The sequence below is a fragment of the Macaca fascicularis genome, chromosome 13 (assembly GCF_037993035.2).
Source record: "Macaca fascicularis isolate 582-1 chromosome 13, T2T-MFA8v1.1".
Taxonomy (NCBI): domain Eukaryota; kingdom Metazoa; phylum Chordata; class Mammalia; order Primates; family Cercopithecidae; genus Macaca; species Macaca fascicularis.
The window spans coordinates 113,068,314-113,356,671 of record NC_088387.1 but is presented as its reverse complement, the minus strand read 5'-3'; the positions used below and the strand labels follow the sequence as shown (position 1 = coordinate 113,356,671).

The 288,358-nt window shown below is 39.9% G+C and overlaps 2 protein-coding genes, 1 long non-coding RNA gene and 1 other non-coding gene across 59 annotated transcripts in view; 2 read left to right on the top strand and 2 right to left on the bottom strand.

Annotated features, from left to right (window-relative positions):
- The window catches only part of KIDINS220 (kinase D interacting substrate 220), a 117,680-nt gene extending 22,589 nt beyond the window's left edge, over positions 1-95,091 (bottom strand). For 4 of the 46 annotated variants that reach the window (XM_045369843.3, XM_074012415.1, XM_074012416.1 and 1 more), the window contains exons 1-24: positions 94,960-95,091; positions 84,503-84,646; positions 76,607-76,705; positions 75,514-75,612; positions 70,915-71,013; positions 70,064-70,162; positions 63,804-63,902; positions 60,469-60,666; positions 57,946-58,044; positions 55,771-55,869; positions 54,325-54,423; positions 51,373-51,550; positions 48,645-48,809; positions 47,487-47,666; positions 46,589-46,754; positions 44,137-44,288; positions 43,670-43,959; positions 37,212-37,352; positions 36,234-36,477; positions 35,985-36,073; positions 34,071-34,215; positions 27,670-27,832; positions 8,047-8,225; positions 6,402-6,625 (exon numbers count right to left, since the gene is read on the bottom strand). In XM_045369843.3, coding sequence (XP_045225778.1) covers positions 6,402-6,625; positions 8,047-8,225; positions 27,670-27,832; positions 34,071-34,215; positions 35,985-36,073; positions 36,234-36,477; positions 37,212-37,352; positions 43,670-43,959; positions 44,137-44,288; positions 46,589-46,754; positions 47,487-47,666; positions 48,645-48,809; positions 51,373-51,550; positions 54,325-54,423; positions 55,771-55,869; positions 57,946-58,044; positions 60,469-60,666; positions 63,804-63,902; positions 70,064-70,162; positions 70,915-71,013; positions 75,514-75,612; positions 76,607-76,705; positions 84,503-84,610 — 3,414 coding nt within the window. In that variant the 5' untranslated portion in view covers positions 84,611-84,646; positions 94,960-95,091. Of the gene's footprint in view, positions 1-3,343; positions 3,401-4,148; positions 4,263-6,401; positions 6,626-8,046; positions 8,226-27,669; positions 27,833-34,070; positions 34,216-35,984; positions 36,074-36,233; positions 36,478-37,211; positions 37,353-43,669; positions 43,960-44,136; positions 44,289-46,588; positions 46,755-47,486; positions 47,667-48,644; positions 48,810-51,372; positions 51,551-54,324; positions 54,424-55,770; positions 55,870-57,945; positions 58,045-60,468; positions 60,667-63,803; positions 63,903-70,063; positions 70,166-70,914; positions 71,014-75,513; positions 75,613-76,606; positions 76,706-82,412; positions 82,534-84,502; positions 84,647-85,130; positions 85,180-94,948 lie in introns of all 46 variants that reach the window. The other 42 variants (XM_074012404.1, XM_074012405.1, XM_074012390.1 and 39 more) reach the window with 27 other exon arrangements.
- A 16,549-nt stretch (positions 95,092-111,640) lies between these two features.
- On the bottom strand, positions 111,641-264,861 carry MBOAT2 (membrane bound glycerophospholipid O-acyltransferase 2). Of its 11 annotated transcripts, XR_012422700.1 has the most exons (15): positions 264,675-264,861; positions 225,471-225,616; positions 205,256-205,333; positions 163,503-163,650; positions 160,053-160,148; positions 146,721-146,776; positions 141,212-141,266; positions 136,033-136,216; positions 131,768-131,960; positions 126,458-126,561; positions 122,131-122,195; positions 120,551-120,683; positions 120,231-120,282; positions 118,582-118,733; positions 116,172-116,962 (listed from the first exon to the last, which is right to left on the bottom strand). XR_012422700.1 is itself a non-coding variant. In XM_074012388.1 (14 exons), the coding sequence occupies exons 4-14, from the start codon at positions 163,520-163,522 to the stop codon at positions 116,737-116,739; spliced, it is 1,284 nt and encodes a 427-aa protein (XP_073868489.1). In that variant the 5' UTR covers positions 163,523-163,650; positions 205,256-205,333; positions 225,471-225,616; positions 264,675-264,861; the 3' UTR covers positions 111,641-116,736. The 11 variants fall into 11 exon arrangements, 6 of the variants coding, with proteins under 6 accessions (XP_073868489.1, XP_005576658.2, XP_073868490.1 ...); XM_074012388.1 differs by lacking the exon at positions 120,231-120,282 and having other exon boundaries at positions 111,641-116,962; XR_012422697.1 differs by lacking the exon at positions 163,503-163,650.
- On the top strand, positions 240,195-240,295 carry LOC123568535 (small nucleolar RNA U13). The gene has a single exon (XR_006691906.1). It is a non-coding gene; the product is annotated as a small nucleolar RNA U13 (small nucleolar RNA).
- A 310-nt stretch (positions 264,862-265,171) lies between the features above and the next one.
- On the top strand, positions 265,172-286,845 carry LOC123568432 (uncharacterized). Its single transcript, XR_012422702.1, has 3 exons — positions 265,172-265,273; positions 270,430-270,578; positions 286,706-286,845. It is a non-coding gene; the product is annotated as an uncharacterized lncRNA (long non-coding RNA).
- Positions 286,846-288,358: the final 1,513 nt, after the last annotated feature.

Here is a 288,358-nt window from a genome sequence, read left to right as displayed (position 1 = left end):
AGGCAAGTGTAATGTGGGTGCCAGGATTCTGCGTTTATTGGTTTTATAAACTGGAGTTTTGATTAAGAGTTCATTTCTAACAGCTTCTATGCTTTGGAAGTTTGAAAAACACTGTTCCTTTCTAGCCCTAATATTCGGGGGAGCATGTCTTGCATATAGTACTAATTTTTTAACCTGGTTTCATAAGATTTGGCATATATTTTTGCTCTATTATACAATTATTTTTTAAAAGCTAGTATGGAGGCTTATAGATATATCCAAATGTTTCACAGAAGTGAGGATTTATATTATTAATATATTTATATTAACATATTTTATATTAATATATTAATATATTTCTTATATAGTATATAATATAAATATGTTATATATTAATATAAATATTTTATTATATATATTATTTATATTATATTTTATTTATATAAATCTTCACTTCTGTGGAACACTTGGATATATCTATAATTTATCTGAGAAGTCCCTGCCTGGACTTCACAAGGTATATAAGCACTACAATGTTCCTTAATGTGAGAAAACTCAATTATTTTTATAAGGATCTAATTTATAAAGGTGATTCAGATGTTCCTCATGGCAAATATATATATATATATATACACACACACACACACACACACATATATATATACAGGGATCACCTCTATTTTGAAAAGACCATAGCTGGTTAACCCCTCATGGTCTGGCTTTCTTAACACATTACCCTGTGACATGACAATTTGTCCAAAGACGTTTGTGTAGCTCTTGACTTTTCTACAAGCTTTGTACAGGGACAGCTGACTGAGCAGAGATGGGACCAACGGGAAGTCCCATTGTCCAGAAACAGTTTTCTGCTACAGGGCTTGATGGGCTACATACTCTTCTATTAGGTACTCTCTGTTGGTCCAACTACGAAGTTCTGGCAATGTTCCCATGTACTGATTCTTTGCCTTTCCACCACAGCTTTCAATCTGACATTGAACTAAGTGACTACTTACTTTTTCTAGGCTTCAACAAAACAAATTTTACATGCTATTGTCATTGTTAATTTCTTAAAAGCAAAGGAAGCTTAGTAAGCATCTATTATTTGCTATACTAATCATAAAGTGATCTTTTCATAGTAAAATAAAAGCAAATGATATGGTTATTTTACTAGACAAAGTCACTAATATATGCAGAGTGCACCTTTGCTGAGCTTCTAAACACATCTCACGAATCACATGATTTCCCCTTCTCCAAAAACTCATTTCAAAATTTGCCTAATGCTCCTTTACTGGTCCCTAAAAAAAACTAGACACCTTTTAATGACATGTATTTGTCTACATTCTTGAGCATGGGAATAGCTACTATGTCAGCATGTCTGTGTCATTAAGGCCATTAACTTCTTCACAGTATCTGATTTTCTTCAAAAATTTGCTGAGGAATTTTAGCTCAGAGAATTGAATTGCATGCAATGAATCTATATGCTAAAGGCTCTCTGACTAAACTAAAGGTCATTCTTGCATATAATGATGATGACCCATAAAGATTCCATAAGCACTAAAGAGCATTATTGTAGTTTACTGCGGATAACTGAAGTCACTTAAACACTTCAGCTGAAACGTTAATGACTTTAAAAGAATCAATCTCTCAATGAAAGCACAACGGTTCTCTTTTTCTATCTTACTAACATTAACTCCAAGGAAATTAAAGTTAAAAAAATATTGCTGGTTGGGCACGGTGGCTCACACCTGTAATCCCAGCACTTTGGGAGGCCGAGGTGGGCAGATCACAAGGTCAGGAGTTTGAGACCAGCCTGGCCAACAAGGTGAAACCCCGTCGCTACTACAAAAATACAAAAATTAGCCAGGCATGGTGGCGGGTGCCTGTAATCCCAGCAACTCAGGAGGCTGAGGCAGGAGAATCACTTGAAACTGGGAGGCTGAGGCTGCAGTGAGCAGAGATGGCACCACTGCATTCCAGCCTGACCGAAAGAGTGAAACTCTATCTAAAAAAAAATAACCTATTGCCTGCCAAACTGCATGTTTTAAGTTAAAAATTACAGATAAACTTAGGATGCAATATTTCACCATGTTAACTCTAACTGCTATGCCACATTTCAGCACAGCTATAGGCTAAACTGACCATATTACATGGGTGTAGCATAGTCTATAAATAAAACAACTGAAGTTAAAATACAAACTGGGTTCTTTTTTTCTTTTTTTGAGACAGAGTCTTGCTCTGTCGCCCGGGCTCTAAATGAAGATTTTAAAGCTCATTACAAACTTATTTCTTATTAAGTACGAAGCCTTATATAGTAGTTTTTTTTTTTGAGACCAAGTCTCGCTCTTGTCGCCCAGGCTGGAGTGCAGCAGTGTGATCTCAGCTCACTGCAACCTCTACCTCCCAGGTTCAAGCGATTCTCCTGCCTCGGCTTCCCAAGCAGCTGGGATTATAGGTGCCCACCACACGCTTGGCTAATTTTCGTATTTTTTTTAGTAGAGACGGAGTTTCACCATGTTGGCCAGGCTGGTCTCGAACTCCTGACCTCAAGTGATCCACCCACCTCAGCCTCCCAAAGTGCTGGGATTACAGGTGTGAACCACTGCGCCCAGCCACTTATACAGTAATTTATGAAGTGATTTCCTCTACAAGGTTTGTTTGTTTGTTTTGTTTTGTTTTAAAGAAACCTACCTTAAGGTGTTGGCAAAAAATAAATAAATAATTTCTTTTACATGCTGAATGATCTGTTTATCTGGAAAATTTATTTTTTTTTTATTTTTTTTTTTATTTTTTTTTTTGAGACGGAGTGGAAAATTTATTTTAACAAATATATAGGTAAAGAAAAGTACTATAGTACTGCACTAAAACTCAGACTAAGACTTAACTAAATGTAGACACCAAGATTGAGTTACTAAAGATGCATTTTTGGTCTAGATCATCTAGCTCGTGTCTTTTTGTAGTCTCAAGGCTAACACTGGATACTTTTCTAAAATATTCCACATGTGTAATACCAACTACAGGCTTAACAGAAACAGTCAAAGGCAAAGCTAGAGCTCACAATAAGGAGCAAATACTACCAACTGAACACCCCTGACAGCTGCTAGAAAAAGCCCTTCCTTATTGGAGAATCAAAAAAACCCATCCCATGTATTGAAAAAGGGGAAAAGCAGGAGGAAATGAGTGAAGTTAAACATCCGCTTTTTAATTAATTCATGAACCATAATTATTAGCATTCAGCTACTCTATACTAGCTGCTCATCACACCACAAATGCAGAGTTAGTGAGCTGCTATCATCACAATTAAGACAGTCATTACTGAGGCAGAAGCAATGAGATGCCAGCGATCCACACCACAGGACTACTCCATTACCCTCGAGGAGTCTGTGGGTGAAGAAAGCCCCTCAGCAGCATCCTCCTTGATAACTTCCTAACAACACAAAACAGGAGAGTGTGGGTGAAAAGGGGAAGAGGGGAGCCAAACTGTGAAGACAAATGAACATGATGGTAAAATAATACATGACACTGAAACTCAACAGTTTATGTGAACAGATCTTCCCTGCACAACACTTTACAAAATAAACAGCAGTGTAAGTGCTGTAGCTTTTTGCCTTCTGATTTATAAAAATATATTAATAGAGAGTTTCTTTTTTTAAATTATTACTTTTATCATCAGGAACCTCTAATATTTTGGGCACAAATGTCTTATTAGATTCAATAGCTCATTGGAAGAATTTCCCTTATCTTGTTTAATTCCTGTCATTTGACTAAAATGTTCTTCCTTCAATACATCCTCTATTTTTTATATCATGGTGCTAATATATATATACACTATAAAGGTACTGTATACACATGTTCTTTACAAAGATATTAGAAATTACCAAATGTAAAGGCTTAGTTTTAAAAGTTTTGGTAGTAAACACTATATTTACAAGCCAGAAAGTTCTGGTTATAAACAAGTCAACACTTATTTGCTGAGACTGCTAGTCGTTTTCCTTCCATAGACATTTACCAGAAATGAAAACAAATACATTTTATGTTAGTAATAGGTTATGTTTCTTAAAACTATGTATAAAATAACTTGTACTCTTTTACTATGTAAAGGAAATAAGCAAATCTCCAATGCTATCTATGTTTATTATTAAATTAATATTTTCGTTACCCTTTTATATACTTACTAGGCCATTGTTCTGATCTCTGGGCAAACTCGTTTTTACTGATGGACGTGAGATGAGATGTTGGGAGCCGCCAGGGTAATACCTTGGCGTGTAAAGGTATGGGGCAAAGAATGGCTAGGGAAAAACACGTAACAAAAAAGGGGTAAACAATTACAGAAATGAAAGTATAATGAGATTTTTCAAATGAAACCAGTAACACACAACTCCAAAATTTTAATGCAAATGACAAAACAAAAGAAAAAAAAAAGCCTCACTCATATTCCATAAGATACTAAACTCAAACTTAAGACATATTACTTACATTTTTATATTGGTCATTTCATGTAAGCTTTTTTTAGAAAAATGAGCAACTAAAGTTTTGCACTTTACAGTTTGACACGAGTTTCTCTATATTTAATATGTTTATAAGCTTACCATCTGTCAGGTTCTAAGTGACTTAACCAATATTAACTCATCATCTTTTTAAAAGAAGCAGACTGGAATCTTAATACTATTCCTCACCAATAAAAGAGATTAGCCTAAATAAGACCAAAATAAGTCTGGAATATATGAGAACACCCTGGCACAAATTCCAAGAATAATGTTATTACAAGTTCCTGGAGTTCACCTCTGTTTACACCCTGGAGTTTATATCGTAAATAAGCAAGCATATTTAAAAACAACAACAACAACAACAACAACAACAATAGGTGGGGAATCCACTGTTTGTGTGAGATTTATAACAATGGCATGCATTTGTAACCAGTTTCATATAAACAGAAGATATCAAATTATATGGGCTAAACATAAAGACTGCAGTTCATGAAGTTTTGTTACATGAGGTGAAATGTTGCCCACCCTTTTTACTCCTGCCAGCTTAGAAGAATTATTCTGCTTTCAACTTTAAGACTAAAAAATCTTAAATAACTACAGCGAAAAGTAGCTAGATTTAAAAACAAAAGAAAACTGTAAATGTTTTAAAAAATGATAAAATACTATTAAAGCATGATTACATTATTGTTATTCATGAAATTAGTGAACATAGTATCTCAGGCTAGATGGTAAGGTAATCTTTAGTTTTTTAAAATAAGCTTCTTGGTTTCAAATTTTCAGTTGGCATCAACAGAGCTATTGTATGTAAACTTACACAGCAGATTTTAAGAATGGTAAATAAAACCCTGCATTTCACACTGCCTACCACACAGTTAAATTTTAAAAGATGGAATACATGATAAAATGCTATTATTCCACCTTTGTCTCCTTGTCCAAATAGAAAAACGGAATAACATTTCTAGGGCCTCTTTAAACAGTACCTAATTACTTATATGGGCAACATTTTTCAAAAACTGAAAGTTTAAATTCTAGAATCCTTTCTTTGTCATCTTTATTCTACATTCTCTTTCTTCCCAGCTCATATGAAATGCATTTACACAGGCAGTTTAGGCACTAGGCTTCTATGACTAACTAGGTCCTATGTTTTCTCGAATTAGACTAAAGAGGGAGACAGCAAAATAAGAAATTGCAATGCATCTTAAGAGAACAGTCCCAAAAAGTGTAACCCCAAGTTCATGCTCCATTTTCCTACAGGAAATGTTAGTGTTTGAGGTCATTAAAGTGAGAATATAGCTTGGGCCTACTAAACTTGACAGGGCCTGAATACCACTGATAATTAGTTGCATTTCATCTTTTCATCTAGGAAATTATCTTATTTATATTAAGTAAAAAAGTATAGATGACTGAAGATAACATAAAACTCTAAAAATAGGCTATAGTGCTACTATTTGGAAAAACATCTGAGTTTCATTAGCAGTACCTTCCCATTATTATCTCATATTTAAAAGACAAAAGCATATTAAGTATAGGTTTACTAAACTACTGGAAGAATTTAAGTTTATCATTGTTTTAAATGCCAATATAAGCTATTATACAAGATATAACAAATAGAATATTTGTTATATATGTTTATAAACAAAGAAACAGATTCCTTTGAAGCATAGGACAGTCACTGTTGACCCTATGGAGTCCATTTACTTATCAAGAAACTAAATAAAAGAAAAAAATATCTAATATTCAGACCCTCTTGAGATCTAGAACACATTAAAATTCTAAATTATTTTGATTTCCAAAAACTCCTATATTTTACATTCAAACTTTACATTTTTCCTATGTTAAAGCCAAAGCACAGTTTTAAAACAGTAACAGAATCTACAAGCAGAAAACTGAGGTGTCCCTGGAACAAATTCTTAAAAATAAAGCTGCCTCCAACTTCCTTACCCTGTTGTAGAAGGGATGCTGAGGGCCCGTCATGCCACTGTAATAGCTGCTGTGAGGCTGTGGTGACACCACTCCACCTGCGAAGGGCCCATTGAAGGACGTGGAAGAGCACACAGATGGGGGCTGGCTGTACGCTGATGGTGCCCTAGGAGGACCCTCATGTAGAGGGAGCGGCGGGTACGCCAGTCCTCCGATACTGATCTGCTCTCTGGCAGCGCGAACATCTGAAAGATTCAATCAGACCCCACAAGGCAAGAGAAAACAGGACATTAGGAATTAGTCCAATTATCACATTCTTCTTTAGTTACCAGGCAGAAACATGACTTTATCACTCTTGCCAGGGATTCCAACTAGATTAAAAAAGAAGACAGAAAATCTTAAAAACTCACAGGCCTTTCAGTGAGAAGTGCCCAGCTACTTTGCATAAAAGCTTTTTCACCATTCGAAGTCACCAATATCTGGATTCTTCTCTTCAGTTATTAGAACTACTGACTCGCCGGGCGCGGTGGCTCAAGCCTGTAATCCCAGCACTTTGGGAGGCCGAGACGGGCGGATCACAGGGTCAGGAGATCGAGACCATCCTGGCTAACACAGTGAAACCCCGTCTCTACTAAAAAACGCAAAAAAAACTAGCCGGGCGAGGTGGCGGGCGCCTGTAGTCCCAGCTGCTCGGGAGGCTGAGGCAGGAGAATGGCGTAAACCCGGGAGGCGGAGCTTGCAGTGAGCTGAGATCCGGCCACTGCACTCCAGCCTGGGCGACAGAGCAAGACTCCATCTCAAAAAAAAAAAAAAAAAAAAAAAGAACTACTGACTCATCTCTAACTCTTAAAGGATTTAAGATATTCTAACAATTCTTTTGATTCATAATGTTATCAACTATTAATAACTCATATTGGGTATTAACACATACAATGTTAGCAAAGACTGTGGGTTTGCAAATTATGAGACTGATCCACCTCTGAACAACAATAACAAATTCCACAGCCATGTAATATCCTTTGACATCAGCCTTGTAACAGGTACCTAGAAAACAGAATACAGAAGTAGTTTAAGGTGATCTCTTCACAGTTCCTGGAAAACTCAAAGGCAGGTCAGCAGAGCCAGGTCATACAAAAGACTGTTTCAATGAAGGTTTTATGTGTGTGCATGTGCACAGAGTGGTACCTCCAGAACTTCATTTATTTCAAAGCCTTAATGTCACTACCCTGAAGCTCTAGTCCCCAGATTTAAGTTAATATCTGAAAAGTAATATAAAGATTTTCTTACTTCTCTGGATAGAGATCCCTATTAAGAACCGAAGACTGGTGACAGGCAAATTACAATGGATGGACATCATGAAGTCATGACTGTATGTTAAAAGAAATCCAATTCCAAAGTTCCAAAGTAAGGACTTGGGCAGGGGCGCGAGGGGTGGGGGACAGGGATCATAATAAAGTGAGTTCCACAAATGCTAACGGGATTTTCTTTACATTCTCAAAAGGATACCAAGACTCCTAATCTTTAATTTCATTATTTTTTCTGTGTAGTGCTTAGTTTAATACCTCTTGGTTTTTCATAGAGCAGGAGAAATGTATACAAATAAGTTAGAAACATGAAAAATTATTAGGACTTCAGATGAAAAATGAAATTTACTACTAATACCCACCTGCAATAATTTCCCGTAGTTTGGGATCTAGGTTTACAGTGCATGGCAAAAAGACTTTTACATCTCGAGCCACAAGAACTGGGGTCCTTGAAGATAAAAACACCTCAAAATTTCTTATATCTCCATCAATTTCAAGCAGTGGCTCAACATCCTTAGTTGTTGGAATATTCTTTGATATTCTTCAAATAAGAAATCAATGAAAAAGGTTATCAATGTCACTATTAGAAAGGCAAATTCTGCATGTCACCTGAAGTTACTTATACAACAATTACACATCTTGGTCTGATTACACATCGGCTCACTGCAACCTCTGCCTCCAGGTTCAAGCGATTCTCCTGCCTCCGCCTTCCTACAGTAGCTAGGATTACAGGTGTGTACTACCATACCTGGCTAATTTTTGTATTATTATTATTATTTTTTTATTTTTATTTTTATTTTTTTTTTTGAGACGGAGTCTCGCTCTGTCACCCAGGCTGGAGTGCAGTGGCCGGATCTCAGCTCACTGCAAGCTCCGCCTCCCGGGTTTACGCCATTCTCCTGCCTCAGCCTCCCGAGTAGCTGGGACTACAGACGCCCGCCACCGCGCCTGGCTAGTTTTTGTATTTTTTAGTAGAGATGGGGTTTCACCATGTTAGTCAGGATGGTCTCGATCTCCTGACCTAAGGTGATCCACCCACCTCAATCTCCCAAAGTGCTGGGATTACAGGTGTGAGCCACCACGCCCAGCCAAAAATCTATTTTTAATTTTTAGGGTTTTTTTAATTTTTTTTTTTTATTTTTGAGACAGAATCTTGTTCTGCCACCCAGGCTGGAGTGCAGCGGCACAATCTTGGCTCACTGCAACCTCTGCCTCCCTGGCTCAAGTGATCCTCCCATCTCAGCCTCTGGAGTAGCTAAAACTACAGGCTCATGCTACCAAGCCTGGCTAATTTTTATATTTTTCTATACAGACAAGATTTCTCCATGTTGCCCAGGAGGCTCTTGAACTCCTGGACTCAAGCAATCCATTCACCTCAGCTTCCCTATTGGGATTACAGGCATGAGCCACCTCACCCAGTCTAAAATTTTTTTTTAATAAAAGAGAAAGAAACTCAAAAAAGTAGTATGGTTACAAAAAAAGGTAACAATGTGTACAGCCAGAATTCTACTGCCTTTGGCCACGGCAGGACGTGGGTGGGGAAACAGGAAGGAGAGCCGCACATGCACAGGCATGTCATATGCTCCAGGTCACCTAAGCTGGCTACGCTCAGTGAAGATTCACTGAGTTATCGCTTTACAGACGACGACAGTGGCCTCAGACAGATTAAACAGACTGCCCAAAGTCACACAACTAGGGAAGAGAATCTGACTGGTTCTGAAACCCATGCTTTTTAAATAGAATACCATGGTTTTTCCTTTGCAAAGAAAACAAGAAATGAAGAACTTATAAATAAATTACACAAATTAAAAAAAAGTTAGTATAGGTTTTTCCTTTTTTAAAAAGGGTTTGTTTCCTATTGTAAAAGTAATATATGCTTACTATATACGTGTATACACAAGACAGAAAACCAGACAGGAAAAACATATACTTTTGCCAATCAGACACACCTGCTAATATGTCACTTAGTCTTTTATTATGCGGAATGTTTTGTATAACTGAGTTCAAGCAATATGTAAACAATTCTGTATCACGCAGAGACTCTTGAATGTAAAAATAAGTAATATTCATTTAAAAACATTTATTAAACACTACTGTATGAAACCGTAGTTTTTGTAGGTCGAAAATGGTCAAATGTTGACAATTCCTGATCTAAGGCAGTAAGCAAGAACAAATCACTGAGGGATAAAGAGAAGAAAAAGAAAGAGAAGTTAAAAGACAAGGGGTACATGAGAAAACTAGAAACAACCCAAATGTCCACTAACAGATGGAAGGATAAATAAATGGTGGTATATCCACACAATGGAATATTACTCAGCACTAATAAAAAAAAATGAACTACTGATACAAAGAACATGGATGAATCTCTCAATAAATTAATCCAGCCAACAAAGAGTGCAGAGCAGTATGTTTTCATTTCTATAAAACTAGAAAATGCAAACCAATCTAAAGTATCAATGCAGACCAGGGTTTGCTGTGAAGTTAGGAATGTGAGGCAGGAGGGGGGCAAGGGAGGGTTTCAAAGGAACAGATGGAAAATTTTGGAACTGATGGAAACATTCACTCTCTTGATTGTGGTGGTGACTTTGTGGGTATACACATTTATCAAACTCCTGAGATCGGTCAATTTAAACATGGCAGTTTATTGCATGTCAATTATACCTCAAAAAGTTCTTTAAAAATCACTGGATATATCTTTCCAATTAAACAAGAATATTACCTGTTTGATTAAACTAAGTGAGCACAGTTGCAGAGGAGCAGTAAGATTCTCATGCTCTTCAAAAAGTGAAATGGGAATCTTATTCTAATGTTAGTAACAGTTATAGCATTTCTTTGGGACTAGCACTTTACTGCTCAGACCCAATACTTGGCTAGTAGCCAAATATTAAAAGTCATCTAAGGGAAAAATCCAGAGAACACAATTAGCAAACAAGAAGAGAATAGGATGCTGGTGAGAAAATAAGGGTAGCAATTTTATCTTAATTAATTTCAGAAAGTTCCTTTTACAGACACAGACACATGGACAAGACAGAAAAGCCATGTGAGATGGGGTTACTTTTAATACACTAAAATCGTGTTCAAACTGATTATTAAATATATTTAAAATGAAATGGAAAACCTGTAGAATGGTTGCAAGTGGCGATAAAATCAGAGCTTAAACAGTTAAATAGGTAGTTCATCTATTTCAGGAGTTGAACACAAAATACTAAAAAGAGAAGCTAGAAAGATTTAGATAAAAACACACAGCTGACAAGTCACATGAAACAAATTAACTGCATTTTAATGCCAGCTCTGCTTCTGCCTGAATGCAACAGTGTTCTCAGTATGATGAACAATGCTGCTGTTCACAAGCCAACAGGCTACTGCTGGCTTCCAGATTGAAGTCTCTATTCTAACCTTCTGAGCTCAATACATTAAACTCTTCTGCTGAAAGAGATATTTATGTAAATGATAATCTTTTGGCAGTGGGCCATCAAAATCATATGTGCCTTTATTTTTCAGATATTTTTCCAAAGGTTAGCATTTAAAGAATTTAAGTAACTTCACTTTTCAATTAAGAGTGATTTTAAATTTCCAGTATTATGAATCATGTGAATTAAAGTTGCCAGCAGTTAAATGGCCCAAAGAAAGCGTTATAAAACCTCAGGCACCAATGAGCTCCTAGTAAGTCTAAATGCAACTTCCTTCTATGCTACCAATCTAGCAATACTTGTTAATGCCAACATCAATGTAAGTTAAAAGCATTTTGATTATAAATGACAGTGGTTTAAACAAAGTCCATATTAATTCCTTGGCAGAAATTGCATAAACTATTCATATCACTTCCATTCAAAATGAGGTTTTAAATTACATAAAAGACTTCTATTTTAAATCAAAATATAAACAGATTCTTAGAGCAGAATTTATGAAGAAGGTATTATTTATCACATTTTATCTAAAAGTAGCTGCCTAATAATGTCATTATTTAGTAGGGTGTTAAAAAATAAGACACATTCTCTTTAAAAATTTAAAGAGAAAACTCTTAAATGCCTTATAATTTTATTACCTTGAAACAAATTTACCTTCTAATAGTCTCTCAAATACTTTCTACCAGTGAATGCCCATTTATTAAATACTATCTATGCACAGAACACTTTGGAGATTCTGGGAGGCAGACAGAACACAGACAGAAAACAGCCACTTGGCATTGCAGCCAAAAAGTCAGAAACAAAGATAAAATGGAGTCCATTTATACGCCCACTGCCATCTGTGAAAAGGCAAAAACCCGGGCCGGGCGTGGTGGCTCACGCCTGTAATCCCAGTACTCTGGGAGGCCGAAGCGGGTGGATCACGAGGTCAGGAGATCCAAACCATCCTGGCTAGCTCGGTGAAACCCCGTCTCTAATAAAAATACCAAAAATTAGCCGAGCAGGAGGTATCTTGCAATTGCATATGAACTTAAGGATCAGTTTTCTGTTTCTGCAAAAAAAGGCCACTGGAATTTTGATAGGTATAATATTAAATCTGTAGATCACTTCAGGGAGTATTGACATCCTGACGTTTAGTCTTCCTACCCACAAGCACAAGATGTCTTCCCACTTATTTAGATCTTTCATTTCTTTTGGCAATTGTTTTTAGTTGTCAGTGTACAAGTCTTTAACTTTCTTGGTTAAAGTTATTCTGAGGTATTTTATTCTTTTAGATGCTACTGTAAAATGAACTGCCTCCTTAATTTCCTTTCAGATTGTTCACTGAAGGTGTACAGAAACACAACTGATTTTTGTGTGTTGATCTGTACCTGCTGATTAATTAGCTCTAACAGCTTTCTTGTGGGCTCGTTGGGATGTTTCTATATATAGAAGAATCATCCAATTTGGATTCTTTTATTTATTTTGCTAGTCCAATTGCAATGGCTAAAGCTTCTAGTGCAATGTTGAATAGCTGTGGTGAAAGTGGGTATTTTAGTTAGCTCAGGCTGCTATAGCAGAATACCATAGGCGGGATGGCTTAAAGATCAGACATTTATTTCTTGAAGTTACAGAGGCTGGAAGTCAGAGATCAAAGTGCCAGATGGTAAGATTCTGTTAAGGGCCTTCTTTTTGGTTTGCAGATGATCCCCTTCCTATGTCCTGACATCAAGGACACTACAGAGAGAGAGAGAGAGAAGCTCTCTAGTTTCTTCTTAGAAGGGCACTAATCCCATACGAGGATTCCACCCTCATGACCTCATCTAAACCTAATTATCTCCCAAAAGTACCAATTCTAAATAACGTCATACTGGGGGTTTGGGCTTCAACATAAAAAATTTTGGCAGGACACAAGCATTTGTTCATAGCAGCAGGCATCCTTGTCCTGTTCTTGTAACTTAGGAGGGATAATTTCAGTCTTTCACTATTGAGTACGATGTTAGCCGCAGATAAAAGTTAACCACTAAAATAATGATCTCAACATCAGGCCTACATCCAAAAGCTTTTAAATCAAACAGCTTAATATAAAGTAGTCAATTAAGAAAATGAAGACTATGCTACCCACACTATTTCCTAGCCTATTCTATTTACTGCAATCTTTCAAAATTCATTTAATGAAAAAAAAAGTTAAGATATTTACTAGTGTTATACAAACAAGATGCAACCATTGGTTCAAAAAATAGGGTTTGTTTTTCCCCAATAAAAGTGCATACTTTAATAGGACTATTTGAATAAAAATCACACACAGATGGAATGTGTACTTAACATTAAGAAAGCAGGGAAGCAACATGTCCCACAACATAGAACACTCAATTGGCTCAATCAAGATGAATTACCCTTTCAACCAAATATCTTTTTTTTAATATTTATTTATTACAAATGTCACAGTCAGTTCAGTAAATGCCAACAGTCATACAGCTTTAACCTTTAGTCATGAGAAGTACACTTGACTGTTTCCAAAGGGATATGTGAGGCCGTCTTCATTTCAGAGGAGCAGAAGTGACTACTGTTGTTTGCTCTTTAATGTTTCAACTAATCATTCCGTTGTCTCATGAAGGCCAGTGCCTCTGATTGCTGAAGTTCTGAATATTTGCCTTTTCAGTCCTTTGAGGCAGATAATCCAAGTGAATGTGCATCTCTGAGGGAGTCATGGCCTGTTCCATGTCCTGCTTATTTGGAAATGACCCTAAAATGGCTTTGCTCAGCTCTCCATCAACATGGCAACTAACTCTGACTTGGAAATGCCAATTCGGTCTTGGTCACAACTGTCTGCACCACAGCATCTGTGTTTGAATACACACATCTGTGTTTGAATACATACATCTTCAGTATGGCTCTGTCCTCCTAAATCCCAGACTTGGAATTCTATGTTTTCTTAGTTGGTTTTGTTTTTGTTTTAAGATGGAGTTTCGCTCTTGTTGCCCAGGCTGGAGTGCAGTGGTGCGATCTCTTAGCTCACTGCAACCTCCGCCTCCTGGGTTCAAGCAATTCTCCTGCCGCAGCCTCCCGAGTAGCTGGCAGTGCAGGCATTGGCCACCACGCCTGGTTAATTTTTGTATTTTTAGTAGAGACGAGGTTTCACCATGCTGGCCAGACTGGTCTCGAACTCCTGACCTCAGGTGATCTGCCTGCCTTGGCCTCCCAGAGTGCTGGGATTACAGGCGTGAGCCACTGTGCCCAGCCGTGCATGGTTTTTATAAGTTACCATCTCAACATTAAATCTGATGATAGAAACGTTAGTAATGACTTTTCCAACCTGTAATCTGCATAAAATTGTGTTTTTTTCCTGTCTGTGTAATCCCCAAATTAAAACCCTCACTTCCCAGGTTCCAAACAGACTGGAAAAAAAATACTTGAGAAAAATCTACCGTGATTAAGCCCTGTTCACCCTCACCAATCCTTAGGAACAGGTCCTGGCCTCAGTAGCAACTCCAATTCGCGGCACCTCTGCTCACCTTGGCCTCTGACTCTGCCTCTGAGCCTGGACTTCCACATTGGATCTGTCAATTTGTTGATATGTTCAAGGAAAATACTTGTGGTTTCATTGCTTTTCTCTACTGTTATTCTATTCTCGATTTTATTTCTCTCTACTCGAACCTTTATTATTTCCTTCCTTCCGCTAGCTTGCGGTATAATTTGCTCTTCTTTTTCCAGTTCCTCAAGGTGTAAAGTTAGGTTATTAATTTAGTATCTTTCTCTTTTTTTAATGTAGGCATTTACAGCCATAAATTTCCCTCTGAGCACTGCCTTTGCTGCATCTGTAAGTTTTCATCATTCCTAATATTTTTGTAAAAGTATTTTCATAACTATTCCATGAGTCACCTTTCCCACCATGTTGGAAAGAACATTAGCTGAGGGGGTCAGAAAGTAGACACTTTGTCTGCCACAGCCGAAGTAATAAAGTACCAAGAGCTGAAGCTGTCCCCATGCAGAAGTCTGCATTAAATACATGATAGCTCTCTGTGGAGAAAAGAACTCGCTGGAAGAGAAAAGAGGCATCTGTGCTCCTGCGGTGGTCACAGAATAGTCTCAAGACAACAACGCGAACAGTGCCAGGTGTTCTCACTGACACTCATTTTTCAAGGTCTACAAAAGTAAGTCTGCATTTCATAGGCATCCTATTGAGTAACTACACTAGGAAACAATGAAGCGCTTATATACTCTGCAGGCCGAATAGATCATCATGGCATGGCTTCTTCAAGTGTGTTTGTCTGTTTATTTCTGGTTTAAAAGAAGACATTTGCAAGTATCTAATGTGTCTGACTTACGTGTTTAAGGATGGTGTGATTAGGGTTAAATGGTGCAAACCATAAAAGCACTCATATAAGTTGCCATGGAAAACATCGGCAGAGCTAAACAAAGTTATTATCTCACTTACCAGAAGAGACTACTCTACATTAAACAAAAATTATTCCCACTGAGGGTGTATATCTCCAAGATGATCTACTTGGCCAGAACATCAGGGCTCAAGATTACGTTTTTATATGAAGGAAGGAAACTTGTATGTATGTAACTTAAAGGATTAAAAAAACCCTTAAACTCAGTAGAATGTCATCATGTACACAAACTGTCTTTGGCATTAAGGCTGCAATTCTGGCAACTAGATGGATGAAAAAAGAATCAACAACCAGGGAGGGTAAAATATAAAAACTCAAAGGGGTATCTGCCTAGGTTCAAGCACAATACTGGTAAGGCACTGTCTTCGTTCATGTCTATTATGTCAAATGTTCTGAGGAAGGTACATTTAGGGGCTCTGTATCCCTCTTCTTATATAAACTGTAACAGGGAAACTATATTTAAAAGTTATGAAGAATTGAGAAGGAAATTTAAAAAGAACTAATTGGCTGAATACCTACTGTCTGCCATTCTCTGAGGCAGTTGCTTTACCTAGTTTATCTAACTTCTCTCTCTGCATCCCATGAGGTATTTATTATTTCCATTTTTAGAATGAGGAAAGTAAGTCTCAGAGAGGTAAGCAACGGATGCAGCCCCATCATGGATACAGCGGCACAGCAGGTACCTGCTCCTGACTGCTTCAAAAGCTGCCGACTGCTCACTGCACCAGTTCAAACAGGAGCCACAGACATGGCTCAAAATCCCTCAGGTAATGACTTACACGTTTTTACTCCTTAAAACTATAATAGAAAAGAATGCTGTTACATATTACATTTTAACACATTGAAGAAGATCAACATATAAGCTGTGCTGATAAGTCATTCTGGATTTTTCTTTTAGTTTCAGTTTTTTGCAGACTTGGAAATAAAGCTTCTCCTCCATCTTTATGGACATATTTAATTTCCTTCATCATTTTTTCCGAATCCGGATCAGCACTTTTTTGTTTACAAAATTATGCAAACCATTCACTACACTACAGACTAGAAGCCTGAGCAAAGGCTGTAAAAATCATTAAAAAATTGCATGACATGACTTTCACCGAGTCAGAGAAGCAGACAGCACCTCAAATAATTATAAGAAATGTGAACAACTCCAAGATACTATTGGTGATTCCCCTATAAAACAATATTCCCAATTAATCTTTCAAGTTTCTAGATCAGATTAAATGAAAACATCCTGTCATTGCAAAGAATGTTTAAACACTGGTAACATTTGTATCTTCTCATGATTTAGGATTTTCTTACTGTTACAGTCCCAAAACTAATTAGAGAAACAAATAGATGTTTAAACCAATTTAGGATTGTAAGAGTCATCCACAATTCTCCAATTTTAATATTCTTCAGAATAGCTCATTTTTCTCATGAACTGAATTTATTAGGAAATGTTATCATTTGAATCAATAAACTTATGTTAATTCTGCTTTATTTATTGGACTTCTGCATAAGATTTGGAAAAAGGCTTCCACTGGGGTAAAAGTCTAAAAACCAGTGTATTACTGCGTGGTATCTACCCAGTTACGACCACGCAAGTAATCAGATATTAGTAATTCAGGTGACAAAGCAATACTGTCACCTTGGGTAATGAGAGAAGACTTTAGTAAAGTGATAAGAGAGGCAAAATAATTCATAACTGACTCCACGTGAAAATAGTGTCTATCATTAAAAAGCAAAGCCTGTTTTTTGGCATCAAGAGTTTATACTTGATATTTTAAAATGTTCCGACAAAAGTACATGAGATCAAATTTTCATAGCTGTTTTAGGCACCACTAGTAATATCATAAGTTGCTACCAAGGGATGAATTGTCTATGCAATTGTCGCCTTTAAGAAATCTAAGTGTATTACATTAATCATATATAGAATGCAAATGTTGGGTAATAAAACTGAATAACAGGCATAGAGAAAGGAGGCTCTGAACTCAAAGTAGATCTATGAATATGTTTCAGATTAAGGCAAAATCTTTATTATACAAGTTCTCTTAAAAGATTTAATGTTTAAAAAGTATAGAACTGAAGTTCTACAATGCTTAGGATTTAATATTTTTATAACTAAAGGCAAATTTGTAAGCAGATCAATTTCTTTACGCTCCTCTTTTTTCATAGCCACTATTTTCCCAAAAGTTAATTGAAACTAATTTGAGGAGACAAAAGTAGCACAACACTTAAAAACTATGTTATATGAATAGAAAACCATTCATTTGCCTATGATAGAGATTCTCAGTGCTGAAAAATGTCCTGAAGCCATTTTTTTTAAAACAACAACGAAAAAGGAAATTCAATCTTTCATTAAACTCTCACTTGTTTTTCTACGGAAGGGGAAAGCAAAATGTATTACATCCTATTTTTGGCCGAATGTGCTAATAATGTTTGTAGTGAAATGCTCCCATCTTGTGGACTTTTTGAATATTGCTAACAGGAGCCACTTCTGCAGCATGGTTTTACACCAGCAGCTCCACATCATCTTAGCATTTGAATTAGCTAGCATTTTTGTTACAAATCACTTTTGTTTATTCTTATATTTTAAAAAGTGTTTAAATATTTTGATTTGAAATTCTGAAATCACAAACCTTTATTGAAAAAATCAACTTCTGGAAAAAGTTGGCTACTTGATCTGCCAAGGCATATGTAATTTTTTTGGTAAACTGAATTCTTTTTTTTTTTTTTTTTTTTTTCAAGGAGAGCTTCAGTTCTTTATTGATTTCATAAAATGTGGGGTGAGGAGGGAGCTGACAAGAGAATCCAGGATTGGAAAGACAGTTACCCCTCAGAAAAGCATTTCTGTGCTCCTCTCCTCCCCCAGTAAAGGGAATAAGACCCTTTTGTGGACTTCCAGCCTCACTGAAGATAGAAGCAAGCAGCAACAATGCTGGCTCAGGTGGAGTCAGATGTGGGTAGTACTTGTAAAGATGATGGATGCTGCCAAATGGTAATTTTCTCTGTGTGGTGGCTATGATTGATCTGTGGCTTGATGTGATGGTTTAAGGCTTTCATATTCAATCTTTTTTTTTTTATATATATACTTTAAGTTCTAGGGTACATGTGCATAACGTGTAGGTTTGTTACATATGTATACTTGTGCCATGTTGCTGTGCTGCACCCATCAACTCGTCAGCACCCATCAACTCGTCATTTACATCAGGTATAACTCCCAATGCAATCCCTCACTGAATTCTTTAATAATCAGACTTGTTTGAAAAATATAACTATACATAATGCTCTTACTATATTATAAAATAAACTGTAAACCTGCAAAAGTAATAATTTTTTTACATATTAAACATATATTTCTTACATATTAAAACACCTATTTCAAGAAATTGTCTTTGGTGTTAGTTTCCAACAATTCCAAACATTGTAGAACTTGGGTTCTATACTGTTTCAATGTTAAATATTTTAAGATAACTTATATAATAAGGGTTTTGGATAATGAAGATCTGGGTTAATATACCTGAGTTTTTCATGATGACGTTAGAAACACATGACTTTCGAACACTTAACACTTTTTCTTCATTCTACATTTGCATTAAACACTAAAAATGGCATTATGAGAGTAAAGGCTAAGAAAATACATTCAAAATCAAAAGTAAAAGAAAACCTATTGGCCGGGCGCGGTGGCTCACGCCTGTAATCCCAGCACTTTGGGAGGCTGAGGCGGGTAGATCACGAGGGTCAAAAGATTGAGACCATCCTGGCTAACACGGTGAAACCCTGTCTCTACTAAAAATACAAAAAAAATTAGCCAGGAGTGGTGGCAGATGCCTGTAGTCCCAGCTACTCAGGAGGCTGAGGCAGGAGAATGGCATGAACCCAGGAGGCGGAGCTTGCAGTGAGCCGAGATCATGCCACTGCACTCCAGCCTGGGCAACAGAGCGAGACTCCATCTCAAGGAAAAAAAAGAAGAAAACCTATTGAAAAAGTTACCTAAAAAAATTATAGTCATATAGTAGACATAAAAATGGTATAAAGGCTTAAACAAACAGATGTAGCAGATGTTTAAGTGCTAAATATCAGAAGTGATTTTTCAAAGCTTTCCACCCAAAACCTAGCACGGTTACTAGACACAATTAGAACTAATTAAAGCCTTTATCTGAGATTGTATATGTTGATAAGTTGTTCACATTTTTTAATAGAAAAGATAAATTCAACACTGCAGAAAAATTTCTCCCTGCTATAACGTTCCCATTGATACGTTATTCTAAATACTCACAGATATTTCAATGAAAAGTTAAAATCTATCTGGAAATTACAATACTTAGTTCTATATTTCTCGTATCTCAGACCCACTGCCCAGCTGGCAGCGACAGAGGACAGGCTCTTGGCCCCCAGAAAGACTTGGGGAAGCGCACAGTTACAGCTGTGAGGTCTCAGGTAACTCCTGCTCTCTGCCTCTTAGGGTTAGAAGTACAGGTTGAGAATTCCTTATCCGAAATGCTTGGGACCAGAAGTGTTTCAGATGTGGGAGTGTCGGCAGTACCAGCTGAACGTTCCTAATCCAAAAATCCAAAATCCCAAATGCTCCAGTGAGCATTTCCTTTGAACATCACGTCGGCACTCAGTTTCAGATTTGGGGGCATTTCAGATTTCAGATTTTCAGACTAGGGATATGCAACCTGCATTAAATGTGTTAATCTAGGTAAAGTGCTTAATCCAATGCATTGGACAGAATGAGGGCTCACAAAATACATTAGCTACTACTATCAGACTGTGCCCCACATATACTAAATTCTATAAATATTTGTTTAATAAATGAACACAATTAAAATGTTTAGCACAACAGAACTAGAGTCATCCTTTAAAAACAATTCTGACAAGTCTCTAAGAAGAAACTGAGTCCGTAAGAAGAATCTGAAGTGAGAGGAACCTGTCTGGAAGTAGCCAATCCAAAGCAACTCCACCAGAATGTAAATTAGTACAATCTCTATGGAAAACAGTATGGAGATTCCTCAAAGAGCTAAATGTAGATCCACCATTTGATGCAGCAAGACCACTACTGGGTATCTACCCAAAGGGAAAAAAGTCATTATATGAAAAAGACACTTGCACATACATGTTTATAGCAGCACAATTCACAATTGCAAAGACGTGGAACCAACCTAAATGCCCACTGACTAAGGAGTGGATGAAGAAAATGTGGTTTATATACACGAAGGAATACTATTCAGCCATTAAAAGCAACAAAATAACATATTCTGCAGCAACTCCGATGAAGCTTGAGACCATTATTCTAAGCGAAGTAACACAAGAGTGGAAAACCAACAACCATATGTTCTTACTTATAAGCGGGAGCCAAGTTATGAGTAAGCAAAGGCACACAGAGTAAAATAATAGACGTTAGAGACTCAGAAGGGACAGGATGGGAGGAAGGCTAGGGACAAAAAACTACACACTAGGTACAACCCACACTGCTTGGGTAATGGGTACACTAAAATCTCAGAATGCACCACTATATAATCCATCCATGCAACAAAAACCACTTGTACTCCAAAAGCTATTGAAATAAACATTTTAAAAAACACAAAACAACTCCACCAGACCATGGCATTCATAAATGGATTATGAATGTAAGAAACCTTAGAAACGCAGCTGAACTCAGAGTTACCGGGAATGCCTTCAAAAACACTGCTGTGATTTTAGCATCACCTGACATAAGGCAGAAACCACCAAGTGTTAGGTGAAATACACAGTCATCCTTCAGTCAATGTGTACTGAGACGTTCCTATGTGTCCGGCCCAGTGACATACTGGTATATAACAAAATAAACATTTTGCCTACATTTAAGCCTAAAGAATGAAGTATTTGTATTCTCTTCAAGATAAAGTGAGGCTTTTCATCTACTACCTCCCCAGTCCATGCCTTCCTCAATCCAAAAGTTATCATCAGATTTCTTTATTCTTTCAGAAATACCCACTACTGTCTAAATACCAATCACTTGTCTAGAAGCAAAAAAAATCAGCAATGTTTAAGAAAGTTACAGTTCATGAAGTGTATTCATTCAGGAGACAAATATTAAAGAAATAGCAATGCAAATACTTATAAGAAGGTAACTATGGCCAGTGCTATTAAAGAACATACTAGCACATAAAGGACTAACCTAATAAAGCCTCAAAGGATGGGGGGGCTTGGTAACAAAAGGCTTCCTAAGGTAGTAACATTTAAGATGAGACCAGAAGAAGGAGGTGGGAGGGGCCAGAGAGAGAAGCACATGGAAAGTAAACAGTAAGAGGGAGGAGCCAGAACCAGGCTGAGGACACTGGGAACTCCAGCAGAAACCTGGTGCCTGCATACAGATTTTGACCAATTATGTCTTTTTGTCTTTAGAGCCCAATTTGAGATGCACAGACCATCATTTGCACTTTATACTATCTATAAGTCAAAATCAGTATTATTCTAAAAGCAACTCATTAGTTGCTCTCCTGCCCATGATATCTTTCCTACACCTAGCAGTCTTCAATGCCACAAAAATCACCTTTCATTCACTCTCAACCCGGGGTTTGTATATCAGAGAGCCAGACCATGTAGCTGGCAAGAAAAGGAAAGGAAGGCAATTTTTTAAATGATACAAAAAGTTGGCTATAAATCCATCACTAAAAAATAAAGAATAAAACGATCCTAAGAAACAAGAAAGTATTGAGACAGGGGAGACACAAAGGGAAATTAGTCTTATAAATTCTTGCAGACGTTTAGAATAACTAGTTTTCTTTCAAAACCCTGCAACAGGACTGCAGGTTTGGCTATTTACTTCCTAGCTCACATAGAAAATGCCACAATGTGCTATTTCTATAACCCATCTTTTATTATTTTTGAAAGACAAGGTTTCACTATGTCACCCAGGCTGCAGTGTGGTGGCTATTCATAGGCACAGTCATGGCACGCTGCAGCCTCCAACTCCCAGGCTCAAGTGATCCTCCTACCTCAGCCTCCCGAGTAGCTGGGATTACAGGCATACTCCGCCATGCCTGACTCTATTCATCATTTCATCTTTACTGTGGGATAGCCAACTACTTTCTGAACTTTTCATTTACCTTAATTTTTCTAGCCAGGTTCATTCCTATTCCCCTCCCACTGTGACAGTCTCAAAATAAGCTCCTTAAAATCAACAGGATTCCCTAACTCAGGCCAAGCTGCACTGACACAGCAAATAGGCCCTGAAGCATCAGGGTAATGGCTACAAATTTTTCAAGACCCTGCAATGAATCCCCATCTTACTCAGGGTAAAAGCCAAAGTCCTTACCACAGTCCTCCAAAAGGGGTCCATGAACCCCACTGGTGACCCGACCTGACCTCCTACTCACTCGCTTCACTGCACCCCATCTCACCACATCAGCTCCCTTGTTGCTGTTCCTTCAACACTGATTCCAGGTGCTCTCTGGCCCGGAACTGTTCCCTCTGCCTGGAAATGCTTTCTCAGATACCTGCCTGGAAAACTCTCTTGCCTCCTTCAACCCTTCCTCAACTCTTCCCTTCTGCATGAGGACAATCCTGATCCCCTTACTTAATGCAGAACCTGCACTACTCTTCATCTCCTTAACTCTCTTCTACCTTTTATCCTTTCCTCCACACTTGCTGCCTTTTAACATGCTAATTATGTATTATATATGTTGTTTATTACCCATCACTCTCTGACAGACTGCAAGCTCCTCGGGGCAGGGATCTTTGCTGGTTTTGTTCATGGATACACCCAAGCTCTTAGAACTGTGCCTGGTCCATAATAGGTGTCCAGTAAGTGTTTTCTGAATAAATGAATGAATTTTAAGCTTTCTCCCCTTAATTTCTCTCACATCTTTGGATGTTGCTAGAAGTCTAGTAACAACAACAAAATAAATAAGTAGCAAAATACACAAATAGGTAAACTAAAAAAAAGCCAAACACGTCTACTTTAATGCATTTCACTGTTTTCTCCAAACAATGAAAGTAGGCATGATTTACAGATACGTCAAAATAAGCTAAAAAATTATGCCCTTCATCTTTATCTTTAGAAATCTGAATTGTCCAATTTTCACAAAGACTTGGAGAAAAATAATGCCAATCCAGAAATGCACACTGAATGGTCAACATTACATCTGATTATGGGCATCTTTATACAAGGTCTGCAGGCTCACTCTTCACACTGAACTTGGCAAATATACAAATCTCATTTATTTCTGTCCAGAAAAAATATGATTTCTATTATAGATGACACAATCTTTATTTCAGTAAAAACCTGCTTAAGTTTCCTCTCCTATATGGGGAATTATCTTGTAATTTTGCAAATAACTAGATCAGGCTTTCTCTTTAAAAAGATAAAGAGATGGATAAAATATTGAACCTCTGCAGTCAAAGCAAGTGTGTTTTGAGAATAAAGATGGAAACAATAATTATATAAAAGATAGTAATTTAATAAATTTTGAATGACGACAACACCAATACCTACAGATAAGTAATATATCAAAAACAAAGAATTTCATTAAGATTTTAAGCTATATATAAAAAACACCAAAACAGTTTTTGGAAAAAATATTGCTAGTATCTTAAAAACTAAACAGAAAAATTATCAGTACAAAGGATGGAGTTTGTACTACAAAGGAGATGAAGCGACAACTTCCTCTAAACTAACTAATGTTAAATTTTTCATGCTATCCACATTCATAACTTAAGTCCACATGCAAAACAAACAAGCCTGTGCATAATCCAGGCCAAATGATGGCGGGGAAGAGAGGGAAGGAGAGCTGATCACCACCCGGAAAACGATGGAGACAGCAAGCAGGTTAGTGATGATGGCGGGGAAGAGAGGGAAGGAGAGCTGATCATCACCCGGAAAATGATGGAGACAGCAAGCAGGTTAGTGAGAGCTACAAGAGGTATGAGATGACTAGATGTGATAAAATGAAGCTTATTAAAGTTTTGGGTGAGTATCAGGAGGGCTTATAAAATATGACATTTTATTAGGAGAATGCCCTAAATAATGTATAGAAACACCATTACTTGAATAATTTAAAAATAACAGATAGGTCTATTAAAGTCATAAATTAGATGTCCATAGTGTCTGTACAGCAAACTGCTATTTCAATGAAATGGAAAATGGCTACCATTCTGAAGCACCCTTAGAACTTATTCAACTGTTCTTTAAACATCAAAATAAAGTACCAAAATAAAGAATGTTGTTATCCCTATTGCAAAATTATTCTGACCATATCATCCTGGGTAAAAGATTGACTGAGCAGTGTCAAAACAGAAATTTAAAACACTATCTTCATGAAAACTACTTAAATTCATTTTTTTAAAAACCACTATCATTCTGCTTTAAATGCCAGAAATAAAGTTTTAGACTAAAATCTTTCAATGGTTGCCTAAAATGCTGCAATAAAAACTAGACAGAAAATTTTTAGTTTTTATTTTACTCCCTTTCTTACTAAACGTATGTTTAAAAAAAAAAAAAAAAAACTCTCAAATGATCCAGACAAAAGCTTTCAGCTCAACACATAATTGCAAGAAAATTACAATAATTGTACCAATTAAAACCATCTTGAATGAACAGTGTGTCATCTTAATGTTCCTGTGGTTTACAGAGGGGTCTATTTAATTCGCTGAAATTGCTTTCCAGTGTTAGTATCAAATGTCATTTGTTAAAAGTTGAACAATTTAAAAAATAATTTAACAACGCAATTTCACCAAACACCAAGAACCAACATTTTCTTTTTCACCTGAATAAAGCCAGCAGATGTGTCATCAAATTGCTATAAAAATAAATGAGGCTTTTTATGGATTAAAAAAAAAATTTCACTACTAGCATTAAAAATACTATTTTCTGATTGTTTTTGCCAAATCAGATTTCTTTAATACAATAAATGAATATCAATTACATACTGCTGCTTTTTGTCGACTGTAAATAAAATTTTCTCTTTCAAATGACAAGCAATAGCATCAAAGAACTCAACTACAGTTAACTAGAAACATAATCATCTAGATTATTCTCACATACTTTAATATCTGGCTTTTCAATATGTTGATCAAAGTGTCTTCCTATAGTTTTTCATTCCAAATCCTTATTATATGTAATTATTTTAAGTCAATTCCTACGAATTATCAAAGACTGCTTACTATACTTTTTCTCTTCCTTAGACTAGCTACAAAATATTCTTTGTAAGTAGTTGCAGGCATTTAAGACTTAAATGTACTTATTTCACCAAAAAGAGAAGAACGGAATCTCAAAATCACCCCAAATCCAGCCCAGTCACAGTAACAAGCCTGCCAAAATGCCGAAGTTTAAAGTAATGAGTTGGTTTAATGGCAAAGCAAAGTTCACATCCCTCATTCTATCCCCGTCTAACACCTCCACACTTTCCAAAGCTTCAAGAGTACATAAAGGCACCTAGCAGAGCACCTGATGGGAAGGAAGGAGGTCAGGAACACTAAGTGACCCAACCTCCTTAAGTCAGAACCCATGTGAGACAACTAGTTCTCCTGTGCCCAAGTTTACAAATTTCTTGAAATCTAGAAATACATTCCTGGAGTAATATACTTCTCCTAAACAATACCAGTTCAGACAGGGTCTAAGAATCTGAGGCAGCTGCAAATTCCTTCCACTACTGTTTCTTAAGCCATCAGTCCACAGTTCCTAAACGAAGGCTTATTCTTTTTTATGACATATTTTAATTTCACACAAATGATAACAACAACAATCTCAAGGACAGATGAGAGTGTCAAGGGATTACCTGTTTATATTAAATAGGGCTTTATGTATCAATATAACATGCAAAAAATAAACCTAATTATATTGGTATGAATTATTATGAAGCACTTAAATCTTTTTAAAAGTTAAGTTTTAACCGCTTAGTAATTACTGTTACTAGCAAGCATTCATAATTATACAGCACCTGTATTATAATACAAACGTTTATTCACAAAATAAAACCTTGTATGTACAATAAAATATTGTACTACAGAACCAAGAGAAAAACGAATCATGCATCTCACAATAAGATGATTTGTAAAACCTCAAAGACCAGATGCAATGCAGTACCACTTCTCAATAGGTAGACGGTAATTATTATCACTGCATCTACTGGAACACCTACTTGATACAGCACAGGTTTAAACCACTAAACTAATTTCACATAAACTAACCAGAAAAACCCAGAAGAGCTCAAATCTGTGGACTAATACAACCACCTCTATAATTCTAAAACCAGTTATTTACTTAGAAAACATTAAATGTGTACATAAAAAATAGGAACTAGAAAAATAAGAAAACCACATACTGACAATACTCTAAGGAAATAAAAGTTATCTGAAATCTCAGAAGTTTTAATATATAAACTATACACTAAGGCTGGGCACAGTGGTTCACGCCTGTAATCCCAGCACTTTGGGAGGCCAAGACAGGAGAACTGCTTGAGCCCAGGAGTTTAAGACCAGCCTGGGCAACACTGCAAGTCCCTGCCTCTACAAAAAATAAAAAGAAAGGCCAGGTGCGGTGGCTCAAGCCCGTAATCCCAGCACTTTGGGAGGCCGAGACGGGCGGATCACGAGGTCAGGAGATCGAGATCATCCTGGCTACCACAGTGAAACCCCGTCTCTACTAAAAAATACAAAAAACTAGCCGGGCGAGGTGGCAGGTGCCTGTAGTCCCAGCTACTCGGGAGGCTGAGGCAGGAGATGGCGTAAACCCAGGAGGCGGAGCTTGCAGTGAGCTGAGATGCAGCCACTGCACTCCAGCCTGGGCGACAGAGCGAGACTCCGTCTCAAAAAAAATAAAAAGAAAAAAATAAAAAGAAAGAGCCAGGCATCTTGGTGCACACCTACAGTCCCAGCTACTTGGGAGGCTGAGATGGGAGGATGACTTGAGTCCAGGAGTTTGAGGCTACAGTGAGCTATGATTATGCTACTGTGCTCCAACCTGGGTGACAGAGAGAGATCCTGTTTCTAAAAAATTTAAAAAATTTTTAAATAAACTTTATATATCTGAAAAAGGAAAAGCATGTACAAATAAAGTCATAGATTTTTACATGATGGGATATATGCCTGTGCTAATACAACTCCAAAATTATAATGGAATTAATAAGAATGATTAAATCCAGAAGTATATATTTTATACATATTATTTTGTATTGTCTGCTTTATATGACTCAATCTAAAATAAAGTAAAATATAAAGAGGTAAAAAAAGGTACCTTTCGTAGATGGTTTTTAATGTCATTTGATCTGGAATACCTTCAGTCTCTTCCAAATATAATATGAGCCATGAAGTCCGGTATGGCCACTGCTCGGTGAGGTTGATCCAGCTAGCAAGCCTGTCCCAGTTGAAACTAATCTGATTGGCTCTCAGTAATCGCCCTTTTAAAAAAATACAAAAACATTTTAAAATTAACAGATGTGCAATAGTATGTTAAGTAAAACAGGTAGTATATTCTCAAATATTTTAAATTTCTAAAATTTACCATTTAATTTATACTACAAATTCAAATCTAGTACTGCCACGGCTTCATTTTAGAAGAGCTGCACTAAGTAAAGCTTTTAGGGCTTAAACACAATTTCAATTCTAAAGCAATTTTTGGTTGTTTGATTTGCCACTGGTGAGATATACTTCTTCGACCACATACATGCAAGCAAACATCTTTCAGAATTGTGTTACACAGTTCACCACCACCCACAATCATTGAGCAGAACATCCATTTACCCACAATGGACCCCAGTCCTCTAAAGTGCCATCTGCTGAGATCCTACTGATGGACTATAAACAGATCCAAATATGCCAGTCCTTTCTCGTTGTATTACGGATGAATGGGCAATCCTACGCGCTTTCATTTTCACATACTAAGGGTCATCTATGTAAGTAACCTACCGACTGAGTTGTAATGTTTCCAATATTTATTATTTATGTATTTTAAAACAACCTTGTCTATTGCTGGGATTTTCTGAGGACTTTAATTCGCTGTTCTACCACTAGGCATCTGTACAGGTAGACTGTCGCAATCAAACTTTCAGAACGGAGGCCTTGTTTCATTGCATCATGTTTCACCGTGATTTGGTAGGAATTCTGAGCTGCTGATACTGTTGTTAAATTTTCAAACACCGTCAATTTTACTTCATCATTATCAATTTTGTTTGTATGTAGACTAAGATACCTACTTGTTTTAGTTCCAATATGAGTTATTTCTTTTCCTACTACTAATAGACATATAGATATAGATATATAGATAGATACAGATATATAGATATATAGCTATATAAGCCCCAATCTAATTCTTCCTATATCACCAGGCCCTCACTCCCTCAGCAAATCTGCTCATACACAGAATTTATATTTTCATGGCTGGATTCCTTTTCCCTGGAAGGTAAGATGTGAGCATTTGATGGAGATACGGCTATGTTGGAGATACACACACAGTGCTGTGTGAAAAGAGAAAAAGAGCACCAAATCCAGAAGCGGCAGTTAAGGGAAGGTTTCCTTAAGAATATAACCACTAAAAAGAAAAAGACACACACACAAAAAAGAATATAACCAACCACTAGAACTAAGCTATGAAGAATGAACCCAAGTTAGTCTGGTGGGAAGGCACGGGCTGGCAGGGAAGGGAAGCAGAGTGAGGACATTCAGACAAAAGGAAGAGCAAATGCACCACGCATGCACGCAAAGTCATGAAGGAACTGGTAGACAGAGAGAACTGGAAAACTATTTTAAAAGTATGAGTGAATAGGCCAGGCGCGGAGGCTCACACCTATAATCCCAGCACTTTCGGAGGCAGAGGTGGGAGGATCATTTGAGGTCAGGAGTTCAAGAACAGCCTGGCCAATATGGTGAAATCTTCCCTCTACTGAAAATACAAAAATTAGCCAAGCATGGTGGCAGGTGGCTGTAGTCCCAGCTACTCGAGAGGCTGACGCAGAAGAATCACTTGAACCTGGGAGGTGGAGGTTACAGTGAGCCAAGATCACACCACCACACTCCAGCCTGGTGGACAGAGCGAGACTATCTCAAAAAAAAAAAAAAAGTATGAGTGAATAAAAATAAATATTCTATCCTAAGAATCTATCTAGCCTATAATGAGTGACTAAAATTAAATATTCTATCCTAAGAATATATCTAGCCTATAATTAGCTAAAAAATAAAGCAATATCAAAAGAAAATTCTGAACAACGAATATGTCTAAGATAATTTTTTAATCTTATCTTCAACAAAACAAGTTTGAAATAAAGTATATTTGATAAAGCACAATTTTTAATTAGGAAACCACTCAACTAAATACTTACCAATATTTATCTGCTAAAACCTCGAATTCTTTCCTGGTATTAATCTCTCTATTGCATGACTTTCCTAATAGCAACAACTATTTGCATGGTGTTCAGCCGGTAACATACACTTTTGCATACATGAGAATTGGGGATTCAAGAGGCTAAGTAACATGCCCAGGACTCAAACCCAAGTCTTTTGCCTTCAAATTCTATCCTTTCCAATAAAATATATTTCCCTACACACTTCCAACTAATGTTACCCAACGAAATGGAAAACATCACCAAAAAAGAAATCAAAATTTCATTAAAATACACAGATTTAAATCTGTGTATTATTTTTCAACACAGCACTTTTAAGCAATGAAACTAATGGCATTAGGGGCTTTTATAAAACGAAAATTTTACTTAGAAATTTTTCGGCCGGACGCAGTGGCTCAAGCCTGTAATCCCAGCACTTTGGGAGGCCGAGACGGGTGGATCACGAGGTCAGGAGATCGAGACCATCCTGGCTAACACAGTGAAACCCCGTCTCTACTAAAAAACGCAAAAAACTAGCCGGGCAAGGTGGTGGGCGCCTGTAGTCCCAGCTACTTGGGAGGCTGAGGCAGGAGAATGGTGTGAACCCGGGAGGCGGAGCTTGCAGTGAGCCAAGATCCGGCCACTGCACTCCAGCCTGGGCAACAGAGCGAGACTCCGTCTTAAAAAAAAAAAAAGAAAAAGAAATTTTTCATGGGCAGAGCTACATTTGATGAGACATAAAAGACAAATATCTCTCATTTAACAATTAGAAAGTCTACTGTATAGTCAAAGACTAATATTAGAAAAATTCTTACATTTGAAATGTGGCTTTAGGAAGATATTTTCTTTCTATTCTGAAATGTGTAAACATCATTATTTTTTAAAATGTGTATCTCAGTATCAACTATTAAATGATGTTAACTTGGTCCTCTTTAGAGTGTCTGAAAATGTCTAAATATAATCCAAAATCCTTTCTATGGATTTGTGGCCTGTAAGGCTCAAAGTGAACTACCCAGGGGGGCTAGTTGTTTTTGTCTTTTTGTTTTTTTTAAGATGGAGTCTCACTCTGTCACTCAGGTTGGAGTGCAGTGGCGCAGTCTCGGCTCACTGCAAACTCTGCCTCCTGGGTTCAAGCAATTCTCCTTCCTCAGCCTCCTGAGTAGCTGGGATTACAGGTGTGTACCACCACACCTGCTAATTTTTGTATTTTTAGTAGAGATGGGGTTTCATCACGTTGGCCAGGCTGGTCTTGAACTCCTGACCTCAAGTAATCCACCTGCCTCAGCCTCCCAAAGTGCTGGGATTAGAGGCGTGAGCCAGCACAACTGGCCAGTGGCTAGTTCTTTGACATCACTTCCCACCATTCTCTTTTGATCCCCAAAGTGCAACCACACTGGCCTCCAGCTGTTCCTGGATTTCCACCCCAGGGCCTCCACACTTGCTCTTCCTCTTGTTAAGATGCTTTTCTCAAGACAGATATAAAACTCAGTTCCCACTTCATTCAGGTCTCTTAGTCATTCAACAACAGCATCCCAGACATTGTTCTGGGTGCTGAGAAAACAGAAATAAGAAAGATAGATAGAAGGCCGGGCGCAGTGGCTCACGCCTGTAATCCCAGCACTTTGGGAGGCCGAGGTGGGCGGATCAGGAGTTCGAGACCAGCCTGACCAACAAGGAGAAACCCTGTCTCTACTAAAAATACAAAAATTAGACAGGCGTGCTGGCACGTGCCTGTAATCCCAGCTACTTGGGAGGCTGGCGCAGGAGAATCGCTTGAACCTGGGAGGCGGAGGTTGCAGTGAGCTGAGATCACGCCACTGCACTCCAGTCTGGGCGACAGGGCGAGACTGTGTCTCAAAAAAAAAAAAAAAAGAAAGAAAAGTAGACAGATAGAAAACCTTTGCCAGGTGGATTTGAAATTCTACTGAGAGGAGACAGACAAAAACCAAAGAAACAAACAAACAAAAAAGTAAATGATGTAGTGAATTAGAGGTGATTTTTTTATGTTGAGTAAAGCAGGGAAGGGTAACACAAGGCATACCGAATAAGATGTCATTTTATACAAGATGGTGAGGGAAGATCTTGTCGAAAAGCTGACATTTAAGCAAAGATTAAAAGGAAGTGAGAAACCCCATGATGCATATATCCAAAGAACAATCTGTACAGGCAGAAGAAATAGCAATCGCAGGAGCCTTTTGATGGAAGCATGTCTGACATTTTCAAGCAACAGCAAAGAAGTCAGTAAGGGATGGAGGAGGAGAATGGTGGGAGATGAGGTCAGAAGGGGGAAGGAGACGCAGAAAGGCAGATCATAAAGGGCTTTGTAGGAAACTATAAGGACTTAGATTTTTATTTTCAGTGAAATGAGGACACATTACGGAGTTCTGAGCAGAGACATAACATGACTGGCTTCTATTTTAAAAGAATCACTGTGGCTGCCGTATGGAGAATAGGCTGTAGAGAGAAAAAGACAGGAGTAGAGACCAGTCAGACTATTTCCATAATTAATAAAGGTAGAATACGAAAATGTATCTGATGAGGGTGGTATGCTAGAAATGGTGAACAGTGCTTATATTTTGGAAATAGACTGAAGACAGTGCTACAGAATATACTAGTAGATTGGTGGTGGTATACAAAAGAAAGATCAAGATTTTCTTACTTAAGGAACTGGAAGAGTTGGATTAATAGACAGGAAAGACATGGATGAAGTTTGAGTCAGAGAATCAAAAGTTCAATTGTAGACACATTATGTGTCAGATATATGTTGACACCATTAGATGTCAAACAAGCAACTGAAGAGCTATAGGGCTGAAAATACATATTTGAGAGTCGCTGGCATATAGATGGCATTTAAGCCTTTCAGAGTAAATGCGATCACCAGGTAGCAGGTCTAGATAGAAAAGGAGAACTCCAAGAAACGCACTCAAGAGCATTGCAATGCTAAATGGGAAAGGGAGATGAAGACTCACCACCAGCACAGGAGGAGGAAATCCAGTCAGGGTGGCATTCTGGAAGCCAAAGGAAGAAAAGTTTTTCAAAGAGGAAGAGTGATCAACACACTGTCAAACGCCACTAATGGGGTCAAATAAGATGTGCGCTGGCCTGACCACTGAATTTTATAACACAGAAGCCACTGGTGACCTTGAAAATGCAATTTTACTGAACCAAGAGCAAGAGATTATTGGAATAGGTTAGAGAAAACAGAGGGAGATGAATATGAGACACAGGGACAAACAAGGCTTTTGAGGAGCTTTGCTGAGAAATGGGATAGTAGCTAGAGGCAGAGGTGCGGTCAAGAGCAGCTTTTCTTGGGAAGGGAGAAACAATCTGTGTGTTGATGGGAGTGATTTTCGAGTGAGAGGGAGGGCTATCTCCTGTTTACGGTGTGGTTTTCATGACACACATCATTCTGTGACATTATATCTTTTGGTCTTCTCTATTAGGGCAGAGACTTTATCTTGTTCACTGCTTATCTCCACAAAGGACAGAAATGTTACCTGGCATAAGGTAGACACTCACTACACATCTGTTAAATGAATATATATATGTTGATAACATACTAAAACATTCCCATTGTTGAACATAAATACAGTGAGGCTTGAGAACTCACTTAAAGGAATTTAAGTACCAAAAATATTGTAAGTATATTAGATACAACCTCACTTGGAATACAGTTCACAGCATGAACCCCAACAATATAAAACACAATTCTAGTATAACTATCATAATAGAGTTAACACTAGTAAATATTACAAAGTACCAATCAATACCTTGCAAAGAGACATATATTTTACAAACTAACTTACAAGTATTGATGTGGTTGCCCTGAAGCTATGAGCAAGCAGGAATTCACAAGGCAGGGAGCAGACTTCCATGCAGGGACTTCAGGCACAGGCAATAATCCTCAATTTTATTGTCAATATTTTTTATTCAAAAATATCATTTGAAAATTAATAATAGCATATAACATCTGAGTTTCAACATTGTAGATTGTAAGCTAATTTATACTCAGTAATACGAATTAGAATTAAATTATCTTTACAGCAAAAGAAAAATTAAACTTCAGATTAAGTGAAAGATTTTTTTAAATCATAAAGTTTTAAAATAATGGTATACAGCTGATGGTTGATAATATCAGTTTTGACTTTTCATTGTCAAAACTAAAACTGACTTCATTAAGTGCACTTAATACAAATAAACCCAGTATTCAGCAATGTAAACATATACACACAATACATACCTACCTTTGTTTCTGAAATTAAATGGTTTTGTGAATGTTAAAGTTTATTATCGATCATAGACAATAAGAGACAAAAGTCACCTGTCACAGAAACAATATTAAGTAATCTTCTCATGGTCTGGGGACTGATGTCACTGAACCAGTCCTCGGTAACCAGCAGTTTTGTAAGATCAAAGGACATCTGGCGAGTGATGGTCCTCTGCATCTGCCTTCTTCGGTAAGTGTCCTGAAACAGCACATCATCAGTGAGAAGGAACCCATGCGTCCAGTCTAGGAACTTAAGGCTTTCTGAGATGTTAATAAATTTTTATAGCAACAAAAAATCCAAAGTTTTAGTCAAAGAGGAATATCATACAGTAATAAATTATTATCCGTGAGGTAGAATCTTCACAAAGCAATTGTAAAGTCATATTCACAGCAACTGCATGAAATGCTACGGTTTAGCTTCAGATGCATTTTAAGTTACAGTGGTACAATTAGAGGAAGCTCAATGCCTTTAAGATTATAAGTAAGCAGAATTGTGTAAAGAGAATGATATTCAAACTCCATGGGGTCTGGCTATTTATAGGAACCCTTAAATAATAAAGCAAATAAGCCCTTGTCTGGTTTTAAGGATTCAGCATTTTGATTTTTAGGTTATTATTATTATTATTATTATTAGACAGGGTCTCTCTCTGCTACCCAGGCTGGAGTACAGTAGGGCAATCACAGCTCACTGCCACCTGGACGTTCTGAGCTTGGGCAATCCTCCCACCTCAGCCTTCTGAGTAGTTGGGACTACAGGCATGCACAACCACACCCATCTAATTTTTTATTTCTATTTTATGTAGAGGGTGTGACTATGTTGCCCAGGCTGGTATCGAACTCCTGGTCTCAAGAGATCCTCTCACTTCATCCTCCCAAAGTGCTAGGATTACAGGCATGAGCACTGCACCTGGCCTGATGTTTAGATATTTTAAAGCATGTGAAAACTGTGTCAAAGGGACCACCTCTCTAACTATCCTCACATCTCCATATGAACGAAAGGCACTCTACAGGGTGGATGGGCTAAAGGAATTCCATCTCATAAGAGGAGGAACAGGTACAACCAAGGTGTGCTCTTGTCTAAGGTCCTGATGCACAGGAAGGATGGATGCAACCATGCGGCACCCAAGGATGCCAGGCAAGAAATTAAAAATGATAAGTTATATATGCCTCTGAATTTAGTGCTGTCGATTGTCATTCATCATATTAACTTTGCATCCGTATCTGTAAAGGGTAGAGGCATAAAATCAAAATGTCACTGAAGACTTTTTTTTTAAAAGTAAAACATCCAAACTTAATGGTAGCAAATCAGAAAAAAACACAAGGCCAATAGTAGCTCAACTTCACTGAGTGTGAGTGGCACTATCACAACTGCCCTGCAAGTGATTATCTCCCTGTCATATGCATACAGACATATAAAGAGAACATGCCCTCGTCCCATACAAACAAGATGGGGAGGTCAGGGAAACCAGTGTGTTGAAGGAGAAACCCCCAGTGGCTGGGAAGGACACAAGTCACTGTGTGGTAGAGAACAAAGAGTGAGCATCCCACAAGCATTTAGGGAAGGACGGCCAACAGGAAGGAAGACAAAGCCAGGAGTTTTCTCACACTACAAACCTTTCTCCCCTACTGCTATGGTGGCAACAGGCATAGCTCAACCTGACCAGGAATGAATACAGTGGTTCTCAACCCTGGATGAAATCATTTGGCAAGCTTTAAGATCTGAGGGATCAGGAGCAGCACCTGGGCTGAGAACAGGCTGGGACCCCTATACGAAGTACAGTTGTGAGGGTTCTAGGTGCGGACATTCCCTGAAACACATGAAGCTGAAAGGGAATTCAATGATAATGTTTATTTGAAGAGCTTAATGCAATATTTACAAAATATTATTTAAGTGGCATCATCTTAATTTTATTTGTATTCGAATAAATAGCAATACAAACATACAGATTGAAACCAATGGCATCTTACCCGTCTATTGAGAGCTGTCTTGCTACCAAGTTTTGTCATCTCCCCAAGGCTGTTCTGTGAAACTCTTCTGTCAGCATCTTCCTGTATCCCTTAAAGAATTTATCAAGACAGCATCACTTACACCAAAATTCTGTTGTATATTTAAAGAAATGTGAAATAACAACATTTTTCAAGGTAAAAAAGAGAGTCGCCATAAAGAAACAACGAAACTATTTCAAACTCAAAGTACTTTAGGAGCCTGAGCTTTACCTGTAGTATCTGAGCATGGAACGTCCCCATTTGTTGCTGAAGTTACGAGAAATTTTCTTGCATTGCTCAGTCCACGACTATTAAGGAACACAGGCAAATGCACTATGTTGCGCATGTAGTCATGGCCATTTATATTCGAATCCCGAAGCACACTATTGAGGTTCTGGTTAATTGCCTTTATGATAATATGTGGATCACTTGCAAAAATGGCAATGAAAGGGCCTTTTGAAAACAGAACTCGGACCTGTGGTAGAAGACATGTACAGCTGTGACACACATTTTAATTGTCCAAAAGAATAAGGCATCTCTTCAAAATATGTGCTATCTTTTGGTGACTCTATTTCTAAACTACTATTTCTTGTTCATCAAAACTTATTCTGTACAGAAGCAAAGTTTATTGACAGCTCAGTCTAGGTTTGTTGTCATCTAACATGGATAAAATCTGCAAAGAAAATTTATATTGTCCTTCTTTCAGACATTTACAGTCTGCTAAAGAGATAAATCAACACACATGAGAAACATTCACGAACACACATGAGGTACTGGGCACACTGGTCTCTGCCCAAAGTCAAATCACTATTGCTCATAACATACCTTACAGAGAGCCCCACTGATGTACTTGCTTTAATTAAAAAAAAGCTACAAATTCTGTGAGCTTCCTGTGTTATCTTGGATTCTAACCATAACTATCTGCAAAGAAAAGCTTGAGCCACACTGCAGACTTAAGAGATGCTCTATTCATTTTTTTCTCACAGTGCCATTAAGCTAAATTATTTAAATCGCTTTGTGACTAAACATTTACTCTTTCTATGTTTCTGCATAAAGAATGGTTGATTTTACAAAAGAAAAATCACAAAATGAATAGGAACTACTCAAATAAAAACAAATTCCATTCTATTTTTAGATATTTGTGAAGTCACACATTCTCTCAAGTGCCACAACATAACAACAGCGACTTTTGAGGTGGCGCAAACATACAGTGTCCAGCATCTGAAGGACTTTGTCCTGCTCACAGGCATCTAATCCATCGATGATGACGACCAGCCTTGTCTGATTCTGAGTGAAGCTGTCAATGGTTTTTGCCATCCTGGCCATCAATTCTACTTCACATTTAAGAACCTGTATTGCAAAGGAAGGTATAGAAAGCACTGAAGGAAGATCCAAGAAGCTTAAACATATTTCTTAGAAAATGTGATAGAAAGTCATCTAATAGGAACAGAAGACATTCGAAGTCCGTGCTGCCAGTTGTGATTCCACTTAAAATAAGAGCAAGTACTTCACAATTTACCAAGTGACTACACATAAATTACAGCAGTTGATCCTCAGAATGACACTGTGGGATAGACACTACCATATCTGTTCTAAAAAGAACAAACTGGGTTGAGTGACTAACTTGCCAAGGTCAGAGGCTCTGACTGTCAAAAGATTCAGATCTGGATGCAAATCCAAATGATCGAAGCACTACACTGCTGCTGGCTCTCTGATGGCATCTGACCTTGACCACAGGAATGAGCTGCAGAATTCTATAAAGTCCCTTTCACTTTGAAAAACAAAATCCTGTATTATTTATTTTGGTGGTTCAATTTGCTATTTTCAAACACAGATCTCTTTACTGGGCTCTAGAGGAACTTATATTATTAGATAGTAGTTGCTAACTCTTTCAAATAACTTATAAAAGTCTATTTTATAAAAACATGCTATTGTTATAATGTTTCTCACTCCAAATATGTATTTCCACTGGAAAAATCTGAAATAGAACTCAAAATAAATAAAAGAACTGCTGGTTTCTGGTTCTACATATATGTAAACACTTTAGAAGTGGCCACTCCTTGATTATGTATGCTTATATATGTGTGTGTGGGTGGGTGTGTGGGGGGGGGTGTGCGTATAATGTGCATATTTAATATGTATGATTGTATATGTAAATGAAATTAAGGACAACAATGATACTGGAGATGGGAGAGAGAAATTAGGATTATTTTGCTTTTATAAGATAAACTACCTGAGAAGTGATACAGTATTACTTGAAAGTGGGCTTGGATTCGTTGTAAACGCATATTGCAAACTGTAGGGCAACCACTAAAAAAAAAGTTTAAAAAAAAGTACAATTGATATGCTAAGAAAGGTGAGAAAATGAAATCATATAAAATGCTCAATAAAAGCATAAAAGACAAAAAGTAGAAGACAAAAATAGGAACAAATAGAGCAACAAATAGAAAACAGTAGCAAATACAATAGATATTAATTCATCTAAATCAATTATCCCTCTGAATGTCAGTGTTCTAAAGACACCAATTAGAAGAAAGAGATGTCAGAGATGATCAAAAAACAAGAGCTAATTTTATGTTATCTACAAGAAACCCACCTTACATTAAAAGACACATGTAGATTAAAAGTAAATGAATGGAGAAAGATATACCAACACCAATCAAAAGACAGTGGGAGTAACTATATTAATTTCAGACAGACAGAGTAGACTTCAAAGCAAGGAAAGTAACAGGGATTAAAGAGGGGCATTACATAACAACAAAGGAGCTGATTCTCTAAGGAGACATAACAATCCTAAACATTTACATATCTAAGAACAGAGAATCAAAATACATAAAACAAAAGCTGACAGAACTGCAAGAAGAAATAGATAAATACACTATCATAGCTGGAGACCTCAACACCATTCTACAAGGACAGATGCAGCAGTCAGAAAACCAGTAAGGACGCAGTTCAGCTCAATACCACCACCAATCAACTTGGTATGACAGACATCTACAGTTACTTCATCCAGAAAAAAATAATTCACATAAAGCATTCACCAAGATGGACCACATTCTGAGCCATAAAACACACCGTAACAAAATTTTTTTTTTTTTTTGAGACGGAGTCTCGCTCTGTCGCCCAGGCTGGAGTGCAGTGGCACAATCTCGGCTCACTACAAGCTCCGCTTCCTGGGTTCACGCCATTCTCCTGTCTCGGCCTCCCAAGTAGCTGGGGCTACAGGCGCCCACTACCACGCCTGGCTAATTTTTTGTATTTTTAGTACAGACGGGTTTTCACCATGTTGGCCAGGATGGTCTCAATCTCCTGACCTCATGATTCACCTGCCTCGGCCTCCCAAAGTGCTGGGATTACAGGCGTGAGCCACCGCGCCCAGCAACAAATTTAAAATAGAAATCATGCATACAATGTTTACCCTCAGTGGAATTAAACTAGAAATCAAAAACAGAAAGATAATTGGAAAATCCCAAAACATGTACAGATTTTAAAACACACTTCCAAATAACACATGGGTCAAAGAAAAAAAATCTCAAGAGAAATTTTAAAATATTTTGAACTAAATAAAAATGGAAACACAACTTATCAAAATTTGTGGGATGCAGCAAAAGAACTGCTAAGAAGAAAATGTATAGCACTGAATGCATGTATTAGTAAAGAATAAAGATATAAAATCAATAATCTGGCTGGGTGCAGTGGCTCATGCCTGTAATCCTAGCACTTTGGGAGGTCAAGCAGGGTGGAGCACTTGAGCTCAGGAGTTCGAGACCAGTGTGGGCAACACGATGAAACCCTATCTCTACAAAAATTAGCCAGGCGTGCTGGCATGTAGCCTGTGGTCCCAACTACTCAGCAGGCTGAGGTGGGAGGATTCCTTGAGCCCAGGGGGCAGAGGTTGCAGTGAGCTGGGATTGCACCACTGCACTACAGCCTGGGCAACAGAGTGAGATTCCATCTCAAAAAATAAATAAATAAAAATAAAATAAAATTAATAATCTAAGCTTCCACCTCAGGAAAGCAGAAAAAAGAAGAGCAAATTAAATCCAAAGTAATCAGAAGAAAAGAAATAATAAAAACTAAAACAGAAATAAAACAATGAAACCAAAAGCTAGTTAGGTCAAAAGGTAAACACAACCAGTAAGCCTTGGACTAACTAAGATGAAAGAAGAGGGAACACAAATTCAGAATAACAGCACATGAAAGACAGGTTATCACTTTAGACCTCATGGAAAAAATAGGATAATAAAGGGATACCACGAACAACTCTATGACCACAAATTTGATAACTTAGATAAACGGACCAGTTCTTTGAAAGACATAATTTGCCAAAATTCATAAGAACAGGCCTGTATCTATTGAAGAAATTGCATCAATAATAATTTTTCAAAACAGAAAGCACCAGGCTCAGAAGGGTTCATGAGTGAAGTCTACCAAGCACTTACAGAAGAAATTATACTAACTCTACATAGCATCTTTCAGAAGACAGAAGCAAAGGGAATGCTTCCTAACTCATTCTATGAAGTCAGCATCACCCTAATACCAAAACCAAAGTCATGACCAGAAAAGCAAACTACAGATCAATAAATATCTCATGGACATAGATACAAAAATCCTCAACAAAGTATTAGCAAATCATATGCAAATATATAAAAAGAATTATACACCACAATCAAGTGAGATTTATGCCAGGTAGGTAGGGCTGGTTCCACATTCAAAAATCAATTAATGTAATCCATCACATCAACAGACTAAGCTGGGCACAATGGCTCACACCTGTAATCCCAGCACTTTGGGAGGCCAAGGAAGGTGGGTCGCCTGAGGTCAGGAGTTCGAGACCAGCCTGATCAACATGGTGAAACCTCGTCTCTTCTAAAAATACAAAATTAGCTGGGCGTGGTGGTACATTCCTGTAATCTCACCGACTTGGGAGGCTGAGGCAGGAGAATCGCTTGAACCCGGGAGGCGGAGGTTGTAGTGAGCTGAGATGGCACCACTGCACTCCTGCACTCCAGCCTGGGCAACAAGAGTGAAACTCAGTCTCAAAAAAAAAAACAAAAAAAAGAAAAACAGACTGAAGAAGAAAGATCACATGATTATATAAATAGATACAGAAAAAGCCAACACCCATTCATGGTAGAAACTCTCAGTAAACTAGAAACAGAGAGAAACTTCTTCAACTTGATAAAGAATATCCACAGTTAACATCATACTTAATGGTGAGAACATGAGAACATATACTAAGATCAGGAACGAGGCAAGGATGTCCCTTTTCTTACCAGTCCTTTTCAACACAGTACTGGAAGTCCTGACTAACGCAATAAAACAAACAACAACAACAACAAAGGAAAAAAAAGGTATGAAGATTGGGAAGAAAGAAAACTGTCTTAGTTCACAGGTGACTTGACTCTCTATGTAGAAAAACTGAAAGAATCAACAACAAAAAAACCTCCTGGGACTAACAATTATAGCAAGGTTTCAGATTAATATACAAAATTTGATCACTTTCCTATATATCAGCAATGAACAAGTCAAACATGAAATTAAGAACACAATTACTATCTATATTAACACTGCAAAAAATGAAATAGGTATAAATCTAACAAAATATGTATAAGATCTATATGAGAAAACTACAAAACTCTTGAAAGAAATCAAGGAAGAACTAAATAAATGAGGAGATATTCCATGTTCATGGATAGGAAGACTCAATATTTGACCTATAGATTTAATGCAATCTCAATGAAAATCCCAGCAAGTTATTTAAGGTGAATCAAAAGTTCCTATGAGGAGAAAAAGACCCAGAATAGCCATCACAATATTGAAGGAGAAGAACAAAATAGGAGGACTGACACTACCCAACTTCAAGAAAATAAAGCTAGAGTAATCAAACAGTGTGGTATGGGCAAATTAATAGACAAAGAGAAAAGAGAGCCCAGAAACAGACCTACACAAATGTAGTCAATTGGTCTTTGACAAGCGGCAAAGGCAATACAATGGAAGAAATAGTCTTTTTAACAAATGGTTCTGGAACAACTGGAAACAAAAAAAGAAAAGAAAGGGTAGAGAAAGAGAAGAGAGGAGAGGAGAGGAGAAGAGAGAGGAGAAGAAAAGAGAAGAGAAGAGAACAGAAGAAGAAGCAAAGAAGCCAGCAAGAAAGCAAGAAAGAAGAGAATCTAGACACATTCACACTTCACAAAAATTAACTCAAAATAGCTCACAGACCTAAATGTAAAAATATAAAACACCTACAAAATAACAGAGGATAAAATCTAGATGACTACAGGTTTGGTGTTAACTTTTTAGATAGTACACCACAGCAAGATCCATGAAAGAATTAATAAGCTAGACTTCATAAAAAATGTCTGCTCTGCAAAAGACACTGTCAAGTGAATGAAAAGCAACCCAAAGAATGGGAAAAAATATTTGCAAAAAGCATGTCTGATAAAGGACCATTATCCAAAATATACAAAGAACTTTTAAAACTCAACAATAAGAAAATGAACAACCTGATTGAAAAATAAGCCAAAGACTTTAACAGCAAATTCACCAAAGAAGACATACAGATAGCAAATAAGCACATGAAAATACGCTCCACAACACGTGTCATCAGGGAAATGCAAATTCAAACAATAAGATACCACTGCACACCTATCAGAATGGCCAAAATCCAGAACACCAAAAATACCAAACGCTGGTGAGGATGTGATGTGGAGCAACAGGAGCCTCATTCATTTCTGGTGGGAATGCAAAATAGTACAGCCACCTTGGAAGACAGTTTGGTTGTTTCTAACAAAACGAAACACCATACAAGCTAGCAATCACACCCCTTGGTATTTACCCAAAGAGTTTTCAACTCCTTTATGTTCATACAAAAGCCTGTACACTAAAGTTCATAGCAGCTTTATTCATACTTGCCAAAACCTGGAAGCAATAAAGATGTCCTTCAGTAGGTAAATGTATAAATGAACTGTGATATATCCAGACAATGGAATATTAGCCATGCTAAAAAGAAATGAGCTAGCAAGCCATGAAAAGACACAAAGGGAAACTAAATGCATATGACTATGTGAAAGAAGCCAATCTGAAAAGACTACACATGTATGATTCAACTAGATGACATTCTGGAAAGGGCAAAACTATGGTGATAGGAAAAAGAAATGGTAGCCAGGGATTAGGGAGGAGGGTGGAGGGAAGGGTGAACAGGTGTGAACAGGTGAAGCACAGAAGATTTTGAGGGCAATAAATCTACTCTGTATAAGACTATAATGGTGGATACATGTCACACATTTGTCCAAGCCCATAGAATGTACCACACCAAGAGTGAACCCTAACGTAAACTATGGATGCTGGGTGATTCTGATGTGTCAACCTAAGTTCGTCAGTTGTAACAAATGTACTGCTCTGGTAGTAATGGTGCTAACTGGGGAGGCTCTGTATGTGTCGGGGAAGTGGGTATATGGGATATCTTTGCACCTCCCTCTAAATTTTGCTGTGAACTTAAAACTACCTTAAATTATAGTCTTGAATGAATGAATGAACAAATTAACTAACCTAAAATAAATGCAACACTTTAACACTTAGAGAGTATACTTTCTAAAGCCCAAATGAGCATGGCAGTGGCAGCACATTCACATTACAATTGTTTCTAATAACCAGTGGGTGCTTACTTTCATGAATCCTTCGCTTTTCAATTTGTGCAGTTTGGAGGCTGCATTATGGAGGCGCTTTCTTTGGGAATTCAGGAGGGAGTCCAGCACTTGCCACCATGTACGACAGTTCAACACAAAGGCCAATCCCACTATAGATGCGATTGATATGAGGACAGCATTTACAGTCAGATGCTTTGGGTCAACTCTAAATATAGCCAGAAGAGTAATTCCAGATATAATGCAGCCAATGATAAAAAGGAAGATGACAAAAGATGGGAGACAACATGTTTTTTTCCATTTCTTTTTACCTGTAATGCAACAAATGGTTTTAATAATTACTAATATATCAAGTATCTAGAAAATCCTAACATTATAGTCACAGTACCTGATGAGTCTAATGTTCAAGGTATGTTTCATGAAAATAAATTGAACATCCATCCCACCCCGACCCCTTACACACAAAGAAGGAAGGAAAGAAATCCTACCCTGAGTATCTTCAGTCTTGAATACTCGAAAAAGCCTGGTTGCCAAAAAGCCAAACTCTCTTTCACAAGCATCCGAGAGGGTTGCAATCATTTCAGCCAGAGAAGTTTCTCCACCTACACTGGACAGTCTATTGTAATCTGTAAACAAAAACCTTGAAGAAAAGAACAAATCAAACATTACTTTGGTATCTAAAGTAACAAATAACTTAAATGTATATATGTCATCTTTGCATCATTTACCCTTTATTTTATTTCTCTTTCAAAATATTGTTTTTTAAATTCCAAGGAGGGAAAAGAATTTGTAATTAGGTAGCTTCCACTTCTAAAATCTTACATACTTTTCTTAGGAAAAAAACAGTAATAAAAGTGAAATATGCAGAGTCATATGAAGTAATTCTGACTAAGGACAGTCGGGGGAAAGTTATGCCAGAACTTAGATGTGGAGTACCGGACACCCCAGCAGACCTGATGACACAGTGGTTAAAAGGTGACACCCGTGTCATGATGTGACCACCAAGAGTTGCACAAAGAAAGTTTTCTAACACCAACGAAAGAGACTCTAACCCTGAAAAAATAGTAATTACATTCATTAAAGAATTTCAAGCCCAGTAATACCATTTAAAAACTCAAGTTTTAGAAAGGCTTATTTATAGCCTCAACATCTGCCAGGGATTGAGAAATAGTTGTAAAGTATTCTCTTCACAATTGTTCTTAAAAATTAAGTGAATTATTTGTATTCTGAGTCTCTGAATCATTATTATTTCTGTATTAGTTCCTTTCTCCCTTCCATCTGTAAATTAAACTCTCATCTCAGTCCAGTAGATAAGCATTGCTCTCAGAATACAATCTGCATTATACTGTGTGGTCTTGATGATGCTATTTTAATTGTTCTAACTGAAAAAAAAAATACCACCTCATTAATTTAGACTGGTTTCCTTATTTTCTGTAAAAACATTCTCCCAATTATTTTATTCTGTTTTCCTTTTAACTTTTTCACTTTTAAATCCTTTTCTTAATACTTAATTCTATAAGCTAGTTACTTAAAAGTTTTCACCTTTATTTTTCTCTTATATTCAGTTTTAATATTTTATCTGATTTGGCCTATTTATTTTCATCTTAAATTACACTTATTTTTTCTTATAATTTAAAATTGTTTCATCTTTTAATGCTTTTTATTTATTTAGAGACAGGGTCTCACTTTGTCGCCCAGGCTGGAGTGCAGTGGCATGATCTTGGCTCACTGTACCCTCAACCTCCCAAGCTTAAGCAGTCCTCCCGCTTCAGCCTCCCATGTAGCTAGAACTACAGGCGGGCCACCACACCCAGCTAATTTTTTTATTTTTTGTAGAGATGGGGTTTCGCCATTACCCAGGCTTGTTGTGAACTCCTGAGTGCAACCAATTGCCTGCTTCGGACTCCCACAGTGCTGGGATTACAGGTGTGAGCCACCACATCTGGCCTTAATACTATTTAAATTCTTACATTGCTTACTTCCATTGACTTTCTTTTGCTTTTAATTTTCTAGCCTTTTTTTTCTTTTTTTTTTCCATTTTACTTTCTTCTGGAGTCCTCTACCTTTCCTTTATTCCTGGACTTAAACATTTTTCATCTTTTCTGTTTTCTCATACATTTCCTACTTAGTATGAATAATAATTTTAGATAGACATGTGAATATATTTCCTGAGCTGAGAAAAGCACAGCTCAGAGAGGGGAGCTGGGTTTCCCCAGGTTAAATGCACACATAAGGAGGGGCCAGGTCTCCAACCAGGAGCTCTCTGGGAACCAAGGCCATTGGCTGGACCCTTCCTCCATCCAGTGCTCTCTTCAAAGTGTGTTCCAAAGGACAGTAACAGGTGACATAACAGGGAGAAAAGGTTTATGCTCAAATAAAATTTGGTAAATAAAGGTTAAACAGCTTTCTTTATGGAAAGGTGCCTCTGATCCTTTAACGTACAAGAGGGACACATAATCTGAAGTGTTTCCCACAGTATTTGACCAGGGCATGTTTTTATTTTTGTATGTAAAAGGTTCCAGGTACCAATGTTTTCTGGAACATACATTGAGAAATTATACTCTATAAACTTTTTTTTTGAGACAGAGTTTCGTTCTTGTCACCCAGGCTGGAGTGCAATGGCATGATCCTGGCTCACTGCAACCTCTGCCTCCCTGGTTCAAGCGATTCTCCTGCTTCATCCTTCCAAGTAGCTGGGATTACAGGAATGCACCATGATGCCCCCTCTAGTTTTGTATTTTTAGTAGAGATGGGGTTTCACCATGTTGGGCAGGCTGGTCTCGAACTCCTGACCTCAGGTGATCTGCCCACCTCGGCCTCCCAAAGTGCTGGGATTGCAAGGGTGAGTCACCGCGCCCGGCCCCTATAAATTTTTTGAAGTGAAAAATATTTTTTTCTGAATCTCACTGAAGATTTCTTCTGTCAAATGGAACAACTCACCTCACAGGTAAAGCTTTAGTAGTCTGCTCTGGCAACTCAGGTGGATTCACAAACATCAATTTAAGGAGGAGTTCCAAATATCCAATATGTCTTGCCAATCTAGTGCTGAGGACCCAGGCCCAATTCCAACTCTCTCCTTCTCTTCGTCCACCAAAGTAAATGACAACTGAAATTCACAGTTTAAAAAAGTTATCCAAAGCAGTCATCAGTCAAGCAGATCTTTTCTCCAAAGATCAAATATCAAGCAATGACAGCTAAGCTTACATAGCTTTCTATGGTCCCATACTATTTCCTAACTACTCCTCAAAGAATTCCATTAACCTCCCCTAAGATACAGTAGATACAAAAAATGAAAAGTAAACTGACTAAAATATGCCTTAAACAGAAACATAACTGCAGTTCAGATTCTAATGCAAATGACTTTGGATTTATCACTATTTGCAACTGGTAAAGTTGGTTATCAGTTCCTCTTACAGTAAATCTATTTCTTTTCTTGCAACTGAAGACACCCCCAAGAATAGGGATTATATTTTTTTACTTTGCTTTTAGATAAAATTAAAAGTACAGCCATGGTCAAAATGCTCAAGAGCACACCGTGATGGCTCAGAAGCCCTCTTTTCAGAAAAAAGATTTAAATATAAATCATTAATTAAAGTAAGTATAATAATCTAGGGTCTTACTTCAAGATTAACAAGTAGGAATTAGTTTATAAGCTACTTCCGCCAAGTTGTGAGTAATGTTTCTTTAGGAAAATTTATGAAGTAGCAAAAAGGTCAATTTTCTCACCCTATTAGTGAAAATCACATACAGGTTTTCAAAGACAGATAATGTTTTTTTCTTTATCTATGAATCTTAACATTTTCTCCATTTTTGAAAAAGATAAAAAGCAAAAACTTACTAAAGAATATATATAAGAGAGCCAAGAAGCTCAATGACACTGCTATTCCAAGATTCGGATGGACCGTGAAGGCAAACAATAAACCAAGCCCTCCACAAAGTAGCAGGGTAAGAAACACTATGAGCCACGAGAACTGAAAGAGAGGCTCAATCTGTTGTCCGGCGAAGGTTTTCATTTCATCTGAAAGATAATTTAGTATGAAACCTTATTCCTGTTTTAAGAAACACAACTTTTAACACGATTTGCAGTTTTCACATTTTCAATGTAAACATTTATTGGGCACTTTACTAGGTCCCTAGATAGAATACTGCTACTTAACCATTTTAACCAGTGTTCTCTTGCCAAGATGAACATCTCACCCCCAGGACCACAGCTAGGCCTGGATCACCACCCTCTCCTGCTTCACGTGGAGGATGTACGAAATCCCTTCTCATATACTCCCACCTGTCATTTTCTTGAGATTTTTTTGTGGTTTGCATTAACACAAACATTACGCATATGCATATTGTTTCCACATGCAAAAATAATACTCTATATCTTCAAACTACATGTCACCACCATTCCACTGTGATCGTCCTCATCCCTTCTCCCTCCAATCACAATTGAGAATACTGTGCTTAAAGGTACATGTTGAGCCCAAAGGAGCCCCATACAAGTTATTCTTTGTACAAAACTCTGGGAAATTTTTACAGGTAATACTGAAACCTATCCTTGAAGAACGAGCAAGATTTTGCCAAGCAAAAGGCATACGTGTTAGGTGGGTGGTAGTGAGGCCAGCTAAGAAGCTGCTTATAGAGGGAGCAACCTGGGAAACACGTCTGGTCTGTTCTTGCAAGAGCAAACAGTCCTCTGTGACTGAAGCTGGGGCACATGCCAGAGGTGGTACTGGCAGGTGGGACCATGCAAACTGACAAGTCTGTGAAGGGCCCAAAAAAACCTGCCAGCAAGGGTTTTTATGTAGGTTTATCACACAACTGGATCTGCTTTAGAAAGAGAACTCAAATGACCATGTGAAGGACCAACCAGAGGGGAGTTCATCTCAGTAAACCGTGTAACACACATGCTCATACAGAAAGCGGTCTTCCTCTTTATTTCAGAAAAATCCCCAGAGAAAACCTTGTTTTACATATACAGACTTTGTATAAGCAAGCTCTTTACCTTCTAGTTTCTTGAGTAAGAAAGATTTCCCACTTCCCCACTGTGCATATAACCCCACACAAATAGGTGGCTGCATGGTCGGCTCACTGAGAATATCTGCTAGGGCACTGCTATATAAATCATACCCAAGCATGTCACCATCTGTTTCAGTAGGAGATAAGTGTCCTGTAATTAAAACACATCATATCTTACGTTAAACAGTGGAATTACTATTAGAAAGGAACAATATTTTCATTTATTGTTTACTTGATTAGAAAGGAAAAAATTATTTCAAATGTTTATAACCATGTAAAGACAGTTTCAGGGAGTCTCTGAGCCTACTCTGACTTGGAAGGCTACCTGATTTAAAATTTAAAAAAAAAAGTTTCAGAGATTCTTAAATTACTATCATATTTCATAGAACTTAAGATACCTATTAATTATGAGATACATCTTTTTATATATAACTAAGAAAGAACAAAATGCTGCCAAATTGTGACATCATGCTTTCTTGTCCATCACTTACAAGACACATACCAATTTCAGAGATGTTAAATTATGGGAACAGTGTGCATTTCAGAATCAGTAACATATGATGATTAACACAAATGAGTATGTAAAATAAATTTAATATGTGTAATACCTATACAAAGAAAGTTACAAAATGTTACTGAAGAGCATAATAGGTAAGAGAAAAAGAAACATTCTATGATTCCAAGCAGAAAGGTTCAGCAATTCTCCCAAATTATTCTGTCACTTCAAGGTAGTTCTAATTAAAAACCCATGAGAATTTTGTTTTAATTGAAAGGAAAGAAGAACATGTAAGAACAGGAAAAAAATAATAAAGACTACTGAAGGGTAGTTGTCACTGGAGAATAAAAATGTAAAACAATAATTTGAACATTCTGGAACTCATATAGGATATTAACATAAGTGGCATTTCAAATAAGGCAGGAAAGGATGAATTAGTAAGTGGTGTTGGGAAAGTTTAATCATTCATGAAAAAAATTAAATTAAAATGCTACATACCTCATAGCCTTAACAAAATTTTCTGAAACATTAAAAAATTAAGTAGAAAAAAGTAAAACCATAGAAGTAATAGAAGAAAATACAGGAGAAACTTTAAAAATCTTTGTTTAAAAAGGCTTTTCTTTCTCAATGTAATACTAAGGCCAGAACTGCAGGAAAAGACTAATGAATTAACTACAAAAATGTAAAACTTTTGAATGCGGAATAAAAATCCATGACCATCAACCAAGAGTATGCTGAGGAGAGGGGAATGCAGCACATAGGACACACCCAGGATCAATATCCATAACACAGAAAGACTCTTACATCAATTTTTTTTTAATATTGAAAACTAAAAAGTGGACAAAGGATACTAAAAGGAAACTGGCAAGAATACAAGTAGCCTATGAATATATTACATATTATCTAAGCCAAAAGGCTCAGAAGCAATAGCCTATAAATATATTACAAGATCTCAATTTCACTAATAATTTTAAAACACAAATTGAAATTAGATTTTTTTTTTCTTATTTATCTGATTTGCAAAGAGTAAGAGGCTGGAAATACCCAGTGCTAGCAAACTTGTGGGGAATTGTGGTATCTTACACTGCCAGAGGGAGAAGAAATTTTTACAACCATTTTGGAAAGCGTATCGAAACTACTGGCATCCATTGACTTAGGAATTCTACTTGTGGGAATTTACCCTAAGAAAATAATCCTAATTGTACCCCCTGAATCTCTAATACTATTTTCAAAAGAAAGAAAAAAAATCCTAGAAATAAGAGTCAACGAATATATGTACAAAGGTGTTCGCTGCAGCACTAATTGTTAGCAAAACTAAATATTCACCAACAGAGAACTCAATGTACTATGATGAAAAATTATGCAATAATTAAAATATGATACATTAAGCTTTTGTAACATAGTATAACTCAATTTTTATTTTTTAAAACTATATAGTATATAACATTTTTATAAGCATAAAGAAAAGCCTGGAGGGTCATTTAAACAATTACAAGTTGGGAGATAGGGGATAATGGGGAATTTTCACTTTCTGCTATACTTACATTTTCATTCCTGAAATGTAATTAGTGCACATTACTATTATAATAAGAAAAAATATTTTAAAATACAAAAATCTTAAAAAAATAGAATCATGGCCAGGCACAGTGGCTCATGTCTGTAATCCCAGCACTTTGGGAGGCCAAGGTGGGAGGATCGCTTGGCCCCAGACTAGGGAACATGGCAAGCCCTCGTCTCTACAAAAAAAAATAAAAAATTAGCTGGGTGTGGTGGCATGGGCCTGTAGTTCCAAGTACTCAGGAGGCTGAGGTGGGAGGATCGCTTGAGCCCAGGAATTTGAGGTTGCCGTGAGCTATGACTGCATCACTGTACTCCAGCCTGGGCAACAGAGGGAGACCCAGTGTAGTGGTACGATCTTGGCTTACAGCAATCTCCATCTCCCTGGCTCAAGAGATCCTCCCACCTCAGCCTCCCAAGAAGCTAGGACTACAGGCACACCACCACACTCAGCTCTTTTTTAAATTTTTTGTAGAGATGAGGCCTCACTGTACCGCCCAGGCTTGTCTCAAACTCCTGCGCTCAGGCAATCCTCCTGCCTCGGCCTCCTCAAGTGCTGGGATTACAGGCATGAGTCACCATGCCTGGCCTTATTTTCCATACTTTTTAATGGAACATTCATTATTTAAAAGCTCAGTTCGGAGAAAAACTCAATACTTACTGGCTCCAAATATTTGAGTTAAAATACTCTTCTGATGGCTACAGTCAATATTGTAAGGAGTCTCGCCTGCTTTGTTGGGCCTATAAAGTAATCGCCCATCTTTGGGATTTCTTAAAAGCAGTTCTGCCAGTTTCCGGCTCCTTCCACGAATAGCAATATGCAAGGGAGTGTCTCCTTTCTGTGAAATAATAGCAGGAAGCTTGAACGTTCTTATCTTTGTATACAGTGTGCAGAGTAACAACATCCATGTTTCTGTAAAATAAACTCTGAACTTTTCTTATTTTTCACATAAAGCACATATATAATATGAATTTTTATCTCTATCTTCCCCATAATTTCTTTCTGTAGCTCCTCACCCAGCTTTGCTCAGATATTATTTCTCCCACAGCCCTCTAGAATGAAGGTCATTCTTTTCTCCTTCCCTTAACTCAGTGAAAGAGGAGAAGCAACAGGCTTTCTCCCTGCAGCTCCTCCTAGGCCTTGGGTCCACTTCATTTGTATCCCTCCATCATCCAAATATTTACTGTCCAAGGATGTCAACTACCTTCCTCAACTAATTTAAATTCTATTTCACAGCTCTCTTCATTTGTCTAGAAAGCCTTACAATCCATGCTGATAGCCATCTAACACAAGAAATCTTGCCAGCTCCAGTAACCTTTGTCAACCATTTGCCACAGTGAACCCTTAAATCTCATCACTCTACATTCTCAACCTGAGTCCTCTAGGTACAGCTATCCTCCTCCAACTCTCTCCTCAACTCTTCCATTCTCCTCACCTTTCCACTCTCCTCACCTTTCACTTTTCCCTATCAACCCACCTTCTCTCCATATTAGGATCTCCAATCACATGAGTGTTCACATCCAACACTAAATGAAAGCTAACATGTAAATTTCAAAAGCCCTCTTCGGGCTGCAAAGTGCTCTCCTACTGGTTGCTTCACAAACACCTTAACAAATTAAATTATTGGTTCTCATCCACACTGATCTCCAGGACACTAAATGAAAATGACCTACACATTCTTCCTGTGGCTTCCAAGGCACGACCTTATCTTGATCTTTTCATCTTCTAGACTCTCCTCCCATGTCCTAAAAAGTGTGGCACCATAACTATGCACGAAGTTCACTATACGCAAGGTTCTGTGCTTTGTACTTTAGAGGATATAAAGATGAAAGACAAAACAGTTGCTGACCTTAAGTAGCTTATGTTGTAATAGGAAGAGACCGAATAAACATGCACAATTTAAAAACTGCAGTATGACACACAGCATAAGAGAAGTCCATTTTTGACTGCAGCTTTCATCTTTCTTCACACTGATCATCTTAGTCACTCCCATGCAACTCTCTATCCTAGTAACTAACTGCCAAATTTCCATCACCGGCCTTGATTCCTTGCCCAGATTCCAATACTAGATTTCCCAATGTCTACTGGCCACAGACGACTGAATGTCTTATCAGCCCTCAAACTAAACATATCCAAACCCAATTTCATCTTATTTTCACATCTCAATTCTAATTCTCATCCCCAAACCTGTGAGAAGACAAAACAGCAGCAGCAGCATTTCTGCCAGATAAAAAAATTCTATAAATGCAGGGAGGATATCAGCACACTTGGCTGACAGGCTGAAAATAATCAGAAAGCAGTGATGGGCAAGGTAAAAATAACATTAATCACCACTTTTAAAATTGTTTTTATGAAATTCTCTATGAAGATCCAGGTTCAAGACTTTCATAAGTGTGTATCCCAAATTCTAGCAGGATAGTACTTTACCCATCCTCAGTAAGATGTGTTCATGAATGAGCAACTGTTGCAACTATCATGTGTATTTGTCAACAAGTATCATGTGCTGACTCTGGGCACAGCAACACACAAAAGAATACCAAGGCAGAGGCCTTCAAGAAACTTATGAATTAGTATAATGCAATTACTTAAAATAGCATATTATATAATTAACAAGGCTATATGGAACCTTGAAGAGTCTGGTGGTTCTATATCGCAAATTGGGGGACCAGTGTCAGATGAGTCAATGGCAGATTGAGAAAAACAGGCATTATAAGAAATTTTCTAGAAAGCTACACATACTCCATTTTGAAAACTCTTCTTTGACTTTATATCTTCTAATCTTTAATATTAAAGTTTCCTTTCTTTGATATGACATTATGTTAATATGGTAATGACGGGGGAGGTGCTTTCATGTTTTAAAATAATATTGTAACTTAGCAAAATGAAACACAAATGCATTGATTCTTGACTCTCTGTTTTTGTTTAACTGCCTTATAACTAACAGAAAAACAAACTTCAATCTGTTATTAATTAGTAAAGCCCTAATCATATTATTCATCAGAGGAGAAAATTTACAATATTATTTCTTACTTCATACATCAATTAGTTTACTCTGGGGGAAAATCAGTTTAAAGTACAGAAAGAAATAAGCTTGTTTAAAACAAAAAGAAACTAAAATGAAAAATCAAATCTATATGAAGTATTAAGTCACTTAGAGCTAAACTTATTATAGAAAATACAAAAATTTCTCTAAAAGGCTAAAGCAAGGACATGCAGCAGAACAAACACATTATCTCCTGTCAGTGAACATTAATGCCGTCTGCTTTGAGAGTCGGCCTCCTCCAGCCCCTGTGCATTCTTTCCTCCTGTTTATCTGCAACAAGCTCTACCCTGATGAAGGCGGAGCCTCCTCCTCATGTGGTGGTCAATGGCAGTGCCCCACAGCTGCTGTGAGCCATAGAAGGAAAATGGGAAGCAGCTGCATTAACAGCACACTGAGCCTGCCCACTTCTCAGCGTGCTACTGTGTGGGATCCAAATCCCACACAGACATCCCCAGCAAGTCATCTCTCCCCACACAACCTAAAATCAGATCCCCATTAAATCCCCTCCATACAGAGGTCAGTCTACCAACAGCTGTCCATACAGTGTTCTCTCCGCACAGATGTTTCACCTTATCTACAGCAGACACTTTCGCGCCTTTATCTAGTAGCAGCTCCACCACTTCAATATTTCTCATCTTAGTAGCCTTTATAAGTGGCGTCTCACCATCCTGTGGGCACAAATAAGAACATTTGCCAGATTAATAGTTTGACTCCTGTGTTTATGTCATACAAATGCACATGTCAAGAAATATCTGACTCTGGTAACAGTCTATATTTAAAACCCCCTCAAGAAAACATAAAAGCAAACAACAAAAAAATGTTTTTCCTTTACAACCACTCATTTGTATCAAAGTGACTTTAAATCACGTAGCCAGGTGTGGGACCTGCCCCACCTGCTCGTAAGCTACAGCCGGCAGCAGTGGCTGCTTCTGCCCTTCCCCAGGTTCTACCACTGACCTGGGGCAGCTCCCCTCCAGAGGCTACTTCCCGTTCTCCCCACCAGCCAACCCACAGCCCAGCCTGTCAACATCCAGGTAAGCCAGTGTCCAGAGTTTTTCAGAAATGTATACCAATATCACTTCAGTTCTCAGTGAAACCTTTGAAACAAGCAGTATGCCTTCAGAAAACCTCAAAAAAGTTCATGATTGCTTTCAAAACCAAAGGAAGGGAAGCAAGAAGAGACCACAATTCAGCACTTAGTTAGACAAAAATCTCATCAGAAGCCACAGGTAGTCACCCTGGCTGACACCAAGGTCCAAAAGAAAAAGAAAAAAGAGGATTAAGGAGCCACCTGCAAACCAGAAGGTATCTCAGAAATTTTCTACCCTGGGGTACTAGAAGTACCATCATTGAGTTAGAAATTGGCTGGTCCTGATCTACAGCAGATGACATGGGATTGTCTTATGGGTGACTCTATAATTTTGCTTTATTCATTAAGAATTCCTGTCATATCAACCCAGAATTCCAAATATATTTTCCCCATAGAAAACTATTACACATAGGCTAAACAGGAGACCACAGTATTAGATAATTTTGTATTTTTTACATGATTTGAGTAAAATAGTTGAAAGTGGCTAGTGTAGGGAACCAACCACCAGTCACAATGGTTGTTTACATATTCATTTAAAGAGACAGGGTCTCACTCTATTGCCCAGGCTGGCCTGGAACTCCTGAGCACACGCAATCTCCCCACAAAGGAATGTGTTCTGCCTCTCAGGTAACAGCAGCATAAATGAATTTGGGGGAAATGATCTGTCCAAATAATAACAACTTATGAATAGCTGATATTGCACTTTCTGAAAAGTATTTAATTGAAATAACAAATATCACACTATATTTTGCTATGAATACACAAATCCTGCAAGGATACAAAGTTATTCCTCAATTTGACAGGGAATATTACCAGTAAAATCAGTGTAACTCTAACATCAAACAAAGACGACTGAAATAAAATGAGCAGTACTAACATTCAGCATGAGGTGCTGCTAATAACAGAATAGAAATGCCACTTATACCTTGGTGCATATTTCAGTGTCAGGATTGCACTGTAAGATATCTCTCACCATTGTTGCATTTCCTTTCTCAACAGCCCAATACAAAGCAGTTTTATTGTCCTAGATAATGAAAAAAACACAATCACTTCATGTAAGATACAATATTTAAAGCTGTCACTTGTAAATACAAAACATCATTTCTGTCAGAAAGCATTCCAACAGGCAGCATGGTAGGAAGTGCTATTAATCCTTATGCTATCTTGAAGTTACTTTTGGGAATTCTTTGTGAAAGAAGTCTAGGAAAACTTCATATTACTTAATCTAAAAAGTAGTAATCCCACATAGTTAATAAAGTAAACTATACTTTTGTAATGTTATCAGATTTCAGGAACACACACTGGATTAGGAGTCATCAATACCTGCACTCCATAAACTTGGACAAGTCTTGGACCCTTAGATTTTCATCTGTAACATGCTGTAGGTATTGCCCAATTTTTCAAAAGATAATGCACGAAAATGTACTTCACAAATATAAGGCATTATCATTTTTAGCTTTCTTAATTTCCATCCATCCCATACCCCTATATTGCCTTGATGAGATCTTTAAAATCTTATCTAGCTCAAAACCCAAAAATCAATCCATATAGACCTTGAAAGTAGAACTAGAGAACAACAAAAACCAAATTCAAACACAGAAGAGGACTCCCAGACGAAAGGTAGTTAGGTAAAAGTCCAAATAGGTGACCTAGAATCCAACTTTTAGCGGCAATGTTATTTTAACCCAGGAGATAATGAATGACTTTTTGCAGCAGCCACATTAAGTTCCTAATACCAAAATTTCCCCAACAGTGTTTCTCTTCTAAAAAATGCACACTAGCTGCCCAACTCAAACTTGTCAGGCCCTACCTCCCTTCCCATTTCATTTCTCCACCTTTCCCCACCATGCCTACCTCCCCACTGCCCAATGCCAAATGATTCATTCGCCAGCTATGAAATGCAGTCTTTCACTTTCTAATTTTCTCATCCTATTACCACTCCCCTTGCCTGAAACACCTGGCTTTCCTTTTCTTTTTTCTTTTTTCTTTTTTTTTTTAAGAGAAAAGGTCTTACTCTGTCACCCAGACTGGAGTGCAGTGGCATGGTCACAGCTCACTATAACCTCAAACTCCTGGGCTCAAGAGATCTTCCCACCTCAGCCTGGGATTACAGGCATCAGCCACCCGGCCAGGCTCTTCACCTATCTAAATCCAACTCATCTTCAAACTTAGCTCGAGTTCTACCTTCTTCCAAAAGCCCCTGACCTTAAGGCCTTCTTTCCCCACCTCAAGACTCATACTTGAACCTTATGCTAAGCAATCAATCATATATCATCTTGTGGCTTCACTTTTTATGTTAAATAAAAGCATAAAAATAAACAAACTAAAATCTTTCAAATTAAAATATATGTGTCTTAAAGACAAGGGGCCCTTGTTAATTCCCCCATAACATTTGGCATAATGGTTATAGTTTGATCCAAAAATGGATTTGGATACAAGAGATTTTTGGCCAAATACAAGAAAAAAATGAGCAGAAATGTATACTGTCCAACAACAAAATGAGACACCAAGAACTTTTTCTAAAGTCTAAAGCTCGTGAAGTATTTGATAAATTCACAACTGTGGGCAAGGCTTTTATCTAAAATTAATAACCTTTGTGGTTCTATGAACTATGATTGCCTTAAGCAATGTCCATAGGACTACCAAGTGGTCCTAGGAAAGGCAGGCACAGTGGAGAAAAAGGAGAAGAAAATAAAACAACAACAATAGAAGAACAGCAGATGGAGGAAGAAGACAAAACAGGGAGAAAACATTAAAGAAAATAAGTAAGTACCAGATATTCAAAGGGCCACTGACTCTCTCAGTATCACTAACTACTCATTATAGTTTTGAGGACTGAATCTATATATACACATTAGTAAGGACAGTATATTCTAAAAACATGAGCTTTTTTGGTTTACCTCTATCTACATTTAACTCGACATTAATATAGAAATTTTACAATAATGGCAGTGAAATTTAGTAATAATATACGCCTGTTAAACGTACTAGGGTTTACAAGTTTATCTCCATAGGAAAGTGGGAAGAATAACATTATGATCAGTCAACATTTACATCCAATTATACTCTAAGATAGCAACTGCACTGTAATCACACATACCTGTCCTCTAATGTCTATATCAGCGTATTTTTGGAGAAGCGCTCGAACAATTTCAACATGACCACCTCTGACAGCGCCAATCAATACAGTATCCCCACTCTAAGAAGACAGAAAAAAAAAAAAAAGTGAATTGACAACAAATAAGCACTCTTCTGAAGTTCAAATTAATCATGTTTTCATATTTTTTTCTAAAAATTTCTTGGAAAAAGTCTATCTCTAAATAAGAGAAAAATATTACTTAACCAATATGAATACCTGATATTAACAGACATCAGAGTAAGGGACAGAGGATTTTATGCCCCAAAATGAGGACTGAAATTCCTAAACAAAGTTTAGAAAGACCTGTTACCCAGAACAATAACCTATTCTCTTTGAAGGTAACCGCCTGTTACACATGTAAATGAACTACAATAACACTGTGGCTGTCAGTGAACCAGATGAACATTTTAAAATCACATAGTAAAAATCTCTTGGAATAATGCTATACGACGAAAGCCATGAACTCTAAAAAACGAAGCTATAAAGCTAAAACTATCAATGAATCCACAGCCACATTTAATTAAGGGAGACAGTTCCCCGAGCAGCATCTATGAAAACCTAGTGGATTTGGCAGTTACAGGCCAGTAGTGCATCAGGACTGACTCATTCCCCAGCATAAGACTAAGTTCACGACCTCATGAGGACATCGCTCTCCCCAGGAACTATATTCACCAAGCAACAATCATTTTTAGTTATACCTTCCTATACTTAAAATACTGGAAACAGCTATTTTGGAAATGGGCATAAATATTTTATTATTTACTGCTAACTTAAAAATCAGTTGTAGTCTTTTGAGTTGAATGAGCCCACGAGTTGCAGCTCAATTCAATCCTGAGTGGACCTCAAAAGTACTATGACATAAATCAGGATGCAGGTCCTTAGGGGTTATTAAGCTCAGCACCATGATGTAGTGTCTTAACTACCACATTTATAGCAGAAATAAACCCAAGGCAGACAAATTTTAGTTGGAAACATTAGCATTAACATGGGTGCAGACTAGTAAACCTCTAAATGTGCCATCCGCCTTTCTAGGTACTAGGAAACAAGACAGACAGGGTCCTACCTCTGGAAGAATTTATAGCCTGGCAGAGAAGACAACATACAATAAACAAAAAAATCACACAAACACTATGCAAATAAAATAAGGTAATGTTCTAGAAAGTGACTACCAGGTAGGCTGGGCATGATGGCCTATGCCTGTAATCTTACCTCTTTGAGAGGCCAAGGCAGGAGAATCACTAGAGGCCAGGAGTTCGAGACCAGCCTGGTCAACATAGTGAGACCCTGTCTCTCAAAACAAGAATTAGCCAGGCGTGGTGGCATGCACCTATAGTCCCAGCTACTTGGGAGGCTGAGGCAAGGAGGATCGCTTGAGTCTAGGAAGTTGAGGCCACAGTGAGCTGTGATCACACCATTGCACTCCAGCCTGCGTAAAAGAACAAGATCCTGTCTCAAAAAAAGTGATGAGGTAGCTACTTTGGATTGAGTAGTTGAAGACCCTTCCAAGGAGGTAACATTGAAGCCCAGGTGGGAAGGACAAGAAGGAGCCAACCACAAGATCAGCGTTCCAGACTAAGAGCATAGGTGTGGCAAAGGACCCACAGCAGGAACAAGCTCAGGGCATTCAAGAAAGGGAAAGAAGCAAACACAGCTGCAGGCTATGAAAACTGGCAGAAGAGGGGTACAAAGTTGGGAGACAGCTTAGGCAAAAACAATGTCATGTCATGTCTATAAACTAAAAAGATAACATTCATCCTCAGTGCAACAGGAAGTCTTGGATGGCTTTAAACAAAGAAGTACACACGAGATTTATTGTTTTAAAGATCACTCCAAGATTAGAGTGGAGAACCCAGTTGCAAAGCTGCTGCTTTAACAGTAGCACCACCAGAGACAGTGGCTTCAGCTGGGAGGTGATAGTGGAATGAAGACAGGTGGACAGATAAAGGATTTGTTTTGGAGTAAAGTCAACAAGAGCCTGCTAGAGAGCAGATGAGGAAAAGAGAGAAATCAAGGCTAAGGCACAGGATTTGGGGCTTCAACAAGAGGGGAATGGTGGTACCACTTGCTGAGACAGAGAATGAGGGAAAAGCAGGTTTGGGGTGAAAAAAACAAGGCATCTGTTTTGCTGTAAGTTTAAGAGGCCAATTAGACATTCAAGTGGAGAGTTCAGGTAGAGGTGGATCAGTAAATGTGAGCGCAGAGAAGTTAGGGCACAAGAAAGCACATCTACAGTGACACATCAAGGTCAGTTACAGACTAATAGTACATGTGACATTTTCGATAACAACATTATTTGACAAAAATTAAAAAGCATATTTTTCAGAACGATCAAACAGTTTTTAACTTACTAGTTTCAAAGGCAGAAATAAACTTGTCTTAAAACAAGTTTATGTGATGCATGAGAATTTTGAAAGGTAGTAAGACACTAGGGTCATCTTTCATCCACTTCGCCACTAGGAGACAAATATGAAACAGGTGACCTACCCTGTCAGGTATGTTCACATATGTTCCAGCATCTAGCAGATCCTGCACAATCTCCGTATGTCCCTCCTTTGATGCAATCATCAAAGCTGTATTTCCGTCTTTATCTGTTAAGTTTACATTTGGATTCCTCTTCAAAATTTCTTTTACTGACTGTGTGTAGCCTCCTTTCACTGCCACAATCAGTGCGGTCATTGAATTCTAAAAACAACAACAACAAAAACAAAACAAAATACAAGCCCAAGAAATTAAGTGTATTCTAGAAAATATATGATTTATGCCATAATCACAAAACTAATGTTTTCAAATAGGTGGCCTATTATTGTCATTTCCAATAATAAAATGCCAAAATAAATAGCAAGAAACATACCAAAAATGGCTAGGAGGTATCTTTTGTTTTTGAAAATACATTAATGATCTTCAGTCATTAGTGCTATTATGAAGTTCAGTTATTTAAATGATAATCTGAAATTGGATTCATTTACAATCAACAAACAAACTCACTAATGTAATGACGGATAAAATAGTGACAGGGTGACTAAACACATTCTAAATTAAATAATCCAAAGTCAGGTGAATCAGACTTCAAGAATTCTTTGTAATAAAACCCATAAAAAACACTAAAGTCAACAATGAATTAATAGCCATAAGCTATTTCAAGAAAAGTGTAATATACTCTTTGACTTTCATAGTGATCTAGAAACTACATTTTCAAAACCTCTTATTTTAAGTAATTATTGTAAAAACTGTACATCTATTTTATAACAATAAATCAGGCCAGGTATGATGGCCCACACCTATAATCTCAAAGCTTTAGGAGGCCAAGGCAGGAGAATCATTTGAGGCCAGGAGTTCAAGACCAGCCTAGGCAACATATGAGACTCTGTCTCTAAATAAACAAACAATAAATCAACTAAGAGAAGAATGTGACTCGCTACCAGAAGTAGTATTAAAATTGCTTCTCGAGATGTTCATCTACTTCAAGCTGTCATACAATTTCCTTATAGAAATATTTTAGGTCAGCCCCCAAAATTAAGCTGTCATTTTCCCACATATTAAAATAACACAGCCTTTCAAATTCTTGAGCCATCAATCATCATAGAAACAAGCCACTTGCTCACTTGACCAACTGTCCGGAGGAGGCAGATGGAAGGTACAGCATCTGCAGCTGCCTACGGACCATGCTGCCTCCACCAGCACGAAAACAGGGTCTACACCTTGAAGACTGGCAATGAGTCAGCTCCTACCAGTATGCAAACAGGAGGAACGGGCTGACAGTGTGCCACAAAGTATGACAGAAAGAGTTTACTCTTGTTTCACTACGACCCAAGATCCGGTACTATCTCCTCTCAGAATCCTTTACGATCCACTCACGTAATATACTAATTCTATAAATAGCTGTCTGCATTATTTTAACTGTTCTTATGCATAAATATTGCTTCCTTTAACCATATTCTTATAGGCTCAAGGGAAAAGCGATATTAGGCTTCTTCATCTCCCCAACACAACTGGCACAGGCTGGGGAACGAGGAATTAAAAACCGCTAATCGGTAAGATGTATCTAACCAGTTTTTAAGCTTTCTGGGTTCTATCAGCTGATTTCTGATTTTTTAAAATCTGTTCATTGAAGAGGGAAAATAAGGCACAGCTAAAAAATCCCCAAAATTACAATATTATTTTAAATTTTTTAAGAAAAAATATTTTAATGCAGCACAATATTTTTCCACAATATTAAAAACCATTTGATTTGAACAGTTTATTAAACAATTTGTACTACGTACAGGAAAAAACAAACTCCATTTCACATAAATTCTTACAACACTAAATACTTCTATGATCAGATGCGTGGGGTTTTTCCCCACCCATCAAGCAAGCAATCAGTTCTGCAGCGGACATCAGCTGCAACTCAATTCTCCAACTCAATTCTGACGCTACCTACCTGGAGATAGCATCAGACCCCACAGGCAAGTGCTCGGTGCCCAAGACTGCCCCCGCTTCCCATGCCAATGAAAGCTCAGGTTGTTTGACTGACTGGCTATAAATCAGAACTCCCACAATCCCCTCCTTGGGTTTGATTAATTTGCTAGAGCAGTTCACACAGTTCAGGGAAGCAATATTCACCAGTTTCCAAAAGGGATATTTTAAAGGATAGAAATGAGCAGGCAGATGAAGACATACATAGGATGAGGTCTGAAAGGGTCCTGAGTACAAGAGCTTCTGTCCCCATGGAGTTGCGGTATGCCACCCTCCCAGTACAGGGATGTGCTCTTGGTCATCTTCCTGGAAGCCCCCTGAACTCAGTCCTTTTGGGTTTTTATGTAGGCTTCATTATGAAGGCATGATTTATTAAATCATTGGTCAATGATGATCAATGCAACCTTCAGCTCCTCTCCCCTCCCCAGAGGTGTTGGGTTAGGGCTGTGAGTTCCAACCCTCTAAGCACATGGTTGGTGTACCTGGCAACCAGCACCTCAACCAGTGGGGTTATCTAGAAACTTTCCAAAAATAATCTCATTAACACAAGCTCAAGTGTGGTTAAAAGGGGCTTGTGATAAGTAACAAAAGACTGTATTTCATCTTTATCACTCTAGAACTGAACCAGAGCTGTTTCAAGAACCAAGGACAAAAGGCCAAATATAACCAAAGACACTCTTACTGCTGTAGTCACTTATGATATTACATAGGTTATAGGAGCAGTCAGCCAGGAACCATGGACAAACACCAAAATAGTCATGCACAGCACATTTTGATCAATGACAGACGGCATATATGACAGAAGTTCCGTAAGATTATGATACTGGACTTTCATTGTACTTTTTCTGTGTTTAGGTATGTTTAGATAAAGAAATAACCATTGTCTCACAACTGCCTACAGTACTCAGTACAGTAACACACTGCACAGGCTACAGCCTAGAAGCAACAGGCCATACCACAGAGCCTAGGTACGGAGTAGGCTACACCAGCCAGATGTGTGTAAGTGCACTCTGTGATGCTCCCACAGTGGCGGAATCACCGAAGCACACATTTCTCTGAATGTACCCCTGTCATTAAGCGACACATAACTCTCTATATATCACACTAGGATTACTGAAAGCTGTTCTTTATACTTTTAGCCTCCCCAATTGTGTGTGCATTAGCAACAGATCCTTAAAAGCATCTATTTATAGCATATATGTTTATAATATAACATACTTAGGGTAACAGAAAATGCTTGTTTTCCTGTTACTATCATTTTAGAACTAGAGGGAAATTTCTCTAGGCATATACTAAAGACATAAATTCTCTCCAAAATAAAAAACATGTTTCTATGGCCAAGCATGAAAATATAAGATACTTACAGCTCCTTCTTGATCCACATCAGCTCCCATGGCCAGTAAATGTTTCACACATTCCAAATGACCCTTTCGTGCAGCCCAAACTAAAGGGGTGGTTCCATACTATTAAAACAAACAATAAATTTAAAATTATTATAAAAAGTATACTCAAAGAAACTAGCTCTTAACATGAATTTTAATAAAAATCTTACTTTTTATGATTCTTAGAAAACTGTATACATTTATCGTAATTTTAATCTTAGATAAATCCTATTTTTCCCATTTTATTTCTCCTGAGTAGATGATTAACCAGTCCATGAAATGTCTTTTAACCAATCTTATTCAACCTTTTCTTGAGACAGAGTCTCACTCTATCGCCCAGGCTGGAATGCAGTAGTGCAATCTCGGTTCACTGCAATCTCTGCCTCCCGGCTCAAGCAATTCTCATGCCTCAGCCTCCTGAGTAGCTGGAATTACAGGTATGCACCACCACAACTGGCTCATTTTTTTGTATTTTCAGTAGAGACCGGTTTTGCCATGTTGGTCAGGCTGGTCTTGAACTCCTGACCTCAACTGATCTGCCTGCCTCAGCCTCCCCAAGTGCTGGGATTATAGACATGAGCCACTGAGCCAGGCTCTTATTTAACTTTTATAATGAGTGACAATGTTTCCATCACAAGGTAACACAGCCCCAAATTTTCAACAAGATTTCATTGCTTCCCATATCTTGTGAAACAGAATTTAAAGTCCAGCAGTCTGACTGTGAGCGGGAATAGCAACCAAGTGCCAAACAAACTAAAGCAGCCTAACCACTTTACATGGGTCTGCGTGTGTGATCCTTATCATAAGAACAATTCACAGTATCACATTTTCACAGATGACGACACTGAGGCCCTAAGAGCTTAATTCATAGGCTAAGGTCACAAAGTTATCACGAGATGGGACAAGACCCATGAGCCCTTGAAACTGCACTCAAAAGCACCTTTCCCTGAAACATGATTCAAAAGGCATCCAGGAATATAAATCATGCATTAAGGCATTGCCTGCCTTTGAGGAGGCTAGCGATCGGCAGACACATGAATGCCCACAGTGACCTTTCAGTACATGCAGCCCACAGGTGGAAATTAACATTTAATTTAATTTAATTTAATCTACTCTCTGCAACAGCCCTGTCCAGTAGAACTTTCTGTGTTGATGGAAATACTCTATAATTCTGTGCTGTGAGATACAGTAGTCACTCGTCAAATAATGACTATGAAGCACTTGAATGCTATGTGGCTACTGTGACTGTGAACTGAGTTTTTTTTGTTTTGGTTTTTTTAATTAATGTAAGTCTAAGTAGTCCTGTGCTAGTGGCTACTGTACGGAGCAGAGTTGCTCTATAAATCATGTCGGACACCACAGCAACCACACTGTTGAGGGCTGGAGCCCTGGACGGGCTTCCCAGATGGATGAAGACTCCATGACAGCCAGAATCAAAAGGCTGCCAATACAGCACATGGGAGCCAGAGCCTCACAAAACAAGGAAGAGAATGGAGGGGAAGCAGCTGCCACAGTCACTGCCTCAAAGCAGGCTTAGGGAGAACGAGTAAGAAATACAGGAGGAGCAGGCACTATGACTCACGCCTGTAATCCCAGCACTTTGGGAGGCTAAGCCAGGTGGATCACCTGAGGTCAGGAGTTCAAGAGCAGTCTGGCCAACATGGAGAAATCCCATCTAGACTAAAAACACAAAAAAATTAGTCAAGCATGGTGGTATATGCCTGTAGTCCCAGCTACTGGGGAGGCTGATGCAGGAGGATCACTTAAACCTGAGAGGTGGAGGTTGCAATGAGTCGTGATCACGCCACCGCACTCCAGCCTGGGCGACAGAGCGAGACTCTGTCTCAAAAAGAAAAAAAAAGAAAAGAAAAGAAATTCAGGAGGAGATTCCCAACTTCACTCCTGCATCTGTGGTTTTCTCCCCTAAAAAGAACTAAATTCTCTTTTCTAGCCTCCTTCTTTGTGGATAATACTTACTCTGGGTAAAATGCCTTTCCCAACTTTACAATATCAATATCTTAGACATCTTCAAACATAATACACATAGAAAATCACCCTTCAAAAAGCCTTTTAAAAATATACTAATTGTAACTGAGCTCTCATCCTTTGAATACCTATTGCATTGGATTTCTGCCCTTCTTATGGAACTGAACTATCCACGATTATATGCTATGATTTCTGCTCCTTTCCCTGCCTCATCACATGAGCCAGCTAGTCCTCACCCACTCCCATTTGGGAGACAGTCCCACTCTCAACATTACAAAGAACTCCTAACATCCAGCAAGACCTTCCCTCACCTTGCATCCTGTCTGCACTCTGCAGCCACACTCTGAACTATCTCAATAAGTCTCTCATCTCTTTCTCAAATTCTGCTCTCTACCCCTTCTCAATCTAATCCCTTTATGTATATTCTTGATCCTATGGTCCTCTTTCACCCAGGCCCTTACTCAATAATCTCCTGCCACATCATCAGTCTTTTCTTCTTACTCCCTCTTCCTATTAGTCTCTGACTGAAGTCCTTCCAATGTGGGTCTCTCCTATCCTAACAGATTTTTCCAACAGGCTACCCTCTGAAGATAATCACTGTCCTTTAAGCTTTTCAAGATAATTTATAACCCCTTACCAAACTCCCCTAAAAAACTAGGTTCTGCTACAAACATTACAAAACCACCATTGCAGAGGTCACCCAAATAGTCACCTAAACTCCAGATCTATGTATCTTTTTTTTGGTTTGTTTTTTTGTTTGTTTGTTTTTTCTTTGAGAGGGAATCTCACTCTGCTGCCCAGCTTGGAGTGCAGTGGCACGATCTCAGCTCACTGCAATCTCCACACCTCCTGGGCTCAAGTGATTCACCTGCTTTAGCCTCCCAAGTAGCTGGGATTACAGGCACCCACCATCATGCCCAGCTAATTTTTGTATTTTTAGTAGAGATAGGGTTTTACCATGTTGGCAAGGGTGGTTTTGAACTCTTGACCTCAGGTGATCCACCTGCCCCGGCCTCCCAAAGTGCTGGGATTACAAACATGAGCCACCACACTCAGCTACCTATGTATCTTTTACTAAGTTCTTTCTTTTCTTCCTGAAAGCTCTGCAGTATTTTTGAACTATACTGACTGTCCCTTCCAACTTGAATTTTTGATTCATTCACCACGTTTGACGCTATACCAGCCAAGTTCTCCCAGCTCTGGAGATTAATAATAATTATATAAATAACTAGGTATTATAATTAAGAAAAAATAATTATTATTATTCCTAATAATCAGCCCTTTGCTCACCATATTCTGTTACTACTCATCTCAGCTGCCAAATCCGCACTCACAGCATTTCAAGAATCACCTCTAGGCAAGCCCTTTAGCACCAGCAACCCAAATCTCTATGTCCACTACCTAGTAGGACACCTTCAACTACAAGTTCCCACCACTTCAAGGTCAACACGTCTAAACAGACTGCCTTCCTTTCTCTAAGAATTCCTTCCCATAGAAGCCTCCCTACTTCTGTCAGAAATAAAAATGCTCTCAACCTCCAATCCATCCCACTGTGGGCTATTAAACGTCAATGTTTTCAAAACATCACTTTGCGACCACCTACTACTTAAAATCCCCAGTGATTCTGAGTGTCTACAGGCCAGATGTCCAAGCTCCTCAGCCAAGTATCCAAGGCTCACCCAAAGGTGGCTTCGCCTGCAGCCCAGCTTCCTCCTCCCACCCCTCTCCTCACCACTGAGGGTGCACTCAACACTAGCTCAACAGGCCACCTGAAGCCGTTCCCTGGTACCTTGTGCTCTCTTTTCCCTGTGCCCAGTTCGTTTCTGCTCCTCCTCTCTCAGGGATGTAAACTCTACCCTTTCTTCAAGGTCTAGAGGAAGTCGCATTCTTTTACCAAATCTTGACTGACTGCTGCACCATCAGTGAATTAGGTAGCATTATTATCTGATTCTTGAGGGCCTTGAAAGCCAAGCTATATATAAACATTTTATTATAGACAAGGAGAAAATAAAGGCTTCTCTATTATAATTAAATTACATCACAGGCTGGGCGTGGTGGCTCATGCCTGTAATCCCAGCACTTTGGGAGGCCGAGGCAGGTGAATCACCTGAGCTCAGGAGGTCGAGACCAGCCTGGGCAACATGGTGAAACCCCGTCTCTACTAAAAATACAAAAATTAGACAGGTGTGGTGGTGCGCACCTGTAATCCCAGCTACTCAGGAGGCTGACACAGGAGAATCACTTGAACCCAGGAGACAGAGGTTGCAGTGAGCCAAGATCGTACCACTGCACTCCAGCCTGGGTGACAGAGCAAGACTCCATATAAAAAAAAAAATCCGGCCGGGCGCGGTGGCTCAAGCCTGTAATCCCAGCACTTTGGGAGGCCGAGACGGGTGGATCACGAGGTCAGGAGATCGAGACCATCCTGGCTAACACGGTGAAACCCCGTCTCTATTAAGAAATACAAAAAAAAACTAGCCGGGCGAGGTGGCGGGCGCCTGTAGTCCCAGCTACTCGGGAGGCTGAGGCCGGAGAATGGCGTGAACCCGGGAGGCGGAGCTTGCAGTGAGCTGAGATCCGGCCAATGCACTCCAGCCTGGGTGACAGAGCGAGACTCCGTCTCAAAAAAAAAAAAAGAAAAAGAAAAAAAAAAAATTCCATCAACAGACAAAACTGTATCCATTTTAGACATACATCAAACCTCAGTCAATCTGAATTAGCCAACAGTACAAATGCAATATTCTTAGATGCCATATTATAATATAAATATTTACAACAGCCTCCCTATGCTCCTCATTAAGCTATTATTTTGTGTAATATTTTTAAGTGAGGCATAACATGTACAAAGTACAAAAAATATACTAATTTTCACTGTACGACTTGATGATTTTTTACATATGTATACACTGGCATAACTACTGCCCAGATCAAGAGATGAATGATTTCCAGCAGCCCCATAAGGTTAAACAATACTGTTGTACTTAAAGAAATTTATGTGCAGAATCTATTTTAATGACAAAAAACAAATCTTAAAGTAATAGCTATTTCCCTATATTTAGCTACAATAAATGTGAAAAGATTACAGTTATCCCCACAATATGCCAAATACTAAGACCACTAATGGAAATAATGGAGGTACAAAATGGGAAAAAAAAAAAAAAAAAAAAGGCAGTCCTTATCTACATGAAACGTACACTCTAGTGGTAAGAAGGATGTGGAAATCAATCATTACAAGGCAACAGGTTATGTGCCCTAATGGAAATGTGCAGAGTACCCAGGAAGGGGCACCCAGGGTAAGAAGACTTAACAAAGAAGCTAACACCTCAAATAAGCCTTGAGAAATAAACAGGAGTTCATCAGGCAGAGGAAGTAATAGCATGCCTAGCAGAGGGAACAGAATAAACACAGAAACAACGTTCACAGAACGTTAGACAATCTGTTGTATCTAAAACACAGCATATATGTAAAAAATGGCAAGAAGTGAGCCTCAGAGACAGGCTGAAGCCAAACTGAAAAGCCTGGGTTTTATCCCCAAACAGTGAAAGCCAATGAAGCTTTCCAAAAGTAAAGAAGAAAAAAAGATAATTAGGTAAGTATTTATGCAATAACTGAGGTAAGTGTTAAGTATTAAAAAAAAAAAAAAAAAAGAATAGCACATGATTCTGGAATGCTTTCTGGAGGTGCCGGCAAATAGGCAGAGCCTCAGAGATGAAGAGAAGCTGAGGAGGAAGAGGCGGGCACACTGCGAAGGAGCCCTGGACCATGGGTCGTTTGGTGGCTGGCATGTGAGGAAGCATGGGGGACAAGCAGCAAGAGAAGGGGAAGAAGGAAGGCAAGGCCCATCTTCACCCACCATACCAGAGACGGTCTTCAGGAATTTAAGCCCAAGAGAAAGACAACCAAACTTCAATTTTAGAAAGATCTCTCACACAACAATACAGAGAAAGCAGATAGGACTGAAGGTAGGAAGAAGAGTTACAATCGAAAACTTCAAACAATGAAGACAGGGACTCTATCATCCCAGTCAGTTTTCTTGGGAATGATGAATGTGACATAAGAAAACATCAGAAGGATACTTACTACATAATATACCCAGGGAATCCATCTATGAGATATATATCTATATAAAATGCATTAATATACAAAAATATAAACTACATTAGAGAAGCCTCATGATATCATATAAAAATGTTTATAACTTAGACACTGAGTGGACACAACATGGACTGGAACCTGAAATGATGCTGCTGACCTACCTTATCAGAGCAGTTGACTTTGGCACCATTTTGCAGTAAAAGATGCACTATATCTGCATGTCCTCTCCCTGCTGCCCAAATGATGGGGTAAACACTGTACTGCTAGGATAGATTGGTAGGTAGGTAGGTAGATAAGCAGGAAGGAAGGAAAGAAAGCAAGCAAGGAGGGAGGGAGGGAAGGAAAAATAAAATCTTTTAGGTAGATATTTACAACACACATTTGCTAAGTAAAGTAAATATCAAAGGAAGTAACACAAAGCAATGTTTTTTTAATCAGATTACAAACCATTCTCCATTTTAAAAACAGATGAAACACTCGTAATACATAATTGGCAACTAAGATATAACAAATCTTAAATAATCATATATTATGAATACATTTATTTTTGTAAATTCAACACATTAAAATGTGGTTATCTGGTCAAAAGGCAATACTATTAAGAAGAAAGTGAAATAAGAGGAATGTAAATATATATAACAGAATGTATAGAAAAACAGCATAATTATTTGGTAAATGTCTCTTTTCTTTAAATAAGTTCAGATTAAGGATTCACACACAGAAAACAGGAAGATGACTAAAGATTTCAAAATTTCCTTTTGCAATGTTATATAGTTATAATTAACATTTAAGCTCTAAGAGCTGCCTTTTTGCTGACAATTGAAAAATAAACGTAGCTTTAGATAAAAATTCTCATTACTGTGTGTGTTTTGAAATCATATTCTACATTATGTTTATTTAATAAGATAAAGAATATCTCTACCCACAATGAAGCCAAGTATAATCAACCTTAAGTATTCCCTAAGAAAACTTACCACTTATAATACAAACAAATTTGTTTGTTAATGCTTACCAGACCAGTGACACTTGGATTGGCACCATGAGAAAGAAGCAAATCTACTACGTCAGTACGGCCTTTGTAACATGCCCACATGAGAGCTGTCCATCCTCCCTACATAAAAAAAGTAGGGGTAAGGGAATCAAACGTTAGATCATCTCTGAGTATAAAAAATGTCACTAATGAAATTTCTTTAGTAAATATCTTTATAAACCATTGTTTCATGATGGTAGTATTATATAGTTTTAAATTACCAGGCTCCCCAAATACAATAGTACATGAAGTAAGTCAAATCTCTTGCATCCACAAATGGTTAGTCCAAAGTTTATGCTATATAACAAAATCTGAATTAGAGAACATTCATTATGAACTCTTCCAAATTTCTAAGATTTATTTTGGCTGTCTAAAAATATTTCTTCAGGCTGGGCGTGGTGGCTCATGCCTGTAATCCCAGCACTTTGGGAGGCCAAGGCAGGCGGATCATGAGCTCAGAAGTTTGAGACCAGCCTGACCAATATGGTGAAACTCCATCTCTACTAAAAGAATACAAAAATTAGCCAGGCAAGATGGCGTGCACCTGTAGTCCCAGCTACTTGGGAGGCTGAGGCAGAAGTCCCACTTGAACCTGGGAGGCGGAGGTTGCAGTAAGCCGAGATTGTGCCACTGCACTCCAGCCCAGGCGACAGTGCGAGACTCCATCTCAGAAAAAAACAATTTTTTTCTTCAGAAAACTTTCTATGTTCCTAGATATTCATTTCTTTATATGAATTTAAACTTTATCCAGAGAGAGATTCTAACAATCATATTCAACTCCTGCATTTAAACACATCCTTTAAACCCCAGATCATTATAGTACCTCTTGCTAAAAGAGAGAGGATGCTAAGGCATCTCATCCATGATCAGGATTTCCAGATGTAGGCAAGGTCATCAGGTATGAATTAACACCACACTTGATGAAGTTCTACTTACTAAGCTACAGGAGCTATTTTCTCCTTAACTATGATACAATTCAATAAAAAAAGACCAATGTAATCAAATCTTACTAAGGAATTTTTTTTAAGTACGGAGCATCTTAAAAGGGCACAGAGCCAGCCTGAAAGAGCTTCTAATGGATAAAGTTGGAATAACTTGAGCAGTAATATTAGTACTGGACTATAACCCAAGGAATAAATATTTATAAGTCCATACTGAAATAGAAAGATATAGATAGATATATAGATGAATGGATGAATGGATGGATGGATGGACAGACAGACGACAGACAGAGTAGGGTGTGGGGAAGGGAAGCAGGCACTCTTCCCTACAGAAGAATTCTAATTAATTAATGCAGAATATGAGGGCAGCAGAAACTCATCATTATACCACCACAGTTATGGTAATAACTGTTGCAGGTAAGATTCACTGATGAATGCTAAATCAAATAGGTGAAAGTTTAGTCAGAAGAAAGGTATTTTGTTTAGTCTCAAAGTATCTTCCCCCAAATATTAAGTAATTACAAACGGAAAAATAGTACCCTTACAGTAACAGACACTACCCTAATCAAGAGATGAAGGCTGACATCACCAGTGACACCAACTGAAATCACATTCCCCCAGGAGGTACACCAAGAAAAGCACATCGCCTCTGGGACATCCTTCCCTCTAAAGCACATCTGCATGTGAACACGAGAAACATCTACAAATCCAAACTGAGGAACAACCTAAAACTACTGATGAGTACTCTTCTAAAGTGTCAAGGCCGTGAAAGACACAACATATTTAGGTCAAATTACAGAGCTGGGCATTTGGTCAAGTAAAGTCTTACATCTATATTTTAACTTGTAAAATACTTGCCCGGAACTTTTTTTTTTTTTTTTTTGAGACGGAGTCTCACTTGTCGCCCAGGCTGGAGGGCAGTGGTGCAATCTCAGCTCACTGCAAGCTCTGCCTCCCGGGTTCACGCCATTCTCCTGCCTCAGCCTCCTGAGTAGCTGGGACTACAGGCAGCCACCACGCCCAGCTAATTTTTTTGTATTTTTAGTACAGACAGGGTTTCACCATGTTAGCCAGGATGGTCTAGATCTCCTGACCGTGGGACCTGCCCACCTCCGCCTCCCAAAGTGCTGGGATTACAGGCATGAGCCACCGCACCCAGCCTTGCCCAGAACTTTTTATCATCATGCCCTCACTTCAATTTGAATAATGTCCCAGCCGGGCATGGTGGCTCACGCCTGTAATGCCAGCACTTTGGGAGCCCAAGACAGGCAGATCACTTGAGCTCAGGAGTTCAAGACCAGCCTGGGCAACATGGCAAAACCCTGACTCTACAAAAAATACAAAAATTAGCCAGCCACGGTGGTGTGCATCTGTAGTCCCAGCTACAAGGGGGGCTGAGGTGGGAGGATCACTCAAGCCTGGGGGACGGAGGTTGTAGTGAGGTGACAGAGACCCTGTCTCAAAAAAAAAAAAAAAAAAAAATGAGGCCTAGGCAGAAGGATCACTTGAGGTCAGGAGTTTAACACCAGCCTGGCCAACATGGTGAAATCCTGTCTCTACTAAAAACACAAAAAGTGAGCCAGGCGTGGTGGCACATACCTGTAATCCCAGCTCCTTAGGAGGCTGAGGCAGAAGAATTGTTTGAACTTGGGAGGCGGAGGTTGCAGTGAGCCAAGATTGTGCCACTGTGCTCCAGACTGGGCAAAGAGCGAGACTCCGTCTCGGGGGAAAAAAAAAAAAAAGAATAATGTCCCTCTGGCCCCCTACGTAAGAAACTACGAGATAAAATTTTAATCTCAAGAAAATGAAGCTAAATTGGCAAAAGACTGAGACCAATTAACTATAGTATAGCTTTATATTTCATGAACTCTTTCTTTACTTTGGTGCCAGTAAAGGTCCTCACAGGAAGAGTCCCCACTAGACTTCTGATATTAAATCCTGGAATCCTTCCTGAGCCCCACAGGACCTCAGTGGTCACTCTCCTCTCCTTAAACAAGTCCCAGGGACTCTGTCTTCCCTCAACTTGGTAGTTACTACTGCCCACCCACCCAATCCTTTGAGGTTAAGGTCCCACAATACTGGTTACTGAGAGAGACATGGTCCTCAGTTTCCCCAATTTTCAGTGTTTTAAAGCCAAAATAAAGACCCTTTAAATGTTAAAGGTTTCCTGGTCATCACTTTGAAGAAATAGGGAGAACCAACAAAGTTTAAGAAATCAGTTTTTACAAATCTTAATGCACTTTTACACATTCATAATGTATATTTTATTGTTCCTAATTCCCTTGCTGATATATGTAAAACAATGATAGAGGAGAAAGTCTTTGGAGCAGGAAGACCTGGTTCAAAACCCAGCCTAATTGCTTACTAGCTGCGTGACTTAGGATAAAGATTCACCTCTTCCAGTCTCAATTTCCTCAATTATACATTGAGAATAAAATCTACCCTTAGTCCATAGGATTGTTCTGAGAAGTCAGTTAAATGACAGAGCAGCTATAAAGCACCTAACGAGGCCAGGCATGGAATAGCTACCTACTGGTATAGTACCTATTGGTATGGTACCTATTCCACACCTGGTCTCTTTAGGTGCTTTACAGCTGCTGTGTCATTAACCCATCTGATAATCTGGTAAGGTACCTTTAATAAAGTATTGAGAACTCGATAACTCCCTGCATTTCCCTTCTACCTTTCGTACCAACAAGGCAAGAACCACACTTCACTCTCAGCTGTCCTATCCATCTTTGCCTCAGTTACTGACATCATTATCTTCTCTCCCTAAACTTTCACTGCAACGTACTTAAATTCTTTTTGGAAATATATAAGATACCAGCGGTTCCCTGTATCTTCCTATAAAAATAAGGATACCACCCATTGCACTTAGTTTTGAAAACAAATATAAGATTATACAGGTTGAACTACTGTGAAATTTTAATGTGTTATTAAGTGCAAAATGGTGAAATGCTACGGCTTCTTAAAAACTCAGACCGTCTGTACTTCAAAAACCATCATCAGCTAAGTAATAAATATTTTATATATCACAGCAGATCATTTTCTTCCTTTCTTCTACTGTTTAAATCAACTTTTAAAAGGGCTGAACATTTTACAGAATTAGCCAGAAATGACCTCTCTCTTCACCTTATGCTTTAACCAGATGCCAAGCTCAAGTAAGAGCTAAGTAATAATTAAGGATCACATCTTGTTAAACTTCTGTCATGCACGGATAGCATGTCTGAAAATAACCACATTTTAAAAATAAATCTAAAATATTATTCTGAAAAGTGTAACTTTGAATACCTGGTAATAGTTTCAAAACCATACGCTGTCCCTCCTAAAGTCCTACCTAAAGGAAACAACTGTCTCAGAAGATCCAAAATGTTGATATATTAAAGAGTAATCAGTTATTTGTAACAATATGTCAGAATTTTAAACTCTGAAATAAACGAAAAATGACTAAGAATGTACTATGAGGTATATTATAACACCTGGGTTTTAAAACATTCTTGAGGGTCATTTCAATGTCCAACCCCAAATTCTAAAAACATTATTATAATATCATTTCACACATAAAAATACAAGATTTCACACATATCTATGATTATAAACAAGATTTCAGCTAATGAAGAACATATAAAAATGTCCATACCATATCACGGTGCTCCAGGTTAACCCCACATTTCAGCAGTTCCTCTACGATGTGTATATGCCCTTCTTTCGATGCGGATATAAGTGCTGTCCAATTATCCTTGAACACATATTTTAAAAGTTATCATTTTCAAACCAAAAATAACATTTCAAAGTAAGGAAAACTAAATTTCACCTTACATACCAAATGATCATACCAAGTTGACATGACGTGACCCATGCTAACTAAACTACTCTACAGTCACACTGAAGCTCTCCTAAGAATCCATCTGTCCACTTGCATCACTAAGAATGGGGTAAACATGGTTTTAAAACCGCTTGTTCAGTCTTCTCACTGGACTTCTAATCATATACTGTGCTTTTTAAAAATGAGAAAAAATGATCATCAAAACCTCAAAGCTAATCCTCATGGCTAGCCACCCTGACTATAATTTAAATTCAAATTAAAGAGACTGTAATCAGATTTAAAAGCACATTCACAGGCTACCAGACTACAGAGATCTCAAATGTTTAGATACAATGTGATAAAGAAAAGAACTATTCTCCTTTATTTTTTAAATAAAGGATATAAGCATCCTATGTTAACTTTTATTCCTAACTGTAATCATTCAATTAAGAAACAAAATAGATGTAGCTATGTGACCCTCAAAAGCAATTCCAAAAATACAGGGAGAATCAGAGGAAATGTAACCGTGTGGAATGTCGATTTACCCCTCAGAGGTGGTATCAGAAGGGACCATATATTCCTGGCCATTATCATATGTAATGATATTTATAATAAGTTACCATTATGGGGAGTTACTTAACATGACTCATACGTGGATATCTTCTAGGCGGACATTTAACTGTATGTACACATGCTCTCTATTCAGCCAGTCTCATCCACATAAAAAAACCAAAGAGCTGAGATCCTTCATTGAAAGTAAAAATTTCTCTCCTGTATTACTCTTTTAAAAAAACACTGATACAGCCCACTAGGCAAAGTTGAAATATATGTAAAAGTTTTAATTATTACTTTTGAATCACCTCTGAAAAACAAAAAACATAGCAAAGAAAAGAGTGAGCAAATGATGAGTAAATTATTTAATATATACCAAATCTTCCAGATTGCAGTTAGCTCCATTCTTAATTAATTCCTTCACTATTTCCAGATTGCCTTGTTCAGCAGCTATCATCAGTGGAGTCTGGCCACACTAGAAAATATAAAGGACACAGGGAACTTATCAAGATATGCTACTTTTACTAAAACATCACAGTTAAATATACCAAACATTTTCATGAATGTATGTTAAGCACTGGTTAGTTGTGTTTACTATATTTAATTTAGAAATAGCTTTGAACTTTAAGTTGCAGTTTAGTAGTAATTTAAAAGTCAAAGAAAAAATAAAACATAATTTTTCTTCCCACAGTATTAACAATCTGTTTTTGGCCCTGCAAATTCATTTAAAGCAAGTAAATATGAATAACACTAGGATTTGGAATGCAATTACTGAAATATACATAAAATTTCAGAATACTTATGGTAGCCAAATTCTCTAACAATACAGGTAGAATACGATCTAGAATGTGTTTTTAATTACATATAGATGTTTTGTCTGAAATAGGACCATAAGAAGAAAAGTAAAATAATGAATAAAAACAACCAGGTGCTATGTATAATACACATATGTAGTTTTTTTAAAGCCTTCTCTTAGAAACTTAGTTCACTAAACTAAATAAAGCTCCTACTAGTGAAATCAGTGTCCCAGCCTTCGGGTTAAGAATGAGTCACAGGAGTACAGAGACGATGCTCCCTCAAGCCCTGGAGACAAGGGTAGGGCTCAGGCAGCTAGGTACCTGGACAAGTCACCCCTACCAGCAAGCCTCATCTACTGCAAGTGCAGTCAAAAGTTATCATTTTCTGTAAGTGCCATGACAGGAAACAGATCGGTAAGTACCAGGTTAGGCCGGGCGCAGTGGCTCAAGCCTGTAATCCCAGCACTTTGGGAGGTCAAGATGGACGGATCACGTGAGGCCAGGAGTTCAAGACCAGCCTGACCAACATGGTGAAATCCCGTCTCTACTAAAAATACAAAACTAGAGGGAGCGTCATGGTGCATTCCTGTAATCCCAGCTACCTGGGAGGCTGAGACACGAGAATCGCTGGAACCTGGGAGGCAAAGGTTGCAGTGAACCAAGATCGTACCACTGAGCTCCAGCCTGTGTGACACAGCAAGACTTGTCCCAAAAAAAAATTAAAATTAAAATTTTTCAAAAAGGAAGTACCAGGTTAAAGAGGGATGATACTAAAGGTACTAAGACACACTAAGGCATATGAGAAAAATGTACACCAAAAATTAAGTTTAATTATGCAAACACTTAAACACCTACTTACTACATGTATATTAGTATGGGGGGAAATATCTATGATTCTTTTAAATGCCCACCTGACATTATTCCTCGGCTGAAAACCCTTTGATGTTTTCCCATAGTTCTTTTGGATAAGAACCAACATCCTTACCCATGCTGACACAAACCCTGAGTGATGCGGAGCAGGGCATGTGCCTGGCTCTCAACCCAGTCTGTGCCACCTCCAGCCTCAACGTGCCCTCCTGCTCATTCCTACCTCCTTACTGATCCCCTATAATTTACTTCTCCTATACTAATCCTCGTTTGTAACCACATTTTTATTGTGTGATTAACAACTGATCATTTCTGTCTCCCCTAAAGGCCGGGAAACATGTCTGTTTTGCTTATGGGTTTAAAACTATATACCCAGTGTGAGGGACAGTGACTGCCACACAGGTATCCAAATATTTGCTGAGTAAACGAGTGAGCAAAGTCTCAAAGAATTTAAAATTCTATTAGGCACAAAATCCAAATAAGCAAACAGTTATAATGATTAGCAAAATACAACAGATGCTATTATAAGAATAATACAAGTAAGGATTTAAACACAAACACTGGTTTAAAGTTCAAATATCGGTCACATTAAATACAGACATTCCTATGTAAGGATGGATGCTAAATTATATGTGGTAGCCACATGTCATCCAACCATGGTCATTAGGGAATGACGCATTACACATAAATAGATTTTCTGGGTGAAACAATTTATCTTCTCAACATTAAAGCTGATTATAACTTTTATGATAATCATCATTCTAAAAAGCTATGCACGTACTGCTACTTGTTAAACAGATTACCTGAAACATTACGTTTATAATTCTGAGTCATAACTACGAACATCAATTACTTTGCCATGCATGCCTCTGTCAGCTCTAGGTTCTTTGGTATACATTCTATAGAACTGTTCTCCCTTCTAATCTACTGGGACACAAAGTCAGGTATCAAAGTCATTGGTAAAATATATAAATTAAAGCAACAGACTCTAAATCCACAGTCCTGAGGATACATCAATTTTACATCACAGTTTTCAAAATTATAATTCCAAAGACTCAGGGAAGTTTTCTGTTTACTCTCTGGGTCACAGTTACATTTCAGATGTTCACATAGATAAGTGTTTCTAGATAATGAGAGAAAAACATAATATAAATGTTACAAATACATACAACACAAGTAGGAAAGATGGTATAAATTTGATAGCCTAGAAACATGCCAAATGAAAGACTTGAACTGTCATTCTCTTTTCTTGCAGAAACTATCAGTTGTCTACCCAGCATGTAGAAAGACAGGGCTTGTTGGGGGTGGCAGTGAGCTCAGCTGGAAAAAAAATGCCCAGTGTTCAGCCCCACTTGCAGCTGGAAATAATCTCACAATGGTGCCCTGGCTAGCTCTCCCAGGAAAGCTCTGTCAGGGACTAATTCTGCTGGTCTGTGCCTTTTCCTTCTTCTTGGCCAAACTGAGACACAGTGCTGGGGCTTTTGAACATGACGGATGTGATGCAATAGGCACACAGTGACGACTGGAGAGAAAGGAAGGAGCCTGGGTTCTTGAGGATATCCTGAAGCCATCATATTAGCCTTGAAATGGCTCATCTAGCTTGTCATAATGACAGAAAAACAAAACCTTAATTTGTCTAAATCACTGTTTTGAGAGCTGTTCCATGCAGTACAAAGCAATTCTTAACTGATGCACCTTTTGTATCTACACTATCCAAAAAGATAATGACTTTCAGGAAAGGCTGCCATAAAGTTTTACAGGATCCCCAAAAATAGAACGATTGTTACTTTAAAAGTTCGGCCTGAAAACAAAGCCTATCTTTGGATTTTCCTAGTTCTTGCTTAACCAGTCCAGTAACTACAGTTGTCGAGATAAAGTAACTTATATCATGAGAACTTTCATTTTTCTACTTGAAAATGAATCAATAAAGATCCTTTCCACACCTGACCCCACACATCCCAGCAAATTCCATGCCTATCTCCTTCCAGAAAACACAGGATTACATAATCCACATAAACCCTGCTCTACTACTTACAGTGACCTCAAGCCAAAACACACCAAAAACAAAACAGAACACTATGCACCTACTGAAATACTGGACTTTATCTCAGCTTCCCAGAAGACTACAATGCAAAAACAGCTACTATTCAAGCATCTTTTTGCTCTTCCCAATTTCCAGGTTCCCATTTCTACTTATTTAAGTGTATGAAACCTAAATAACCACGGTTTTTTGGTTTTTTTTTAAAGCAGTCCTTCTGGAGGGTTTCTACTTCTTCCAATAACTATAGTGAAACTAAAATATTTCGAAATCCTCCTTTGAAATTTCCTTTAGTCTATTTACAGACCAGGCGCAGTGACTCTCATGCCTGTAATCCTAGCACTTTGGGAGGCTGAGGCAGGAGGATCACTTGAGCCCGGCAGTTGGAGAATAGCCTGGGCAACATTGTGAAACTTCATCTCTACAAAAAAAAAAAAAAAAAAATTTTAATGAGCCAGGCGTGGTAGCACACGCCTGTAGTCCTAGCTACTCGGGTGGCTGAGATGGGAGGATTGCTTAAGCCCAGCAGGTCAAGGCTGCAGTGAGCTGGATCATGCCATTACACTCCAGCCTGGGCAACAGAGCAAGATCCTGTCTCAAAAAAATAAAATAAAGTTTACTCATAAACATATAGCAAATTCCATTGCTTAAAGTCTCAGTTCATTTTCTTAAACAGGAGAAAAATGACCAGCCTCAACACTATTCCCTTATACCAAGGAGAGCTGAGAGTGACTGTTTGTTCCTTTCAAAAATAAAATAAAAATAAAAACATTTTGCTACTCTACAAAGGACAAAGATTTGCCATCACTGAAAATATTCATAGGCCAAAGATGTATCTAGTTTATAAATAAAGCAATAAAAGGAAACTAGAATTCACTGTTTGTGGCCAATTATGTGCTAATAAACACAGTATCAGGCAATTTTACCCCTTTTTAAATTTGTTTATATTTCTTAGAGATAGGGTCTCAGTCTGTCACCCAGGCTGGAGTGTAGTGGTGCAATCATAGCTCACTGCAGCCTTGAACTCCTGGGGTCAAGCGATCCTCCCACCTCAGCCTCCCAAGTAGCTAGGTCTAAAAGGTGCCACACATAGCTAATTTTTTTAGAAGTAGGGTCTCACTACAGTGCCCGGGCTGGTCTCAAACTCCTAGGCTCAAGAGACTCAGCCTCTCAAAGTGCTGGGATTACAGGTGTGAGCCACTGTATACAGCCTACCCACATTATTTTAATTGATCTAATACTTAAGAATCTTTCTCAAAACTGATAACCAAAACACATTAACATGAAGTTACATAAAAATAAAACGAGAGAAAAGGGGAAAAAATACAAACAACTTTTTGTAATTCTATAAAAATTACATTTTATCAGAAGTTGTAAAAGCAAAATGCTAAAAAAAAAAAAAAAAAAAAAAATACCAGCTTTTACACTGAGCCATAACTGAACAAGCCTAGGTGGTTTCAAATTATCACTTTAAAACTCCAATTTAAATTGATACAATATTAAACTGGATATGTTAATATTCATTAAATGCTTATCTAGCATGATGCTAAACTAAGCTCTATGCCACTGTGCTTTACTCCTTACAGCAATAAGATTAATTTGACGCTTACTGATGTGCTATCTTTTCCTTCCGAGTGAAGCTGTTTTCTCAGCATTCCCTAGACAAGTGTCTCTGAAGTAAAATTTAATGTTTTCAAACTATCGTATGGTTATTCCAAATATGCTAATATATGCTAACAAAATGACTAATTCTGTAATAATTTTATAACAATTAACCTCCAATGATTAGTATCTTATCTATGTATAACAATTTTTGACTATTCATTATCATAGAAGGGGGTAATGATGTTAACTAATGAAAATATATTTTGTTCAATATAGAAACAGTGAAAATATAGGCATAATCATTAAATAAACTTTATTATGAAAACTCAAAGAAAAAACATAGAGCTTAAACAGATTATAATCTGTTTAAAGTCAAATTGAGCAAAGTTCAAATATGGACTCTACCAAATAATACATTGGATAGGAAACTGAGTAATTCAGTCATTTACCCATAAATAAAGATAAATAACAGTATTAATCTTTACACAGCTGCTATGCAAGTTAAATGAGCTAAGATATAGAAAATATATACCAGAATATTTGCATAAGTATTCAATAAAAACATTAGCTAGCATAATATTATTATAATAACAACATTTTTATATCAACATTTCCTTAACAACTGAGTTAACATTAAATGAAATTAGGTACCACAAGTCAGAAAAAGTAATAATGAAGTAATTACTAAGTCAATTTAGCAGCTTTAAAAACATTTATACATCAGGCATGATGCCTCACGCCTGTAATCCCAGCACTTTGGGAGGCTCAGGCGGGCAGATAGATTGAGTCAAGGAGTTCAAGACCAGCCTGGGCAACATGGCAAAACCCCATCTCAGCTAAAATACAAAAAATTAGCCAGGTATGGTGGTGCACACCTGTGTCCCAGCTACTTGGGGGGCTGAAGCAGAAGGATCGCTTAAGCCTGAGAGGTCAAGGCTGCAGTGACCCCTGATTCTGCCACTGCACTCCAGCCTGGCCAATGGAGTGAGATCCTGTCTAAAAACAAAAAACAAAAGCAAAAACATGTATAACATTTGCACACTCATGTTTATAGCAGCATTATTCACAATAACCAACAGATGGAAGCAACCCAAATTTCTAGCCACAGAAATGTGCTATGTACATACAATGAAATATTATTCAGCCTTAAAAGGAAGGAAATCCTGTTACATGCTATAACGTGAATGAACCTTGAGGATATTATGCTAACTGAAATAAGCCAGTCACAAAAAGACAAACAGTATGTAAGTCCAATTACATGAGGTATCTAAATAGTCATATTCATATAAACAGAAAGTAAAATAGTCACTGCCAGGGTTTAGAGAGAGGGGGAAAGGCAGAGCTGTTGTTTAATAGACAGAATTTTGATTTTGCAAGATGAAAAAGTTCTGGTAGGCTGGATGGAGTGGTCACGCCTGTAATCGCAGCACTTTTGGGAGGCCGAGGCGGGCGAATCACTTGAGGTCAGGAGTTCAAGACAAGCCTGACCAACATGGTGAAACCCCATATCTACTAAAAATACAAAAAATTAGCCAGGTGTGGTGGCGCACAACTGTAGTCCCAGTTAGGAGGCTGAGGCATGAGAATCACTTGAACTCAGGGGACGGAGGTTGCAGTGAGCTGAGATCACACTACTTCACTCCAGCCTGGGCGACAGCAAGACTCCGTCTCAAAAATATAAAAAAATAAAAAACAGAAAAAGTTCTGGAATCTATTGCCCAACAGTGGAGAAATACTTAATACTCCTAAACTGTATCCTTAAAAATGGTTAAGATGGTAAAGACGTAAAATTTTATATTATGTGTTTATCACAATAAAAAATAAATAAAACTTTTTATATGTCTACACAAGATATATATGTAAGCAAATATATACAAACACATAAGTATATATACATACATATATAGTATAAAATAAAAAGTCACTCCTTATTCATCTTATCTACTGGCAAGAAATATCATACTCTTGAAAACACACACAGTTCTAAGAGACAAGGTTGTTTTCCTTAAGTTTTATAAACCAAACACATACCCTGACAGTCACAAAATTTACACAAAACCGTATTAGCACCTAAAATGTCCTGCCAAATAATAATAGCTTGGCTTGCCAGGCATGGTGGCTCACACCTGTAATCCCAGCACTTAGGAGGCTGAGGCGGGCGGATCACGAGGTCAGGAGATGGAGACTCATCCTGGCTAACATGGTGAAACCCTGTCTCTCCTAAAAAAAAAAAAATTAGCCAGGAGAGGTGGCGGGCACCTGTAGTCCCAGCTACTCGGGAGGCTGAGGCAGGAGAATGGCATGAACCCAGGAGGTGGAGCTTGCAGTGAGCCGAGATCGCGCCACTGCACTCCAGCCTGGGCGACAGAGCAAGACTTCGACTCAAATAATAATAATAATAATAATAGCTTGGCTTTTCATAATGAACTAAGATCCACATTTTTTAACTCATAACATTGAGGAGAAACATCTCACTTCAGTTAATGTTTATTAATGTGTTACTAAATATAATACCTAACCTATTTAACTCTCTAATAAAGATGTAGGGTTTTTAAAATCCCACAGTGTGTGGGACAAACAATGGAGGAAGATAGTGGGGGCTCATTAAAGAAAGTATTTCAACAATCCCTGATTTTGTCTGGTTAATCAAGATCAGGTCCAGATGATCTCTAAAGTTTCACAGAAGTACGTGATTTCAGTAATCAAGCTTCCTGAATATTAATTATTCCATCAGTGGGAAAAAAATCAATACATCTAAATTCAATAGTCAATCATTTATGTAAGTTAAAATGTACTCCAAAAACATGGATTTGAAGTACTTTTAACTATAAGACATTACATCGTAAGTACAGTGCAATATTACTAAGGGTTAGAACTACCTATTTCTTACACACTTCTATCCTATACGTAGTAGGTAGTCAACAAATATTTGTGAAAGAATGTAATTTTGCAAACTTGGTCTTACCTCATTTCTCTCATCTACGTCTTTGCATTTTTCAAGAAGAGCTTTCAGAGCAGGAATGTTTTCTTCCTCTACATAATTTATTACGCTCTGTGATATCAAAACTGACATTTTCACAGAAAGCTGCAGTTAACTTTCTTTGAATACCTGTTAAATTAGACAAAATACATATAATTTACAATCAGAAAAAAATTAAGTTACTATTAAATACAATATCCTTCTTAACATTAACCACATCCAAGGACACCTCCAGTGGCAGAAGTGAAGACACGGCTTCCGACGGCTCCCATAGCTCAGGTGTCAAAACGCTGCCACGACGTGTCTTGGGTTCACACTCAGCTCCGTCTTAACCTACCCGACACCCGACTCCAGATCCACCCCGGCCCTCCCCATCACCATCTAAAACGCTTCCCTGCTCCCCCTGCTCTCACCATCCCAGTCAACGGCAGCTGCAGGTCCATCCTTCCAAGGCCAAAAACCTTGGAAATGTTCACGACTTACCTCTTCCTCTTACACCCTACACTCAATCTATTAGCAGATCCTTTGGGCTCTACTTATAAAACACATTCCACATCTGACTACTACTCACCACTTCCATCACCGCCACCCTGGACGAGCCACCGTGACTCACCTGCACCACTGTCATCGCTTCCTAACTGGCCTCCCTGCCTCCACTTGACCTAGAAGAGTGGATTTTAAATGGTCTCACTGCAAATAAATAATTAAGTATGTGAGGTGATGAATATATTAATTAGCCTCATTTGATCATTCTACAATGGATACATGTATCAAAACATCACATTGTACCCCATAAATATATAAAATGTGTCAATTAAAATTACATTACTTTTTTTAAAACTTTAACATATATCAGAATCACCTGAAGAGCTTTTAAAGCGGATTCCTGGGCCCCACCGTCAGAGATTCTGACTCAGCAGGTCTGAGTGGGGCCCCTTACTCTGCATCTTTATCCAGCTCCCTGTGACACTGACACCACTGAGGAAGAACCACAATGTGGGCAGTACTAAGTCAGAGAATGACCTCTTTTATTCGAAGCCCTCTAAGGGCTTCTCAGAGTGCTCAACATAAAATGTTTTTACCTTGGCCAAGATAACTCTAAGCGGCAAGCCTCTCACCTGTGTTACACCTGTGACTGTAGCTCCTACCAATCCTTCTCACCCTTCTAGCTGCCTGGCCACGCTGAGCACCTGTCCCCCCTCACCAGGCCTCTGTGCTACTTTTCTGTCTGCCTAAAATTCTCTTCCACAGGACATGCACATGGCTCACCCCCTGACCTCCGTCAGGTCACCTGGTCAGAAAGTCTCACCTGATGTGGGATGTCAGGGTACCGACCCCACACAGGCTTCACTGTCGCCCTGCACTCTCAACCCTTTGCCCTGCTTTCACCACTCTCCGTAGCACTTGCCATCATCCGAAAAATTCATATTGTTCGCTGACTGTCTGTCTACCGTAACTACACTTTAAGTTTCAAAGGAGTAGAAATTTTATTACTGGACATCCAAATGCAAATAAACAAACCTCAATCCATACTTTTTACCACACACAGGTGCTAACTCAAAATTCACCTAAATATAATGTCTGAAAGTACAAAACTTCTAGAAGAAAACATAGATAACCTTAGTGACCTTAGATTAAGGAAGATTTGATATAACACTAAAAGCATGGTGCATAAAAAAAGAAAACTGATAGACCAGAGTTCGTCAAAATTGAAAACTTTTGCTGTTATGAAAATGAAATTGTTTGGGACTGGTGAATCCTTTTTTCCTTCCTTTTTCTCTACCCTTGAACAGGACTGTCTGTAACTGATATCCCATGCCCATTCCCCAACTCTATGTTGGAGCAAATAACTTGTTTCTTGGGTTTCCCAGGTGGAAAGGAATCATGCCTCCAGATGGACTACACCCAGAGCCTCTCATACCTGATTTAGATGATGAGATTTAAATGAGACTGTGGACTTTGGGTTGACGCTGAAATGAACTGAGACTTTTGGGGAGGCCTTGGGATGGAATGAATATGTTTTGACATGGGAAGGAAATTTATCTCTGGGGGCCAGAGGGCAGAAACTATCACACTCTATGATTCTACTTACATAGCATTCTGGAAAAGGAAAACTGCAGGGGCAGAAAAAAGATCGGGGCTGCCAGGGTCTAAGGCAGGGGAATGAGGTGGCTACAAAAGAGTACAAGAGAATCTGGTACATTAATGGCTGTTCTATATCTTGACTGTGGTGGCAGTTACACAATCATTCATTTGTCAAAATTCAAATCTGTCCATTAAAAAGGGGGAATGTTATTATATGTAAACCACAAATCAGAATACCTTACTTTCAGGGAGTATCTATTCAGAGCAACTTGAATTCATACTCTTGGGTTGAAAAACTTTTATTTTAAAACATGATGTTATTTGATCCCATAGTTTCACTTCTAGGAATTATTCTAAAAACATGAGAAACATGAACAATATTTTAAGATTTGAAGTAAAACAATTTTATCCTTAAGAACAAAAATCTTAGAAATGGATATTATATAAACTATAAAATTATAAAAATGCACAAAGTAGGATAATATACAGTCATCAAAATGTCTCAAAAATGTGTTACAGAAAAATACTCATGATAGCAGAAGTGGGGTAAAAGATTAAGAGCTATATATACAGCATCTCAGCTATTTTAAATACATACATGTTTAAATACTGGAAATAAAAAAAGAATAAATGGTGATGGGCATCAGTGTAATTTTTATTTTCCTTAAAACCTTTATTTCCTACATGTTCTGGAATGTGATGCTTCTATCATTAGAAAGCAGTGAGGGTTTTTATTAGCAGTCATCACCAACACCCACCTTCATTTGTTCCTACTCCTTCTAGGATCAAGCCTAAGGCCTCAGCAGGGCTTGCAGGATCTGGCTCTCCCTCTATATCAGTCCCAGCTCACCCCACAGCCCAGCCAAGCAGAAGAACTCAAATTCACCACACCTCCCCAGTGCTGCTCCACACGCCTGCCTATGCTCTATGTGCTCCTTCCATGTAGAACACCATTCTCATCTTTACTCTACCAAGGCATCCATGGCCCTCTGAGTCACACAGCTACCATTTTTCATCTAGTTTACCCCCTAAAGTGTGAGATCACCCAACGCCACACTCAGTGCCTTAGTTTAGGTCTACACCATCTATACTAATCAAGACCCCTAAGGTTGCAAGAAACTAATTTAAACTAGCTTAAGCAAAACAGAAAAATGTATTTGAAGAATACTGGTTTATTTCCCATAACCACACTACGGGAAGAGTGGGTGCCACTGGACCTCAAATGCCAGGAGGATTCTCTTTCTCTACTGGCTTAATCTACTTTCATTCTAGACCAACTACTTCTACACAAAGGGAAATATGGCTTTCCACAACCATCCAGCCTCAAATTAGATTGTTTATCTATTTTTTGAGACAGGGTCTCACTCTGTCACTCAGACTGGAGTGCAATAGCATGATCATGGCTTACTGCAGCCTTGACCTCTGGGGCTCAAGCGATCCTCCCACCTCAGCCTCCTTAGTTGGGACTACAGGCGCACACCACCATGTCCAGCTAATTTTTGTATTTTTTTTAGAAATGAGGTTTCACCATGTTGCCCAGGCTGGTCTCAAACTCCTGGGCTCAAGAGATCCGCCTGCCTCTGCCTCCCAAAGTGTTGGGATTATAGGCGTGAGCCACCGCACCTGGCCTAAATCAGATAGTCTCTAACACCAGAGAAAGCAGGCTATTCTTTGTTCCCAGATCCAGAAGTCCCAGAAAAGGGCTATGCCTGCCCAGGCTGGATCTGATGCACCCCCAGAACCAATCAACAAGAGACACAAAGTTGGGAAGGGGTTACGAGGTCACACGGTATTGGCACTGTTTCCAGAAAAGAGTAAACAGTTGTGATCTAGGCTGCAATCCTGAAAACGTCTACTATACCATCTCTCGCCCAGACCAACGTGACAGGCCAGCAACTTGTGCCTCCTCTCTCCAGTCCTGCCCCCTGCAATCCATTTGCCACACTGAAGCAAGACTGAACCTACAATACATTTTTCTTAAAACCAAGGTTGGGAGGACAGATGACAGCTTTACTACTTACAAGTTATTCAAGGAACTTACACCTTCTAAGGCTTTTAAAGCCATTGTAAAGATGCAAATACGCAATTCCTATGGAAAGCTTCGCTCTCCACAGAGCAGAGTGAAAACTTCTTGATTATAATGAGGGCATGCAGATCCTTCACAATCTGGCCCCACCTTACCATTCCGGCCTCATCTCTTTCTCCCCTCCCCAGCCCCATCCCTCCCACCATTTACACAGTCACATCTAACTTCCGGCTCCAGCCAGACTGATCTACTTGCAGCTCCTTCACTGCCCCACACTTTGTTCTTTCCAGACCTTCACACTTAATGCCCCCTCTGCTTAGAAAGTCCATTCTCCACGTATGTACGCCTGGACAGCTCCTACCAATCCTTAAGAACATGGCTCTAACAGATCTTCTAGAAGCCTTCACTGACTGGCTGCTTACCCCAAGCTGGGCCAGGCCCTGGGCTCCTCCACACCTGTGTATACATCTAGTCGTAGACTGCTCACATCACACTCAACTCTCCTCTTCATCTCATTTTACTTACTCTCTCCACATCTCCCTTAGACTAGAAGTTCTGGCAGCAGGATCTGCTTTATTTCTAGCACAATGCCCACACAACAGGGGGTGAGAGAGAAAAGCAGCCCCTGACTGTCGGGAACTGACCTGGCACGCACAGCCAGACTTGGTGTTCTAACGTAAATGCAACAATTTCAAAGAATGCCAACATCAAACAAGGTCACTCTGCCACCAGGATATGAAGACAAAAATAAGACTACTCTGGAATCATATCTGAACACAGACAAAAACATGAACACCACCCAAACCACAAAATGCTCAAACATCTTCCTATCCTGGCTAATATGAAGGATTGCTGCTTCTTTATCAATTACAGCTTTAGCCTTACTCCGTACCTCTCGCCTTTTTGTTAAGATTTTAAATATCCAATTGCAGAATTCCCAGTCCTCCTGCTTCCTGAAGCACCCAAGACTAAGCAAAGCTTTGCTTCCTTGAACTCTTCCCCGAATCACCTAACATCATCTCGAATCTTCTAAGTGCTTTCTAACAACCTCTTACAGAGACCCCCATCGTTCCCTAGGACAGGCATTCTCCTTCATTGCAGGGAGTTAATAAGACCAACTTTGTTCAACTAGAGGTACGGTCCTGGCAGTCTTTGACTAGAAGGCATTGACAGTGTTTAATAAATTTCACTGAATAATCTATTATTCAATGTCATGTTTGTAAGCACATAGGTAAGTACCTAGAAATTACAAAATAAAATTTGAACATTAAATCCACACCTGTTGATACATACAATAGTAAAACCAAGAGCACACTGTCATGTTAAGGAGTACGTGTGTAGTATAATGCTATTTGATAAAATAAATAAGACCCCCATATATGTATCTATCCAGTGTGTACACATGAGCAAAAAGAAAAGTGTGGAAGGACACACACCTGGCTGTAAAATTCGTTATCTTACCACGTAGGACTAAAAGGAGAAGATAATTAGCTTTGCCTTTACGCATCTTTGTGCTATATTGTTTTACTTGATACGTCTACATTCATTTTCATTAGAAAAAAATGTTTCATCACAGGTGGAAAACTACAGCTTCTCATCTTTCACATTTCAGTTTCAATGTTCACTTCAAAAAGGCCTTTCGGCTTAAAACGAAGCTGTCTAGTGGTCAAAAGTATGGACACACTGCCTTGGTTTGACTCCTGACTTTATTACTGACCATTGTATCATCTCGGGCTAGTTTCTTTTTTTCTTAATTTTTTAACTAATAGATAATAATTGTACATATTTACAGGGTATGTGTAATATTTGGATTACATGCATATGATATGTGATGATCAGAGTATTTAGGATATCCATCACCTCAAACATTTATCATTTCTTGGTGCTGGGAACATCTCAAATCTTATCTTCTAGCTACTTTAAAATATACAATAAAAAATTAAATCTACAATGAACTGTTAAGTATAGTACTGTGCTGCTGAACACTAGAGCTTATTCCTTCTACCTAACTGTATGTCTGTATTCATGAACCAATCTCTCTTTATCACTCCCTGTCCCCTGGGCTACTTTCTTCATCTCGGTGTCTGAGTTTCCCCATCTTCAAATAACTGCACGATTACATGCAATGGGATTAAAATAATACCTTACCCATATGAAGCCAATAAATATTAGCTGTTTTACATAATAACAGAATATGATCATTTCTTAACCACCCTTTCTTGGTAGATTCTCAATACCTGGATTGTTCTCTATTATGGAATCAGTTTTATTCCTTCATAACACTTTACTAAACTTGTAACTTACATATTTACCTTTTTTACATTTGTCTTTTTTTTTAAGCTACACCTGCTGGAATGGGACATATTTACCTGATTAATAGTTGTCTCTCCCACTAGAATATAAGCTTATAAAAAGAATGGATTATTTTCTTTTGTTCTATACCAAATACCCAACACTTAGCTTAATAGCTGGTTCATACAAGACACTATATTTCTTGAATAAATGGACATCAGTTGAATCTAATGTCCACAGCATTTCCTGTCTAATGGGAATATAAGGCTATACATTCTTTTGCACAATTAGCAAAAAAATGAATGTCTTGCCACCCGTTTTGAAAATGACAGAGGTAGCCAACAGCAATGGCAGAACAAAAAATTTATGTTGTAGTAAGCTCATTTTTAGAACTTGCCAATTTAATAGGCAAAATCTCTAAATGTATTCAAAATGCTTTCACCAAAAGGCCAATCGGTTAATAGATGCACCCTATAACTTTTCTCCAGTTACAGACACAGTGTATGAAAGCAACAACAGTGGCCATGCTGCCCAATGCTTACTTATTTATTATCCTCCAGATACGACACAGTAAGTTCTTGAATGTGGCTCCTCCCATGGTTCTCCTATCTCCAGCCCCTCTTTTCCTCCTCCCACTTAAGTCTCCAGCAATGATCATCCCTATGCAGTCCCCAGAGCCTACCCTGGTGCTGACATTCCTGGGCCTGGGTGGCAGCCCTTTGCCCCCTCCACACAGAGGCCTAAGCGGTCCTACTCAATCGTGTCCTCTTACAACCATTCTGTGCTCAAAACACCCCAACAGTTGTCTTCTCACTCAAAATAAAATCCCAGATCCCTACCACAGCTGACAAGGCCCTGCTTGATCTATTCCACCCCTTCCCCACCTCCCTAAGCTCAACTCTTCCTGCTCCTTCTCCTTGACTCTGCTCAGGCCACAATGACTTTCTGTACATACGTCACCTGGTCAGAGCTTCTCTGACCACCGTGTATAAGTGGTGTATAAAACAGCCCTCTCCCCTCTACTATATCCCCCTTCCATGGCCGTACTTTAAAGGTCTTCTTTATAGAACACCTAGCATCACTCCACATACCACAGACTTTGTTTTTGGTCTGCTTCCCCTAGCCAAACAAATGTAGCTCAATAAGAATAAAGACTATCTCTGTTTTGTTCACTGCTGAATCTCCAGCACTTAGAGAAGTGCCTGGTACACCACAGAACCCAGGATCGGTAGAATGAATGGACATGCCCACGCTGATCCAACTACCTGGAATGACTGACCCAACTTTAAGGTTCTTAACAAGCCAAAACATATCCTTCAAAACCCCACTCGCGGGTCACCTTTAAACTAACTTATGTATATATATGTATGTATGTATGTATTTAGTTATTTTTACTGAGACAGGGTCTGGCTCTATTGCCCAGGATGGAGTGCAGTGGCACATTCACAGCTCACTGCAGCCTCAAACTCCTGGACTCAAGTGATCCTCCTGCCTCACCCTCCCTGAGTAGCTGGGACTACAGGTGCACACCAACACACCCAGATAATTGTTTGTATTTTTAATTTTTGTAGAGACAGGTCTTGCTATATTGCCGAGGCTGCTCTTGAACTCCTAGCCTCAAGTGATCCTCTTGCCTTAGCCTCCCAAAGCACTGAGATGACAGGTGTGAGCCTGCACGCCCGGCCTTGAACTAATTTATTAAGGGCTGTCTCTCTCCTTCATTCTTATATCCCCAGAACCTACTACAGATCTAGAATAGGTAGAAACTTAATAGATAACTGTCAAATTGAATAACTGCGTAGGTATGCTAAGGATACCTCTTCTGGAGGACTTTGCCCACCCACAGCCCCTGCTACCCTCAACAGCCATGTTCTCTAGCATCAGCCATACCCAGGGATGGGCATATGATCTGTGGCATGAAACTGTTGAAAAAGATAAGCTGGGCCAATCAGACTCCTATCTCTAGAACTGGGAATTAGAAACCAGAGACTGGGCCAATCAATACGGGTCACACATAAAATGATACAGTTCTGAGACATCCAATCAGCAAAGAGAGAACACAACAGATATGAACAGAAAAGAGACTCCTCCTAAGTAAGAGAACAAATGTGGCCCCTAAAAGGAGGTCAGGGCTGCAGTGAGCCAAGATCACACCACTGCACTCCAGTCTGGGCAACAGGGCCAGACCCTGTCTCCAAAAAAAACCAAAAAAACAAAAAAGTTGCCCCAGGGAGATGTAGAAAATGGAGCTACCTGGGATCCTGACTTCTGACTCTCAATCCCACAATCTCCTTTTCCTTGAAGTAAAAGATTTAAGTTTCTGTTCTTTGTCTTCTAACAGTCCTGACAAATACAGCAGCACATAAAATGGAGAAACTGACAGTTCTTGAGCAAAAGCAGGAAGAAGGGGATGGCACATTCATACATGATCCTATAAAAATTAATCTGGCAGTGTACGTGACCCAGACTGGAAAAAAACACGAAGAATCAGGGCCCTAGATGCCAGTCTAGGAACCAGCAAACAGGCAGTACACAGGAGGGGCCGTGGGAATAGAGAAGAAACGAGAGATATTAACTTGAAAAATATAAAATCCCCAATATTTGAATTTTCTGACCTACCAAAATATCCAGAAGAGATATTCTGGATACAAAGATAAAAGTAACTATGTGACTGGATGGAAAAGAAAAGAACAGGTGGAAGATGACCAGATGCCCAGCATAAGTGACTGAAGAATGGAGGTGCCCTTAACAACAACAACAACAACAAAAACACAGGAGAAAGAGTAGACTTTCCTCTACTTAGTTATGCTTCCTCCCTCCCACCACCCCAGCTGGGTGAATGGGGCTATGGGGTGCTTTGGCCAGGCTGAATTTGAAGTGTCCCAAAAGAGCTAGGTTGGAGAAATCCACCCAATACTTGGAAAAATATATCGTTGACACTCTGTGTGAATGATCTCGAAATTATTCACCTAAAGGGTGTAGAACAAGGATTCTCAAACTTGTGTGCATCAAAATTATTTGGGAAGCTGCTCAAATACACATATTCCCTGAGCTCCTCCCCGGGAGAATCCCATTCCCTAGATCTGGGGTGGTGCCCAGAAACTGACATGTTAACTAACACCCCAAAATGATTCTGATGAAAGTAGTCCATGCTAGTAAAGCTAGAAGAGAACAAAGAACACACCTGGCCACGGCATTTCCCAACCTGGGCTCTGCACTCAACACACCACGGTGGTTTAAAAACGCCTGGTCCTCAGTGTTGTCAAAATGTGGACAGGAACGAACCTGAAGGGGTGATTCCCGAGCCACACCTCAGGCCGAAGGAATGGGAATCTCTAAAACGCTAAGAAATCTACATTTTTAACAAGCGCCCATAGGGAGCAGATACGACTGCATAAATAGTAATTCAAAAAAAAAATTCTTCATCGGTTTAAACCTGTCAACTTGAAAGAATAAAAATTCCAACATTACAAAGTGATGAAGAAATTATTTCCCTATAAATAAACCCTGGAGGGGTGGACATCAATGGCTTGCACTATTTTGCCAGGCGTTTAAAAGCCTGCACAGGACAATGGAGCAATGGAGCCCACGATAAAAGCAAGGGAGAAAACAACACCTCCCGGCCCGTGGAAGCCTAGGAAGAGGAACCTAGAACGATTAGCGGTACCAGCTAAGGGGGCTCTCAAGGTGGTGGATGTGCCAGAGGCTGCCTGGCAAAAGAAAAAAAAACGGTTTTACCAACACCCTTCACCCCAACCCACCCGAGGGGCTCCGAGGAGACAGACCACCTGAGACTCCAAGGTCAGAGACCTTCCCGGCGCTCCAGCAAAAGCGGACTCGCCCCGAAAACCGGGGCCCGAGCGTCCCGGGCCCGCGCCTGGCCCTCCCCGGGACCCCCGGCCCGAGCGCGCCCCTCCCGCGCACTCTCCAGTTGTCCCACCTCCCCGCCCGGATGCCCCAGCCCGGCCTCGCGCCCATCTCCTCCCCAATCCCGCGGAAAAGCCCCGCGGACCGGCCTTCACACTGACCGTCTCCCAACCTGGTCCTCGGCTGCGGCGGAACGGGCCCACTCGGCTGCAGGCGATGTCAGAGGACGGGAAAGCAAGAGACGGCGACTGCAAACGCGTCGCCCTCACCACACCCGGCGGCCATATTCGTCTCTCCACGAACTGACAGATCACGTGCCCTGGGTAGGGGCGGGACTCCGGGTTGCCACGCCCCCTGGGCGTGAAGGGGTGGGGCGTAGAGCAGGCGGGGCTGGAGGGGCCGCGGGACGGGTACACCCGGGACCAGCGCCGCAGGCAATGTTTTTCACTGTCATTGTCACTCTTATTACAGTTAATTTATTATCCCTATTTGCCATTATAATAAACCTTATTCAGAGAAATAAACATCACTTAAACTTCAGAAGACACTGCACAGACATGAGAAGTGAAAGCCGGCTCAGCAGCCTTCTTCCGGATCCAGGAGCGAGACCTCCGCCTTCCACGGGGCCTGTGGTTCACACTCCCGGCCTTCCAGGTCTCCCACCACCTCCCCTCACCTCCTTCAGCCTCCACATTCCTAGGCCTTGCTGCCAATAAGCGTCAATCTTGATTTTTGAAAAAGTCCAAGGATGATTACGACGTGCGTGGGTTGGGAACCATCGAGAAGCACCCACTGATATGTCAACCTGGCAACTCAGGAAAAAGCCGGTGGGGAGCCCGACTTCATCAGAAGTTGGTGCGGGCTGGGGACAATGCCTCACACCTGTAATCCCAGCGCTTGTGAGGCCAAGGCGGAGGATCTCTTGAGCTCAGGAGTTTGAAACCAGCCTGGGCAACATGGAGAGACCTCGTCTCTACAAAAAACAAAATACAAAACTACAAAACTTAGCCAGGCGTGGTGTTGCAGGACGGCTTCATCAGAAGTTGCCAGCGAGGAGCATGGAAGGCTTCATCAGAAGTTGACGTGACCCTTGTAAGCCAAAAATAAAATCCTAAGGCCTCCCAAACGTCTGCATGGACCCCTCTTCTCTGCCAAGGGCATTCCAGAGTTAACCTTAACATCTAGTTCAGGCCATGATGGAAGAGGGAGTCAGGCCTCTTTATATCCCTCCAGCATTAACATCAATGCAGACATAAAGTCCGGTAAGAAACATTGACAGTCTATTCTCTCTGAAGCCTGATACTTGAGGCTTCACCTGCATAATAAAACCTCGGTCTTAAAAAGTAAAGTCTTAAAAAGTAGAAAGTAAACCCCTTCTATTGCTAATAATTCTTTCCACCAATTGCCAATCAGAAAAATTTTAAAGCTACCTATGACCTGGAAGCACCCCCTCCCTTCCAGCTGTCCCGCCCTTCCAGATGGAACCAATGTAAATCTTACATGTATCGATTGATGTATTATGCATCCCTAAAATGTTTAAAAGCAAGCTGGACCCTGACCCCCTCGGGCACATGTCCTTAGGACTGCCTGAGAGTATGTCACGGGTGCTCCTTAGCATTGGCAGAATAAACTTTCTTAATTGACTGAGACTGTCTCAGATATTTTGGGTTCATACCCTCATGAAACAAGGAGAGAATACTCTCACACATACAACGAAGCCCTAAATGGTGTGATTTCTTTGGTAATGGCTTTGCTAAGGGCAGCCACTGTTGTAAACAGGGTGGGGTGGGGGAGGGGGTGTTGGAGGTATGGTGAGATATAAGGATGAAGTCGACCTTAGAGTAGGGGAGAGAACAAGGACACAGGTTAAATGTACCTTCTTTAACACAGCCTTTCTGAGTCCCGACACTGTCCCAGGCACTGTGCTGTATGAAGGTAAGCACGGAGAATGAAATGGCCAACTCTGTGGGGGCCCACTAGGAACGTTCACAGAAGAGGGGACCCCCTCAGCTGTATCTTAAATAGAATTTGCCCATCACAGTCGGTTGAATGGGGTTAGGAAGAATGTCCAGGTTGGGGAACAACACTTTGGAAAAGAATGGAGATGAGAAGGAGCATGGCCCAAAGTTCCAGGAACTGTAAATATTTGCCAGCCTTGGGGTGGGAGTAGCAGTGTGGGCGGGGGCAGGAGACAGAGCAGGGCCAGCCTCTGAAAGGCCTTGCGTGTTAGTACCACTTGGGAGTTTGTTCTGGGGAAACAGAAGGCCACTGAAGAGTTTAATGAAAGAAGTGGCATTAGCTGGCAAGTTTGTGGAGGAGTGGTTAGCAGGGCCACTGGGTTAGCAGGGCCACTGGGTTAGCAGGGAGAGTTGCTGGGGACTATTGGGATAGTCCTGGTTGGGAGCTCTGAGGCCTTTAAACAGATCCCTGGGATGAAAGTGGCTACAGTCAGGTGATGGGCTGATTAAATGACGATTTAATCAGGGGGAAGATGACTTCCGACTTCCTGTTTTGGTGGTTAGGGATGGAGCCCGGGCTCTGAAACTAGTGCTGCAGGAGGAAGGGTGGGTGGGAGGGGTATGGATGAGTCCAATGGGAACAGAACTCTGCAACCTCAACAGTTCATGGGAGGTGGAATCTGAGAAGGAGCCGCCAGAAGAATAGGATAGAAGTCCAGGAGGGAGTCCTAAACTGTGCTACCAAGAGAGGGAGGGAAGAGGATGAAGGAGGACAGAAAGAGGACTAGGGGAAGCGGTGGGAGGTTTAGGGAGGCTTGGGTGGCTGGAGGAAGACAGGGGAGGACAGAGGGAGGGGTGGGAGGAAGAGGGGGTTGGGGGGAGTTGGGGGGATGTGGGGGCAGAGGGTGGAGGAGGCGGTGACAGGATAAGAGGAGGATGGAGGGGATTGAGGGAAACAGCTGGAGACTGAGGAAAGATGGGGTTGGGGGTGGTGGGAAGGGTAGGGAATGCTGGCGGAGGCAGCCTTCTATTTCCATAAGACAAATTCGATACTCTTCTAATCCCTTCAGTGGACTTCTGTTTCCCTAAAATGGTACTTCCCAAATGGTACTTCACACTCAAGGCCCTTCAGAGGCTGACCCCTGCTCTGTCTACTGTCCCCTCCCATGCTGCCACCCCAGCCCCAAGGCTGGCAAATATTGACAGTTCCTGGAACTTTGGACCACCCTCCTTCTCATCTCTATTCTTTTCCAAAGCATTGTTCCCCCACCCGGACATTCTTCCTAGCCCCATCCAACTGATTGTAATGGACAAACTCTACCTCAGATACAGCTGGGGGGGGGGTCCCCTCTTTTGTGAACTTTCCTAGTGGACCCCAAGCAGAGTTGGTAACTCCATCCTCCATGCTTACCTCCTTACTGCACAGTGCCTAGGATATGGTCAGGACTCAGAAAAGCTGTGATGATAACGTACATTTAACCTGTTTCCTTGTCCTCTCCCCTACTCTAAGGTTGGCTTCATCCTTATATCCTACTGATATGGTTTGGCTCTGTGTCCCCACCCAAATCTCATCTCAAATTGTATTTCCCATAATCCCTGGTGTCAAGGGAGGGACTTGGTGGGGGGTGATTGGATCATGTCAGCGGTTGCCCCCATGCTGTTCTCGTGATAGTGAGTGAATTCTCACGAGATCTGTTGGATGTATAAGGGGCTTTTGACCCTTTTGCTTGGCACCTCTCTTCCTGCAGCCATGTGATGAAGGAAGTGTTTGCTTCCCTTTCCGCCATGATTTTAAGTTTCCTGAGGCCTCCCCAACCATGCGGAACTGTGAGTCAATCAAACCTCTTTTCTTTATAAATTACCCTGTCTCAGGCAGTTCTTTATAGCAGTGTGAAAACGGGCTAATAGGCCGGGCGCGGTGGCTCAAGCCTATAATCCCAGCACTTTGGGAGGCCGAGACGGGCGGATCACGAGGTCAGGAGATCGAGACTATCCTGGCGAACACGGTGAAACCCCATCTCTACTAAAAAGTACAAAACAAGTAGCTGGGCGAGGTGGCGGGCGCCTGTAGTCCCAGCTACTCGGGAGGCTGAGGCAGGAGAATGGCGTGAACCCGGGAGGTGGAGCTTGCAGTGAGCTGAGATCCAGCCACTGCACTCCAGCCTAGGCAACAGAGTGAGACTCCGTCTCAAAAAAAAAAAAAAGAAAACGGGCTAATACACCTACCATACCCCCAACTCCTGACCCACCCTGCCGTGTTTACAACAGTGGCTGGCCTTAGCAAGCCATTATTGAAGAAATCACACCATTTAGGACTTCACTGTACACATTGCGGTATCTGCTCCTTGTTTCATGGGGGGCACACCAACTTCTGTTTTTGTTTGTTTGTTTGTTTGTTTTGAGACAGGATCTTGCTCTGTTGCCCTGGCTGAAGTGCAGTGGTGTGATCTCAGCTCACTGTAGCCTCGAACTCCTGGGCTCAAGTGATCCTTTCACTTCTCTACCCCACCTCACACCCCAAACCCCCTAGTGCCTCCGCCCTGGTAATTTCTGTAACTCCATCCCTCTACAACAAGCCCAGAACACTGGCTTTAAGCAGGTCCAGCTCATGCCTAGGCCGAGCTCTGCCCACCAGGTGTGAGCCACACTGGGTGTGAGTGAACCTGCACAACCGAAACACGTCTCTTGGAGGAACTTGGAACACAACAGTAAGCAAGGCAGGAGGAGAGGGAGGGAGTGCTGGGCTCTCCAGCTTAGGTGGTCCAAGCACTGCTGAACTATACTGGGGGTTCTCAGTAAGAACTCTGCAAATGTCCATCTCAGAAGACATGGGAGGTTCAGTCCCAGACACTGATAAGAATATGCCCACGCCACCTGAACCTCCTGCTCCTCTCCCCAGCAAAGAAAAATCCCTGAGAATATGCAGCATGCAACTTGTTCTTTCTTAGGAATGTTTTGGAAAGCAATCCAGATAACAGCCTGGAAAGAAGTTATTGGAAACAGGCTTGGCTACAGCCACATTTTGATGGAGGAGAGGAGGATCAGATGCCGGGCGTCGCAGGGGGCGGATGATGGAGAGCCGGCAAGGAGAAACCCTAGCCCCTTCCCCCCCTGCAGATCTGAACTGGAGAGGGGAGAGCCTTGGTTTCACTACTTTTGCTATTATACCGGGCCAGGCATTTAATTACTAAAATGATAATTTGTAATGACTAAAAGTGGCAAGATAACATTTTATGATGTAAAAGTGACAAGAAAAATTATGAAAATTATGAGACCTACTCAAAATTCCTCCAGGGACGGGAGCAAGAGGTCTATAGGCCCAGGCATTCGCAGGAGCGGTCCTGAGGACAAGGCAAGTTTCTTTGCAATTCTGCTGTACTGCATTCACCTGTCTCAAATGATGGTGACATTAGCCCAGGCGTGGTGGCTCACATCTGTAATCCCAGCACTTAGGGAGGCTGAGGCAGGCGGATCACCTGAGGTCAGGAGTTCGAGACCAGCCTACATAGCAAAACCCCATCTCTACTAAAAATACAAAAATTAGCCAGGAGTGGTGGCATATGCCTGTAATCCCAGCTACTCGGGAGGCTGAGGCAGGAGAATCACTTGAACCCAGGAGGTGGAGGTTGCAGTGAGCTGAGATTGCACCTCTGCACTCCAGCCTGGGTGACAGAACGAGACTCTGTCTAAAAAAAAAAAAAAAAAAAAAAAAATTACAGTGATGGTGACATTTAGTAAATTATATCTATTTTAATAACAAATATGTCCTCACTCATGCCAAATGCTGTTTATTTGTTTCATACTTATGAGCTCTAAAACTCATATTTTACAAAGATATAACTGTTGCAAAGTATAACAAAAATTATTTCTCCTCAGTTTTGTTTCAAATATATCCCTCTTTCCACATTCTTTGGTTTTTCTCATGGTTCCTGGAGCCTAAATCTTTTTGGCAAATTCATCCCCAGGGTTTCACTCCAGCAGAATTACTCAAATCAGTTTAAGGGTCTGGCTTCTCGACTTGCTCTGTGGTTTTTATGTAGAGGGAAAAATAGGAGTTAGCTTTCCATTCCTCACCGCTCTCCCCATCAGGACTATAATTTAATTGCCCTTTCATCTGTTTTACCAGGATCAGCACACTGAGATAATGACTTCAGCAGTTCAGGTTCAAGTTCATGGTGATCACATTTTCCATAGAAGTCTGAAGATGTTTTGCATACCATATTGCTTTAAACATTGTTCTTCTGTGATTATAAAAGGAGTATGTGTTCATTACAAAGAATTTGGAAAATACGTAACAGTTTGAAGAGATAGCTCCCCTAATCTTATCACTCTGACTTCTTAAACAGAGATTTAAAAAACAATTTTTATTGACTGGGTGCGGTGGCTCAAGACTGTAATCCCAGCAGTTTGGGAGTCTGAGGTGGGCAGATCACTTGAGGTCTGGAGTTTGAGACCAGCTCGGGCAACATGGCAAAAACCCCATCTCTACTACAGATACAAAAATTAGCCAGGTGTGGTGGCTCATGCCTGTAATGCCAGCTACTTGGGAGGCTTAGGCAGGAGAATCACTTGAACCCAGGAGGTGGGGGTTGCAGTGAGCCAAGATTGCATCACTGCACTCCAGCCTGGGCAACAGAACGAGACTCCATCTCAAACAAAACAAAACAAAACAAAACAAAACAAAAACCATAATCATTATTAACCCAATTCATTATTTTAAAGACTCATCATTGGAAAGGGGAGGGGTGGGAAGGATGCTCCTGAGATGTTATTTTTTGCGGGGTGTGATGTTGTCAATGTCACTTCTCTTGATATCTTTGCCAGCTGCCTCCCTGACCCCTTTGATCAGTATGATCCTTCTACAGAAAAAAGACGTAGAAGGAAGTTTGCTTAACTCTAGGATGGCAGCAGAAAGAAAAGGAATACACAAGAGGACAACGTTTAGAACAACTATGAGAGGCAAGAGGAGGGGCAAATGCACGATCCTGTGTTCAAAGACCCATTTCAAATGAGGAAACACGGAAAGCAAGAGACAGAGACAGGGAGAGACGGTTAGAGGACAAAGAAAGTGATAAGTGAGTTACCTGTTGTCTGCAGGTCACATTCATCAGTTCATGTGAAAAGATGTCGGGTTTCAGTGGCGTTTCGCAAGCTCAACATCAGGGCAGACCATGTCCATGTTGCACACCCACTGCCTGGCCACAGCTGCTTTACACTCTAGAGCTTTTTGCTTTTATTATTATTATTATTTGAGACAGGGTCTCACTCTGTCATCCAGGATGGAGTGCAGTGGTGCTATCAGGGCTCACTGCAGCCTCAACTCCCCAGGTTCAAGCGACTCTCCCACCTCAGCCTCCTAGGTAGCTGGGACCACAGGCATGCATCACCACGCCCAGCTAAATTCTTTTTTTGTAGAGATGGGGTCTTGCTATGTTGCCAGGGCTGTAAAGTTGTTCTCATCACCAAATTCTTACTCGTTAATAGAGATGGAAGACTCAGAGTCCTTCTTCTTGAGAGTACAATCTAATTAGTGAGACAGGTGATATACTAATGGAAGATATTATCAGTACAAGATAGCATAGGTAAGAACCGAGGAAGTGGCAGCTCAGAAGAATGAGTGGCCTCTGGGGTTAGGAAGAGTTGAGTAAATGCCCTCAAAGAACGGGTGAGGTCTGGCAGGGGTCAGGTGAATGATAGCAACTGTAAGGTGAAATGGGCACCACACGGCCAGCAGTTCTGCTCAGGGTGGCTGTCCAACCCCACTGGCTCACAGTCTCAAACCGAAATTATTTTTAGGGCAACATCAAGTTAGCAAGAGGTTCAGTTCCTTCCTCTCTTTTCTTGAAAATTGGGACCTTTGCTCATTTCCAGGGTCTTGGCATCTCACCCAGTGTAGGTTGGCACCTTGAATCTCCATTAACCTCCAAAGCCAGAGTTCACTCACAGCACGGATTCCCATGAAAGGGAACAAGAACTGGAATAGAGATGGTTAATATTGCATTCAGTGCACTAGTGCGTTTTTTATCCCTTCAACTCTATGAGAACTATGGGTTAATATTAATTTTATTGTGCCAGAAAAAAATTGTAATTTGGATCTGCTAGTTAGAATGTTTTGAAATTTCACCTACCTCCTATCTTCATCATAAAATTTAGCTTCATTTTATCATATGTTAAATGATCAAACCATTTTTTCTTGCTAAAGATATATTAATAATTTAGGTCAGCATGTCATTTAGCAGCAGCAGCTTCAGTTTATCTTATTAATGATTGAATGGGGAGGATGTGCGGCAGATGGGATGAGAGAAGGTATTAAATCTTCTTCTAGGAGAAGGGAAAGCAGAGTGAGTGACATGGCCAGAACCACCTGGCACTGCTAGGCACTACCAAGGTGAAACTAGGCAGCATGACGATGTCAGCCACCCAGGTGCAGGAGCAGGTGCAGCACCGGACGCCAGTGGATTTCAGGAGGACTGGCTTAGCTTTGTCAGGTGAAGCTGATGAAGGGAAACAGGAAGGACTTGAAGGGATATGCAACTGATGATTAGAATTTCAGACCACTGAGTCTCAGTGGGGTCCTCAGTAGGACATGAACTAAGATCAATGGCATAGAAGGATGGTGGTGAGCTGATAGAGTCTGGATACTAGAGGGGGGGAGATGGAAAGTTGGGCGGTGGTCGAGAATAGAATGCTTGGAATGAAGACTACTGCTAGCAACAAGGTCTAAAGCATGTCTATTGGTGGCTTACGTAGAAAGCGGGGAAGATCAGCGGAGGACTGCAAACCAGGGAACCGAGAGGGCAGGGCATTGGAAGGTTTTCCACAGGGATACGGAAATCATTGAGAATCATGTGTTGTGTTGAAGAGAGTGACAATAACCAGATTCTAATATTTTCTAGTAGGGGGTAACCCAGAGAAGTCCGTAGATGGTGGCAGCAAGGAGGAATGGGAGGTTTGATGTCAGCTAGCCTAAGCTGGACTCTGGCATCTTGGGAAGGAAAAAGAGACAGTCATTTACAGATAACATGGAGGAGGAAGGAGAGTGCCTGCCTCCTCTACAGGCCCAGCGATGAGAGGGTTGAGAGAGAAACTGTCACTTCAGAGGACTACAAGAGAAGCTATGTCCTCAGGTGAGATGTGGGTTTTCATTAGACCAAAAGGTGAATGGTAGAGTCTGAGGAAATGGGGATTGTTTTTGTTTTGGTTTTACTGGTCATGTGCCATGAATTTCCCAGGACAGTGGTCGTGTTTGGGGGAGTTGGAGGCAGGGGTGGTGGATGGACTGCATAGAGCTGCATGGGGATAGCAAGGTTTCAATTTAAATTTTTTTTTTTAAGAGACGAGGTCTCACTAGCAGGCAGGCCTCAAACTCCTGGGCTTAAGCAATCCTCCTGCCTCAAATTAGGCATGACCTAGGCCTCACAGATCCCTATAGCTGGGATAGATGCCACCATGCCCAGCTCAATTTGAGTATTAATAAAAGTGGAGATGATTTGGCAAACCTAGGTATATTGAATGCTATGACTACAGACAAAGAAGAAAAATAAAAAATAGTCCCCGTGTTTACAACAACAGCATTAGGCTGATTGTTGAGCCATTCACACAGCAAGTTCCAACAGAGAGCACCGCCATCGTGTACTTAAAAAGCACTAACCACATTGTAGTTTATGGGTCCAAATTCCTTATGGAATAAAATGTCAGGAACACATGATTGCTGGTGCAACATTTCCTAGTTCTTCATCATTAGTCAGTTTTTATGTGAGTAGACTGACTCAGAAAGTCAGATGATAAGTCAGACAGGCTGTTTCCTTATATTGGGTATATCCTGAATTATTCCACTGTCTACCTTTCTATTATTCTGGACAAATTCATTTTTTTCTGTTATTAGCCTGGAAAAAAATTTTTCGGGAAAATATTGTGCACCAGGGTCAAGGAAGAGAAATACATATCATGGCCCCCATATCTGGAATCTGCTTACCGCTTCAGTCTGCAAATGTAACTTGACAGCTCATTTTCTGTCTTGATGGGTTGGAGTGGGGTTCATGCACATGTGGCTTATTTAATCTGCATATTAACTGCATCTATCATTTTGCTTTTGTCTGCTGTTGTCCTTTTAATTAAACTTAGGTGCAGCCTGGGCAACATGGCAAGGCCCCATCTCTATAAACAATTAAAAAATTAGCTGGGTGTGGTGGTGCACACCTGTAGTCACAGCTACCTGGGAGGCTGGGGTGGGAGGATTGCTTGAGCATAGGAGGTTGCGGCCACAGTGAGCCGTGTTCTTGCCCACTGCACTCCAGCCTGGGTGATAGAGTGAGACCTTGTTTCTGAAGGGGTGGCCCGGCCCTCCATGCCTGTGGGCGTTTCTCGTCAGGTGGGATGAGAAACTGAGAAAAGAAAGAGACACAGAGACAAAGTGTAGAGAAATAAAAGTGGGCCCAGGGGACCGGAGCTCAGCATACAGAGGACCCACACGGGCACTGGTCTCTGAGTTCCCTCAGTATTTATTGATCATTATCTCTCTACAGGGGGATGTGGCAGGACAATAGGGTAATAGTGGGAAGAGGGTCAGCAGGAAAACATGTAAACAAAGGCCTCTGTGTCATAAACAAGGTTAAGAAAAGGTGCACTGTGCTTTGATGTGCATGTACACAAACATCTCAGTGCATTAAAGAGCGGTATTGCTGCTAGCATGTCTCACCTCCAGGCTTAAGGCGGTTTTCTCCTATCTCAGTAAACAGAACATAGAAACCAAGACATTCTATTGCCTAAGGACCAGCAGGAGACAGATGCCTTCCTCTTTTACTGATCCTCCTCAGCACAGACCGTTTACGGGTGTCAGGCTGGGGGATGGTCAGGTCTTTCCCTTCCTAGGAGGCCATATCTCAGGCTATTACATGGAGAGAAACCTTGGACAATACCTGGCTTTCCTAGGCAAAGGTCCCTGTGGCCTTCCGCAGTGTATTGTGTCCCTGGGTACTTGAGATTAGAGAATGGTGATGACTTTTAACAAGCATACTGCCTTGAAGCACTTTTTAAACAAAGCACATTCTGCATAGCCCTAAATCCATTAAACCTTGGGTCAACACGTTTCTGCGAGCACAGGGTTGGGGCTAGGGTTACAGATTCACAGCATCTCAAGGTAAAAGAATTTTTCTTAGTACAGAACAAAATGGAGTCTCTTATGTCTACTTCTTTCTACATAGACACAGTAACAGTCTGATCTCTCTTCTCCCCACGTTTCAAAAACAAAACAAAAAATGTTCAGTGTAACAGGAAAAGAGAGGAACAAAATATGTTCAATTCAAAATGAAGTTCACAAAATTACTTTGTAAAACATATCTCCATCTTTTTATCTATCGATAGAAAAATGATTAGAAAGCAATGTACCAAAATGTTAAAGTTGTTTATCAGTGTTAGGACAATGGATCTATTTACTTGAATGCATCTTACTGCCCAGGTCATACCTAGTATAAACATCAGGGAGGGAGTCACCAATTTGTGTGTGTGGTGAACCGATTAATTCCTGATCTGAGGGTTTAGATGAAAAATATTTAATCTTGTCTACAGGACACCTTCAGTCTTAGTATTAAGCTTTTTTTTTTTTTTTTTTTTTTTTGCCTTACTGCAAATTTTCTAAAATTTATCAAATTTCACAACACTTTGTGGTTTGTGTGACTATGAAATGTATTTAAGAAGTATAGGTTATTTCAGTTTAGCAACTGTTTAACAATGACTGATTTTCTAAGTGATTCTGTTTATACCCCATTCCAATGTATGTGTTTTAAGTGTTTCTCATGCTTTAAACATAGCCTCCAGGACCTACACATGTTGACAAAACGGGGCTGGCTACCATGAATCAGTGTAGAGACTTTGGGAATTATATCTGCACGTCAACTATAACTAGTGGCTAGTAATGAAGGCCCTTGGCAATGGAGGTCCCGTAGCCAAGTGAATTAGGCTGAAGTAAACATTAGATAATTCATGAATTTGTGGACTGTTCTACATTTAGTACTCTATCTCCTTCTTTGGTCATGAAGTACTCTTGGACTTTCTACAAACAGATATTATATATTAACAATGACAACACCGTGTGGTTAGTGTGAGGCGCACGAGAATATCGAGCAGAGAATTTGTGTCTGGAAGGCTCAGGAAAAGTTGCCTGGAGAAAAACACCTTCTCTTTGAATGCCTAGGATGCATCACCGTGCTTGGAGCATAGTACAAGTTCATCGAACATTTCCTCATTAGTGACAAGGAACCCGAATCCTGGTGATGAAGCTGGAGCCAGCCAGGGAGAAGGGGTGGGGAGGATGCGGGGAGCAGGGGAGTTCTGGGCAAATGGAGCAGCAGCCACACAGGCTAGGAGGCAGGAGCAAGCCAGACAGTGAGGCAGGTCCAGCTACTCCGCATGGCTGGAGGATGCGAATGAGCATGTGTGTACCGGCAGGGCGGCAAATCAGAGGGAAACATGACGAAGCAAAGGCAAACAGCTGCCAGACCACAAGTCTTTTATGTCACACTAAAAGTTTGCATTTACCACAAGTGTTTCAGAGTTTCACCATTTTTTTTTTTTTTGAGACAGGGTCTCGCTATGTTGCCCAGGCTAGAGTGCAGTGGCGAGAACACAGTTCAACCTCCTGGGCTCAAGCGATTCTCCCTGCTCACACGGCTGAGTAGCTGGGACCACAGGCACACACTGCCAGGCCTGGCTAATTTATTTTTTGTAGAGGCAAGGTCTCACTGTGTGCCCAGGCTGGTCTCAAACTCCTGGGTTCAAGTGATCCTCCTACCTCGGCCTCCCAAAGTGCTGGGATTACAAACATAAGCCACTGTGCCCAGCCCAGTTTCACTTTTGAAGCAGGAGAATAAAAAATATCTTTAGAAAGATGACCACGTCCTGTATTGTAGAGAATGGACAAGGCAGGCATGACTGGAGAATGGAAGTCCGGTTAGGAAGCTGTTCCTATAAACTAGATGAACAATTGGGAGGGCAATGAGATGGAGTCGGTTATCCAGCGGGTGAGCAAACAGGGTTGATGAGGTCAAGATGGTACACAGGTCTCTGACTTGGGTAGCCAGGGAAATATTCATAATTAATGAGATAGGGACTACAAGAGTTATCACAAGCTTTGGGGCTGATGGAATGAGATAATGGGTTTCGTTTTAGATGTGATGAGCTGGAGGTGCCTGTGAGTTGTGGACGGAGATACTTAGCAGGGAGTTGCATACATATTGATCAGATACGGGAAAGGGAGGAAGGGCTTGCGGGAGGGGAGTTAGGCAGACAGATGTGTGCTGGAGGGAGGATCAGCACAGAGGAGCTGTAACAGTAGGTGTGTATGCACTGAGAGAAGGAACAGGAGTCTCAGGAGACTCAGAATGATTATCCGGAGAGGCAGGAAGAGAAGTAAGGAAGAATCGTTACACAGAGCCAAGAAAATAACTTCAAGAAGAGCATTTGACACGTCAATATAGTCAAATGCTACAGAGATAAAGTGACGTAAAGATTGAAAACCTTGAATTCAGCAACAAAGAGGCTGAAAATGACCTTTGTAAAAATGGTTCAGGCGAGCGCTGTGGACAAAAGGAACACCGAGGTGGTGTTGCCTGCTCCTCTGAGAAGCTCCGTTGGAAAGGCTGAGGGTTGCAGAATAGGTTGCTGTTCCTTTTTAATTGGTCCTCCCCTCCCATGAAAGAAGCTTGATCCTAAGGCAATGTGAATATATATAGTATTCTTCTTGAGGCGACTGACACATGCATTAAAAAAGGGTGGAGTGACAATCAGGATCTCAACTCTCCGGGCTCTGGTGCTGCGCAGCCGACTTTCCCAGTAATGGCTGAAAACAGCTGGCATCTAAGCTAAAATCTCAGGCCTGTCTTTTTAGGGCAGCTCTCATGTTCACCCCTCACAAAGGGATGGCACCCAGGGAATGGTCTCCCTGTCCCGGGCCACAGGGCATCCAGCTCCGCACTGCTGACCTATCAGGACCAGGGCCCCTGCTCATGGTGAGGCTCAGCCTGTGCCAAAAGATGCCACTGGGATCACTCAGGAGGATGTACCAAAAAAGAAGACTCAAGCACAAAACAAAGCAAACTTGAACAACAGATACAGTCAGCAAACAGAAAAGCTTTTACCAGGAAAGAGACATGCAGTATTTATAGACTTAAAATCTGAGCTGACATCTGGCTCCAGCAACAAGCTGACCGAGCCAACACAACCCATCATGCCACAAAACACCGAGAAAAGCTATCGGAAATGTAACACAAAGTTATGTTTTAAAATCACATAGTTAAGCCCACAAGAAAGGCAGCCAAAGGCAAAGCCTCCCCAAAGAGGCCCATGCTGACATAGCCGGTACCCCTCGGGAGGGAGAGAAGGCCAGGCCAGGCGCAGGCTGACATAGCCGGTACCCCTCGGGAGGGAGAGAAGGCCAGGACAGGTGGGTATGCTGTCCTTATGTGCAACATCCTTCTCACGCGAAAAAAAAAAATTGACCCCAATGTGGCAAAGCGGTAACATCTGTTTAGTCTGAGGGTGGGCACACAAGTGTCTATTATTATTGTTCTGTACTGAACTACCTGCGTGAAATATTTCATTGGCGTTTTAAAACATTGGCTAATTTCCTATTACTCGTTTTCCCAGTTGAGGGAAATGTTATCAAACAGATAGACATATTGTTGGTACATAATAGAGCTAAACTTGCTTAACTCATTTATTATATTTGTGTGTAATAATTTATAAAATTCTTGGCATAGCTTTTCTTTCTTCCTCTAACTCCCCACCTCCTCTTTCTCAGCCCAGGAAAAGCCTTCCCCAGGAGTCCAGGAGCCAGCTCCTCTGTGGGGCTCTCCCACACTCAGCTCTGGGTCCTCACTCCTCCTCCTATTGCCACGGCCCCTGGTGAATGCCTCCAATAAAGCACTGATGGTGGCACATGGTCACTGTTCACTAACTCCTTGAGGACAAGGGTAATGACTATTCTCCTTACCCAGCACGTGGGTAGGAATTCTGAGTCTGTACTGCTTTTGGTCATGGCCCAATTTCGACATGGTCTTGAATCTCAAAATGGGGTAAATCTGGCATGAAATTCTAAGGTCTTCCGGAGAGAAAGCACTATGACTGTATGTTCAGCCTGGCATCTCTACACAAGAGTAAAACAGAAGACGTTTCCCTACGATTGTTCACAACGGCATAAAGGAAGAGCCCCCAGGCACGCTCCGAAGTTCTTCTAGGTCTGTGATGGCACAGAAATGGAGTGTCTCGCAGAGTCCCAGCACTCTGCTTCCCAGCAGCCACACCCACGGCCTCCCACAGGAGTGCTGGGAACTGGCTAACTGCAGGGCCTGGGAGGTGGGCGTTCCCTTTCAGCTGAGCAAAGTCAGTATCTTCTTCGCTTGACAAGTCTGTTTTAGGAGAGAATATAGATACTATACACTAATTTAAGGTTGCTTAAATTACCTTCCAAAGTGTTTATAACATGACAATAGTTTCTTTTAAATAATCTTTAAGCAGCTAAAGAGTCAATGACTCTTTAGAATATTACTACCATATTGCTGAAGAATCCTTCAATAAAAATGACCGTTAACTCTCGTAACAGAGCCAGTATTGTTCTATAAGTGGAATTAAAAGCCTAAGATATTAGCAAACACACACACGCGTATTTTTAAACTACTGTTTAATCAGTTGTAAAGACACACAAATTAGAAAAAAAAAAACACTTATATGTAAGTTAAAAACACCTTTAAAACCCAGCAATAAGCCACCAGTACAGCTCTGACGGACTAGAAATGAGTGGTTATGAAATTAGCATATCAGTTTGACTGACACAGTGGGAGTTTTAATTTCCCATACATCAGGAACTAATTTATGAATCTGTTGAAAAATAACACTTCTTTAAAAAAATATTTCAGAATAATAAAAACAGAAAGTACAGAACACCACATTCTATTCTCAACTTGGGAAGGCAAATGTAAATACTAAATTCTGGCTGCTGGAGTTGGGTCTCTCCTCATGTTTGGGCGACTGTGGGCTTAACTACTACTAGGCAGAGATCAAGACACAACGTTTAAAGGAAGGCAGGAATGAAATCACACATTTTCACTCTGTATATGGTAGAATTTCTCACTTCCCCTGAATGATTTTTACTTTAATTCCTATTGCCTTCTATCATGCCCCTTCTGGTTCAAAGGAGCAGTCACATAAAAGTGACAAGATGGACAAGACTGGTTTGGAACACATTTGTGTTCAATGTTTGATTCCTTTTTCCTTGTGATAAAGTCAGAGGCAAATGTACTTCATTGATAAATCTATGCACGCAGAACCAAAAATACTTAAAATTGGGAAAGAGGCATATTTAAGTCTGTCAAACTCTGAACATATATTTTTGTCCTATAATGCAAAAGGACAGGGAGGAATATTCAAATTGATTTCCCAAGAAAATTAACCTAAAATAGTGAACATGAAACAGCTAAGACTCTAGTGAAAGGCAGTCAGTCACCTTTTCCATTTCAAACATGTTACTAGGAAACTGGTTAGTCATTTTACTTATGTTGCTCTGTAACTTTTGTTTTTGTTTTTGTTTTTGAGACGGAGTCTCGCTCTGTCGCCCGGGCTGGAGTGCAGTGGCCGGATCTCAGCTCACTGCAAGCTCCGCCTCCCGGGTTCCCGCCATTCTCCTGCCTCAGCCTCCCGAGTAGCTGGGACTGCAGGCACCCGCCACTGGGCCCGGCTAGTTTTTTGTATTTTTTAGTAGAGACGGGGTTTCACCGTGTTAGCCAGGATGGTCTCGATTTCCTGACCTCGTGATCCACCCGTCTCGGCCTCCCAAAGTGCTGGGATTACAGGCTTGAGCCACCGCGCCCGGCCAACTTTTGGTTTTTCATTGTAGTATTTCCCTTTCTTTTTAGTGTGCAATTTGATACAACATGGCTGGAGAGATGGCTATGCATCACTGAGGAAGCTTCAGACAGTGGTTCTGCATGGGTCATTACACTGTAATTTATAGAACATACAGTCTTAGTGTTGTTTTTTCTTTATAAAAGTTGTACTTAAAGAGTTATAATCAGTTTTAAAGGCAAGACAAATTAGTTGGTGTAAAAACTGTGTATTTAGGCTGTGTTTCACAAAATTTCCCAGTCAATGGCCTGTGCAGCATGTCAGTTCTTTATTGGGGTTTGCATAATGTTAAAAAACCTATTAAAATAAATATTATTTTAAAACGTACAAAAACATTATTCAGCAGCCTACCAATTAAAATGTAATTGGCTGCAACCTCTGTACAAGAAAAGCCTTAAAAAGCAGCTTAAGCATTGATTATAAGAGCTTTCCTACAAAATACTTATGTGGAAAATTTCGTTTTAAAATTTCTGTTGTAATCAGAGTCTCTATAAATAGATTTGACATCCTAGTGTGGCAGAAAAACACTGTAGAGACCCTCTGTGTTCTAATCTTTCACACTCAAATTTCAGCATGTACTTCTTTTCTTAAACACAAATCTTTTCCTTCAGCATTGGGAGCACGCATTGATCAAGAAACCCACTTTTACAAGGGCTAGCAGAACAGAAATTTCAGCATCTAAGATGAGTGTATCAATGACCAGCCACTCATTAAATGCACACTGGGTTAAGTGCAGCAGTTTTATAAGATATGGAGGGCAGTTAAGATTACATCTCACAGTGTTATTTAGGATTCTGCACCTATATTAAATCTGATGTATTAAGTTTCAGCCAGGAAGAACTATTCATGCCTGGATAAAACTCCACAAAATACTAGCTTATATCTAAAACTCTGGACAAATTTTTAGCTGACACAGAAATAGTAGGCACTATTCTGAAACAATCAGTCGCTCAAGTAGTTTTTCTTTCAATTATAATGTAGAACTGTTAAAACCAATTAAGTAATAATTGTGAACAGTTGATAAGGAAACAAAAAAAAGTATAAATGTCCAGATTTGTTCATGAATATATAAACTAAATATTTACAAGGCATTAATTTTAAATAGGAAAGATTTTTGCCCTAAAATTGTGATCTAGTCCTCGAGTAAAAGTATACATTTATAATTATTTTAATGTCAAAATTTTTAAAGCTATTGTTTTCTGGAGTTTAAAATAAGGTGTAACTAAAGTAAATATGCTTTAAATATCCTTGAATAACTTTGAGATGTTGTGCAGTGTTAAACGCTGTCCAGTAGTCAGTAATCTGTATAAAATATTCCAGAGCATGTATCTTCTCCAGTGTTACACAGCACACACAGAAACCAACAAAGCAGAGAAAGCAAAAGGAAAACATGTTTTCTTCAGCAGAGACATTTCATTATGAAACACTCATTGTAAGAGCTATTGCCAGTAGAAAAAGTATTTGCCACGCCTTCTGATTTAAGGGATTCAGAGGTTTCACTGTTATCATGACAACCTTTTGAAATGTCAGGGCTTTGAGCTCAAGGAGTACAAGTCAGTAACCATGACAATAGAGTGGACTGTGAATTTGCCCAACTCCTTGAATCCTACAGACCTTGCTAATGGCTCCATTCATGACACCCAACTGGTCCTGAACTCTTAGGATGACCCCACTTGCTTATGGCTGAGGAACTTGGGGTTTACAGGACAGGTGGCTCCTCCAAGTCTTAAGTCTCATGAAAGGCAGAACCAGAATGAAAATCCAGGTCCCCTCCCAGGTCAGGTAGTGCTTAAATGTGAGTTACTGTCACTTTCTAGAAACCTCCTTTCTACTGCACATTTTTCTTAAAAGTGGTATGTTTGGAAATCCTGTGTGTGTCACACATGGTGGAGACCAATAAATTTATTTTTGAATCAAATGGGCAGTAGTGGCTAATAAAAGAAGGGGTCACCAGACATTTGTGAAGCCAAATAAATCTTCTCTACCCTGCTGGATATTTCAGAAGCTAAATAAATTCCCCCAATTACCCTGAGTTCCAATAAAAATACTTATTTTAAAAACAGAACAAGCCACTTATAAAATGGTGACAGCTGAGGCATACCAAATTAAACGAACTCTGTTTCAAGAAAATGAAATTGAAGGATGAATAATTATTTTTGTTCATTTTTTCCCTGAGTAGTATATAATTAACCAAAAGTATAAATATGATGTTGATTGATCATCTCTGGAGTGATTTCATGATACCTGAATAGTGGAAAATATATAACATAAATATGCATTGAATCTTATTCTATTGATTTAAAAAAAAGCAAGCACATAATACAATGAATCCCGTTTCTATTTAACAGGAGTAGATGTACTAGTTTAAAATTCTTCTACTGTAAGTACTAAAAGCAAAATATTAATCTTTGTTATTATTACTTCTCCAAACTAGAGGAGAGCTATCCAAAAAACCATTTCATAAAAATAACTAGTTGATTCAGGGGTATGAAAATCAGTCAAACTGGACATGGAATTATTATCTTCAAAGGAACCGGAAAACAAATCAAATATCTTGCTTTCTAGATGACGGTGCTAAGATTATATTCACTGAGCAAGAAATAGGTAACAGTGACTAAGGTTTACAGGCTGAGAAATAAAGTAAATTCAAGTAACAGAAATGTGATTATTTGTAAGTGGCTAGATAGGCTGAACCAAAAAAAAACAAAAAACAAAAAAAACACAAAAAAAACCACACACACAAAAACAAAACCCAACAAGTTTGTATTAAGCCTTCTTGTTTTCACTTATGACATGCCTGAACCTATCTTTTATATTCTTAATTTGTTCACTTTCTCTTAATAGCAGTTGGATTCTCTGCAACATTAATGAAAATGATCAAACATTTTACAGGGCAGGTACTTTCCGTGAATATTCTTTCTATTCTCTCACATTAAACAGCTAGCATAATTTTTTTTTCTTTCTTTTTTTTTTTTGTGTGTGTGTGAGACGGAGTCTCCCTCTGTCGCCCAGGCTGGAGTGCAGTGGTGCAATTTCAGCCCACTGCAACCTCCACTTCCCAGGTTCAAGCAATTCTCCTGCCTCAGCCTCCCAAGTAGCTGGGATTACAGGTGTGCACCACCACACCCGTCTAATTTTTGTATTTTTAGTAGAGATGGGGTTTCACCATGTTAGTCAGGCTGGTCTCGAACTCCTGACCTCAAGTGATCCACCTGCCTCGGCCTCCCAAACTGCTGGGATTACAGGTGTGAGCCACTGCGCCCAGCCAACATAATTTCAATGCATGGGAAAACACAGGAAATTTATTTAGTTATCGATCTTTTCCTGAGAAGGAATGGTAGGGTTAGCCTTATCAGCTGGAAAACACTTACTTTTAGAGAAATAAAAATAGATCAGGATATTTCTAAACTTCAAAAAAGACACATTCCCATTTTTGCTGAGACCTCAAAAGCTGCAAGTGCATTTACTTTTCCTTTCTGCTTTAAATGAAGTATTATATAGCATAAGCCAGATGGTTGCCTTGTCCTTAACTTCATTTGCAAATTTATTAGTGACCCCACCCCCGAAAAAACAGAGAGAGAAACTCATCACAGAAAATTTGCATTTCATTAAAAATGTAAGGCAAAAAGTAAAAGTAAGCTCCATACATAGATCAAATAAAGGTGAGGTCAGAAGGCTTTGCCCCCTCCCCTCCCACAGGGCAGGAGGAACCATCTGGGGCTGAGGCCGCTGCACTGCCTGGCGTCAAATCCCGCTCTCCTGCCTTCAGCTCCTGTGGCCACCACAGTCCTCTGTGGGACTGCAGGAGACACCTAGTAATCCAAGGCAAGATTAATCATGGTAAAAATGGCCCATAAAATAAAAGCACATTTTTCCACTTACAGACCTAAAACTCATTTTAGTAAGAGATCACAGCAAAGTTTTAATATGAGAAGAGTTTGAAAATGAATTTGTATTATTCTCAAAAAATGTCACCCAGACTCAATGACTTTCAGTTTTCATTTCCCTAAAAGTTTCCCAAATATGAATTAAATTGTCAAAGATAAGAAATTGATTAGCCAGATAGTAACCTACCTGGCGGTTTCTCTTTCAAAACCTTTGAGCAACCTACCGATATTATTTTCAAAGCCTCTTTCTAATTCTACATAATTTATGCCTGATAAATTTAGTTTAGAAGTCCAAAGTATCACAAAGTCATTCCACTTTTTGTTTAAGTCTCACATGATGGTGCAGAGCCCTGGCGTGGGGGAGAAGCGGCCTTGCAGAGCTGTGGCTCCACCCTGTGCATTCCACTGGAGGCCAGGCAGTGCTTCTTCATTCCTGCCTTCCTTAGTCACCTCTCTCTTTTAAGAAAAAGAATAAGCTTAAAATATCACATTACCAAACCTTTCATTATGTTTTAAGAAATTCCTTCTGGAAGTGCTCTTTGACTGCACAAGGTAATTAAACTCTCCAGCAAAATCAGCTACCTATAATTTGGCGTCCATTAAATGTTTGCAGTTTCACTAAGGATTGTAGTCATTTGACATACTTTAAGAAAACCCTTCAAATACTGAGATGTTTATTGCATTTTAAAAAATCCACATTCTTAAATATCCTGTTTCAAATTCCTCCTAAAATCCTTTACAGCACACAACATCAACTACTGCAATAGTGTTCTCACAATATTACACTTGAAAATACCATTTGGGAACAATATTTTAGGAAATAAGAGGGTTTAAGGCAAGACATTCATTTGGAAAAGTTAATTTCTATCATCCAGATTGACACGATTATTTTTCCACCTCTTCAGTGCCTTGGGATACGCAACGTACATTCAGCAACAGGGCACGCATGTGACCCTAGGACAAGTGCTGAGGCTGGGAGTACCCACTGAAATATGGAAATATTCTTACATAAGGCGTGGCCCACAGGGATATGGCATGGGAGGGCTTGTTGCACTCCATTTCCGATCTGGTGTACAGGAAATTCCTTATCTATAACTGTCCATTTCCCCCCAGTCAATCGCTTTTCCAACAAACTCAAACCCCTTGAAAAGGTGCTAAGATTGGTTTCTGTTAACATCAAAAAAAAAACAGCCCTCGGAGCCTTGCCGATCACTGCTTTAGTGATGAATGTCTCGAGGCTATTTCTTGATTCTGATTGCAAACATTGTTTGTTGTAGAAAAACTGTTCTGTCCCAAAGAATTTTCTCCTTCATCAAACTTTTTGGATTGTGAGAGCTGAATGTTTTCATGTGTATTCTTTCTTCTTTGAGTTTTTTTCACCGGCAACAACAATAATACTAAGATACCAAGAATGTGCAGGCAGTAATACCAGGAGCTAAAAGAAAAAGGGAAAAAGCTTATTCAAATGTGATAATAATCCTTAATAACTGCCCGCTTGTCAAAATGTCCCGTGGCCCACCTTAGGATGTATTTGTTTACTACATTATTCTTTTATTCCTCCCCCTCAGGAGGAGAAACCTGATAGTGTAGGCCAGTGGGTATTTATAGCACTGGATAAACCCAGGCTGATTAGAAGCCTGATTTTCTAGATAGCATATTACATTCCTTTGTAAGGGTCATAAGGCCATGGTTAAACAGAATAAAAACAAAAAGGTACATATTAATACCGGTAGCCATCTGAAAATCTCCCCAATTCACAGAATCAAAAGTTGAGTCAACAAAGAAAATGTGGAGATAGTTAAGACTTTTACCAGTCTGGCCTCACCTGCTATTTACTGTCTCTAAGTTACAAATATTCTAATGAGGGGAGTGACAGAGAAGCAATATTGCTTCTTGATGGTTACTTCCATGAAGCAAAGAAAGGCGACATTATTAAAAATATTGAAAACATCATTTCTCAAATTATATAAATCGAATGTAACCTAAACTGTATCTATAGCTGTAAGTCCAAGTAATTCTGAGCAAAGTACCTGGGATAGAAAATCTAACCAACAGCCCAATCACATTTTTAAACATATACTAACATTGTTAAAATGGAAACTTTAGCAGGACTTACTTAATGTCTTCCTGTATAATTATTGCCATATTTGAGTCAGTAACTTTTTGACTATATACTCTGTGCTAAGTGATTCTAAATGCTAGAGTAATAAAGAATTTATAAAAGAATAAAGTTTTTGATCTCTAAAATATCACCATCTAATATGGGGGAGTGGAATTTGGTGGGCAGGGAGAGGAGATAAGTAGATTATAAAAATACAGAATTCAAGACAAGACAATTTCTGTAACATACAGATCACCACAGTATCAATCAAACATAAAAGACACAGTGAAAAGGAACAAACAAAATATAATTTATTTTCCTTAGGCTGGGTGTGGTGGCTCATGCCTGTAATCCCAGCACTTTGGGAGGCCAAGGCGGGTGGATCACGAGGTCAAGAGCTCAAGACCAGCCTGGCCAAGATGGTGAAACCCCGTCTCTACTAAAAAAAAAAACACAAAAATTAGCCTGGAGTAGTGGCGGGCGCCTGTAATCCCAGCTACTTGGGAGGCTGAGGCAGAGGATTGCTTGAACCTGGGAGGCGGAGGTTGCAGTGACCGAGACTGTACCACTGCACTCCAGCCTGGGCGACAGAGCGAGATTCCGTCCCCCCCCCAAAAAAAAAAAAAAAAGATAATTAATAATTCTTTGGAAATAGCTAGTTTTTTCCCTAAAGAGGTTCAGGACAATTAAGCTAAGAAGCTTTCTGTTAAATTTAGGAGAGGTTTGAGGCAGTGGTTACCTGGCTGAATCAGTCATCTGAGGGGTGAGTAGTATGAGTCATTCCACACAGAAACGCTGAGACTGCTTGATTCAGAATTAAAAAGTAACTGATAATGCATTTATCAGTAGGAAATGTGGCTGTGGTACTATTTTTCCATTCTATCCAATAGCAAGAACCTTTCTTTTGAAAATAAAGTTATTCCCACTGACAAAGTTTTAAGAGTAACACTTACCTGTAAAACATGAATGACGGTTTTATAGAAAGAAGTACGAATGGCACAACTGTGTAACTTATTGCTACTTGAGTTACTATCCATGTTATAACATCATAAAATAATTTCAGTTGGGAAGGTTCAATGAAATAATGTCTAAAGTTATTTCTCATCTGAAATAAAGAAACAAAAATATTTGCTGTATCTTTAAATTAACATTACTTATGCAATTACACTGGTGATAGCAACTGTTGGAAGAATGTGGAGTGGAGTAACTGAAACTCTCCTATGTTGCTAGTGGGAATGTACACTGCTACTATGGAAAAAGTTGGTTCTAAAAAGGCTAATACACATTGTACACACTGTGTATAAAAGAGAGGAAGTCACAGGGAAAACATAAATGACTGGTGAGTCTGGGTAAAGGGCATATAGAAGTTCTTTGCAACTTTTCTGTAGATTAGATTCTGTAAAAGTTTCAAAAAAAAAAGTTTAAGACAACACTGCCTAGAGATCCTTAAATCATATTTGGTAAAATATCGTATATAAATAAAGTTTGGTTTACCTTCATCCTTAACTCTTATTTAACCTCTGCATTTGTGAAAGACAAACTTGGCTTTGCTAATGTGCAAGTGCATGGTGTATTTGGGGAATGACAAGTCAATCTAATGGAAGCAGAGAATTCATGTATGCATAGACACTGGGTAATTCTAGAGAGGCAAATGGGGGAAGGGAGGAGGGCATTGGTAGAACTTGAACACCAAGTGGGGAAGAAGCCTATCCTATTCTGTCTGCAATGGGAGGGAGTTAGGTACAGTTTTTAAGCGCAAGAATGGAATGCTGAAAGCCCGTACCTCAGGACAAATGGATTTGTCATTGGTGAACAGGATGGAATCAAAAGCAGGTGACTGCCATGGCGGTGAGCTAGGCAAGAGATAGCAGAGCCTAGCCACTAAGAATTATGGGTTTTGCTAATGTCCTTCCCATGCCTAGAATGTCATTTTCTTCCCCATTGTACTTCACTCATTATTGAAATAACTTTCATCTCTCAAAGTCCAGATCCAAACACCTTCCTAATGGGGCCATCTCTAATTAACCCAACCCAAAGAGACTTCTTCCATCTCTAAACACCTATGCGAGTTAGTATTTATAACACCCACAGAATCTGTCACACATGCCTTGTGATGCACATGTGTGTACACACACGCAAGCGTAAGGTATGTACACACACATACACCTTATCCCAAATTAGACTACAAACTACCGGAAGGTACCCTTAGTCAATACTTCTTGAAATTTCCCTCATATATCCCCAAAGTACCTCAAAATGGAATATAGTAAATATCTGCTAGTTTGTTAAATGAAACCCTCTTACCTGTAAGTGCCATTAGCAGCTTGTTCAAACGTGGTTTTTGTCACGTCACTTTCCTCTAACTGCTTTTCAAGGGCTTACACTAAATTATCCTTCTCCTCACCTCTCTCACATCACCAACCTAATTTCTCAATTGTTTCCCAAAATATTACTCTAGGTTCTATCTGGGCAAATACTTTAGAGAACTGTGCCCACTTCCAGTGTGGCTCATCCACTGTCTTGGCCTCGCACAGTCTACTCTTCGTCTCAGAGAGGATTCAAAGGTTACAGCTTTCAGGAAACATTTCTAAAATAAACCTACCCATTCTGATCATCTTTATTTAACTCAGTTTTTATCTCTCCTTCAGAAAATTCTGTAAAGACAAAGTAACATTTTGTGAGTGCCTCCTACCTGCCAGGCACATAGAAACATGTTTTCTCCTCACAGGAACTGGGCGTGGAGCCTAGCCCACGGTGAGTGCTCAGCAAACACGCACACAGTTACACACTTTGCTTCTAGTGGAAAGGACAATACTGACTATGGCCAAGGAAAGAGGGTCTACCTTGTAAGAGAGATGTACTCAGCCTTTTTAACAGTTCAAGTGGACCATTGAATTGTAAAATAAAATTCTTGATACTTACAGCTCGTGCTGCTAATGTCATTAACACCCCTGTTAGAAACGTTAGATAATATCCTGGGTATACCCCGTGCCAAATGGCAGAGAGAATGAACGTCTGGATAGTTGGACTGAAGGAGGTTCGTTCATAACACACCCTAGAAACCATGAAAAACATGGAGAGCCAAGCGGAGTGAGTGACCCGAGTTTACAAAGCCTGCAATGATCATTCTTTTATTACCTGACAGGATTTAGGGTAACTAGAAAAACAAATACAACTTATCTTAGGCAATCACTTCTCTATGATCTCAGGAAGGCTATAGCTATTAAGTGTCAAACTTAGGAACATAAAGTTAATTCCTATCTTCTTACTGGTATATATAGTAACTTAAATGGTCATTTCTAGTATTTGGGAGTCTATACAATTCACAAAAAGGATAAGGTTACTTTTATCCTACATTATTTTATTTAAAAAAAAAAAAATCAATAACTTTCAAATGACCTAATAACACTACTCTTTCTGGCAGATAGACTGTGCTTAGTCTACAGTTTTCCTATAACAGAGATAGAGAACGCAGTGAAAATAAAGTTTCCCTAAGGTATCAAATTTAAATTATAACAATAACAAAAAATAACACAACAGATTAGCTCAGAGGATCTGCAGCCACTGGGGAGACTCTGCCAGGCACTGTGAAGAGATGCTAGCGTATGCTCGCCATCTCAAGGGACAAAGATGTTTCATTTGTCATTTTAAAAAGGACACTATAAAAGAAGGCTGCTTAGCGCCCTATCATTATAGGGGCCGTTTTTAATGAAGTAAGTTCAAGATAGGGCAATGTGCTCACAGGGACGGTAAGAGAACCCCTGGGCGAGTGCGCTGTTCCCCAGCTCTGTCCTTCGCACCTGTTACTCCACCCAGCCTGTCCTGCCTCTACCTTGCCCTGTTGAGGAGACACACTCCTGACACAAACCTCTGCTCAAGCATCCACACTCCAGGAATTTCTTCCTGCATCCCTCTGTGCCCTCACTGTTCCTGCTTTCCCTCTCCTAATCCTCACAACAGGGAACAGCACGTGTCTGATTACACCACCGTGTCTTTAACAAAACTGCAAACTCTTTCACTTTCAGGAGCTGAGTCTTTTTATCTTACTCATCTTTTTATCCCTTGCCTAACAGATAAAGATTTGTTGAATTGAAATATTTAAAACCGGGACTGTTCTGGAGTACCCAGGCATAAGTATTGTGCTTGTGCAGGCACTTGTTAATTTAAACCACATCTCTACTGAACGGGATCAGGAGCTGCAAAGGAGGATACTGGTGACCTCTGACATTGGCAGAGGCCTTTAAAGGAGGCTGAGAGGGCAGGATAGCTGCACCTGCAGGATAGCTGCACCTGCAGGATAGCTACATTCATGACTCAAGCCAAAATAGTTCTCATTCGATACTGACTTGCTTAGGAGGAGGCTAACAGTGTTTCCTGGCTGACAGTGAGGTTACAATGTCACTCAACACTGTTAATTTAATCAAGAACCTGAATTCAATGAAGCTCAACCTCAAGAACTAGACGTCGAAGCACATCTAAAGATTGTTTTTGAAGGAACGCACCTTTTGAGCCAAAGAGCTGTCTGAATATTCCAATTATCAAGAAACATCTTGAAACTTGTTGACATCTGAAAAAAAAGGAAACTTTTTTCTTTGTGTCACAAAATAATGAAGCTTTAAATCTAAGTAATAATATATTATTATGCTAAAAAATTAAAACAAAAATTACTTAACAATGTTAAGTAATTGATTACTTATACTAATTGTATACTACCATTGATTACTTATACTAATCAATGGTAGTATACTGATTTCTCTTTCCTTAATCTTGTTTTTCTAATATGGTAACATCATTCTATATAAGACAAGTTTATTTACTGTTGGGAACATCTATGAGGTAGATGGATCATCACCATTTTCTCCTGTATGTTAACATTTACAAGGGATGTCATGGAATTCTTCCAGAGAAATTCCTGAGAGTGTGTACAAATGCCTGTCGATGGCCTCCCTCTCACACTGAAGACTGGGGCGCCTACCTCATTACCTCCTTCCCACCAAGCTCCGCCATGGTTCTGGGTGAAGCAGATGTCCACCGCAACATCCTGCCCTGCCATCGTCTCTCGATGCCCTGGCTACTCTCAATTCCAGTGCTGCCTGGCTGTGCTGCCCCTGAAAGAGTGGATCTGTACACCCAGATCTCGCAGGGCGTCCCACCTTCCCAGCTTCCTCTCTCAAGTTACTCCCACTAAAGCTATTCTTTGATCTCAGAGGGGCCCTTTCATCTCCTACCCTGCTTTTATCCTATGTAACTCTCTCTTCCTCTGGTCTTCACTTCTGACCATTTTAGATTTTGTGTTCCATTATTTACTATTCTTATGTCAGAATCTTCAATGCTTTTGTTTCTTTTTCCTTTCCATTCACCTCCCTATCAAAACCCTAATTCCAGATCAACCACACTGTCCACTCTCCCACTGGTAACATTTGCGCGCTGAGTGCAGAGTATCACCACAGTTCAGACCTTTGTCTGAAGTTCATGGTTCATGGTTCTCCACCACGACTGAGCCCTCAACCCACAATCCTGTTTTCCTAGACAGTTCATTCTCCTGTTCCTGAAAACAGCTACTGGACTGAACCATTTGAAATTTTCTTTTCTCTTTTTTTTAAAATAAAGTCAAGAAGAGGTAAGTGTCAGCAGTTTCACATGATTCAACCTAATACCCCATCTATATCTCTGGTCCTATCACCTCCTTTCTCCCTCACAACAGGTAAGTTGGCCTCCTACTTTACAGAGACGATATAAAATCATCAGACTCCAATTCTCACCATCAAACTACACACTCAGCTGCACACATACTTATCCTGCCCTCCTTCCTGTCTTTATAACAGGAGAAGTGGTCCTTCTCCTTCAGGGCCAATCTCTCCACTTCCATCTTCTCAGGGACTTCAATGATCAATAGGTTTCTCTCCTTCAACTGTAGGAGAAGCTTCACACTCTCCCCTCCAAATAGTCTCCTACTCAGTAAACATGTTTTAATCTCTCCATTTTAAAACAAAATTAAACAAACAGCTCTCCTTAATTCCCTGTTCCCCTCAGCTACTGCCCTATTTCTACCCTCTTCCCTTTATGGGGAATGAACTCCTAGGAGTTGTATAATCTGGCCTTTATGACAATCCCTCTCCTGAAACTGTTGTTCATAAAACTATAAACAAGGATGGGCACGGTGGCTCATGCCGGTAATCCCAGCCCTTTGGGAGGCCGAGATGGGTGGATTGCCTGAAGTCAGGAGTTTGAGACTAGCCTGGCCAACATGGTGAAACACCCTCTCTACTACAAATACAAACACTGGCCAGGTGTAGTGGCAGGCGCCTTGAATCCCAGTTACTCAGGAGGCTGAAGCAGGAGAATCGCTTGAACCCGGGAGGCAGAGGTTGCAGTGAACCGAAATCACGCCACTGCACTCCAGCCTGGGCAACATAGTGACACTTTGTCTCAGAAAATAGATAAATAAATAAATAATTAAGGCATTTGTATCCTTCTCTTACTTGGTATCTCAGTGGCACTTAGCACTGATGACCCTTTTTTCCTTCAGAAAAATTAACTCCTTTCTTTACTTTTTCTTACACTATGCACTCTCAGCAGGGGTGATATCGCCCCCAGGAGACGAAAATTGGTTCTTAAGGGGCAAAAATATCTTTTTTTAATGTAAGAAGAACATATATACAAACAGTAGTATATCAATAGGTATACAGATATACAGTGTATCTGTGGTATTAAAATTTTAGGGGGTAAATTATTAGGAAAAGAGTGTCTCAAAACTCCCCTTAAGGTGTTAATAATTAAAGGTCAGAAACACCGCTATATCCACCACTCAGCTTCAACAATGATCAATTTTTCCCTCTCCTTCTCCATTTTTATTGCCAACACTGTTGTTAAGAATATTTCAAAGCAAATACCAGACTTCTTATTCCACCTGCAATTAGTTCAGAATGTGTGTCCAATAAATAAAGACTTTTTAAAAGACCATGATCCGACAAAATTAATAATAATTCCTCAACATCATCTAATCCCCCTTTGTATTAAAATATTCCTGATGTTTACAAAAGTCCTTTCCAGTTGGTTTGGTCAATCAGGATTCCAAAAAAGGTTCATCCAGTGCATTTGGCCAAAGCCTTTTAATCTGTAATAGCTTGGGTCATATGTCCCATAGCACTTCCCCTTTTGATCCGACCTGGTGTTTAACCTACTCTCTATACTCCACATCCCCCCCTAAATTTAGAAGGATCTAGAAATCCGATTCGGATTTGGGTATCTCAGCACACTTCAGTGATGGCCTGCATTTCTTACATCATCCCATCTTGGGCACTTACTGCCTGACTGCCCACTTTTAGCAACATTAGGGCTCATCAGAAGATCCAGCTTGACCTCTTCACCTCAAGTTTTGGTGTTGGATTTGGAATGTTGGAATGATCCTTTTCATAGGCTGGCAAAACAATGTTGTTGTTTTTTTTTTTTTTGAGACAGGGTTTTACTGTGTCACCCAGGCTACAGGGCAAGTGGCACAATCACGGCTCACTGAAGCCTGCTGAGCAGTTGGGACTACAGGTGCTCATCACCATGCCAGCTAGTTTTTCTATTTTTTGTAGAGATGGGGTTTTGCCATGTTGCCCAGGCTGGTCTAAAACTCCTGAGCTCAAGCGATCTGCCTGCCTCGGCCTCCCAAAGTGCTGGGATTACAGGTGTGAGCCACAGTGCCCAGTTAGTTTTCTCCTTTTTTCTTTCTGGCTACTCCTGAATTCCTTTGCCCAGCCTCTCAGTACTGGTGCTCTTTTAGAGACTCTCACCTCTTCTCGTTCTCATTCCAGGGCCTGAACTGCCAGGTGCTGACAGTTTCCAGATTTTACTCTCAAGCTCGGGTGCCTCTGCTGAGTGTCTGACCATGATCTGCCTGGTAGACAACTCACTAAGTCTGTGATTTGAAGATATTACCTCTCCCTTCAAACTCACGTCTATTCTCTGTTCCTTATCTAAGTGGAAGGTATCACCATAAACCTAGTTGTTTAAATCAGGTTTCTGGGCGTGATTCATAACTCATTCTCTCTTGCTGATCCCAATTTATCACCAAGTTCTGTCGAGTCTCTTACACGGCTCTCCAATATGTTTATATGTTTCTAGCCCTACTGGCAGTATGTGCTTTAGGGCACCATCATCTTGGATTAACAAAACATCCTCCTAACAGAACTCTCTGCCTCTTGAGGGAAATACATTCTACATGCCAGATTCTTCTAAAACACCTATATGATCACCTCACTTGGCTACACATATAATCCATCCACAGTGCCCCATTGCTCTTATAAGAAAGATCAAAACTCTTAATACGGCCTGTAAGAGTGTGGCTGCCTGGCCTCCACTTCCCCAACCTCATCCTTCATGGCTCCCTCAACTATGAAGCAACATGAGCCACATGAGCCACACAGCTTCTCTCAGCCCGCAGGCTGCTCCCTCTGCTTGGAGTGTCTGCCTGTCTTTTGGGACTCAGCTTAAGCATCATTTTCTTTAGGACCTTCTTCCCCCAAATACCTAAACTAACCTGGATTCCTATTTCATGGATACCCACATGCCTTACCCCTCTCTGATCACCACCTATTTTACCTTATTCTGTAACCTCTAGGAAACTAAAGCTCCATGAGGGCCTGAATTGTACCTATCTTATTCATTGTCTTCAGTGCCCAGGGCACATAGTTGGCGACCAATATATATTGGTTAAATGAAAGAATGAATGTTAATATTAAAAAACCTTCAACACCACTCCTAGGACATCACACCATAACTTATGAAAGCAAACTTGGTATTTAAAATATATACTAACTAACTTCTTAATGATTGACTCACCTCTATTTGTTGAATTCTCAAATTGGAAATTAAGTCCCAGCGAGCTGCTCCATTTTTGTCATACCCTCTGAAACCAAAGCCTGCAGCATTATTAATGGCATCAGCTATAGAAAACAAAATTCAAAAAAAAAACTATTAAGAATCCCCACAACAATCTACCATATTCTCCCAGAAGGTATGTGTTATTCTATTTTATTCTTAAACAGTAAAAGTAGATTTATTCTAATTTTTAGGTCAGAAACAACATCACATACAATGAAAATAACACATCCAGGACAATTTGGTTAGGCAGTAATACATGACACATTATGCATGAGTTGGGGGCAGATGGAGTTTAAAAGCTGCTGCGGACCAGCAGGTAAAGGTGAAGACTCGAACAGGAAATGCTCCCCAACATTAGCTGTGCCAGTGGAACACAGCAGAGTATGCTCAACCAGCTGCCAAGAAGTTGCTAAGGGAATGTTTTTGCTCTGGGAGCACCATGTTCTTTTTAATCATATATTTGAAGTTTAGTATAAACAATAATATATAAGTGAGGCCTAATATTTTCCTTCCATTTTCTTTCTTTCTTGGTTCACCAGAACCTACTCTGTGTATATGTCTCTAGAATTTTCAAAAAATAGAGACAGGGTCTCCCTCTGTCTCTCCCCAGGCTGGAGTGGCAGGATTATAGCTCACTGCAGCCTTGAACTCTTGGGCTCAAGCAATCCTCCTGCCTCAATCCTCCTGCCTCAGCCTCCTGCCTCAATCCTCCTGCCTCAATCCTCATGCCTCAATGATCCTCCCTCAGCCTCCTGCCTCAATCCTCCTGCTTCAGCCTCCTGCCTCAATTCTCCTGCCTCAATCCTGCCTCAGCCTCCTGCCTCGGCCTCCTGCCTCAGCCTCCCACCTCAATCCTCCCGTCTCAGCCTCCCGCCTCAGCCTCCTGCCTCAATCCTCCTGCCTTGGCCTCCTACCTCAATCCTCCTGCCTCAGCCTCTTGCCTCAATCCTCGTGCCTCGACCTCCTGCCTCAATCCTCCTGCCTTGGCCTCCTGCCTCAATCCTCTTGCCTCGGCCTCTTGCCTCAGCCCCCTGCCGCAATCCTCCTGCCTCAGCCTCCTGCCTCAATCCTCCTCCCCTGGCCTCCTGAGTAGCTGAGACTGCAGGTGCATATCATCATATCTAATTTTTTTTTTTTTTTTCTGTAGAGATGGGGGTCTCACTATGTTGCCAAGGCTGGTCTTGAACTCCTGGCCTCAAGTGATCTTCCCACTTTGGCCTCCCAAAGTGCTGGCATTTCAGGCATGAGCTACCGCACCCAACCCAGAATTTGTTTTCTAATCCTTTTCACCACAATGCTTGATTAGTCATTTTTGCTTTATGTACATGCTTGATTAAGCCGCAAAGAAAATTTCTGCCTCAAATGAGCCCTTTTCCAATCAACTGGAAAACTGTTTATGCTATTTGTATCATGACCAAAGAATAAACAAACAGAAATCCATCAAAGTCCAGCAAAATAATGTGCCTATACAGACATGTATCCTTAAACTGTTTTATTGTTTATTAGTGCATTTTAGTACATCAAACAAGATCCTTTAAAAATTACACTTTGGGGAAAAGAATAAACAAGATTTACTCCTTTGTCAGGTTTAATGAGGTCAGCCACCTTTGTTCAGTTCACATAAATACGAGCCTTAAAGGTAAGCCCCAGAATTAAAAATAAAAATCTGTTACCCACATGGGCAGCATACCCATATACATGGCTGCTGGGGAACTCCTTCCCTTCCTCATGGGTGCCTCCACTTCTGATTTGTTCATGTATTCATCCTCTCCATCTTTTTTAGCCCTACTGTGATCTAAGAGCAATGAAACTCCTAACCAACTTCACACTTGACAACGAGATTGGCCCAGGGTATGGTCAACAAAACGAGAAGAGAACTAGGGATATCAAACTGCAGGAGTCCACCTTCCATGTTTCCCTGCCCCCCAGTCTCCCACCACAGACCCTGCCTAATCTTTACCTCAGGTAATGTAACCCCTGAGAGAGCTTCCAAGTTGTTATTATATAGAGATATTCCAAATAACTGACCATTAACATCAATTTAAACTTTAATCTGTCCCTACATGGGCTAAATGTTTTTCAAACTTGAATTAAAGGGGAAAAAAACTGCTCAGATCCCAATACATCATTTTTTTGAGGTGTTAAGGAGAAAAGGGCAGGGCCACATGGCTGTGGAGATGAGAAGCCTGATTCCCATTTTCAGAACCCTGAATTAAGGAATTAAATATAGTCTGCCTAGCCGCTAGTATCCATGAAATCATAATTTGAAAAATGTACATGTGGATACAAAAATTGGAAAGTAACTGTCCATATGATCCAGAATACATTCATACTATTTTATAAATTATTAACAAAATACAAAAAATTAAAGAATTTTGGAACTCTTGGATTTCCCAAAAAACAGATTTTTGGACCTCCAGAGATCATTAAACTCCAATTTTACAACCAAATGAACAATTTAAAAAAGGTAGTGGGGGTGGAGATGAACGTGGGCACATGCATGCTGAGCCTCAGCTGGCGACTCCACTGACAGAGTCGAAACCTGAACCTCAGGGCTGAACCATTACCAGGGACTCAACCATTACTTGTGTTAAGACAGTACAGACATAGTATAAGTATTTATTGAATGGAATAACTTTACTGTCTTATAGCTAAAAATTCTTTAAATTCTTTAAATACAGTTCAATTTCAAATTGTCATTCATATATATTCTAATATGATTATTTCTTTAAGAAAGAATCAGGGAAAAGGAATTAACTCACCTTTGCTTTGGTTTGTAAATATGTAAAAATGCACAAGATTCATTTTTCAAACCAAATATTGGGGTTGGAAGATCGGAAGTACCCAAATAATCATTTTAATTGTCATAATTGCAAATAAAAAATTAATGATAATCTTTTTTTTTTTTCCTGAGGCAGGGTCTCACTCTTACCCAGGCTGGAGTGTAATGGTGCGATCACAGCTCACTGCAGCCTCAACTTCCCTGGCTAAAGCAATACTTCCACCTCAGACTTCTGAGTAGCTGGGACCACAGGCATGTAACACCACACCTGACTAATTTTAAAAAATTTTTTTGAAGAGATGGGGTCTCACCATGTTGCCAGGCTGGTCTCAAACTCCTGCCTCAGCCTCCCAACATGCTGGGATTACAGGTGTGAGCCACTGTGCCCGGCCTAATGATAAATCTTGTATATTTTTACGTATTTACAGAGATCTTGTGATTTTTCTCAAAAGCCTTATAAATTCAATGCCCTTGTTCTATTGATAAGATTTTCAACAATTAGATGTCCAACCAAATCCAAAAACATGCAGAACTCTTATATTCTATAAATCTAGTGATTCAACCAATAGGTCACAATTCTTATAAACCCCTAAAAGTACCAGGTTTGTTTGGGAAAGTTCTCAGTCTCAATTTAAAGTCAGAATTTAAGTAGTACAGGAATTTAATTTGGTATTATTGATGTCTAAATTTGGCTACAATAAAAATGTTCAATCCTTAAATCTTAGATTAAAATCCATAAAGTAACATTATATTTTAATTGGCCATTAACTTACCAGGTTAAAGCAACTTTTAATGATGCTACTGTGCACAGCTATATGATGAAAGACTGAAAATAATGATTCCAGCCCCAAACTCTATTTCATTGTAATCAAAATAAAACCGACAGTAAAATGCTAATCCTCAGAGGCCTAATTATTGGCTGGTGTTTCTTCATGCATTCATTCAAATATTTGTTGAGTAACAAATATAAACAAGGCAAGCAGAACACAATCTTAAGAATAAAGGAGTTTATAATCTTGTGAGATAAAAAAGGCAACACATATATAAAAGAGGTTTCAATTTATCCAATGAAGCATTCTCTCTACTTCAGTCCCACCGTCAAAACATGGCCAGAATCATCTTCTTCTGCCACAGGATCAGGCTGTCAGCCTACCTGAAGCCTCTTGTGGCTCATTCAGCAGAGCAGGCAAGGTCCTGTGAAAGCCCATTTCACCTGACCAGGTCCTTCCTTCCCACATGCCCCTGCTAACATCTGCCATGCAAAGCGAGGTACCTTCATCTCTCTTTGCTCATGAGTGAAAAACTAGCCATTTTCCACTTTGTGAAATCACATTTAATCTTTTTGTTTTTGTTTTTGAGACTACCTAGGGGTTATTGCTCAACTCATACTAAAACCTCACTATGGGCCGGGCGCGGTGGCTCAAGCCTGTAATCCCAGCACTTTGGGAGGCCGAGACGGGTGGATCACGAGGTCAGGAGATCGAGACCATCCTGGCTGACACGGTGAAACCCTGTCTCTACTAAAAAATACAAAAAACTAGCCGGGCGAGGTGGCGGGCGCCTGTAGTCCCAGCTACTCGGGAGGCTGAGGCCGGAGAATGGCGTGAACCCGGGAGGCGGAGCTTGCAGTGAGCTGAGATCCGGCCACTGCACTCCAGCCTGGGTGGCAGAGCGAGACTCCGTCTCAAAAAAAAAACCTCACTATGTTGCTCAGGCTGGAGTGCAGGGGTGCAATTACAGCCTCAAACTCCTAGGCTCAAGCGGTCCTCCCACCCCAGCCTCTCAAGTAGCTGGGAATACAGGCACACGCCACCAGGCCTAGTTGATTTTTAAAAATCTTTTTGTAGAGAGAGGGATCTCACCATGTTGCCCAGGCTGGTCTTGAACTCCTGGCCTCAAGTGATCCTCCCACCTTCAACTCCCAAAGTGCTGGGATTATAGACGTGAGCTACCATAACTGGCCCACATTCAATTAAAGGCATGATTGCATGTTATCTTTTCTCTAAAATTTGCTCTACCTGCCCAGCATAACTGATGACCCCCTATCAGTGTGCCAATATCATTTTATTCACTTTGCTGATAAACTCCTGATCATATTATACTAAATGGTCTATTTAACAGGTATCAAAATGGTAAGCTGAATACAATCATACTAAATTATAACCATCTGGAGGATAAGGACTATGTCTTATACATACTTGTATCTATCCTGGCTAGCACTGAATCTAGAATACAATAGGCATTTAACAAATATCTGTTGTCTTTTCATTGATCCATTTACTTTTATTTTGTATTATAATAAAATTGATTCAGTTTTTAGAATATCCTTACATACGAGTTGTGAGGGCTGTTTTTTCTACACAGATGACTTAATTTTTCCAATTGGTCTTTATGTATCCTCAAGAGGGCGCACTAATAGCAATCTACCAACAAGGTAAGAAACGCTTCAACACAGACACAGGGAAGTCTATTTACATGTTACTTACCTAGCGTCCATGCAAAATAGTATTTGGGTCTGGCAGCCAAAAGAGAGATATATAGATAGATAATCTTTGTTGGCCATGAAGCTGTAGCTTGAAAATGCTCATCGATGTTGTACTCCACAGGTAATGTTGTACAGATGGTCAAGTGAAATAACAAGGACAGCCCACAAATTAAGAGCTTCTGAATAACTGCAGTCTGAAAAGTGCAAGGCGAGACTTCATCAACTTTATCCATGCTCCTTTTAATTCATTCTATGTATTATTGACAGATTAACCTTCCTGAACGATCATCAGTCCTACAATTCTCCTGGTCAAAATTCAAGAGCTGCATTGCACTTGGCATTTAAAGTCTTCCATAGTCTCATGGTATGAACTTTTCCAACTGTATCTGTAAGTACTACCTAGGGGTTATTGCTCAACTCATACTAAAACCTCCATTTTGTATTCAGAACTTTCAGGAAATAAAAAAAATCTAAAAGCAAGCATAAGTGTATTGGTGTGAATGGAAGTGAATACAAAAAAAATTAACATTAATTACTTCTGGCAGTAAATTTTATATGGATATATATTTTTTTCCATTGCATCTTTTCTATATTTTCCAAATTCTAGGCATCTCATGGATGTTATTTTTACAATAAACAATCTATGCATCTCTGTAAATCTGAAAGTTAACACAACTTTGTTCAAGAATAATAAAAAACACCTGAGAAGAATAAGAATTTGCATAAAATTGGCGAAAAGAAGACGCTTTTCTCAGCAATGCTGCGGTAAGGTCACATTACCAACTCATGGTGTTTTGTATTTTTACAACTCGTGCTGTTTTTATATTTGTAGAAGGCCAGAATATTTCAACTTCATTTGGTATGAAAGAGATTATATAGGCTATGAAGAAAAAGAAACAAGCAAAGAGAAGGCTGGATTCAGATGAAGTATGCCACAAAATACCTGGATTTAGAAATGCTCTATATAGTAACCAAACAGTACTCAAATTAACTGAAGTAATTTATCAATCAAGCTCCACATTTTAACACTTTATATAATAGTGCCAAAAGAAAAGCTCCAAGGCAAGAGCCAAAGCATATGCCGGATGCACTGCACTTCTGAGAACAGTATTTTATTATTGGTTGCTCCTGCAAGGTGGAACTCAGTGTTCAAAGACTCCTTGCAGCAGTAGTTATTCTCATTTTCCGTTGTCTTTTATCCCTTTCTTTAATAAAATAAGGCTACTCTTTCTTCAATGCCTCCCAAATATCTTACCTATACATTTGAATTATGAGATTTTAAAATGGAAGAGAAAAAAATTGTAATTATAAATGAAGCAAGATGAAATAAATGGCCCCATACTTTAATTTTAAAATGAGGCATATCATTTTAGTAATGTAATAAGAAGTACTGTGGCCACAAGACTATATGGTTCTGAAGCAGGGCAGGGATATGGTGCTGCAATGAAAATGTAGAGAATACCAGGACAGCCTGTATCCTGAGAGGTGACATCCTCAGCCCCCTTTCCCTGCCTAGACCCAGAGTCCCAGCAGTCAAGTTTGTATGCCCCAGGCAGAAGACTGGAGAATCCTTCACTCAAAAAACCAAAGAGCCCCAGAGAAATGGCTACAGACATCATGACAGAGACTGCCAAGTGTTACCCAGGAGCCCTCCTCCTCTTCCTGCACAGAAAAGGAAATTTCTCTTGAGTGCTTAGAAGTCTAGCTAAAGATGACACATCATAGCCTTTGGTGCACCTGAGTGTGGCTTATGATTAGGTTCTGGCCAACAGGATGCGAGCAAAAGTAGTATGCACAGGGAAGATGGAGCTTCGATCTCTTAACACCTTGGGGCCCCCATATTATCAATGCACTGCTTACAGGTGAGCTGTCCCACATGTAACATAAAAACAAATTTCCACCTTGTTTAATTCCTGTTATTTTGGTCCTTGTTTCAGCAGCCAAACCCATATCCTAACTGATGCAGATAGAGGAGAGGACAGTGGAGAGGTCCCCGACAGAAGAGCCAGTGGGCTCCATGAGCATCCTCCTTAGGATCCTGAGCATCTACGCACTCCACTGATGCAAAAGGAGCTTCCAAATGCCCCTTGAGGGACTTATGACTACCTACCACTATTTGACTTTCTAAAGTATATGCATGTGAAATTTAAATAAAATATATTATTAAAATGGTGGGAAAAAACATTAAGAATATTTGCCATTATCAACAACCTCTGATTTAGGATGTCTATAACCCAAAAGAGGAAAGTGACATTTTAAGAGAGTAAAACCCATAAAAACTCGGTGAAGTGACAGAATATATACATTTGTATTATTCTTTGTCAAGTTTGATTTACTACTATCACATGTTTATAACATTGGATATTTTCAAGTATTTTACAAAATCATTTGATCTTCGTATAGTCTCTAAAATGGGGAATACATTAAGATTCTCCTTTTGCAGACAAGGACTCATACACATTAAGTGATGTGCCGAAATGATGAGCCAAACTGGCCACTGACAGTCCAGCATCTTGATTCCTAGGTTTTTCTTCTCCTTCTAGCATTCCCAAATAAACTTCTAAGAAGCTGTCTACAATTGTCTTTACCTTCTCTTACAGCAGGGAGACCGCTAAAAGAGTGAGTGGTCATCCTGGAGATACAAAACAGTCAATGAACAGACATCAATTTCAAGTCTGGAATCCCACTCAGTTTGATATGACATTTCTCAACACTTAACCAGTAATAGAAAATATGAAGACAAAAACACCTTTTTGGTATAAAATACAATGAGCCACATGGTAGGAAAGAGATCATATATTATCTTTTGCGAGTGCATGTACATTTCTACATTCACTCTGTTGCCCACACGGTAGAGGGTGGTAGATTGCAGGAGAAAGAAGGTGACCCCTTGCTCTAAGCCCTACGTTCAGAGAAAACACACTAGCCCCTTTCCTTCATCTCCCAGACTTCCTGATTGGCCTATTCTTTTTCATGGAAACTATACATTTTACCAGATGAAATCTAACAGAAACTTAGCCTATACAGAGCCTCACTGCCTTTCTTTACGAAGGAGCATCCCAGCAATTTCAAGTGCCCCAATGGCTTAAAGAAAGTAAAAATTATGTTTGGTTGTAAGGCAACTTAGCATAGACTTGAAACCAGACTGCACTGGTGTGAATTCCAGTTCTACTGCCAACCTGGGAAATCTTCATCAAATCACTTAGCCTATGAGTCTCAGTTTCCTCATCTGTTAGATGGTGAGAAAAACAGCACCTACCTTGTATGAATGCTGTGAGGGCTGAAAGAGTAACTATGTGTGAGGTCCACACCACAGTGCCTGGCACATGGTGAGCACTGTCAAAGCGTTAGCTACTATTAATATCTTTATAATATTACTAATCTCTTCATTGTGGGAATCAGGAGCTGTTTTGTGGAAAAAGGTGATATTTGAAGTAGGCTTTTAAAGAGAAGAAAGATTTCAACTGGCAATAATTAAGAAGAGGAGAGGAAAAGCAAAAAAGAAATGGAGGATACAGAGTGTTTACAATCTGCTGGAACACAAGGCCTAGGTAAGAAAGAAATAAGAAAGAAAGAAAAGGAAGGGAAGCGGGAAGCAGGAAGCGGGAAGGGGGAAGGAGGAAGGGGTGAAGAGGAAAGGGGGAAGGGGAAAGGGGGCCTGGAAAATTATTAGGCTGGCCAATTCCATGATAAGAGCTTTCTTGTAAAATCCCCTGTAACTATAAAGCATTATTCTCATTGAGGAATTCGGCACATAGTTTCTGAAGTGACCTTATTTGTGTTCTTAATCATGACTGTACTTCTACTAGGTACGGTGTGAAGAGTCATTTATCTTGAAAAGTATTTTTAAAGAAACAGATGGGTAAGTTCCCAATGTGAAAGTATTTGTATTTTTAAATAAGACTAACCAATACATGCTATAAAGGCTCCTGATAGGCCGGGCGCGGTGGCTCAAGCCTGTAATCCCAGCACTTTGGGAGGCCGAGACGGGCGGATCACGAGGTCAGGAGATCGAGACCATCCTGGCTAACCCGGTGAAACCCCGTCTCTACTAAAAAATACAAAAAACTAGCCGGGCGAGGTGGCGGGCGCCTGTAGTCCCAGCTACTCAGGAGGCTGAGGCAGGAGAATGGCGTGAACCCGGGAGGCGGAGCTTGCAGTGAGCTGAGATCCGGCTACTGCACTCCAGCCTGGGCGACAGAGCGGGACTCCGTCTCAAAAAATAAATAAATAAATAAAGGCTCCAGATAAATCTCATGACCTTACATTTGGAGATGGCTCTGTTCTTTCATACTGTGTCTCTTCTTTTCCATTTTCACCAGCTTGTGTCATATGGTAAGATCTGCCTTCAATGAAAGTAATGTAGTCTTTGTAAGAGCAAAGTGGGCCTGCCAGGATCCCCATGAAGTTACAGTTGTAACTCAAATACTCCAGTAGGCTTGGCATGCGCCTGCAATGAAAAGACATGCAACCAGTGAGATGCAGCATAAGCTTCAGAACATTTGATAGAATAACAATCCACCTCACTGCTCTCCATTTCCAAAACAAGACAAGCTTTCATTTTCATTTGTACCCATACAATAGGAATTTTAAGGATCAGGATGTAGTCATGCTCAAAAGTATGTCTGAATAAGAGTTTCTACACAGATCCTTATGAGCAAATATGAAGGTTTCGACTTAGATTTCTCATGATGAGACAAATCAAAGACGGATGCACTATCCACACTGCTGTCTCCTCCTCAGCAATCATTTGCTCTTGTAACAAACACGTGCTGCGCACTGTGTACCCCGCCTGCTGCAGGGCCTGGATACGGCAGTAAACAAAGAGGGGACAATCCTGCATCCACGGAGCTTGCACACCGGGTGCAGAAAACAATAATAAAATACATAAAACATATTTTCAGAGGTGCTAAGTGCTACAAAAAGAAGGAACTCTTTTATTCTATTAAGAAGTCAGAAAAGGCCTCTCTGGTAAGGTTACAGTTGAGCAGAGACCAGGAAGAAGTGAGAGGAGCTGTGTGGATGTTGGTGACAGGGGTTCCAGGCAGAGGGAATGATGCGTGAAGACCCCTGAGCTGGGCATAGCTGGCAGCAAGGCAGCCGTGGGGCTGGAGCAAAGTGGACCCAGGGGAAGAGGTGGGAGCAGGCAAGACAGCTGAGGTGGAATCAGACAGGGCCTGCCTTACAAGCCATGGCAGGAACTTCAGATTTTACTCTGACTGAAATGAAAAAACACAGTAGGTGTTTAAAAGACCTATGTCTCAATGCATCACTCCAGCCCATGTGTGGGGCTCCTGCAGTCTCCAGGCAGAAAGTGACAATGGCTGGAGGAGGGGGCAGATGCTCTGCATGCATCCTGGCAGTGGAGCCTGAAGGCTGCAGAGGGATTGGCTGTGAGGTGGAGGAGAAAAGGGAGTCAAGGACATCTCAAAACATTTTTAATTCCGCTCCTTAGAGGTCTGTCCAAATGATACATGGTACCTATGGGTAACACGGTGAAAATGGGTAGTTAACACAGATTATTTAGACTATTTATATTATCATATAAATGAATAAGGAGTGTATTTTTTTTTAAACAGCTCCATTAAGAAAGTCTACCGTCCACTGTCAATTATAAACCATCGCAAAGAAAGCACAACTGCACCTGGGGACAGCAGGCAGGCTTCTTGAACATGTTACAGTCCCTTCTCCTCTCTGAATATGATAAGCTGTCTCCTTAAAAAATACAAACACTCTTGTGGACAAGAGAGGTTGAGAGAACACCCTCATAAACAGTTTTTTAAAGAGCTAAGTCTTGTTATGTTGCCCAGGCTGAACTCAAAAGTCCTGAGCTCAAGCAATCCTTCTGCCTTGGCCTTCTGAGTAGCTGGGATGACAGACACACACCACCTTGCCTAGCTTAGCATATATTATTTTTCTTTGAGAAATTAAATAGAACAAAATAGTGATTCCTGTTCATCTGATACTATCTGGGTTACCACTCAGCCCAAACTATTTTTCTAACTTTTCCAGAATTATTTTTCCACTTTTAAAAATGTCTTGAACCTTAAGTATTTTCTTTTTAGGGTTTGAAATTGATGACAGAAAATGTTTCTGGCAGATTTTCTCTTTTAGTTCTTTCTACTTAATGATGAAACAGCATGCTTTCTCACTGTATCAAAGACCAGGGTAAGTACCCTGCAGTCACAAGGTTATAAAAGAACTCCTTGTACTCCAGCAGCAGAGCTCCATTCTCAATACCAATTATTTTAACACCAAGTCAAACTATGTATCACCATTAGCAAGGACAGGAGATAGTTCTAAACCATGAAACTTACTTAAGTAATTTTTGGCTCAACTGTCATATCAAACAACAAGTCATTTTAGGTACTGAAGTAAATAACTATATTTATTTATAAAATGAGAACTTAAGTCTAATTGTAGTGTATAATATCAAACAAAAGATTCATTCATTCATTCCACTGATATTTGGTATCAACTATGTGTTGCCTCAAGTTTGGGCTTCTCATCTGCAGAATTATTGACACTTTGGACCCATAATTCTCTGTTGTGGGGTCCTCGTGTGCAGTGCAGGGTGTTTAGCAGCACCCCCTAGGTGCTACCCACCAGATGCCAGTAGCACCACCTCCCTCAGCAGTAACAACCAAAAATGTCTAGACATTGTCAGCTGACTCTTGGAGGCGAAATCACTCCAAATAATGATCACAGTTTGGATGATGGGGACAATAAATGAGACAAAGTTCCTGTCCTCAATGACAGGGGCAGGGGGAAGGACAAATAAAACAAATGTCTTGTATAACATCAGACAGTAATACCTACTATGAAGAAAACAAAGCAGAGTAAAGGGATAGAAAGTGATGGCACGAAGGGAGGGTATTTGTGACAGAGTGGTCTGCACAGTTAAGAATGGACTGAGTGAGGAAGCGGGGTCGAGCTCTGGGCTCTTGCTGGGCCTTATATGCTATGGTCGGGGGTTTGTAATTCTATTCTAAATTACAGTGGAAGCCACTGGAGGATTTTCATCAGGGGACAGGAATAATATAATCCAATGCACATTAAAAGCTTCTCTGGCTGCTAGCTGAAAAGTAGGCTGCACAGGGCATGGGAGAAAATAGGGAAGCCAGGAAGGAAAGCTACCACAGCAGACCAAGTAGAAAATGAGGGTTTGTACTGGGATGTGACCAGTGGAAGCGGTGAAAATCAGTCAGATTAGAGACTAATTTTAAAGGAAGGGCTAACTTGACTTGCTGGTGAAGTGGATTTGCTGTAAGAAAATGGAAGTCCCCCCAGGCCACCAGTGATAATGGTACTGCTATTAACTAACTGGGTGATAATGGTGGAGGAACAGATGAGGTGGGAGGAAAGAAGAGGGAGACAAATCAGAAGTTCTGTTTTGAACATGTTCTGTTTGAGCTGCCTGTCACTATCCATGGAAGACCTTAAAATGGCAGTTGGATAAATGAGGCTGGAGCCGAGGGGAGTGGATTGGGCGGGAATATAAATTTAGGAGACTTCAAACATGAAGATGGCCTTTAAAGCCAACGGATGTGACCACCTGGAGAAAACGGAGAAGTCCAGGGCTGAGCCCAGGCTAGTGGTAAGGCAGAAGCAGGGGCAGAGGATTCAGCAGAAGAGACAGAGACAAAGAGCCAGTGAAGGACGAGAAAAACTGAAAGAAGGGAACGTCCTGGAAGGAAGTGAAGAAGGTATTTCAGAAGAGTGGCCAACTGGCCAGTGCTGCTGAGGTTCAGCATCATGCAAACAAGCTGACAATGAAATCGGCCAAGATTAAGGGCAATCTTGAAAGAATGATTTCAGACCAAGAATGGGCACAAAAACTTGAATGCAGGGGACTGAGGAGAGAATGGGGGGAGACACTGAATGTCCACAAAGCCTTCAAGAAGTGCTCCTCTAAAGGAGTGTGCAGTAATGGGGTGATGGCCAGAAGGGAATGAGAGGTGTCATGAGCTTGTTCTGTTCAGGTGTGGGGACGGCCCAACAGAGAGGGAGAAATCGGTGAGTGAACAGGCAGGAGTAACTGATGCAGCAAAATCCTTGAGAAGGAAGTGAACTCTGTGCAGCAGTGAGAAGCTGGCCTTCAATTAGATTATGCACAGCTAGCACCTGACACCAGGAAAGAAAGTAGAGCACTGTGTTATAGATTCAGGCAGCATGGTAGATTTGGTGGTTGCAGAATCAAAGCAGGATTGCTTTTTTTTCTCTCCAAAAAATAAAATTTTGCTACCAACACAAGTATGGGGGACAGCGTGTTAGCAGTCTGGCAGGAAGGAGAATATATCATCTTAGAAGAGTGTGGGCAAGTGAGTGGACTGAGGAAATGCAGAACCACTGGCAATACTAAGGATCCTAATTTTAAATTTGGGGTAACAAATTTAAAATGAGTCCAGTGAGCAAGACAGTGTTTTTCCACTCAGCTTTCTTCCACTGTTCAGGTAGGTGAGAGGTGCGGTTACCTAGGTCTGGGGATTTGCTCTCGATGTGAGAGGCATAGGGGAAATGGCAGCTGAGTGTCTGTAAATGAGTAGCTACTGGGATGGTGCAAGGGCTCCTAAAGATCAAAGAACCAAGACCAAATTAACCTCTCGTCAGGAAAGCTACTCAAGTGTCTATTTATTGATACATAAAGACTGACTATAGGGGCTATCGGAATAGAACATTTTTAAAGATGGGAAAATACAAAAAGACCCCCAAGACATGCTACCTGGGATGAAAGATGAATACTTAGTTTAGTTCTAAATAATATCACAAACAATCTCATTCTTCTAGCAGCTATGCACTTATTTGTTCTAGTTTTGGAAACAAGGTAATCCATGGGAAACTTTTCTGTAAGTATAATGAGTATTCCATCTCAAATTATATTAGTTGAGATAGACCCTGTGAAATTAAGCCATTCCTTAGTCATCAGAGTGCCTTCAGTAAATGAAGTAGAAGCCTATCCCAGAATGAACTCCTCAAATAATAATGAGAATTATCTGACTAGTTCTTTATGATTTCAAAATACGGCATCGATATGCTATATTAATGTATTGTATCTTAGCCCTGTACCTGCCATCAAGTTATTGGCCTGTAAATGGTAGCTGCTATTATTACCGGTAATTACTACATGGCAGACATGAAGACAATACTATCCTCCTGTCTTCAAGGAACTCAAGAGTCTCACAGGAACGAAAACTTTAGCAGCTAACCTTGTGGCCCATAGGAGGCGCACATGTACAATCACAGAGGCAGGGTGCTACAGGAGCCAGAAGGGATGCCCAGCCCCACCCAGCAGGCTTTGGCAGGAGGGAGGTGCATGGAGGGAGGGAGGCTTGATTTTCAGAAGTAAGTACCTCTAGAAGAACTAATCAGCCTCAGTCACAGAAGGAACGTGGGTCCCAGGCAGGGGTGCAGGAAGCATGGCAGAATAGGATGCAAAGGCACGTACCTTACAGCTAAATCCCTCTGTGAGGAAGTCAGTTCTTCATCCTTCCGAAACATCCCTGAGAAACAAAAATAGGTACTCTTCTTACCAATTAAGATTTCCCCCCAAAATGGCATTTTTGCCCAGGCACACTTTCATTACTTTCCTCATTTGAAATTCATGCTATTATATTCCCAATTTTGATATAATGACTCTTCTTTTCCTTCTCATGGCAACACAGCTTCGATCATGTGAAAAGTCTCTATAAAATAACACATGGTTGGGTATCTAACTCCACTCTAAGGGGAGTTATAATTAAATAATTCCCAAATGTTGGCACTTTTTAAATTATAATGTTATTATCCTTAATTCTAAATGCTATGACTTTTCAAAAACGGGCATTACAATTTTTCTATTACTGGATGACTTAAATGACTACACATGAGTACTATAAACTAGAAGCTCAACATAAAGCAAGGAGCAATTTCCTTACTCCTCCATGACTCCAATACATGAAAACCAAACTCAAATACATCATCTTCTTTCATCTATTTACCTTTCTCTTCAAAGAGGAGGATATATTATTTAAGATTACACATCAACTTACTAGATCCATATGCTTTAAAAATATATACCTCAAATCCAATTTAAAGACGAAAGGGGAATGAAAGTAAAAAGCAAATAGCAACATTAATATTAATAAATTAATATAAGTAAAGTAGTAACATTCCCCCAAAGAACCAAAGCTAAAGCAATTAAAAAACAGTGAAATAAATAGACAAACCTAAAAACATGAAAAGACAAATCGTAGAAGAAATACATGTAGCCAACTAACATGAAATGTTAATTTCACGATTAATAACGTTATCATTATAAATCATTAAATGTACATTAAAAGAGCAAGATGCCATTTTCACCTATTATAAGTATGCAGAAATTTTAAAGGGCTCTTACTCACATAATATAAATTATGTAAAACACACATTTTATGTATTTTATATGTATATAAAACAAAGATGAGAAGAAAATAATTACCGCCTTAAAATGCCTCAGGAACTATTCTATGCACTGAGGAAAGAGCAGAGGAAAAACAAACTCCCTGGTTTTATAGCACTTATATTCTAGTACGGAGACAGAAGATAAACAAATAAATGAGGTACCAAGAGGAACTCACATCATCTTTCTGTAAACCAGTATAGCAAACACTTTAGAAATCTTTCTACCCTTTATTCCTAAAACTCTAGCCCTAAGGAAATAACTGAAGGTGCGATTCAAAATTTATGACAAGGATCATCACAACTTTATACATAATAGTTGAAAAAAAAAGTAACAGCCTATATATGCAACAATTGGGGAAAGGGAATATATTACATATTCCACTTTTGACAATTATGTAAAAAGAAAACTATACCTCATAAGATGATAAAGGAAATATTAATAAAAAAGAAGGGGCCGGGCACAGACTGGCTCATACCTGTAATACCAGTACTTCGGGAGGCCAAGGTGGGTGGATCACCTGAGGTCAGGAGTTTGAGACCAGCCTGGCCAACATGGTAAAACCTTGTCTTTACTAAAGAAAAAAAAAAAATTAGTTGGGTGTGGCAGCAGGCGCCTATAATCCCAACTACTCAGGAGGCTGAAGCAGGAGAATCACTTGAATCTGGGAAGTGGAGGTTTCAGTGAGCTAAGACTCTGCCTCAAAAAAAAAAAAAAAAAAGAAAGAAAGAAAGAAAAAAAAAGTCTGGCTCTGAGAAATGTCTGGGGAGGGACATGGAAGATTATTTTTCTTCATATTTCCAATTTGTATTTTTCAAATTTTCCTCAATGATCACATACCTACTTTTTATAAGCAGGAGGAAAAAAAAACACTTAAAAAAAAGATGATAGAAGAAGAGAAAACGGTAAAACATTATCAGGATTTAAACCCCCGAAAAGGATAATTCCTACTCGTGACAATTCTACTTTCTTCCCCCATATCAGATATATGCTGTCCACCCTTTCCTTAAAAAAAAAAAAAAACCCTCTTTAGAAATGAGGATAAGTATTCAATTTTTAAAAACTTCTTATCCTTTTTCCCTCATGCTTTTACCAGGCAAGTGACATGTTAACAGCCTTCTTTGTGATTTCAAGCTTTGCCATACAGAAACTGTGTTGTTATGTTTAGTCAGCACGTCCAAGTGTTTGGCATAGGGTGGGCCTCTACACCAGTTCAGTCTGCCATGTTACTCAAAGAAGCAATTACTGCTTTCGAAGTATAAACTAGGCAAGAAAAGTGGACGCAGAGCTTAAAGGACAGAGTTTCATAGAACAAACTTGTGTCAAAAGTCTACATGCACAACAAGCCCAGCCTCCCTTCTCAGTTCACAACTTGGGAACTTGCCAAAATAATCACCAAAAACCAATTAAAGACAAGATACCATTTTTTTAAGCTAGAAGTCTAACCAAGTACAAGTGAGGCGGTCCAGCAAACAATGGGGTATGAGAAGATGTCTGAGCCCCGGTGCGACACCACGTTGCAGGTGGAGACGGAAAGCCTGCCACTGCTGCTGTGTCTAACAGCTGACACGGGTGGTCCAGTGATTCTACTGTGCTGCTTAGTTCCCCTGAACACACCATTTTTTCACTGAATTAATGGAATGGCGTATCTTCCACTGTTTAGTACTTATGTATGAATAGGTATAATAAAATGATTACTTATCATTTTCATGTAAATTCAGAGTCAGGAATCATGGTGATGCCAAACAACTACTGATTATCTACATGGGTGGCTGAGATAGTGGTACCTTGGTTTCTGATGGTTCAGTGTACACACATTTTGTTTTATGCACAAAATTATTAAAAATAATGTATAAATTACCTTCAGTCTATGTGTATAAGGTATATATAAAACATCAATTAATTGTGTTTAGACTTGGGTCCCAAGATATCTCATTATATGTATGCAAATATTCCAAAATCCAAATAAATCCAAAATCAGAAACACTTCTGTTCTCAAGCATTTCATATAAGAGATATTCAACCTGTACAAGCATTCCTTTAGGTTGAAGTATTTCTACCGTGAGGTGACATCAATGACGCCGCCAGCAAGACAACCAGCTACACTATCCCTACAGGCCACAATATAAGCCAGACTTCATGAGCAAACATGCCAGCAGGTTATTTTAGTCATTCATCCTCAGCCCTCAGCAATCTCATATACACAATTCAAAGCCAGAAGGGTAAGTAGGCTCTATTATATAAGGGTGATGAAATGTCTTAAAAACCATGCCTACAAATACCCAAGGATAAAATAACACCTGCTTCCTGAAGATACAAATATGAATGATGACAGTGGATTGATAGTTGAGAAACACAGTTGTAGGTAATTTATTTGGTTTCATCTAGGAGTGGTCCAGAACCAGGCTGTGCAGAAACAAATTAACACAGTTCTGAGACTGCTATCCTTAGAAAGGCCTGCTTATAAGGTGTGCCCATGGCTGCTGTGCGAGAACTTGGCTGGTTCACAGTCCCCTACACCAATAGGAAATGTCCCCTATGCCTAGCCTATTTGTGCTAAAGATGTGGTTTATTCTGAACACCTGCTTTCCTTCTAGGAGCCTGGAATTTTGGTGTGTGCTAGGGGGCCTATGTGACCAGTCCCCAATAAAAGCTTTGGGTGCTGAGAGTCTAAAGAGCTTGCCTGATGGACGCTTCACAGGTGTTGTCACAATTTGTTGCTGGGGGAATTAAGTACATTCTGTGACTCCCTTGGGAGAGGACTTCTGGAAACTTGTGCCTGGTTTCTTCCAGACTTCATGACAGGCACCTTTGTACTTTACTGACTTTGCTTGGAATCTTTTCGCTGTAATAAATGTTAGTCATGAATTCAACCACATGCTAAGTCCTGTGAATCACCAAACTGGGAGTGGTCTTGGGGTCCCCCGATACACAGATAATAAGGCCCTTCTCTGAAAGACTAGCTGATAAAATATGGGTTAGACAGGGTTCAATCTATCCCTGGGAATAAAGGGGTGGGTGGTATGGGGTGTGGAAGACCTGCAGCAGACTGTCTCGGAGGATGTCTGAAGCAAACTGGAAGAGGAACGCAGTTTGAAAAGTTAAAGTGTATGAACTCCTCTAACACTGCTAAGACTAATCAAAATCTAAACTGTTCTAAAGAGATAATTACCATTAAATCCATTTAAAAGAACAGGTCACAAAATGAGGTTTGTTGTTCTTCTGAGTTGAATATATATTGTCATCAGATACTTCTAGACCTATAGACAAAATTATATCCCTGATCCACAACTTCCCTATATTCTCTTTCCAGTGTCACAGGAGTAATCTGTTACTAGCATACTACAGAAGTTTCAGCACCTGAAGGTAACTGTACGCTTTTACCTCTAGTGTTTCCTAGCATAAGTTTTATAACTCCAGTCTAGTATGAGAGTCTGGTGAGTTTCACCCACTTCATTATCAGGATGCAAGAACTACAAGACACTGTGCATAAATTATAATCCACAAAAAAACCCTCCAAGCTGAATCATACTGTTAATTGACAAAGGAGAAAACTGAAGCAGTAAGAAGCTGAACTGGAATCTGAGCGTATGTTTGCCTATCCATCAAAACCCACACTCTAGCCACATCCTCATGTTCCCTCCTGTATGCAGAATTTTCCCTCAGTGGTGTTTCTTTCTCTGAAGGGCAGAAAGAGAGTTGCTGTTTAACCTGCAGACTTGATTAAACAAGTAGCAGAGATTTTTTAATCTACCTCCTTCCCTCCACCACCCGCCCCAAAAAAACTAAGCGCTAATTTTGCTTGTTAGTAGCCAGAGGGAAGAAGAGGACAAATTCTCTCTCTCTCTCTCTCTCTCTCTCTCGCTCGCTCTTCACAGTACTGTTAAGGCTGGTCCTCTGACAATAATTGAGGGAAAACCTGCGCGGGGAGTGGGCACAGGATGGGTGGAGACACAGTGGGGCTCAAACTCATCTCAAAAGCTCCCCATGCTACATACAAATGACCGTTCTAACAGGGATGCTTGGCTTTTTCAGTCTTTGAAGGAATCAGAACCCAAATCTCATGACTCGGAGTCCTGTTAGGCCAGGACTAGATGTCCACTCACTGAAGACAGAAATTATTCATAATAAAAATACATGGAAACATGTAATTATGAATGTGTGTATATAAAGGAGAAGAGGTGGGGAAAACACATAAATTATAATAAAAATTTAATGAAGAGCTGAAGCAGGAAATAATAAAACTTGATCTAGACCAAACGTCTCTTTCCTTTATATGTCAAATTATCACTACTGTGGGCCACATGACTAAATCACACTATTCTACTTTCTGTCACTGCACTGAATTAAAAATGAAGATAAAACACTGAAGGAAAGCAAGCATTTTTCATAACCCTAAGCACAGTTAAGTATATTTCCCTATCTTACCTCCCTCCATTTCCTTACTCTAATAGCAGAAAGTTATGGTAATATCTCAAGCAAAATATTATTGGAATTAAATTTTTTCAGCAATAAAAATTAATTTCAGAATTCTTACCATCATGAATTTCGCAAGCCAAACTAGTGATCTTCTGAGTAATGATCATCATTGGGCTGTGACAAGATAAAAAAAATTAGTGTTTTAAAAGAAGAAAGTTAAAACAATACTTATGACATATGAGTTAAGAGTTTGTTCTGCTTTTATCACTACAAAGCCTGAAATTTTTAACATAAAAAAGACCTCCAAGGGATTTCAGCAATAACTCAGGAGTTATGTATTTGAGGACAGCATAGGAGATGGGGATCTGGGCTTTCTCCAAAGCTTCAAAAAACAAAAAAGAAAAGAAAAAGGCTCCACCCCTAAAAGAAATCTCTGGTGACCCAGTGATCTAACCTGGCCTCCTCATCTCACACATTAGAAAACAAGGCCCGGAGATTTTGAGAAGTGCGCAGGCATGAGATGCGGCCCCAGTCTCCTGCTTTCGGCTCAGTACTTTCTTCAACAAATCATGGACAGACTCTCAACTCCCTATTCTAAAAACTAGGCACCCAGGGGTTACGGACTCTACACACAGCCATCTAAGGAACCAAAATCATGATGTATTTGAAAGGAAAAATGACTTTAAAATCATTTTTAAAATGGCATTATTCTCCCATACTTTATAGTCATTATAATTGAATGAGTAACTTGGAAAGGAAAAAAATATATCCACATAAGAAAACCACTAGGATGCATCTTATTCTTTAAGGATTACATTAGCTTACAGACAGTGTTAAAAAACAGTTAAGGCTGGGCGTGGTGGCTCATGCCTATAATCCCAGCACTTTGGGAGGCTGAGGTGGGAGAATTGCTTGAACCCAGCAGTCTGAGACCACCCTGGTCAACAGAGCAAGACCCCATCTCTATAAAAATAAACAAATAAAAAAATAAAACCACCAGCAAGGCTTTTATCCTTTAACTATTACATTAGCTTACAGACTGTATTGAAGAACAATTGACAAGAAGTTATTTAACTTTTTGAAACAATAATATAATAAAACCAGGAAATTGTGTTTTGACCCAAGGTAGACTGTGCTCTATACATGCAGAGGAGAACATGTTTCACAGAACCTGAGGACACTGTGGCGCACACAGCATCACCCCATGCACCGCCAACGAAAGGGGCCAGGAGGGGAGGGGGCTCCAGGCTCCAGGCTTAGACCCCTGGGGGTCTAGTTCTGACCTGCTCTCTTCCAGCAGCCCACACCGCTCAGTGCAGAAACTCAAACTGCTGCCTCTGGCAAACAGAGGTGTCTTTCTCACAACATCAGCAAACTGGCAGCAAGGGTTTGCTTTAAACATTCCTACCACTGGAACTTTGATTCACAGACCTGGGCCCTTGAGAAGCTACAGCTCATTCTCCTCAACTAACAGGAAGGTCTTATCAATGACAAATGTTCTTAAACTGGAAGTACTTAAGGGAGGAGATTTCTCTCAGGTTCCCTTAAAAGTCAGTTCTTACATTTACATACTCACTTCTCAAGGAATCATGCTTCAACCAACCTAAATCCCCCAGGTGGCTTGAAACACCTGATTGCTATTTCTGCTTTGCAAGATACCCAGGAGGGGGCCTTGCCCAGCCTGGAGGCCGCAAGGATGAGAAGCAGTGTGTGCCCGGGAGGTCACGTGGGCACCACAGACAGAAGTGGAGCCGGGGGAGAGATGTCCTGGGATGCACCAGGCACTCGTGCAAACCAAGTGGTGAGCAGAGAGCAGCCTGAAAGAGAAGGGGGGCTGCCCCGAGTGGCTTGGGTGGCCGGGCGTGTGGGAGACCTTGGGTTTGCTGTCAGGAGGGACAATGAACGCAGGCGCCTCCGTCTCCACTTCATGTCCGTCCTCACAGACGTCCTCACAAGGGCTTTATCGTTTTCAAGTCCTTGAAAATGATAAAAATGCCCTATAATTTCCATTTCCCTGGGGGAGAGAATCACTTTTCTCATTCTGCCTAATTCTTTTCATAGTTTAGCTCACTAGTGAGTTACAACATTCTCTTCAGTTCTAAATTCTAATTTCCATGCCACCTTAAAACATAGTAACAACTGATAAAACAACTATTACATTTATTTTGTCAATTCAGTGACACAGTAAGCTGTCAGGTATATACAGACAAGATGTTAACAAAAATGTAAATAAGTGCTCTGAATGTCCTTCTTGTGCCCACTTGGGTCCCTGAACCCACATGCAACTTTTATTCCATCAGGTGCAAAGGACACAGAAGCTCCTGTGAAAGTAAGCTGTGTTGGAAGGACAGGTGATGTATGGCTGGGAGGACAGATAAGGTGTGGCTGGGAGGATGGGTGACGTATACCTGAGAGGATGGGTGACGTGTGGCTGGGAGGACAGGTGACGTGTAGCTGTACTGCTGATTCCAAGAATCATGCCCTAACAGAGCGGGAAGGAAGGCAGGAAACAGACCTGAATACTCCAGCCTCTCTCCAAATGCTACTCCCTCCACCCAGACTACTCTTCCTGGAACCGTTTCACAAGGATAAGTTATTCCTCCCTCTTCACGAATCAGCTGAAGAATCCCTTCGCACACGAAGCCCACCGGACAACTCGACCTCAAGCAGCTTCCCTCTGCCCACAAAAACACACACACATGCACGCAAATACCCTTCATTTCATCTTAGTCCTTGGTTGTTTCCTTCAAGGTGTTTTAACATTCATAGTTGTTTTCTTTATTAAATCTCAGTGGTTGTTTTAAAATCTCTCCCTTGTTTAGAAAGTCCATGAGGCAAGGAACCTAACAGTCCTGTTTGCCACTGAATCTCCAGCATGTAGCACAGTGTCTGGCACAAAATATGTGCTAAATAAATTTTTTTAAAAATTTCTTCAGGGTCTTCCTCTGTCACCCAGGCTGGAGTGCAGAGGTGCAATCTCAGCTAACTGAAGCCTCGATCTTCTGGGCTCAAGCGATCCTCCCACCTCAGCCTCCCAAGCAGCTGACACTACAGGCACGTGCCACCACACATGGGTAATTTTTAAATTTTTTGTAGACATGGGGTTTTGCCATGTTTCCCAGGCTGGTCTCAAACTCCTGGGCTCAAGCGATCCACCTGTCTCAGCCTCTCAAAGTACTGAAATTACAGGTGTGAGCCACCATGCCTGGCCAATAAATATATTTAAAATATAAAATAAACTGAATCTAAGTGTCCAGTCAAGATCTATTACTCCTTCTGTAGGTTAATTATACTCTCTCCCATTTGTTCTTTCTTATCTGTGCTTGAAAGCATTTATTATATATTGTAATGATTCATTTATTTTCCTATTACTACAAAAAACCCATGAGCTACTTAACAGGAACACTGCTTTAATTATTTCTGTGCCTTCAGTACCTGGCACCTAATACACTGTCAGTGTGCTGACGGATTTATAGAAATGCCTCGTCAAGTTTTGGTTTCATTTCCTGATGGTCATTAGCTCCATACATTCCCTTTGTTTTAAGAGGATGGCAGTCCCAATGCCTCTGGTCCAACCTGTCAGCCGGGGTATAGCACACGGAGAAACAGAAAGACAGAAGACAAAATTATCATAGGGAACTATGCAGGAGTATGTTGTGGATGAAAATAAGAAAGGATTATAGGAAAAGTTCAGTAAGGGATGAGCAGATTAAAGAGAGCTCAGAAATGCAAACTGGAGGCCAAAACAGACAGATGAGTCCAATGCAGCAGGTACACGGCTGGGAGACAAGAAAGACTGATGGGAAAGGGCACACCTCACCCTTCTGCAGCAGGAACGACTGTGCAGGAAGCATTTACAAATGAAAACAGTGCAATGGTGCACAGGACGTAACCGCAGTGGGCTTTCTTAACAGCATATTTTGTTCATAAATATCTGTTTCAGGACAATTAGGGTGATTCACACAACTATTTCACTTACATCTTTACTGACACTTTAACTATTAAATATCTGTTGACTTTGTATTAATGGAGCCTCAGTATCTAACCACTTCCTGGGCCCTAGGAAAGTCTGGGATACCTCGACATGAATTGGAAAGAACCTCCTGTTTCCCTAGTATGGAAACGGGAACCTGGAGAAGGTAGGGGAAGCAGAAGGCTTTGGAACTTCCAGAGTGAGGTCAGGGCCTCAGGATGGAGCTTCCCTTTCCTTCTATAGGACAATATCAGTATATTTAAGTGGCATTACTGAAATTTCCTCCCAATGATCCTCTGCTAAGAATGTGGGAAAATATGAAATGTAACTGTTCATAGTAATACTTCAACTGATGTAACAGTTTCAGCTAATATTAAAAAATTCAGCTGAGGTAAAAACTCTAGACTTCCTGAAATAAAACAAAGGATGAAAAAGTTAAAAAATATATTCACACATTTTTTTTCTCTACAAAGAACAAGAATAGTAGGATTTGGTTCTATTACACAGTAAAACTCAAATGTAGTTAAACATTACAAGAGAATGAATGCTAAAAATGAACAATTACTTTCATGATTGTTCCATTATCTCTGGGAGACCACTAAGCTTAAGAGAAGTCTGTATATTAATGCTACAAATCAACTAAAAGCATCCACTAGGTAACAGCTTGCCACCAGGACATGTGTTACCCAGCAACAGAGGCAAACTGTTAACTGTTCACCTCAGTTATCCTAAGTGTACAAGTACCCTGGCATCCAAACAAAATCCACTGACACCAAGTAACCCCACTTACCTAACACCAAATGAATACAAAGTGAGAGGTAATGGAAAAGGCCATTCGTCTTAGTCATCCATTCATTCATTTTCTTACAGCTTCATTCAGAAAAAACAAGTACTTAATTAATGAGCACCTACGATTGACCAAGTACTGTTCTATGTGCCAAAGACACAGTGTGAACAAGACAGGCCAAGTCCTCGCTGTTATGAAATTTATACTGCACTGGAGAGAGACAGATTATAAACAAATAAACAGGTAAAGATACAGTGTGTCAGATGCTGCAAGTCCTGGGCAGTGAAATGAAGCAGAGTAAGGGGCCTAAGGAATACAGAACAAAGGTGGGAACCGGCCTCACCCAGAAGATGACAGTGAAATAGAGGACAAGCTCTGTGGAGGCCTGGGGTAAAAATGTTCTAGGAAGAGAGAAAAGTAAGTTCAACAGTCCCAGGAAGAAGTGTGACTGGCATGTTTGAGGATCAGTACAGAGGCCAATGTGACGAGCAAGGAGGACAGGAACAGAAGCTAAAGATGGCAAGCAGGATGCCGGATCCGGCAGGCTCTGCAGAGTGAGGACAGAGGCTTGAATCTGAGCGAGACAGGAAACTACTGGAGGATTTTAGGCAAAAGAGTGACTTGGTTTTAAAGGAATATATTCTGACTCTAGGTTGAAAAAAGACTGTGGGGGCACCAGAGGTAGGGGGAGGGGTCAGGGGGAGGAGGCAGGGGAGGTGGGCAGGGGAAGACGGTGGCTCAGACTAAGGTAACAGCACAGGAGGTCTGAAGTCACCTCTAGATCTATGCTGAAGGGAAAGTCAACAGGATTTGATAATGCATCCAATGCAGGGTTTCACACCTGGCACCACCAAGGTTTTTGACCAGGATAACTAACTAGGAGGAGAAAAATGACTGAGAAGGGAAATCAGGACTGCAGCTTTAGGCACACTTGGCACAAGAGGCCCTAGACAGCAGAGTGCATAGGCAGCTGGACATACGGGTCAGAACACTTAATCCTGACCCCACTTCACATCAGTTGTGGAAGACAAGGAAGTTATTTAACTTTTCTCAAAACGGTTATCTATAAAACACGGATAATAATGCCACTGTGTGGATTAAATTTAATAGTATCTGAGACACAGCAGATGTTTAATAGGAGCTGGGTCCTTTCTCCCATTCACACCTTTGCATAGTAACTGCCAGAACTGCCATGAAGCCAATGGCGCTGAAGAGACATAATAATCAAAAGGGAAGTGCTGTTTCTGGAGAAGCTCTCTCTTGAGAACAGGAAATGAAAAATGAAAGGTATGTGAATAACTACATAACAAAGTATCCACTGCCCAGTGAGCTATTTGAAGATCTGCACAGAGACAGCTGAGGCAACGCATTTCAAACAAGAGTCATTTAGTCTGGGCCTTTAAGACTGTGGAGGTTTGGACATGTAGATATGGCTGAGACAGACATTGGGATGAGCAACAGAACTAAAACAGAAAGAACAGGTGAGAAGGCACACACCAAGGGGGCCCTGCAGGTCCGTCACCAGCTTCTCAGCCTCAGGAAAACACTGCATTTTTTTTTTTAATACTCTTAAGTTCTGGGATCCATGTGCAGATCATGCAGGTTTGTGATATAGGTATACACGTGCCATGGTGGTTTGCTGCACCCATCAACCCCTCATCTACATTAGGTATTTCTCCTAATGCTATCCCTCCCCTAACCCTCACCCCACAACAGGCCCCAATATGTGATGTTCCCCTCCCTGTGTCCAAATGTTCTCGTTGTTCAACTTCCACTTATGAGTGAGAACAACACTGCATGTTTCTGACGAATCTTGTGCCACACTGCTTGGTGAACACACATATGTTCAGGGAGAAAGGCTTGGTTGGGTAGGGTGGGGAACAGACAAAGCAAACCACAAATGGATCCATCTCTGTTTACTCCCGGTAACTTGAATTACATTAGTGGCAGCCAAACGGAATGTTTCCTGTAATCAAACGTAGGTCAAGGGGCTGGGAGACACTCCCACAGAATGGGCCAGGATAAAGGCCCACTACTCGCAGGCAGTCTAATGATTCACATCAACCCTATTTGCAACACAGCTGCTGGGCGCCATGTGCGGGGAAGATAATGAAGGGCCAAGGGGGGCCTTCCATGACTCATTTCAGAACACAGAAACACATCTACGATTAGACTCTGAGCATGAATAATGCTTTCTAAAAAGGACTGATGGACATGACAAGCACACTTGTGGCTATCAGATCACATGCTCTATCACTTCTTCTTATACCTGAAAAAAATGCTGCCTACAAAAGTACCCAGCTCAGCCTTCAAGAACCTATCAAAACGCACAACGCATGCTTAATAAACCTTAGTGAAGGAGCACACACGACTGAGCAGTAATAAACATTTACCAAGCCTCTGATACAGTTCAGTTAGCTCTAAGATATATTCTTGACGTGAATGAAAAATTATTTCACATACATATTTTTTTGGTGGGTGCACTAAAAGCAACTCTTTCAGTACCACAGAAACAACATATTCTTTTGCCAAAAAACCTGTTCTTGCTTCCATCTACAATCTATTATCTATACGTGGGGCAAGGATTCACCTTTCTCTTCTCTTTCCAAACATCCCAATACCATTTACTGAAGAGTAGAGCCTGGCTTTCCCCACAGATTTCTGATCCCACCACTGCTGTTCTGTATTTTTATTTCTTAGATCCATGAGTCTCTTTCTCGGTCCTTCATCCTGGTTTCCTTGGTTTGTCTATTCCTGTCAGTCCAGAATATTTTAATGACTCCTGCTTTACAGACAGTAGTATGTCTTTATATCAACTTCACTACACTCAAGCATTTATTCTTCTAGAGAAAATTTTCAATTTATTTATCTAATTTCCCTCAAAACTCCAATTTTACCTGCATTACACCAACAGATTAACTTGGGGGAATCAGTATTTTTTTTTTCTTTATTTTTTATTTTTTTGAGACAGCTCTGTCGCCCAGGCTGGAGTGCAATGGTTTGATCTCAGCTCACTGCATCCTCCACCTCCTGGATTCCAGTGATTCTCATGCCTCAGTCTCCCAAGAAGCTGCAATTACAGTTGTGTACCACCATGCCTGGCTAATTTTTCTATTTTTAGTAGAGATGAGTTTTGCTATATTGGTCAGGCTGCTCTCAAATTCCTGGCCTCAAGTGATCCACTCGCCTCAGTTTCCCAAAGTGCTAAGATTGCAGGCATGAGCCACCACGCCCAGCCCCATTCGTATCTTTATAATACTGAGGGTTGTTTTCTTTTTTTCTTTTTTTTTTTTTTTTTGAGACAGGGTCTTGCTCTGTTACCCAGGCTGGAGTACAGTTGTGCGAACATGGCTTACTGCAGCCTCAACCTCCCAAGCTCATGCGATCCTCCCACTTCAGCCTCCTGAGTAGCTGGGACTACAGGCACACAGCACCATGCCCAGCTAATTTTTAAATTTTTTGTAGAGATGGGTTTCACCATGTTGCCCAGGCTGGTCTTGAACGCCTGAGCTCAAGTGATCCTCCCACCTTGGCCTCCCAAAGTGTTGGTATTATAGGTGTGAGCCACTGCACCCAGTCACAATACTGAGTTTTATTATTCAAACAAACGGGTTGAATTTTTTTCCCAATTACTCTATGTTCTACAGTAAAAATTTATAGTTTTCTGCATAGAGGTTCTGTACATTTATTTTTACACATATTACCAGATATTTCATGGTTTTTCTTGCTTTTGAAAAAGGATGCTTTTTCTATCATATTTTCTAACTGATTACTGCTGACATGAAGAAAGCTATTTAGTTGTTTTATACTTCTCTTGTATCTATTATCTGAGGCTAACATGAGATCAAACAACTTCAGTAGCTTTTCAACCTCTCTGTAAATAGAAACTTGTATTATGGTATAAGTTTATCTTTACCTAATCAACATTTTAAATGTATCTTAAACCTAACAATTACACATACACCCACACGCAGTTTCTCCATACTCTTGTGCAAGTAAAACTGTCCCATACAAGCGAGATTTCAGGTTGATTCCCCAGCAGGAGTCTGGGCTTTGCTTCTTGCGCTTTCTAGCATCAGAGCAACGGGCCAGCTCAGCACGAAGGGTGAGTCACTATCCAGTTCACCTTCTTAACCATCTGACACTCTGAACAGCTACGATATTCACTCTAATTAGGATCCAGTCAGGATCTTTTCTGCTCATGTATTATAACACATTCAAGGGGTCCCTCTGCCCAAATACTTCATCAAGGGGAGAGTCTGTCTCTAGGTGGCTTTTTTCTCTCCTGTGTCCATTAAAAAACAAAAAACAAAAAACCAAGAGCCTTCAAGTTCATTCTGCCACAATGGTCTCCTTCAGCTAATTCGACTGTCTAATCTTTATCAGTTCACTGATAATGGTCAAAAGTTTTCTCCTGTACTATGCAGCCATAAAAAAAGATGAGTTCACGTCCTTTGCAGGGACATGGATAAAGCTGGAAACCACCATTCTCAGTAAACTATCAGAAGGACAGAAAACCAAACACTTTTCACTTATAGGTGGGAATTGAACAATGAGAACACTTGGACACAGGGAGGGGAACATCATACACTGGGGCCTGTCGGGAGGTGGGGGGCTGGAAGAGGGATAGCATTAGGAGATATACTAATATAAATGACAAGTTGATGGGTGCAGCAAACCAACATGGCACATGTATACCTATGTAACAAACCTGCACGGTGTGTACATGTACTCTAGAACTTAAAGTATAATAATAATAATAAAAAGTTTTCTCCTAATGGATTAAAAGGTATTCTTTAAACTTGGAGTTTTATAAACAGGTTTTCTATCTTAAAAAGGCCAGGTTGTTTTTCTCCTACATATTTAAACATTTAAAACTGCATTTAAGTGTTTAAATGGCTTTATTTTATTTTATTTTATTTTATTTTATTTCTGAGACAGGGTCTCTGTCACCTGGGCTGGAGTGCAGTGGTGCAATCTCAGCTCACTGCAACCCCTGCCCCCAGGGCTCAAGCGACTCTCCCACTTTAGCCTACAGGTATGTGCCACCATGCCTATCTAATTTTTTCTATTTTTAGTAGATACAGGGTTTTGCCATGTTGCCCAAACTCCTGAGCTCAGGTGATCCACCTGCCTTGGCCTCCCAAAGTGCTGGGATTACAGGGGTGAGCCACCACACTCAGCCTTCAATGACATTTTAGAGGTCAGCAAAATACTTCTAAAGTCATGTCCTATACAGCTGTTTTTTAAACATGCGCTATGCTCTTAATGTCAATTGTCCTCTGATCTGTGAGGCCATGTGACTAACGCTTGCCGACAGGATGCAGGCAGAAGTGCTGCGTAGGCACACCCTCGCTTTGCTCATACTCACCACCCCGCCCTCAACTTAACCTAGAGGATTCCAGAGCCTGAAGGAGGTGGAACCACAAGAAGGAAGGAGTCTGGTTCCCTAAATGACTGTGGAGCAGAGACTCCATCCTCAATGAACTGTAATGTGAATGAGAAATAAACTCTTACTATGCTAAGCCACTGAAATAAAGTTACTGTTTTAAATGTAGTAAGCCTATCCCTAGATAATACAGAAATGTTAGGTAAAGGCCTTGAGACTGACAATAATTTGGAATAGCTGACCAGGGAAATAAAAAGGGTAATGATAATGACCAAGATCAAACTGATGGAGGGGCTGTGAGAGCCCAGCAAAGACTGGGCCACACAAATCCATACTAACACCAATCCACATGGTTGTATAATAAATTCAATTTGGCTATGTTAAATCACTATTTAAATCGAATGGTTAAAAGAGCAACAAAATATTTTTAATGAAATATTATACGGGATCCCAAAATACAAACTAGAGAAACACAGAGCAGATGTGGCTGAAGCAAGACTGGAAGACCTAGAACCTCATCTGCTGAGCTCCTAAGACACCTGCAGAACCTGCCTGCAGAGTCCCAGGACTCTAAAGGTCAATGTGAAAACTCATGATTTTATGGTATTGCTAAGCTTAAGTTGCTAATGTTAATATTTCTGTTATCAACATTAAACTAAATTATTTAAAAGTATGTTTTTTGTTTCTATTTTCTACTATGAATAAATGCTTATTTCTCACTTACTATAATTCAAGTATTCAAAGCTCTTAATTTCTCTTTCAGATGGCACAGCCTTTGCCCACATGGCTCTAGTTTCTCCATTTGTGTTGTCTGTTACTTTCCCCCATTTTTCTCACTGTATTTTCAACTTTCTTCTGTACTGAAGTATTATTCCTGACTCAATATATATTTAATGCCACCACGTGCTAAGCACTAGGATGCATGATGAACAAGACCAATATGGTTGCAAATTCTCAGGAGAATTAAATTTTCTAAGTGATTGCAATTCTTTTAAACTTATATAACTATTTCCTAATTTCATTACACTATGATGACAATGTGACCTGGGCTACTTCCTCAAGCTCATGAAGGTTTTCACAGTGGTCCAGCATCTACTGATCCTGCCCATGAGGTCATGTCCTCCAGGAATACCTACTATCCATAAACCAGATTGCCAACATCTGCTCTCCTTTTCTGCCCTTCCAGGTGTATTTCCCAATTCCATTCGACAGCTTTGATTAACTGGCTTTTTAGTGCATTTAAACTGTTTTGTTTTGACCTGGGCTTTATTTGTTTTTGATGTAATTTCCTTTCATCTGAACCTATTTTTAAGATCTGTGTAGTAAAATATACTTCAATCTCATTAGGGAGAAAAAGTTATTTCCTCTTTCTCTTCTAAAATTCTCTTGTTTCATAGAAGTGACTTTTTTCCCTGAGCTCATACAACTTTGGTCCATTTCTATCGCTGAACAATTTTTTTGTCAGAGGTACCATGATTTTTCCAATACACGTATCCTTAAATTGGATTTATTGCTCATTACTTATGCTGTCCAGATGACTCAAGACTAGTCCAAAGCAGGCCTACTGTATCTTGTTCACTGGAGAAAGCAGTCAAGCCTGACATAAAAAAACATATATAAAGGTTTATCTTCAACTTCCCCATCTGGTACCAAAGTGTTAGCAGATGTCACTTTATAAAGATGGAAAGCAAGTTACTTTATAAGAGCTTGTGCATTTATTTCACAACAGACATATTGTTGTGGGAAGTCAGGGACCCTGAACGGAGGGATGGGCTGGAGCCACGGCAGAGGAACATAAATTGTGAAGATTTCATGGACATATATCAGTCCCCAAAATTGGTACTTTTATAATTTCTTACGCCTGTCTTTACTGCAATCTCTGAACATAAATTGTGAAGATTTCATTTTAATGTGGACATTTATCATTTCCCTAATAATACTCTTACAATTTCTTACGCCTGTCTTACTTTAATCTCTTAATCCTGTTATCTTCGTAAGCTGAGGATGTATGTCACCTCAGGACCACTACTGTACAAATTGATTGTAAAACGTGTGTTTGAACAATATGAAATCAGTGTACCTTGAAAAATATCAGAATAACAGTGATTTTAAGGAACAAGGGGAGACAACCATAAGGTCTGACTGCCTGTGGGGTTGGGCAGAATAGAGCCACATTTTCTTCAGACATGCAAGTAGGAGAGATATTGCTAAATTCTTCTCCTGGCAAGGAATATTAAATATTAAGACCCTAGGAAAAGAATTGCATTCCTGGGGAGGTCTATAAATGGCCGCTGTGGGAGTCTCTGTCTTATGTGGTTGAGATAAGGACTGAAATATGCCCTGGTCTCCTGCAGTACCCTCAGGCTTATTAGGGTGAAAAAAATCCCACCCTGGTGAATTTGAGGTCAGACCGGTTCTCTGTTCTCGAACTCTGTTTTCTGTTGTTTAACATGTTTATGAAGACAATACGTGCATAGCCGAACACAGACCCTCATCAGTAATTCTAATTTTGCCCTTGCCTTGTGATCTTGCTTTGCCCTTTGCCTTGTGATCTTTATTGGCCTCAGAAGCATGTGAACTTTGTTCTCCTTTTTTGCCCTTTGAAGCATGTGATCTTTATGACCTACTCCCTGTTCGTACACCCCCTCCCCTTTTGAAATCCCTAACAAAAACTTGCTGGTTTTGCAGCTCAGGGGGCTTCATGGACCTACCGATACGTGATGTCACCCCCAGCAGCCCAGCTGTAAAATTCCTCTCTTTGTACTCTTTCTCTTTATTTCTCAGACTGGTTGACACTTGGGGAAAATAAAAAGAACCTACATTGAAATATTGGGGGCTAGTTCCCCTGATAACATATAATCAGTTTTGTTACAGGACAAAAAGACTCATCTAGCACCAGGAAGAAAATAAATTCCCTTCGAAGGAACAAATACTAGAAGTTATTTCCACTGCTCAACTGAATACTGGTGTTGAATGGAGAACACTGCAAAGAGGTGAAATGCATAGAAGTAAAATGCATCCTTGAGCATCTTCTCTAGGAAACTCAGACTGACCTAGCCCAAGGACCTAAGAACCAAAGGAAGACCCATTAGGTAGGAAGAAGCAGAACAAGGCTCTTACTGACTTAGACAGTACTATAAAAGACTACTTACAAGAGGGAAATTCTAAATTTAGAAAGAAATTTTCAACTAAAATATTTAATAATAGCTTTTCACTTGAACTACTAAATGCAAATATATTTTGTTCTTTAACCACCTTGTTAGAATGGATAAACAGGCCACTGAATCAGTTTTCATCTTACCCTGAAAAATCAGCAGAATATTGTCCATAGTCAAAGATATAGACTCGAGTAACTTGGCACACTGTGAGGTATCCCAGAGCAAACACAAAGCAGTAACTGCAAAACAAAAATAAGCTACATTAATGAAGATAAAAGACTCATTTTGTTAAAGAGTACATTTTAAAGTAATTTATTAGCTAAATGACATGGTTCAGAAATTAAATATTACTAGATCTACTCTACAAACAGCCTTCTTTAATAAATTAGGAAAACTCTTTTCTAGCATCTGCTTCAGTTTACTTGACTATCACCTTCAATGGTAAATTCATTTTATTCATTTCCTTGTGAGAGACATACACACACTAATTTATATATCTGAAAGTCATGATCATGAACATAAATACGTGGTTAGTATGTGTTCCATTTATTCCTCCTTTCTAGGACACAAAAGTTAGCACAAAAATATTTGGCTAAGGTATACATTAAACAAATTCTTAATAGAATTTTGAAAAAAACTTGTCTTCGATAGTCTAAAAGCATACCTTCTTAGTATGAGTCGGGTGGCATTTACACACATTTCATAGCCATGAACACTTAGTGATTTCTACAAACTTAAGATGCTTGGAATATAGTTAAAATTAAAAACACAGCATGGGAAAAAGAACTTATATATCAACAGGAGAGAAGAGAAACCCAGAAACAGACTTCAGAATACTTAACATTGAATAGGATGAAGGCTGCAATGCAAATTATCAGGGAATGGATGAGTTGTTATCTAATTGGTTCAAAATCTGGGTGGGGAAAAGAAAGCTATGCCTTCATCTCACACCAAAACAATTCTATGCAGATTAATGAATTACATGTAAAATATACAAGTACAACAAATAGGAACTGTGACTAAATATTCAAATGTTCTGAAATTGGGGAAAGACTTTCTAAACATATATGATATAGAAGAAATCAAGGGGGGAAAAAACCTTTAACTAAAAAAAAAATTTGACCAAATAAAAATCTTTGTCATGTAGGCAGTTCAGGTGGTTTTATGAAAGTTGTTTCAAACTTTTGACAAATAGTTAATTATAATCTTTTGAATTATTCCTGAGCAAAGAACAGGGAAGGAGAGCTTCTTAATCCAAATGTTTAACAAAGTTAATATATTCATGATTGCTATATCTGACAAAAATAGCATATATGGATACCCATACACAAAGCGTTGAGAAATCACATTTAAAATAATTTCTAAAAATTATGTGGCTGCACTTTCCAAAGATGCCCAAAACAGTATCTCCCATTTCATACGCTCTTCTGCAGCCTGTGCTGCTCCCTGTCAAGAGGAGGAGGCTACCTCTCTGCCCACTTCGAGTGTGGGCTGGCCTTCTAACTGCACAGACCAGCGGATTACAGAAGCAGCATTTTGCTAGTTCCAGGTGCGAACCATAATTAACCTGGCAGTTTCTACTTTTTGCCTTTTAGAATTTGGTTGTCGGGAAGAAGTGTGACTATCCTGAGACCACTACATGTAGAGATTCTGGAGGATGAGAGACCATGCACAGAAAGAGAGAGAGAGAAAGAACAAGAGAGAAAAGGTGGGATAAAGGAAGGGTTGGGGATTGGGTTGGGTCTAGGCCCTAATCAAGGAACTGATCACACACATCTAGGAGAGAAGGAAGGAAGGAAAAAGGGGTGAAGGAGAGAGGAGCAGGGTGGAGATGGAGAGTGAGGCACCAAGGAGCACCAAGTGGTTAGACATGTGAGTGAGGAAGCTAATTCCACATGGAAAAAAGATGATGCTATCCAGTGGAACCCTTCCTGAACTGCTTACCCATAGTCATAAGCAACCTAATACAGAGTATCACTTTGTTTTAAGCCACTATGTTTTCATGTAATGACATAATCAAAACAGAAACTGGTAACTGAAAATGGGGTGCTACTGCAACTAAACACCTTCATGGAATATGTCAGATAAGAAGCCGTTTCTAAGAATCCTAAGGGCATGCCTCTTAGACATTCTCTTATGATAGACTTAAAAAAAGTTTTTAAGAAGCTCAAGGGTGTTGTCACACAGCACCCCGACTCTCAAAGTAGAAAGGAGGCTGTCTAAAAGAGATTTGTGGGTGTAGTTTCTGTCTAATGTAGAGGATTACAATTAGATACACAGGAAGCCCACATAGTTCTCTAATGGGCTTATAAAAGATTAGACTGAAAAGGAGAGACAGTTCAAAATGAAAAGAGAAGTTTAGGTCCCCAAATTTTACCCATAGGAAGCAGTCTAGCAAAGCTATTCAAATGCAAAACCTGGCCATTTCTTATGAAAAAGGACGACTAGTCCATGGTGTGGAGTCAAGAGCTCAGAGGATGAAGCCAAAAGCCACACAGATGCACTAAAGGGACTGGGTCTGGGCCCTAATCAAGGAACTGATCATACATATCTGTCTGGATTTCACAACCACCGTGGACTAGGGCTGAGAAGCATCTTACAGTCCGATAGTTTTCATTAACAATAGTGTCTCCTACAGCTGTCCTATTGCTGATCATCCCTGGATACTAGGTGTGTGAGGGGCAAAAAGCTTGCCTGTTAGTCCGCTGGCCTTCAGATCAAAAAGAACTGTACTTGGGGACCTACCCCAAGAAGCCTCATCCAGGCCTGACTTAGACGACAAGATCAAGAACTTGAGCTTGATGTCCTAATGAGATGAGACTTTGGGGATCCTGGGAGGAAAGTGAGTAAACTTTCATGTAGGATTCATGTGAACTGTGGGGGCCAGAGGACTGGCTGTCTTTCAAGACTGCTGCCATCAATAACATCCCTCCCTGTTGTACATGTCTAACTCTTTACATCAAGAGCTGAAAGAAAATTCTTGCTATAGTTTGGATGATTGCCTCCTCTAAAACTTCATGTAGAAATCTAATCTCTAACGCTGGAGGTGGGGTCTAATGGGAGGTGTCTGGGTCATGGGGGCAGATCCCTCATGTAGATGAATGCCTTCCCTGGGGGATGAGGAGGTGAGTGAGTTGTCACTCTGTTTATTCTCTTGAGAGCTGGTTGTTAAAAAGAGCCTGGCACCTCCCTGCTCTTTCTTCCGCTCTGGCCACATGGTCTCTGCACACACGGGCTCCCCTTCACCTTCTGCCACACGGAGAAGCAGCCTGAGGCCCTCACCAGAGGCAGATGCTCAATGTTGAACTTTCTAATCATCAGAACCATAAGCCAAATAAACTTTTTCTCTTTATAAATTACCCAGTCTCAGGTATTTCTTTATAGAAACACTAAATTAAGACACTTTCCTGTCCCACCCCCCTTGAATCTATGCTAGACTTAATAACTTGTTTTTACCAATAGAATACAGTGCAAATCATAGACAGAATTAAAAATCACATGATATCTCAACAGATGCAGAAAAAGGATTTGGCAAATATCCTGAATGCCTCTATGATTAAAACCCACAGCAAATTGGTATACAAGGGACATACCTTAATGTAATAAAAGCCATCTATGACAAACCCACAGCCAACATAACACCGAATGGGGAAAAGTTGAAAGCATTCTTGCTGAGAACAGGAACAAGACAAGGATGCCCACTCTCAGCACTCCTCTTCAACACAGTACTGGAAGTCCTAGCTAAAGCAATAAGAAAGACAGAAAGACAGAAAGAAAGAGAGAAAGAGAGAGAGAGGAGAAAAGAAAAGGGCATCCACATCAGTAAAAAGGAAGTCAATTTACCTTGAAAACCCTAAGGACTCCTCCAGAAAGCTCCTAGAACTTATTGATAAAAGAATTCAGCAAAGTTTTCTGGATACAAGATTAATGTACAGAAATCCATAGCTCTTCCATACACCAAACAGCAACAAAGTGGATAATCAAATCAGTAATTCAACCCCTTTTACAAGAGCTGCAAAAAAATAAAATACTAAGGAATACACCTAACCAAGGAGTCAAAAGATCACTACAAGGAGAACTACAAAACACTGCTGAAGGAAATCATAGATGACACAAACAAATGGAAAACACATCCTATGCTCATGGATGGGTAGAATCAGTATTATGGAAATGACCATACTGCCAAAAGCAATTTACAAATTCAATGCAATCCCCATCAAAATACCACCATCATTCTTCACAGAGTTAGAAAAAGCAGTTCTAAAATTCATATGGAACCAAAAAAGAGCCCGCATAGCCAAAGTAAGACTAAGCAAAAAGGACAAATCTGGAAGCATCACACTACCTGATTTCAAACTATACTATAAGGCCATAGTCACAAAAACAGCATGGTACTGGTATAAAAAATAGGCACACAGACCAGTGGAACAGAATACAGAACACATAAATAAACCCAAATACTTAGAGCCAACTGATCTTCAACAAAGCAAACAAAAAAGTAAAATGGGGAAAGGACACCCTTTTCAACAAATGGATAATTGGCTAGCCACATGTAGGAGAATGAAACTGGATCCTCATCTCTCACCTTATACAAAAATCAACTCAAGATGGGTTAAAGACTTAAACCTAAGACCTGAAACTATAAAAATCCTAGAAGATAACATTGGAAAAACCCTTCTAGACTTTGGCTTAGGCAAGGATTTCATGACCAAGAACCCAAAAGCAAATGCAATAAAAACGAAGATAAATAGTTGGGACCTAATTAAACTGGAGAGCTTTTGCATAGCAAAAGGAACAGTCAGCAGAGTAAACAGACAATCCACAGAGTGGGAGAAAATCTTTACAACCTGTACATCTAACAAAGGACTAATATCCAGAATCTACAACAAACTCAATCAGTAAGAAAAAAAACAAACAATCCCATCAAAAAGTGGGCTAAGGACATGAATAGACAGTTCTCAAAAGAAGATATACAAATGGCCAACAAACATATGAAAAAATGCTCACATCACTAATGATCAGGGAAATGCAAATCAAAACCACAATGCGATACCACCTCACTCCTGCAAGAATGGTCATAATAAAAAAACTGTAGATAATAGTGTGGATGCAGTCATCAGGGAACACTTCTACACTGCTGGTGGGAATGTAAACTAGTACAGTCACTATGGAAAGCAGTGTGGAGATTCCTTTAAGAATTAAAAGTAGAACTATCATTTGATCCAGCAATCCCACTACTGGGTATCTACCCAGAGGAAAAAAAAGGTCATTATTTGAAAAAGATACTTGCACATGCATGTTTATAGCGCACAATTCACGACTGCAAAACCGTGGAACCAACCCAAATGCCCATCAATCAACAAGTGAATAAAGAAACTGTGGTGTATATATATATGATGGAATACTACTCAGCCATAAAAAGGAACAGCATTTGCAGTGACCTGGATGAGACTGGAGACTATTACTGTAAGTGAAGTAACTCATGAATGGAAAACCAAACATCGTATGTTGTGATATGTGGGAACTAAGCTATGAGGATGCAAAGGCATAAGAATGATACAATGGACTTTGGGGACTTGGGAGGAAGAGTGGGAGGGGGGCAAGGGATAAAAGATTACAAATATGGTACAGTGTATACTGCTTGGGTGATGGGTGCACCTCGATACAGCGTATCATGACTGTAGCCAGTACAGCTTAAACAGAAAACAAACAAAAAACCAAAAATCTCATTAACATAAGCAAAAATATTAACCAACGTTCATATTGGAACTACATTCATTTGCCAATAATGTGAGCAACTACTTTACTAAACAGGATAGTAACCAAGCATTTATTCATAGTCATTTTGGTCAGATTACAGTTGAATTGCAGCCATAAGTTAGCTATGAGAGTTCAGAAACAAACAAGCAAAAAAAAATCAATGAAAGTGTTTTGTGAGAATCAACGAGCTACACAGAATTGAAAATAAAGGATATTCTATTCTCATTATTATTTGTAAATTGTGCACTAAGTCTGTTAAATTTGTAAAATTTACAATAAACTCACGTATGCATATTTATGCATTTTTTTCTAGAAAGCCAGTTAGTTGGTACTCACCAATATACCCCTACTAGCCACATGTAGTTACTGAGCTCTTGAAATGTGGCTAGTATAAACTAAGATAAGCTGCAATTGTAAAATACACCCCAGATTTTGAAGACTAAGTATAAAAACAAAAATTGTTTTCATTGATTATACTTTGAAACATTATTTTGGCTATATTGGGTAAAACGGAATGTTATTACTAAAATATATTAATGTGCTTTTTTTTTCAGTTTTTAAACTGTGACTACTGGAATTTTTTTTTTTTCTGAGACTGAGTCTAGCTCTGTCGCCCAGGCTGGAGTGCAGTGGCACAATCTCAGCTCACTGCAACCTCTACCTCCCAGGTTCAAGCGATTCTCCTGCCTCGGCCTCTTGAGTAGCTGGGACTATAGGTACCCGCCATCACACCCAGCTAATTTTTGTAATTTTAGTAGAGATAAGGTTTCACCACATTGGCCAGGCTGGTCTTGAACTCCTGACCTCAAGTGATCCACCTGCCTCAGCCTCCCAAAGTGCTGGAATTACAAGCATGAGCCACCATGCCCAGCCAGAAACCTTTAAATTATATCTGTGGCTTGCATTGTATTTCTATCACACAGTGCTAGACGGTTTTCCTGAAAAAGGAAAACAGACACAGCGGGTGGGGCTTTTCACATTTTTGCCACTCTCTCTACCTAGAATATGGATCTGACGGCTGCTGTAGCAGCCATCTTGCACCCATGAGGTAATAAGCTAACAGGCAGAACAAGGCGGGAAACCTGGTTCTTTAATGACACTGTTGAGCTGCTATACCAGCTCTGGACAATCTAACTTGAGAAAGAATTCTAGGTGGTGGGGGTTTTTCTGTTTTGTTTTGTTTACTGTCTGTACTCCTCCAAAAGCACATCAAACTTTTGTTGCTATCTTGTCTTTCGAATTAGACTGCAGGGAAGGGTGTTGGGAAAAGCCTTTGATTTTTCAAGTTCACACATCAGCAGAGAAAGCAGACATATAAGCCACTATGTGCACAAATTATTTTAAGTGCAACAGTCCATTTATGAATTTCACTGAATGTCTTCAAATAGAAGAATATACATGCAAATAAAATCCAGACCGACCTGGGCTGGATTTAAATAACAGTCCCAATCACTTTTTATTATTCTTACCTGTGTGACCTTAGAAAGTGACTATCCTTCTGCATTCTGGTTCTCTCACTTCTAAAAGGTGGACGCACTATTCCAGGGATCCTGGCTACGGTAACCCCATCACTGTCATCTCACCCTCCTTGCAATTGACTGGTTTATGGGAGGCAGAAAACTTAGGTCTGGTTGATGAAGCCTGACACAGAGCTTTTGGAAAGGCCTTTCTTACTCTTAGTGTGACACTTGCTGTTGGCACGTCTGTATGTGCAGTGTCCATCTTTAGCTTACAAGGAGCTAGCCTGAGGACAAAGTCAATATGCTGAGATGGCAAAATAAGTGTTTTGACGTCCTCATCAACACTGAGCTGCTGAACTAATGAAAACGAGGTGCCTTGTCTCATGACTTCTAGCTTCGAGAGGTAACCTTTCTCTGCTGTTTACACCATTCAGATACTACTATAAGTTGGGATTTCTGCTCTTCACAGCCAAAAGAATTCAGATATGATTATTACTAATATCAAAATAAAATCAACAGCTTCTGAAGAGTTCCAGAACAGAACATTTTCTTATTAATTGAATAAGAACTGTTGAATTGCTGCCTTATTTCAAAAGGTGAAACCACATCTAAAATATCTGTTCACTTAGGTGTTAGATACAGAGTGGAAATTGCTCAGGGAAATTGCTAATTCCCATGTAGCAGCAACTATGGGAATTAATGAACTAGAAAGGCTGAAGAGAACTAAAAACGAATTGTTTTCAAAAAAGGAAAACAGGTGATGTCACCAAAAGGTTCAAAATCCTGATGGGAATGAAAACAAAAACTAACAAATGAGTGTTTGTTTTAACACGAAGAAATCAAATTAAACTGTTTACTCTCCAAGGTTCTCAGGCTTAGACGGCTTTGGTTGTAGCCCAACTGCACAGAAGGCTTGCACATTTGAATACTAACTGTTTTCTCTCTATTCTGCCTTCCCCTCTGTTTATATTTTCCAAGACTGTTTACTATGTACTTTTTGTTTTATAGTGTTTTATGCATTTTTTTGAAAAGTTAGAGGAATTACATTACCTGATTTAAAGACTAAGTATGAAGCTTCAGTAACCAAGACAGTATGACATTGGCCTAAAGTTAGACACATAGATCAATGAACAGAATAAAGAGTACAGAAATAAAGCCATACGTAGATGGTAAACTGCAATTCAAAAGAAAGAAGTATTTGCAACAAACAGTGCTGGGACAAATGAACATATATATAGAAAAAATAAATTCCAACCCTTGTCTCTTAACATACACAAAAATTAACTCAATATGGATCACTGATCTAGGCACAAAAACAAGAACTGTAAAACTTCTAGGAGAAACTATTCATAAACCAAGGGCAGACACAGATTTCTCAGTAAAAGATAAAAAGCTCCTAACTAAAAAATGAAATTCACTTCATCAAAATTTAAAAGTTCTGCTCTTCAAAACTCACCACTAAGGAAATGAAAAGGCAAACATAGGTTGAAAACATTTTTTCATAATTTATCTATCTGACAAAGGACTTACATCCAAAACAGAAATAATGAATTATAACAAAAATTAAACCCAACAGTCAACAGATATGAACAAAATGTCCCAAAAGAAGATATACAATTCGTCAAACAGCACAGGAAAAAATGTTTGACATCATTAATCATCAGAGAAATCTAAATTAAAATCACAGTGAAATATCACTATATCCGTCAGACTGAGCACCATGGAAAAGGCTGAGAACACCGACTGCTGGCGGGAACGGAAAGGAACTGGCACTCGTATACATTGCCAGTGGGAGTGTAGAATGGTACAATCACTTTGGGAAGTCTGGCAATTTCTTACTGGATTAAAACATTTTTATCTGATTCCCCAGCAATTCCTCTCCTAGGTGTTTACACAAGAGAAAAGAAAATATGTATCAACAAAAAGACTTGAAGAATGTTTCAGAAGTTTTACTCCTAATAGCCCATTCTTGAATTTTTAAACGACTCAATGTCCACTAATAGGTGAAAGGATACATAAATTGAGATATATTCATACTGTGGAAGAAAAAGGAACAAACTGTGAAACACAACAACAGGGCTGAGTTTTTTAAACATTAAGCTGAGTAAAAAATGCCAGACACAAAAGATTACAGAACGTATGATTCCGTTGCTATGAAATTCTAGAGCGAGCTAAATTGATCTATGGTGACAGAAAGCAGATCATCGGTTGCAGAAGACAGGATGGACTGACTGCAAAAGATCACGAAGGAACTTTCTGGGACAAGTGAAATGTGCTATATCTAGATTTAGAGTGGTAGTCACACTGGTCTATACATTTGTCCAAGCTCATGGAACAGGCAGCTTTATTTTATTTTGGATAAGTTGTACTTAAATAAAACTGATTAAGAAATTATTTGGAAACAAACAATTTTTGCACAAGCCCTTTGCAGATTCCTTCTTATTCTGGGGTCCCAGGGTTCAGTTTGCATCTTTGCTCCATTTACATTCATTTTCAAGAGGAAATGGACACAGTGTGCAGTGCCCCTAAACAATTACAATAGTAACATCAAAGATCACTGATCTCAGATCACCATAACAGAGACAATAATGTTTGACGTGTTGTCAGAACTATCAAATGTAACACAGAGTCGCTAAGTGAACACATGTTGCTGGAAACCAGCATTGATGGATTTGCTGGGTGCAGGGATGTCATAAACTTTCTGTTTGTTTAACAAAAAGAAAAAAGGCAGTATCTATGGTGCACAATAAAATGGAATGCAATAAAACAGGCGTGCCCATATTTGTTTAACCTGAATTATAGTTCCTACCGGAAAGGCAGAAGGAATACTGAATTAAGGAGCTGTTACTGCTCCAGGCCTAAAAGGCTTGCAAGCCTCACTGAAATAGGCTTTTTATTAAACAGCTTTATTGATGTATAATTTACACACTATGAAATTTACTTATTGTATGTGTACAACTCAACAATTTTTAGTAAATGTGTAGAGTTGTGTGACCATACTGCAAGACCACTGCCCCAAGAGTTCCCTTGTGGTTACTTGCCGTAATCCCTAATTGTACCCTCAACCCTAGGCAACCACCAATCATTTTCTGTCTCTAGATCTGTCTTTTCTGGGAATCTCATATAAATAAAATAATACAATATGTAGTCTTTTGTATCTGGCTTCTTCCACTTAGCATGCTCTTGAGGTTCATCCATGTTGCAGCATACCTCAGCAGTTTGTTCTTTGTAAACTGCTGAATAGTATTCCACTGCATGAACATGCCACATTTCGTTTATCCTTTCACCAGCCAGTGAATATCTGTGCTGTTTGAAGCTTTTGGCTATTAATGAATAATGCTACTTGATGTGGACATATGTTTTTACCTTGGGTAGAAACCTAACAACAGACTTTTCAGGGCATATGGTAAGTTAATGTTTAACTTTCAACCAAAATGTTTTCCAAAGTGACTATAATTTTTATGCTCCTGTAAGCAACGTATGAAGATTCCAGTTTCTTCATATCCTCACTAATGCTGGGTATTGTCAGTCTTTTAAACTACATCCATTCTAATGGATATATAGTGGTTATTATATATCATAGTTTTAATTTCATTATAGTTTTAATTTGCAATTCACTAATGACTAGTGATCTTGAGCATCTTTTAATTTGCATATTAGCCATGAAATGTCTAACCAGCAGTTTTGTCCATCTTTAAACTGGGTGGTCTTCTTGGTATTGATTGTACGAGTTCTGTACATCTTCTGGATCCAAGTCCTATATCAGACACATGTTTTGCAAGTATTTTTCTCCTGTGGCTTATCTCTTCATTTTCTTAAAGGTGTCTTTTGAATAGTAAAAGTTTTAAATTCTGAAAAACGAGTATTCGATTTTTTTATTTTATTATGATTTATTTTTAATTTTTTTTTGAGACAGGTTCTCACTGTTTCTCAGGCTGGAGCACAGTGGTACAATCATAGCTCAATGTACCTTGGACTCCTGGGTTCAAGTGATCTTCCTGCCTTAGCCTTCCAAGCAGCTAGGACTACAGGTGTGCACCACCACATTGGGGTACTTTTCTACTTAAAAACAATTGGGTCTCACTATGTTGCCCAGGCTGGTCTCAAACTCCTGGCCTCAAGTAATCCTCTTCCCTCAGCTTCCCAAAGTGCTGGGATCATAGGCATGTGCTACCACACCCAGCCAATTTTATTCTTTATGGACAATTCCTTGGTTGTCATACCTAAGAAGTCTTTGCCCAACCAAAAAGTCACAGAGAGTTTCTCCCATATTGTCTTCTGAAGTTTTAAAGGTTTAGCTGCTACATTTAGGACTACGATGCATTTTAAGTTGATTTTTATGTACGATGTGAGGTAAGGATCAGGTTCATTTCTGTGCATATAGAAACCTGATTGTCCCAGCACTGTGTATTGAAAAAACTATCCTTTTCCAACTGCCTTGGCACTTTTGTCAAAACTCAACTGACCATAAAGGTTTATTTTGGAACTCTCAATTTTGTTGCAAAGATTTATATGTCTATCCTTATGCCAATAGCACAATGTCTTGATCACAGTAGTATTAGTTTTGAAACTCAGGAGTATAAATCCTCAAACTCTGTTGTTCTTTTTCAAAATTATCTCGGTTATTTAAGGTCCTTAGTATTTCCATATAAATTTTAGGAAAAGCTTAAAACCTGCCAGTGTTTCTGTTAGGAATTGCATTAAATCTACAGATGAATTTGTGAAGAAATTCCATCTTAACAATGTAAAGTCTTCCAACTCATAAGTATAAAATACTTCTCCATTTAATCTTCCTTCTCTCAGGCATGTTTTATAGTTTTCAAGTGCAATTGCAATTATTTTATTAAATTTATTCCTAAGTATTTTATTCTTTTTGATGTTGCTGTGATGGAATTTTTTTTTTTTTTTTTTTTTTTTTTTTGAGACGGAGTCTCGCTCTGTCGCCGGGGCTGGAGCGCAGTGGCCGGATCTCAGCTCACTGCAAGCTCCGCCTCCCGGGTTTACGCCATTCTCCTGCCTCAGCCTCCTGTGTAGCTGGGACTACAGGCGCCCGCCACCTCGCCCGGCTCGTTTTTTGTATTTTTTTAGTAGAGACGGGGTTTCACCGTGTTCGCCAGGATGGTCTCGATCTCCTGACCTCGTGATCCGCCCGTCTCGGCCTCCCAAAGTGCTGGGATTACAGGCTTGAGCCACCGCGCCCGGCCTGGAATTGTTTTTATACCTGCATTTCTGGACTCTCAATTTGTAATATATAGAAATATAACTGATTTTGCACACTGGTCTTATAAACTGCAACCTTGCCAGCCTCATTTATTAGTCCCAAGAGTATTTTTCTCTGGCTATTCTAACACTCATCTGGTTTCTGTTTGCATAGCTTACATCTTTTCTACTCTTTTACCTTCAACCTATTCATGTCTTTAAAGTGTTTTTCTTGTAGACAACAAACATATGGTTAGATTTTTTTTTTCATCCAGTCTGACAACTTCTGACTTCTGATTGATATTTACTGTAAGTATTTATATGGTTAGATTTAACTGCTATTTGTTTTAGCTATGTCTCAGGCCTTTTTTGTTCCTCCTTTAGTGCCTTCTTTTGTATTAAACAAATATTTGGCAGTGAACTATTTTAATTCCTCTGTTGATTCTTTCAATGTATACTTTTTAGTTATTTACCAATTGCTCTAGGAATTACCATGTGTCTCATTTCATCACAATCTATTTCAGATTAATACTGACTTAATTCTGATAAAATATGGCCAGCTTGCTCCAATACAGCTTCATTTTCTGTCATCCTTTGAGCTACTACTGTCATATATACGGCATCTACTAATTTTACAATACCAATAATACAGCATTATAGTTATTGCTTTAAACACTGTTTTGTCCTTTAAAAACTCAAGAAAAGAGAGATGCATACAGACTTCCACATTTACCCACCTGTTTACCATTTCTGGAGCTTCTCATTCCTTCCTATGGACTTCCTTTCAACCTTAAGGACTTCCTTTGGAATTTCTTATAAAGCAGGTCTTTGTTTATCTTGGAATGTCTTTACTAAACCTTCATTTCTGAAGGATAATTTTGCTGGATATAGAACTTGTAATTGAAAATTTTTCCTTCAGCATTTTGAATATGTCATTCTATTTCCTTCTGGCCTCCACTGTTCTGATAAGAATTTTATCATTGCTGTCTCTAAAATGAGTTGTTTTTCCCTCACTGCTCTCAAGATATTCTCCTCATCTTTGTCTTTCAGCAGTATGACTTAGTGAAGATCTGTTTGTGTTTATCCTACTTGAGGTCTGTTGAGCTTCTTGGATCCACAGATTAATGTTTTACATCAAATTTGGGATATCAATGGCCATCATTTCCTCAAATGCTTTTTCTGTCCCTTTCTCTCTCCCCTCTCTTTTGTAACTCACATTAAACACTGTTGGTGCATAGGATATTATTCCATAGGTCTCTGAAGCTCTGTTTATTTTTCTTCAATATTTTTTATACCTTTTTTCTTCAGATTGGCTAATACCTTTGACATACCCTTAGGTTCACTGATTCTTTGGCCATTGCAAATCACTTTGTAGCACTTATCGTGAACTTTTCATTTCGGTTCATTACTTTTCAGCTCTAGGACTTTCATTTGTTTCCTTTTCAAAGTTTCTATTTCTTTATATTCCCTATTTGTTAAATCATGATCCTCCTTATCTTAGTTCTTTAAATGTATTTATAACAGTTGTTTTGTCTGGTAAACCCAACATCTGGGTCCATTTAGAGGCGGTTTCAATTGACTGCTTTTTTCCTCATTTCTTATAATTTTTTAAACTGGACATGTTAGATAATACATGACAGTAACTCTGGATTTTAATCAACTTTTTCTTGAGCACTGCTGGGCTGTTTTTGTTTCTTAGCCTGAAGTTAATCCACTGAATCTTTCTCACTCACAGTGAGAACTGATGCAGCAGCTGATGTCTCTACTCAGTTTTTTAAAGCCTCAGTGTTATCTTTTAGCCTCACTCTAGAGGTTTCCCCCATGTCTGCATATCTGAGTGGTCAGTCAATGATTAGTCGGAGCTTATGCACAAACACCCGAAGCAAGTAAGAGAGTTGTTCAAAGTTCCATCTTTTTCCAGTCAGCCCCAGCTTTTACTTTCCCCCAGGTCCTCTCAGGCCTCATCTGTGCTGAGATGCAGCCATCATCAGCCAGGGGTGTATGGAGATCTCATCAAGTCCCTCGATGGCTCTCTCACTTCCAAGATCTCCCTGTTAAATGATGGACCACCCTTAGGCTAGGAAAGCTGGAGGCATTCTGTTAGCTACTGCATGGGGTTCTCTGCCTTTCACTCCAAATCAAGTCAGCTGGTTTTCACGGCCAGCCTTGCCCTTGAAACCACGTTTGCAAACATTACAGTGGTAAGGGAGGTCTGACATAACTGACTCAAGCTGGCTTCTATCAGGCTAAACTGCTTTTGGAGGGGTTATAATAAACCTTTCTTGAACTGATCCTGCCCTTGTTCAAAAGTTGAAAGGGGACTGAGATTCCGAGATGGCCGAACAGGAACAGCTCCAGGCTACATCTCCCAGCGTGAGCGACACAGAAGACGGGTGATTTCTGCATTTCCAACTGAGGTACCGGGTTCATCTCACTGGGGCATGTTGGACAATGGGTGCGGGACAGTGGGTGCAGCCCACCAAGCGAGAACCAAAGCAGGGCAAGGCATCGCCTCACCCGGGAAGCACAAGGAGTAAGGGAATTCCCTTTCCTAGCCAAGGGAAACTGTGACACACAGTACCTGGAAAATCGAGTCACTCCCACCCTAATACTGTGCTTTTCCAAGGGTCTTAGCAAACGGTACACCAGGATATTATATCCCGCGCCAGGCTTGGAGGATCCCATGCCCACGGGGCCTCCCTCATTGCTAGCACAGCAATCTGAGGTCTAACTGCAAGATGGCAGCGAGGCTGGGGGAGGGGCATCCGCCATTGCTGAGGCTTGAGTAGGTAAACAAAGTGGCCTGGAAGCTGGAACCGGGTGGAGCCCAACGCAGCTCAAGAAGGCCTGCCTGCCTCTGTAGACTCCATCTCTGGGGACAGGGCAAAGCCAAACAAAAGGCAGCAGAAACCTCTGCAGATGTAAATGTCCCTCTCTGATAGCTTTGAAGAGAGTAGTGGTTCTCCCAGCATGGAGTTTGAGATCTGAGAACGGACAGACTGCCTCCTCAAGTGGGTCCCTGACCCCCGAGTAGCCTAACTGGGAGGCACCCCCCAGTAAGGGCAGACTGACACCTCACATGGCCAAGTACCCCTCTGAGATAAAGCTTCCAGAGGAACGATTAGGCAGCAACATTTGCTGTTCAGCAATATTCACTCTAATGCAGCCTCTGCTGCTAACACCCAGGCAAACAGGGTCTGGAGTGGACCTCTAGCAAAAACTCCAACAGACCTTCAGCTGAGGGTCCTGACTGTTAGAAGGAAAACTAACAAACAGAAAGGACATCCACACCAAAACCCCATCTGTACGTCACCATCATCAAAGACCAAAGGTAGATAAAACCACAAAGAGGAGAAAAAACAGAGCAGAAAAGCTGAAAATTCTAAAAATCAGAGCACCTCTACCCCTTCAAAGGAATGCAGCTCCTCACCAGCAGCAGAACAAAGCTGGATGGAGAACGACTTTGACGAGTTGAGAGAAGGCTTCAGACGATCAAAATTCTCCAAGCTAAAGGAGGAAGTTTGAACACATCACAAACAAGCTAAAAACCTTGAACAAAGATTAGATGAATGGCTAACTAGAACAACCAATGTAGAGAAGTCCTTAAATGACCTGATAGAGCTGAAAACCATGGCACGAGAACTACATGACAAATGCACAAGCTTCAATAAGCGATTCGATCAACTGAAGAAAGGGTATCAGTGACTGAAGATCAAACTGATGAAATGAAACTAGAAGAGAAGTTTGGAGAAAAAAAGAGTAAAAAGAAACAAACAAAGCTCCCGAGAAATATGGGACTATGGGAAAAGACCAAATCTACATCTGATTGGTATACCTGAAAGTGATAGGGAGAATGGAACCAAGCTGGAAAACACTCTGCAGGATATTATCCAGGAGAACTTCCCCAACCTAGCAAGGCAGGCCAACATTCAAATTCTGGAAATACAGAGAATGCCACAAAGATACTCCTCAAGAAGAGCAACCCCAAGACACATAATTGTCAGATTCACCAAAGTTGAAATGAAGGAAAAAATGTTAAGGACAGCCAGAGAGAAAGGCTGGGTTACCCACAAAGGGAAGCCCATCAGACTAACAGCGGATCTCTCAGCAGAAACTCTACAAGCCAGAAGAGTGTGGGGGCCAATATTCAACATTCTTAAAGAAAGGAATTTTCAACCCAGAATATCATATCCAGCCAAACTAAGTTTCATAAGTGAAGGAGAAATAAAATCCTTTACAGACAACCAAATGCTGAGAGATTTTGTCACCACCAGGCCTGCCCCACAAGAGCTCCTAAAGGAAGCACAAACATGGAAAGGAACAACTGGTACCAGCCACTGCAAAAACATACCAAAATGTAAAGACCATCGATGCTAGGAAGAAACTGCATCAACTAATGAGCAAAATAACCAGCTAACATCATAATGACAGGATCAAATGCACACATAACAATATTAACCTTAAATGTAAATGGGCTAAATGCTCCAATTAAAAGACACAGACTGGCAAATTGGATAAAGAGTCAAGACCCATCAGTGTGCTGTATTCAGGAGACCCATCTCATGTGCCGAGACACACACATAGGCTCAAAATAAAGAGATGGAGGAAGATCTACCAAGCAAATAGAAAACAAAAAAAGGCAGAGGTTGCAATCCTAGTCTCTGATAAAACAGACTTATTTATTTATTTATTTATTTATTTTGAGATGGAGTCTCACTCTGTTGCTCAGGCTGGAGTGCAGTGGTATGATCTCAGCTCACTGCAAACTCTGCCTCCTGGGTTCATGACATTCTCCTGCCTCAGTCTCCCCAATAGCTGGAACTACAGGAGCCTGCCACCACGCCCAGCTAATTTTTTGTATTTTTAGTAGAGACGGGGTTTCACCATGTTAGTCAGGATGGTCTCAATCTCCTAACCTTGTGATCCTCCTGCCTCAGCCTCCCAAAGTGCTGGGATTACAGGCATGAGCCACTGTGCCTGACTGATAAAACAGACTTTAAACCAACAAAGATTAAAAGAGGCAAAGAAGGCCATTACATAATGGTAAAGGGATCAATTCAACAAGAAGAGCTAATTATCCTAAATATATATGCACCTAATACAGGAGCACCCAGACTCATAAAGCAAGTCCTTAGAGATTTACAAAGAGACTTCTTAGACTGCCACACAACAATAATGGGAGACATTAACACCCCACTGTCAACATTAGACAGATCAACGAGACAGAAAGTCAACAAGGCTATCCAGGAATTGAACTCAGCTCTGCACCAAGCAGACCTAATAGACATCTACAGAACACTCCACCCCAAAGCAACAGAATATACATTCTTCTCAGCACCACATCACACTTATTCCAAAACTGACCATATAGTTGGAAGTAAAGCACTCCTCAGCAAATGTAAAAGTACAGAAATTATAACAAACTGTCTCTCAGACCACAGTGCAATCAAACTAGAACTCAGGATTAAGAAACTCACTCAAAACTGCTCAACGACATGGAAACTGAACAATCTGCTCCTGAATGACTACTGGGTACATAATGAAAGGAAGGCAGAAATGAAGATGTTCTTTGAAACCAATGAGAACAAAGATACAACATACCAGAATCTCTGGGACACATTTAAAGCAGTGTGTAGAGGGAAATTTATAGCACTAAATGCCCACAAGAGAAAGCAGGAAAGATCTAAAATTGACACCCTAACATCACAATTAAAAGAACTAGAGAAGCAAGAGCAAACACATTCAAACGCTAGCAGAAGGCAAGAAATAACTAAGATCAGAGCAGAACTGAAGGAGATAGAGACACAAAAAATCCTTCAAAAAAAATCAATGAATCCAGGAGCTGGGTTTTTGAAAAGATCAACAAAATTGATAGACCGCTAGCAAGACTAATAAAGAAGAAAAGGGAGATGAATTAAATAAAAAAATGATAAAGGGGATATCACCACCAACCCACAGAAATACAAACTACCATCAGAGAATACTATGAACACCTCCACGCAAATAAACTAGAAAACCTAGAAGAAATGGATAAATTCCTGGACACATACACTCTCCCAAGACTAAACTAGGAAGAAGTTGAATCCCTGAATAGACCAATAACAGTCTCTGAAATTGAGGCAATAATTAATAGCCTACCAACCAAAAAAAGTCCAGGACCAGATGAATTCACAGCCGAATTCTACCAGACGTACAAGGAGGAGTTTCCTTCTGAAACTATTCCAATCAATAGAAAAAGAGGGAATCCTCCCTAACTCATTTTATGAGGCCAACATGATCCTGATACCAAAGCCTGGCAGAGACACAACAACAAAAAAGAGAATTTTAGACCAATATCACTGATGAACATTGATGTAAAAATCCTCAATAAAATACTGGCAAACTGAATCCAGTAGTACATCAAAAAGCTTATCCACCATGATCAAGTGGGCTTCATCCCTGGGATGCAAGTCTGGCTCAACATACGCAAATCAATAAACATAATCCAGCATATAAACAGAACCAAAGACAAAAACCACATGATTATCTCAATAGATGCAGAAAAGGCCTTTGACAAAATTCAACAGCCCTTCATGCTAAAAACTCTCAATAAATTCGGTATTGATGGAACGTATCTCAAAATAATAAGAGCTATTTATGACAAACCCACAGTCAATATCATACTGAATGGGCAAAAACTGGAAGCATTCCCTTTGAAACTGGCACAAGACAGGGATGCCCTCTCCCACCACTCCTATTTAACATAGTGTTGGAAGTTCTGGCCAGGGCAATCAGGCAGGAGAAAGAAATAAAGGGTATTCAATTAGGAAAAGAGGAAGTCAAATTGTCCCTGTTTGCAGATGACATGATTGTATATTTAGAAAACCCCATTGTCTCAGCCCAAAATCTCCTTAAGCTGATAAGAAACTTCAGCAAAGTCTCAGGATACAAAATCAATGTGCAAAAATCACAAGCATTCTTACACACCAATAACAGACAAACAGAGAGCCAAATCACAAGTGAACTCCCATTCACAATTGCTTCAAAGAGAATAAAATACCTAGGAATCCAACTTACAAGGGATGTGAAGGACCTCTTCAAGGAGAACTACAAACCACTGGTCAATGAAATAAAAGAGGACACAAACAAACAGAAGAACATTCCATGCTCATGGATAGAAAGAATCAGTGTCATGAAAATGGCCATACTGCCCAAGGTAATTTACAGATTCAATGCCATCCCCATTAAGCTACCAATGACTTTCTTCACAGAATTGGAAAAAACTACTTTAGAGTTCATATGGAACCAAAAAAGAGCCCCCATTGCCAAGACAATCCTAAGCCAAAAGAACAAAGCTGGAGGCATCATGCTACCTGACTTCAAACTATACTACAAGGCTACGGTAACCAAAACAGCATGGCATTGGTACCAAAACAGAGATACAGACCAATGGAACAGAACAGAGCCCTCAGAAATAATACCACACATCTACAGCCATCTGATCTTTGACAAAACTGACAAAAACAAGAAATGGGGAAAGGATTCTCTATTTAATAAATGGTGCTGGGAAAACTGGCTAGCCATATGTGGAAAGTTGAAACTGGATCCCTTCCTTACACCTTATACAAAAATTAATTCAAGATGGATTAGAGACTTAAGTGTTAGACCTAAAACCATAAAAACCCTAGAAGAAAACCTAGGCAATACCATTCAGGTCATAGGCATGGGCAAGGACTTCATGTCTAAAACACCAAAAGCAATGGCAACAAAAGCCAAAACTGACAAATGGGATCTAATTAAACTAAAGAGCTTCCACACAGCAAAGGAAACTACCATCAGAGTGAACAGGCAACCTACAGAATGGGAGAAAATTTTTGCAATCTACTCATCTGACGAAGGGTTAATATCCAGAACCTACAAAGAACACAAACAAATTTACAAGAAAAAAACAAACAACCCCATCAGAAAGTGGGCAAAGGGTATGAACAGATACTTCTCAAAAGAAGACATTTATGCAGCCAACAGACACATGAAAAAATGCTCATCATCACTGGCCATCAGAGACATGCAAATCAAAACCACAATGAGATACCATCTTATACCAGTTAGAATGGTGATCATTAAAAACTCAGGAAACAAGAGGTGCTGGAGAGGATGTGCAGAAATAGGAACACTTTTACGCTGTTGGTGGGACTGTAAACTAGTTCAACCATCGTGGAAAACAGTGTGGCCATTCCTCAAGGATCTAGAACCAGAAATATCATTTGACCCAGCCATCCCAATACTGGGTATATACCAAAAGGATTATAAATCATGCTGCTATAAAGACACATGTACACGTATGTTTATTGCAGCACTATTCACAATGGCAAAGACTTGGAACCAACCCAAATGTCCATCAATGACAGACTGGATTAAGAAAATGTGGCACATATACACCATGGAATACTATGCAGCCATAAAAAAAGATGAGTTCATGTCCTTTGTAGGGACATGGATGCAGCTGGAAACCATCATTCTCAGCAAACGATCGCAAGAACAGAAAACCAAACACCGCATGTTCTCACTCATAGGCAGGAATTGAACGAGAACATTTGGACACAGGAAAGGGAACATCACACACCAGGGCCTGTTGTGGGGTTGGGAGAGTGGGGAGGATAGCATTAGGAGATATACCTAATGTAAATGATGAGTTAATGGGTGCAGCACACCAACATGGCACATGGATACATATGTAACAAACCTGCATATTGTGCACATGTACCCTAGAACTTTAAGTATAATAATAATTTTAAAAAAAGAAATTATAATAGCCATGGGTAATTTACATGTGAAGGGAGACAGAGAGTTTGGGAAAAAATATTAAAATTAGAGATTTTCCAAATAATTATGCAACATTCTGCATTGTATAATTAAAATGTTGTCTGCAGGGATGGGAGGAGTCATTAAGCATTGCATTAACTATTATTAAACAAAAAACTAGCCCCTTATAAGTAATAACCTTCTTTGATTAAAAAAGTCTAAAGCCTAATGCTTTTTGAATACAAATAAAATCACATTCTTTTGTTTAAAAAAAAAAAGTTGAAACCATATTTGTAAAGACTAACAAAAGGTCACAAGGTTAGAATTATGGTAGGGACTACATCTTTGCTAAAGAATAGGCACACCTGACCATGACCTGCCATTGCTTAGCTTGCTTTTCTCTAAATTGCTTACTGTTTCAGAGTCATGTAACCAGGGATTGCAAGATTTATAACTTCCTCAACTACTCCTACAGAAAACATCACTATTGCCAAACCTAAAGAACTGCTCTTTGAGATATTTTTCAGAGTAGCACTTTGGCAGATCAGGAGACACCACCTGAGACCTCCTCCCAGGAACTGACTCAGCTATGCAAAAACAGTTTTAGACACCCCTATGCTTTCATCCCCAGTCAATCATTACAGTTCTCCAGGCCCCTGCCAACCAAAGCACCCTTAATTTGAATTCTCAGAGAGGCAGATTTGTGAAATACCTCCTCTGTCCCTCTGTTTGGCTGACCCTGCAATTATTAAACTCTTTCTTTGCTGCAATACCTGCTGTTCTCAGTGCATTGGTTTTTCTGGGCAGTAGTCAAGAAGAACCCATCAGGCTGAGACCCTGGTAGATTTACTTTGCCAAGGAATGGGAAACAGGCTAACTGCAAGCAAGAATACCATCAATTCCCACTGTTTTTATCTAAAAGTCAGCAGTTTTTCATTAATTAATGCTTCTCAAATTGTTGTTTGCTTTTGGTCAATTTCCAGAGCCCAAAAGTGTTTCTGACAAGTTCATCCAGTTTTACAGCCATTTCAGGTGGAAGAACATTCATTGACCCCTTCACTATTCAATAGCTGGCAGGTGCATCAATTAAAATGGGTTTTTTGTAAATCAGGAGGAAACATTATTTCTGTGGGAGGTAAACTAGGATTCCAACATAGATCCAGAAAACCAGAAACATCTATACTTAGTAAAGTGCTGGTAGTAAGAACAGACAGCCAACCCTCACTAGGAAGAGTAAACTGAGTTCTTTAAATGAGAAATTGTCTCTATATTTCCTACTTGAATAGAAGAATTTTTTAAACCACCTGCCTTATCAGCACAAGATAGGCATGCCATCTTCACACAAGATTCAGAGGTCCCTCCTTTTCTTCCCACTCACTTTAAAACACTTGGGGTCCTCTGTAGGGGAAATTCACCAATCCTCTAGGATCCCATTTCACTGATTAATAGCCTCACTAGGCTTTTCCTTGAATACAGACACACCAGATTCTGGTGTCTGGCGACCAGAACACCCACTTCCTTCCTTCCTAGAGACCTGCACATAATCTTACGATCCTCAATAAAAACTCTGCTGTTCCACGAAGTGTGGGCTTGCTTGGTGATCTGCCCTGTCTCTCCTGGCCAGGTGTCCTCTTAGTTAGAACAAAGGGATCTCAATGAGTTACAGATGTAATAAAAGTCGTGAGGGATTTTGTTTGTTCTTTTACAAAGCCCTATTCATAACAAAGAGGAAAGGACCTTCGATGTATTCACTATGCCAGACACAAATAGTGACACTGAACATGAAGTCACTCGATTCTTTCCCGTTCTCACTTTGTTTACGGATGACAAAAATGAACCAACCCCCCCGCCCAGCTATTGTTCAGCTGCTTTTTTTTTTAAAACAAAATCTAACTTTTGTTCCCACACCTGGTTCAGTAAGATAATGAAGTCACTTAATTGTTCTTCACTAAGAAAATTTCAAAGTTAGCTAAAATATACAAATAAATTGGTCTTTGGCTGTTGGTATTAAGCAAGATTATCTTTCAAAATACAAGGAATAATATTGTAGTTTACATGAAGATTTAAGACCTTCAACAGATCACCTGATTAACAGTCCCCAATTCAAGCTCTCCTAGTATCTCAATAAGTACACATAAAAAAAAATTTTAAGCTTTTTAATAACATCAAAAACTACCAATGTAATGGCAGAATCACGGAGCAACTGAGAAAGACAATTATCCATGAAAACACATCCAGATTTCAGCCTATTCTAGTCACTAATAAAACCAGGACTTTGAAAAAAAAATGTTTGGAAAAGACTTCATATCACCCCTCTCACACCCCAATGCCAAGATCTTGGTTTTTACACCAAGATTAGAACCTATCACTGACTGTTCCTCAGGGGCCACATTTTAATAAAGGGTGCCACCTGCCCGCACACAAGATCACTCATCATTCTTTTATTGAATTCAGGAGAAAAACCTTTAGGCGGAAAGTAGGAAAAGAAAAAAAAAAAAGAAATTCAAATAATTCTGAAAACCACTTAAAAGCAAGGGCAACAAGACTATGTGGGTTACAGTTCTTTATATCCCATATTTTGGTTCATAACACAACTGAACCAGTAAGTGGGAACAAGATGAAGACACCACCATGGTTGAACAACAGATGAGCTGCCATTCCCTCTTAGAAATGAGGCCCTGAAGAAAAGGTACACTGTCCAGTCTGCTCTTTGATTGCAGATAGGAGAAAATGGTTAGCTGTGAGCAGAGTCTGTTATCAGCTCTGCTAGAATATACATGTTAATCATCTAAAATTGTCTGGCAGGGTTCTGAGGACACAATATTGAACGAGACTCACAGTCCCCATCCTGCGTTTGAAGTCCAGTACAGGAGGCGAAGGCAAATGTGTGCTGGCTCACAAACACATGGCCACCCCACTGAATATGATGCATGTGTGTTTTCACATTTTAACATCTCTGAAATCAAGAATCCTCTTCATAATTGATGGCATGTAAACCTTTTTAGTGGTACATAAAATAACGGTACATTTTACCATCAATGGCATCTCACATTTAATGAAATACAGCATTTCATTTAATCTTCACTACAATCTTATGAAGTAGGTATTATTGCTCCAATTTACAAATGAGGAAACTGAGCATGGAGAGGGTAAGTAACTTGGATAATGTGACAAAGATACTGGGCAGGAGAGCAAGGATGAGAAGGCAGTGTGGCTCTGAAGTCTGGATCTTAGCAGCAGGTTTCTTTTGTTTGTTTGTTTGTTTGTTTTGTCTGATTTGAGACAGGGTCTCACTCTGTCGCCCAGGCTGGAGTACAGTGGTGTGATCATGGCTCACTGAAGCCTTAACCTCCTGGGCTCAAGCGATTCCCCTACCTCAGCCTGCTGCATAGCTGGGACTACAGGCACACAGCACCACACACTGACCACTTGCAGTGTTAAACCACCTGAATACAAGTATGAGTAATACAGTGCAATAAGTGAAGTATACAAGATGTACAAGGTAAAGTACAACTCTAGGTAGAAAACTCAAGATAGAGTACAAGGCTGACTTATTTTATTAAGAGGGAAAAGGCCTCCCCACAGAGGTCACAGGCCAACAGGGCTCTGAAAAACCAGCCAGAATTCAGCTGGGGGCAGGGGGCTCCCTGCAAATACAAAGGAACCAAGTGTCAAACAGTAGAGCATGTGTGTACTACTACAAATGGTTCATTATGGCTGGGCCCGGCTCAGTCGAGGAGCGAGTGCTGTGAACTGAGAGTGGAAAGGAAGGCAGGGGCAGTCACAACGGGCGCTGCAAAGCTGCCAGGCTAACAAAGTCTGAAGCAGAAAAGAGGCATGGTCAGACAGATACTGTAAAAATCATCTGGGCAGCAAAGCACAGCACAGACCAGAGGCCAGAGGGACTGGTTGGCAAAGTAATGTGAGATGCAGGTACCAGATGGTAAACAGCAGAAATGGGTAGAGCTGAAGACCAACAGTGGATCTGACATGGGTTGGGGGGTAACAAGAGCTAAGGGTCACCACCACCCATTTAGTGCTTACTACATGCCCTGGGCTGCTTTAAATGCTTTACAAACGTCAAGTCCTCAAAACAACTCAATAGGAAACCAAAGCACAGATAGTTCTTAGTGATGGCTAGATATGGAGGTGAGAAGAAAGAAGGGATGATTTATTCCAGTTACCTGGGCACCTCAGAGAGAGAATGATGCCACAGAAAGCATAAGCGAGGAAGAGATCTGAGGCCAAGATGAGTGTGGCGTTAGGTATGCTGGGGTGGACGCAGAAATGAGCAGGGCGAGACACGCGGCAGGAACATTTTCTGCCCAGGGACACCTGCGGACCATCAACCCCCATCTCCTTCTTCCAACGGCCATTTCTCTGCCTCCTTTTTCTTCCTTTATGTTACTTCTTAAAAATGTTACCCTATATCTTTAAGGATTATCTCCCAAGAATTATCTTCATTTTAAAACTTTCCATTATAAATTCATATTGTCTGCTAAGTGTGGGGACAGAGATAAAGTGAATGGATTTAATAAGGTAACTAAGATTTAGATTAACCTTTGAAAAGAATGGAATGGAAACTGAAACCCATCAATTAAAACAATTTTCAGGAGAACTGAAGACTTAAGTGAGGTAAGAAATCATAACTGCAGTAGCTCCATCAAGTTGCGTTTCTCTCAAACAACAGGCAGCCCAAGTACAATAGACAGCTGTGTCCAACTGAGGCTGGGAAAGCAGCCGGTGGTGCATGGAGTGCCAGTGAGGCAAGGGAGATGAGGGCGCAGGCAGGAGAGGTAGAGCTGGTGTTCAAGGAAGGGCAGGGTAGGAAGGCACAGCCAGGAGAACTGGGGAAGGGGAAAGAGGAGGAGCATCACCTCTAGCACACTTCCTAGGCCCTCAACTCTTGAGTCTCTCCGTCACCCACCACAGTGTCAGGCAGACATCCAAATGTGGGTGGTCCTGTGGGAGTAAGACTGTGTGATCAGGCTGTTCTCATGCTGCTACAAAGAAATATCTCTGAGTAATTTACAAAGAAATAGGGTTAATTGGCTCAAGTTCTGCAGACTCTACAGGAAGCATGGTACTGACATCTGTTTGGCTTCTGGGGAGGTCTCAGGAAGCTTATAATCATGGCAGAAGGCGAAGGGGGAGCAGGCACATCACATGGCTAGAGCAGGAGTAAGAAAGCAGGGGGAGATGTCACACACCTTTAAATGACCAGATCTCACAAGAACTCACTCACTATTGTGAGAACAGTACCAAACGGATGCTGCTAAACCATTCATGAGAACCTGCCCCCTGATCCAATCACCTCCCACCAGGTTCCACCTCCAACACTGGGGATTACATTTCAACATGAGATCTGGGAGGGGACACAGATCCAAACCATATCAGTAAGCAAGCCTGACTCCAGAAGAGGGGTCTCAGCCAGTTCCAGGAGTTACAGATTTCAGATAGAGCAGCACTAGACAAGAGAGTGAATAGTGAGGGTGCAGAAACATGACGGACGCTAACGAGGGGCTAAGGTGACCCCTGGCACAGAGGCTGGTAGGACGTCCGCCATCCAGATGATTGGGGAAGACTACAGAGCCAGCTACCCAAGAGGCATGAATTAATTCTAGAGCAGCTGTTCTTAAATTTTTTGGTCTCAGGACCTTTTTCACCCTTAAAAATTATTGAGGAAACCAAAGAAACATAACTTACATAAATAATAGCCATTGATATATACCATATTAGGAATTAAAACTGAGCATTTTAAAAAATCTATTAATTCAAGAATAATTATAATAAAGTTTTAATGAAAAATATATTTCCAAAACAAAAAAATTAGTGAGAAGAGTGGTACTGTCCTATATTTTTACAACTCTATTGAATGTCTGACTTAATAGTAGACCAACAGATCCTCAAATGTTTCTACTACAATATCACACATCATACAGACTCTGGAAAGCCCCCATATGCTCTTGAGAGAATGAAAATGAAAAAGGCAAATAATGTCTAAGTGTTATTATTATGAAAATAGTTTTGACTTTACCACCTCCCGCCTAAAAAGATCTCAGGGACTCTCAGAGATCTCGAGATCAGATTTTGCAAATGACTGATCCAGAGGATGGTAAATGACAGCAATTTAGAGAGACACAAAGAACAGAACAGCCAGATAAGCCCCCAAACTGAAACAGCGGTAAATGGAAAAGGTAGTGGGGAGGTGTGAAATTTTCTACTTGATATGTCAGCAGACACAAAAATAGATCTCAAAATTGGCTGGCACCTTTTTTGTAAGCCAGGGATAAAAGAGTATAACAACATATCAGAATCACTGTCCCAGTCCCGCAAAATCTGGTATAACCCTTTACTTCAAAGAGGTAAAAATTACTGCTATAGAAAGTACTACTACTAATTAAACTATGTTCTGTTAGATACATTGGGGGTAAGAAAAACCACTGATTTACCCATGGCTCTAACATTTTATTTATTTGTTCATTCATTCGAGAAAGGGTCTCACTTTGTCATTCAGGCTGAAGTGCAGTGGCACGATCTCAGCTCACTGCAGCCTCGACCTCCTAGGCTCAAGCAATTCTCCCGCCTCAGCCCCCCAAGTAGCTGGGACTGCAGGCCTACGCCACTATGCCCAGCTAATCTTTTGTATTTTTTGTAGAGGCTGGGTTTTGCCACGTGGCCTAGGCTAGTCTTGAACTCTTGAGCTCAAGCGATCTGCCTGCGTTGGCCTCTCAAAGTGTTAGGATTACAGGCATGAGCCACCACACCTGGCTAGCTCTAACATTTTATAGGAGGCATCTAACATACGCATGCATGTATCTTTATAACAGAATGATTTATATTCCTTTGAGTATATACCCAGTAATGGGATTGCTAGGTCAAATGGTATTTGAGAGGGGGTTCCAACTGGGCTTCCTGGGTCGAGTAGGGGCTCAGAAAGCTGTGAAACTCACTCATTTCCTGCATCAGGACTTGGTCCTGGAAGAATAATATTGAAGATATATGCTTAAAATATTCCTAACGTCAGAATTTGTGCACGTGTTTTCTTCCCCAAAAAAGCTATAAACAGCGAAAATTTTGTTGTAAGCTTCCCTGTGTCCTCTCTCCCTCTCTCCCTTCCCCTCCCCTGAAACTAAAAGGAATGTTAAAAGTTCGTTTTTCTGTGACCAGCAGACCTTATCTATGTCCCAATTCCAATTCCTTGTAAACACAATTTGTAAAATCCTGTGAGATCCTGTCTCCTTTGCCATGTCGCTGCAAGGTTATAAAGTAGATAAAACTTAAGTTACAATTCCAGTTTTCCTCAAGATCTGAGACATGTTAATTGTCTTTGTTTCTCGCTCTGGTAACATCTTCCCGCTGCACGTACTTCCCGCCTTAAATAGTTTAAAAGGTGATCAAAAAATCTAACACTGGCTACCCGCTGGGGACCCCTTCAATGCTGCAGAAGCTTTGTACTTTGTACTGTCACTCTGCTCAATAAAGCCTACAGGTTTTTTTCTCTCGGTCCGATCTGTGTCTCTCTCTCACCACGGGCTGCCGCCACACCAAATCTTTGGTGTGGCTAAGGCAAGAACCTTTGGCGTTACAGGAATGCTGGGTCAAACGGTATTTCTGGTTCTAGATCTTTGAGGAATCGCCACACTGTCTTCCACAATGGTTGACTAATTTACGTTCCCACCAACAGTGTAAAAGCATTATTATTTCTCCACAGCCTTGCCAGCATGTCGTTTCTTGACTTTTTAATAATCGCCATTCTGACTGGTGTGAGATGATATCTCAAATTGGTTTTGATGTGCATTTCTCTAATCAGTGATATTGAGCTTTTTTATATACGTTTGTTGGCCGCATAAATGCTATCTTTTGAGAAGTGTCAGTATAGGAAGCATGATGCTGACATCTGCTTGGCTTCTGGGGAGGTCTCAAGAACCTCAGGAGGTTCCTGTCCTTTGCCCACTTTTTGATGTTTTTTTTTTTTTTCTTGTAAATTTGTTAAAGTTCCTTGTGGATTCCAGATATTACACCTTTGTCAGATGGTTAGACTGCAAAAATTTTCTCCCACTCTGTAGGTGGCCTGATTACTCTGATGATAGTTTCTTTTGCTGTGCAGAAGCTCTTTAGTTTAACTAGATCCCATTTGTCAATTTTTGCTTTTGTTGCAATTGCTTTTGATGTTTTTGTCATGAAATCTTTGCCTGTGCCTATTTCCTGAATGGTATTGCCTAGATCTTCTTCTAGGTTTCTATCATTTTGGGTTTTATATTTAAGTCTTTAAATCCATCTTCAGTTAATTTTTGTATAAGGTGTAAGGAAGGGATCCAGTTTCAATTTTTTGCACATGGCTAGCCAGTTTTTCAAGCACCATTTACTAAATAGGGAATCCTTTCCCCATTGCTTGCTTTTGTCAGTCCGTTGAAGATCAGATGGTTGTAGATGTATGGTATTATTTCTGAGATCTCTATTCTGTTCCATTGGTCTGTGTGTCTGTTTCTATACCTGTACCATAAATGTTCAATTTTCACCATGAGAAATAAATGCCAGGCTCAATTGTTCTAATATCCTTCCACTAAAATGCCTGGCAGTTTTTCAGGTTCTTAGCTATTGCCTCTGTTACCTTTTATCTGTCTTTTCCATAACTACTCCAAATAAGGACTGTTTAATAAGCTAGCAACAAGTAGGAGGAAGTCATGTTTTCCCTACAGTTAATTTATCTAAAAGATTCTAAAATTACATTTTTAGTCAGCTGACATTAAAATACTATTTTGAAGTCTATATTTATTAGCATTTTAATAAATACCAACTGCAAGCACTTACAGAAGGCTGAACAATTTTAAATAGAGAGATTCTAGAGAATAAAATCACTATTATACTCAGATATTTATTTAAAGGTTGAAATATTTTTTTAAAGACTCCCAATACTACATGCTAAAGAAGAAGACAGACAACAAGCCAGTCACAATACAATGTCTCAATGGTGCCTGCTATTCTTTCAAAAAGTAAACCAAGATTTTTATGCTAGCAGGTAAGCAAGTAAAAATATCTTTGTTTCTCCAACTTAAATAAAACATTCTTTACAAGAATCTCAGTAAATAAACAATCTAACAACCCTAGAAAAGACTAATGAATTTTACAGACTTCTAGAGCCGCCAGTTACTGGTTTTGTGACCTTGTTGAAGTGATTTAATCTTCTGGAACCTCAGTATCCCCATCTGTACAAGTAGACAGTAACACTTCCTATACAGGATTGTTTCAACGGTCAAATGGGATACCGTATTTAGGAGGAAAAATAAAAAAAATTCAGCAAAGTAGCACATAGAAATCACTCCATCATTCAAATTCCAAAGTCAAAGGCCAAAAGCTCTTTTAATTAAACCATACTCTTTCTAACACAGTGACTACAGAACGTGCACATGTCAAGTCTATATACTTATAACAACACACCACATCATAGGTAGAGTTCATCATTTAGCAAGTCTCAACTGTCTAAGACAATTTCCTCATTTACTAACCAAAAGTTGAAAAAATACCCCTTTCACTTATGCTTCTTTTATGATAAAACTTCAACATGAACCACAATTTTTTATATAAATGGCATGGTATTATAACAACTGAATAATTTTGTTCGTCATTCTAATGGATGGTTGCACGGGCTCTTAATTTTTCTTTCAGTGTTCTGGCAAGGATTAGGATCTTGGTGTAAAAGTAAGATTAGTTTCTAGAAGTTCCCAAATGCAAAAGATGCATCCTTGTACTTTATCATAAAGAGTAATATTCTTATTTTAAGTTACTACAACTACCCAGTTATGTTTCAGTAATATATAATTATTTTCAAGATCAGATATATCATCAAATTGGATGATATCTTGAAAATGTTTTGGGTAGAAGAGAGGGAGGAAACAGGGTCTTGCTCTGTTGCCCAGGCTGGAGCGAAGTGGCACAATCACAGCTCACTGCTGGCTTGAACTCTTGGGTTCAGCAATTCTCCTGCCCTCCTCAAGTAGCTGGTACTACAGGTATATCACCAAACCTGGCTAAGTTATACAATTTTTGTAGAGGCAGGGTTTCACTATATTGCACAGGCTGGTTTTGAACTCCTGCCCTCAAGCAATCCTCCCACCTCAGTCTCCCAAAGCGCTTGGGGTTACAGGCATGAGCCATCATGAATGACATCTTTTGATTTTTAATTGATTAATTTGGGGCATTAACTATCAAACTGACCTTTTAGACAGTCCTGACCTGGCAGAGCCCCATTTTATGAGCAATCTATGTGAACTTCTTTTTACTCTAATAGGTTCAGAATGTCCAAAGTAATGCCTTTATTTACCAAACATGTGTGTTAGTCTTACCATCCCTCTAATTAACAGAATCCCCCTACTTCATATAAAAGCCCTCGATCCAAGAAAAAAAAGTGCTTCCCTTACTTGCTCAAGAATGACTGAAACCTCAACAGGGATTCAGTTTACAATTTGAAATAAAGTTAATTCAAACATAACACCTCCAAAAGAGACACGACATTGACTTACCAGTATTCAGAGGAATCTCAATCACAGCCTTTCCTGAGTGTAGGATTTGATGGCATAATGCCATGTTCTGAAAATCTTTCAGAAATCCAACAGGACCTGGACATCCTATTACCTATTACGAAGTAACTCCCTACGGGAACTGAGAATATTTTAAAACCCTTACATCCTAAGCACAATATGCCAAAAGGCAACCACATTCTTGCGGATAGAGATATATGCATATTTGCTCTGATGAATAATCACAAACACCTACAACCCCCGCTTTTGTTCGGAGACCCTGTTGGCTCCACAAACTCTCCTCAATCTATTTAATTTCTTTTTAATGACACAATCTCATAATCATAATGGTTACTGCTTAGAAATAATAATAAAAAGACCTGGGTGGAATGGGACACAACTAATTCAAATCCCAGATCACCATTTACTAACTTCTGTTTCTTGGTGAAAGAGGCATAACACACAAACCTGTAAGTGCTGTTGCTAGGATGCAATCACATGTGCTTATCACAGTGACTGATACATGGTAATTACTGAAACATTAACTCTTAGGAGGATAAGATAATATCAAAAAATCAATTTTAGAATTACTCATAGTTTCCCAAATGAAATGCAATTTTTATCTCGGGTTAGCACAGCAATACCAAGAGGGCCTGTACCTTTATTCCAAACCCCTGAAAGGCTGGCGAATATGGTCCACAGAGAACATACAAGAAAACAATCTAAAGTCCACTTTCCTTGCTGCCACATTTTATTCTCTCTTGTGGGATCATGGGATTGTCCTCAGTGAAGTTAGTATTTTCCCCACAGAGTTCCTGCCAAGCCACTAACCACTGCTAATTAACTCCATGAGGACACATTTTCAAACGACTTGAGCCTTCTGCCTGCCAGATGGCACTTCCAAGATCATCATTCATTCCCAGTAGAGTTAAGGCAGTTCCTGATGACACTTCTATCTAGGAAGCCACTGTAGGAGTGCTGTGAGTACTGACAGATGACAGATAACACGGACCCCAGGACAGTCTGCTCTTCAGGGTCATGGTGGATTGAGATAGAGACCACAGCAGCCCAAGCTGCCTCTTCCTGCCCCGACTCCACCCCACTTTGCCAGTTACCATGTCTGCTGACCCTATGGAGAGCCTAAGAGGAAGAAAAGCAAGAGGGAAGAGAAGCAGAGAACACCAGGAGACTATGGCAAGTCAACCCATCAAGTGTGGCATTCAAGGCCAAGAGCATAGTGAAAAGAATTTGGAAATCTCTTACACCAGGAACCAATATCCAGCCAAAAAAATGTTAAAAAGAGTCAAAGGCAAGAACTCACAAATACTCATTTGATAGAACAGAATACAACAGGTAACTTCACTTACTGAGCTATCATCTGTATGCTCAACAGTGGGATTTTAAAGAGTAAAATATCCCTGCCAAGGAGTTCACACTCTGGGGAGAAGAAAATGAACTGCAGTACACAGTGGTAAATACGACAAGTATGAATGCTTTAAAATAAGCTTTAATATCACATAATCAGGAGAGAGAAAAAAAACCAGCAAATACTTCAGAACTAAAAATGACCTCTGAAAGGATTTGATCTAGAAGTTTGAACACCTCTCCTTGGTAGCTGAACCCATTATTCCAAGAAAAGTTTACCTACATGCCCACAATACAAAGCATGCAGGTACCCTGCTCCTCATCTAAGTTACTGATTTAATCCAATTTAAGCCTGGAAAGGCAAAGTGACTTAGCCAAGGTTCTGAAGGTAATGGAAACTTAGCAGAGCTTGAATTCAAACCCATATATATCTGACTCCAACCAGTGCTCATAAAAATCAATCACTAAGGCCACCCAGTGGGAATCAGAGTTTAAATTCAACCTTTTTTCATGTCTGCTGTTCAATTTTATCATCAATAAAGTAGACTTCTGAAGAAAATATATTTCCCAATATTTTAAAATAAGTATATGTTGGCATCATTCTACTTAACACCAAATATCTGTAAACCGTTTGTACCTTTTTTATTCTACTGAATACAGTCAGTGGCTGACACATAGTTTTACTACTTTCCACCACAGCTGTTCCCTCCAGGATGCCCCCCCGCTTTGGTACACCCTTCTTTTGTAACAGTAATTGCCTGTGGTGGGTAGTTAGACTGTAAGCTTCATGAGGGGACAGAGTCTGTCTTTTTTATTCATCACTAGATGAATCCAGCATCAGCATCAGCATAATAAACATTTGTTGCAGGAATGACGTTGTAATATTCCCAACTTAACTGTTCATTTCAGAGGGTAAGGAGCCCATCTCCTTTATCTTTGAGTTCCTGGAAATACTGTGGCCCACAATAAGTGTTTGTTCAAATTGGTGGGCAGCGGAACCATATGATGGGAGCTTTAAAATCACTTTCCTACAGCTTTTACAATATAATTCCACACACAGCAAAGCAACCCATTAGATCTATGCAATAATTTATTGCATATACTTACATCTTTTACATTTTTCTTCAGGTCATGTATCTTGTTGAAAATTACTTGCCTGTAATCCCAGCACTTTGGGAGGCCAAGGCAGGCAGATCACAAGGTCAGAAGTTCAAGATCAGCCTGGACAATATGGTGAAATCCCGTCTCTATTAAAAATACAAAAATTAGCTAGGCGTAGAGGCGCATGCCTGTAATCCCAGCTACTCGGGCGGCTGAGGCAGGAGAACTGCTTGAACCAGGACCCGGGAGACAGAGGTTGCACTGAGCCAAGATTGCGCCACTGCACTCAGCCTGAGCTAGAGAGGGAGACTCCGTCAGGAAGGAAAGAAGGAAAGAAGGAAGGAAGGAAGGAAGGAAGGAAGGAAGGAAGGAAGGAAGGAAGGAAGGAAGGAAGGAAGGAAGGAAGGAAGGAAGGGAGGGAGGGAGGGAGGGAGGAAGAGAGGAGGAGGGAGGGAGGGACGGAGGAAATTACTTGCCAAGTTATAAAGAAAATTTTCAGCTTAACTTCTCAAGGTTAACAGGTTTCCACTCTTGAATATCACAGAACACGGCCACATTGTGCTGCCTTCGCCAGGGAAAATACCTTTCAAATTCCAATTAGGTACGCCTGAAACACATTTTTCTTCCCCTTCCTCCACAGCCTAAGTGGAGAGGCTCCCTATGTTCGGCCCTTCCCTCATTTCCACCCCTCTGCTTCTTTCCTGGGAACAGAGAGAGTACAGTCTGGCAAGAGCTGCTGCAGGTACAAGAATCAGAGATGAGACTTGCTCCAGGGGCACAGAGAAGGAGACAGGGAGTCTACAGTGGCTTTCATGAGCCCCTCATGGGGCAGGCCCTGAGGAGGATCCCGGTGTTCCAAATGAGGCAGGGCTATGGCTAGGAAGCAGGAGCTTGAGGGAGCTCCTTGGACAAGGTGTGCTGTGATGCAGAAGTCATGTCATCAGTCATCTATTCACCAGTGAACACTCACTGAGAGCATACAGTCTCTTAGGTACTGACTATATTCAGAAAACAAAACAGGCACAGCATAATGGCCATCACAGAATTTGCAGTCAATGAGGGCAAAACACATTCCTCAAGTTAACTCTCTCAAACATTTATCATCAAGAACTGAGATAGATTCTCTGAAGGAAAGGAACACAATTCCACGAGAGGGTGTGTAACGAATCATTTGTCCTAGATTGAGACATCTCAGCAAGACTCGCTAGGGATGTAATACGGTGAAATCTGAGAGTCAGGAGGAGAGGGAGGATGAAGAACACTACAAACAGAAGGAACACAGGGAACCATACCTGCTAGAAAAGAGACATTTCCCAGGAAGGAAGGAAGCGCAGTCATAGAGAACAAGGCAAAGGAGTCAGTAGAGGGTGGATAAAACCAGGCTGTACCCTAAACGCACTCTTTTAATAAGTATTGACTGAGACCGTACCATGTGCCAGGCACTCTGCGAGGCCCTGGGGATGAAGCGGTGTGTGAGACAGGCAGGGCGTGCTCCTGCCCCTCCGTCACTCACACTCGCCAGGGAGACACAGACCAAGATGTACACAAGCAAGATCACATCAAACGGTGCTATGTGCATGTGACTGCCACCATGGTGCTGAATTTCTATGAGAGGGAAGTCCAAGTACACAGATTGTACCTACCCCAGGGCCTGGTTTAAATGGTGCTGGTTGTGGCACACATCAAGACGCATGTAGGGATTGTTTCCATAGCCAGATCATACAGTTTTTTATAGGCAAGGCACACGTGTGTCTATTTTTAAATTGTATATACTAAATAAATGCTAGATAAAAGAGAAATTTAGCCCTCTCTGTGTACATGAAACACATTTGATGCATTTGTTTCTCATTTGAGAGGACAAGGGGACTATTACACAAACCATATACTTTGGCCAAAGGGAAATGGCTGGGAAAGCATGCCTTGAGATGTAACGGTGTCACCCCTCCCCCACCAAGCTCATATGCTTGGGCATACGCTCTCTCTGCCATATACACACACACACACTCACACCTCACCACCCCCTATAGTCAGGTTACTTATTAAGCTGCCAGTGCTTCCATGCTGTTTTATGCTGCCGTGTTTCATGCCACCGTGTTTCATGCCGCCACATTTCATGCCGCCATGTTTCATGCCGCCACATTTCATGCCGCCACGTTTCACGCTGCCATGTTTCATGCCATGTTTCATGCCACCGTGTTTCATGCCACCATGTTTCATGTTGCCACATTTCATGCCTCCACGCCTCTGCCTGTGCTGTCTACCCTGCAGTAAAGTCTGCCCTTGCTACCTCTTCAGCTACTTAAGAGTCCTCATATCTAATTCACATACCATTCCCCCCAGGAAGCTCTGCCCTGAGTTGCTTGCTCCTAGCTAGGTTAGCTATTTTTGTAAACTCTCTCCCACCAGAGCTCTTAGCACACAATATTAAAATGTGCTCACATGCCTCCTGCCATACTGAACTCCTCGGAGGAGAAGCGGAGGACAGTGTCCTAGGAGAGGACAGTCCTCTCCTAGGACACAGGAGGGGGGTGTGAAGTTGGTCTTATAGATAAGACAAACGAATGAATGAACCAATAAAACAGCCTGATTTCATGATTCATCGCCCTTACTGGAATTTTGTCTACCACGAAACAGTGAAGGAATCTTTCTACTAAATGGAGACTGGTATTCGTGTATCTCAGGAATTTAATCTCAATTCTGTCCCTTTGCACTCTGGCAGAGTCACTTGTCCCCCATATCCATGTCCTGTGCCTGCGGAACACACTCCACAGCTGAACCTGATGGAGGCCCAAAGCCCCAACAAGGTGGCACTCGAGTAAATCCTGCTGCTCACTCCTCCTGGCCTAGAATCAGAGGACCTGGGACCACTGGGGCCAAAGAAAACGGCAGGACAGAGTCCGATGGCATCAACTGCAGCAGGAGCATGGGGGAAAGATGTCTTGTGACAGGGATGAAGGGAGGTTCTAGGACAAGGAGATCAGGGTTGGGGCACAGCTTCAGGACTTATGCTGAAGCAAGCAAGCTTATGCTAGGCTAGAGGGTCAGAGACACAGTCAGGCCAAAGACGCTCTCAGACCCTCCACACCACACCGGTCCTAGGAAACAGGCTTCCGCGGCTGCTGTCCAGAGCACACAATCCCTGGGAAGCAGGGAGGTCATCTGAGGCCAGAAAAGACACACGGCCAATCCTTTCCCTGGAGCAATCTTCAAACACATACACACACAGAATAAACTTTGGAAATGGTTCTAAAACATCACATGATGTCAAAATTACTAGAAAGAAACTCACTTGAACTTTCTCATCCCATATCTCAAGAAAGATTCTCCTCTGTCTGCTGATATCTGTAATTCCTTTAACAGCAATAGTTTTTCGTTTCATAAAAAGAGATAAAGGGCAAATTACCTGTGACAGATCGTGCAAATAAATTTCGGTCAAATGAAAATAGATTATTTAAAACAGCATGCTCAGAACAGAACAGATACCGGTTCATACCCACTGTTTTCCAGCCACACGTCCTCAGTTACCCAATAACTCAGTCTCTGCTTTCTCACTTATACAATGAGGTGCCACCACCTCTCAAGCAGTAAAACTGCCAATAGGGCACACAATCAGCCCCCTCTTCCCTTCTATGTCTTAATGGGGGATAGAAAACAAGGTAGTGGGAATATAAAGAGAAGGAACGGATGTACTAAGGCATAAAAGGCAGAGAACAGGGAGAAAGTCAATGCTGCAACGATAGAACTTTTCCATTTTCTTTTTTTTCCTCTTCTTTTCTTTTCTTTTTTTTTTTTTTTTTTTTGAGAAGGAGTCTCGCTCTGTTGCTCAGGCTGGAGTGCAGTGGTGCAATATTGCCTCACTGCCATCTCCGCCTCCCCAGTTCAAGCGATTCTCCTGCCTCAGCCTCCTGAGTAGCTGGGATTACAGGCACCTGCCACCACACCCAGCTAATTTTTGTATTTTTAGTAGAGGCGGGGTTTTGCCATGTTGGGCAGGCTGTTCTCAAACTCCTGACCTCGTGATCTACCTGCCTCTGCCTCCCAAAGTGCTGGGATTACAGGTGTAAGCCACTGCACCCAGCTGACTCTTCCATTTTCTTAGTTCTTTATGGATTTAAGGGGAAGGCACTCGTGAACAGCTTATATCATTGCTCAGCAGCTCCTGCCATGGCTTGTCAGGAACGCCCACCAGAAGGGAATGTAGAAGGCACCTGGCACAATCTCCCACAGCATCCAAACCAAAATGTCCCCTCAGCATCAATTTACAGATCTCCAATGACAAATGCAATATTCCACAAACCATACTGTTAAACATTCTCACTGTACCTGAGGCCATCCTTCCTTGGGCCATGTGTGCCTTTTCACATTTCATCTGGCTACTAGTATTCCATCTGAGCACGCCAAAGAATGAGCACATCTACTCCCTTCCAGCATCTGAAGACAGTTACCATGCCTCCCCTTCAACTCTAGACCTCCTTCCTTCAAGGGCACCTTCGAGGGTCAGTGCTCCTTCTGATGTTTCATTCTTTTCAGCTCAGAAAAATACAGATACATATAAACACCCATACATTTGCTTCAATGAGAAAATATACAAAATCCTTAAACCAACATTCAAGCTGTGCCTTTTTAATATTGACCTTCCTTGTTACATTTTCCTTTATAGCGTTTATCTTTTTTAAACAGCTTTGAGGTAGACTTACATGACATAAAACTTACCTAATTTAAGTGTACAAGTCAATGTGTTTCAGTGAATTCACACTACAGTGCAGGTTTAGAATCCTTCCATCACTGGAAAGTTCCTTCATTCCCATCTGCAGTGAATCCTCACTCCCATCCCCTGCCCCTGGGCAGCCATTGATGCTTTCTGTCATTCTGGCTTCGCCTTGCATAGAAATTTCATACAAATGGCATCCTATAAGCTAGTCTCTTGTGGCTGGCTTCCTTACTCAGCATGTGGACTCCGGGTTTACTCATGCTGTGGCACGTGCACATTCCTTGTCACTGCTCAGTAGTATTTCACTGTGTGGATGTACCATGGTTCACTCACTGCTGATCAACACTTGGGTTATATCCAATTTGGGCTATGATGAATAACACGGCCATAAGCTTTCACAGACAGGTGGCCATGAGGGTATGTTTCCATTTCTTTTGGAGTAGAATTACTAGGTTTTATGGGAAGTGTATGTTTAACATTTTAAGGAACCGCAAACTCTTTCCCTCAGCGGCTGCCCCATTTTATATTCCCAGCAGCGATGTGTGAAGTTTCCACCCTCCCCACGGCATCACCCACACTTCGTGCTGCTGCTCTTTGTGCGTGTGAACTGGTACCTCACTGCTGTTTGCATTTGCATTTTGCTAATCACTAATGATGCTGAGTATCTTTCATATGCTCACTTTGCATTTGCTAATCACTAATGATGCTGAGTATCTTTCATATGCTCACTTTGCATTTATGTATCTTTTTTGATGAAATGCCTATTCAAATCTTTTGCCCCTTTCTTAACTGGGTAGCTTGTTTTCTTAATATGGAGTTGTAAGAGTTCTTTAAATATTCTGGATAAAATCCTTTATCAGATACATATTTTGCAAGTATTTTATTTTAGTCTGTGGCTTTTCATTAAGTCCAAACTACACTTTTGTTTTTATTTTGTGCTTTTAATGTCATACCTTTGCCTAATCCAATGTCAAATATATTTACTTCTATTTTTTCCTAGAGGTTGTATAGTTTTTTCTCACATGTAGGTCTCTGGTCTATTTTGAGTTAATTTGTGTGTACACTCTGAGGCAGGGCTCAAGATTTATTATTTACTTGTTTCCATGCGTATAACTTTTATTTTCTAGAGATAGGGTCTCACTATGTTGCCCAGGCTGCTCTTGAACTCCTGGGCTCAAGCAGTCCTCCCACCTCAGTCGGCCAAAGTGCTGGGATTGCAGGCGAGAGCCACCATGCCTGGCCTGAGTGTGTATATCTAATTTATGGCATCATTTGTAGAAAAGATAATCCCTTCCCCAGTGCCTTGCCCTCACACATTTGTCAACAATCATTTGACCATATTTTGTTCAACTGATTTACATGTCTATCTCTACAGTGTCTTGATTACTGTAGCTTTGTGTAAGTTTTGTAATGAGATAGTCTAGGCCTTTGACTTTTTTCTTTTTGGGGGGCTATCTTAAATTCTTTTTATTTCCATTTAAATTTTAGGATCAGCTTGCCAATTTCTACAAAACAGCTCGCTGGAATTCTGACAGGGATTGCACTGAACCTGTTGCTCAAATGTGGAAGTGAAAGCACTGCCATCTTAACAAGAACTGACTCTCCCTATCCATAACATGGTGTCTCTCCCATTTATTTAGGTCTTCTTTCATTTCTCTCAGCAATGCTTCTTCCTTCCAGTGTAGTGATCTTGCACTTCTTTTGCTAATTCCTAAGCATATTGTTCTTTTTCGTGCTACTGTGAGTGAATTTTTACAATTTTACTTGGACTATTCATTTCTGACATACAGAAATAACACTGATTTTTGTATATTGATCTTATCCTGTGATTTAACTATCTCTTTTACATTGTTTTGAATAATAGTTCTCACTTCAACTGTTAAATATCAGGCCTTACATTATTTTACTTCCCTTTTACACAACAGCTATACCAAGGGAAAGGCAAACAGTTCAATCAGCATTTAAAAAATCACCTGCTTCAGAACAATAATCCATGATAAGTCATTTTTTTTATTTTTATTTTTTTGAGACGGAGTCTCGCTCTGTCACCCAGACTGGAATGCAGTGGCGCCATCTTGGCTTACTGCAAGCTCTGCCTCCCGGGTTCATGCCATTCTCCTGCCTCAGCCTCCCGAGTAGCTGGGACTACAGGCGCCCACCCCCACACCTGGCTAATTTTTTGTATTTTTTAGTAGAGACGGAGTTTCACCGTGTTAGTCAGGATGGTCTCGATCTCCTGACTTTGTGATCCACCTGCCTCGGCCTCCCAAAGTGCTGGGATTACAGACGTGAGCCACCACCCCCGACTGTAAGTCATTAATTTTTAAAAGTTCACATATTTCATTATTTGTGCTCTAGCAAGTTTAAAATTACCACTTAGCAAACTTAAACTTCTAGTTTTGAAGCTAGTAGCAAAGGGTTCTCTCTGCCTCCTGCTCTTTTTAAAAATCCCTGTTAGAATACAAGTTAGCTTAGAATACAAGTTAGCCAAATCCAGTCCACCACCTGTTTTTGTTAATAAAGTTTTCCTGAAGCACAGCCACACTTCTCGCTTACATGTTGTCTATGGATACCTTTGCACGACGCCAGCAGAGTGGAATAGCGACAGAGGCTGTATGTCCTGCAAGCTGAAAGTTCACTATCTGGATCTTTATAAAGATAATCTGTCAAATCTGCTCTCAGAAGTGCTGGGTGAATATGGTGAAACTTAAATTCCTGCTATGTCAAATAAGGGGAATTAATATCATAATATATAGTGCTATAGAGTGTCCCAAAATTCGTATGCTGAAACCTAATCCCCAATATGAGGATATTTGGAGGTGAGTCCTTTTGGAGTTGATTAGGTCATGAGGATAGAACCCTCATGTGTGGGATTAGTGCCTTCTAGAAGACATCTAGATCTCTCCTGCCCCTTCCACCATGTGAGGTTAGAGAGAAGATCGTTGACTACGAACCAGGAAGCAGGTCCTTGCCAGATGCCAAATCTATCAGCACCTTGATCTTGGACAGCCCAGACTCCAGAACTGGGAAAAATAAACTTCTGTTATCAGACATGCAGCTTAAGGTGTATCATTACCGCACTTCAAAGTAAGACATATAGGATACTCCATCCCCAACACTCTTTTCTTTGTCTCTATTACCTCAACTGTTCAATGTTTTCCTCAAAAATTTCAAAGCTTATATGAAAATACAGACTAGGAAAAAGCACTGAATTTTAGAATAGATTACATTTTATTTTACTTTATTTTTTGAGACAAGGTCTCACTCTGTCACCCAGGCTGGAATGCAGTGGCACAATCTCGGCTCACTGCAACCTCCACCTGTGGGTTCAAGTGATTCTCCTGCCTCAACCTCCCGAGTAGTTGGGATTACAGGCATGCCACCACATCTGGCTAATTTTTTGTATTTTTAGTAGAGATGGGGTTTCCCCATGTTGGCCAGGCTCGTCTCAAACTCCTGGCTTCAAGTGATCCACCTGCCTCGGCCTCCCTAAGAGCTGGATTACAGGCGTGAGCCTGTAGATTACATTTTAAAGGTGCCCGGCCTAGATTACATTTTAAAGGTGAAATATCTAGATATGAATCAGAATAATAAAACATACTATAGAGGTATTAAAGGGAATTACAAAAATAAAGTATGTATGTGCATGTGTATATATACATGTATAATATATATTATATATATATTTGTATTTATACATGGGTCAATCAAAGCAAGTACAATAACTACATTATGAATATCTCATAAAGAGTATAAAGCAAAAAAAAATCATAAAGCAGAGAGAGGTAAGAATTTAAAAACTGTTCAGTACTCAGATAAGTTCAAATCTTTCATTTTAAAGACTGAAACTCTAGCTAGTCAAAGAAATATATTAAAATATAATATAAGAAATATATACCATGTAAAACTAGAAATAAACAGATTGTATTGCACATAAACAATCACTTTGGACAACACATAAAAATGCTCTAAGTCCCATTTAGTGTATTTGGTCTGACCCATTAAACATTTCTAATTACTATAAAGGCCTAAGCAGGAAAAAAAAAAAAAAAAAAAAAAAAAAAAGACCGTATTCAGATAATAAGAAAAAAAGTAAAAAAGTAAATTCATAGAAAAATATATATGGATATAAGCTGAATAGAAGGGAGCTAAAAAAGAAATCAAAATACGTACTTTTCAAATTAATTATCCACCTACTATTTACTGCCAACCCTAGCAATTTACTCACATGGCAAATCTTACTTACCTGCCCTAATCTTCTACACTAATAGTGTCAAATTACAACACCAAGATTCTAACCTAAATATCAGCATCATATAAGCAAGTAGCATTATCTCCCTGAATACTTACTGTAAAAGAGTAACGTTACTAATTTTATACAACTGTATGTCTCTAAAGCAGCACTATCCAATATCATTTTCTGCAATGACAGAAATGTTCTCTATCCGTACTGTCCAATGTAGCCCCTAGCCATATGTGGCTAGTGAGCACTTGAAATGTGGCTGGTGTAACTAAGGAACTGAATTTTAAATTTTAATTAATTTAAACTTACACAGTCACATGTGCACTAGTAGCTGTCATACTGAACAATGCAGGTCTAAAGTATCACAAAGTTTACTTCACAGATTGCAACTAAGAAACAGTGACAGACTGGATTAAGAAAATGTGGCACATATACACCATGGAATACTATGCAGCCATAAAAAAGGATGAGTTTGTGTCCTTTGTAGGGACACGGATGCAGCTGGAAACCATCATTCTCAGCAAACTATCGCAAGAACAGAAAACCAAACACCGCATGTTCTCACTCATAGGTGGGAACTGAACAATGAGATCACTTGGACTCGGGAAGGGGAACATCATACACCGGGGCCTATCATGGGGACGGGGGAGGGGGCAGGGATTGCATTGGGAGTTATACCTGATGTAAATGACGAGTTGATGGGTGCTGACGAGTTGATGGGTGCAGCACGCCAACATGGCACAAGTATACATATGTAACAAACCTGCACGTTATGCACATGTACCCTAGAACTTAAAGTATAATAATAAAAAAAAAAGAAAAAAAAAAAGAAAAAGAAACAATTTCCCACTGCTAAACATGAATTGACTAACCTTCCAACTGAAAAGCATATTACTTTTGCTTTAGCCAAAATGTATGTAAGTCCCTTATTTTCTGTAATCTAATGTAATCTAAACCTGATTAATATCTTCTGCATCAGATATTAATTGTAGCATCACTTTGAACCCGTCAGAGGTACAAGTTTTTTTAAAAATAGGGTCATAAGCCTATAAAAATTGCTTCATCTGAAACACTATCTAAATACCCTTTCTCCTCTTATAAAAATTAAAATAAAAACATCAGGTACTTGTAAGGGCTGGTTTACAGAGGAAAAAGAAAAGTCAGTGCAGGCGATGTCAATGGAAATGGAGAAGACAGTGCACATCACAACAGAGGTAGTGACTGACAGTGCCAAACACGGAAAATGCAAAATAAAATGAGACTTAGAAAAAAGCTAATAAAAGCCATAGGTTTGATTCCTTATACAAAGTTTTTGCAGACATATGTGATTCAGAATTCAGAAATATGGTACATATGTCACACATCATAGCTCAGATATTGCAGAACACCCAGCAGGATCTGCTGATAGACTCTGTCCCTGGGTTTTCAGTCAAGTACATTTTATCCATCTCTATTCCCAAATTTCCACCTCTAGCCCAGCTACTCAGCTCCTACTATATGTCTCCTTAGTTACCTATCTCCTATTACATGTCTTACAGATATCTTAAAGTCAGCATCCACTTACACAGCAAAAATCCATTGAGTGTTTACTATATACCATCCACTGTTTAGGGGCTGAAATGCTTGAAATGCTCTATGCCACCCTCAACATGCTCCCCACTTTCAGGGCTCCCCACCTCAGAAGACAGTGCTGCCATCTACCCTACTGTTTAAGCCAGAAACACAGAAGTCATCCTTGACACCTTATCTCCTACCGGTCCTTCTAAATCTCTCTCCAGTCTACTCACTTCACTGCATCTCTCCACAGCTATCACCTACCGACTAAGCCAGTGGTTCTTAACAGTAGGCAATTTCACTCCTCCAAGAGACATGTGAAAATATCTGGAAACATTTATGGTTGTCACAGCTCAAGGGGTGCGACTGGCATCTAGGGGGTGAAAGCCAGGAATGCTACCTAACATCCTACAAAGAAAGCACGGGTTAGTCCTGAACGCCAATGAATCATCCATCCCAAAATGTCAACGGTGCTTTAAGTAAAAAGAAGAATGATGCATACCAATGATTTTATTTTTGTATTTATGACAATTCTTCTTTAAAAAGTTATCACAATTCAGAATTACTTTTAATGTAATGAATAAAATTCTATTCTGATGCAATTCTATTCAAGTGAAATATCTATTTGCATGTGAATAAAGTGAATACTTACTTGTGCATGTTCTCCACTCCTATGATGATCATGATACAGTAGGAAATTCCACTTTGTACAAGAAAGTGTAAGGCATACCTATAAAAAGTAAGAGCACTATTAGAAGAGGGATGCCAAGTCACAAACATCAAGCTGAAGTGAATTAAGCTAAAAAATACTTACGCACAACACAGAATATTCCCAGAAAAAAATAAGGAATGAAATCTCAGAAGCCTAAAATCCTGTGGACACCCTAAAGAGGGAGTCACATACCACAGGCTCCAGAAGAGCTGGGGGGAAAAAAACAAGGCCTAAAGCCATGCCCAGTGCCCAGCACTCCATGTCTCCTGGCTGCATGGAAGCTATGTGGGATTACGTGGCTCAGGATTATAGCTTTCTTTATAACTCAAGGCACAATTATTTTAAAAAGTAATTAATATGAATTTCAGGATCATCCTGACAGAACATCAGTTGTTTTCCCAAGCTAGTTTCTCCAATACCAACTTTGTACTCCGCCTCTACCTTTTTAACAGTATGACTGACAAAACAACAAAAAAGTACTAAATATTAGAATTTACAAAAGAAAAGGGTATACTCAAATCCACTTCTTCTGAATACATGATGGCTCAAGTCAAATAAACTTCCTTATATAAATTGAATTCACTAATTTTAATTTGCTGTAACATATCTACAAACATTCTGGCTAACATGACACAGTCTTTTCTTTTCTTTTTTGAGACAGTCTCACACTGTTGCCTGGGCTGGAGTGCAATGGCATGATCTCGGCTCACTGCAACCTCGGCCTCCCGGGTTCAAGCAATTCTCCTATCTCAGCCTCCCAAGTAGCTGGGATTACAGGCGCCCACCACCACACCCAGCTAATTTTTTGTATTTTCAGTAGAGACAGGGATTCACTATGTTGGCCAGGCAGGTCTCAAACTCCTGACCTCGTGATCCGCCCAGCTCGGCCTACCAAAGTACTGGGATTACAGGCATGAACCACCGCACCCAGCCCATGACACAGTATTTTCTAATATTCCAGTATTCTTGAAATCCACCATTAAATGAGGATTTCAAGAATATTGGAATATTATATAAATATACTCATTTCACAAAATTCAGGCAAAATATGATCAGCATGTCTGTGACTAAAATCCATCAAAACCATCCCTAATTTATGCATGTCCATGCATGCGCACACACTCTTTCTAATTTCTTTCCCCTTTGGTGGCACGAACAATTTAAAATAAAATTTTCAAATCATCAGGCACAATTTAAAGTATTTTCTGTTTTCTCTTGAATCTCTAAATCTACTTTAATTTTAAACTACTACTGAGGGTGTTAACCTATAATCAAAATAACTTTTAAACTTAATCCATATGGAATAACAGGCACCTCCAATGTGGAAAAGTTACGCAAAATTTTGAACACATTTTTCCATAGAAACATTATAAATCAGTAATAGTCTCCAAGGCAGGCCCGTAGGAGAAACTTATTTGACCTGTTGTACAGAAGAGGTCAGTCTATGTGTTTGACTGACACGCACACACACACACACGCAATGAAAAAATGGTGGCCTTTTTAAAAAAAACTATTATAATCAGAGGAAGCAGAAAAACCTAAATGAGTATAAAAGGAAATAGAAGAAAGTTTTTTAAAAAAACAATTAAAACACACACTTTTCAAATTAATGATCTACTTATTTGTTGCCAACACTAGCAGTTCACTGGCTGACTTCTAACTTCGTGGGAAAAGGTGACAAGGGCTGCTAGAACACCTTCAAGGGCTTCTTAAATTGAGAGTAGAACTCAATAGAGGTACTTATCTTAAACACGGAAAACACATTTTTAAGGACTCTTGGGGGAAAAAAGTGCTCCTTTGCTATGTTAAATTTCTTGAAACATGAGGGATATATCACAACTTTAGAAGCTACGAGTCTTCTCAAACGGTGATATGGTGTCTCATATCACCTTAAGGTGGCCCCTCCTCTCCGGACATAGCCATTCAGGTGATATGTTTGGCCATCTTTGGAGTGCAGTTTAACATTTGGGCAGCCTCCTGCTGTGTAAGCCTTAGTTGTTGCAACAATCCAAGTTTAGCAGTAGAAGATGAATCTGCATTTACCTCTATCTCACTGACCTCCGCAACAAGCATTCAGTTGCTTTTCTACTCAGTGAATGCACTGTTGATATTCTTCATAATTTTCTGTACTGAGCTACTCTGCTTGTTCTCATTTGTAAAGTGACCATAATAAACACAGTAGCCACTTGAGATTTTTCAGGATTAAGGGATAATACATGAAAAGCATTGGCAGGGTTATCTAGCACGTAGTAAGCACTCAACTATTAAGTATTATTAGTAAACTAAAAATTAAAGACAGATATGTTAAAAGTCTATTACAATCCAATCCTCATAATTTCAGAACTGAGGAAACTAAGATCATATATCTAGTCAGTATATTCCAACTCACATCAAAACTCAAGTTGTTTCGGGGCAATTTATCCACTGGCTGATTCTCCAGGGAATGCAGTCAGGTAGAATGGAACCCCATAAGCTGTATATCATAATCTTTTAAGCTACCTAATAAGCACTTGGAAAATAAAACAATGCTTTGTCACAAAACATTAGTTTGTTTTCAGATACCACATTTTAAGTCTTCTGAATTTCAAGTCACACTAAAGGCAAGTATAAGGTTTATTTTTAGCAAAAAAAAAAAAAAAAAAAAAAACAGTTTTAAAAAAAGGTTGAAAACACCTCAATTGTTCCACTAATCTTTACCAAATGTCCACCATCTGAAAGGCACTGTACTGAACACTAGAAATACAAGAATCAATGAAACACAGTTTATGTCCTCATAGAGCTCCCAGTCTAGACAGAAAGACAAGAATAGATTACTTCAATACTGTACGATATATGCTAAAAAAGAGATAAACACAAAAATTTCCAACCTGCATCACTCTGGATGATGGTAATAACAGATGAATGACTCTGAGTAACTTTCCATGTTCATAATAACTAGCTATCACACCATGTTCTTTCCGTAGTTTTACAGATTTACTTCTCACAGTAATCATTGGTTCTATTTCACAGATGAGGAAAGTGAAGCTCAGAGTGGCTAATAACATGTCCAAAGTCATACAGCCACCAGACCAAGGCAGCCACACTGGAATACAGGTTTGTCTGACTTCAGAGTTTAAGCTCTATCCCAATACCATATGGTGTTATTATGAAAGACATTTAAATAAATAATTGAAGTCTAAATTAATTCTCACTTAAAAGGAACTTGCAGATGATCTTTCTTTTTTTTTTTTTTTTAAAAAAAAAACTAAGACCAAAGAGAAGGAGGTAAATGATAAGTTACAGGCATGACTTGTTTTACTGTACTTTGCCTTACTGTGCTTTGCAGATACTGAGATTTTTTCCAACTTGAAGGTTTGTGGCAACCCTGCATCGTGTCAGCCTCTTGGCACCATTTTTCCAATAGCACGTGCTGGGACTTCATGTCTCTTTGTCGCAGTTTGGTAATTCTCAACAATAGTTCAAACTTTTTCAATATTATTTTACCTGCTACAGTGATCTGTGATCAGCAATCTTTGATGTTACTACTGTAATCATTTGGGGCGCCACATACTGTGCCCACATAAGAACTTAATTGATAAATGTTAGGTGTGTTCTGACTGCTCCACTGACCAGCAGTCTCTGTCTTCCTCTGTCTTTCTCCCTCTCCTGAGGCTTCCCCATTCCGGAGAGACAACAATTATTTAAATTAGGCCAATTAATTAACCTACAATGGCCTTTAAGTGTTCAAGTGAAAGGAAAAGTTGTATGTCTCTCACCGTTAAATCAAAAGCCAAAAATGATTAAGCTTAGTGATGATGGTATGTCAAAAGCCAAGACAGGCTGAAAGCTAAGCTTCTTACACCAGTTGTAAATACAAAGAAAAAGTTATGGGAGGAAACTGAGAGTGCTACTCCACTGAACACACACAAATGATAAGAAAGCACAACAGCATTGCTGCTAACATAGAGAAAGTTTAATTGTCTGGACAGAAGCTTAAACCAGCCAAACATTCCTTAAGTCAAAGCCCAGTCCAGATCAAGACCCTAACTCTCTTCAATTCTAGTAAGGTGGAGAGAGGTGAAGCTGTAAAAGAAAATTTTGAAAGTAGCAGATACTGGCTCATGATGTTTAAGGAAAGAAGCCATCTCCATACCTGCTAACACAATACCCATTATGCAGCCTGCAGCTCAGGGAGTAATTCTGACTTTCAAGTCTCGTTATTTAAGAAATGCACTTCGTAGGGCTATAGCTGCCATAGATAGTGATTCCTCTGATGGATCTAGGCAAACTAAATTGAAAACTTTCTGGAAAGGATTCACCATTCTAGATGCCACTAAATACATTTGTGATTCATGGGAGGAGGTCAAAACATAAACATTAGCAACAGTTTGGAAGAGGTTGATTCCAACTCTCATGGATGTCATTGAGGGGTTCGAGACTTCAGTGGAGTAAGTAACTGCAGATGTGGTGGAAAATAGCAGGAAAACTAGAAGTTAAGCCTAAAGATGTGACTGATTACTGCAATCTCATGACAAAACTTCATGAGCAAAGAAAGTGATTTCTTCAGATGGAGTCTACTCCTGGTAAAGATACTGTGAACATTGTTGGAATAACAACAAAAACATTTTCTTTCCAACTTCTATTTTAGATTCAGGGGATACATGTGCAGTACCTGGGTATATTCCATAATGATGAGGTTTTAGGGTATGAATGATCCCATCACCCAGGTACTAAGCATAGTACCCAACAGTCAGTTTTTTAACTATTGCTCCCCTCCTTATCTCCCATCTCTAGTAGTCCCTAGTGACTATTGTTGCCATCTCTATGTCCATGAGTACCCAATGTTTAGCTCCCACTTATAAGTGAGACCATGCAATATTTGGTTTTGTGTTCCTATGTTAATTTGCATAGGATAATGGCCTCCAACTCCATCCATGTTGCCACAAAGGGCATGATTTCATTCTTTTTTATAGCTGTGTGGTATTCCATGGTATATATGTACGACATTTTCTTTGTCCAGTCCAGCATTGATGAGCATCTAGGTTGATTCCATGTCTTTGCTATTGTGAATAGTGCTGTGATTAACAGGGAAAAGCATGTGTCTTTTTGGCAGAATAATTCGTTTTCCTTGGGGTATATACCCAGTAATGGAATTGCTGGGTCCAACTGTAGTTGTTTTAAGTTCTTTAAGAAATCTGCAAACCGCTTTCCACAGTGGCCGAACTAACTTACTTTCCCAACGTTGTATGAAGCATTCCCTTTTCTCCACAGCCTTGCCAATATCCATTGTGTTTTGACTTTTTAATAATAACTATTCTGACTGGTATGAGATGGTATCTTGTCATGGTTTTGATTTGCATTTCTCTGATGATTAATAATGCAGAGTAATTTTTTCATGTTTGTTGAACACTTGTATGTCTTCTTTTGAAAAGTGTCTTTTCATGCCTTTTGCCCATTTTTAATGGGATTATTTGCTTTTTGCCTGTTCAACTGTTTAAATTCCTTATAGATTCTGGATATTAAACCTTTGTCAAATCTATAGTTAGCAAATATTTTCTCCCATTCTGTAGGTGGTCTGTTTACTCTGTTGATAGTTTCTTTTGCTGTGCAGAAGCTTTTTGGTTCTAATTAGGTTCCACTTGTCAATTTTTGTTTTTCTTGCAATTGCTTTTGAGGACTTTAATCATAAATCCTTTCCCAAGGTCAATGCCCAGATAAAATGATGTTCTTCACTTTTTTTTTTTCAGGATTCCTATAGTTTGAGGTCTTACATTTAAATCTTTAATCCATCTTGAGTTAATTTTTGTACATGGTGAAAGGTAGGGGTCTAGTTTCTTTCTTCTGCATATGACTAGCCAATTATACCAGCACCATTTATTGACTAGGGAGTCCTTTCCCCACTCTTTATTTTTGTCAATTTTGTTGACGATTAGATGGCTGTAGGTGTGTGGCTTTATTTTGCAGTCCTCTATTCTGTTCCATTGGTTTATATCTGTTTTGTACCACTATCATGCTGTTTTGGTTACTGTATCCTTATAGTATAGTTTTAAGTCATGTAGTGTGATGCCTCCAACTTTGTTCATTTTGCTTAAGATTGCTTTGGCTATTTGAGCTCTTTTTTGGTTCCATATGAATTTTAGCATAGTTTTTTCCAATTCTGTGAAAAATGACGTTGGTAGTTTGATAGGAATTGCTTTGGGCAGTATGGCCATTTTAGTGGCATTGACTCTTCCAATCCATAAGCTGAGAGGTTTTTCCATTTGTTGTGTCATCTATGATTTATTTTAGTGGTGTTTTGAAGCTTTCCTTGTAAAGATCTTTCACCTCCCTAGTTAGATGTATTCCTAGGTATTTTTTTTTGTCTGTGTGGCTATTGTAAATGAGATTACATTCTTGATTTGGCTCTCAGCTTGAACATTATTGGTATATAGAAAAGCTGCTGATTTCTGTACATCGATCTTGTAGCCTGAAATCTTGCTACAATCATTTATCAGTTCTAACAGCCTTATTTATCAGTTCTAACTCTTCCTAAGGAGGAGTCCTTAGGGTTTTCTAAGTATAGAATCATATCATCAGCAAAGACCAAGAGTTTGATTTCTTCTTTTCCTATTTGGATGCCTTCTATTTCTTTCTCTTGTCTAATTGCTATGGCTAGCACTTCCAGAACTATGTTGAACAGGAGTGGTGAGAGGGGATATCCTTCTCTCATTCCTGTTCTCAATAAAATGATTCCAGTTTTTTTTTTGAGACTGAGTCTCACTCTGTTGCCCAGGCTGGAGTGCAGTGGCATGATCTTGGCTCACTGCAACCTCTGTCTCCCGAGCTCAAGCCTCCTCAGCCTCCCAAGTAGCTGGGATTACAGACGTGTGCCACCACGCCTGGCTAATTTTTGTATTTTTAATAGAGATGGGGTTTTCCCATGTTGGCCAGGCTGTTCTCAAACTCCTGAGCTCAGGTAATACACCCGCCTTGGCCTCCCAAAGTACAGGGATAACAAGTGTGAGCCACCATGCCCGGCCACCAGCTCTTCTTTATACATCTAATAGAAATCAGCTGTGAATCTATCTGGTCAAGGGCTTTTTTTGTGGTTGGTAGGTCTTTCATTACAGGTTCAATTTTAGAACTCAATATTAGTCTGTTCAGTGTTTCAATTTCTTCCTGATTCAATCTTACAAGACTGTGTATTTCCAGGAATTTATCCATTTCCCCTAGATTTTGTAGTTTGTGTGCACAGAGATGTTTATAATAGTCTCTGAGGATCTTTTTGTATTTCTGTGGGATCAGCTGTAATGTCACCTTTGTCATTTCTGATTGTGCTTATTTGGATTTCCTCTCTTTGTTAATCTAGCTTGCAATCTATTGGCCCTGTTTATCCTTTTAAAGAACAAACTTTTGGTTTTGTTGGGTCTTTGGTTGGATTTTTGGGTCTCAATTTCATTCAGTTCAGCTCTGATTTTAGTGACTTCTTTTCTTCTGCTAGCTTTGGGGTTAGTTTGTTCTCGTTTTTCTAGTTCCTCTAGGTGTGATGTTAGATCATTATTTTGAGATCTAACTTTTTGAAGTGATGTTTATCACTGTGTACTTTCCTCTTAACACGCTTTTGCTGCATCCCAGAGCTTTTGGTATATTGTGTCTCTGTTTTCATCTATTTCAAAGAATTTTTAAGCTTCTGCCTTGATTTCATTGTTTATTCAAAAGCAATTCAGGAGCAAATTGTTTAATTTCCATGTAATTGTGTGGTTTTGAGAGATCTTCTTGGTATTGATTTCCATTTTTACTCAACTGTGGTCCAAGAGCATAGACGGTATGGTTTCAGTTTTTCTGAAGGTATTGAGACTTGCTTTATGCCTGAGCATGTGGTCGATCTTGAAGTACATTCCATGTGCAGATAAGAACATATATCCTGTGGCTGATGGGTGGAGCATTCTGTAATGTTTATTAGGTCCGCTTAGTCAAGTGATGACTATAAGTCCAGAGTTAATTTATTAGTTTTCTGCCTCATTGATCTGTCTAATGCTGTCAGTGGGAGTTAAAGTTCCCCACTATTATTGTGTGGCTAAGTCTTTTCATAGGTCTAGAAGTACCTGTCTTATCAATCTAAGTGCTCCAATGCTGCGCATGTACATACTTAGGATAGTTAAGTCTTCTTCTTGAGTTGAACCCTTGAGAGGTAGAATTTTATGTAATTTTATTCAGGTAGAATTGTACGTAATTTTATGATTTTATGCATGTAGGATTCATTATGTAATACCCCCCTTTTTTTTTTAACTGCTGCTGGTTTAAAGTCTGTTTTATCATATATAAGAATAGCAAGCAACCTCTGCATTTTTTTTCCATCCCCCATTTGCATGGTAGATCTTTCTCCAACCCTTTACTTTGAGCCTATGGGTGTCATTATGTGTAAGATGGGTCTCTTGAAGACTGCACAAGAATGGGTCTTTTGTTTTTATTCCACCTGCCACTCTGTGCCTTTTAAGTGGAGCATGTAGGTCATTTATATTCAAAGTTAATATTGATATGTGAGGTTTTCATTCTATCATGACATTGTTAGCTGGTTGCTTTGTAGTTTCTATTGTGTGGCTGCTTTACAGGGTCTGTGGGCTACATATTTATGTTGTTATTGTGGTAGCAGGTATTGTTCTTTTGTTTCTGTGTTAGAACTCCCTTAAGGAGCTAAGGCTGGTCTGATAGTAACAAATTCCCTTAGTGCTTGCTTGTCTAGAAGAGAGTCTAGTTCTCCTTCACTTAAGAAGTTTAGTTTGGTGGGTTGAGAAATTCTTAGTTGGAATGTCTTTAAGAATGCTGAAAATAGCTCTCCAATCTGTCCTGGCTTGTAAGGTTAGCCCTGATGGGGTTCCCTTTGTATATGGCTTGCCCTTTTTCTCAAGCTACTTTTAAGATTTTTTTCCTTAGCACTGACCTTGGACAGTCTGGTGACTATACGCCTTGGTGTTACTCATTTTATATACTATCTTGCAGATGTTTTCTGGATTTCTTATATATGGATGGCTACTTCTAGCAAGATTAGGGAAGTTTTCTTGAATTATTTCCTCAAATACATTTTCCAGGTTGTTTACTTTTTCTCCTTCTCTCTCAGGAATGCTAATAATTTGTACATTTGGTTGCTTCACATAATCCCATATTTCTTGAAGATTTTGTTCATTTATTAAAATTCTTTTCTATTTTTGTCTGATTGGGTTAGCTCCAAAGACTGGTCTTCAAGCTCTGAAATTCTTTTCTCTGCTTGGTCCAGTCTATTGATAGAGCTTTCAACTGTATTTTGAAATTCCTTGAGTGAGTTTTTCAATTCCAAAAGCTCTGACTGATTTCTTTTACAGATGTTTATCTCTTCCTTCATTTCCTGGATTGCCTTAGAAGTTTCTTTGTGTTGACTTTCTTTTTTTTTTTTTTTTTTTTTTAATTTATTTATTATTATTATACTTTAAGTTGTAGGGTACATGTGCATAACGTGCAGGTTTGTTACATATGTATACTTGTGCCTTGTTGGTGTGCTGCACCCATCAACTCGTCATTTACATCAGGTATAACTCCCAATGCAATCCCTCCCCCCTCCCCCCTCCCCCCTCCCCCCTCCCCATGATAGGCCCCGGTGTGTGATGTTCCCCTTCCTGAGTCCGAGTGATCTCATTGTTCAGTTCCCACCTATGAGTGAGAACATGCGGTGTTTGGTTTTCTGTTCTTGTGATAGTTTGCTAAGAATGATGGTTTCCAGCTGCATCCATGTCCCTACAAAGGACACAAACTCATCCTTTTTGATGGCTGCATAGTATTCCATGGTGTATATGTGCCACATTTTCTTAATCCAATCTGTCACTGATGGACATTTGGGTTGATTCCAAGTCTTTGCTATTGTGAATAGTGCCGCAATAAACATACGTGTGCATGTGTCTTTATAGCAGCATAATTTATAATCCTTTGGGTATATACCCAGTAATGGGATGGCTGGGTCATATGGTACATCTAGTTCTAGATCCTTGAGGAATCGCCATACTGTTTTCCATAATGGTTGAACTACTTTACAATCCCACCAACAGTGTAAAAGTGTTCCTATTTTTCCACATCCTCTCCAGCACCTGTTGTTTCCTGACTTTTTAATGATCGCCATTCTAACTGGTGTGAGATGGTATCTCATTGTGGTTTTGATTTGCATTTCTCTGATGGCCAGTGATGATGAGCATTTTTTCATGTGTCTGTTGGCTGTCTGAATGTCTTCTTTTGAGAAATGTCTGTTCATATCCTTTGCCCACTTTTTGATGGGGTTGTTTGTTTTTTTCTTGTAAATTTGTTTGAGTTCTTTGTAGGTTCTGGATATTAGCCCTTTGTCAGATGAGTAGATTGCAAAAATTTTCTCCCATTCTGTAGGTTGCCTGTTCACTCTGATGGTAGTTTCTTTTGCTGTGCAGAAGCTCTTTAGTTTAATGAGATCCCATTTGTCAATTTTGGCTTTTGCTGCCGTTGCTTTTGGTGTTTTAGACATGAAGTCTTTGCCCATGCCTATGTCCTGAATGGTACTACCTAGGTTTTCCTCTAGGATTTTTATGGTATTAGGTCTAACATTTAAGTCTCTAATCCATCTTGAATTAATTTTCGTATAAGGAGTAAGGAAAGGATCCAGTTTCAGCTTTCTACTTACGGCTAGCCAATTTTCCCAGCACCATTTATTAAATAGGGAATCCTTTCCCCATTTCTTGTTTCTCTCAGGTTTGTCAAAGATCAGATGGCTGTAGATGTGTGGTATTATTTCTGAGGACTCTGTTCTGTTCCATTGGTCTATATCTCTGTTTTGGTACCAGTACCATGCTGTTTTGGTTACTGTAGCTTTGTAGTATAGTTTGAAGTCAGGTAGCGTGATGCCTCCAGCTTTGTTCTTTTGACTTAGGATTGTCTTGGAGATGCGGGCTCTTTTTTGGTTCCATATGAACTTTAAAGCAGTTTTTTCCAATTCTGTGAAGAAACTCGTTGGTAGCTTGATGGGGATGGCATTGAATCTATAAATAACCTTGGGCAGTATGGCCATTTTCACGATATTGATTCTTCCTATCCATGAGCATGGTATGTTCTTCCATTTGTTTGTGTCCTCTTTGATTTCACTGAGCAGTGGTTTGTAGTTCTCCTTGAAGAGGTCCTTTACATCCCTTGTAAGTTGGATTCCTAGGTATTTTATTCTCTTTGAAGCAATTGTGAATGGAAGTTCATTCCTGATTTGGCTCTCTGTTTGTCTGTTACTGGTGTATAAGAATGCTTGTGATTTTTGCACATTAATTTTGTATCCTGAGACTTTGCTGAAATTGCTTATCAGCTTAAGGAGATTTTGGGCTGAGACAATGGGGTTTTCTAAATATACAATCATGTCATCTGCAAACAGGGACAATTTGACTTCTTCTTTTCCTAACTGAATACCCTTGATTTCTTTCTCTTGCCTAATTGCCCTAGCCAGAACTTCCAACACTATGTTGAATAGGAGTGGTGAGAGAGGGCATCCCTGTCTTGTGCCAGTTTTCAAAGGGAATTTTTCCAGTTTTTGCCCATTCAGTATGATATTGGCTGTGGGTTTGTCATAGATAGCTCTTATTATTTTGAGGTACGTTCCATCAATACCGAATTTATTGAGCGTTTTTAGCATGAAGGGCTGTTGAATTTTGTCAAAAGCCTTTTCTGCATCTATTGAGATAATCATGTGGTTCTTGTCTTTGGTTCTGTTTATATGCTGGATTATGTTTATTGATTTGCGAATGTTGAACCAGCCTTGCAACCCAGGGATGAAGCCCACTTGATCATGGTGGATAAGCTTTTTGATGTGTTGCTGAACCCGGTTTGCCAGTATTTTATTGAGGATTTTTGCATCGATGTTCATCAGGGATATTGGTCTAAAATTCTCTTTTTTTGTTGTGTCTCTGCCAGGCTTTGGTATCAGAATGATGTTGGCCTCATAAAATGAGTTAGGGAGGATTCCCTCTTTTTCTATTGATTGGAATAGTTTCAGAAGGAATGGTACCAACTCCTCCTTGTACCTCTGGTAGAATTCAGCTGTGAATCCATCTGGTCCTGGACTTTTTTTGGTTGGTAGGCTATTAATTATTGCCTCAATTTCAGAGCCTACTATTGGTCTATTCAGGGATTCAACTTCTTCCTGGTTTAGTCTTGGAAGAGTGTAAGTGTCCAGGAAATTATCCATTTCTTCTAGATTTTCCAGTTTGTTTGCGTAGAGGTGTTTATAGTATTCTCTGATGGTAGTTTGTATTTCTGTGGGGTCGGTGGTGATATCCCCTTTATCATTTTTAATTGCGTAGATTTGATTCTTCTCTCTTTTCTTCTTTATTAGTCTGGCTAGTGGTCTGTCAATTTTGTTGATCTTTTCAAAAAACCAACTCCTAGATTCATTGATTTTTTGGAGAGTTTTTTGTGTCTCTATCTCCTTCAGTTCTGCTCTGATCTTAGTTATTTCTTGCCTTCTGCTAGCTTTCGAATGTGTTTGCTCTTGCTTCTCTAACTCTTTTAATTGTGATGTTAGAGTGTCAATTTTAGATCTTTCCTGCTTTCTCTTGTGGGCATTTAGTGCTATAAATTTCCCTCTACACACTGCTTTAAATGTGTCCCAGAGATTCTGGTATTTTGTATCTTTGTTCTCATTGGTTTCAAAGAACATCTTTATTTCTGCCTTCATTTCGTTATGTACCCAGTAGTCATTCAGGAGCAGGTTGTTCAGTTTCCATGTAGTTGAGCAGTTTTGATTGAGTTTCTTAGTCCTGAGTTCTAGTTTGATTGCACTGTGGTCTGAGAGACAGTTTGTTATAATTTCTGTTCTTGTACATTTGCTGAGGAGTGCTTTACTTCCAATTACGTGGTCAATTTTGGAGTAAGTACGATGTGGTGCTGAGAAGAATGTATATTCTGTTGATTTGGGGTGGAGAGTTCTGTAGATGTCTATTAGGTCTGCTTGCTGCAGAGATGAGTTCAATTCCTGGATATCCTTGTTAACTTTCTGTCTCGTTGATCTGTCTAATGTTGACAGTGGAGTGTTGAAGTCTCCCATTATTATTGTATGGGAGTCTAAGTCTCTTTGTAAGTCTCTAAGGACTTGCTTTATGAATCTGGGTGCTCCTGTATTGGGTGCATATATATTTAGGATAGTTAGCTCTTCCTGTTGAATTGATCCCTTTACCATTATGTAATGGCCTTCTTTGTCTCTTTTGATCTTTGATGGTTTAAAGTCTGTTTTATCAGAGACTAGTATTGCAACCCCCGCTTTTTTTTGTTCTCCATTTGCTTGGTAAATCTTCCTCCATCCCTTTATTTTGAGCCTATGTATGTCTCTGCGTGTGAGATGGGTCTCCTGAATACAGCAGACTGATGGGTCTTGACTCTTTATCCAGTTTGCCAGTCTGTGTCTTTTAATTGGAGCATTTAGTCCATTTACATTTAAGGTTAAGATTGTTATGTGTGAACTTGATCCTGCCATTATGATATTAACTGGTTATTTTGCTCGTTAGTTGATGCAGTTTCTTCCTAGCCTCGATGGTCTTTACATTTTGGCATGTTTTTGCAGTGGCTGGTACCGGTTGTTCCTTTCCATGTTTAGTGCTTCCTTCAGGATCTCTTGTAAGGCAGGCCTGGTGGTGACAAAATCTCTAAGCATTTGCTTGTCTGTAAAGGATTTTATTTCTCCTTCATTGATGAAACTTAGTTTGGCTGGATATGAAATTCTGGGTTGAAAATTCTTTTCTTTAAGAATGTTGAATATTGGCCCCCACTCTCTTCTGGCTTGGAGAGTTTCTGCCGAGAGATCTGCTGTTAGTCTGATGGGCTTCCCTTTGTGGGTAACCCGACCTTTCTCTCTGGCTGCCCTTAGGATTTTTTCCTTCATTTCAACTTTGGTGAATCTGGCAATTATGTGTCTTGGAGTTGCTCTTCTCGAGGAGTATCTTTGTGGCGTTCTCTGTATTTCCTGGATTTGAATGTTGGCCTGCCCTACTAGGTTGGGGAAGTTCTCCTGGATGATATCCTGAAGAGTGTTTTCCAACTTGGTTCCATTTTCCCCCTCACTTTCAGGCACCCCAATCAGACGTAGATTTGGTCTTTTTACATAATCCCATACTTCTTGCAGGCTTTGTTCATTTCTTTTTCTTCTTTTTTCTTTTGGTTTCTCTTCTCGCTTCATTTCATTCATTTGATCCTCAATCGCTGATACTCTTTCTTCCAGTTGATCGAGTCGGTTACTGAAGCTTGTGCATTTGTCATGTATTTCTCGTGTCATGGTTTTCATCTCTTTCATTTCGTTTAGGACCTTCTCTGCATTAATTACTCTAGCCATCAATTCTTCCACTTTTTTTTCAAGATTTTTAGTTTCTTTGCGCTGGGTACGTAATTCCTCCTTTAGCTCTGAGAAATTTGATGGACTGAAGCCTTCTTCTCTCATCTCGTCAAAGTCATTCTCCGTCCAGCTTTGATCCGTTGCTGGCGATGAGCTGCGCTCCTTTGCCGGGGGAGATGCGCTCTTATTTTTTGAATTTCCAGCTTTTCTGCCCTGCTTTTTCCCCATCTTTGTGGTTTTATCTGCCTCTGGTCTTTGATGATGGTGATGTACTGATGGGGTTTTGGTGTAGGTGTCCTTCCTGTTTGATAGTTTTCCTTCTAACAGTCAGGACCCTCAGCTGTAGGTCTGTTGGAGATTGCTTGAGGTCCACTCCAGACCCTGTTTGCCTGGGTATCAGCAGCAGAGGCTGCAGAAGATAGAATATTTCTGAACAGCGAGTGTACCTGTCTGATTCTTGCTTTGGAAGCTTCCTCTCAGGGGTGTACTCCACCCTGTGAGGTGTGGGGTATCAGACTGCCCCTAGTGGGGGATGTCTCCCAGTTAGGCTGCTCAGGGGTCAGGGACCCACTTGAGCAGGGAGTCTGTCCCTTCTCAGATCTCAACCTCTGTGTTGGGAGATCCACTGCTCTCTTTAAAGCTGTCAGACAGAGTCGTTTGCGTCTGCAGAGGTTTCGGCTGTGTTTGTTATTGCCCTGTCCCCAGAGGTGGAGTCTACAGAGACAGGCAGGTTTCCTTGAGCTGCTGTGAGCTCCACCCAGTTCGAGCTTCCCAGCAGCTTTGTTTACCTACTTAAGCCTCAGCAATGGTGGGTGCCCCTCCCCCAGCCTCGCTGCTGCCTTGCCGGTAGATCACAGACTGCTGTGCTAGCAATGAGGGAGGCTCCGTGGGTGTGGGACCCTCCCGGCCAGGCGTGGGATATGATCTCCTGGTGTGCCTGTTTGCTTAAAGCGCAGTATTGGAGTGGGAGTTACCCGATTTTCCAGGTGTTGTGTGTCTCAGTTCCCCTGGCTAGGAAAAGGGATTCCCTTCCCCCTTGCGCTTCCCAGGTGAGGCAATGCCTCGCCCTGCTTCAGCTCTCGCTGCTCGGGCTGCAGCAGCTGACCAGCACCGATCGTCCGGCACTCCCCAGTGAGATGAACCCAGTACCTCAGTTGAAAATGCCGAAATCACCGGTCTTCTGTGTCGCTCGCGCTGGGAGTTGGAGACTGGAGCTGTTCCTATTCGGCCATCTTGCTCCGCCTACTCCTGTGTTGACTTTCAACTTTGTCTTGGATCTCACTGAGCTTCCTTGAAATCCATGATTTGATTCTTTATCTGTCATTTCTGAGTTTCCATTTTGGTTAGGGTCCATTGTTGGAGATCTAGTGCAATCATTTGGTGGTGTCACTACATAACGCCAAAATTCTTGCACTGGTTCTTTCTCATCTAGAGATGCTGGCACTTCTAATTTCTGTAATTATTTTCATGCAGGTAAGTTTTTTTCTTTTTCTTTCTTTCCCTGTCATGTTATTTTTTCTTTCCTTTTTCCTTTTTCTCCCTCCTTAATGAGATTGGGCTGTGAAGTTCAACCTACAAGCCCACACATGGTGCTTATAAGTGAAAGCTGGCTGCAGCCAACACAGCTGAGTATATACTTGATCCTTGTTTACTGGCAGAAGCTCTCTACTGCCTCAGGCAATAAGCTGGTATGTGGAGTATACAGTGGTCTGAGCTCCCTACTCAGCCCCAGGGGGACAGGGGTCACAAACAGCAGGGCCAAACAGAGCAGGCTGGCCTACAGATCCCCCAGTGGCAAGCACAGACACTAGTGCCAAGGGAGAATCCAGAGGGCAGCCACCAAGAACGCAGGATTGTGCCTAGACATGCAGCTGGGAAACCATCTGGGCTCCATGTTCTCTACACAGGAATGGGAGATGGCTTAAACTTCTAATCTAGAAGAGTTGCCATTCCATATGCTTGGAAACCTGCCTGGGCATGGAACACAGAGGGTCCCCTTGAACCACAATCTACGTCCAGGAAGAGTGGGGCGGCTCAGGCTGCTGAACCAGAGAAGCAGAAGGTCTAAATGCCTGTAGATTTGCCTGGGTGTGGAGCAGAGAGAGCCTCACTGCACCACGATCTATGTCCAGGAGGGCTGGGGTGGCTCAGTCTGCTGGTCCAGGCAAACAGGTGCTCTCAAATGTCTGGATTTCTGCCTGCAGGTGGAGTAGAGAGGGCCTGTCATACCACAGTATCAGTAGAACAGAGTGGGGCACCCAATAATGGCACACATGGATCAGTTTCAGGTCACCAAGCTGGCCTTGGCTGCAAGTCTTGCTGCCCAGGAGAAACTGCAACTTAGCAGCTCTCCTCCTGACCCAGTCTTGCAATGGAGGAAAGCACAATTCTAGCCCTACAGCTGAGGCGCTTTCCACAGTTCTAGCTGTGGAGGCCCCTACCCCACTCCAGAGCAGGTGCTCTAATCTCTGGCCCAAGACTGAAATGCCTGCACGGCCATGCTGCTGAGTCACCAAGGAATGGCTGGCTTCATACGTGCCTGGATTAAAAATTGTGTCCTGTTTTCCATCTCAGGTCTGGGAGAATGTCTGCAGCTTTTCATGATGTCTGTTTCTCACAGTGTCTCAAACCCTCTTCCCAAGTTGGCTCCAGGGCTTGGGAGAAACAAAGTGCTCTCCCTCAGAGTGGGTTGCTCAGATCCTCAGTGGAAAAGTGAGCAACAGAGAAGGGCTCCCTGCCTCTCTCACTTACTGGGGCTTCACTCACTTTTATCAACTGGATGCTATCACAGGGGCTGTTTGCCAGCATTCCCTTCAGGATCTGAGGTGTCCTTCACAATTCTGGTGAATTTCTGTTTTCCTTCTTGAATTAAAGTTCAGAGAGTTGATCTTTATGTACTACCATGCTATTTCCAAGTGGCTGAGGCACACTGAAAGTCTCTAATCAGCCATCTTGGACTCTACTTTTAATTCAGAATTTAGAATATTACAGAAACTTAGCTGACAAAGCAGCAGCAGGGTTTGACTCCGATTTTGAAAGTTCTACTGTGGGTAAAAGGCTATCAAACAGCATCACATGCTACAGAGAAATCTTTTGTGAAAAGAAGAGTCGATCACTATGGTAAAGTTCATTGTTGCCTTTTTAGAATTTGCCACAGCAACCCAAACCTTCAGCAGACAACACTGATAAGCGAGCAGCCATCAACATCAAACAAGATCTTCTACCAACAAAAAGATTACAACCCACTGAAAGTCCAGATGATCCTTAGTATTATTTACTAATAAAAAATTTTTCAATTAAGGTATGTACATTTTTTTAGACATAATTATATTGCATACTTAATAGACTAGAATATAGGGTAAATATAACTTTTAAATGCACTGGGAAACCAAAAAAGTTTATGTGACTTGCTTTATTATGATATTCACTATATTGTTGTGGTCTGGAATCAAATCTGCAATATCTCTGAGGCATGCCTGTATACTTACAGAGTACTAACATGTTTTCCAAAAGACAAGTTGTCAAAATCAATAGCAGATACAATTGTTTTTGAGCCTACAAAAGAAAATACTGAAATGCAAATCAAAATAATATATCCCTATTAGTTAATTCCAATTAACAAAGAGTGATCTTACACATGGTACAGAGGCATAAACAATCCCTCTTTCCAAAGAAAGAATACAGAAAGCTTTCTCCTTTAAGAAAAAAATAGAGAACTCGTTTGAAAAATAAAAATAAAAATCCTGGCTGGGCACAGTGGCTCACACCTATAATCCCAACACTTTGGGAAGTCAAGGTGGGCAGACTGCTTGAGTCTGGGAGTTCAAGACCAGTTTAGATAACATGGCAAAACTCCACCTCTACAAAAAATTAGCCAGGTGTGGTGGCACACGCCTATAATCCCAGCTGCCCAGGAGGCTGAGGTGGGAGGATCGATCACCTGAGCCCAGGAGATTGAGGCTGCAGTGAGCTGTGATCACGTCACTGCACTCCAGCATGGGCAACAAAGTGAGACCCTGTCTTAAAAAATTGAAAAAAGAAGAAATCCTGGTTATCACATATAATTTGAAGTACTTCAGACTACCTGACATTAACGTCGGGTTACTTGTGACATTGTGTTACAAGGCATCCAAAAAGGCTTCACAGCAACAGAACACTTCTTTAGTAAAAGATTTTTAAGTAAAGAGATGCCTCCTCATCTTTGGCAGTACCTCCATGTTACACAACTGTAGGAGATACTATTTATATTTTTATCTTCTACTCTGTCTCCATAGACCACAGAGTGAATGGTGTCCCCTGGAGTTGGCCAATATGAACTATAAGCCTTTCCCAATGCATTATGGAAATATGCTACCCAAATATATACTGAATATCAAAGTTATTTGTGGATGAAATGCGTAGACTGGGATATGCTTTAAAATACTCTACAAAAATAAGTTGAAAAAGATAAAACAAGAATGGTAGAATTTTAATAACTGTTGAAGCTGAGTGATGGGCATATGAGGGCTCACTATATTGTTCTTTGTACCTTTATGTTTGAAAAGCTCCATAATCAAAAGTTTGAAAAATATATACTACTCCATGGCATGATTTATGAAAAGTTTAAATAGTATCACCTGAGAAACCTTAAAAAACTGTGATGATATAAACGTGATATCAATGAAGCAAAAAAGACCAGACTTGGGTCTTATTTAAGAGGTCATATTTAAATCTCAATACTAAACACTGTCTACCAAGGCAGTGCCTATCAGAGATAATATGGTAGAGACTGAATAAATTATCCCTAATTAATTTTTCATGAGTTTCTAGGAAACACTTGCAATTGCCAGAGGCAAAAATTAGATTAAGAAATATCAGTGTATTCCAATCCTCATAACCATCAAAAAACAACATTCTAGAACAAACACAAAAGCGTCATTAAAGTCCCAGATTCTACAACCCACAACAGAAACTACTAAGGCACAGACCAAGTGAGTGCATTTTCATCCTCTCAGGGAATTCTGATATCAAACAACAATCTGCAGAAGAGCAAGTCTAGAAGTCCTTCACTGTCACTACAGCAGATGAGCATGCAGCACAAGTGCTCACATAAGAAAGCAAGCTCAGGAAGAGACCACAAAGAGACTGCCACTGAGAGTTTCTGCTGTTTTGCCAAGACAGTGTGCCCTTCTGATTTCTTCTCCATGCACAGCTAACATTTGTTTGTTACTTCCTGTAACAAACAGGAAGTACAGTATTTCTGTATTTAAGACTCTCAGGGTAGCCCTGAGGACTGAGAAAGAGACCTAATGAAAGAAAATACCAACATCCATCTGAAAAGTCAGAAATAAAAGCTTTCCATCATAAATAATTCTTCCCCATGAAGAACAGACAAATGAACAAACAAAAAGCCTCTTTTTGCTAATGGCAGAATCTAAAAAATAGCAATAAAGTTCTATCAATAGGCTTTATCAGGCTCTTAAAAGCTACTTGCCCAGAGAAAAAACAGCCAAACAAACAAAAACACATTTTAAATGGCTTTTCTGTCAGTATAAAAGATTTGCAAAATAGGTGTAAAGAACTCCTCATGACAGGATAAAATGCTTTTATATACTTTTCATCTGTCTTTTCATAAATTATAAATAGTAAATTTTCCTCTAAGACTAAACTAAAGAGAGAGAGAGAGAGCCCATTTCCCATTCGTTGTTTTTTGTTTTAAAAATAAAAATTTAAAAGTTGGCCTGGAAAAAAAACTTTTTAAGTAAATGTAAGAACAACACCCTACATACTGTATCTTTCCACATACTCAATTCTCAAATATATCCAAATAGTCTTCATTTTAAAAGGATCAAAATAGTTACTTACCATCCAAAGCAAAAAAGTGCAAGATAAAGGCCCAAAAGGGTAGCAACTACATGTCTTATAAAAGAGCTAGTTTTGCTTGAATGTAGATAAGTTCGAAACCAAATGGCTGCTAGCAAGGCAAAGAGTTGGCACACTACAAAGTTGACCTGTAAAGAAAAATTAAAATTTTGTATTAGCAACACAGACCTGAATTTTTCATGTCATGTTACATTGAAATTCTCAGGACAAAAACACAAAGGTTACACAAAAATTAAGACCTTCCAAATTTACAAACAAAAACAAAAATTAAGGGAAATCCCAAGGATGAGCCTCAAGTTCCAAGTGATGGGCCAATGCCCACCAATACTGTCTCTGCTACACCTGGCAGGGAACAGGTGTGGCCACGTGGGGAGAGGTGTAGAAGGACACCTGGAAAAATCTGGTTGACACTGGTTTGCAGACACAGAAACAAAAAACCCAGGGCACCTATGTGTTAAGGGGAAGAGAAACTTGTTTTAATGACTGAAGGAACCCTGTAACTGGTGAAAAAGAGGAGCACTAAATTTCTTCGCAAAAGCTCCGGGAGGGGTCAAAGTCCCCAAGCACCCTGAGACTATAAGGGCACCAGGGGCTGGAGGATCTGGTGGGATGCAAGACAGTCTGTGGCAACGGGAGTAAAGGGGAGTCTACTGTGGCCTAAACATCACCACTGTGGACAGTGGGAACCTGCAGCTAAGCTCTGAGGCATCTCAAGGATTGGCTCCCAAGGGGAAGGAATGAATTAGATACGGGACAAAGCAGCCTTCGAAAAGCTCAAGTCCACCAACCTCAATTTTTAAATTTCCTCATAGTTCACTAGGAACTAAACTGTTCTTGACTTATAGAAGTGAAATACACTCTGGTAAGACTGCTGCTGCTCTTTTCTCCCCAAACAAAAAGACAGAAAATAAGAATGTCTCATGGTAAGTAAAGACAGACTGGAGAAAAATCTCCATTTCCTTTTCCTTTTTTTTTTAAGACAGGGTCTTGCTCTGTGGCCAAGGCTGCACTGCAGTGGTGAAATCATAGCTCACTGCAGCCTCTACCTCCAGGCTTGGGCAATTCTCCCATCTCAGCCTTCCAAGTAGCTGGGACTACAGGCACACACCACCATGCCAAGCTAATTTGTGCATTTTTTTGTAAAGACAAAGTTTCACTATGTTGCTCAAGATGGTCTTGAACTCCTGGGCTCAAACAATCTGCCTGCCTCTGCCTCCCAAAGGGCTGGGATTATAGGCATGAACCATCACACCTGGCCAAAAATCTCCATTTCTCTCTTATGAAACACATTCTCATAGAATCTTAGGAATAATAGGCCTTAAAGTCTATAAATAAAAGAAAAAATCCATTGACGTTAGGAACTTGCAAAAAAATACATAACAAAACAATCAGTGTTTCAGGCACCTAAATTGTGAACAAATCACACTATCTACATGTAGCTATCTCCACAGACCCATAGAGATATCTCTGCCTAAGACACAGACAAGTATGTTCTCTTTCTCACATTTCAAGGAGAAAAACAGTAGAACATTGTTGTACATTGTCTAAGAAACAATTGTTCTTTAAAACAGACTCAATAAAAGCAAAATGTCTTTCCAAAAGTTCTAACACTTCTTGCCTTCTAAAGGATTCTAACAGCATTTTTTTAATTAAGCAAAAAGTGAATAAAATGGAAAAATCAGTATTCTTCATATTAACTACTCACATCTATATGGTTTCTTACAGTTTAAAACTTTGTTTCAAATATCTCTTATTTCTTTCTTTTTCAGATAGCTCCTAATTTAATTATAGCAAACATTTACCAAGCATCTACTATGCGCAAACATGGGAAATCTAAAAATGCACGAGTCCCAGTCCTAGCTCAAGATGACTTTAGAACCTAATGGAAAACATAAACATATACAGAAGGAACGTCAACCCAACATCAGAGTCTTCTTAATGGTTACATAGAACATCCTTCAAGACACCACAAAAGAGCGAGCCTGAAGGGGTGCGTGCCACAAAGCATGTGAGGGGCGAGCTAGGCGGGCACTGCTTCCCAATCCCACTCATCTCCACAACCATCGGAGGGGGCAGCTTCCCCTCCCCTGTTCCATATCAATCTATTCATACATTACAAGACAAAGTATGATTCTTGCCAAGAAAGAGTATGTCAAGGACAACACACATATAGGATTGTACAGAATTTTTGAAATCTCTTTTCAACATTGTCATCATTCAGATAAAGAAAATGAGATCAGGCCTCACTCTGGACACTGAATCAAAATCCTTGGGGGGATAGGCCCAAAAATATATATAAAAAATAAAATGAAAACATAGGTTCTCATGATCCTCAAGGTGTGAGAAGCACTGTGTTGGAGAAAAAGGGAAATGGCATTTTAAGGAAGAAAACAACATGAAGGAAGCACACAGACAGGAAAGCGCCAACACACCGCATGGCCAGGGATCATGGGAGATGAGGTCGGAAGTGGGGTGGTTCAGAAGTGAGGGCTTTGAATGCCATGCCAAGGTGTTTGAGCCCATAGTGACGACAAAACCATGGAAGATTTTTAAAACAAGAAAGTGATGAGATTGACCCTCCACCTCTACATATCCAGAACTCTTGGATATCCATGAGAAACTATGAACCACTCAATAGAAAACTGGGCAAAAGGAAAGAACAATTTACAAATATCAATGTCCAATAAAATCTGAAAAATATTCTCTCTCAACTATAAGTAACGAAGTGTGAAATAAACCATCAGTGAGGCACTATCTTCCACCTCTCAGTGCTGCTGGGGACATGAGGAAGCTGGTGCTCTATACTGTTAATCTGACTGTACCTTGGGACAGCTCTTTAAAGAAAATTGGACAATGGCCACCAAAACTTAAAACATAATATTCCTTACCAAGAAATTCAACATTTACAACTTTACCCCAGATAAAGTGGCACAAAAGCACAAGAGCTTAGGCACACACGAAGATCCACTACACACTGTCAGAGCACACATGCACAGGGCCATCCACAGGAGACTGTTACACAAATAGAGCATCTCACATCTACAGAAAAGCAGCATTTCCATTTCCCGTCAGTAGGAAAAAAAAAAAAAAAGCTAGATTATCCAATTAATGTAGCTGGGGTAACTGGTTTTCCTTTTGGAAAAACCAAGTTACACTCCCGTTTGATAAGCCACGTTGCTAATATTAATCGTGTGCTTATATGGCAGGTATGAGTACACGCCCCTCAGATCTCCACCCGCAGGGGGCATAACTGACTGGCAGCATCATCTGCAGCACACTTGATACCCATCACCAGGCTCATGCCAAGGCCATGCTGGGACCTCCTTAGAACTTCATTTCCCCACAGCCAGGCTCCCTGCCCAGACTCATGCCAAGGCCATACTCCTGACAGCCTGTGCCTCCACCTGCCCAGCCTTCCTTCCTTCCCCCTCTCCTCCAGTGGGGCCGGTCCTGCAGTCCACAGCTCTCCCTCCCTCTGCCAGCTCCCCAGAGCATTGTCTCACAGACAACTTCCCCAGCTCATCACTTGCTCTCTAATTGCTCCTTGGCACCTGCTCCTCAGAGGACCCAAGCTGACACAACATTCTAAGCACCTTACATTTATAATCTATTTAATCTTCACAATAACCCTATGAGGAGAACTCTACTATTATCTCCACTTACCAAGTCTGAAACAGTTTAACTAGTGTAACTTGTTACTCATCAGGTAGTCTAGATCTAGAACTTGAATTCCTGACCACTACATTATACTGCCTACCACATTTAAAAACAAACCCCAAACAGAATAAAGGTCCATACACAACTGTAATAGTCTTTAGTACCAGTCACCTATATCTGGTTCTCCTCCCCTTCTGGGTAGACAGAGGATGTATTTCCTACTCCCTTGTGGGGACAAGTTTTGGTTGGTGAATTGTTAGCAGAAGTGATGTGTGTTGCTTCTCGGCCAGGACACTTAACTGCCAGAACAAGAATCTTCAGAGTTGTGCTATCTGCAATGTTCCAGAAATGATGAGGAGCAAATTACCCTGCCAGTCCATGAGTGGGCAAGTAGCAAGAGGGACCTTTGGTGTTTTGAGCCTGTGAGATTTGGGGATAGTTTATTACTGCAGCATAACCTAACTATGAAAACTAACACTATATATATATATATATATATATATATATATATTACATATATATATGTATGTATGTATATCCTAGACAAGAATGTAAGAGATTATAATCTTATGTGATATAACAATAATTTAATATAAATTTTATATATTGAATGGATTTACTACATAAAAATAAAAAACTTCTACAAACAACAAAAAAATACTAAAGACATCCTAAGTAACAACGTGGAAGGAAAAAGAACCTATATACACACATAAGATACGTAACAGAGAGTTAGTATTCAAAAGGTAGAAAGAACTCCTAAAAGTCAGTAAGAGAAAGATAAACATCAGTTCAAAAATCAGGGCCAAGCGAGGTGGCTCATACCTATAGTCCCAACACTTTGGGAGGCCAAGGCAGGAGGATCACTTGAATCCAGGAGTTCGCGCCTGGGCAACATGGCGAAACCCCATCTCTACAAAAAAATACAAAAATTAGCTGGGCATGGTGGTGCAGACCAGTAGTCCCAGCTACTGGGGAGGCTGAGGTGGAAGGATTGCTTGAGCCTTGGAAGTCAAGGTTGCAGTGAGCTGTGATCATGCCACTGCATTCCAGTCAAGGCGACAGAGCGAGAGCCTTTCTCAAAAAAAAAAAAAAAAAAAAAAAAAAAAAAAAAAAAAAGGTAGGAGGAGGGAAGAAACAAGTCACAAAAAGAAACTAAATTTCTTTTTTTTGAGACGGAGTTTTGCTCTTGTTGCCCAGGCTGGAGTGCAGGGGCACAATCTCAGCTCACTGCAAGCTCCGCCTCCCGGGTTCAAGCGATTCTCCTGCCTCAGCCTCCCAAGCAGCTGGGATTATAGGCATACACTACCACGCCTGGCTAATTTTTGTATTTTTAGTAAAGACGGGGTTTCTCCATGTTGGTCAGGCTGGTCTTGAACTCCTGACCTCAGGGGATCCACCCACCTCGGCCTCCCAAAGTGCTGGGATTACAGGCATGAGTCACCACGCCCAACCTGAAACTAAAAATTAAAATCAGATTTTTAAAAATGTGGCGAAAATAATTTTATAAATCTGTATATTTCGATATGGAAGATTACCAAGAAATACTAGTAAGTGAAAGGTACGAGTTATAGAAGAAAAATCCAAACTATGTATATACATTCATTTATTAAATATGCATTTATTCTGTACTTATTATGAGCCCACTATGTGCTAGACATTAACATAGTCTCCATATAGTCCATTTATATATCATACTTCACTAATTGTAGGTGCTCAGTAGATACCAGATGTGTGCCAGGCAGTGCAGCACACTGTGCTTTACAAGGAGGGGTTCATGTAATAATCATAGCCACCTTGCACAACCAGGCACCCTTACCCCAGAGCCCATGCTATTCTACTTCCATATGCACAGGCCCAGAAACACTAGACACTAAACCATTAGATGCTGTCACCTCTAGGAAGGAGGTATTGGAGAACGACAGGGACTTGAAATATTCCAGTATTTCTAATACTACACATACAATGAAGCCTCCTGTGCAAACCCCTCCTCTGGCCCTACTCCTTCCATCCCTCCCACAAAGATTACTAGCCTTAAGTTTGTTGTAGCATTCTCGTGCATATTTTTATACTTTTGCTACTTGTGTATTTTACATATAGTATTGCTTTGAATATTTTAAACTAAAAATGGTATAAAACTGAATGTAAGCTTCTGCAATTTTTTTCACTTAGTATTACATTGCTGACATTTATCTATGTTGATACACATGGCTCTACCTTATTTACTCACCTTGTGTATTGTATTTCATTATGTTAATACCCAGAGTAGAACCTCCAAGTCAAGCAACATCCACTTGACTAAGTATTGCTAAATTGCTCTCCTAATTAAGTATTTATCAGCAATGTGAGTTCCACTGCTCCACATTCTTGACAACAGTTGGTACTGTCAAGACTACTAATTTTTGCCAAGCTAATAAATGTAAAACATTATTTCTCTATTTTTTAAATGTGTATTTCTCCCGATTACTAGCCCGGATGAATATTTTTCTTATGTCTATTGGACATTTAGTTTTCCCTTTAGAGCCTTTGCCCATTATTCTATCAGCTTGTCTTTTTCTCATTGATTTCTTTAAAAAGAATTCTTTATATATCTGAAACTGACCTTTTGCAAATAGCATCTCTGTCAGTCTATGGCTTAGTCTTGTATCTTTTTTTATGGTGTCTTTTCCAATAGTGATTTCCATTATGGTCTGCGAGCTCTTTAGCTTTTTATTTTTGCAGTATACATACAACTGTATTACATGAATACATGGACACGCATCAATGTACTTTTTGGGTTAGTTTTTTTAAAAAAACAGAACAGTTCAAGTGTAGTTATATCATTGAGTTAAGAGAAACGAGGAATTCTGAATTTCCCACTTATGGCATTAAAACATTTATCTATACCTATTTCCTGCTTAAACCAAATACCTTAGTGCTCCCAGTGCTAACATTTTCCATTTCTGTATAACAAATGTTATTACATTTCAGGAAACCTAAGCTATCCTCAATGCTCATGTGAGACCAGTGTTACCTCTACTTTAAAAGGAAACAGCAAGTATGGCAGATGTAGGACCTCAACCTCTGCGATCTCCTCCATCTTACACTTTTTTCCTTTTAGTTCCAAAGTTGAACCTGATCTTATCATCTTTAAATTTTTACTAAGGGTGCTTACACTTTAATTAATGTGTGGTTAAAAAATATAAAAATGTTATTCACAAATTTACATTCTGTCTCCACAATAGATTGTATATTTTCTCCAGCTTTACATGCTTTAAATTTCCTCCCTCTTACTAGAACACGAGAAAGGAGTTTCTGGGGTATTTAAAATGCATATCAAACCATACACTTACATGTAAGTGAGCGATTTTCTGAAAAGATCTGCACCGTTCAATATGATAGCCACTAGCCACATGCCCATCAACTGTCACACGTGCCCAACAAAAGCTTGTTAATTACCTCCACATCAGAATTAAGCATTCTACACTAAGCCAAAAATTAACCTATAATAATTTTGGAGTAAAAAAACCTTAAATTTTAAGATAGTGCAAAGTGATTACAATCTTCAACGAATCAATAAAAACAGCCCCCAAAAATCAATTGTTACATCCACATCTCTACTGATGGAATACAAAATATGTTCTAATTTTTAAAAATAATATAAATGGATTTTCGGTAACATATTCTTAACCAGTCCCTCCCAAGGCGAACAGCCAGTCTTTGTGAGACCCTGCATTGATAGAAAGGGGCGTGGGGAGGCGTGAAGTATACAACCTGATGGGAAAGATCAAAGTGTATATCAAAGTTCAAAATGCGTATCAAACTATACACTTATTGCTGAGCAGTTTACTGAATAGATCTGCATTGTTCAATATAACAGTCACTGGCCCCAGGTGGCTATGAGCAATTATATGTGGCTATTCCAAATTGAGGTGTGTTTTAAATGCCAAACACTCACCAGACTAGGAAGACACAGTACAGACAGACAGAACAACCTTCAGTTTCAAGGACCCTGTGCTGGGATCTTATCTGTGGAAGTTTAGCTGTGTAGTAATCATCTGACAGCTAGTTAGAAACAGATTCTTGGATTCTAGCTCCATAACTTTTTATTCCCCAGTTTGAAATGGGACCTTGAATTTTTTTTTAATTTCCCAGGCAAAACTTATGTGCAGCTACGTTTGGAAAGTAAGTGTCCTCATCAACCAACCTCACAGCGACAAACCAACTTCAAAGTTAAGTAGAGATGACAGGGCCCAAAGGCAAAGGAAAGAACCATTTTTTTTTACATCTTTATGAGATAAAACAAAGCCAAATAAGACACCATTATACACCTACCAGATTGCCAAAAGTTTAGTCTCACAATACCAAATACAATGTAGAGCAATGGGATTTCTCATACATGGTCAACAAGTGCTTTAGAAAAAAAATTCAGTATTTTCTTACAGGATTGAAAATAGTCCTATCCATGACAGAGCACTCAATACCCATGTGTCTAACATGGGGACTAGGAGAGGCATGTACAAGAATGTTCAATACAATGTTGTTCATAATAGCCAAATGCTAAGGAAAAATAAAACCTTTAACAGCAAAATGGCTACATACATTCTGGTTTATCTGTACAATGGGAAATTACACAAAACAATGAAGATGAAGAAACTAACTTCTAGAAGAAACCATACATCTCAAGTCAATTCAGAGGAATATATACAATATACAAATGTATTTCACAAAAAGTTCCAAACAGCAAGCAATAAACCATATTGTCTGGGAACGCCTACATAATTGATAAAACTATAAAGAAGAACATGAAAATGACTATCACTGAAGTCACTAAAGTGTTTACCTATGAAGGGAGAGAACGGGTTATAATAGTGACAGACAACAAGGGGCTTTTGTGGGCTGAGTATTTCTACTTTTTGCCCAGGGTGGTTACACAGATAGTGACTTTTAGTTTTTTGTTAAACCTTATTATTAATAGTAACACCATGTACTGTAATAAATAGACACAAAAAATACGTAATGGCTCTAATGAAACAGAGGTTCACATAACTGTCCAAAGGAGATACCCTGCTCAAAGAGCTTCACTCGAATAAATGGAAACGCAAAACTTTCTTGGATGAGAAGACTCAGAATCATAAAGATGTTACTTTCTCTCTATGTTAATCATTAAGTCCATACAATAAAAATGTCAATAGGATTTTAAAAAAAGAAAACTTGATTTTAAAACTAATATAGAAATATAATCGGCCGGGCACGGTGGCTCAAGCCTGTAATCCCAGCACTTTGGGAGGCCGAGACGGGCGGATCACAAGGTCAGGAGATCGAGACCATCCTGGCTAACACGGCGAAACCCCGTCTCTACTAAAAACACAAAAAATTAGCCGGGCAAGGTGGCGGCGCCTGTGGTCCCAGCTACTCCGGAGGCTGAGGCAGGAGAATGGCGGGAACCCGGGAGGCGGAGCTTGCAGTGAGCTGAGATCTGGCCACTGCACTCCAGCCTGCGTGACAGAGCGAGACTCCGTCTCAAAAAAAAAAAAAAAAAAAAAAAAAAAGAAATATAATCATGTGAGATAGCCAGAAAATTTATGACTTTCCTTTCAGAGACTAGAACACATTTTTTAAAACCTAGAATGATGAACAGATGAACAGACAGATCAGTGAAACATAACTAGAATTCCAGTGATAGATCCAAACGCATACTGGGTATTCAGAATATGATAAAGGTAATATCTGAAATATTTTGAGTATAACACAAACTTTGGAAGCAATAAAAAAATAGATACAATTTCATCACATAAATATAAAAAATTCCTTCATGGCAAAACACCATAAGCAAAGTCAAAGGACAAACAACAAACTTAAAAGCCGTAACATAAGTCATATCACCAAGAGCTGATTTCTTTAATTTATCTAAAGCTCCTACATGTCAATAATAAACAGAGTAACCACCTAATAGAAAAGTAGGCAGAGCACAGGCATAGTCAGGTCTCAGAAAAAGATTCACAAATGATTCATTCATAAGAAAAGATGCCCAAACCCTATAATAAGAGAAACGGAAATTAAAATAAGAGTAAAATAACATTTTCACCTATCAGATGGACTTCAGCAGTACTCTGCACTGTCAAGTGTATAAGGAAACAGGCACACTGAACACTGTTGGTGGAAGTATTTAATATATACTGATATAATGTTAATAGGGAACAATTTGGAAATAGGGAAGATGATGTATTTACATTTATAAACATGTACTGCAGCATGGTGATAATAGAAAAATTGGAAAAGACAGAGACTGCTAAAGCATGTACATGAAGTGAATGGAATGAATGTTCTCTAGCCATTACAAAGAACGAGGCAGCCCTGTACCAAGTACAAAGCACTAAGATGTAATGATCTTTTAGATACCCCATAGCAGTAATCTTTTTCCCTGCTAAGAGAAACCAGATTTTGTTCAGTAACCAGACCAGGCAGCCATGTGTTTTAAGAAAAGCTAGACTCTTCCCTAGTCTCACGGGATGAATAGTCACTGGTCTCAACCAATCATCACCAACAACTAATTCTGGGACTGTAACTGTGCTGCAATTTTGTTCAATGAGAAATATGGCTAGGGATTATTGGGAAAGTCTTCCTCACTCTTAAAAAGGGATACAACAAAGATACTTGCTTTTCGCCTGTGGACTTTGCCATGTACATGAGACACACGGAAGGGGAAAGGCACCTGGGAATCCAGAGGATGGGGTAAAAGGGAGAGTTATTTTTCATTACGTACCCATCTCCCTTGATATTTTGCAACATGGGCATTTATTATCTACTCCCAAATAGATGATTTTTTAAGAAATACATGCTTGTTTTCAAATTTCTCAACAAGAAACTGAGCACCAGCATTTAAGATAGTAATTACCTCATCTCCCTATACTGAATCTGCCAGTTTCATCCCAGTACATTTTATGCAATGGCAACCACACCCTAAAGGATGCAAGCATTTTCAAACATTTCTAGGTCACTGTCATAGAAAAAACACTTTTTCCAAGCATAACGTAAGCAGACAGTTGGCTCAACTACTTAGAGCCAACTTTGGTAAGGTAACGGGGAATATCTAATCCAAAAAGTATAGCCTCCTCACAAATAACGAAGACGAATTCAAAGCTACCAACTGGGGAAAGCGCTTTTTATAAACCAACACAAAAATCTACAGATTACCTAAAAAGAACAACACTGCACAAAATTCAAACTGAGAACATCCCAAAACTGAATTATTTACTGTACTTGTACCTGACCAATGTCACCATCTTGCCAAATCTGCCTCGTTTCCTCCTGGATCTCCTGTTTTACTTAATGGGGTCACTTCTACCCACCTCTTGAACCTAGAAAGTAGAACCTTTATTCATACTTTTTGGGATCCCAAAATACTTTTAAAGTAATTTCTGTATGTGCTTATATTAAACTGTAACTTACTGGCCTATGAGTCTGACTTTCCTTTTTGATTGTGAGCTTCTGATGGCTTGGGAACAAACTGTATTCATCTATGCATTCCTACCAATCCCTGAGTGGAAGGCCTGGCTCCATCTGTGCCTTTCATTCACTGAAAGGAAAATGGGGGTGAGGGGGTGGGGGCCAGAATCATGCCTCGAGAGTTTGCTTAAAATCAAGGAGAGCAGACTAATAAAACAGCTCATATTTATCTTCCATCTTTCCTAAAGGGCTTAAAACTCTTAACATTAATTGCTACAACTAGAAACTTTATAACCACAAATGTAAAATAAATACAAGAAGCATAAGGACACATTCTAACAACATTCTGTAAACACTTCTTGTATAGGTACAATGGATGAACAACACAACCATGGTTTTCCTTGTACTCACAAAACTTACAGGCCAGTAAAAGAAGACAATTAAATGAACAATACAAAAAAAATGATGGCCACTAAGTCTTATGTTAGGCAGAGAAACAGCATCATGAGAACACAAAGTAGAGAGATTTATTTGGCATGCCTCTCTTAAGGCTATTTCTTATCTCCTGAATTATATGGCCACTGCCCATTCTAATCCCACCTACACCAAACACACTGGGTTCAGCCAGCAAGAAGCCCTGTTCTGCCAGGACAAGCCTGTACATCAGACACAACATCCTCTCCTCTTCCTCCCCAGACAACAGCACAGAGAACTGCCAATCTACAGCCCAGACATCCATAAACTCCACGCTAAAGCTGATGTTGTTAAAAACAGCCAGACTCCCAAAGGTTGATTAACTCACAAATCCCTAAATATATTCTCAGATCATCCATACAAGCCAAAAAGCAGTGAGTTTTTCCAAATGCACTGAAACAGAAGCAGAAAGCAAGTGATTTAGTCAAAGCACCACAGAGATTAAAGGTAGGCACCTACCTACCAGGCTAATGAGTGCTTGTCTCATTTTGATCTCTGTCTTAACCAACTATAAAAAATTCCAATGAACTGAGAAGGAATTTATTTACATTTCCTATGGAATTAAAAGGTACTAGATTAACTGCATCCACAAGTGCTAAACAATGAAGCCTAAGGAAGGGTTAAACTATGAAGCTTCAGTAGGCGACCTACTGAAATAAATACAAGCCAGATAAAAAATAAGTAAGGCTCAACAACATGCACATCCCAAAACATCACGCAGAACACAGATGCACAGGAAGGATGGGCCTGCTTCCTCTCCAAACACTGTCAAGCTTGCTCTGACAAATGAAAAGCCAAGCAGCCCATCCCTGAATGGCAAGAAGGGGGATGAATACAAGAACAAGGAAGCCCTTCCATAAAGCAAGTTCGGAGCGTGTCTGTGTGTGTGCACATTTACACATTTAACCTCTTAGGTGGTTACAAACAATACCAGCAAATCAGAAGACCTGCTGAAGGGAAAAAGAAAGTAGTCTAACTTCACAATGACTGCACAAGTGAATCTGGTATAGCCATGCAATAGGATATGACTTACTTAGCAACAAAAAGGAAAGAACTATTGACACACACAACAGCATGGATGAATCTCAAAATAATTATGTGGAGTCAAAGAAGCCAGAAGAAGAGAAGAGTGCCTACTGCATAATTCTATTTATATGAATTTCTAGAAAACCCAAACTAATCTACAGTGACAAAAAGCTTATCAGTGGTTGCCTGAGGATGGAGGCCAGGGAGAGGCAGAAGGGAGACAGTACTGAAGGGCACAAGGAAACTGTTGGGTGTCAGATATGTCTATCATCTTTATTGTGGTGACAGCCTTATGGGTGGATACCTATGTCAAAACACCAAATTTTACACTTGTAGTATGTACAGCTTGGGTTTCACTTATACCTCAATGAAGCTGTTTACATTTTTTCTAACAAAAATAAGTTCACATTGACCACCACTGGGTTCAACTGAAAACCTTGCAATGTGACTGATATTACTTTCCCTCTCAGAAGGGTATTTCATTGAAGTTACATATCACACTTTGTGGACAAGCAATTGTGGAATGAATACAGATGTGGAATACTGAAATGTCTATATTTCTTCCCCATTCATCCTTTCCATGGCTTAAAAGAAGCTAGAGCATTTTAGAGAAAATTCTCATCACTTCAAGTTTCTTACAAAGGCTCCTAGAACTCGATGAATATCTAATTTTTTGGGGGAAAAAAAGGGACCTTAAAGACCATCACGTCCAACTTTCTCAGTTTAAGGAAGTAAACTGCAGAGCCCACTCCCTAATGGGGAGTTCGTCCAGTCCTATGGCTCTGAAGTGAGCTCTATGTTGCTGACACCATCCTCTGTCATTTTAGTTTTGACCTCTCCGCTGAACTTCAGACATTTATTCGACTGCCCATTAAACCACTTCACTTGAATATCTAATAAGTATCTAAAATTTATTGTGGCCAAAAGGGAGCTGCTGATTCCCCTCACCACCAACCTCTCCTCCAAGTTGACCCATCTCAGTAACTGCACCATCACACTTCGACCAACACCTAGCAATCAACCCCTGACTCCTCATCACCTGCCTTCCACAAGGAATCCACACTTAGGTTTCTTAGCTCTGTCTTCAAAGCACATCACAAAGCTGGGCCGGGCTCTGTCTCCACGACTGTGATGGCTTCTTGTCTGGACAACAGCTCTTTCAGGTCCCCATTTGCTCTCCTGCCTCTACCAGTCAGTCCCTACACAGAAGCCACAGACATGAGGCCACCAATCCCCAGACCTAAAACACTCTACAGACTGCCATGATTAAAATAAAATCTCCACTCTTTATTCTGCCCTAAAAGGCCAAGGCCCCTTCCACCTCTCTAGCCTCATCTCACACAGTTTCTCTCACTGGCTATATTCCAACATATTGACCATCTCCAACACACTCAACTCACTTCCAACCCAAAGTTGACACTTCCCCACCACCACACCTGGAGTGCACACAGATGTTTCACCATTCACAACTCACATAACATCTTCCAAAGCTTCACAGACCTTACAATCTAAAGCAGCATCCCCAATCACTTGTCATGGACCCCATGTTACTGACTTTACAGTATTTTTCGTCATCTAAAATTATCTTGTAAACAATTACTTATTTATAATAATAAGTAAATTTACTAATTTATCTTAAAAAATTAGATAAAATTTATTCACTCATTCATTTATTTATGCTAATAAAATTTATCTATTCACTCATTCATTCCTGCTATGACCATCAGAAACATTAGCCCAAATAAGAGTTGTGATCCTTTCCTAATTTAACTTGAAAGCATTCCTCTCCAAGTGCCTAGGTACTACGGGGTAAAAGGCATCCATCCACCTGAGTTGAGCAATGAGAACACATAGACACAGGGAGGGGAACAACACACACTGGGGCCAGTCAGGGGGTGGGGAATGAGGGGAGAGAGAGCATTAGGACAAATAGCTAATGCATTGGGGCCTAAAACCTAAATGACGGGTTGACAGGTGCAGCAAACTACCATGGCACACATATACCTATGTAACAAACCTGCATATTCTACACTTGCATCCCAGAACTTAAAGTAAAATAAAAATTTAAAAAGCACCCATCTTAAAAAAAAAAAAGGGGCGGGGGAGCGGACATCTATTTTGACCCTTTTTAAATTCCTAAGTGTGATGATTGGGTTTCCACACTCATGTGTGAGATGTGCTTTCCTCAAACCTTTTTTACAACATCAGCACACTACCTAATATTTAAAAATAAAGATCAATTTCCAGAGTGCTAATTTTACACGTCTTCAAATTATGCTTCTATAAAACAAAAAAAACTCCTCTACTGGCCTGCCTCATTATCATCAGATTTCCATTAGATACAATATCAACTTATCAACTTATGGATATGATGATGTGATTTTGAAATTATACTGCTTCCCACTAAAATAGTACACTCTTCAAGAAGGATCGGGTCAATACAAAAGGTACTAACTTTTAATGGATAGATTGGGATCTGTGGTATCTTGTCTTTGGGATATTTAACCAATAATCACTTACATAATACACTATCTAAATGAATCAATTTAGGCATTTTTAATTTCTTATTTTTCTTTTTTAGAATTTTAAAGTTTCCAGAAACTGCTACCAAAAAGAAATCACAATTGATTATTTTGCCTGAATGTCACATATGATGAATTGATCTTTTAGGAAATCATTAAATTAATCACTGGGATGTACATTTTATAAGGACAGGGATTTTTATCTGTTTTGTTTATTGTGTCCTCCAGCATGCAGTCCCAGCACATTATCAGCTTAACAAGTATGTGTTAAGATACTTGCAAGCTCATGTTTCCTTTTATCTTATGCAGATCACTGTATTATTCCAAATTTAGGGGGTGCAGCCAATATGTGTAATCTCTTCTTGCTACTGCTTGATGCCATTATAATATTAAGCATGAGCTGAACAGCAATTCTAAATCACAAGTTTTTGACTTCCAAACTATACAGTGGCATGTGGCAAATCGATGGCAAGAGATCAACATAGATTCTTGCATAAGGTGTGATCAACATAGATTCTTTCATGTTGTGCTGACAACACAAGACTCAACATGGAGTCCTGGAATGCAGACTCCACTACTAATACGCCTAACAATAGAGTCTCTTTAGGGCCAGGGAGAAAGCCACAGATGGAAAACCATCTGTGCATCCCAGACTATGGACTGCCAGAATATCACATTTTATACCAACCCCAAGGTGAATGTTAAATAGCCCTACACAGCCGATAAAGGTCATCATAACTAAGTAGTCAAAGGCACCAATTGTGAATCATAGAAAAATGGTTCAGTTCTGGTGTGCTGCAAGTAATTTATACTAATGAAAATTAAAGTAGTCAAGTTTGTGAACAATTTAATAAAGATTATTCCTAAAACATTACTCTTGCCCTCACATTTCTAGGGAAAAAAGCAGTAGAGATGCAACTAGGTTGTGGGAACTACATATAACACAGTGAACACAGTAGGAATGTGTGCCACAGGAATGCACCTACCACATCACAGCAGGAGGACAACAGCAGATCTGAGGCAAGCAACTCAACACCACTCAATCAACCCTAACGACAAACCCTTGTTTCAGCCCTGACCAAATAACCTCTGGCATTTACAACCTCTTTACGCCATAGTTTCTTAATATGAAAATAAGAATAATCCCTATCTGTACTTGTAGATTATGAAGTTTATAAAGAAAAAGAAAAACAAGCAAACATGCACTTCTGATCCTTTGAGTGACATGGTCTGCCTACCTGGCCACCTGGACTGAAGTGGAAAAGGTTCAGGGAGACAACTGGGAGAGCTCCAACACAAGGCAAAAAAACAAACAAACCAAAAAAAACAAGTAAATAGGCAAGTGTTTAAAAAACAAAACAACCTTTTCATAAAATATTATAAATTATACCACTTCACATGCACCAAGAGGCCTACAATCAAAAAGATCGTAAGCGTTGACAAAAATGTGGAGAAACTGGAACTCTCACACACCACTGATGGGAATATAAAATGGTACAGCCACTTTGGAAAACAGTTCCTCAAAATGTGAGACACGGTTAGCATATGATCCAGCAGTTCCACTCCTAGGTATATATATGAGAGAACTGAAAACTTAAATCTGCACAAAGACTTCTACAAAAATGTTCACAGCAGCATTATTCATAATAACCAAAATGTGAAAACACCCTAAATGTCCATCAACAGATGGATAAAATGTGGTATAACCACATAATGAAATATTATTTGGCAATATGAAATGCACACTGATATGCAAAGATAAACCTTGAAAACATTATGATAATGAAGGAAGCCAGACACAAAAGACCACATATTGTATGATTCCACTTACATGAAACTGGCAAACCTATAGAGACCGAAAGTAGACGAGTGGTTGCTTAGGGCTGAGGGGTTTGGGGAAATGGGGAGTGACTGCTAATGGTATAAGGTTTCTTTTAGGGATGAAAATGTTCCAGGTTAGACAGCAGTGATAGGTGCACAGCTGAGTACATTAAAACCATTGAATTGTACACTTTAAATGGGCGAGTTGTATGGTACATGAATTATATCTTGATAAATCTATTAAAATATACTGTGCATTATCTTTACATAATAATTATAGCTTTCAGCCATCGAATATGTCTTATTAAGATGAAATAAGGATATTCTGTCACCCCCAACAGCCCCATTCCATGTAGTTTCACAAAGTCCTGTCACAGCCCCAGGCCCCAGGAACAAGAGTCTTCCCTAGGGCATTTCTGCCAGAGCCTCAGAGAAGACGATGATCTCCCTTCCCAGGATCACAAGTGGAACTGGTTTCAAATGAGCTGCTTCTATGACAGGAGGGAATGGGCCAACACTCAAAGAAAAGCAGGATGAGAGAGGGAGTGGGGCAGTGGGATAAGGAGGGAGGGGGAAATAGGAAAGAAAAAAAGAGGGAAGATAGAGACGAAGAACACAGTGTTTATTGCTGGACTATCTGCATCCAGCCATGTTGGCTAGCTGAAGTGGGTTTCTGTAATTTTCTTTAGGGGTGTCCTAATATGTTACTTCATTACAAACTATTTCCCTATTTAACTGATGAACTTTCTAAAGATCTGTACCCAAAACTAAATCCCAGTCTTTTTTATTTAATAAAAAGACATATGAAACCTTGGAAAGAGCACACAAAACTCAATGGTTAATGAAGACAGACAGACTTAGATCCAAACACGAGTAGTGGGCTTATCAAAGTGACGCTGGGTACACACCACTTAACTTCCCCAAACCTTAGTTACTTCTGTAAAGTGGGAGTGAACCCAGGTTTGGTTTCCTCTCGGATAGGCTGCTGTCCGGATTAAGTGAGGTAACCCACAGCAGGGTCTCAATACAGTACCTGGCACATGAAAATGCTCATGTATGACCCACCAGTATGAGCAGTCAACTCATGATTTATCACAGACATACTTACAGCATAGGAAAGGTTTGTTTTTGAGCAAAGACAGTCTGAGTAAGATGATTAGGTAAGACCTGGAGAAAGCTGTACCACATTTCACAAAAAAATATTTCTCATTCATTTGGGAAGCATTATTCTTAAGGTATATTAGAAACTAAACTTAACAATGGTAAACAACAGCCAGAACCAAAAATGCTAATCCATAAAAATCAATTTTAGTTCTTCGCTAACCTTGTCCAATATACACTTTGGTCAGAGTAACTTCTTCTTAGTCCTCCATCTGTAATCACTTTTGGAAACCACTCCTCACTTGCAAATAGTCACCTCTAGACAACTGTTTAGATCGCTAAGCTTTCTTTGCTTCTATGACACTGCGTACCATTGCACCCACCTGGGAGAATTCCCTCTATCCATCTACTTCCAGTGGATATCACTAACTTAGCTCAGACGTAAGATCTCCCCAAAAGTGACCATGCAATCAACCCACCTCTGAGTTTATTCATTCATTCAACAAAGATTTAGTGAGAACCTACTATGTGCCAAGTACTGTACCCGGTGCTAGAGACGCAGAGGAGAATAAAACATGTACCTCTTCTCTGTGTTCTCATAAGGACCTGTCCCTTCCTCATCAGAACACAAACCACTCTGATTCCCAATTTCCTAATTACTTCTCCATAACCCCTCAGAGACTCTAAGCAACCTGGGGGCAGGGACCATAGCAAATCTGATTTCCACTGTATCACACTGTTTTGAAGGAAAAAAATTGAAATAGAATGAGGTGTGTGCACAGAATAGCCACAGTACAACTATCTGCACAGTCAGAAGACTCACACATAGCGAATTCTGAAGTGTGTAAAGGCACAGACTTTACAGGTCACTGAGACTCCCATCTGTGCAGAATACGGCCTGCCACTGAGGTCCTGACTGCATCCAGAGCTTGATCCAAATTATATGATACAGATATAAAAGTATATGACACAGATGTAAAATACATATTTATTTTCATAAATACATATTGTATTTTCATTACAAATATATCTATATAAAGTAAGGAAGAATAAAACTGCACACAGATTAGCTAAAATGGAAACTTCTTAGGTGAAATGCACCAATTCCATACTCAAACTACTATAACTCACCCGATATGAAATAGATAATTTAAATAGCCCTGTAACTGTTAACAAAACACTTTGGAATTTAAAATCTCCTAGAAAAAAAATCTCTAGGCCCAGATGGTTTTACTGGAGAATTCTATCAAATGTTTAAAAAAGAATTAATACCAGTTTTACACAATCCCTTCCAGAAAACAGAAGAAGAAGGAATACTTCTCAATTCAATAAAGGGAGTGTTCCAGACTTAAGGAGACTAAAGAGACACGCAAACTAAATGCAACCTGTGATTCTAAACTGGATGCTGTTGCTAAAAAGGACTTTATGTGATAACTGGTAAAACCTAAAATCTGAAGACTTGATTATAGAAATGTATTAATTTCCTAATTTTGATAGTCATTTTGAGATTACACAGAAAAATGTCCTTTTTTGTAGGAAATCTCACAAATGTATTCAGAAGTGATGGGGCAACGAGTCAGCAACTTACTCTCAAATGGTTCAGGAAAACGTTCTCTAAACTGTACTTGGAACTTTTCTGTGAGTTTAATATTGTTTTAAAATAAAAATTATTTCTTAAAAAGATAATATAGGAAGATATCTTTATGATCTCAGCATACAGAAGATTTTCCTAAACTAAGTACAAAAATATCACAAATCATGAATAAAATGTTATAATTTCAATCACATGGAAATTAAGAACTATGAATAGAATGTTATTAAGCTTTTAAAAGGAAGGAAATTCTGGCTTTTATGAGGTCCCATAACATACCTCCTATGTGAAAATATAAGTGAACCTTGAAAACATATGCTACGTGAAATTAAACCAGTCACAAAAAGACAAACACTATAGGTTTCCACTTACACTAAGTATCTAGAACAGTCAACTTCATAAAAACAAAAGGCCAGGAGCTGGGACGTGGGGAAAACAAGGAGTTGCTTAATGAATATGCAATTTCAGTTCTGCAAGATGAAAAAGTTCTGGGGATCTACTGCTCAACACTGTGAATATACTTATCACTATTGAGCTGTGCATTTAAAGATGGTTAGGATGGTAAATTTCATGTTTATTACCACATACATATAAACATTTGTGGTTAACATTACGAAGAAGGCAAGGAAATGATTAACACAATATTCCAGAAGTCATTCCTCTCTGGGATGGGGTCTAGATAGGGCATGCAGGGAGCTGAAAAGGGTTTTCCTTAAGTTGCAGTGCAAGTTGCTTTCATCATCCTCTAAAAGCATACATTCTCTTGCAAATCTAATTTTTCAAATCAACTCCCCAGAAAAGGGAGGATGTACTAGTACAAAAACCTCTAAAAATAAATAAAGAACTAGGGGGGAGGGAAGGGAAGAGAAAAAAACCCATAAATTCTTCCAGTATTATTAACTTAAAATTATCTTTTGTGAATAATAATGAATCAATTTCTACAACAACTTAAAGTTGTAAGTGGTATTGGCCAAATTTTATTTAATTTTACATAACTACCTTCTAAACAGGGAGCCAAATAATATCAATCCTTCAGCCTCCCTATCTTCATTACCAGAACAGGAGGAGTCAGACAGGAAAGCCAGTCGCCCCCACTGGTCTGAACGAGGGGAAGCAGAAAGAGGCGCTGAAGGCCAGCGTTCTCCTGGATAAAGAAAAAGAAAAGCTGGCGGCTACACAGAATGCAGCTTGTTCAGAGGCCTCCCACTCCTGACTAGTTTCCCTCTAAGAAAAAAAATGTAACACTCAAAATATATGCATATAGTTCCTTAGGGAAAAAAAAAAAAAAAAAAAACCTAAAATGTCTAGTTCCTTTTCTCAACGGCTTTAAGACATGCAAATCAAATTCTTAATCTTCCACTGCTCAACTGGATATATTAGCTGAGACTTAGGTCAGACACAGACAGGTCACACTGATGCTGATTGAAAATCATCTACATTTTACCCTTTTTTCACAATGCTTTCAGGGGGAAAAAAAGTTTGATTTAAATTTTTTTTCTTAATTCGAGTCGAATTACCACAAGCTCTTTATTCTATCAAACTAAATTTTTATTCTGAAAATACATGGAATTCTTTAAAGACAAAATGTGTGACCCCCAAATAGAATATTGAGACCTGATCTATACCTGAACTCCAGATTCACATCTTCAATGGTCTACATGTTTATACCTCAAAGTCTAACAAGCATCTGAAACTTAATACAGCCCAAAGGAAAACCTTTCACATCCACCCCTTCCCATGTTCCAAAAGCCACTTCTCTTCCAGTCCTCCCCACCCTCTCCCCTAGCTCCCCACAATTATCTGTCTGAGCTGCTTAGGACAAAAACTTAGGAAGCGTCATCCTTGAGTCTTCTCTTTTTCTCATAACCACATTCAATCCACCAGTAAGTCATATCAGTTCTACCTTCAAGTATATCCCAAATGAGGCCACTCTTTACCACACCCACCATAACCACCATCACCAAGCCTAGACTACTGTGATCACAAGCCAACTCCCCTCCCTGATTCAACTCTTGCCCTCCACACAGTAATGAGAGCTTCTTCAGACGTAAACCAGAGTAGCTAATTCCTCTATTCAAAGCATCCACAGTTTATCCCTATGCATAGGCTGCTCAGAATGGCTTCTTCCAAAGAGTGCAATATGGAAAGTGGGAGTAAAAAGAGAAACTTTACAGTGGAGAAATCTGACAGACACTGCCTCAGCCAGGTGATCAAATTAACATCAAGAGTGATCAGTCACACTGAAAGTACATAGCCTGGAATGATGTGATGAAAACAACACTTCATCTTTGTGGTCTTCCTCTCAAACACCAATAAGCACAGACTCATGAGAAAAACATTCGATAAATCCCACTGGAGAGATTCTACAAAATCCATGACCAGTAATCCTCAAAGCTGACAAGGTCACCAAAAAAAAGTAAAGTCTGAGAAACTGCCACAGTCTGGAGGAAGCTACGGAGACACAATGACTAAATGTAATATGGGCCAGGCATGGTGGCTCACATATGTAATCCCAGCACTTTGGGAGGCTGAGGCAGGTCTTGCGAGACCAGCCTGGGCGACAAAGTGAAATCCCCTCTCTACAAAAAATACATTATTCGTGCCTCGTGACGCACGTAGTCTGCAGTCCCAGCTACTCAGGAGGCTGAGGTGGGAGGATCACTTAAGCCCAAGAGGTCAAGGTTGTGGTGAGCCATGATCACATGACTGTAATCTAGGCTGGGGGCGACAGGGTGAGATTCTGTCTTAAAAAAAAAAAAAAGAAAGAAAAAGGTAATACAGTAACCTGCATAAGATCCAGGAACACAAAAGGACTCTATAGACTGAATGTCTGTTTCCCCCCCAAATTCATATGTTCAAGTCCTCACTCCCAATGTGATGCATTTGGAGATGGGGGCCTTTGGAAGTTAATTTGGATTAGATGAGGTTGTGAGGATAGGTAGGACCCTGGCCTGACTGGATTAGTGCCGTTATAAAAAGAGACACAGAGGGCTTGCTCTCTCTTTCACCAAGAACACATCTAGAAAAGACCAGGAGGGGTGGCCATCTGCAAGGCAGGAAGAGAGCCCTCACCAGAACCCAACCGTGCTGGCACCTGGATCTCAGACTTCCAGCCTCTGGATCTGTGAGAAAATAAATTTCTGTTGTTTAATCCACGCAGTCTATGGTTTTTGTTATGAAAGCTAACTAATACAGACCTTAACGTTAAGTAAAAACTAAAGAAATCTATCAAATAACGTATAGAGTTTAGTCAACAATAATGTATCAATATTGTTTCACCAGCTGTGACAAATGACCATCCTAATGAAACATGTTAACGAGAGGAAAAACTGGACATGGGGTATGTGGAAACTCTCTGTACTATCTTCACAACTTTCTGCAAATTTAAAACTATTCTAAAATTAAAAGTATATTTTCAAAAATCTCATGGCTTCCTATCATATTTATATTATGACCAAAGTCCTCCCAGTCTTTTCCACTCATCATCGAACACTTACACCTTGCTCACTCTGGCCTACCATGTTCACCTTTACTAGGGTTACACAGGATATGAGTTACACAAGTGTACATATTTGTCAAAATTGGTCAAACTGCACAATTAACGTCTATGCATTTCACCATATTTAAGTTAGATTCAATTAAAATTTTTAAAATATATATGATTGACAAATGAAAACGGTGATGACCTAAAAAGTACCCTTGAATTTGGCAGCTGAAAACACTCACATTTCTTTTGCTCTAGAATCTGGAATTTGGGCAAGGTTCAGCATGGATACCTCATTGTTTCTCTATTTGGCATAAGAGACTGGAATTATCTAAAGGCTTGCTCACTCACATGTCAGACAGTGGATGCTGGCTGTCATCTGGACTTCAGCTGGGCCTGTAGGTTCAAACACCTACACAAGGCATCTTTATATAACCTGGGATTCCTCACAACGTGGTGGCCGGGTTACAAAAATTTTATGTTCAGTATAAGCCCAATTTTGTTTCAACATACACACATACTCTAATATAAATATATTAACAAAAGTTGTCTCTGGACTAAAGGGTAATGGGTGATTTTTAAATTTTCTATTCATACTTTTTTTATTTTATAAGTTTCATATGATAAAGATGTATTACTTTCTAAATCAGATGAGAAACATACAAACCAAATTCAGTTCCCTACTAGGGTATGTAACACATTACTGAAAACACAAATGAAATTAGAAAAGCAAAAATGTTAAATATATTTGCATGTTATAAGAGAAGAATTAGCTCTCAAACAGCAAAAACATTATGAGGTACCTCATTTCATCTCCCTTTTTAAGGTACAGATGAACTGAACTTTGGCTTTATCCGTGGTTACGCCCAAATCCCTGCTATTTTGCTTTGGTTTGGGTTTTGGCCTAATGTCTGCTTGCTGGTCATTTGTAGCATCCTTAAATTGGTGGAGGTCAGTGACCATCTGACAGCCTAAACTACCATCATTTCTGATCAGCAAAGTAACATCAAAAATACAAACAATGCATGTCATTCATATTTACTGTTACTATATGAACATCAACTTTCAAATACGTATAAACACTCTACAGTTACCTTGGAGTGTAAAGAATAAATGACTTTATATGATTTATATATTACTATTGTATCAGTTTAAATATTTATTACAAAAATAAAATACTATAACTGAGACTAGGGAAACAAGTTAATGTGAGTATTGAGAAAGCTTCATTATATGACAACTTTTAGAACATTAGATCCTTTGAGCCAAATTTTTAAACAAGTCATTAAGAGATTCGATTATTTCACAATATGTTATTTGCAAGCTTGTTTAGTGTGCCAACATTAAACAAAACAACCCTTAGGAGCTGTATTTGATTTTGAGTTATTTAGTTCCATTCAAGTAACGAAAAACAGCCTTTTTCATGAAAAAGTTCTATCTGTGAATTCTACACATCCTGTGAGAATGAATTAAAAGGAGAACATTTAGCTCTGACATCTCAATATGGCAAGGAGAAAAAAATCCTAAACTCATACATAATAATATCCATAATGAATCATACACAATAAAATACATAAAGTATATGAAGAAAAAAGGAAAGTGTTAAAGAAAACTGGAGTATCTAAAACATGTATTGTTCTCACTAATCAAACCTGAAATTAAGTCTTAAAATGTTTTAATAAGATAGTTCCTATTGTTTTGAATCTACGGAGGGAAACAAATGTTTGCAGAAATGATTAGATGACATTGTTGATCATTTTCAGGAGTTGAAGACAAAGAAATCTTTGAGATTTGAGTGGATGATATTCAGCTTTAACTCAACGTTGATTTTAACACTATCATTAAGACATTTGACCAAAAATGTGTTTGATGAGCCCCTATCTCAGTGCAATCTTAGGTAACACATTTCCAGCACGCCACCTGCGTCCTTCAGTTATGCTCCTTTCTCACTCCTGACACACTATCAGCCAGCTAACGTCAAATAAGTCTACTGTGTCTAAAGAAATGGTATTCTGGGCATGCCTCCTGGGTTCTATCATTGACTCAACAGGATAATTTATGAGAACATGCTTATTATAAATTAGTCATTTTTATTTTCAGTACATTTTAGTAAATAATGGAGGCAAAAAAAACAACAACAAAAACATATCTTCAAATAAGTACACCAACACTGCAAAACTCTAGAGAGGACAAAACTTAGAAAGAGAACTTTCAAGATATGGGGCTGTATCATCCCAGGAGAGCTAGAAATGTTCAATCATGAGCCCATGGATTTCACAGAAGACTGAGGGTTACTGAGGCCTAATGTACAAATACGCAGTTGTTCATAAGCCAGTCAGTCATGTGAAAAAAGAATAGGAAGCGTCCAATTCTCTGAAAGGTAACCACAAAGAAATGGGTTTATTCAGACCACTTCTGGGTTACTCCAGAAAGTTTGCAAGCACATAAACGACAAACTCTCTAGCAACTACAACTATCCAGAAATGAAACTGGCTGCCCTAATGAAGGCAGCAAGCTCTGCACCAGCAGAAGTGTTCAAGTACAATCCAGATGACCATCACCTGATAAAATTTTATTTCACACAAGCAGTTTGCACAAAAGGTACAATGGCAGCCATGGCTACCATTTAGAGAGTACTCATTACACACTACGCTCCTGTGCACCCAGATAAACTCACACAGCTTGTAAGGGATGCTATGTTGCAGAACCAAAACTGGAACAGAGGTTAACTCCTGAATCCATGATCTTAGTCACTATAATCTAAATATATGAAACACGTTTGTTTTTTCATTTGCTATATCATCCAACCCTGCCAACTCGACCCTCTGCTCTCTGAAATTTGAGGCTTAGAAAAAAGCCTGGCAATCAATAAATACTCAATTAAATACTCAACGAGCTAAGCTGCCCCTTCCTTACACTGCAGTTTCCTTAACTAGAAGTTGCACCTTTGCTACAGGATTCCAAGAAAATGTATACTTTCTCCTTCATTTCACAAGGGCTAAACTCCAGTGTCACACCAAATCTGGAGATAGAGACAAAATAGGGAAAGTAGTTTAATATTTTTATATTATTTTCTAGTGGTTCCTGCTTTCAATAAAATACAAAAAGGAAAGCAATCCAAGTCCAGCCTCTGGCACTATTTCAATCTTTTCTGTCTTTGCTGACATAGTACCAACATCCTTTCATCTTTAATATACTCTTTTAATATTAATTTTTAAGAATTTTTTAATCTACTGAAGCATTTCCTACCCAATGCAATATTCATTCAAAAATTATTTAACAGATCACTTTATAATCCTATAAAGTAAAACTCTGAGTCCATGCCAAAAACCTTCTTGGAATATTTCTCCATTAATTTATATTTCTTATACCTTAAAAAGAAACTTGAGTGCTTAGAAATGAATTCCCTCAATTCATATAAAAATTGCAATAATACTTAGAATTAATTTTGATTAGTGTATCAGAATTTCCATTCAAGTCTAATAGACAGCTGAGGCTCAATATTTGATGCCAAGTTTACCAAAATTTTCCTTTACTATGTGGCTTTAAAAGTATTTTCCAAGAACAAAAGGTGGACATAACTAGTCTCATTGTACAGGAAATATACAAGGGCTATAATTACAGCACCCAACATTATAAGCTTATACTAAGAACCCCTTAACTATCTCCAAAGATACTAAGTACTAGTTCAACAAACCTCTGCCTTGTCCTCTACCTTCATCTTCTTGGCTCTACTTGCAAACCAAAAATCTCCGTCACTGCTATTCTTGGGATATAGCTAATAAGAACAGCTGTGTCAGTCCTAGTATTAGAAAAGGCATGCTGACACTCACAGTGAAGCACACTGCAGATTAAACCTAAACTCCAAAGCTGGTAACTCCAGAGTTACCACAAAATAAAACATTTTGGCCAAAAATCAATACACATTCTAGAAAAACAAAAAACTGACAGGGACTTATCAAGACTTTTCCAAGTATTACTTTATTCCCCTCCAGCTAGACATTTATTTTAATGTCACATACCATAAAATAGCCTTGACAATGTAAACCAATTAATAATAGTAATATTGGATCTGCAAAAAGAATAAAATGCTAGTAGTGTGAAATTCCAACCTTCCACTGTAACGGGGTATTAACTTTCAAGATTATTTCCAAGACGTGATCTTCTCCAAATGAAAAGAACTAGTCAGATAAAATTTGAAACTCTTTCAGTCAATTTAAGGATGAAATTACTGAATGGTGAAATATAAGAACTGTATCTTCAACTACTGTTTGACATGGTTTCTAAGCATTCTGTAGTCCTCAGTGCCCTGCTCTGGTTATAATCCCATTTGTGAATGTTCCTTTTAAGTTGCAGAACACAAGTGTACTTCAGATGGACTGAACACCATAAACTGTAACAGAAACTGTTACCTAACTCCTGGTGGCCAATCAACTAAATCTAGCCTTAGATGTGTTATCAGGGCTCAAAAAGGAGAAAACTTAAAATTTTACCCAAAATTTTAAAAATCCTATTTTCACAAGAAATCGAAATTTCCATCTTCCCTTGACAAATCAGCTTTGGTCGCATCAAGCCAACATTCCTTTACGGTCACCATTAGCAAAAGTGAGTAGGGGCTTTTCCTTTAGACTGGACATGGGCTTTCGGACGGTCATGCTGTCCACACCTCAGAAAACCCATGCATCTGCCTTTCCATTTATGTTCCTTCCCTGGTACCCTCCAGACATGTGAACTTGGAATTTATGTTGGGATTAGCTATTTCACCTAACCTCACGATCCGGTCAGCTAAGCAATACCATACAATAAACAAAAACTCCCAGGGCTTGTTGATAAAATGTACCTCTGGTCTCAAGTCACTTTCTGTCTACAATTAATTTCTAGACCTTTATTGCAGGTCTTTACATCTATCTTGAAATTTAATATTGTTAAATTAGATATATCCAATTTTACTATTTATTGAGCACCCAGTAGATAAATAGTTTTGTAACTACTTGTTATGTAACAGGCAGCACCTCTCTCCATTCGTTCTTTTTGTTTGTTTTAATATAGAGATGAAGGGTCTTGCTACATTGCTTGGGCTGGTCTCAAACTCCTGGACTCAAGGGATCCTCCTGCTTTGGCCTCCCAAAGTGCTAGGATTACAGGCATGAGTCACCGTGCCCAGCCTCTACATTGAGTTTTAACAAGGAAAGCATCACTTAGATGTTTTTCATGTATATATTGTAGTTTCAGCTATAATTTAGTTTCAAAAAGAAGATTAAAGGAACCAGAATGTTTTGTCTGTATAAGCAGGGAGCTACCTATTTTATTTTAACATATACTATACATGTAACTGAACAACTTAAATATATCTAAAATTATATATTATGTATCACTCTGACCTTCCACTAACACACCTAAATCTGGCACAGAAAATCTCCAAAACCTAAAAAAGTTTATAAGAGATAATGTATTAAAATGGGATGTTACATCTTTGTCCAATGCCTAGACAGAAGCAAGGCATGCTGGTCAGAGCCTGGGACTTCCCAGAAGAATGTGGTCCACAGGGTTGGCAGCTGGCTGGTCGCCTGGCTCAGCAGAGCTTTCCCCACTCCACAGGGACACGAGTTTACCTGTTCCTTTGAGCTGCTCTGGGAGGATATGTCGATGACTCATCCGCTGCTGCCCAAAAGCCAGGCTTCCCTGGACTGGATGGATGGTTGGAGGACATGGAGGGTGGGTGAGATATCCCAAAGGAGTCTTTCTAGAGGGCCCTACTAAAGGGACACTAAAAGTGGCAGTCCTTTGTTCTCCATCGATAAAGACAATTGTGCAACTGCAGGCTTCTTTTATCCGAATCTCTTGATTAAAATGCTCATAAAGCTGCTTTTTCCAACCACACCTGACATTGTAATCATCCAGCTGAAAATACTGGTACCTCTCAGAGTTATATTCAATTGTTTTTGAATAATCCAGCCAAAATCCCCCAAAATTCTTCAATGCTTTGCATGTCCCCAGCCTCCTTTTAAGTAACCCATTTGAAAAAGGTTTCTATCCCTCACTTCTTACCTAAGAGAGACCTGCTGCTCAGTCCTTCAGTGAGCTTAACCACCAAAGGCATCAGAATGCTCAAGACTCCACAGCGGTAAGAGGCACAGTCCAGCTGCAAGAGAAAGCAGCTGCAGAATGACCAGAAGTTGATTTGGGGAGCTCAGTCTGTGTAGAAGCTTGTCGGCCAGTGAAGTGGGTGTCCACAGATTCCCCAGCCCCTAACCTGCCTTCTACCTAGCCCAGGAGGCGTGAGTGCCAGTGAAAGACAGGAAAAGTGCACAGTTACCAGGAAAAGTCCCCTGGGAACACCTAGCACGACCCCACCAGACCGCACCTCTCAGAACCTGGCCTTCCTAACTTCCTCGACAGGACCTGGCCCTCTCTACCAGGCTAGGTGCTCCAAGGAGCTGTGGTGTTATAAGTCTGAAAATCACTGCATTCAACTGCAGTACTTCCGCTGTACCCTGTGTCTTGTTCACCACCTGGCATATATAAGACATTCCACTTCCTGTAAAATGGATGACAGAGAACACTCTGCTAGGCTCTGAAAAATGTGAAGACTTAAACAGCATGGTGACCTCCTCAGCCCCCGGAAAAGCACTTAAAGTCAGTAACACCCAAAGCACCAGGTTCCGACTCTGTGTGCATCATCTCCTCAGTGCTAACCACAACTCCGTGGGGAGGGACCCACTGTGTGCCCTATTTGATAGATGAGGAAACTGAAGCGAATAAAAGATCAGCACCTTGCCAAGAGCACCCAGCTAATAAGTGACACTCAGAAGCTGAGCCAGTCTATGTTTCATCACACCAGCCCTGCAGACTCCAAACATGCTCCATGCCAAGAATGGTCCTAGGCAGACGGGACACAAAGATGAGTAAGTGGAGGTCCTTATTCTTACGAAATTTAGTTTGGGAGGGAGACTTGTAAAGCAAGCAAAAAAAATTCAATGCTCCAGGTGTTATCAGAGTAGAATACAGTGAAAGTGGGGCATGAGGGGACTGTTCAGAGGACCCTAATCAACAGGGCGGCCCAGTCACCTGGAAACATCAGGCACTCTCTCACAGCACTGCCTCCTGGAGTTGGAGGGCTACTCACACATGACAAGGAGCCAGTGGAGAGGGGTGAGGACCCCGCATGGGATCTTGCCATTAACTCTTTCCTAAGAAAGAGAGAAAGACTGGATGACACTGGGCTTCTGCTGTACAGAAATGGGACACGCTGGTTAGTCCAGAGCACAGGCGAGAGGCGGATCAGGACTACCAGGGGCCTCTCTTCTCTCAGTCCTTCTCCAGAACACTGGCCTCATGACATAAATGCTGCGTGGGATGTGAGACAGCTGTCTGAAGGGGTCCCAAGTCATGGGTCCACCCGGGACGCCTGCAGCCTGAGGCTGAAGTATTACAAATACTTATGGCATGTAGGTGTAGTATGCATGAACATATGATGCACACAAGATACCGAAAAAGGGAGGAAAGGATGAGCAAATCTCAAAACGCTTCATTAAGGAGGCACAGGCTTTAGCTGACTATTGAAAACCATGGATCTGCCAAGCCAGAAAGTGTAGCAGGGATTTCAAGAGGAAACAGCTTAATCAAAGGCAAGGAGTTAAAAGAAAATGTATCGAGGAGCATTTTAAGTAATTGAGTATGCAAGTACTTGAAGCAGCAGAAAGCCAGGATTTAAATTCCAGCTCGCCACTTCTGCATGCATTGCTCTAAGCAATTTACTTGGCATGTGTGGAAAGAGTGTGAGAGTTTGCCAGGGGTCGGGGGTTGAATAAGCCATCCTTCAGAAGGTCTAAGCCTACCCCATCAGACAGAGGCTCTCAAAGGTAAGCTCACGGTAAGAAAAGAACTGCCACATAGTCCAGCAATTTCATTACTGGCTGCAGTGAGCTGAGATTGAGCCACTGCACTCCAGCCTATCTCAATTAATCAATCAATAAAATTTTTAAAGGAGGGAAAAAAGAACCACATGGAGCAGGCTCTCTCATAGAGCAGGCCAAAAGGGACACTTGGCCCAGGCCTCCCCTTCGGGGAGGACCCCAAATGTAGACTTTCAACATTTCTGCACATGAGATTATACGTACAGTCACCAGAGACACAGTGACAGGATTGAAGGGAGATGTGTACATCATCCAACTCCAGTCTTGTCTTGTTTCAGGGCCAAACTGCCTACAGTAGAGTCCACTATGAATTTTATTTTTCCCTTGTGACTATATTGTCAATAGCATAATTATACTGCCTTATATTTTGGTGAGTACATGTTAATGTGTTAAATATAAACATTTTTTAAAAATACATTCCATTTTAATAAACTTTTAATAACACGAAAAGCCTAAAAACTTTGGTCCAAGTCTCTTATCTGTGATGGTGGCGGGAGGTGGGGGGGAAGGAACCCTGTCAAAAAGGCAGACTCCCTGGCCCTCACTGGGTGTAGCCTGAGTACAGCCTGGGAATGTACACTTTTAGTAACAATCCCCAGTGATTTTTGACACAAGTGGTCTCAGAGCCACACTTTAAAAAAGCACCACAATGGCTCAGCAACATGGAAGCTGTGAAGAGTTTAAGCAAGGAAGTAACTGATGAGTGCTGCGTGTCTCAACATTTGCCACTGGATTCAGCTCCGAGTATCAGAGACAGAAGCCTGATTATAACGGTTTTAAGAGTGAACTGGAATTAGGAAATCAACTATTCTTTCAAAATGTATGACTAAGAAGAAAGAGACAAAATAAGAATGCGCATAAAGCAGTCTGACAACAGGTTTTTTACTTGTATTCATCGGGTAGAGAAATAAGTAATACTGAAGTAACCCTAACGTTCTGGATTGTATTTAAATGCCCCTTCAGATCCACTCTCCTCTCTATTCTGTGCCCCCAAAGCACCAACTTGTCCTCTGAAGTAGACTCCAGCAGGAGACGAGAGGATGGGAGAAGCGAAAGGCAGGGGCATGCTCTCCCGGCCGCAGCCCTCACTCAGCTTCGCTGGAGGCTGACTGAGTCCTTCAACTGGAGGCCATCGCTCTTCCTCCCCTGCTGCGAAGAAGCCCCTGCTCCACAGCCACTATCTTGGGGTCCTGCTCCTTCCTTCCCCCTTGACCCTCCACGTCTAGTACAGCTGGCTTGGGAACTTCGCTATTCCTTGCTATTTCCCAAGACCTGCCCACATCTTTGTAAATAGCTCTTTAAGTTACCTGGTTGCCTTAGTTACCTACTTCAATCTGTCTCTCTTACCAGAACCCTGAATGACACGTACAACATTAAGCAGAATGCAAATGCCAGAACAACGCCAAATCCAAAATACTCTCGTGGCTCAAATGAGGAAGCGGTCACATCAGATGGTATTCAGAAAAAGATTCGTATGGAGGGTGCAGTGGATACAGGAAGGATGGTTAGGATTGGGAAGCCATGGTAGAAGGGGCACGTCACCAGTGCCTGTTCCTATCTCCTGAATCCTGAGCCTACCTTTCCACCCATCAGCTGCCCCACTTGCCACACACCACATACTGACAAAAGCCTGCTTCAATCACTCATAGCACACATAAAAATCATTAAAAGACCACTCTGCTGAGGGTAATATTTATGGCTGGTTTTATTTTAAAGGAATCTTACCAAGTGCTATCATTGTAGAGTCCCACCTGTTAAACCAACTGGAGCCAAAAGCTGAGTGTGAGTTGTTTTATTTCCCTAGAAAGTTGGCCCTGATGGACCCAATAAACAGAGATGAGGGCTATTTGCACCTACAGAGGCAGTAACAACATAGGAAGCATTTTTAAAGCAGGGAGACAAAGAGCTCTTGAGCAGTGAGGAAGCAGAAAAACCACTTTTGACTCCAAATTCAAAACTAGATTTTAATCCTAGTTTAATCACTGTGTGGGCATATGACCCAACCCAAGCCTTGTATTTCCCTTCCTAAAAAGGAAGTCCTAAAGATTAAAAATGAAATACATATGAACAGATGTTAACTTCTCAAAATAAAAACAAATTCCAGAAATTTGATAATTTGTAAAGAGGAAGAAACTGTGCATCGAATATCTACTAGAGGCCTGCCATTTTACAAAGATTACGGTTTCAATCTTCACGATAACCTACAAGTAGGTACTACTACTTATTATTATCCTTATTCTACAGATAAGGAAATCAGGGCTTAAAGAAAAACATAGTGTTTTACCAAAGAGCACAAGGTTGGCAGAGTCTGGCTGCCAACCTAATCATGCCATTTCCACTACACCACTGCCCTACTACTTCCTCTTAATGAAGGACAATGAAATACAGGGAAACCTGTATTAGCTGCAGTTGTTATCAGGGCTTGTGGTATTTTGCTTAGCTGCTCTGAATTAAACAGAGGGGCAGTTTCAACTCTCTTTACTATTGAAACCATCTTCAAAATTTAGTAGTTCACTTTCCTCCTCTAAATTTTTATTTATTTTCTCTCCAACTTGGTCCAAAAAGAATTTGGGCAGCTTCATCAGTTAATAAGACAAACAGAGAATCATGGAATTTTAAAACTAAGACCAACACACACAGAGGAGAAAACTCATTCATGTATAGTAACATATCTAAAACTGTTAACTGTGACAGGGGCTAAAATACAGATTCGAGATTCTCAGTCCCATATGCCTTCCTGATGAAAAGGAATCGTCCACAGCAGACTGTCGGGATTTTCATGCTCTCGTGATGAAGACTAATGCTCATTATGAGTGTAAAAGTAGACAGGAGAGAGATATGAGTTAAATATTTATGTTCTAAACCTAGAGCATTCAAATGGCAAGTTGAAAATAAATCTTTGATCTGCTTGTTTTGTTGCCATTCATTCACCTTCTCTTCCTAAAAGTCACACTCTTAAGAAGGCTCAATACTGAGAACTTCACCTGTTTCTTCACCTATGAAATGGAATTCATCATAGTATAGACCTGCAGAAAGATTAAAGAAGTGAATGTTTTAAACTACTCTTTTCCCTAACATCAACTTCACTTCACTGGTTACAGTGCGGCGGGGGGAATATACAGAAAAGATCAGTCAATGAACTGTCCAAAAAGGAAACAAAGATCTCGTAAGCCCACAATGCTTTCTCTCCCTTACACGCATCATTATTTTCCCTGTGTCAACCACAACCCCTAGCCCTTCAGTGTTGACTTCAGGCACCTTCAGTTGCTCTCCACCTTTCCTTCCAAAAATATGATCTAAAATAATGATCTACCAAAAATACTTGCCGTATATTACTAAGACTATAAACTAAAATTGACCTTTTTTATTCAAATAGTAAATACCATACATGCATGCACACACACCCGTGAAGCTAAATACTTCAGGCCTTGAACTTTATCTGACTTCACAAGGTGCTGTGAGGATTTGATTAAATAATATAATCTGTATGAAACAGCTTTGAAAACTGTATTAAGTGTTAGACATTATAATTATTATCTGACTTTGCAGGATTAGTAACATATAACCGTTCCTCCTTCCCCTTCCCCCTCCAAACCTTTCAAAAGATCCTGAGTCTCCATCTTGCCCCTCTCCCTGCCCAGAATTCAGCACATTATCTCTAAAACAATGATCCCTGTCCCTAAACACGTCTGCTCAATGACTTCATACAGGCCAGTTTCATCCCTAACTGGCCTTCTGCCAAGTATGCCATCCTGGATATCACATCACTAGAGAAATTTACTCTAGTTTCATAGCAGTAATTACAGCATCATGAGAAATAAGGACAGAAAATGGTTAAAAAGGCAAGAAAGAGGTGGGAGGGAGGGAGGAAGAGGGAAAAGGCTAGATAGCAACCTCAGTCTGGTAACCGGGAGTTAGGCAAATCAAATGTAATAGAGTATAGGGTATGTTAAGATTGAAAAATAAAAACTTTAAAAAATAGGTTGATCTGGGACATTTAATTATTTTCTTGTTTCATTTTGGTACTCGCTTTCGAGTCTTAAAAATCCAGCACATCAGCAACTATTAATAATAAAGAACACAGATACCTTCAGTGATTCCTGATGTCGTCTAAATAGCACATTTGGGCCTTTTCTTGGCACAGCTCTTTCTCAGTACAATTCCCTCTTCAAAACCCACTCTCCATACATTCCTTTAATCATAACCACCTACCAAACATTACCCTAGAAATAAAGTCATCTGGAAAACAAGGCCTAGAAAGGCAAACATCAGATGCTGGATACTTCCTCTCTTAAAGCATCAGGTAACCTCACTTAATAGATTCTATATTGTTATTAAAATTTAAGGCCTACTGAACAAATACTATGGCTACCTAAATTCCAATACCTCTGGAATTCTCAGTAAAGATGAAACAGCACAGGAGTCTACGGCAAAGTAGTCTTTTGCTTCTTTTCCTTCCCTGGCCTCAGCCTAACCACAAAACACTTCCTCCTTTCTGCTACCTTGCCCTGCAAGGTGCATTCTTACATTCCATGCAGACCCATAATTTCTATCATCTCATAAATTCCACACTTACCTAGTAAAAAGTCAATTGTTTTTCTTACACTAAAATCCTTTTCTTCCTCAGACATCAAACAACTGCTTTTATAATTTCCTAATTTTTCAAAACACTGTTAATTAGCACATACCAAATTAACATACTAACAAGTTATATTTTTACACTCTTCATTTCCTGATTTGTCTTTTTCCTATTGAATCACACTATCCGATTATAACAAATTCATAAGCCTTCTCTCAACTTGGAATAAATTATTTACATTATAAAAATTTTCTATTTTGCTCAATTTAAAAATAATAGATAAATGACTTCAGTCATCCAATTTTACAAAATTGAGATTTAGTTATTCCAACGGCTTCATCAACAAGAAAGTCAACTCTTAAGTGCTTCAAAGAAACAATTTATTATCACTACAAAAAGTTAATCCAGTATTTTAAAGCCTTGCTCAAAGAGAAAACAACTCAAAGTACAGTCACGTGTCACTAAATGATGGTGCTATATTCTGAAAAATCATTAGGCAATTTTGTTGCTGTGTGGATACCATAGTGTACTTACGCAAACCTAGATGGCATAGCCTGCTACACACCTAGACCAGACGGTACAGCTATTGCTCCTGGGCTACAAACCTATACAGCAGCATACTGTACTGAATACCATAGTAAGTAACACAATAGTAGGTATGTATGTATCTAAACATAGAAAAGGTAAAGTAAAAATACAGCATAAAAGATTTAAAATGGTACAGCTGCATGGGGCACTCACCATGAAGGACTAGAAGTCACTCTGGGTGAGTGAGTAGTGTGTGAATGCGAAGGTCCAGGACTTTACCGTACACCACTGTAGACTTCATAAATACTCTACATTTAGGCTACACTGAAGTTATAAAATACATTTTCCTTTCTTCAATAATAAATTAACCTTGGCTTACTGTAACTTTTTTACTTTATTAACTTTTTAATTCTTTTATAATAGCATAAAACACACTGCACAGTTGCACAAAAATATTCTTTTTGTATATTGTTATTCTATCAGCTTTTTTCTAATTTTTTTTAAATTTAAAAAACAATTAAAAGCTAAGACACAAACACACACACTAGCCTAGGCCCACACAGGGTCAGGATCATTAACATCACTGTCTTCCACCTCCACAGCCTGTCCCACTGGAAGGTCTTCAGGGGCAATAACACGCATGGAGCTGCCATGTCCTATAATAACAATGCCTTCTGGAATATTTCCTGAAGGCCCTGCCTCGGGCTGTTCCACAGTTAACTTTTTTTTTTTTTTAATAAATAGGAGTATACTTTAAAACAACAATAAAAAGTATAGTAAATACATAAAGCAGTGATGCACTTAGCATTATCAAATATTATGTACTGTACCTAACTGTGTAGTTTTATACACAATGTGCTAGATTTCTATAGGACTGGCAGCACAGTAGGTTTGTTTACACTGGCATCATCCCAAACACCTAAGTAATGCGTGGTGCTATGACATGACAATGACTACAGCTTTACTAGGCAACAGGAATTGTTCGGCTCCATCATAATCTTATAGGACCACCATCAGACATACGGTCTGATGACCAAAATGTCACTATGCAGTGCACGACTGTGCTACACAAAGTCAGGGTTACACATGGCTGTACAAATTTAGAGTAGTCCCACGATACCAACTTAAGACCTTTAGCTAATAAAGAAGGATGTCAAAAATTTTAAGTCCTGTCACTTTCCCTTGATTCTCCTGCTTATTTCAGTACTGAAAAGAACTTTCTCTGGATGCTTAAATGAGTTCATTAATATAAAATCACTCTAAAAAGTTATAAGCATTATATAAATGAATAGGTATTATTAGCATATTTAAGAAAATATTTCAGCATAGCAGGGACAGGCAGGGCTACAGCAGACATGGAGTGAAAGGGAAAGAAAGGGGGGAGAGAAAAAGAGAACGTGAATATGTGCCCATCTCTCTGAAAGAAATGTAAGTGTATAAACCTATCTCCCTTGGTCCTCATCAGCAAGGAACTTTTCAACAGACACCCACCCTGCATTTGCTGATACACTGGAAGCAGCCTATTTCAGGCAGGAGTGTGATACGCTAAAAGGTCATACACTGCACACCAGTGCGGAAACGTCAGCAAGAATCCTCCGCAGGGCCGAGAGGATGAAAAACCCTAAATTCTGGTCAATTTACTAATAAAGAGAGAAGAATATTTTCTTCAAATACACGATCAATTTCACTACCATACTTCATTAGCAAGACACACATTAGAACTGTTGTTCAAGACAGGTGGGGGATAGGTACTTTACTATTAATCAGAAGTTATGGCTGCGATGTGGAATTTCAACAGAAGCCACAATTGTTTAACACTCCTTCGACATACTTAAGGCGACTTTATTTAAAACAGTAAAGCACAAAGCAGCTAGTATCCTAATGTCAGGTTTCCAGCTTGCTGCTATGGAAAGCCGTCTGGACAAGAAGGAGTCCCATATCGAAATGAAATCCCTGAAGACTAAATGACAGCAGCACCTTCAAGTTCAAGACAGTGAACCTGTATCCCGTGTGAAGTGCAAACACTTCCAGGTTAAGTACACTTGAAATAATTGTAAGCAAAATTTCCAAAGTTAACTACCTTTAGACTGGGGCTAGAGCAATCACCTAACTATACCCCCGCCCGCCCCCCAGCCCCATTAACAACTTCCCTAAATCTCACTCTCACAACAAAATACTTCCAAACTTTCTTTTCTCAGTGAAAATGGCGCTGCTTTTCCCATCACAATGCTGTTTATTTCTCAGTAATCCTTAGGCCCTTTAAACCATCAAACTCGATTGGCCTCATTTAAATGCCACCCTTCCCTAGACACTGTCAAGAGCTTTTTTGAGGGTTGAGTAAGTAGGTAAGGTGGTTGTATCAATCTACAGGGTTGCCACTTTCTCAGCTAGAATCCTGGGATTAACTCCCTCTGACTTTTCTTCATAACCTGTCTGCCTTCCCCCAAACTGTTGCCTCTGTCTCTCTTAAGCCACAATCCAACGCAAACTGTCCCCAAAGTGCAGTAGCGCTTAAGCCTCTCCGGGCCCCTCGCACCCATCGACGCCGTCTATAAGGCACCCAGCACACCCAGACCCATGCATCAGCCTCTCCAGGGGTCGCTCAGAGGCGCGCGCGGGGCAGGCAGCACCACGCCGGGCTCACCAAAGCCCAGCCTTCCGCACCCTTTCTACACCCCGGTCCATGCACACCGGGGGCTGCTCCGGGACCCGACCACCGAATCCGAGCGCCGCTGCCGCGGAGGGCAGGGACGGCATGCACACCCGCATGCCCATACGACCACCTTCCCCGGGGGCTGTCTCTGGCAACAATGCCCAGCCCACCCCCGCCAGGCCCGGGGCTGGAGGGCTGGGGGGCCGGGGGCGCACTGACGAGGGAGGGGGCTCTGGGACAATAACCGGCTTGTTGCCCCCTCCCTTCCAGGGAGCGGCGGGCAGGGGGGCAACGGGCGCCCGGCCCCAGCCCCCACCCTCCTCCCGGGCCCCCGGTCGGGTGGCACCACGGCAGGGAGGAGGGGCGGCGAGGGCGCGACGCCCGGCGCCAGGGCGCCTCGGGGTACCTGGTCGATGGGCAGCTGCACGGCGTTGCTCAGGGGCTGCAGCAGGGTGGAGCCCGTGGTGCTGGTGGTGGCCATGGCCGGGCCTCGGCGCTCCGGCCGCCCGCGCCGCTCGCCCGCTCGCGCTGTGCCGGGCGACGACGAGGATGGGGATGCAGCGGCGCGCCCGCCCCTGGGCCGCCCGCGGTCTGAGCGCTGAGCGGGGAGGGCCCGGGAGGGGCCGGGGGCGGCGCCCGGCTCGCACCTCCCCCTCCGCCGCCACCGCCTCCCGCGCCTGTCGCCCCCGACCGCCCTGCACAGGCGCGGCCCCTCCTGCCGTAGCCCCAGTCGTCCCCGCCCCGGCGCCCCCGCCGCATCCCCCGCCCCCGACTTCCAGCAGCTTCCAGCGGCCCCCTCCCCACCTCGCGCGCTCTCGCTCCAGACAGCTGCGCGACCCAATCGCGGCGCGGCGCCCTGACGCCCGCAGCCAATCAGAGAGCGCCGGCCGCGCCACGCCCCTCCTCTGTGCCGAGGACCCGGGCGAGGGCGCTGAGGCGCGGCCGGGGCTGCCGACGGAGGGCGGCTGGCGAGCGTCGTGGGGCGCGCTCCTCGGGTGGGAGCATGTAAGAGCGTCTTTGCCCTCACTTCTCGGTTTCTCCTCCCTGGAATGTCGCGGCCCCCCACCCCTCTCTAGGAGAGACGGCAGACAACAAAGGGGCCTGGGGTGGCGGCCAAAGGGGCGATGTGAGGGACGCCGCCGAGTCGGCGCCGGGGGAAGTTGGGGACCAAGGTGGGGGCTGGGAGGACGACAAACCAGAACAGCGACCTGGCTGAGAAGCCCCTTTGTCTGTGAGACTGCCGGGTGAAAGCCCAAAGCTGAGAGCGGCCCCGGGGTCTGACGCTTTCGTCACCCTCCAGCCGCACCCGGGCCTTTGGGTGGTGAGAGCCGGGCCTGGATTCGACGCCCCCCGGGCGCAGGGAGACCGGCTCCGCTTTGTTGTGTGAAAGTTTAGTTCTTTGGTAGCCAGCCGCCCTCGTTGAAGGCCTCATCTTCTTCCCGAGAAAGACAGTTTCTAAGCATCCCTTCACCCCCTGAGCGCAGTCACCCCCAGACTGTTGAAGTCCGCCAGGTTTACATGCCCTGGCGGGTCTCGTGTATATAGGATCCATTTGCCCCAAACTTCGTAAAAGTAAGCCATTTGAGCTCCTTTAAAATGCAAACGTCAACTTCTGTTCAGAAGACTTTAAAAGAGGAGGAATGCCACAGCAGTTATGAGGACAAATCAAGACTCAAGGATTTGGCAGTTTAACTTTGGTAGAAATAACTAATGTTTAATGAGAGTTTAACCACAGCTTTAATACTTTTGGTAGAATAGCTCATTTAATCCTCACAATAACCGTGTGAAATAGATACTATTATACGCCCTCCTTAAAGGAAATTGTGTCACAGAAAAGTTACGTAACTTGCCCAGGGGCACACAGCTGATCAGTAGATTGGAATCCAAGTAAAAATACATTTAGAGCTGACCTTACCACTTCATGTCTCTCACACTTAACACCCATTCCAGAAACTCCCGTCAGCTATCAGTTATACCATTGGCTTGATGACTAGCTTAGAGTCTCGAATAAGAAGACAGCACAGATAAAAATACACCTGCTTTAGTAATCAGTCTGTGGGCTTACATTTGTCTCTCTGAAAAAGAGGCAGTGGAACTCATCAGTGCAATCCCTTCTTGCTTAGAATTCTTTCACTGGTTGACTCAATCCTAGTTTGGTGGATTCTCAGCTGAAACGGAATAGAAGATAAAAGGAAGAGTAAAAAAACCGGGACCTTCATTCCCCGGGGGAGTGTTCCAGTGGGATTTGTAATCAATTAGCTGCTTCTTACAGTATATTAATCCAAAAATCCAGACCTCTCTACTAACATTATATTGGAAAGAAACTATTTTTTTTTTTTTCCTTTTCTTCACTTTAGAGAAGTAGAGGAAGCGCACAGGTGGCTGAGCATACAAACTGAAGAAAAAATTGAAATGCCATTTTAAAAACTTGAAAGGTGGGTGTTGGGAACATATTGCAACCTAAAGTAAGCAGCATGGAGATACAATCTCGGAGCTAGAACAAATAATGTCTGCAGAAAGGAGTTTCCTTAAGCTAAATTTTTATTTTAGTCAGACATGACAGAACATAGTCTGTATTTGGAGTAACTACACGAAATTATTTAATATCTAGAATGGTAGGGTGCAGTGGCTCATGCCTGTAATCCCAGCACTTTGGGAGGCTGAGGCAGGGGGATCACCTGAGCCCAGGAGCTCCAGACCAGCCTGGCAACATGGTGAAACCCCACTTCTACAAAAACTACAAAAATTAGATGGGTGTGGTGGCACATACCTATAGGCCCAGCTACTCAGAAAGCTGAGGTGGGAGGATGGCCTGAGCCCAGGGAGGTTGAGGCTGCAGTGATCTGTGATCGCACCACTGCACCCCAGCCTGGGTGACAGAGTGAGACCCTGTCTCAAAAAAATAAATAAGTCAGGCATGGTGGCTCACGCCTGTAATCCCAGCACTGTGGGAGGTCAAGGCCAGTGGATCACTTGAGATCAGGAGTTCGAGACCAGCCAACATGGTGAAACCCCGTCTCTACTAAAAATACAAAAAAATTAGACAGGCATGGTGGCAGGCATCTGTAGTCCCAGCTACTCAGGAGGCTGAGGCAGGAGAATTGCTTGAACCCAGAAGGAGGAGGTTGCAGTGAGCCATGATCACACCACTGCACTCCAGACTGGGCGAAAGAGCGAGACTCTGTCTCAAAAAAATATGAATAAATAAATAAATTTTATATATATATATATATATAGAGAGAGAGAGAGAGAGAGAATAGGGAGTATTTTAGCCATCTGGGAAAATTTTGCTGTGTCAGAGTTACAAAACTATAGGTAAAATATAGTATAGTAGTAATAGTAGCTTAGATTTTGGAATCAGACGGACCTAGTCTCTTCCATTTATTAGCAGCAAGACCTTGGGCAAGTTATTTAACCTTTTCTAAGTCTCCATTTCCTCGTGTAAAAATGAGCATAATAACAGCACCAACTCCAAGTTTATGAGGTTATAAAGGTGTGCTTATATGAAGAGCTCAGAACATTGCTTGGTGCATGATAAAACTTAAGAAAGATTATATTAGAGTTCTCCAGAGAAACAAAAACAATAGGAGATAGATATGGTTTTGTTTCTCTAGAGAACTCTAGATATAATAGATAGATAGATATGTAATAGATAGATATAGATAGAGATAAATAGATGATAGAGAGAGAGAGAGAGAGAAGTTTATTACAAGAGATTGGGTTGAGATTATGAAGGCTGAGAAGTCCCACGATCTGCCATCTGTAAACTAAAGGCCCAGGAAAGCCAGTAGTGTAGGTCCAGTCCAAGCCCAAAGGCCTGAGAACCACAGGAGCCAACAGTGTAATTCAGTTTATGCCCGAAAGCCTGAGAACCAGGAGCAGTGATATCCGAGGGCAGGAGATGATGGATGTCCCAATTCAAACAGAATGAATTCACCCTTCCTCCACCTTTTTGTTCTATTTGGGCCCTCAACAGATGTAATGATGCCAGGGTACGTGGGTGAGAGAATCTTCTTTACTTAGTCTACCAGTTCTAATGCTGATCTCTCCTGGAAACATGCTCAAATACATATTGAGAAATAATGTTTCAACAGCTCTATCTGGGCACCTTTTAGCCTAGTCAAGTTGACACATAATATTAATCCAAGAAATTTAGTATAATTCTGAAAATGGAAACCATTTGTTTCATATTAAAAATACTATCTCTTCATGTTTTTAATGAAGAATTGAAGCTGGCATTTTAAGCTGATAACTCAGTGATGGTTGCATAAACTGTATGCAGGCCATACAATTAGCCTGACCAGTATCTGCTAATTATACCAGAAGCTCTGCAGTGGAGACAAAAGAGAAAGAATTAAACTAATTGTATATAATGCCTCACCGCCCTACCTTGGATAACATCCATCCTATAAAGAGCAATTCTTGTGTTAAAACATTTATTAACCGCTTACTATGTTCAAGGAACTATGTGAGGTGATGTAAAGGATAAATGATGCCTATAATCAAAAGAAGAAACAGTCATATTCACAAATTCATATGTTACAAGAAAAGTACCAAGGAAGGTTCTTTTTTTAATGTTAAAATCAAAGGAACATGTCTATAAGAAAGAAGTTTAGCTTGAAGTTGAAAGACCTGAATTTTAACCCTAACTTTTCCATCAGATAGCTGTGAACTTTAGAAATTGGCTCAACTTCTGTGTGCCTTAAGTTTCCCATTGTTACATGTGAATAATGGTAACTGTTCATCCTACCTCATAGGAGTGTTGTGGCTATGAGCATGAACTTAATCATAGACTCAATTATTTTTAAAGTTACTAGTACTATGAGTCTGAGGAATAATAACCAGTAGTAAGGGATTTCAGTATAGCAGCCACGTTGTTAACAAGAGTTACTTAGACAAAGGCGCAGGAGCACCAGGCAGTGTCCACGTGTGGTAAGATGGCAGTGCGGCAGTGTGCTTGTCCTGGGTTCATTGTCCTTGCCTCCCAAAATCGCTGTGATCATTAAAGATTGCTAAAATGACATTTTTCCTTCCCAACTTATTTTTAGCTTTGAAGAAACCACTGAGAAGAAATGAAGAATCTGCCAAGCTGCTCTTGTTTTGTAAAAAATAGTATGTGCCATGGAATTTGAGCTCTCAGGCAATTATTTTGCCTATTCTATGCTCCTTTACCCTGGAATAATTTTGATAGATGAAGAACATTGAACCATACACATAATAACACCCAAGTTAACCAGAGGGGCATCTTTAAGCACTTACAAGCTAACCCTAGCCTGAGACTGGAAAATGGAACTAGAATGTCACCCTTTTAAGATCTAACTAGGCTAAACAAGAGGTAGCAAACACAGTAGGAGAAGTCCTGGCTCCACTGTGTTCTGGCTTCACCACTGACGTGGACTGTACCAGCAAACAAATCACTTATCTTCAATTTCATTGAGAATGTTAAGAGATTTTTAAAATAAATGATTTCAATGGTCCCCTGTTCCTCTAAAATTATATGATTCCCAAGAATTTTTGGTACTTTCTCTGTGAGACCACAGTCTAGGTTTAAATTAGGCTAAAAGATGCAAATGAAACTAATGATTACTCATCAGTTTGGGAATAGCATTGCTTTCTAATTACTTCACAGGTTCCAGAACTACCTCGAATTTATTACGTCTCTAATCAATCATTCTTCTTAAAAATGCCTATTATTTCTCAGTGGCCTGCAAAGATTTCTGTTTTAAATCTGTGCATCTTGGGGAAGCATTCTATTTTCCTCATAGCTTTATTTGGCGTTTTTATCTTTATGTGAATGAGTCAAATCTCAATACAAAGAACACCCCTTTCATGCTTATTTATTACAACATGAGCATGCAACCTGCAACCCCTGATCCCTACGTACAGAAAAATAAAGTTCAATCTCTTTCATGTCTGCATAATAGTTTTCGTGTCCAAATTATGAAACATCTTAAATATAAATTGCTGTAGCCTCCCCAGATTTCATCATAAGCACTGCCACTACTAGCAGCATTTATTGCATCTGCTTGGGGCGCTGCACTGGGGAAGAAGGTCTCATTTTCCCAGTTCACCTAATATTCCAGGTTCTTTCTGTTTATCTATAATTGTAAGAAGAGTTGCCTTTCTGATACATGTTGACATATCACTGTTCTTCTCAACAGTGTAGTCTGGCTACTAGGGGAGGAGTTACACCCACCCTCTTCTGCTGCCAGCTCTGTGACAAAGAGAAAGCTGTAAGTTATTCTCCAGCCTGCTGAAGAGTTTTGCATAGTCCCCAGAAGCCTATCACTTTCAGCAGAATTCCCCCTTTGTAAGTAAATGTGTCAAACTGCATGTTTTGTTGTGTGTTATTTTATGTCTAAACCCTTTCTCCCTTATTGTCATTTTATAGATGCTGGGTTTTGGTCCACAGGTTACAATACCAGTGTCCTAACTAATGTCAGGGTTCCAGCCAGTGAAAAATTAGAAATGAGAGTCATCTCTTTCCATAATGTCTGGGGTTACCACATCTAACCTTGTTCTCTTGCCAAAGAACTTGCTCTCCAGGATGGGTGACTCTGGATAAACATGAGGTACCTGCTAAGGAATGACCTTATAATCAGATAATAGTCTAGTTTCGATCTCATCAAATTATATCTTAATTTATTTTCCATTTGAAATCAGATAGTTATTCCCTCTTATTTAGATTTTTTTGTGTGTACATTTTGATGTAGGCCTAAAATACTGTATGTCACAAGACAGTTGTTATTAAAATCACAAAACATTAAGTTTAAAGGAAAACCTATCATGAAAGAGATACTGTTCCCAAGGAAGCTTAAATCAATTTATTATTAAATTTACAAATAATGGGTTACCACTTCCAAAGTGAAGATGTAGGTCAGGTGGAAATAAACACGAAAGGAGGGTCCTTTATTAGATACTTCATCTGAAATTTTGTCCTTAGCTTTGTTGAGGCACTGGGTGGTGAGGGTTATGTTAATATAAAACAACAGATAAAGAAGAGCACTGGAATGAGACTGCCTTAAGTTTGAGGCCTACTTATTTGATTTGGGGAAATTTACTTAACCTCCTCGGGCCTCAATCTTGTCATCTATAAAATGGAAGTAATAATGATTTGTTGTGGTGTTCAAATAACTTAATACACTTAATGCTTGTCATATTGTAAGTGCTCAATAAATATTAGCCATCATCACCTTCATCAGCAGCACCAGCACCTTCATCATCATCATCACCATTATGTCTTACAGCATATGGTTACATTTATCATCATAAGTACCATATGCTAGATAGAAGGGTAGATTAAAAACAAGTTGTTACATGGACACAGGGAGGGGAACAGCACACACTTGAGCCTGTTGGGGGTTGGGGGGTGGGAGGGGGGAGCATCAGGATAAATAGCTAACGCCTGCTGGCCTTAATACCTAGGTGATGGGTTGATAGGTGCAGCAAACCACCATGGCACACATTTACCTATGTAACAAACCTGCATGTCCTGTACATGTATCCCATAAGTTAAAACAAAATCTAACAAACAAACAAAAAACACAAGTTGTTGCTTTAGTCAGCTTATTCCTCCAGATTGAGGGAAAAAAACCACTGAGGGCTAAAATTTAGGGTATAAAGAGTACATTAAGTAATTTAATAAATTCCTGGCCTACCTCACCTGAAAGCATTAACAGAATTTTGCACTTACAGAAATAAATTGGGCAACAACTAGTTTTGAACTTTTTCTTCTTAAATGCTGGAATATACTGTGGTTAGATATTTTGCTTTTAACTGTTAGTATCTCTTCTGAGTCTTTACAACCTACACAGTAGGAAAGGGATTTTAAAAGGACAAACAGTAATTCATATAAAAATTTCATGGATAAGAACTAGGCAAATGAATGCATAATTTATAATTTGCAGTATCATATTACTTTGTGGCACATTTAAAATTATTACTCTGATTGATTATTTTGAAAATGCCAGGCACCATTAGATTTCATCCTTCTGCACAGTATTTCTCTAAATACCATCTCCAAATCCACAAATATTTATCTCTTTTTGGTTGGCGTCCAGCTGGTAACCAGTAAAATGATCCTACATTATTATAGGACAGGAGCCAGGAACTTGGTTTTATTGCATAAAGCCACTCTATTCCTCTTTGTGTGAAATATATTCCACTACTGGTCCCTAGATACTTATTTAAGAGAGCACTTAAAATTGCTCCCTTTGGAGTTGCCTGAGTGTCATTGAGAAATAAATCAAAAGACAAAATCAACTCAAGTATGTCTGATACAACTCAACAAGACAGTGTGTCTCAGTGGGGTCCCAGGATCATCTTTATTAGAATCACTCAGTATGCTTATTTAAAGTCCAGATTCCTGAGCAATAGTCAACACATAAAGAATCAGCGTTTTCTACGTCAGAGCCCTAGAATCTGCATTTTATTAGTGTTCATGGGTAATTCCTAAGTACCCGCTGAAGTTTAAGAACTATTGCCCTGGGCCCTTAATATATCGTATTCTATTAAGAACTTCATTATAATTAAGCAAATACAAAAATAATTGGTATATGCTGATTCATATGCCATAATAAATTAACAAGGTTTTACTGTGTCTTTCCAATTTACAAATAATCCACAATCCTTTCTGTATGTTAAAATGTTAATTAAATTCACTAACATTACATCAGTACTAATAACTATGACAACTAACATTACTATATCCATTTTATTATGTAAATAAAATAAAAATCAAATGTCCAAGGTTCTTACTGAATATGTGTAATAAAGATGTAAATATTCTTGTATCTTTCTGAGTAGCTATGGTTTTTACAAATTTCAGAAACCTGCTAGCTTTGAGATCCTGCGTTTGAGAGCCAGCATTGGCTAGATACACCATGCAAGTGATAGAGTATTTGGACCAGGAAGAGAATTTGGAAGTAAAGGGAATTCGTGTAGCACAGTGTTCAGTTTTAAGAGCTTCATCTAGGTGAAGACTCATAAGTAATATACATATGGTATAGCCAAGGTCTTTTATGAAGAAAAAGTAATCACAGACAAAAACTGTCAAAGAAGGAAATGAAAAAAAGAAGCAATTAAGAAGTTTTAGAACAGGGCAGACATTTTTCTCTTGTTTTTATTTTTTGGATTTCACTTTATTTGTATTAAACAATTTTAAAAGGCAAATAACACTATAAGATTTTAACAAAAAAGAGAAGTCCCTGTTCTATGTTTTCTCCTAAATTTTGCTTCCTATAGTTAACACTATGAACTCTTTTTTTTTTTTTTTCTTTTTTGAGGCAGAGTCTCACTCTGTCGCCCAGGCTGGAGTGCACTGGCGCGATCTCGGCTCACTGCAACCTCAGCCTCCCAGGTTCAAGCTGTTCTCCTGCCTCAGCCTCCCAAGTAGCTGGGATTACAGGCACCCGCCATCACACCCGGCTAATTTTTTTTTTTTTTTTTTTTTTTTTTTTAGTAGAGACGGAGTTTCACCGTGTTGGCCAGGCTGGTCTTGAACTCCTGACCTCAAGTGATCCGCCTCTGTCTCCCAAAATGCTGGGATTACAGGCATAAGCCACTGTACCCGGCCAACATTTTCATCTCTTTTAACTATTTCTATATGAATTGGCCTTCACATTTTCTGGGGTTGGGGGGGAAGATGTTTATAGTGCTCCTTCAGGACTTTTCCATTTTAAACATTGTACATTGACAACCTAACTGTGGATGATGAGAATAGAAGTATTTTCCCATTCTCCCTTCAACCTGATTCTCCCAATATAATTATATTACTACTTTGGGCTAAACAAATATTTGGTGTTTCCATTTTTATGAACTCATAAATATTTTTCGGAGAGGAGCCACATAGTATATTATGATTATGTTTTCATTCCTCTACAACTTTGTGTTTTTCCTGGAGCTAACAGTTGCCTTTCCTTCATCACTCAGTTTTCTACATAACTATCGAATTCATTTCCAAATCCTACCACAGAACTCTAGAACTCCTATCAACATGGCCATGTGCACAGAGTGACCTATTAGTTCTGTGTTTTTCTGGGTATCCTGGCCCCCTGTGTTCTTCTGCTTCATTCTGTCCTGGCTACTCTTAAGCCCCAAAGCAAGCCTGCAGCCTAGGATTTTCCTTTGGTGTGATGGAGGGATTCCTTTCACTCCTCTGCCATAATGGGACACCTGGATGTTACACAACCAGGAACAACACCCAGTTCCGCCGTAGGACTGCTCTAATAGTAATCCCACAGCCCCCGCCACCTGCTGTTTGGTGCTTAACTCTAGGGACCAGATAGTACATGCATTCTCAATGGCAGTGAAAATTGGTTTTAGGAGATTGGGGGTAATAGATATTTACATAGTACATAAATAGGTAAACAATATATCTATGATATTCAGATTTCATGGATGGGGTAAAGGAAAATATGTCTAAAAAGGCTCCACAGAGGGGCAATAATAAAAAGAAAAAAGGATGAGAAACACAGATAGCAGAGCCTTTGCCACAATGCCCCAGAATATGTGCTACCTCTGTGTAGTTACCATTTCTTGTCTCCAATGCCCAAATCTCTCCTGGGTGAGTTTACCTGATGGACCTCAGTGACATGCAAAGCTGCTGCTGCAAGGGAGCCTGGGAAATACAGTTTTTTTCTTTCTAGTGTCTAAAGTAGAGGAAAGCTGTTAGGAAGGGGATGGAAGAGTGGGTGCTGAGTGCCCCAGTCTGTGATATCTGCCCAAGATGGGTCTAGAATTTTCAGACCAAAACCTTTATCACTTAGAATTTTGAAGGCATTGCTCCATTTTCTTATAAGTTCCAATGATGCTATTAAGAAATGCCGTTTTAATTCCTGATTCTTTAGATGTGACCTGGTTTTTAATTTTTCTTCCCTCTCTAGAGATATTCTTTTTTATCACTGATGTTCTGAAATTGTAGTGATCTGTCTTAGGGTGGGTCTTTGCTATTCATTGGGCTGGGTATTTTGTGGACTCTTTGGATGTAGAAACACAAGACCTTCAGTTCAGGAAGTTTTTCGTGTTTCTTTGATAATTGTCTTCTCTTCATTTTTACTGTTCTCTCTTTGTGGAATTCTTATTTGTAGGATATTGGACTTTCTGGATTAATCCTCCAACTTAATTTTTGTCTCTATTTTCCAGCTTTGTCTTTTCTTCTATATAACTTTCTCGACTTTATCTTCCAACCTTCTCCTGATTTGCTATTATTTTCTCTAGATATTTTTCATTAAATTGTTCACAAAAATATATACATTCTCCTCATTGAAAATTCCTGCAATGGGCCGGGCGCGGTGGCTCAAGCCTGTAATCCCAGCACTTTGGGAGGCCGAGACGGGCGGATCACGAGGTCAGGAGATCGAGACCATCCTGGCTAACACGGTGAAACCCCGTCTCTACTAAAAAAATACAAAAAAAACTAGCCGGGCGAGGTGGCGGGTGCCTGTAGTCCCAGCTGCTCGGGAGGCTGAGGCAGGAGAATGGCGTGAACCCAGGAGGCGGAGCTTGCAGTGAGCTGAGATCCGGCCACTGCACTCCAGCCTGGGCGACAGAGCGAGACTCCGTCTCAAAAAAAAAAAAAAAAGAAATTCCTGCAATGAATAAGAGTAACAAAATGAAATAACAATGAAATATGTTTCGTACACTTAAAAAGTTTAAGTTATGAGAAAGGGGTTTGTACAATAAAAGAAACAATAAACAAATGTGAACAAGCACCCAGAACACATCCAAATGTCTGTGCAAAGACTGTTCCCATCAACTAGCCCACTGCACGTTACAGTTTATGTAACTCCTCAATCAATCACTTATGAAATGTAAGTGAGAACATTAAGAAATACGAGATCTACCTCATGTTTCTGATTTTCACAATATCAGTGCCAAACTCATACCATCTTCACTAACTCTAAATGGTGAATATTTCCAAAGTAAAAAGCAAGCACTTCTTGTAACCTGCTGAGCAGGTTTTGCTGAAATAGTGAATTTCACTATACTGAAGAAGAATTTGTCAGCCGGGCGTGGTGGCTCATGCCTGTAATCCCAGCACTTTGGGAGGCCAAGGTGGGTGAATTACTTGAGGTCAGGAGTTCAAGACCAGCCTAGCCAACATGGTGAAACCCCGTCTACTAAAAATTAGCCAAATGTGATGGCATATGCCTGTAATCGCAGCTACTCAGGAGGCTGAGGCAGGAGAATGGCTTGAACCCAGGAGTTGGAGGTTGCAGTGAGCTGAGATCACACCACTGGACTCTAGCCTGGGCAATAGAATGAAACTCCATCTAAAAAAAAAAGAAGAAGAATTTGTCACAACTTATGTTAAAATAGCATGAATAACAAAGAACACCAAATAAATATCAGCAAGAGTAATGTCTATACATATTAAAGTATCCACTTAAACCATGTTCTAATTAAATAGAATGTCCACTAAGTCAATTTTATATATCATTACACATAACATGATATCAAAGAATATGACTTCATCTATCAGACCTTTCCAAATACCTATTCCCAAATTAATATTTATGCACTTGTTAAGACTTAGTTTACTTAGAAAAGAAAAACAAACACACATGCATTTTTATAATTTAAAATATTTCATGTTACACATGAGCAATGTTCAGATTTAAGTTTTAAACCAAGTTTACTTTTTCCTAAGTTGTATTTATGCCAAGGCTTTCTTACAAAAATTTATCTTAAATGCATAAATTGGACAAACTTACAGTAGTATTTCTAATGTTCGATTTGAAATGTGAAAACATAAACCTATTCTGAATAAAGATATTGTCAAGGTTTGGGGTGTAAACATTTTGTTAGGCAAACAACTTAGTAAAAAAAAAAAAAAATTGACCTTCACTTAAAAATATACACAATCTCATAATAAGCCCCTGGGCTTCCAAGTTGAAATACAGCTTGCATTTCTAGTGAAGACATATGCTTTATTTAAAGGGAGGGTTGAGTTACAAATTCACCAACATGTTGAAAACGCATTCGTTTTTTGAAAAAAGCCAATACTGCTTGTGAAAATGTAGGCAGTGGGTTATAATGTGGACACAAATTTCAGAAAATATTGCTTCTCCCCTTCAATGGTGTTCCTGTAGTAAGTAAAATACATCTTTGACCCTGGTCAGTGGTCTCATTTGATGGCCGGGGTAATATATTTGGTTTTATATATACAAACCAAGCATTTCCTCCCCAGATGTCCTATTCACAAGAGTCAAAAAGTAGAGTTCTATTTAGAAATAATAGTGATAGAGCCAGATGAACCATCACTCCTTGTTGCTAACGAAGTAGAAATTCTGAACAATGTTTTCCCCCATGGCTGTTTTGATATCTATAAGAGCTTTGGCACAAGCTAAAATTCTCATCAACTTTTAAAAAATGGCAATGAAGGCCGGGCACAGTGGCTCACGCCTGTAATCCCAGCACTTTGGGAGGCTGAGGCAGGTGGATCACGAGGTCAGGAGATAGAGACCATCCTAGCTGTTGCAGTGAAACCCCGTCTCTACTAAAAAAAAAAAAATACAAAAAGATTAGCCGGGCGTGGTGGCAGGTGCCTGTAGTCTCTGCTACTTGGGAGGCTGAGGTAGGAGAACGGCGTGAACCCGGGAGGCAGAGCTTGCAGTGGGTGGAGATCACGCCACTGCACTACAGCCTGGGTGACACAGCAAGACTTCGTCTCAAAATAAATAAATAAAATAAAAATAAAAAATGACAATGAAAACAACAACAAGATCAATCATGGAAAGTTCTCCACTATTCCCGATATACGTTCAATCAACCAATACAAAGCAAAGCTCAGTGATGCAGTAGAGAGAGACCAGGGCTCAAGAGTGGTGCAGAATTATGCAGAAGAAGAAGATTCCTTCTGTGGTCATGACTATTCCAATTTACTAGCGTGTCCCCATCTGGAGAACAAAACAAACCTGATTCAACCAGAATGGATAAGCAGAGTTAGCTTTCATGGTCCTAATATAAGAAATTTTAGGTGACACAGCTTTGGTCTTTAAAATTTGCACAGATGACAAAATAAAAATAAAATAAACTCATCAGTATAACCAGATGGCTCATGCAGTTGTTGGAGAATAGTTTTAAATGCATGTAAAATTTATTAAATTAAGATTTCTTTAAGTATCGGTTATTATTCACTGATTCATTTGTTCACAAAATATTTATTGAGTTCCTAAAATATCAGATACTGTATTAATCACTGGTACTATCAGAGTGAACAAGAATGTCAGGCCTCCAAAGAGTGGAATATCTTTATGTTTACTGAGGAGATTATAGAAACATATCGAACAGCGTTTCTGTGAACTGCAAACCTTATTTATCACATGTTTAACCACCACACACATGCCACTTTCACTTCATTCTAATACACACTCTGAAAGATTTGACAATTGGGAAGCATGGTGCTCCAACACAATTTTTATTATCTAAAATGTTTCTAAAGATCATAAATAGAACATAAGGTACATTTTATTCCTACGTCAGCGGGTCAAATCTTTTCAAAAACAGCTGAAATCTTTTAAATTTTTCATGTGATAGTACATTAAATAAGTACTATTTTAATAATGATCAAATTAAAAGAGAACAATTTGATAATTTAATCAATTAAAGAGAAGGACTCCTTTTATGTCCATTGTTTTGTTTATTTTTTTTCTTTTTTCTTTTCTTTTTTTTACCCTTCCTCTGTTGCCCAGGCTGAAATGAAGTAGTAAAATCATAGCTCACTGTAACCTCAAACTCGTGGGCTCAAGTGATCCTCCCGCCTCAGCATCCTGAGTATCTGGGACTACAGGTAGGCACCACAGTGCCTGGCTAAGCTTTTAATTTTTTTTTTTTCTTTTTTTGTAGAGACGGGGTCTCTTACTGTTGCCCAGGCTGGTCTGAACTTCTGGCCTCAAGTTACCCTCCTGTCTGGGCCTCCCAAAGCACTGGGATTATAGGTGTGAACCACCACACCAATCCCCCATTATTTTCATATTTCGGTAACAAAATGTGTATTTGAACCAGACTTCTTCTTATAGCTTCAATCTGAAAACACAATTTTGACTACTCTCTCACTATATTTCAACAATTTTTAGCCCTGAAGGGGAGGGAGAAAGAAGATTGAAACTCTATAGGCCTTTGTTCAAAATCATTAGTGGCAAAAATAAGGTAAGACATAAGAAGTGAAGAATTATTAAATGAACTTTAAACTACTAGGAACCCTGGGCACACTTAATTACCTTCACCAAGTATCTTGCAAATGTATTTCACGAGCCACAAGGGAAACTGGCAGAGTGTGGATAGACTGATATAAAACCAACTTAACTGCTGAAAAAGACAACCCAAGCGTCTGGGGTCCCGGGTCTCAGCTTTCTCTGTGCCTCCATCCAAAGTCATTATCATGACATCTATGGTACAGAAAAATGTCGTCAAATGAAACAAGGAAAGGATCTATGAATGTTCAACAAATGTGTGCAAAATGTCACTTCTAAGACTCTTGGACCCCCTGCCCCCAAATTATTGTTTTTCTAAATTAAAAAAATGACTTGTATTTACTTAGAAGCATTTGGAATGTCAACCAAATAGTTACAACTTTTTTCTGCAGTTATAGAGTGGTATTCAGAACAACAATGCTAACAGAACAACAATTATTTCCTATAAGCTGCATCAAGGACAACTGAAAATGAAAAAGCTACCATTCCTGTATATAACTAATTTGTGCTGTACACCAACAAGAACCTGCTTTACATTTCCATGTCAATTTACAATCCCCATACTGTACCAGGCAAGGTTAGTGGCTATTGAAAATAGCACCAGAACAGGGTTATTTAAAGACATATTTGGTAATGTAACTGTACAAAAAAAGACACTGTACAGTTTAAAAACGTATCTTACACAGCCTTATATTTCAGAGTTTTTTTCTTTAAAAGGAGTGAATTATGTGCGGGGTGGTTGAATGCTTTATAGACGAGGAAAAACTGCCCTAAAACCAACTTAGCCATCATCTTCTTCTTCATCTTCCTCATCATCATCATCCTTTTCATCTTCCTCCTCTTCCTTCTTTGCTTTTTTCGGTTGTGATGACTCTTTTTTTTTTTCTGCTGCATCCGGTTTTCCTCTAGCTGGGTATGCAGCAGTAAGCAATGTCCTTTTTGTATTTTTCCTTCAGCTTTGCAGTCTTCTTTTTACAAGGCTGCCTGTCACCAGCAGCACTGTTATTCCACACCTCTCTGTTTCTTTGCAGCATCACCAATGGACATACCAGGATGTTCTCCTTTAATGTTGGGGTGCAGAACAAGAAAAAGGCGGAAGGAGGCCTCTTGAATGCATTGGGATCCTTGAGCTTCTTTTTTATTTCTTCTTTGGGAGAGATGTAGGTTTCATTTCTCTTTCATTTCACAGGCCTGGTCTGCCTGTGCCGTGTCCTCAAATTTTGCTTTCTCTTTAGCTGACATGGTCTTCCACTTCCCTGAGCACTTCTTAGAAGGCTCTGAGAAGCTGACGGAACCATCTGGGTGCTGTTTCTTGTGCTCCTCCTGGCCAGTTTGCACAAAGGATGCCTATGATGACATTTTGCCTCTCAGCTTTTTAGGATCACCTTTGCCCATGGTTAGTTATGTTTCCTTGGTGAGGCACAGCCTTGCCCCGTGCTTGTCCAGCTCTCATGGGCTCCTGGCACAGTCTCTATGGAACTCGATGTACTGCAATGGCTGTTGAATCACTTTTAATAGCTGCAACCTGTTATCATATCAATCGACACGTATACACACATTAAAAATCTCAAAATTGGCTGGGCGCAGTGGCTCAAGCCTGTAATCCTAGCATTTTGGGAGGCCAAGGTGGACAGATCACCTGAGGTCAGGAGTTTGAGACCAGCCTGGCCAACATGGTGAAACCCTATTTCTGCTAAAAATACAAAAATTAGCCAGGTGTGGTGGTACACGCCTGTAATCCCAGCTACTCAGGAGGCTGAGGCAGGAGACTTACTTGAACCAGGGAGGTGGAGGTTGCAGCAAGCCGGGATGGTGCCGTTGCATTCCAGCCTGGGCAACAGAGCTAGACTCTGTCTTAAAAAAAAAAAATCTCAAAATTGTTGACTAATCCAAAGTTGTTTACATTTTCATCTAGAACATTAAACTGCTGAAACATAACCACACAAATACTGAACCACTGATTTTAGAACAGGAAAAGCCACCTACTGTTTAACAAGCAGGAAAACTCCAGTTTAACAAACAGGAAAACTGAGGCACAGAGTCTTATGTTAATTTGCCACGCTCACGGAGCAATTGAGCGGCAGAGCAAAGACTTCAAGCCAAATCTTGGTATCCAGAGCTTTCCACACCCCATTAGAGCGCCTACCCTATGCCAGCATTCTACAAGGGACATGAGAGAGTTACAAAGAGCATGCGGGGGACTTCCTATGAAACCAAGAAGCCAAAATCCAGACTTCTACACCCCAAACAACCTGCGACAACTAACAATACAAAGCTGTGTGTGATAATTAAACGAAAACAAACAAAACGGTAAAGTGCCATGGGATTTAGAGAGGAGAGATGATTTAGGTCTGAGAATTAAACAGTTTCATGGTCTATATCTTAGAATGGTAGAACTTCTTAACTTTTGTTTGAAAATAATTTCAGCCTTAAAATCATTACGAAAATAGAAATAGTATAAGGAACGTTTGTATACCCTTTATCCAGATTTGGATTCACCTGTTGTTGACATTTTACCTCATTCGCTTTATCACTGGTGCTTGCTCTTTATTTATTTATTTATTTTACACACACTTTAAAAAAATTATTTAAGGGTAAGTTACATACATTATAGCCCGTTACCACTAAATACTTCAGTGTATATTTTTTAAGATTAGGATTTTTTTCTTAAGTAACCACAGTACAGTTATCAACTTCATAAATTATGTTGATACATAATGCATTTCTCTAATCTATCAATCTACAATCCATTTTCCAATTTTTTCCTTTGATCTAGTAGCATTTTTTAAGGCATTTTTCCCAGTACAGGATCCAGGTCAAATATTGCATTTGTTATTGAGACTCTTTAGCCTCCTTGAAACCACAACCTTTCTTTGCCCTTTATGGCATTAATGCTTTTGGAGACTATGGTTTTAGTTCCCACTATTTTTTTTCTTTTTACCTTGATAACAGTATTTATTTGTGCTTATCTGCTGTTCTTTTGTGGTTACACTGGGGTTATGTGTTCTTGACCAGAAGACGGTACAGGCAGGGTTGTGTTCTTTTCAGGGTATCACATCTGGTAGCACGTGATATCCACCTGTCCTTCGTAAGCAATGCTCATTTTGATCATCTGGTTAAGGTGTTGTCTGATCTTTCCAGTCTATAATTATGATTTATTTTTCTCCCTTGTAACTAATAATGAGTTTTATTAGAGACTGGCACATTAAGAACTTACGAATATCCTGCTTCTCATCAATATTTCCCTTACACTTAGCAGCTGTTAATTGCTGGAGCCAACATTTAACATGATGGTTACAAAATTAGGATTTTCCAACTCCAACACTCCCATCATATTTTCCATTTGGCTTTGGCATTTTGGGATAAGCAAGAGCCCTCCCTTCTTCTCCTCTATATCTATCTATCTATCTATCTATCTATCTATCTATCTATCTATCTGTCTATCTATCTATCTATCTATCTATATGTCTGTCTACCTACCTGTCTATCATCTATCAATATATCCTTCTCTCTTTTTTCCTTCTTCCTCCTTTTGCTTCATATGTATTTATTTTTGGTCTAAACTCATTAATTCCTGTATTATTTATAATTCATTACTATACTTTTTAATTTTGGTGGCAATAGTGTAACAGATGTGACCCGTGAGATCCCCTTGAATATCCCTGTAATTTGTGTGTGTGTGTGCATGCTTTCTTACTTCCTAGCGCATGGGCCACTTCTGGAACAATAAGTTCCAGGCCCATCTTGAAGATACTGTGCCTCAGTCCTGGGGGAGGAAATAATCTGGAAAAAACCAATCTTCTATGCTTGGATCTTTGTGTAGTTTCTAAAGACGGGTAGAATTTTGATAGATAGGGAGAATAGAAACTAGCATTGTAGCATATGCAGACAAGGAATATAGATGCTAAGCACAGGGAAAGGGTTTCCCTTTTCCCTCTAGATTAATGAGGGTTCTCCAGAGTAACAGAATCAATGGAATACATAGAGATATACTAGAGGAGATTTATTATGGGAATTGGTTCATGTGACTATGAAGGCCAAGAAGTCCCATGATCTGCCCTCAAGCTGGAGACCCAGGGAGGCCAGTGTGTCTGAGTCCAAAGGCCTCCGAACCAGGAGTGCCAATGTCTGAGGGCAGGAGAAAATGGATGTCCTGGCTCAGGAAGGAGAGAGATTTCACCCTTCCTCTGCCTTTTTCTTCTATTTGGGCCCTTAATGGAGTGGATGATGCCAGCCCAATTGGTGAGAGAGGAGGTTTTTTACTGGGTCTACTGATCTCTTCTGGAAATACTGATCTCTTCTGGAAATACCCTCACAGACTCACCCAGAAACAATGTTTTGCCTGCCATCTGAGCATCCTTTAACCCAGTCACATTGACACATATGATTTAACCACCACACCTCCTTTGTATCAGTTTTCCAAAGCTGTGTAACAAACTATCCCCAAACATATGGACTTAACCATTCTGTAGATCTTCAGTTGGGGGAAGTCTCAGTGGAATGTTTTCTCTCTGATCCACATGGTGGCAGCTGGGCTGAATTAAGGCTAGAGGATGCCAGATGACCTGACTCATATATCTGGGACCATGGCATTGCCTGTTGGCTGGGGCATCTCAGCGTTCCTCCATGCGGCCTCTCTCTCCAACAGGGTAGCCTGGCTTCCTCACATTGCGGTTCAGGGATCCAAGAGAAAGAAAGTAGAAGGCTGCCAGGCTTTTTACACCCTTGGCTTAGAACTAGTACAGTGTCACTTCATTGATCAAAATATCACAGGTTAGTCCAATTTCAAGGGAGGGGAAACGCACTGCACCTCTTGGTAGAAGGAGAAGCATGCATGCGTAGGGATGGGCAGGATTCTTGTGGCCATCTTTACAGTCAGCCACACCCTCCTTTTACCCTTTCCATTTCTGCAAGTAAGTTAGTAGTTTTTGAGTTCCAACATACGAGGGAAAACATGGGGATTTTCACACAGCTGAGTGAGAAAGACTTACGTAAATTTTATTTGACCTCTAATAGAACAGTGCCCTCAGTGATCAATAAATTCTTGTTCACTACATTGAATGAAAGTTTTCAACATGAAAGATGAAGATAAATATTCAAAAGTTATTGGAATAATTTGTACAGGTATCTTAAAAAACAAAAATTTAAAACTCCAAACTAAATAAAATTGAGGATCTGGACAAGTTCCGAGGTAGATACACAGTAATGATTTTTTAAGAAGAAATTATCCATAAGGAAAGCTTGAAAAATCAGAGATTGGGGGCAGAAAGGTAAGTAGCTAGGGAAAGGAATTTAATTATTCTGTTTTTGATTCTTTATAACATTGTTTCCCATTTTTATTAAGGGCAGAATAACAACAGCAATAAAACAACCAGTACTGTATTTCAACATAAATAGAATATTGATTAAAGTGACAAATGAGGAAAATAATCTTCCTGAAAATCCATTTTTTATTTAGTGGGCAAAAAATACCGTGCTATGGACCACTAATGGGAAAATGAAATAAGACATAGCCCTTCCCTTAAGGAGCTCAAAGTTAGATGCTAACAGATCATTATCATACAAAGTGCATAACAGAGGCATGGCAGCACTTTAAGAATGCCAGCGATACCAACCCATCTGGCAATATTTGAATGCTATTCAGCAAAGATATCAGAATATAACTTTATGTAGAAACATCATAAACTTGATGGTCCTTTTAATCCTATAAAAATCTTTTTGGGCTGGGCGTGGTGGCTTACGGCTGTAATCCCAGCACTTTGGGAGGCCGAGGTGGGTGAATCACCTGAAGTCATAAGTTCAAGACCAGCCTGGTCAACATGGTGAAATCCCGTCCCTACTAAAAATACAAAAATTAACTGGGAGTGGTGGCAGACACCACTTAGAAGTGGGAGCTAAGCTATGAGAATGCAAAAGCATAAGAATGATATGATGGAATTTGGGGACTCGGGGAGAAGGGTGGGAGGGGGGTGAGGGGTAAAAGTGTACCCTGCTCGGGTGAGGGGTGCACCAAAATCTCAGAAATCACCACTATAGAACTTATCCATGTAACCAAACACCCTGTTCCCCAAAAGCCTATTGAAATAAAAAAAATTAAATTAAAACGATTAAAAAAGAAATCTTGGGCTTAAAACAACACATGAAAAAATGCTCAACGTCACTAATCACCAGAGAAATGCAAATTAAAACCATAATGAAATATCATCTTACTCCAGTCAGAATGGCCATTATTGAACAGTCAAGAAACAACAGATGTTGGTGTGGATGTAGAGAAGAGGGGACATTTATACACTGTTGGTGGGAATGTAAATTAGTTCATTCTCTATGGAAAAGAATATGGATATTTTTCAAAGAACTAGAAATAAAACTACCATTTGACCCAGCAATCCTATTAATCCTATTACTGGGTACCTACCCAAAGGAAAAGAAATCATTATATAAAAACAACATCTGCACATGTATATTCATCACAGCACCATTCACAATAGCAAAGCCATGGAACCAACCTATGTATCCATCAATGGTTGACTGGATAAAGAAAATGTGGTATATATAAACCATGGGATACTGTGCAGCCATAAAAAGGAATGACATCATGTCCTTTGCAGCAACATGGATGGAGCTGGAGGCCATTATCTTAAGTGAACTAACTCAGAAATAGAAAATCGAATACCTCATGTTCTCACTTAAAAATGAGAGTGAACCACTGGGTACACAGGGACAAAGAGATAGAAATAATAGACACGAGACACTGGGGACTCCAAAAGAGGGGAGGGTTGTGGGGGGTGAGGGTTGAAAAATTACCTATTGGGTACAATGTTCACTGCTTGGGTGATGAGTATACAAGAGGCCCAATCCCACCATGACACAATATACCCATGTAACAAACATGCACATGGGCTCCTGAATCTAAAATAAAACACAGTTTTTTCAAAAAGTGGAAAATTTGAAAATTTGAACATTGAAATCCTAGGTCATTCTTTTGTGAGGAAATGTTATTGTATCTATGTGCTTTGGGAATTTGACATTAGTCATTTGGTTGACCCTAGGAAAGGACATAAACTGAATCTTCTTAAATGAGATCATTTTTATGATTAAATTTTTTGGTATTCTCTGTGTAAAACTGATTTAAAAGATTCTATCTACTCTGATTATTTTTTTGCTCTATAAGGAAGTACGTCTATTTCAAAGTTATCAATTCCTGTAACTATTGGTAACATTTCCTTAAATGTGTTTTCTCCAGATGTTGGAGTGAAAAAAAAAAAGGGGGGGCCTTGTTAAAACAAGAAAAAAGAAGAAGAAAAAAGAAATCTTGGACTGAGAAAATCTGCAAATAAGCACGTAAGTGGCTCTGAGTTTCTTGGGGATGAAGACAAAGAGGGAAACACACTGGTTATATATTTTTCATTGTCTTAGAAAATGAAACACTCCAGTCCATCATGAAACAATCGTTTTCTGGCTCTCATGTCTGTGAGCAACTTCTCAAGAGGGTGGATTTAGTGAGTAGCATGCCGGACAATGTCCCCCCAGTCTCACAAGAAAGGCCCAAAAGTTCTACTCGTGACTGTTTCTTGTGAAGCTGAGCCATGCTGTGAAGTTTTTCTTCTGCGATGAGGGTGCCAAGGGAATACAAGTTGGGTCCAAGTTTTCTAGAGACTCATCTTGACACAGGGCTGAAACTCAGGGAACCTTAAGGAACAGGATCCTTGGAAAATGACATTTGTCTCAGCTGGAGTTTTGAAATGAGCTATGTTCAGACAGTTCATAAGTTGAGTCTCTAACATGTAGCTGAGGGTCAGATAACCAATATTGTAACTGAAGGGAGAGCCGCATGCTCCCTTTACCAGATATGTAAGCAGCAGAGCACCCTTTCGTGAACACTGAGGCGTCTGCATTGCACTCTAACCATAGGGAGGCCACCCCCTCCACTCTGGAGGTGGCCATAGACACCCAAAGATACTTTAGTCATATGGATTTCTTATATTTCAGATTTGGCTTTTTCCACTGGAACATTTGAAAGTCAATTTTACATCAGAGTGGATCCACATTGAATATTCCTGGCGGTTATTTCCAACCTTTCCATCATTATTTAAAGTGTATCTTTCCAAAAATTCTCTTTAGTCTAATAATATTAGCTTTGCCAATAAGTGGTTTCATTTATTATACTCCAATAGTGCTTTTTCTCTATGTTATTCGCTATATTATACAAAAAATTATCTATGTTTTTGTTATTTAAAATTATACAAATGGTACATCAAGAGAATATTCAACATTGTATGTTTTGAAGAGATGATTGGTGATCAGCAATGTTTTGTGCCTTGTAGGGGTTATTGTGGCTTTATCTGATTCACGTGACTTCTAACTATTATCTTATTTCTCTCCTGGATGCAGATACATATATATACAGGATCTAGTAAGATTGCTGTTGTGAAAATGTATTCTGGGTATGTGGCCACAATGTGAGTTGTAGGATAGAGCAACCGGTGGAACAAGATAACTGCTTCCCCCTGAAACAGCCCTATTTAGGAATGCTGACCAGATTATAGGGAACTCAACCAGTCCCTTTAAGTAGAAAGTAAATAGATTAGGAAAACAGCCAGGAGGTTTGACACACCACAGTGACTTTTTCCCCCTTTCCCTTTTATTTGCATGGTGTAAGAGAATAGACAGCATGCATTGCAAGATCTGCCTTGTCTTGCTGCCACCCTGGACTGCCTCACATGTAAGTTCCCCCTGAATAAATCTTTGATGACCTCCCAGACTGGAGTGGTCCACCTCTTTCTTTAGTCTGAGCTTGCTCTCTGCATAAAGAGGGCAGTTTTCTGTTCTGGCAGGGAGTTTTCCCAACAATTTCCGATATGACAGTGATTACCCACATGTGGCTGTCTAAATTTAA

What these genes read in the sequence shown, in the direction of transcription:
- MBOAT2 (XM_005576601.5), bottom strand. Translation starts at nt 264,749, where the DNA reads ATGGCCACCACCAGCACCACGGGCTCCACCCTGCTGCAGCCCCTGAGC. An exon ending in GCACTTTTTTGCTTTGGATG is followed by an intron (nt 205,334 to 225,470) that starts GTAAGTAACTAT and finishes TACTTTTTATAG; the next exon opens with GTATGCCTTACACTTTCTTG. An exon ending in TGACATTAGCAGCACGAGCT is followed by an intron (nt 118,734 to 120,550) that starts GTAAGTATCAAG and finishes TCTTTATTTCAG; the next exon opens with ATGAGAAATAACTTTAGACA.